At 43.9% G+C, this 226443-nt stretch overlaps 1 protein-coding gene, 1 long non-coding RNA gene and 1 pseudogene across 38 annotated transcripts; 2 read left to right on the top strand and 1 right to left on the bottom strand.

Moving 5' to 3' along the window:
• Positions 1 to 4732: 4732 nt before the first annotated feature.
• Positions 4733 to 178410, bottom strand: Spats2l (spermatogenesis associated, serine-rich 2-like). Of its 34 annotated transcripts, none has more exons than XM_087566166.1 (14): positions 178018 to 178358; positions 152843 to 152892; positions 119293 to 119377; positions 94301 to 94361; positions 71069 to 71177; positions 67930 to 67979; positions 64725 to 64971; positions 50009 to 50215; positions 48580 to 48715; positions 27150 to 27208; positions 13648 to 13757; positions 11141 to 11243; positions 8481 to 8701; positions 4733 to 5632 (listed from the first exon to the last, which is right to left on the bottom strand). In XM_087566166.1, the coding sequence occupies exons 3-14, from the start codon at positions 119328 to 119330 to the stop codon at positions 5240 to 5242; spliced, it is 1734 nt and encodes a 577-aa protein (XP_087422292.1). In that variant the 5' UTR covers positions 119331 to 119377; positions 152843 to 152892; positions 178018 to 178358; the 3' UTR covers positions 4733 to 5239.
• LOC148003738 (uncharacterized) lies at positions 56134 to 66960 on the top strand. Of its 4 annotated transcripts, XR_015629577.1 has the most exons (4): positions 61575 to 61843; positions 63927 to 64009; positions 65547 to 65751; positions 66679 to 66960. It is a non-coding gene; the product is annotated as an uncharacterized LOC148003738 (long non-coding RNA). The 4 variants fall into 4 exon arrangements; XR_015629578.1 differs by lacking the exon at positions 63927 to 64009 and having other exon boundaries at positions 61644 to 61843; XR_015629580.1 differs by lacking the exons at positions 61575 to 61843; positions 63927 to 64009; positions 65547 to 65751 and adding an exon at positions 56134 to 56394.
• On the top strand, positions 144154 to 144552 carry LOC108351936 (60S ribosomal protein L30-like; annotated as a pseudogene).
• Positions 178411 to 226443: the final 48033 nt, after the last annotated feature.

Raw genomic sequence — 226443 nt, 5'->3', positions numbered from 1 at the left:
CTAGTATTTATCCTCTTTCTTTTTCTGTAACAGAGACTGTGTTTTTCTGTAGAGACTGTGTTTCTAAGAAGACTCCTTACAGTTCTGGAAGTTGGGGAGTCTAAGATTAAGGATCCCACGTGTAGCAAAGGCCTTTTCCTGCTGTATCACACGTTGGAAGGAGAGGGGCAGGAGAGTATGAGGAAACAAGACTGACGTGAAAGCCTCTAGGTCTTTTGTATTGGGATTAATCTGCTCATGCATGGAGCCCCTGTAAACTAAATGTTTCCCCTTAGTCTTTGCCTCTCAATATGGTTGCATTTGGGAACTTGTGGTTTTGGGGGGACACACAGCACACAGCACTGATAGATCTAGCACAGTGGCATTGTTGACATTTTGGATCAGATAGCGCTTGGTCACTGAAGGGTAGATGGTGGCACCTGGTCAGCCATCAGAAATGTCCTCAGACTTTTCCCGATGTCTTCTGCAGGGGGCAAGGGCCATTTGCCCTGACTGAGAAGCATTGCTCTTGCGGGGGGGTCTCGACCTGAGCACACACCTGCCTCTCCTCACTAGGGGTATGGACAAGTAAGAGAGCCTTGGAGCTGGTAACTGCAGGCCACAGTGGAACTAAGAGGGAGGAAACCAACAACGAATTAAAGAATGTCAAGAGGAAAAGTTAGAAATAACATAGTGTTTTGAAAAGGGTCTCATGTAGCCCAAGCTGTCTCAAACTGGATAGGTGACTCCAGGTCCTCTTGCCTTTCTTTATCTGCCATGTGCTAGGATGATTGCAGGTATGTGCCACCATGCCATGCTGCTTTTAGGAACACTTTGCTTTCTGCCCAAGCATTTACTTAATAAACTAAGATGCAGCGACTGCACCGTTCCCATCGCTGCTCCCTAACTCTGGTGGCCTCGCGCTGCTGCTCTGCCCTGCTGTCACGATGGCCTGCGCCCTCAAATCATGAGCTGGAATAAATCCTTCTCCTCTTAAATTGCTGGTTTAGTCACAGAGAAGCAACTAACACAGAAAATGGATACCAAGACATGGCGCAGTTGCTGCAAGAGACCTGACTCTGATTTGTAGGCCTTTGGGGCTTGTGTGAGGGGAAAGAGACACGTTTAAGGCTGCAGGCTAGCAGGGCTCTGGTACATCATAAGTCTAATTCAAAGTTGAGCATCAGGTTTAAAATAGGATGCTTTATTTTTGACAAGAAATGTTTTTTTTTTAACAGTTTTTTGTTTTGTTTTGTGTTTATTTTTTATTTCATTTTTTTAGTTCTTTGGTCATTGCCACAGTTGTGGTTCTGAATTGTGTGTGTGTCGAAATTTACTACACACTTTCCCCCACATCAATAAATTTTCTTTAGAATTTTGTTTTGTGGAATCTGTGTGTGGCAGTTTCTTCTGTAAAATCTGAACCTAGTGGTAGCACTGGACTTCTTCTAGGCTTTGGGAGGAGACACTGGAAATGATTCTGAAAGAGCGTGTGGGAAGCGTGCGTGGTGAGAGTGGCTGGGAGCAGTGCTGTGTGTATTTGCAGACTGACTGGATTCAGACCCCACAGCTCGGCCTGCCGGGCTGCAGCAGTGACCCTCAGGAGGTATAAACACGCAGGCGCACTTCTTAGGACTTATAAAGACTTGTTACCAAAGGCAAGAGGATGAAGAAATAAAAAAAACTCTATAATGTCTTGAAGTTATGAAAATTGTGCTTTACTTTTGTGCTATTAAATCTGTGCTTCAAATTCTTAGCTAAATGACCCTGGATTCAACAATCCTTCACACTTGTTTTTCCTCAAACGTTAGAACAGCTAACATGCTCAGTACTTTCAGGAAAAATCAAATATATTTGTCAGTTAGTGAGCGATCATTGCTTCTTTTGTTACCTTATAGGCTGAGAGATGTTGGTGCATCCATCTAGCTCAATTTTGTATCAGTACTTTTGCATCCTGGGGTCACTTGGAATCATGGCCTTCCTATGCATGAAATTTGGGTTTTACTCAGAATGGGGGAGGGGGAAAACCGTTACATTATTTTATGAGCTGTCACTAGAATGTTTATTGAAGAGCAAAAACATTTCTCTTGCTAGACACATGAGGGCACCATAGGCAGCAAAGCAGGCAACATGTAAAAGGTGGTGGGGGTGGGGGTGGGGGATGTAACTCTGTGTCTGTCAATAGCATCGAGGAGTCTGTATTTTCTGTACAGTTGGGGACCAGCCAAGCCTCCTATCCCCCATTGAAAACTGGACCAGGAAAGGAAATAGAGTTTTGGTCTCTGTTTCTCATAATTAAGTCAAGAATGAGGTTCAAATCTAGACTTAAAGTAAAAGTCGAATTCTCAAGCCTGTTAAACAAAAACTTGTAGTTGGTAACTTTCCCCATTAACCTGACCATGTTTAATTAGAACTCCTGTTTCTGAGGAGAATAGAGTCTCTGTCTGTAAACTGAACTTTCAATCGGGACTTGGTGTTACTAGTTTCTTTCTCTAAACTGAGCCTTTACTGAGGGTCAATTTCTTAGTGGTTAAACACACTGAGCACAGGGGACAGTCGCATGGCCACAGAATGGGAGTGTGAAGATTCTCCTGTGAAGTGTAAATTTGGAATGGAATGTGGAACCCAATGGGGTTTGGATTTCAGAGTCTCCCCCCCCCCCCTGAGCTGAGGACTGAACCCAGGGCCTTGGGCTTGCTAGGCAAGCGCTCTACCACTGAGCTAAATCCCCAACCCCAATTTCAGAGTCTTGACTGCAGATCTTATGTGGTGTAATGTAGGTGAGTTCTGAAGTTATGCATACTTTATGAGTATTAAATAGTTCTGACCTTTGTCAAAGAAATGGCTTAAAGAGAACTGTCTATTCCTCTGACTTCTGTATCTTAAGTAGAGACATAAGTAGTGCTCAGAGCCTTGGATTTTTAAAAGGGGTTTACGTACTCTTTATCGAGAATAGTAGAATTGGGCTGGAGGGTGACTCAGTAGGTAATATGTATCAGTATGTATGAATCAGTAGGCAATCAGTATGTTTGGCATAAAGAAGACCTGAGCACCAATCACTCACATAAAAAACTGGCATGCATTGGAAATCCCAGTGCTAGGTGGGCAGCCTCAGTGATCCCTGGGATGCACTCGCAAGCCTAGGAGCCTTGGGTCAGTGAGAGACCCCATCGTAAAGAAGGAAAACAGAACAGAACTAAGGTGGACACCCCCTGAGGATAAACAATGCCAGCACTTGTTCTCTGGTTTCCACTTACACATGTGCCTGAACATGTGTGCACACGCACACATATGTATGCACAGTGAAAGACATTAGACTATGACTCAGATCTTTAGGATCAAAGACCCGACTTTGGCCCAAAGTATCTAATTACTATTGTAAAATTCAAATTTGAAAATGCTCACATGCCAGAGTCTAAGGCAAAAATCTAGTAAAAAAAAAAAATGTGATCAGGTCTGAACACTTTTTATCGTTCTTTTGTTTCTTTCCAGTGGCCTGGGAGTGCTTGCTATGTTCTGAATGTGTCTGAGCTTTCTTAACTCCAGGGTATCTTGAGGGTGGGGGAGAAGATGGGAGTGGCTGGACGGAACTCTGATAAGCAGGCACCTTCTTCACCTGGGGTGGCCATTTTCTTTCCTTGTAAGAATTATCTACCTCTGTCTTTATAGCTGCCACGTTTCAACTGAAATTTTTCAGGGGTTGAACAGAATCTTGCTACACAAAACTAGTGTTCAAAAAAGAAAAAAATCCTTCTGGTTTGTAAGATATAAATTCAAGGTCTCAGACCGGGTAAACAGAGACTGCGGTCGCGAGCATTCATCTTTTCTTATTTGAACAGTTTCTTCTTCCTTCCTGGAATGTGACTTGACATTTTGAATTCCTATTAAATCTCTGGGTACACTCACAGACCTCAGAAAGCTCTGGAGAGAGCAAATATTCTCCGTACTTGGCAAAAGAAGAAACAGATGCCGGTGTGGCTAGCAGGCTCAGCTGTTTGGAGGGCAAGAACCAGTGAACCTGGGTTGTCAGAAAAAAGCTCTACGTGGAGTTGAAAGGGTGCATTTGCACAAGAAAGCAGCCAGCAAAGGAAGCCTGGCAGTCAAAAGATAGGGGAACTGGGGTTCTGTGGTTTTGGGGTACTGTATGCCCACTCTCCTTTCCTGGGGTAATAGAAGCTCTTCTTTGCATAACCAGTGCTCAGTGTCAGGGGTGGACTGTGGTTAGTTTATGCTAACTAACATATTTGTTAACTAGCTTATGCTACTAACTAGTTCACCCCACGGATGATCTCCAGTCAGGTCTGTAACAAGTAATTGCATGTCAGAGCTTTGCTGTGACTTCTGCTAAGAACTGTGTCCCACACAGAAGCCAATGAGAGAGCCCAGGAGCTTAGTCACTGTCATCATTCTGAATATAGTGTCAGAATATGAAGGACAGAACTCAGGATTAAGAGAAAGAAGTGGGATTCATAATCAAACTGGACTCTGGTTAATGAGCCAATATTCTCCATTGTTTAAGCTAGGCTGAGGTAAATTTTGTTATGTTCAAGGTGTCCCACTACCATGTGGCATCCAAATGACTAGGGTGCATAGCATCTATCTGTATGGTAACTGAGGGAATATTATTATTTCCTGAGTTCTTATTTTAAAGGAAACAGCTTTGCACCGAACTTCTGATCTCTAGCCCTTTCCTGAAAAGTGCTACAGAGGACATTCAACGTGGTAGGCATCAACAAAAGGAACAAGCCAGGTGTCAAATGCAGCATATTTTAATTTGTTTCAAATAAAGCAATATATGTTTATATATATATTTATATAATATTTCAGAAAAACACCAGATGTTAAATTCTACAAAAGCACATGTGTCTTCAGCAGATCACGTTTGTCTGATCAAGAATTTCTTGTTTCAACATTAACTCTCTAAAGACAACCAATGGGTCGACATCACAGCTACAACGTAGGTTGCTAACTGAGCCTCTGATCTTCAGCCACATCTCGATTTTCCTAACAATGGGTAAATACTGGCTGGCTAACATGATGCAAAGTCTTGATGAGGAGAAGCGACAACAGATCAAGCAAAGCCATGGGAGTTATGAAGCAAGCTAGAGCAGAGTACTAGGATTAGTAAAAATGATTGCGAGAGAACGACACAAACATACAGGTTTGTATATTCTGATTGACTCTCTTTTGGCAGCGAATTGGGTCAGCACCTTGGGCAGGGAACCAAAACCAGGCAAAACCTGCTCTCTTCCTTCCCAGCTCAGGCCACCAGCGTCACAGCTGGGACTGAGAGAACCGTGGCCTCTGTGGAAACTTCTATTCTAGTGGGACAAAGATTGCACTGTGAAACCCTACCAACATTACCCCGGAAAGGCCTGGTCTCTAAGTTGTCTGCAGCGTGCTGCCTTCGACGGGCCTTTTCAGAATGTGGTGGGGCCTCTGGGGCCTTTGTCCCCAAGGGGGCCTCTTGGTTTTTGGCACCACCTTTGTTTTTGGGACGAAAACCATTATGTGGCTGTCTTCTGTGTTCATGTCGGTTGTTGCTCTTCACCATGGGATCAGCTTCATTACCACTGCCCTGTGACTTGGCTGGACCATTTAGCCTGTTGTGATACTGTGGATTAAATCTTCGTCTTTGGTTGGAAGGTCCATTCTGCTAAAAAGAGAAATGAAGTAAGTGTCTGAAGTCAACAAAGCACAGGTGACACCAGGGGGCATCAGAAAAATCTGCCCACTAAATCATAGATAAGGTTTTCAAATCACAGTAGGGATATACAACATGCCAATAGGTCAAGTTGATGCAATTCCTGATCTAGAACCACAGCTTTGTAAATGGAGCTGAGAGAAAAGTACTCTTCTCTTCAAAGAGAAGAGGAGTAGGGAGGGAGGAGGAGGAAGAGGAAGAGGAGGAAGAGGAAGAGGAGGAGGGGAGGAGGATGAGATAGAAGAGGAGAAGGGGAAAGAAGAAAAGAAAAGGAAGGAAGGAAGGAGGGAGAAGAGGAAGAGGAGGAGGGGAGGAGGATGAGATAGAAGAGGAGAAGGGGAAAGAAGAAAAGAAAAGGAAGGAAGGAAGGAGGGAGAAGAGGAAGAGGAGGAGAAGAAGGAAGAAGAAAGAAGAGGAAGAAGAAGAAGACGAAGTAGAAGAAGAGCAGCAGCAGCAGGAGGAGGAGGAAGAAGAAGAGGAGGAGGAGGAAGGAGAGGAGGAGGAGGAATAGAAGGAGGAAGAAGAAGAGGAGGAGGAGGAAGGAGAGGAGGAAGAGGAGGAGGAGGAAGAGGAAGAGGAGGAGGAGGAAGAAGAGGAGGAAGAGGAGGAGGAGGAAGAGGAAGAGGAGGAGGGGAAAGAGGAGGAGGAGGAGGAGGGGGGGGGAATAGGCCAAAAACTCCAAACCAAATCAAGCCAAACAAGAAACTCTGTATGTTTCAAATGTAATAAAATGAAATGTATTTGATTTCATAGACATGCAGGGCACGTCTACCACATGGATCTCTACCATGAAAAGTTCTAAGTTGAAAATTCTGTACAGTCTATGTTTAAATTCTAATCACACATATATAGAAAGAAGTGACATTCTGCTTGTGACTTTTCTTCTCCAAAACAGGTTTCCTAATTTATTTCAAAACAACCATTCTTATTGTTCAGAAATATTACTTCAGGCAAATGCAGCGATGAAGTGTACCTGGAAGACCCCCGGGAAAGCAGAGTTAACATGCTGTGGTCACAGAAGTAATTTTTCTAAAACATTTTGTAATTTAAAGCCAATCAGCTCAAAGCCTCAAACTGAAAAGCAATTCTTTCAATGAGCCAGCAGCCATCAGCAGCCAGAGACGTAAGGAGACAGGTGGAAAGGCAACAACAGGCCAGAGCTGTCTGTCTGTGTAAGCTAACAAGAGTCCTTGATGTCAGCAGCCAACATTGAGAGGTGACAGAGGGGCAGCACTCAGGAAGTATGTCACCGTCTGTCATAATCACAGTCATCCTGGAAGGTGGTGGCTTTAAGTCGCTTCGCTGTGCAGATGCGGATAGTTTACAGGTCTTGCCTAGGGTCTACATGTAGAAAATGGCAGAACCCTCCCACTTTCTGTGCTCCTTCCTGACAAGATTCGCAAGCACATAATGGATACACGAAGACATGCTTTGAAAATCAGACCTCTTAGTACTAAACATGTAACGTGGTGAGTTATAAAGCTATACGGCTTTTGATTTGTACACCGTGACTCCATGACACAGGTTCAGGATGAGTGGCACCCAATAATCCAGGGCCTAGGTCAAAAGTATCAGTGCAGGACCACATCCCGTTGTCTGAATGCTTCTTTCTCTGCAGCATCCCACACTGAGAGTGAACCTAGGGACGGTAGACACTCTCGCCTATACCTAAGCCTACCCTCGTCTCATGGTTTGAATATCGGGGTGTGAAGATTGCAGCCTAAGAAAATGGCTCAGACAGTCCGTGAGAGCAGCTCCAGGATCTCAAATACTAGAGTGTGTTCCTGACGGGAAAGTGCTAATCCTGGGTGGGTGTCTCATCAACCTCAGTCACCCCTCAATCTGTAGGAAAGATAATGATGTGGGGCTCATACCAGTTACTCTGAAGCACAGAGCCTTTCTTGCTGGCCTTCCAGCCATGTACTACCGCTTACATTACCCAAACACTGGAATCATTGAGCTCAGAGGGTTCTACACAATAGCAACGGATTTGGCTTTCTTTGTTTTTAAAGAAACTGAGTAAGGGAAACTCTTGGGTTAAAATTTATGTTCATCATGGTGCTTGGTAACAAGCATAGAGCCCTGCAGTGAAGGTGCATTTATCCGGTGTGTATTTGACCACAGAAATGCCTGGCTGTGTCAGTAGTGGGGACCCCTAAAAGGTCAAGACAGGGAGACCCAATAGGGGTCCTGCTAGACACCACTAGTCTGAAACACTGAAGAAGAAAGTCAGAGACCATGGAAACTATTGCTGTTTGCTTAGCACCCGTGGCACCGAATCCCATTTCTCGTTCATCTTCAAACCACAAGCTACTATTTCCCTCTCAAAGACAGAACAGAGAAAGAGGAGGAGGAGCTGAAAAGTTCTATTGTTAGAGGCCATGGAAGGCAGGAATTTTGAAAGGTGTGTGCTTTACTGAAACTCCAAGTAATGGAAGTTGCATTGACTTTGATCAATTCCTGAGTCACCAGCTTCCTCTCACTAATAGCGGTCTGGTTCTGCATCTCATTCCTACATCTGTTTGGGACTTGGGGATGCTGGCAAGAAGGGCATGAGAGGACCTTCTCCGTTAGGTGAATGAGTTAACACAGCTGGGCACACAGAGGTAAGGGCTTGTGAGCATGACAGGATGAAGCATGGCGCCTGAGGGAACCTGGCCAGGACCACTAGCTCAGTGGCTAGTAGTTTCATTTTCTTCCTCTGGAAATGGATGGTAATTTTCCTTCCCTGAACCATACACCAGGATCTGCAGAGGCCCCTGCAGGCAGCACTTTGAGCCCTCCCAGAATGGCTTACCTGCTTGTTAGTAGGCATGGTCTGCTGACATGCATCGGCAGTGCTGGGAAGACCGCTCACCATTTTGGGGTTCGCTGCTTTCCCCTCATTGGGCTTGTTGTGACCGGATGACTTCCGGGAAAAATTCCCCTGCTTCCCGGAAGCTACCGCATGAGTGTTCAGCAGAGGCAACAGGGAGCTGCAGGGAGTTCTTGAGGAATAGTTGTTCTTTGGATGTGTGACTGCAACAAGGAATGGTTGGTGTTAAAGGCTGGCCAAGAGGTCTGCTGAGCCATTAGAAAGTGCTGGAAGAAGAAGAAACTGGCGGGAGCTCCATACAAACATTAAGGTTTGCTCTTGAAGATGTAGTCTGAAAGGACACTGAGGTGCTTAGAGATCACCATATTCCTCCCTTAGGAGTCCCTGAACAGTGATCACAGCAGTAGCGTCCATGACGAGAGGCATTTGTAGGAACGGAGATCTATCTGAGGGACTTAGAGATGATTCTTTAGGTTGAGGACCACCATCGATAGGGAGGTAATGACATTGGGACACTCCCTCTCTGCTCCATCCAGAAGTGAATTCTGCCTCCTAGCACCCGCTTCCTTCAGCCCATTTATACGGCCCCATCAGGCTCCCTACCATTTGGGGATGCTGGCACCTAAGGCATCTCTGATCTCTGGGCAGGCCTGCCAGCCCCACACACCTTCTATAGTCCACTAGAGCTCCCTACCAGTCTTTAACTGCAGTTCGGCGCCATCCCCAGTGTCCCGCGCGTGGCAGGCCGATCAGCCCTCTCCGTCACGCACACATTCAGGTCAGGCAGGTCTGTTCAGTGCTTATTGCTGCCAGTCCTGTTGTTTCTGAAAGTGGTGGTTTCAGGCAGGGTGATTTCTATGTGATTATTCTGAATCGAGGCCAGAGGGAATCAATTCCGGGATAAAGCCGTGACTTTTCTCTCACAGCTCACTGGGATTCAAGTGCCAGGCTGGACAGGAAGGCTTCTTTCTGAATTTTAAAATTGTCACCAATTTTTAAAAGCAATTTTCTCTGTTCCCTTTGTTGGATCAGACTTAATCCCAGGGTTTGGCAAGAGGATTAGGAATGGCTAGTAGGGCTCACACAATGTTCGAAGTAGAAAAGACACGGATATATCTGCGGTCCCTTCATTTTGTAGGTTAAGGTGTGACAAATGAGTGTGGGCTGTCCAAACACAGCCAGGGGATTTCAGCGGCACCCAGGCTCACCAGATTCAGTTGTGTGTGGCCATTATTTCCCGTTCCCCTTCTGACTGAGGAGCTGTACAACACACCCTCCATGAAGGGGCTTTGTGGGAATTACTGTCGCAAACACTCGAGGCTGTCTTTACATGGACACTCTTGTAATTTGGAAAGGGGCGATTTCTCTCACTAGATGGCACTTGGAGGCGAGCAAGTGAAGTGCCCCTCCCCCTCCTCCACCTGAGCTGGGCCGCTCAACTCAGGATTAGTTTCACTTATCACTGGATTAAAGTGGAACCTAAGAGGGGCAGGTTCTTTTCCGAATGTCAACCAAACTGCTTGCTGGGAGATGGGACAAAAGCTGAGGATGGAGAAGGGCCACTAGGGAGCTTCTGCCACAAGGGAGGCAGCCTATAAAGAAAAAACTAAGAAGTATAGCGAGAAAATCAGACGGCCGACCCAGCTCCGTGAGTAGGAAGCCCCCAGCACTGTTTTCTGGTGCACAACTGCAAGCTGTTTAAAGGCTACCATCCGAGGGCTGCTCACATCAGTTATACTTAAATCAATTAGCTAAACATACCAACATGGAAAAAATGTCTACCACCTCCTGTGACAAAGGCAAATTGCATTACCATGCACGCATGCAGTATGTTACAGGTAGAAAGGTGACTTGGGAGTAATGGCGTGTGCTAGTCAGTACAATTCGGTAATCAATAGCTCAAGTTTATGTAATATTTTATTTAGAGGGGAGAGGAAGAAATATCAATTAAAAAAATAGGTGCAGTCAGATCTTGGTTTTCTGCTGACTATGAGGTGTTGGGACAGATGTTGGACCTTCTCTGTGACTGTCCTCAAAGCCACATTAGCGCCCGTCACTCATCTCCACCTCACCTTGTGAGTACAGGAAAAAGCAGCAGCCAATCTTGCTTCATATTAGCCACTCTAATTAGGGCTTAATAAGGAACAAGACTGAGCTAATGGCTGACTCGAAGTCTTTCATTATTTTCAGCTTCACTCAGCAGAGAACCCAGGCTAAGCAGGGTGGGGGCTAGGGGTGGGGGGCTCAGGGCATCCAGAGCACTCAGGCAGGCCGGGTCCTGCACAGCAGTAGTCAATCGCTCCCCAAGTGCCAGGAGAAAGCCTACGGAACAGCATCTATAGAACCAGAGCGGCAGTGTGTCTGGAGGAGCGTAGGGGAAGTCTGTGAGAGGTACTCGGCAGCTGACCTGCTCTGCTCCAAGTGATAAATCCTCGGGATTTACTGGTGGGCAGTGGCATTTGAAGAGTCTAAGTTCAAATCTTGACATTTCTAGTGACTTGTGTCATGACCTTAGATCATTAAATCTCCCCAGCCTTCAGTTTAGCCCTGCCAGGGGACCGTATACCTGACATTTCTGCTGTCAACTCCAAACGGCGCCAGCTTACTCACACAGAATTATTTAGCAAGCATGCAAAACTCACTTTCTCCGCAGATCAGGATTTGGGCTTTCAGCTGTTCAATGTCGCAGGAGAAGCGGGCGGCTTTCCCTAGCTCTTCATCATATTTGCGTTCGCTGACAAAGTGCTAGAGGAAAGAGAAGTGGAGCGGGGAGTCAGCCCCAAAGCACAGCAGCACCGGCCACACAGCCTCCCCCCTGCTCTTCCTGTGCCCTCTGAAGGGCGACTTGAGGGGATCACTAGAGCTCATTCACTCTGAGGCGCCACTAAGTGGGCCTTGGTTCTGCCTTCCATGGCCGTGGTCACCTTCTGGGAATCAGGAGGAGTCCTGACCTTCCCCCACGAGGCTTAGAGAGAAGATGAACAAACTCTATGTCCCGGCTTATCTGGGACCTTTTAGCATCCCTCACTTGAGCAGTTTTCTGAGTTACGTTCCAGCAGGGGCGGCTTAGTTTGGCCAAGGGCCTGGTATGGTATTAACTGTCACAAGAAAATGTGCCACCATCCACAGACACCCATCTCTATTTTAATAAGAATAGAAGACCAAAAAGTCTTCTGTGTCTAGAAAACATTATCTTCATGATGGAGTTTCAAGTGCCGCTGTAGGGAGTGGAGAAGATTAGTTTTCAATTCATTTAAATTCAACTTGAAATTAAGATCTACATGGAGATCGCACAGTGAGAAACATAAGAAATAACTGTGAGTCGAACGAAGCCTCCTGGAGAATTAGGGAGTTTACCACATGGCAAGGGAAAGAGGGACATTAAGTTCAGGGATGAATATGACTGATGCCTTGGAAACAGAGGTGGAAGAAATTCTCTCTCAGTGAGTGACATGTGAATTTACATATGGGAGAACATGGGAGCTGGGACAGTTAAAACATTAAAGCTGAAAGCAGAGGCTGACCATAAGAAGCAATCTTCCTTTCACCCAATCACATTATCATGAAGCCAGTGTTTTTATTACCTCTATTTTACAGATGACAGATCTGGGTTCTGAGAGCCTAAGACAATATGTAATTTATCCAAGCCACAGAAGTAGAAAATGTTAGAGCTATATACTGTTTTACTCCAGAGCCTGTGCTACCAACCATGTAATGAAAAGTGGGATTTTGATAAGCAGGAATGAAACTTGGGAGAAAGTTGATTTCAATTGACTGGGATGCTGCAACCCCACCTCCTCACTTGATGTTCTAACAAGCTGGACTCTTCAGAGGAAATGGGTATTGAGTAGGTACTGAGTCCTGTTGTGTATTGTATCTGAGGAGAGGGATGGGTCATCCTGAGTGAGGCCAAGTCTGTTTGGGGAGTTTAACTCTGGCCCTGGGGTAGAGAGGGGACTGCAGGCTGGTGGAAAGACTCCTGAGGAGACCTTGCAATTGGCTGAGTAAGAAGAAACAAAGGCTAGGAGGGAGGTGAGAAGGAAGCATCTCCAGGGCTCTGGATACGCAATCCCTTTCTCCCTGAGCTCCCTTACGTGCCTCACCAGGATGGAGGGGATCAAATGTCACAGGACCTTTCTCCTGGTGTCAATCAGCTTTACACTGTCCTAGCAGACACTGTTCTAAAGCTAGTGGCATCTACGTCTTGAAACATTCTGGGTTTCTAGAAGCCAGGGAGAAGCTGGGTGCATGTGTGTGCGCACACACTGAGTGTTTAAAAACTGGGCAAAAAAGAAGAGAAGAATCAACTTTACTTTCCTACTTTGCTATAAACACTTTGTCTTCCTCGTAACTATTTCTCTTTCTAGCAACTTTACCCAATGCTGTTTAGAAGATTCAGTCTGAGTGTATAAATTGAGGTGTCACATCCCTATATTTTGGCCAGATAATGGGCATTGGCCAAGCAGAGAGTGGCTAGAACCTTTCTCTCAGTGGCTTGAATCTTGTATGGCACAAGAGTTAATGGCTCTTGGAGGGCAGTCAATGCCATCGCGCCCTGACTAGAGAATTTGGGAATTATTTTATTTCCTATATTACTACCGAAACCACACTGGTTCGTGCCTAGTTGTAGACCCAGGTCTTCAGAAACACTCGGCTTTGGTGACTTACACTCAGTATTATTTCAAATTCTGCTTCCAATTAGCCGGGATCAGTTTATATTCCTTGCCATAGAAGAAATCTAATAAACATATATTTGTGGGTAGTAATCTTATCAAAAAAGGGAATTAAAGTAGAAAACTATAAAGGACTCCTTATAACCTCTCTTACAATATACTCACATGAGTGTATGTTTATAAACATAGGCATAAATTATACAGAGTAAAAATCATATCACAGATAACTTATGTCTATATATACACTTTAATAGTTCATCTTGACTGATGTAGCTCCCTCCATTGTAGTATATATCCCTTCAAAACTACTCTATTTAAGGGAAGTAATTAAGTGTTTCTTCAACCCTGATGCATTCTGTATTTCAAGCCGGTGGAAGGGAGTTGGGCGAATGTGTTGAGTGTCAGAGCAGCAGTCTATCAATACAAAGCAAACACCCGGGGTCTGCTCAGTGTTCAGTTGGGTTCACAGAACTGACCTTAATTTCAGCTCTGAGTTCGGCCAGCTGCATCTCTGCCATTTGACTGGCTAGATCAGTCAGTCGCTTCAGCTCCTCTGCCTTCTTCTGACGGGCAGTCAGGATGTCCACTGACAAATGAGAAGGGACAACGTGTTAGGGACAGAGGCGTAAACGCAGTATCACAGTCTGGGTTCCTGGAGTCAGTTCTCCCCCAACAGGCAGGTTGCTTTGCAGGACCATGAGTTTGTTCCGAGGATGGCTGGCTCTCCATGTTTGTTACCAACCATGACCCCCTAAGAAAACTCAGTTCCCCGAGGCGCTGTGCAGCCACACCGCTTTCCCTCCTTCGTTACACTGGCATCTGAGCATCGTTCCTTAATTTGGCATCTTCAGAAAGTCGTATGGAACTATCCCTGAAAAAAATAGCACAAGTCTACACAGCCACAGCCACCCTCCTGTATGTGCTATCCCTTTAAATTCTAACAGCATCAGACTCTCTAAATTTTACCCAATATGGCCTCGGCAGTAAGTCAGTGGTAGAGCACTTATGGAGCACATACAAAGCCCTGTATCCAACTGATATCTTAGAACACAGTCTCCTGGGGGTAACTAGCTGTGATGTTGTAATATGACATAGAGGAGTTACTCTATCTACTTTTTATGGCCTGAAAAATGCTTTTGCATTTGATGCTCTGCAGATATATTTCCGTTTTTGCAAATAGACATTCCAGACCGGAGTACCTTGTGTGTCTTTGTTCTAAGTATCCCAGGTGGAAAAATTTCAAGGGCAACTCAGGCCACTTTGAACTGGCTATGCTAGCATCTGCACCTTAGAGAGGTCAGTGGGGAATTCCCTGCTACCTTACTTCCTCATCTCTGTCAGAAGAACTCAAGTTTCCGATAGACACAGAAGCTCCTATTAACCTATGTGTGTTTCCCAGAGCTTGGAGCACAGAAGCCAGTAAGGAGACGGAGCTCCCCAGACACAGGCTAGCGGCTCTTTAATTCATCATATACGAATTTCCTTTGTTCCTCTTGGCCAAACATGTTGAGCCCTAAGGAAAAATAGCCCATGTAGGATAACACACATGTTGAATTGTTCTCCATCCTGGCGGCAACAAAGATAAACTGCTCTAATGGACCGCATTCCCAGCACGCAGAGCTGAGCAATGTATCTGTGATTTCGATATTTTTGAAATATCATTTCATTGGGGAGGTCAGCTGGCTTCAAAGTTCCTCCCACCTTAGCATCCCAGTGCTGGGATTTCAAGTCTGTGCCACCACACAGAGCCAAGCAATGTGATTTCTGATTCTAAGCAGTCTTAATAGCTACGACATCAAACAAGTCACTTCAAACATCAAAGCAAGTGAGGGGAAACAGAGGGCAGCAAAATAAAGAGATGCACACAAGCAGGCAGGGGTTAAGGTTCCTTGCACAGTGAGGGATTGAACGGGCAGGCAAGGGTTAAGGTCCTTGCACAGTGAGGGAAGCATACAAGCAGCCGCTCTTCAGACAGACAGGTGTTTTCTGTTTATGTCAATATCAATGTGGAGATGCCAATAAAATAGCCTGCAGAGAAGGCCTGATCATCTGCCCAATCACACGAATCATCCTCTGGTTACTCACCTGGCTCCCCTGTTAGCAGATGGCTGGGCAGACTGATATAGACCTACTGGTCCTTCAGAATTCAGAATCTACTGGTAAAACATGTTTGGATACTGTGAGCGAGACATTCTCACCTGGATGCCAAAAGGGTCATACTGAATGATGTCTTGGGACATCTGGTTGCCCCAGAGATCACAGAGTAGCCACCTGCTATTATTTTTGGCCAAAAAAACCATAGTTGGTTCACCTGCACATTACTTTTACAAATTGAGCGTCCACATTTAAAAAGTAAAAATGCCATTTGGAAGAGATTTCTAGGGGGCTCTTAAAACATTGGGATCTGGGCTAGGGACATGGCTCACTTGGTGGACCTTTTGCTCATCATGCATAAGGTCCCTGTTCATTTCTGACTGTGTGAGGAGGGATGGTGGCCTGGGAGGGAGAGGCAGAAGGACCAGAGATTCAAGGTCGTCTCTAGCTACACAGTGAGTTGTGATCAGCCTGGGACATAAAAACAGCATTTCTGGCCACATTTGCTCAGCATCCCAAATGACATGGTGCCCAGTGTGCCACCATCTCTACATGCTCCTCCGATAGCATGTTACCCAACTATATACATCTTCAGTCCCTCATGGGGCTAGAATAAGACTGAACGGTGGGATTCTTTGTGTCCACAATCCCTGTGCATAGCGCACAGCGGGAACATGGGAGCTGAATGAAGGGTTCGTTGATTGGATGGGTCCATTAACTGAAAGGTTATCAAAATAAGGACTGAAGCTCTTGTCCCACTCAAGACTGTCCGTATCTGAGGCTGGGAAGCTGGCTCTGTGGTAAGGTGTATGCTGTGGTAAGAAGGATGAGTCTGAATTCAGATCCCCAGCCCCATGTTAAAGGCTGGGCAAGGCTGGGCTTGTTAGTATCCTCCAAAAAATGGGGGAATGGTAGAGGGGGACATTTGATATTGAGCTCCAGACTCCATGTGCACACCCACAAATGTCACACATGTGTCAAACACATGAACCAGCACCCTACCCAATACTCACAGAAAGGTTTTAGGACCTAGAGCTTTTTATTACTTATGTATTTGTCATTGTAATTCAGCCTATGGATGGGACTGAGGTCTGCAACATGAGAAAATGACTGAGTCAAAATAGGAAATGCTAGGCTTTCTTCTTCCAAAGGAAGCTTTAAAAAGAAAGAAACACACAAATTCTAAAGGCCCAGACTTGAAAAGCATGGAGGGAAGGGGTCAGCGGACTGTCCGTGACACACGGCCGCAGAGCCCACTCTTCACACTGGATTCTCGTGAGACTGGTGACAACTAGGGGTCATTGTTCTTCCTGATTATGCAGAACTTGGGCATTCACTTGATACAGAAGATTTTGTAAAAATAGATACAAATGGGCCCTAAAATGGGAATGCAGGTGCAAAATCACCAATAAAGTTCTGAGTTTAAACCCGTGCAAATCATGGAAATGAAGACTGCATCAGCAAGCTCGTGTGCATTCTTACATACAGTCGCATTAACATTTCAAAGCCCTTCATTATGCAAAAGTCTTAAGAGTTAAGATCTAAAGCCAATATTCTTTAGGGGCACACATTTTTCACCTCCAGTATGTCAATCACAAAACCAGAAAGCATCAACAAAAAACAGATCAGACCTTAGGATCGCTGGTGCTGGAATGGAAGGTAGAGTAGGATGCATGTTTGAAACCATCAGGCTTTCAGAAATCTGTAGAGGGAGGCAGTTCCATGCAGCTTGGGTCCCCTCGCATGCAAAACTTAACATTATCCATGCAACTCTATAAACAGTATCCGGCATGCTGAAATGCATTTTCTCAATAGGATGTAAATCCCTTCGGGATCTTAGAACACACTGGAAGCTTGGTTCCTATCTCTTGACCCGTGGAAATCTTAAGGCTTCTCAAAGAATACCCATCAGGAGAATACCCATCATTCAGACTCTCAGGGTCAGGTGTTGGGGTGCAAGTGTTTCTTTAAGCACAGAGGCTCTTTGAAATCCTGATTCTGTAACAGTTCTCCAGAATCTGCTATTTTACTTCATAATATGCTCATGTTAATACAGAGTCATTTTTTTCTTCCCACACCTCTAGTAAACCTGTCAAGTACATTTCTCTGTGACCTTCGGTTCCCTGGGGAGGCAGACAAAGTCTGAATGCCTAGTGAGATATATGCTTATTTCTTAGAATATAATAATCCTGCACCCCCTGCAGGGTCCCTGTGCAACTAGATAGCAACGTTTGCAAACTGCACGCATGGAGCTAATGTGCTAGTAACGAGGCGAGGTAACTCCTCCAGAGCAGACCTTTAAATTAATGACGTCAGTGTTCACTACCACTAGATGTTGCAGTCGATAGAGTTACACTGATTGTAACTGTAATGGCTGGTCTCCGTTGTCAACTTGAATACATTTAGAATCAACTAAAACCTAGCCTGCTGGGCACACCTGTGAAGAATTGTCTTGATTGGATCATTTGAAGTAGAAAAACCCATCTTAAATCTGGGCCACGCCTTCTGAGAGCAGTCCACACGATAGGACATGGAAGGAGGACGGTCTTGCTTTTTCTCTTGCTTGCCTTTCTTCCGACGGCAAGTTCATCTATTCTGCTGCCAAAGCATTCCTTCACCCATATTATGACCTACATCTTCAGGACTCTGTTATAAACCACAGAAGACTAGCTAGGATATGCAGCCTAGGATCGAACAACCATTGAATTCTTGGCCCAAGTTTGTGGAAATTGCAGGGCCTCTATACACCAGCACAAAGGGAGGCAATGAACCCCTAATCTGGACTGAGACTAAACAAAGGCACTTGAGACTTTAAAAACAGCTCTGACTTTGTCTCCAGCCCTAGTACTACCTGATGTCTCAAAACTTTTTCATCTCTTTGTCCATGGGATGAAAGCCAAAGGGGATTTTAACTTAAACCTTGGGGCCATGGAAATGCTCTATGACATACCTGTCTAAAGGATTGGACCTTGTGCCCACAGGATGGCCCACCTAACAGCTATGACAACTGCAAATGAAACGAAAAAGCAAACAGCTAGCTAGCTAGTTAACTAACTAACTAACTAACTAACTAACTAACTAAGTTAGCTCTTACACTCATAGTACTCCATTCCATTGAGTCCCTCCTTTGAAGACCAGAATCCTGACTGTCTAATGTCTTGTGTGACCCGGTACCAGCCTCTACTATTGGACTACCTTCAAGCACAATTTGAGAATCCCACTACCATCGATCCTGCTACCCTCTTGCCTGATGACCACCCACAGAGGCTCATCCACAACTGTCAAGAAATGGAAGATGAAGCCAGGTCCCTGGGAGCGGCAATAGCTATTCTATCCAAAATGATCTGAGCCCAAGCTAGGTACTTCAGCCCAGAAAGCAGAACTGATTTGTCTGATCCAGGCTTTCAGACGGGGAAAAGGAAACTTCACCACTATATACAGGGACAGTCACTATGCTTTTACTATTGCACCTGTCTGTGGTGAGATCTATAGAGAAAGAAGGCTTCTCACTGCTGGGAGAAAGCAGCAGCAGCAGCAGCAGCAGCAACAACAACAACAACAACTTCTCGGCCCTCTTAGAAGCTATCTGGCTTCCTCTCCATATTGCTGTCCTCCACTGCTGGGCCACTGACCAACAAATGACTGCTCTAAGACCAGTGGAGACCAATGATACTCTGATGACATGCCCTGACCTGGTGCTGCCCAAGACTCCAAACGAAACGGGCAGCTCCAACCCACAGGTTGATGGAGTACACCAGAGGGAACGATTACTCTCCCAGAAACAAGGGGCAGGACCTTGAAAACTGACTTTCACCAAGCTACTCAGGTGGGGTCCTCCAAACTTTCTGAATTGCTCAGACTAAGGAATGTTGTACGTAGACTGGACAGTCTAGTGCGGACGTCTTGGCCAGATTCCAGGTTTGTGCTCAGATAATCCAAAATACAGAATCCTTACCCAGAACAGGGCCCACAAAAGAGACCAACACCCTCGTGAACTCTGGGAAAACTTGCTTCACCAAGATCAGCGTGCCAGGGAGGATACAAACGCTTGTTAGTTTTTATAGATACCTTTTCCAGGTGGGCAGATGTGTCCTCCATCCAGATTAAAACTGTTTGAATAGTAGCTTAAAAAGCCCCTCCATGAATCTGTTCCCTGACTTATCCTCTCCCTAGTTATGGGTCTGATAATCGCTTGGCTTTAATAGCCCAAACCTCTCAATTAATAGCTAACGTTTTAGACATAGAAAACTTCATTCCATAAATAGACTTGAGCATCTAGGGGAAAAAATTAGTATGTTAAAAAAAAGTCTAACAAAACTCTAAAGTCTGGTGAAGGGTGGAAGAACCTTCCTTTGCTTTGCTTTGGGCCCATTGCACCCATATAAGGAGAGATTTACTCTCTACGGGATTATGTTTGGAAGACCTCCCCAACTGCTTCTTTGGTTCAGAAACCAGCAGTTGTCAGAACTCTCTAACCATCCAGTCCTCCATAAAAGCTAGTCATGAAACTATGTGAGAGACCCAGCCAACATCAGAGTCCACTACCAGTTTGCACTTGTTTGAATCCAATGATGTTGTCTGGGTCAAGCAGGTAGCCAAACTGGCCGGCTGAAACTAACTTGGAAAGGCCCCTATATGGTTACTGTCATTACACCTATGGTGGTGAAGGTAGCTGGCATTACAGCATGGATCCACCACACCAAAGTCAAGAAAGAAGCCACAGACACTGCTGCTACCGAATGGACTGTCCCCTGGACTATGGACTCACTGAAATTAAGGTTTCACTGGGCCCTAGTCCCTTCCACTCCTTGACCTTCTTCGTCCTCCTGAGTCTTATGTTTGTATGAATACAGAGTCATGGTTCAACTCCCTCAGACCTCAGGCCTGGACCTGGGAACCAAGAAGACAAATACAAGGAGGTATTAGCTAGCATGACTACAATCCAGCAACCCATATTCACCTTGATCTTTGTTCACTGATGCCCACTCTAAGCATCTGGTTATACTGGAGAAAAGAAAGACATGGGAGTTTATGTTCGGGATAGGAATACAGAGTTCACAATTCTATCCATGCCCTGCAGTTGGGACCCCTAGTTGTCAGATCAAGGGAATTTCCATTGCAAAAACTGGGACTGTAAAATAGAGACTTCTTGAAAACATATGAATGGATTTTAGAAAACAGTTCCCTCCCAAGAAATGAACAACAGGAAAATGTAATCCGATGTCCATAAAATTAAAAAAAAAATCTGAAAATGCCATAAGAAAGATTTTGGCCCTTGGAAAACAGGGAAAACCTGAGAAATCAGACTCAGGAATAGCTCCTGGGAATAAAGTTAATCATTCCCAGACAGAAATCAGCTAGGATTGCTGGTTATACTTAGACACCTGACCCCTATACTACATAAGGATAGAAAGTAACCAGACCATCATCAGCCCATTGGTTGACAAAATTCACTGGGACAGCCCTAATTAAGGTTAGAGGAATTCAACGAGGCTAAAACTTTTCTAATATCCAAAACTTTAACGTAGGCAATTGCCCTTATTCTAATGCCCGCTACTCTGCCTTGAGGGCTAACTCAGCTGGACAACAGCAGTATTACTGGGCCTCTGAGACTACCTGGTGGGTGTGTACTAATGAATTACCTCAATGCTCCTCTTCTGACACTTTCCAAACTAAGCAGGACCTAGGGTTATTGAAAGTTTCTGTTTCTGAATTAAAATTCAGAATATACCTTACTGAAATGGTTCTACAACACTGGGGATCCTTAGACTGACTTCTTATGAGATAAAGGAAACTAGGTATAGCTTTGTGAAAAAACCTATGCTAACTGATCAGGAATAATTAGAGAAAATCTTGCCATGGTTGGGGAAAACCTCGGAAAGAGAAAGACGTAAATCAGATAATTGGTGCTGACCTCTGTTCTCTCGGTTCCCTGGCTAACTACTCTGCTATCAGTAGTCTATTTGACTACTCAGTAATCTGTGGCTACTCAGCACTGAGTGGGCCTTTAATTCTCACCTGATAGGACTAATGGTAGAGCCGTATATGTTAAACCATATGGCCAAGTATGTAGCAATTTAGTACATTTAATAGTCCTTAGGATCAACAGCACCTCCTCAGAGCACTATTTGACTCGTTAACTAAGACCAGTGCCGGTGGGGAATGTAACAGGGCCCCACCCAGACCTTAGTCGGCCCCCAGACTTGGCACAACTGACCCCATGGAGGAGGTACCATTCAGGCCACAAAACTAAGCATGTAGGCAGTAACACCTAGCAAAATGAAGATGAAGACCCAGTCCATCAAAGGCCATAGTTCTGGGAGAGTCTCTTAAACGTACTAACCTTAGTGTTTTGGCTTCTGTAGTTCTGCTTCTGGCTAACTGTTCTTGTTAACTGAAGAGTGTCACCTGAGAACATCATGGGTTCTGTGATTGAAAGCTCATCCTGAGAAAAGCTCGGTGCTGCACTGGGATCACGAACACCCTGTGGAGTTTCTGGCCAACTAATAAAGACTTTTTCTTGGCTTAACCCCATGACTGAGCAACACTGGCCTTCTTACCCTTTCATTAGCTGCCACCTAGCACACAGAAGCTTGTATAATAATGGAGGGAATGTGATTGATGTTGAAGTGACCATAGCCAGCCTAAACACGGCAAACATGGCTCTGGCAGGCCTTGCCCTTCTCCCCCAGCCCCTCTTCCTTGCTAAAAATCCATTACATTACATTTCTAAAGCTAGCCACCAAAATCTATTTCTCCTGAGGCTGACCACCAAGGTCCAGCTACCAGAGTATTGGAGTCCATCAATCAAAAACCCCCAACGGCTTACCTATGTAACATGCCCAATCAAAATCACACACCTCATACTGACACAGGGATTCCCCTTTCGCTTTTATAAACTGTCATTCACTTCTGTCTCCTCTCTATCCAGAGGAAGTCCTCTGTCCACCTCTGGGACAAATACTCCTCCCTCTTCTCCCTTGTTCTCTATCTGTGTTTGTCTCTTATTCTCTGCCCTCTGTCATTCTGGAGCAAGTAAACCTTCTCTGTGCTGAGAACTTGGTCTAGGGGTCCTGAGCTGACACCAATCACTTTATATGTCACATAAAAGAATTGAGAATGTGGAAAGTTCTCGAGGCCACAGATGAGCAAGTCCCAGGTAGTGATTGCAGAAATGGTTCTCTACTTGACTGGGACTTAGTTTGCTGGTTCCTTCTGTCTGTGAAGATGTGCGGTTGACAGTCATGACTCCTGAGAGACTCAGCACAACCCTCGTGGCTCCATTTTCTGCCTGTTTTATGAGGCCCTGGACTGACAGACCTGTTTACTAATAAGAGCTGTCCCTCTGCACACATATGCGATGACATATGATGCTGCTAAGTGTTTGGCTCATATTTTCTCATTTTGTCTTTAACTATTTGAGCCATAATATTCTTGCTCTGATGAGGAACCTGACACAGAAAGTGCCAAGCCAGTTAGGGCTATGTAATAAGACCCCAGCTGAAAACTCACAACGACAGTTCAAGGTTGCACCATCAGTAAGTGGGTAGAGACTAGAGTCTGTCACCTCTAATGCAGACCCTGCCTTGCCCGGGTGATGGACAATTTTGAAGGCAGGACCAGCATCACCATTACTGAAGTTAGATGAAGCCTGCTTGCCAGTCCGGCAGTTTCAGTCATAGGAGGAAGTACTCGGTACGTGTTTACTCATGGAGGGGATTAAAAGAGAGGATTCTCTGGAGATGCTCAGATTCCATGGATGTTGGAACCCACCACTAATGTCTCAAAAAGAAAGGAGGACATGAAACTTCTGTGAACCTTGAAAGATGTGGTAGTGTCTTGTCTGGGGAACCATTTGTGTCTGTGCTGTGTTGGGGGCTGGGCCGGTGCTATGTACACAAATGCTAAATTCTGAACCCCAAGATGGGGTTGCATCCATCCAGAGGAGTGAATTCTCATGCATGCCAGCCTTTGTTGTGTAAACCTTGCTCCCAATTGAAAGTTAATTGGTAAACAGAAGGCTAGAGCCTATGACTGGGCAGCACTTGAGGACTGAGGGGTTTCAGGAGAGACCAGAAGGGAGGGGGAAGAAGATGGGTAGAACAGGAGGTCTGTCTCCATTAGATGGGATGGCCCAGGAGCAGGTGGCTGAGAGGAGTGCACCCCTAGGATACAGATGGGGCAAAAATAGCCCAGGGGAGACTCAGACATCAAGGAACAAGGGGCATATAATTTGGACATAGGTGAGAACAGCTCGATCTGGGCTTACAGCTTGTAAAACACTACCAGGCTTTTGTGCCTTTTATATGGGATAGATAGGATACATAATCCATGTACAATGTTGGTTGCTGGCACTTTTACCGTAAGAAGATGAACAAAGCTACATGTAAGGCACAAGAAATCTGAGTATGTGCATGATTTATTTTTACTGACAAAAATCATTGAGCTTGTAAGATTAATTTCTCAATCGGAGGCACCGAAGGATTCCAATTTGACCCTCAATCACATTAGCTTCACCAAAATGTTGCTGACGTATTTTAAAGCCTTTTCCCCGAGTGCACACCTATGGGTGTGTAGCTGTGAGTGGCGGTCAGTGTCCAGTGCCTTCATCTACTTCTCTCCACCTTCTATTTTTGAGACAGGGTCCCTCACTGGACCTGGAGCTCAGGGACTCAGCTGGGCTGTGTGGCCGGTGAGCTGTGGGGACACCATCACCTCGGCCTCCGTCCGCAGAGTTCCGGTTCCAGCCGTGTATCCCACGCAGGGCATTTTACAGTGAGCTCAATCTCAGCGCTCACACCTCCTCTCTACCTGCTGAGCCATCTACTCAGCCCCTAGAAAACTTTCCTTGATTTAAAGTTAACATTTTAATTACATTTATGTGTTTATCTGTTGTGTGCGTGTATGTATCACGTGTAAGCACATGCATGACACAGCATGTCCATGGAAGTCAGAAGACAACATGCAGTTGGTTCTCTCCTTCTTCTATGTGGGGTCTTGGGGATCAAACTAAGGTCAACAGGCTTGGTGACAAGTGCCTTTCCCTTTTGCCCCCACTCCCCTTTTAATTTTTTTAATTAAAAATGTCAATAGTTATTTTTTGAAAATGAAAACTGAATTATGACCGAAGTACACAGGAGAAAAAGAAGAATTTGGCTTAATCTTTTCATTCCTGTACAAATAAATGCACTGGTAGTCAAATGAAAAAGGATTTAGTTGAAAGGTTGTTGGGTTCAGTCCACCATTTATATATCTTATAAACTAGTCCACCACTAGTTTATACAATAACACCTGGACCAGAATCAAGACCTTAGACTATGCAGGAAAAGCAGTATAAAACATTGCACATGAGAAAAGTCTGGTCCCAGGAACATACTAGACTGAATTCAAAAGTAAGACAGGGTTAGCCATGCACTGTGTCCCATCTGAGGGTTCTTGTCTCTGCTGAAAGTTCCAACCAATAGAACTCACCCTGTGGAAGACTGCCTCTGTGTACAGGCTGCCATCTGACCCAGACTGCTACGGTGTACAGACTGCCACAGTGCAGGTTCCCATGTCACAACGATTATCATGTGCTTGCACTGCCACCATGCACAGACTGCCACTGTGCACACATCAACACTCTACAGAGTTTTGTCTTACACAGAGTACCATGTGCACAGACTGCATCATACACAGATGGCATCATACACAAACAGTATCATACAAGGGCTGCATCGTACATGGACAGCATCGTGCACAGACTGCATTGTGAAGGTTACCATTTGCTCTGCTTATTCAGTCGCTTATCACAGTGGGGGAGGTTTAGACACGAACATAAACAAACAAACAAACCGCCCAGAATATTAACACTTTCTGTTTGCAGTAATCATGATACCACGAATGTGTTATTTATTTACTTAATTTTGCTTTTAATGGAGACAGGTTCTCTTGGACTTCCTTAAACTCACAGGAGTGTGCCCACCTCTGCCTCCCAACTGCTGGGATTAAAGGTGTGTGTTGCCACACCCGGTTGTGTTCACTATTCAGATAAAGAATTTGCTTTACCAGGCAATCTATAATTTCAAGTTAAAATGTGAATTGATTTTCTCTTACAGTCAGTCTGAAGTTGGCAGATGCTGGCACATTGGACAGAGTTTGTAAACATAACTGGAGTATTTTAAGAAAACTTCATTTAGTGCAACTTTATATTTGAATTATTAATCCTGTACAAGTTGCTTAAAAGCTTGGGGGGGTGTATTTTGCCTGTGGAGTTTATTAGTGCATTGTTAAGTTCCTAAAATGTTTGAAAAGAAACAGCTTACACACACACACACACACACACACACACACACACACATACACACGCACACATACACACCCATGACAAATATTTAGGTAGCTTTAAGTATTGACTTTTAAGTGGCACAAATGCCATTGTTTTGCTTCTTATTCTTATTGTGAAGGTGTCTCACTTACTCTAGCTTGGCTTCACTATTTTGATCCTTTTGCTTCCCCTTCCTGACTGCTGAGATTATAGGCATGAATCCCCATGTCTGGTTCAGGACATGTTGGGAATCAAACCCAGGGCTTCAGGCATGCTAGGCAAGCACTCTCAGATTGAGCTACATCCCTACGTCAAACTGGAGCAATTTAAGGAGCTTCAGCTTGATAAACTTGAGTTGTGTGAGCTTAAACGAGAGTGAGTGAAATAGCTATGAATGCCATTGTGAAATTGTAAATTATACAGTCTTTAAAATGACTATCTTTAAATTTAATATCTACTTCCCTTAAATTAATACTAGGACTGAAGAGTAGACGCAGTCAGTGAAGTGCTCACTATACAATCTTTTTTAAATTAAATTAATTTTTTAACTTACTCACTTTATATTCTGCTCGTGGCCCCTCCCAGTTACCCTATCCCACAATCCTTCTGCCATCCCCCATCCATTCTCCTCAGAGAGCAGATGAGGATCCCTGGGTATCCCCACTACCCTAGCATTTGAAGTCTCTGCAAGTCTAGGCCCATCCTCTCCCACTGAGGCCACACAAGCATCCCAGCTAGAAGAACACGTCCCACAGACAGGCGACAGCTTTTGGAATAGCCCACCACTCCCGTTGTTTGGGACTTACATGAAGACGGAGCTGCTCCATATGTGTGGGGGGCCTTAGGTTGAACACATGTATGTTCTTTGGTTGGTGGTTCTGACTCTGAGAGCCCCAGGGAAGACCAACAGAGTCAGCTAACCACTGTATAATCTCGAGGAGCCAAGGCCAGTCTCTAGCCATACCCGAACCAGGCAGGTGCACCGGCACACGCCTGTAATCTCAGCGCTGGGGGGGGGGGGCAGAGGGGAGTGGATTTCTAATGAGCTTATTGGCTATCTCGACAAAGTGATGAACTTCAGGTTCACGAGGCTCTTTTTCAAAGATCACCAAGATCCAGCATGATGAAGACATCTGAGGTTGACGTCTAGCCTTTACACACATGAGCACATGTGGGCACACAGGCACCTGCTTGAAGCCACATGAACAGTTCATACATCCACCCAAAAGCACACTACACACACATATATACAAATTTACTACTAAACTCATTGTCCTTTTAAATATAATTGAGTTCCAGTTCTGTGTGCACATGGAACTCCCTTGCATTTGAAGACCTCAGCAGACACCTCTTCCCCAGTGAGCATTCCCCGCGTGAGGACTGCGCCGTGGCTTTGTTATTGGCCAGACGATGGGACAGAAACACAGAGATGAGTGAGCTGCCTGGGGTGACAGAGTCCACCCACCAATATTTCAGTGTGCATTTTAGCATCTGCCCCAAATTGCTGTTACCCTGAGTCGTGGATTGATTTTGGTTGGGTGGGAGACCCCCTCATCACACAGTCACAGGGCTACTCACTGGCTTCTTCTTTAACTTTATCCATCTCTGCCATCAGTGAAACTTCTTTGTCAATGATGCTGGGGAACAACAGAAACAAAAAGAACAAGAGCTTAAAGTTAAACTTTCAACAAGTGATGGAAATACACACACACACACACACACACACACACACACACACACACAATGATTTTCATTAACCCCCAAATTTTTTGTGCAACAACTCCAGGAGAGAACTCTTTCTCTAACACTGAAGCAACGTGAAAGGGAAGTTCCCAAGGAACTGGTGACATTGCTGATTAATTCACTGCCAACACATCTGAAAGGACAAGGCCTTTCTGACTTTCAGAAGTGCTCAGTGTTGCATTTAAACCAGGATGTTCTTTATACATTCCAAAACTCCAAAACAATGATAAGGATTTGATAAGCTGGTCACATAAGTCATCATAGACCATCCCCAAATGTCTGTGTTTTTGTTTCTGAGATTCTAGCTAGGGAGAGAGAGGTGGGCCCAGTTCTGATGCAGTCAGTCCTAGGACTCTACTTGAGCAAGCCTGCTCAAGGGTGCTGCCCCTGCCAGCTCTGTAATACAAGTGTAAGTTTCCATCCCCTCATCATGGCAAGGTTATGGTGAACTTCTTTCATATAGCTTATTAATGAAAGCAATTATTCAAGTTTATTTCTCCCATCCCAACCCCTAATCTTCCAGTTCTACTCTCCAAAAGCAACAACATAGTGCAGATGCCTTCTATATCTTCAGATGTGTCTATCAAATCAGACGTGAGCTGTATTTTTAACTTTCAGTCAGTAACAAATTGCCATCCATCTAGTCATCCATGTATCTATGTATCTCTCATCTATCTGTATCTATCATCTATCTATCTATCTATCTATCTATCTATCTATCTATCTATCTATCTATCTATCTATCTATCTATCTATCATCTATCTATCCATCTATCTTTTTCTATCTTACTATCATCTAACTCATTTATCATCTACCATATATCTACCTATCTGTCATCTATCTACCTTTCTATCTCTGTCATCTACCATCATCATCATCATCATTTAGGTATGTGCACATGTATTTTCTCTATCATCAATCTATGTCTCTATCTTACTATCTGTCATCTATCTTTCTAATTTATCACCTATCTTACTATTATCTATCTTTCATCATCTATCTGTCTGCATACATACATGCATCTGAAGTTTAGAGGCTTGCTGAAATCCTAACCATATTACTTCATCACCTAAAGCATTAATAAGTAGTTTAATGTTCCAGATATCTACTCAGGTTTCTACATATTCAGGTTTCTACAACTGACCCCTAAATCTTTCCAAGATCTAAAATAGACTTGTTCTTGCAACTGAATGACTCTCTTAAATGTCTTTAATCTACCATTTACCTCTCATCTGCTTTCTCATTTCTTTTGTCATTTATTTGAAGATACCAAATTGGCCTCAAGAGTTATTCAAGGCCTGAATTTTACTAATTACATCTCTATGGTTTTATTAAACCTACTCTTTATGCTTCCTGTTAAATTATTAGATGTAGAAATTTGTTATGATTCAGGATTGACTTTTGCAGACACAGGTACACTTGTAATATTCCTCCAGAAGATATCTCAAATCTGTCGTTCATCATCCAATAAAGACATATTGAATACAAGACATTCTTCATTTTGTTATTAATAACCATAAATGTCTTTCTATATCAACAAGGGTTGTAGGAAATATTTGATTTGTATGAATCTTTCATTTACTTGCTGAGCTCTTTCTTTAAGGAGAAATTTCATAGGCTTGGACTTAGTTCATGCTATGGCACTTGGCCAGCATGATCATAGTTCTGTGTTTAATCCCCATGGTGTCAAAGGGAAGTCGAGATTACCAATCGTTTAGTTATCATCAAGTATAGTTTTTATAGGTAACGAAAATGTTTGATTTTCTTGTCTGTTTTCAAGCCAGTTAGGTCTTTAGCATCTCCAAAGGTGTCAATGAATTTTTATTCTTGTTTATATACTTTTAGTTATGAATTTATGGAGTATGCATTTCAATACATTACAGTTTATCATTAGTTTAGATTTCCACCTGTACTTTCAAAATTTACAGTGTTAAACATTTCCTTCTTGATTATTCTTTGGTCAAGGTAAGAAGTGGCTTGTGAATGGATTTCTAACCACTTAGGACTCTGAACAAGATGGCAAGACCTAAGACTGGGCAAGTGATGAATGTCTGCTAAAGAGTTCAGTCCTTCTCAACCAGGAAATCCCATGGACAGTGCTGTGCTCGGTGACAAGCACATTCTCCAAGGCTGGGCTCTGAGCCCAGTCCCTCCACTACAGACAGCATCAGGAGTCCCCATGATGCACATGGCTAAAGGTCACTGGGTTTGAGCACTTTCGTGAACCAGTCGTCTGAGTGTTCTTTATTTATGGTGCACAGGCATGATGACGGTGTGTCTTAATATGGCACGTGATAGCACCGAAAGGTTAAATAGTGAGAAGGGAGTCTAGACTCCATCCCTGTCCCAGAAGACTCAGCTCCTTTCTCTGCAGTCTTTGTTACTGCCAGTTCCTCACATTTCTTCTTAAGGTCCATCTCTGTATAAATCGGCATACACTGAGCAGCTGTATGAAGTGTCAGGCGGCATCGAGACCCTGATTCCAAGCAGACATAGCTTTTCTTGTCAAGACTACAGATGTTGCCCCGATAGAGACAAGAGTGGTTTTGTTTGTGGTGCCTGTTTTATTTTATAGTTTTACAACTTCCTTAAAGAGGGCACTTCCATTTCAGTTTAGGGAGACAAGAGCTAATGGATAAGCTACTGGGGAGATAAGGTGAAATTGGGGTCAAGAGCTCAAACTACAAATAATTAAACTACTCTGCCTGGGGACATGTTTTGAAACTTTATTCAGTACAGAAAGGGATGAGAGAAGACAGAAGATTTGGCAAGAAGGCTAAGACCCAGGAACACTTCAGGAGTGGAATAGTGAAAAGAAGTCCCAAGAGCCAGGGCGTTTCCTGAGCCATCTTAAGGCATTGCTGCGGACTTGCACACAGCTGCGGGATGCCGGCACCTTCCTAGGCATGGTGTGGATGGGTGCACTCATGGGACTGAAGTGTCTGGGTCCCACCCCTGGACCAATGCAGGGACAAACAGATGGAAAGTCTGAAGGCACAGCAAGTGAGGGAACGTAGAGTCCACTTGTACCCTTAAAATGTGTGCATCCTAATATAGGCTTTAGATTTCCACAGAACACGGAAAGGCAGGCCAGGAAAACTCATGGGCCCAAGGGCTGAGCCACCCCAGCTGGCTTATTGGTTAACAGAATAATGGAGCCCATGAGAGACTGACAGGTGACTTGTGCTGCATGCTCTTGACAAAGAGTGACACAGAGTTGCATAAGGCTTGGGATGCTATATAAAGATATGGTGGAGAGAGAGAGAGAGAGAGAGAGAGAGAGAGAGAGAGAGAGAGAGAGAGAGAGGATATGAGCTGCCAAACATTAATTCATCTGGCCAATATTTTCTAAGAACTTGTCATGTGACAGTTAAGGGTTTTGGAGCTGCGAGTACAGCTATGGAAACAAAGAAAAGGAAGAGGAGGCTGGGGATAAAATGTGGGGGATTTCTTTTATCATTATGAACTCTACATTCTTTTTTTGCAGAGATGTGAGACGTCTACAAGACTGGCCAAGAGGGTAAGACAGAGAGAAAAAAAAATGTGACGGTCGGAAGAAAGAAGATCTAGCAGACTTCTTAGAGACATACACAGCACACATGAGGGAGAACCATCCATGGGACGGGGCTGGCTTCAGATAGTCAGTCATTGAAAAACGTGCAGACTACACAGGAAGCCCAGAAGGCTCTACATAGTTACCAGCCTCACCATCCCAGTTCTTACCCAAAGAACAGATCTCGGAAGTCGGGAGGTCTGTAGGCTACACATGGTGGGCAGGGACCACTCTGAGGAAGAGGCCTTTCCTGAGTTCTTCACCAGTTACATGATCGTACTAAGTTTTTGTTGGTGGAATTTGTTAACATAATATCACGCTCAGAGAGTTTACAAGATGGCCATCTGTGGTATAATACATATCTCCAGGTGGAACACATATTGTACAAAGCCTGATAGTCACACAATGGTTAGTTCAGAACTTCTGGGATAGCAACAGGAGGAATGAAGGTTTACACAGTAAACTCTAAACTTGGGAATGGGAAAAAGCCTGTGAGGTTGGCATCAAAGCATGCTTCTGTTCCTGTGGATATTCTAACAAGGGAATGTCTTCAGGTGCCTCAGAAATTCAGCCTTGCAATTGCTATATGACTGTGTTCAAAACTCACACCCAGGGTTATTGTTCTGACCTGATAGACAGAAGCACACCAAACTCAGGACTCAGCATAAGGAGGGACCACGTGATCGTCCCATGAGAATTTCATTATAGTGGACCTGTGGTACCTGGGTTTTGATTCTGAGGCATTAGGCTTGTGGAAGGGAAATGGATGTGGCAGACAAAATTAGTGCAGGCCAGTCTGCCCCTTGGTAGGCTGTCAGACAGTAAGGAGCCAGCATCACATCATACTGAGCCCCAGACTAAGAGCAGGTCAAAAAGGCATGGCCATGTCTGAAGCCTTTAAAATGCCTTCAAAGCTGGGATGCTTTGAGAGTGATTGGATCAGGGCTATTCGAATGACTCGATCTTCTCAGAAGGACAAAGACAGACACACTGAAGGGCTGCTGGTTGACAAAAGCAGCAGTCTGGAAAGGGGTGGAGGGCATCTTGGCAGAAATCTGGAATGGAGTTATCAGATAGGGAGGGGCGAGTGGGGCATCATACCAGAGTCCTACTGGGGAAGCAGAGGTCACAACTGCTTTTGAGGTTCTCTTCTGTAGGTAGATATCAGCTTGCTGTTGCCTCAAGGTGAGAGCCAGTCCTAACTAGTACTGAAGGCTGATTGACAGGGCCAGGTCCCTCAGCTGGCGGGCCAGTGCCAAATGGGAACTCACTGAAGCTTCCCAATACCACAGGGGGCAAGAACCCTACTCAATCTGTACCACAGAGTCTTGGCACACGCCCTTTGCCTCCAATACAATGTCTCCCTTCCTCCCTAAATTCATCTCTTCATCTAGCAAGCTCTTTCTTCAAATCTTTGCTTAACTGTCAATGTCTCACAAACCTCTAATGACGCTGCTAAAAGCTTCACCTTTACACTCTTGTTCGGTTACAGGATGTTCAACAGTGGTGGAACTGTACAGGAATATAAGATACCCATCTTTCTGCGGCACAGCACATAATGGGCATGCCAGAATGCTCACGTATGAATCATGTCTGTGTGAAAACATATACACGTTTGCACATGGATGGCTCTCATCATTTAAGATATAAGCTGATGACTTAAAGGGCAATGATGTTGACCAAACACTGAGGCTTTGACTCAGAATCAAAAGAGTGAGTTGGTGATTATGTTCTGTTGCAACCTGTGCTTTCCCATTAACCCAAGAGCCTGAAGACTGAGTGGCCCTGTTTTCCAGTACTGATCTCGTACTCGACAGGAACACACACTTCTAACTGGTATAGACTTAAGGTTCATCCAGCATGTTTTCCATCAGCAGAGTTGAACATAAAACCCATGCTAAGCTCACGTGTTTCCAACATACACTTCCTACCCTTCCAAAACACATCTCCTTTATCTAAACTACTTGGCTAATAAAATTTTATCCTGTGGCCATAAAAAAAAGCTTTTATTACCAAAGCAATAAGGTGTAAGGAGGAGATTACCATGGCAAAATCTTTATAGTGTATTATATAGTTAATCACAAAGATAAAGTGTCATTTCATAAAAATGTTTCCACTGTCTTGATTCTTTCTATAGGGGACTAATAATGGCGATAAAAGGAATCAGAGAGGCTCTTCAGTTGGAATATATTTGTGATTTTCTGCTCTGTGGAGGACTTGTCTTTAATTCTAGAGACCAAGGCATGGAGGAACCAAAACAGTTTCTTCTGGAAGCTTGGATGAGCCCACAGGCTGAGTGTTCTTAAAAGGTTAAGATGCTCTGGTGGGCAGGAACCCACAGGGCCATCACGGTCGAGAACCGTGTCTGAAAGACAAATCATGAAGCAGAACTTCAACCAGTATGGGCATCGGGTAGAACCGGATGTTGAAGAGTTAAAAGGAGGCCAGTTCCACTTCTGATACTTTGCCTTAGGAAACCTTTAAAGAGAAACTGCTGGGAGCTATCTGATCTCAGACAATTGTGGTTCAGAAGCATCTGTGGACAGTGCGCTTGAGTGGGAGGGAGCTCCTGTAACTCCTTGCCTACTATGCCAACAAACCAGGAACAACAGAGATGGAGGGAGGGCAAGCAGGCTGTATAAGAAACCTGTATCCTAGTCCCCTTGGTTCAGAAAGGCGAGGTGCTGGGGAGAAGGGATGATAAGAAACGCTAGGGGATGCTTCAGCCCTGCTGGCCTGCACCACACAAGGAGAGCATGCAAATGAGCGATAAGCCCTAAAGCAAGACTTCCTGGCATAAGACTTTTCTTTCCTTTCTTCCTGTCTTTATTTATTAAAGAAGAAAAGCCCCACCCCACTCTGGGCTCTGCTCCTTATTACTGTGGAGTTCTCTGCTCTTCATGAGCCCGAGTGCTGATGGGAGGGGGCGTCTGTGCTGCCCAATAGCTTAGAGGTCTTTGTCCCCTGGATGAGGGGTTTGTACCCACTAGGGAAGAGCAGGAGACCTTCCTCTCAATGTAAGGCCCATGAACTTGGTCTATGAGTTCCATTTCTGACTCAACTCAAATACTCAAGCCCTTCTTGAGATCAGGGCAAAACTAGTCAAGGGATTACCTCAGCTACTTCTCAGCAACTGAGAGCTGTCAACTGAGTCTCTTCCTTGGCTTGATGACCACAAGTGCAGCAAGAACATGTGTGCTCTGTATTCCTATGCCAGGAGGGTCAGCAGCTCTAGCTGCAGATGACACCCCACCCCACCCCGATCTTACAGGCTGCCGATGCCCAAGTTCCTTTCTTGACCTTAAGGATCTCTCCTTTGGTGCCCTCCCCTGTACCCTGTGTTAGTTATGGCGCCACTGTTACTCTTCCTTTACTTCCTATACCGTTCTGTCCCCAGCAGTGCACCCCATTACTGAAAAGCCTCTCCTACCTACCCACTTCCACTGTAGCAGACGGAACCCTGACCGCATTAAGAGTAGGTGGCTGTATTTATTTATATTTTCGCTGCATTGCTGGGATTCCCCAACTGCCATCCTCTCTACTCTATAGATTTTTGCATTTTACAACTACCTAAATTCTGTTCATAAAGGGAAATACAGGATTTTTTCCCCTTGAATACAACAATGGTGACAACAATGGATCTTCTAAAGACTTGATAATGTTTTTCACTAAACACACAAAACCAACACAGGTCTTGAGTAGAAAGACGAGCTTTTGAAAGTTTCCCACTAACCACAACCATCAAAGAGGTAAGATAGCTGACCTTCCGGGCACAAAGCACACTGAGCTACAAGGCAAAGCAATTACCCAGATATGAACAGCTGCACTCAGTCTATCACTTGGGCTGAGGCTCATTTTATTTTGGTTTCTTTTACCAGAAATTTGATATAATGTGTTAATGTCTCTTAGCTTAGCATATTTCATGTTTGATTCATATAATAATTGAAACACAACTGATGACTATTTGACTATACCATTTAGGCTGCATTTTGGGAATGAGACCTGCAGACTGCAGATGAACTTCTAATATCGGACTCCGGAGTTCCTCAAAACAGACATAGTTAATCTCAATAAAACCCCAGTGGGACTCCTTTACATTCCTAGAAGTTTTAAAAGGACAAGAGAAATAAAATGCTCCAAGTCTACAATCTACAGCACCAACTCTTTAGCTGAGGATATACAGATTTAGTCATTATGTATTTTCTTCTCTTTCCTAATTATGTCTCAGGTTGGTCTGTTTCTATCAAAAGCAAGAGTCAAGAAAGTGATTGCATTTCAGTTTCACTGTAAGAAGATAAGACTTTAGCCCTCCCCGTCTTTTAAAGCCACACTATAGAAGGGGAAAGGAATCTGTGGGTGTGGCCATCTTTACTTCATCTCACACCCTCATTAAAGAAAGCAAGGCCAAATCAAACGTTTCCATATAAAACAAGACAAAAATAAATAACCATTCTTTGTCTCATGTACCAGATAGAACCAGCCGCTTTTACACTCTGCTACATTTTTTCCAAAAACATTTGTTTTTTTAGTTTTAGTTTTAGTTTTGTTTTGTTTTGTTTTGTTTGTTTGTTTCTGGAAAACAAATTGGGATGGGGTTGTTATCTGTGCAGATGCCATCATCGGTGCTGAGCCTGAGTCCTAAAAGTGTGGTACCTGAAGGATCAGCAGGGCCATCACATCTAACCAGCGGCAGCCAGGCCTGGCTACCTGGCAGGCTTTAGACTTCCGGCTCTCGGGTGAAGAGGGAGGGGGAGAGGATGCATACCAGGACCCTCTAGTCGAGCGAGCACAGTTGTCTCAGTTAACGCCCTGTTCTAAGTAGCTCACGTCGGGAAGTCAAATAAACACTAAAGACTGAAAAGGAGACTTTCCTACTCTTCCGACTACAGAAGAATGGTGGTTCTTGTGTCTAGTTTATAAGTGGATTTTCTGTTTTGAGAGGCATGTGTTCACTCACACTCTATCGATTGGTGGAGTGAGGCTCCGGGGCCTTCCATCCTCTCAGACACTGTGACCGTGCATGCTTCTGTTCCCTTCTTTATGTGGCAAATTTCTAGTCTTCCTTCAAGATTCAAACATCACCTCCTAGATGAATCCTTTCCTATATAGCCCCCAGGGCTCACCTGCTCACACCCGGTCCCTGTACCCAGGGCTCACCTGCTCATACCAGGTCCCTGCACCCAGGGCTCACCTGCTAACACCCGGTCCCTGCACCTGGGGCTCACCTGCTCATACCAGGTCCCTGTACCCGGGACTCACTTCTCACACCCGGTCCCTGCACCCGGGACTCACTTCTCACACCCGGTTCCTGCACCCAGGACTCACCTGCCCACACCCGGTCCCTGCACCCGGGACTCACCTGCCCACACCCAGTCCCTGCACCCGGGACTCACCTGCTCACACCCGGTTCCTGCACCCAGGACTCACCTGCTCACACCCGGTTCCTGCACCCAGGACTCACCTGCCCAAACCCGGTCCCTGCACCTGGGGCTCACCTGCTCATACCAGGTCCCTGTACCCGGGACTCACTTCTCACACCCGGTCCCTGCACCCAGGGCTCACTTCTCACACCCGGTCCCTGCACCCAGCCCCTGCACCCGATGATCTACTGTACTATTTGCCACACTGTTTTCATTGTGTTGCTCATTTCAGTTTGTGCGCACTAGACAAGCCTTTTCAGGGAAGGACAGCACCCTCATCCTTCAGTATTTGCAGCAGAGGTTTTCCAGCAGTGGTATCCAGGTTAGCTTCCTCAGTGTAATGCACAGAATGCAGATTTTTGGGGTCAATTCTGGGGTAGTGGCTCAGGTGCCCCTCATTCACAAAGAAGCTTGAGAAGCGCTACTGAGGGCACAGTCTGCTACCCATGAGATGAATGGATGAAGAAAGGGAGAGAGAGAGAGAGGCAGAGAGACATGGCAAGTCAGGAAGGTGGGGTGACCTGTGCTGGTGACAGCTGTAGCCATTCCTAATGGGGTCCCTTTACTTCTCTTCTCTCTTCACTCAAGGAAGAGTAAAGCTGTGTCGAGATTCACACATTTCATACCCAGGATCCAGCACATACGAAGTGTTTACAGAGCTAGAGGGTACCAAGGAGCAGCATCTTCCAGACACAACAGGGCTAACACACACACACACACACACACACACACACACACACACACACACACACACACTCACTCACTCAGAGAGAGAGAGAGAACACAAAATCCTGGCACTGAGAAGGGACAGAGTCCTGCCCCTAACCAAGAAGCTATGTGCAACTGGTACCTGCTGGGAAAGGGAGAACCAGTTCTCTCCAGTGGAGTGTCACTGTGCGTATCAACCACACACTCAGGGCAGCCCCATGCCCAGGAGTGACAGGCCAGTACAAAGTGGACTCAACTCCATATTTGTTTTTTGTGCACTTTTTGTTTCTTTTTTGTCTTAGTGTTTGCTTTTTTTTAAAATTTTCTTTCTAATTTTGAGAAAAAGAGTGAGTGGGAGAGCAAGAGACAGGGAAAACAGAGCATAAATTGAGGTGGGTGAGGAGGGGGAGAGGATCTTGGAGAGTTGGGGGAGGGGAACGAACATGACTATAATATATTGCATGAAGAAACTTTTAATTAGAAAGTGCTGAAAGTCCTCCCAGTGTCCCGGGGGAGAGGAAAAGAAGGTTCCTGAATGCTACACTTGGAAGACAGAGACTTAGGCGAGCGTCCACTGTGGAGCGTGCTGGGACTTCTCTAGTTGCTCTGACAACTTCCCGACTTAGATAGGGATACTCATGCAGCCCAAGGAAACCACAGAAGGGCTGTCTTGTTCTCGATTGCTTTTGAACTAGAATACATAAAATAAAATTCAAACCCCATTATGTCTAACTCCACACCACGTGCTTCCTAATTAAGTGGTTAATAAACCTTTGAAAGTGTGACTTTTATTAGACTATGGCCTAGTAAGAATCAAGAGTTTACAGCTACTGGAATTTTAATGCTGCACACATGTAAGGAATTCTATTACACTGACTTCATGTTTGGTTCGCTGTATGATTTGTTGTTGTGAACCTGACTAACTGCCCCAAATAACTTCAGAGTCCTACTTCCTACTAGCCTCATAGGTTAAACAAACAAACAAACAAACAAACATCACAACAAAAAGCCTCTAAGATTCATTCTCAAATTGTAATATAGAATAGCTCTCTTTAAATCTAATGTGTTTGCTATCTATGAAGATGCTTAAAACATTGGTCTTAATTCTCTGAGTGAAAGTGCACTAGATTATAACTTCTTAAAGATATCATACCCTGTGGGGATATGCAGACAGAACACTTGCTTAATTTTGCCTTCTATTTTCATTCTAAGAGGGAAAGACAACCACTTCTGCTCAGAAGCATGTGACTAGCTGGTTGACTGGCAGTCTTCATTTGCTTAAAAGATTCAGACATCTCAGATTTTGAAACAAAATCAGAAGCTCCTTTGAAAAAAGCCTGCAGCTAAGGCCCAGCAGCTGTCAGGGCCAAGCGTGTGGCTGATGTAGTGTATTGTGGTAATCACACGTGTGAGCGGCCCAGGAAGGCTGTTAACGTGAGGCGCTGTTTATGCTGGTTTCTCTAAACCGAAAAGGCCAGTTCAGTACTCTCTGTGTTTATCAGCCTGCTCTTCCTTCAGTGCCTGCAGAGGCCCTGGGGAAACATCTAATGTGGAGAAAACCTTAGGGAGGAAAGAAAACAGAAAAGGATCAGCTTCCGCCTCCAGAGAGTGAGCTGCACCTATGTAGAGGGACATAGATTCACGACTAAGGCAAGGCCTGAGAATGGCCTGGACCTCAGGGACTTTCCACAGTTGCAAAGTCACAGGAACCTTGGGTTTTTCCACATTATGTGGTATTTGCCCTTTTTCACAGCTTCAGAATGGTTCCTGGCCGCCTACTGCTCTTTATTACACTGGTGCAGAGTGAGGGAAAAGAGTCATTTTGGGTAATTTGTCAGCTAGACGGCAACAGAATCCATCCATATGGCTCTCTTGAGGCATAAATATATTTATTAGCCTCTTTTATTATTGTCTCCATGTACTCTTTGCAAGGATGTGCTCATCCCCACATCGCCCTTTTAGGATTCCAAATAATATGGTCCATTGTGGGGGAAGGAACAAGTTCACTTAATTTCCTTTGTATAGCGTCTTGGACAAGGCAGAAACAGGTGGGCACTTAGGAAGAACACAGTTGATGAGAAAGAAAGGCATTTGTGAGAAAGTCTGGTTTGCACAGGTTTTGATTAGAGAGAGGGCTGTATTCACCTCTAGAGAAGGAGACGGAAAAACCTTCTTATTACATTTTAAAAATAAAAAACCCAATTGAAACTTATGACTTTATTAAAACAAAACAAAACCGAAGAAATGAAAGCCACACATCCTGACCTCTTGATCTTGATCTTCATTATGTGTTTAGGCTAAAAGCTGGCAAAAATCTAGCAACTGTTTAACAGACCTCTTATAATTAAATATGGGACTGAAAGCATCACACACCCATTATATAGCAACACCAGGGACAGCCTCCTTAGGTCATTCTCGGACGAGCGAACCCCTTACAAGTACCTTATTGCAAGGAGCATGGAGAAGCATCCTCTCTGTAACTGCATAATTACGCCATTCCAGTAGCCAACATTCCGTGGACACGCTAGTAAAGCTCACTCTTGCTGCCATGTTGGCTTTACAATGAGTCCTACCTATTCCCCATGCTCATATGACTGAACTCAAAAGCCAAGTCCGCCCGTTGCCATCTGTTTTGTGATACAGAGATAACTCTAGGGTCTTTTTTCCCCTAACCAAATATGCGCCATTCCCATCAAAGTGTACGTAGCTCCATGATGCTAATGATTCTCTTAGGTAAGAGAAGGACAATTAGATGACCAAGTATTTGCTCAATCACTGGCGGACCGTAAGCTATGCAAAAAGACTTCCTTCTTCCATTTCGTTTAAACAGAACCAGGGCTTGCACACCTGAGTGTGCCTGGCACTAGAATGGATGGACATATGCCACGTATGCCTGGGAACAGCAGTAATACTGCCTGGATGAAGCCAGAGACGAATACCACAAACAGGCGCTTAACGGAACAATTCCCCCCTGTCCTCATCTTCACGTGCCTCAGACCTCCATCCTAACCCTGGTCCCCACGGTGATATTTGGCTTTATTGTAAAATGAGAGAAAGACTCCGGCAGAGACAGAGTGGCTAACGAAAGTGACTGCCTGTCATTAGCTACAACCTTCGGTTCTTAATTTTTCCATTTTCTTCTAAGGACTGAGTTAAATTCTGTAATGAAAAACAGACAAAAAAAAAAGAAAAGAAAGAAAGAAAGAAAGGAAAAGCAAAGCCTTCAATTTTCTACACTCCAATATAATTGTTTTTCAGATCTCAAGGAGGCAAAAATGTAATTTGACCTTTAAAACGTGTAGCTGGAAGGGTTATGTTTCAGGCAGTATGGAAAAAAATATTTTCCTACCACTGATTGAAAAGGGAAGGCATTGAGGTACGGAAGTGATGGGAAATTCCCTTCCTGTATCCCGACTCTCTTTGGAGGGTGGGGTGCTGCAAGCTAGACTTTCATGGTATTATAGAGTCTGCCTTTCCCTCAAGGGGACACTACAGAACATGCTGCATTCTCTTCCATTAGGGAATCCTCTGAGTTATCCACACTTGGACCAAAGATGCCTCTGTTATAGGAGCATGGGGAGGAAGGAAAACCCCAGGAAAAGGTCATCCCTGGCTGGTTAGAAGCACCCCTGGTCTCGCCTTTTGCTACTAGAAACTGGTAACATGTGACAGTCAATATTGCCAGACCAACGTCTCCTATAGGGAAGACATTCACCAGCTGAGCGGCAGTGACTGCTCTGGCATTAGAGCTGTAGCCCCTTCTACAAGATTTGTAATCCATGATGTTCAGGTGTTAGAAGATGCAAAAGAGAACCACCTGGATTTAAAACTAAACACGTTTTCAGTATCCACTCATCTGTTGAGGGGCAACTAGGTTGGTACCAATTTCTTGCTATAGTGAACAAAGCAGCAATACAGATGGAAATTTTGGTGCAATAACAACAATGAAAATTATATATATAATATATTGCATTTATATATTATATGTATTATATATGTGTGTGTGCATGTGTGTGTATCTGTATGTGTGTATGTGTGTGTATACATATGTGTATGTGTATGTGTGTGTGCATGTGTGTGTGCATGTGTGTGTATACATACATATGTGTATGTGTATGTGTGTGTGAATGTGTGTGTTTATGTGTATGTGTGTGTATGTATATGTGTATGTGTGTGTATGTGTGTATGTGTGTGTGTGCATGTGTGTGTATGTATATGTGTATGTGTGTGTGAATGTGTGTGTTTATGTGTATGTGTGTGTATGTATATGTGTATGTGTGTGTATGTGTGTATGTGTGTGTGTATGTGTGTGTATACATATGTGTATGTGTATGTGTGTGTGAATGTGTGTGCATGTGTGTGTATACATATGTGTATGTGTGAATGTGTGTGTTTATGTGTATGTGTGTATGTATATGTGTATGTGTGTATGTGTGTGTGTGCATGTGTGTGTATACATATGTGTATGTGTGTGTGCATGTGTGTGTATGTGTGTGTGTATATTTACACATATAGATAGTATTTATCCTTAGAGAAAAACAAAATCTCAAAATTTGCAGGAAAATGGATGGACTTGCACAGGAGACAGAAAAGCCCGACTGAGAGATGTCCTGAGGGATCATTTATGCTGCTAGGAGTGAGCTGGCCATGTCACACACCCCAGAACTAAGACCTGTGGAGTAATGGCAAAGCCTTCTCCTCAGGATTCGAGGCTCCGAGGGAAAGCCTTTCTTTCTGATCCATGTGTGAATGTGGATGATGTGGACAGGATTTGTCACCATAGCTTTCTCCACCTGGATGTTTAAGGCATGAAGACTATTTGCCTTCAGGACACTCCTACTACCTAACCTTGCCTCCTTGGCCCATCTGTATACAATGAGCCCTGCCTTTTCGTTGATCTGTATGGAACAGCCATGCCTTCCTGTTCAACTCTCTATAATAAACATACTGAGTTCCAGACATGGTGGGTTTTTCTGGAGAGTCTAGTCCACCCGATCCCAGTTTTCTGTCTGTGTATCTGCCTGTGTCTTTAGTTTTCTTCACTTCCTTGTTGCTTCACTCAGGTTCATTCCTGGAGCCATGTCAAATGCATTAGATTTAGAATATATAACATTCATCAAGAGTACAGAATCTCAGAAAGAAAACCACCATGTTCCCCCTTACATGCAGACTCTAGTGATAAGACAATTGTATATATGTAAGCAAGTGTGTAACATGTGTGTACAGTATAATACGTGGATTCAGTATAATATGTGGATTCAGTATAACATGTGGATTCAGTATAACATGTGGACTCAGTATAACTTGTGGACTCAGTATAACATAAGAAACAGAAACAAAAAGGGGTGCAAATTGCATGAAGAGGAAGGGCTATGGAGAGATAATCGACACCTGAGTCATGAATGAGGAAAGCTGAGTATTTTTCTAGTTCTAACTCAGTCTGGATTTTCTCTTGGTGAACAAATGTATATAAATACAATCAATACTGAGAGTGTAAAATATGGGGTGAAGTTCCACAATTTCTTCAGGCTAGCTAGCCTGACTGTGTAGACGTTCACTGAGGTGTACAGACTTTGAGTCTGCTAATTTTAGGGTGTGATGCATTTTCAGTTCTTTAAAATCAAATTGTAATTAGATTACTACCTCAAACCAACCAACCAACCAACCAGCCAGCCAGCCAGCCAGACATCCATCCATCCATCCAACCAGCCAGCCAACCAACCAACCAATCAACCAAACAACTAACCAACCAACCAACCAACCATCCATCCATCCATCCATCCATCCATCCATCCATCCAACCAACCAACCAACCAACCAACCAACCAACCAACCAACCAATCAAATGATATAGATTTCTTGGATCACAGAAGTAAGTTTGGGGTGCTGCCTTTGTAAGGGATGGCCAAGAAGCCCTAAGGGTGTTTAAACTATATGCACAAGGGTTTGGTATAAAAGCAACTACTAATTCATAGACACTGTTTCTCAGTAGATAGATACTAAGTTATTTATAAAGAAAACAATGAAAAACAAAATGAGCACAGAAAAACCATAATCTCAGCATTGGGTGCAATTCTAGGCATTGCACAAGAACAGTGCAAAGGTGTCAAGAAAGGATGAGTGTGTGCACACGGTGATAGGGAGGGTTTGTCACCAACCCAAAGAGAAGAACTGTTCTGCACGGTAAACCTCCTGAAGCAGAAAAACAGTTCTGCTTGGCTTCAGCCTCGAGTGGCTCAGAGGACGTACACTGTGGTAATTTTGTGCTATCTGGGCATGCAAGGATCAACCCTGGGAATAAGGTGGTTCCGAGACTCGACCCTCTCCAGCTGCTTCCTGTTAGGAGTCCTCCTCAGGCGCACATCCCAGAGAAGATGGTAGCATTTAAAATGTCAAAGAGATAGTATCTGGTTGACATGTGGCCACCCTGCCAACCAGTGTGATAATTGTGCAGAAAGGCTTTGCTTAGCCACCAGCAAGGCCTCAGCAGCAGGTAAGGGGGGTTTCAGGTGTGTGGGTAAAAGATAAACTTATCTTAAAATAGCTAGTTCTTCAACTTGGGATTCTCACACTAGAAGTCCTCTTTTGATTAAGGGACAGAATCTCTAGAGAGCATCTGTTATATTCAAGTATGTCAGCTTGGGTGTGGAACCCATCTTCACAATGAGGATGAGGTCATGAACTGTGATAGACCAGGAAGCATCAATGAATAAAAAGAAGAAAAGGGATATGAGGATACCACGGTAACCTCTTCAGTAGAGTGTCACAGTGAGGATGGATCTCTGACCTGAAGAGAGCCACAGGAGGGACCCTTGCTGTGAGGAAGGAAAAGAGATAGAGGAGGAAGAAATGAGTTAAAAGTGGCAGAGAAAGGGGACGTGTGCAAGTGCTGGGACTCATGTCTCATCTCCAGGTTTAGCCTGGCCTAGACACAGCCCCTGCTGTGGTTTGAACATGAAAGGTCTTCCTAGGATCATAGGTCTGAACACTTGGTTCTCCCCTGGTGGCACCATTTTGGGAGGTTGTGAAACTTTCTGGAGGTGGAGCTTTGTGGGAGGAAGTAGGCCATCGGGGGCGGGTCTTGAGGCTTTACAGCCTAACCTACCTACGTCAGCTCTCTGCTTCCTGACTGCACAGGTAATGCGACCAGCTGCTTTGACGTCTTGCCTTTCCCACTATGATGGAGTGAACCGAAACAAACCATTCATTCCTTAAGGAGCTTCTTGTGCTATTTTGGCCACAGCAATGAGAAAGGTAATGACTATAGCCCTACTTCGGCAACCAAACCAAACCAAAAGATAAGACACAGGGCCAGTGTGACCCCTTGCTACAAAACATGTGCCATGACTGGCCTTTTTTTAGTTAGAATAAAATAGCTCAAAATGATTGCTCCCTCTGTGCCTCAATCTCTACAACCTCGTTAGCACCCCCACCCACCCTGACGAATACACACACTACTTTGCTGGCTTCCAACCAGCTTCCATCTTCCTTAAGAGTGCTCTTAATTAGATGTTAAATTGACAATAGCACCTAACAGGATTTTTATAGCTCTATTTTGGGAGACTTTCTCTCCTAGCATATGGCAAAAAAATATTGAGTATTATTATACTTCCTCAATGTTTTTTCAATTTCATGTTTTATTGCTCATTTTAAGCCTTCATAATAAGCTTGGACACACATACACTGGGTTTGCGATGAGAAGCTAGACTAGTCTGCACACAAAGCAATTAAATCTGGCAGCTATGATCGCAAAGAATGAGTATTTCCCAGCTGTGGTAGGAGGCCAATTGTACAGCAGAGAAGCCAGCTGCTCCACATTAGTTCCTGATGTGACTTTTTATGTTCTTGTTCAGATGAAGTGGGAGAGGACTATGTCATCTTGGTTACTTGCCTAGATCCCTAGTTCTTTCTGAGAAGATGATAATGCCCTACCCATGACCAGTTAGCCGCATGTGACCCTGTCCTGGTGAAACGCCAGGGTTATATTTTAGCTACTTAGTGGTTTTCTTCAGTAACTGTATTGAGCAAGTGTTCCTCACGGCCTGCTTGGGAAGGATAAGTACCCAGCTCACTTGGCCCTGGTGTGTTCTTAGTAAGCCTGGAGGATGTGCACCAGCCACTTTCTCCTAGCTTCTTAACATCACATCTCCCATGAACCTCATCGGGAGTTTTGGTAGACTGTAGTCAAGCAGGACTCATGTCCTTAAGTTGGCACTGTGGCGGAAAGTGGAAAAGTGAATGTTTTCTTAATGTTTTATGTGAGAGGCTCTATTTATTCCTAAAGGACACAATGCCCTTCCCTCCAGAGTACTTGGGAGCTAGGAGAACTGGGTGATCCACAGTAAGGACCGGAGAGGGGACTTAGGAGTGGGACTCACAGACTCATGCCATGAGGGTCACATGAGTTAATTACTGGTTTAGAATGAGCAATGTTTTTGGAAATGCAGAGGACATGGCCCATGTGTTCCAAAGCTACAACCCCCTGTGGTTGAGCCAAGGTTTGCCACTGGTGGCACTAGATGCACAACTCCCTCCTTTGCCTGTGGTATGTGATTTCCCTGTCGACAGGGAAACCCATCTTCTGTGGCCTGGTATTTTTCATAAGTAATGAAATTCCTAAGATCCACCCTTTAGGAAACAAGAGTGAAGCTTTATTTAAGTCTTGCCTGAGCAGAAGGTTTATTTGGAGTAGAGGCAAAGCTTTCTTCTTGGTCGAAATGCATATAAACAGTTCTGTTTAAAAGGGTGATTTGGTTTTATTTTTAAATCAGCACACAATTGTTGTGGGATCATTCTTATTAAGGGTTTGGTCAGAAAAGAAGTGCTGGAGTTTACTTGGTAGCTGCCACATATAGCAAAGGGTTGAACCACATACTTTCTTCCTTGGTTTGGAAGGAGAGTGCCCTTTTTGTCTTGTGGGTGACTTTGGAGCCTGGCAAGTCTCATGGAAAACTCATCTCCCACTCAGGTCCAAGTGCAAGGGGGATGTGGAGCAGAGAAATCCCACGCAACTTCCGTGGGTGCTGGCTTTCCCTGTCTACACTTTCACCGTTGATGAGGAGTAAAAAGCTCAAAGAATCCGTTGTCAATTTCCAGATGGCTTGAGAGCCATGTGCTGTTTACTGATACTCAGAATTATTAAGTAAATAAAAAGCAGGTTTAGCAGCTGGAAGAGGGGTGGTTTGAGGTCACTGCTACACTTGGTCAGCTAGTGCTTGAGTCACTGAATGGAAGGCATCACAAGGAGAAGCGCTATCCAGCATAGGAAGTATTTACTCTATGAATGGGGCACAGAGTTCTTCAATGGAGACCCAACCCCCTGAAAGCCGCGCTGGTAAATACAACTAGGAGCCACCCTTGCCCTGGTGTCTTGATGCATTGTCTGAGTCTGTTTTTAGACACACAGGCAAAGCTGAGTGACAGTATGTCTGGGATGCTTAATAGATTTATAGCTGGCCCTTTCCAGGTAAACTCTGCCGCCCCTGGCTCTAGACATAACAGGACAACTGACTTAAGGAGAGACTAGAAACATAACTAGAAATGACTAAGAATTCTCATCTTCAATAGTACAACATCTTTGCCTTAGTTCTCACACGTGTCCTAGGAGTCGCTATGAACAATTTAGCTACAGTGTGGTCAAGAGGAAAGCCCTGTGGGTGCCATGGCTGGGTGAAGGTCACGGGTCATGTGCTTCTCTCAGAGGACCTGTAGGGACTGAGCCGTGACTGAAGGAGACAGTTTCCTGTCAGGTACCTGGTGTCTTCTGCACCCATGGGATCTTGTATGTAGCAGATGGCTTAAAATTCATGAATTTTAGATTAAGTCAGTGTGAAGCTTAATCCTTAGTTTTTACAACTCCACAGTTTCTGTTAAAAAGCACATCGGTGTCAAAGCAAGGACTTGGAATGGAAAAATATGCAGAAAATAAGGTCACATTCTAATGTCAGGAGAAGTCAAGGCAACATCAGGGACAATTTCCCTGGGCACCATGGTTGGGTTGTTTCTTTTGGTGTGAGCACCTAGATTTTGGGCTGGATAACTGGCTTTTCAAGTCTCAGCTTGTGGGTTTGAGTTGGGAGTCACCCCACTGCTCACTCTGTGGGAAACATTTGACTTTGAACAGACAGTGAGGAGACCAGTTCTCTTGCCATAGTAATCATTTTACAAAGACTTACATGCAACCAGAACCAGCCAAGGAAAATTAGCTTTTGCAATCCCCCCCACCCCCCAGAACTACTGCCTAGCCCTCAGGGGACAAGGCTTATGGAGAAGCCAAGAAGAGAGTATCTGCTGTCACAGAAGTGTCTGTCTAAGAATGAGGTAAGCAATACTGAGGAGATACTGAAAGAGAAAGAGAGGGAGGGAGGGAGGGAGGAAGAAAGTAAGAGGGAGGAAAGAGACTGGATTCTGATAATATGATAATATAATTTGACTTAGAAGATTTTGCCTGAGTGAATCTTCTGGAATATTGATATATTTCATTTATGAACTTCTCCTTTGTCTTTAGTATGGCTTTTCTCATTTAAAGCTGAGTCTTTAGTGATACACAGCATTTTTTCCCATTATAATAACTATATAATAATAAATATTTCACCTTAATTCTGTAGACAAGAAAATGTCCAGGCCTCAGAGAAATGTTTTTCATTAAAACCAACAGGGAGGGGAGGGCAACACCTGAAATGTGTCAGGGCACCATTTCTTTGTTGGAAGAAGGAAAGCAGATGTACTGAGTACACTGTGAAGTTCAGTGAGGTAGGCAGTATGAGGGTACCTCTGTGATTGTGAGCACTAATCACTGTCAAGCTGACAGGTCGGGGCCTTGAATGGCTGAGGAGACAAGCCTCTGGTCATGCCTGTGAGAGATTATGTAGCTTAGATGAACTGAGGTGGGAAGGCCCACTGTGTGTCAGTCAGCACCATCCATGGGCTGGGGACCTGGACCCACTATGAATACAAAGGAGAAGGCACCCTGGGCAGCGGCCCACATCCCCTCATGGACTCAGCTCTCCAAATATGGACTCAAGGTGGCCAGCTGCTTCAAGCTCCTGTGGCCATAGTTCCAAGCCCCTGCTGTGGTGGCCTGTGCTCTCTGTGAGCCAAAAGTGATCCTTTTTTCCTTGGCCACTTCTGTCATAGCCATCATAGCCACCCTGTTTATGTCAAGAACGGAGTTCTATTACTAAAGTCACTGGATGTTTCCTTTTGCTGGGGAAATTTAATGATAACAATGGTAACATTACTTGCTCTCATGTTACTAGCCTTTCATGGGTACCAGTACCATGTAAGGTTTCTCTTCCCTGCCTTGGTTCAGGCTTTATTCTGTATTCTTGATGTGCTATTAGGCCAACTTCAACTTTCAGTGAGTTATGAACACTGTCAGAGTTCTTATTCAAATAAATACCTTTTCTTTTTCGTTCCCAAGATATATGTTCCCGTTTGCAGAACTTTACAAAAGTCAGCGAGAGGGCTGCTCTGTGATGTTGACGTATCAAATAAACAACTTTTTCCATCTGATATTTTTCTTACAGACTGCAGGGAGAGCCCAGATGCTGTGGATTTACAGTTGTGGGCCAGAGCACTCACCAGTTGTGTAGCTCAGCAAAAGCTGCTTTGATCTTCTTCACAGAACTGTCCACCTCTTCCTTGATCATGACTCGGTATCTCGTCAGAGAAACAGTGCAGCGCTGCAGATCCTTCACCGATTTCTCAATATTTGGACCTAAAATCGATGCCAGGAAAAATAAAAGTGAGCATGACCACTCTGTCTTTTATTTATGAGCTTAAATAAAACAAGGCAAGCAACTCCCCCCACACAGACCTGGCCTGGCCTTTGTTTTCCAGGGGAGAAACTTTGTTAAGAGGGAATGGGTTGTTCAGTAACCCCCAGCCCCAGAACAGTGCATCTTCACGGGGCTGGGGGAGGGGGAGGGGACGCTGGCTGGGCCACATACAGCACACCTGTTGTTTTGCTCTTCAGAACGAGCCTCTGCTCATTATGTTCTGCCATAAACTGAAGTCTCTTCCAATATAAAGGCCATTTGTGCCGCTGGCTCCCTCTGTTAACACCACTGCACATGCTTCAAAGCCAGCAGAGATTTTGGAGCAGGAAAATGACATAGAGAGAAGCCAACGGGCTAGAGAGGACGGGCTGTGAGTGCCAGGTATACTGGCTCCCCACCAGAGCCCTGAGCCAGGCCTGTAATTACAGCCTCAGCAGTAAAGCAGCTCTTTGCACAGCCATCTCTTTGGGTAGCCATCTCTCCTTCTCCGTTTCCCGTTTCCCATAACGCTCACCAAAGGCAGAGAGCCTGCATGGCAGACAGACTGTCCTTATCTCAACAAGAACACGTTTCTTAGAAGAAGAAAATCTCCCTCAAGAAAATGGAACGAGTGTGTCAAGCCAGAGCCAAGGAAATCAAATACAACTGAGGCTGAATCAGAAGGGCACTATTTCGTCTTGGAATCAGCAAAGAAGTGATTTTAGCCTTTTTGTTTGTAAGGCTAATTACCATTCAAAGACACCAAGGTTTGAAAAAATGAAAATCCAGTGTGTCAAATGGAAAAACTGTTCAGTGTTTGGGCTGTCTGAAAGTTCTAATACAGATGTGTGTTCACATAGGGAAGACCATCTCTCAAGGAAGGTCTACCAGGCTACAGATTTGTCTTTACCAGAACAGGCCCAGATTTCATATGCCTGGGAGGCACTACTCCGTCCTGCGCTAACACTTGCTTTGTAACTGACTGAGGTAGGCAAGCACTCATCCATCCACATAGGGGCAGAGAAGGGGAGGCGACTCCACCTTTGATACTCCAAGACCTTTGACATGGCAGGATTGCATCTGCCTTCCGTTTTCCATCTAAGTGGATGGTAGGGGAAAAAGGGAGAAATTCAATTGCACGCATGACTCCCTTTGGTAAGCAGCATTTTTCATTCTAGAAAGTTCTGCCATCCTGGCATTTTTATGTGTGTGCAGAATATGTTGAATCATTTGCGCAAAAGAAACCACTTTACCTCTTTTCTTTGCCAGCTCATCTGGCTTTATTTCAAGATGAGCTGCAGGGGCATTGGACTTAACAGGAGATGTTTTTGCCTTAGGCTTGCTTGGGTTACAAGGCTGCCCAGCTGACCACTGTAGGCCATCTGACCTCTCTGATGGTCCATGAATAGCTTTGGGGTTCCCATCTAAGGACATTTTCTGCTGCAGTAGTCTGCTGCCTTCTGTAAGAGAACACCAAATAATGGCTGTGAAGGGATAAAGTTAAAACACTGATGGCGAAATGGTGGAGAATGAATGGCAAGATTATTCCTGGTTTTTATTTATAGGCTGGCAACAATGCCTTTCACCGAGAAACACTGAAGGAACTGTTTTAATAGAATCCCCAGAAGAGTTGAGGTGACTGCAGAGAGGGCCTTGCATTTAGAGTCAGAAGACCTGGGCTTGTGTGGGCTCTGGCAACTGCATGCAGAGAGATATGGACGAGCTATTTAATATCTCTGAGCCCTACTTCCTCACTTGTAACTACCTGGCAACGTTATTAACACGCGTGCAAGAGATGACTATGACTGACCACCTCCCCTTTTTCTCCCATTCCAGCAAAACCTTGGGCATCTTTCAATGTGAGTTCATATTGAAGCCATAAACATGAAGCCCTCCCCCATCTCCATTTATGCTTTGTGGTATTTCATCCCGAATTAATGAAGGCAGAAGGACTGGAGATCGGGCAAGAATGAAGTGACAACAGGTACTATAATCATTTCATCTAGTTTATGGAGGGATTAAATCAGGAAACATCATGGTAATATCTCAACTATATTTAAAATCCAAGCATTAGGTTTTCCCTAGAGCTTTAATAGGTGTGACAATAAATTAGCAGCCCACTGCTTTTGGCATCGTTTAAAGGTGGGTTCCTGTGTGGTTATTGCTGGTGTGAACTAAAAGGTATCTCAGGGCCTACAAAGGAAATCTCTTTAGATTTCACCATGGGACGTCTAGTATGGAAAAAAAAATGGTGGCCTGTGAGCTTCTGAAGACCAGGTTCATGGAGAAAACTGTGTTTAGTGGAAAGAATGCTTTTCGATTTAGAAGACCATAAATTCTGAGCTTCCCTATATCCTGGACAGCCTTGTGGGAACGTTCTTACGTTTCCCTGCCTCATATGCATACAAGCTTCTCCATGAAGCCCAGCCTTGCCCTCCCTTCTCAGCCAGTTATCTACCCTCCCGCTGCTTCTCTCTGCTCCTGGTTGCCTTCATAGATTACATTTAACACAGGCTTCTACGCCTGTCTCTCACCACTGCCTGGCTGCGGCTGTGACCTCCTAGAGGGCAGACGCCCAGTCAGATTCACTTTCTAAGCTCCAGTACTTGTGTCTGGTTCAATAGCTTTCTGCAGAACTGTGATTGAGTTAAAGTACACTTAAAATGATTTCACAGGAAAGAAAAGGAAAGAAACAAGGCACACCTTTCCCGACACTGTCACAAACATTACAGAAACCAAGGGAAAGTGTGAGAGAATGCAATCTGGGTTCTAGATAATTTGATTTTAGACGTTAGCTCATTTATGATAAATATAATTTGACTCTAGTAGAATCCATCATTCATAACCTATTACGTCAAGGGAACTTTCCTGAGCAAAGACCCTTTATTGAAAGGGAAATTACAGTATAGCATGAAGTGAACAGAAAAGGCAGTGAGTACGTAAATACACATCGTAAGTAGCACTTCTTCCCGTAATGACTGATTGAAATGATAATGTGTGATTTCATCATCAGTCACCCTGATGTGGAACTATACTGTATGATGACCGTGGTTGCCAAATTTATGTGTGAAATGACTGTCCTTCGGTACTGTCCACACACCAATTCCTAAGGACTGTCTCCCAAGATTCTAAGCGAGCAGTGGGCCCAGTGTTCTGCACCCCAGGTCGTGGTGCCGGAGTGGAGGTGGGAGACCCACCTGACGATGAGTTTGTAAACCCCTGTGCTGAAACACTGACTAGATCCAAACTGGTTCCAACTCAGTCCCTTCCTAAATCACAGGTGAAATTCAGTTTTGATGAGCGATTATAAGCTCAGGATTAGAAATTCAGCATGGCATAGTAAATTAGTTGCAGCCTTGAAAATATGGGGATGGATAGCTTGATGTAAATAATGACCTTAGGTAGAAGAACGAAAATTATTCAGTTAAGATACAAATGAATTTTAAACAGGAGACAAGCATGTACATAAACATGAGCTCATTAACCTGGGAGCTAAAAATATTTTGTCTGCGTGTCAGAGAATAATATGTGAGCTACTGATTCATTCCACTACTCATCTTGCAAATATTTATTGAGAAATTTGAATAGCAATATTTTTGCCTTCTGAAAAAGTCATTATTGGAGGAATCATTGAACATTGGGAGTATTTACAATTCTCAAAAAACACTTGCATATATTTGTACACTGGCTAGGCAGGTTCATCTCTAAATGTGGTGAAACTCTGGGGTTCTCTCAGAGAATTATACAGAATGATGTTCGTTTTGACCACAAGTCCTGGACTTCTAGTAACACAATTATGGGAGTTCTTTTCCCAGACACGATGATTCTCTTTCAGCATCTGACACTGTCAGGAAGGTGGTCATTCCCCACCTGTGGCTACTGATTCACTAAAATGTGGCTTATTCAAATAGAGATGAGAAGTGCTATCTATATGAAGCATACACTGATGTCTTGTAGGCTTGGCGTACTACTTTTAAAGATCTTTAAATATTGAGACTGGAAGGTATAGCCTAGTGGTGTGGTACTTGTCTGGAATATGCAAGGCCCCTGGGTTGGATCTTCAGCATAGCACAAATAAATACATTTTCATTACATGTTGAAATGATCATAATTTAGATACGCCGATTTAGATCTATTACCCAACTGAAATCGCCTGATACCTTTTAATGTGGTTAGTAAGCTGTAAGAAGCAAAGAGACGGCTGGGTCTCAGGGCTCGGTCACTGCTAGTTTGAGAGGGCATTTATTGCCATCTGGCTTCGTCTGCGTGAAGGTGGTGACAGAGTGGAACATGTCTCGCCGATCATCATGTGCTTGCTATGTACTGCTACATGGCAAACACTGAATGAGTGGACTATGTACCAGTACCTCAGTGCTCTGCATGTCTAGCGCCATTCCAACGACAGGGTGCCTAGTCCGGTAGGCGTCTCTGTGCCTTTAACACCCCCATATTGTGACATCTTGGAAAGAAATGTTATTTCTGGAAAGAGCCAATTTGTTCAGATTTCAGTTAAAAACTGTACATGTTTTTATTTAATTCTCTTCCAGGTATTTATCTTAATGATGCTCCCAGAAACTTTTGTGGTTTGAATTTCGCACTTACCAGAACCCTTTTTAAAAACCAAAAATACTTAGCAGATCTTAATACAGCTAGCACGTGACTCACTGAGACTCATTTGGCTGTCTGATTTAAGTAGGCTCGACAGACACTTCACATGAGGCCCTGATGTGCTAGCTCTGACTTTTATATACAGCACAAGTAAGTCACATCTCCCTGCGCTTGACTCTAAGATGTAAACTGGAAAATGCTAAAATAAGAGTGAAAGAGCTTAGTGGGTCTGAGGCCACCTTCTTCCCCCAAGAGGCCTCAGCATCCCTGCTGGAAATCAACTGATTATTTATGTGCTTTGGTTTCTGGGCTCTGTTGTATCCGCTGATGTATTTGTCTTTCCCTGCTCACTGTATTTAGATAAGAAGTCTTAGAATTAGATAATGTATGTCCTCCGGCTTTGATCTATTTTATTTTAAAGGTTATTTTGTCTGTCACAGGTCTTTGCATTCCAATATAAATCTAAGAATCAGTTTGTATATTTCAATAAAAAAATCTGGCAGAATTTTAGTTGAATTAGTACTCAATCTATAAATCAATTTGAGGAGAGGCTGGTCTCTTATCATTATTGAATCTGTTGATCCTTAAACATGATATACCACATCATTTATTTGAACCTTTAAAATTATCTTGATATTGTTTTAGTTTGGGGGTCATAAATATCAATATCTTAGAAATATTTATTTCTAGGTAATTTTAGACTTCTTTTGCTTTGGTATGTAAAATTTAGATTTTTTTCAATTCCCAAATATTTGTTACCATAATAGAATATGGGGAAAATAAGATAGAATAGGGCCCCCAGATCTTAGCACAACTCATGCCATAATGGAAGAACATTCAGGTTTAGAACCCAGCATATGCATAGGCAGGAAGCCCTGCCAAAATGAGACTGAAGCCCTAATCCATCAAGTTAGTAGTTCTGGGAAACACCCTAAATGCATTAACCTTGCTTTGGCTTCTATAGTTCTGCTTCTGGCTAACTGTTCTTGCTGACTGAGGTGTGCCAACCCAAGATTTGATTTTTGTGCTTAAATGCCCATCCCTAGAAAGGCTTAGGACTGCACTTAGGCCTTGAACACCTGGCTGGCTAATAAAGACTGTATTGGCTTGAACCTCTGTCTGTGTAGTCTTCTCTGGTGGATATCTCATAATAGTATTGAAATCATATCTATAGACTTACTTTATGGCCTATTCATTAGTCTATTTTGTTGAAAATGCCAGATGTTCTTGAAATGCTGAGTATATGGTTCTAGGAATCAAGTTAGTCCATAGTATTGATTAAACTTAAACTCTTACTGATGTTTAATTGTCTCACCGATTAGTAAGAAAATAGCATTAAAAGTCTACAATTATTATGGATTTGTTATCTTTTTTAGTTCTATCAATGCTGTTTCATAGATTTTGAAGCTCTGTAATTAATTTTAGAATTGTGAACTCTTGTTGACATACTGACTTATGTGTTGCTATAAAATGGCTCTGTCAGCGTTTCTTGTATTGCAATCAGTGCTAATGCTGCCATACCGATCGACTGTACTTGGTTCTTTGCACAATGTGGCTTTGCTACAGTCTATTTTTATCTGCTTCTATCTTTGCCTTTCACAAGAATCACATATATCTGGGTTTTCTCATTTATTCCATCACTATCCACTTTTTAATTGAATTTTAGTCCACTTATGTTTAATGTGATTGTTGGTATTATATCATATCCACCACTTTGAGTTTCTCTAAGTATAAAAATTAAACAAAATAGAGATTGTGGTAAGGATTACAAGGTCGGGGTGCCAGTTTGTCACAGCAGTGTCCTTTCAATAGACATTGTGCTCCTTCATGAATATGACCCGCACACAGGGCAGCTTTACTTACCCACTGCTGCCAGTACAGACACATGGGCTTGCATTATAGGATTCTTCACAATGTATGAACAACCTTGTTTGTAATCAAATTTTAAATTTTCAAAACCTTCTTTTCTCTAGCTTTTAGGGTTGTGTGTGTGTGTGCGTGCGTGTGTGTGTGTGTGTGTGTGTGTGTGTGTGTGTGTGTAAATTTGATGCTTTCATAAGAAGACAATAGGAAGTACACAGACAATTTAAATCTAACCTCAAGGAATGTAGTAAAGACAGCAGCCCTACAGTAATTATTTTAACCCATTAAAATGAGTTCAGAATCTATCCCAGAGATGATTCCAATATAGCACATTATCTGATCATGCTTAATGGCTGGAGTAGTTCTATCTGGAAAAGTCAATAAACAAAGCATAACATTGTTGTTATAAAATTAGGTTTAAAGTTCTTAATGTCTGTGTCACTCAAAGCACGGTACACTCTCTTAAAAGCACTTAAATAAATATAACAGCACGACATGATGACCAGTAATATAATTGAGAACTACATACAAATATAATTCTTTGGTATCTGATCTTAGTGTTCTTAAATATTTATAGTAAGTGAATTACAAATTACCTTAAGAAATGATCAGTTTTTAAAAAACAATGAGATTAATGTAACCTCTCTGAACAGAAATGCATTAAGAACTTAATCGGGCGCGCGCGCACGCACGCGCGCACACACACACTCTTTTTAAACCCAATATTTACAGCACCTGGAAAATAATAACAGTTTTCCATAGAAGTTGTGCACTACAGTGTTGTTCCTCAAAGCAGAGAGAGACTGAAGGAATCCACATGGAGAACCATTTAGAAACACTTAAAAGATTCATAAAAATAAAACAGCCATTGGAATGCTATAAAAACATGACTTTATATAATTAATATATGCTAATAAAGATGGTCTTCTGACGAATCAGAGAAGTTTCCTTTTGTAGTGAGACTCATCAATGCTTACAGAAAGAGAGTAAATGACTGTGGAGAGAGCTAATCCCTGAATGGGACAGTTATATCACAGCTCCTGCAAGGCTCAGGAAGCACTGTGGAAGAAGAGGTGCAAAGATTGCAAGAGTCAAAGGCTGGGAATGGCTGCTTAGGGATAATGCCTTCTGGACCTAACAGGACATTGCACTCAGGAACTCACAGCAGGTATGGGTGAGACCCCACTCTGGCCGAGGCACTCTTGGCAATGGATGACCGCTGAGGAGAGGAGAGTCAGTTTTCTTCAGTGGTGTGGCTCAGAATCAGCTGTCTATGATCCAGTGGGGACCTGACACTCACAGCCAGCACTAACTGGTGTCAGTAGGTTGTTAAAAATGACATAAAGTTGGGAGGGATATGTAGGTGGTCTATGGGAGAAACTAAAGGTCTGGAAAAGAGAGTGTGCTCTGAATTCATTGTCTTTGGGGATGGAGAGGCCTCAGGCTCTTATAGAGAACCAGAGTTCAGTTCCCAGCACCCACATTGGGTGGCTTAGAACATACTGTAGTTCCAGCTCCAGGGATCCAACAGCCTCTGCTGACCTGAGGGCACCTGCACTCATGTGCCTATGCCTGGAACAGACTCACATACAGACACATAATTATTAAGTCTCCAAATACATTTTACTCATGTATGAAATTACCGAGAAATGAATACAAAATTAAAGAAAAATAGGTAAGTAAGAAGCAGAATGTTGAATGTTGAATGTGGCTGTACTCTAATAGAACCCTTTGTGTTACATGTCTGTTATATTCATAAGAAAGAGATGAGATAGCCTGAGGAAAAAATGACTTAACATATACTTAATGATATGATGTAATGCTCATACGCTAAGTAAAAGCAGAACACAGAAATTCACATGCTGCCTAATTATTTAAATTATCTGTGCCTTAAAATAATGTTTGAAATGAAATTTAACCATGGTTGATTTGGGGAGGTAAAAGTTACTTAAGGGAATTTTCCAAATTTCCTCAATTAGGACAAAGTAATTTAAAATACAGAAACACAGACTCTACAGGAATCTGTAAAAATCAAAATATAACAACTTAAAATAAGACTATAGCAGGACACAGGGTCCAGAACATGGTGGATCTTGAGATCTGAGAACAAGAAAGACCTTCTATTCATGGAGGTGGAACTTGTGTTTTGTAAGGAGTACAGTTTGCAGAAGGATGTGGAGAGAACGAGGAGCTGTGGGAGCTTCCCGAGTGCATTCTGTAGTAGTGGGAATGGAGAGGTAGAGACTGTGAGACAGATTGATGCGATGAGCACCTGGGTTTGAAAATCAGCAGGTCTCGCTGATAATGGAGAGAGGGAGCTGTCCTGAGTGTTCCCTAGACCTCTGGTTTGCATGGATTCTGAACTCAAAGACAGCCAAGCTTAAAATGGAGATCAAGAGTTGGTCACTGAAGCATTCTGAAATGTCAAGGTGAAAATATGGATTATGAACCCGATGTTCAGAGAAGAGGCTGGGCTAGGAAGACGAGTGAGTCATGTGACACAGCTAGAGCCAGGCTGGGGTCCAATGATCTAAGGAGAGACTATTTCTTTACATGATGAAGGACTTGGGGCCAGCCAAGCCTTGATGAGGTTTAGCAATCCAACCACCAGGTAAAGAATGACCCTCAAAGAAACCGAGACAAAGCAATAAAAACACAGGGAAAATAAAAAGGCGGTGCCGGAGAAGCCAAGGTGAATGAAGACAGTAATAAACAATGCTACACACCGCTGAAAGGAAAAGATAAAATAAGGATCGACGTTGGCTAGGTTCAGCAGTGGGGCAGCCACTGTGGACAGTGGGGGACAGGATATTTGGTGACTTGAGCTGTAAGCCTTCACAAATAGGTTGATGAGGGAGGTGGCATGACCGGCACAGACAGCAGTCTTTATGATATCACAGAGTGACTGTCTAGTGATGAGACTGCTGGAAAGTTCTTCCTGCAGCACCTACAGGAGGACGTCTCTCGAGCGCCAGCTCTCCCACCTCCACAACATCTGCAGGGCAGGGTGAGTGACCCAGAACACACAGGTTATTCGGATGTAATCTCAGTTCTGCCCTTTCAACATTTCCTTAGCAAATGTGCAGAGGCATTGTTATTCCACCCAACTCCCATGAACCCCGAGCGCCTGGGAGGCCATCACAGCGGGCGATGTTCTGACTGGAGACATGAATTAAAAGATAGTAGATAACAATGAACCCAACTGTCAAAGGTGGAAGACAGACATGTTGAATCAAACGCACGCCACTGTCTTAGTTCCTTGCAAGGCAAGTTCAACTCTCTTTGCATTTGACAGGGTAATTTAAAGCTTTGCTTTAAAAAAAAAAGATTAAAACTTTTTTCCTGAAAGCCGTCCTTCTCTCTGTGTTCATGCCAAAGTCACCATTTCAAGGCGTGAGTGGCAGTTCTGGAGGCAGGCTACTGAGAGATGAGTAGCAACACAATGTGTTTTTGATGGACGGAATACGATGCATTTTGCCAATGAGGAAGGGAAGAGACGCCTCTGAGCTTCGCCTGCTCAGGAAAGAGAAGCAGTCAAGGGCATTAGGTGTCCTGTGGCCTGAGACCAATACAGCCAGGGCCTGTCTGTGTCCATTTCTGCTCCATACCACCCCGGGAACGAAAGCAGAGATTTGAGGTCAGTGAGAATATAATTGAAGGCCCCTCCTGAAATTACCTGCACAGTTCAGTGCTGTGCAAGCAGAGGCGAAGGCTGATGCATACGCTACATGGAAATGAACCAAGAACTTAGGCAATGAAATATTAAAGAGGAACCCAAAAGGCAATTATGTGCTTTGAAATAATAACGAAACGTGTGTTCAAATGCGAGTACACCATCTTGGCTCTCTATAAAGTATTATAATCGTTAATTTTTTAAAGATCGCAAAAACCTACGGTTATAATTAGAAGGCTTCTCTAAGTTGTGGACTAAGTTTAAATTAGAAAAAAAGTTGGCTGCTGGGGCCCCCACAACCTGGTATGTGGCGCTGAGGGACTTGGAGCTCAGCTTCAGCATCGGCTCTTCAGATGCTCTAGCTGTATCCTGGCCACACAGCATCCATGCCTTCAGGTAGGTGGCCTTCAAGTTGTTTGGGATTTCTAATCATCCTGGTACCTTAGTTTCATGCTGGCTTATTATCCATCCATTCCCTATCCAACAAAGCACATAAACTCCCTAGGAGCAAAAGCATGGTCATCTGGTTCATCTCCCGTATAAAAACACCCAACGTGCATTAGATGCTCAAACATATGTGCTCATGGACTAAGGTGCTGGCCTCTCTGCTAGGTACGTTGTGCCAAGCACATTACAAGTTTCATTTACTGCTCACCCAAACCCTGGACAGTTGGATGTTTTTGTTTTGCAGGGGAATAAGGTGAAATGCAAAGCACTTAACTTTTCCAGGGTCACATGTCCAGGAACTGAACAAGACCGAGGTTTGAACCCAGACCTTTCCACTGCTAGGCCCTGGGTCTTGTTCATGGTGTATTATGTCATTTGACTTCACGGCCTCAGCTTCATTATGAACGTTCTAGGCTAGCAGCTTTCCTGTTGATCTCTTCTAATCCTCTGGCCCAACTCAGGGCTTAGAGGAGCTGGAGAGATCATGTTGGAGCTCCTGCCAATAGTAACATGAAAAAAAAAATGTGCCTGGAAACACAAAACAGCACTGAGGTGTTTGCAGTTGCAGCAAGCACAAAGAAGGGGGTGTGGGGGGCAAACAGTCACATCATAAAATAACAAGCCCCCATCTTTCTTGTTTGGTTTATTCCGCATTGAGAGCAAGGAGGCAGTTCTGTGACCGCGAGCCCCTCACAGAGTTTGTATTGTATAGGACAGCAGAGACATGGATAAGGGGTAGACTGTACTCTGAGTTAGGGAGGCCAGCAAACAGCAGGGAGCCGTCCATTTGTGACCAACGGGAAAAGAAGCTTTTCCAGAAAGCTTTAAGGATGAGAGACTATAACAAGAGGGAAACTGCTGGTGGCCACCTTCCCGCTCCTCCCCTCCTTTGTGGGCATGTGTCCAGCTGGAGAAAGACAGAGAAGAGAGTGATTTCCTGTTTTGGTCCAAACAGAGATAAGGCTCACAGTCTGAGCCTCCCAAAACAGAGAAGGAGGAAGGTTTGGGGAAACTGGACTCCAAGGTGTTTAGACATTTAGACTGGAGGCCTTAGAGGGTAAAAATGACTATCTTTAGTCCTGCTTTTAGTAAAAAAGGAACCTCTGTCTTCTCTTCACCTGGCTTAGTATTTGAAAACAGGATGGTTTTGATTGGATTGTGTAAAATATCTAATCTGAGCTGTTCTTAAAAGTTCTGAAATATAGAAAAACAGAAAAAGAAAAAGAAAAAAAGCCCTACTTTCAGGCTTAAAGCATACTCTCCGAATTCCAAGCTACATGCTGACACAGTGCTGGCCTAACTGACAGCATTATATTTACAGCAGGAACGACAGAGCTCTGGGTGGTGATTTCTCATGTAGGAAGTCACACTAACACCTCTTAGCTGCCTGCATACATCGTAACTTAAAGCTAACTGTCCCCCGTGCCAGCATAATGATTCTGGTTAAGACTTTTTTAGAAAGTGAGATCCCGAATGCCAAGGTGGGATAAAGGATAAAACAGGCCTTGCACTTGTCTATCGTCTCCTGCCTAGCTCGGCATTCAAGGCAGGCTCTGTCGAGCCAGTTTCATTACTGAGAGTCTAATAAATGCACCGCCACAAGTCACCTGGAGAGTTCTCTCAGGCTTACGCCGGGAACCCACTCAAGCACGGAATATCATTATATGACTTTGTTACTATTACTTTTTTCTAATTTTTCAATTATACATTTAAAAATATTTATAGGAATTAGAGAGCTCCTGGATTTAGCATTAATTCTGCACTGGAATTTAGATGGACCTAAGGGAGTCACGTTTTGCCAACTACAGAAGGTAAAGAGACAGCTACTTCCTTGACTTCTCTACTCAAGGAGCCTTGGTTTCCCCCACAAAAACAGGGTTTAAGGGTCTGTCTCATTCTTCCTCTTCACAAATGGCATGTAGAGCATACAAGCTCTGACCTTAACCTGTGATTCATCTATTAATGGGCCTAGGATTTTTGACGGATTGAACAAGCGTTTCAGAGTCATTTCACAGTTTTGGCACCAACCTTTATTATCTTTGGAAGATAAAGACCTAACCAGTTACAAACATGTTTTAAAATTTATGATCATAGTGTGTGGGATGCTCATGAAGTTAATGGTCGGCCCAGTGGGGCTCCCCTCCTTGTACAAACACACCTAATGACTTCCTGCCACTCATTCTTCATGAGGAACACTTACATAAAACAAAAAGATCTGCAAGGAACCAAGGGCATTGACAAATAAGGCCCTCAGGTCAAACTCGCAGGGACAAAAGGATACGGGAACCACATTTGGTACAACCAAGAATTCTTCACAGAAAGGCTCATGCTAGGCTTACAAGGCCCCTTGCATAGAGAACAGCTTCAGGGGTTGCTTAACTGTGAGTAGGGCTACCCTTGGCTCCCCACGATGAGCTGAAGGGCTTCTGCCTCGCATTTACTCCAATTACTTGACGAACTTACTGAAATCGTGTTGGGACGGAGGCAAAAATTATGAGTAAGTGAATAAATGTATCTGCTATGCTTTTAGTTTATGATTGATATCAAAACAGCGACTTGAGTAATTAGATTTTGAAAGCAATTCGTGTGAAAGCAGTAACAAGGAAAGTTGGGAATCTGCCATCCGATTATTTAATTTCTTTCTCCTGCCCTGACTATAAATCAAAAAACATTTTTTTTAAAAACTAAATTAAAAATTCTTGGAGAATCTGGATGCAAAATGACTAGGCTATTTTTATTGCGGTCAATGCTTGGTTTGGAAAAAGTGTCATCCAGCCAATAAGAAGGATGATCTGACCACAGCAGTATGGTGGAGTTCTTTGGCACTGAGTTTCTGGAAGCAAGCTAGGGCTGGAAGAGCAATTTAAAAACTTACTAGTGTGACAGAGTGTCAGGGACCTGGTGCCTCCTCACCACATTGGTACAAGCCACCGTGAGCTTTTGTTTGTGTGTCAGTCTGTCTGTCTTCTGGCCTGAAATCCTAGGCAGGGCTACTATCTTACTCATTCTTGGCTTGTCACAGGGTAACACTGTCATATTAGCAACAGGGGCAGAGTGAATGAGGGTGCTGGGCAAAGCTCTCCTCACTGCTTCTCAACCTTCCCTGTCCTTTCTATCACCTTGTCCCTAGATCTCTTCACACCCACCAATCTATGGCATCTCAATTGTTCACACGGAGGTGACATCCTTGCTCTCCAAACCTGAAATTCACCAGTATGCCCACAGTCTTTGCCAGGAGAATATCAGAGTGATTCCCACAGCGCCTAGACCACGGGTGTCGTTTTCAGAATCTATGGGGGCATCTGGTGCTCCACTAAGAATCTTCTGGGAGTGGCCAGTACCAGCCCTCCTGGTGTTGGCTTTAGTACCCAGCACCCCATCAGACTACATTTGTAGCAGCTGTGTTCTCAAAGATTTCACAGATACATATATTTTTTACTGACGCTTTCTTCATATATTAAATATAGAGAAACACTGTCCATAATATCCAACCGGATCTTGTCTTTTCTATCTTAAGTACAAGGTGACACACAGTAAGTATGAACATCTGGTCACTTTATAAGCCCTCCTAGTTCACCTAGTCAAAAAGGCCTTTCTTAGATTTTTATTGAAATTACGTTTCTAGGCAGGTTACATCATAAATACATTTTATTTTTAGGATTTGTTATAACCATGGGGTAGTAGGCCCTGATTATTGAGAGCTATGGTTTGAATGGGTTCCTGAAAGGGCTAGAAACTTAATTCCTAATACTGGGTGTTGAGAAGGAGGCCTTTATGTGTTGCTGAATCATGAGGATGCCATGCTCATGGCTGGATTACAGGTGTTAGAGCAGTGGATTAATAGTCTAACCCCTCAACACTCTCATCTCTTCTTTCCAGCATTTGATTTCCAAGCCTCTAGAACCATGAGCCAAAGAAGCTTCTATTGCTTTTAATTTCCTGTCTGTGGCATTCTGTAGTTCAGCATGTAGAAAACAAACCAGAACAGCATTCTTTCTTACAGAAAATTACAGAAGAAGAGACAGGCCAATAGAGAAGAAAGGACATACCTAGACACAGACAGTACATTATGAAGGAGCCTTCTGGGGCTGGTGAGACAGCCCATGGGTAGGAGGGCTTCCTGTGCAAGCATGAGGACCCAAGTGTAAATCCCTAGAACCAATGGGAGAAGCTAAACACGTGTGTGTGTGTGTGTGTGTGTGTGTGTGTGTAGTGGGGGGTGCATGGTGAGCAGAAGCAGGAGGGCATAGCTCGGCTTGTTGGCTGTCAGCTCACCTTGAGGTACAGTGAGAGGCTCTATCTGAGGCACTGAGAGGTTCTACCTCAAAGGGTCAGGTGGAGAGGTATAGGGTAGGACACACCCCTTACAATATCCTCTGGCCTTCATACTAGCATACGTACTTGCACACACATTGTCTATATAATATACACACATAAGTAGACTTCTGAAGTTAATTTATAGCTGCAGCATAAATGATTAACCCATATTCCACCACCCAAAAGGAGATAAAATAATCTAGTCCAAGGAAAGAACTTAGTAACATTTTCATTCATCATCACTTGTCTTTCCCTTTTCCTAGGTGAAGTATCTCTTTGAACTAGCACTGTCCTGTCACCCGAGATCCTAATATGCACTCGACCTAAGGGACTGGGAGTCAGACAGGTATCTGATAGGCAGAGGAGAGGGGAAGGGGCTGTAAGGGAGAAGGGGAGTAACTAGGTAAAAGGATGGTGACCTTCAAAGATGACTGGCTCCTTCCTCACCCTCTAAACCTGAGACAAATGCCTGGCAACTTAAAACAAAGGTCTTGTAGGATTTTCTCCTGCCAGCAGTGTCCCTGCTGAGGGACTGGCTCAATAAGTTCAAGGCTGGATTAGGACATGTTTCCACAACGTGATCAGCCAATCAGCTATCTTGCCTTCTTCAAACTGTCCAAAGCTAAGTCAGGGAGGGAAGACCTTTGAGAGACTTAAATATCCCTAGACATCCAGGAGTAGCTGGGCTTCAGTTTCCCAAGCTCCCTCTGCCTCACTGTGTGCTTCCTCATTGGTTGCTTCTGGCTGATCCAATGAGAAGCTCCCAGCTTTCACCTGTTTTTCCTGCTTTCCCACTCTTTCACTGGCATAGAAAATGAATCAGTAGACAATAACAGAACTATAGGGCTGTTGAGGGGGAATATGGGTGCTCCGAGTTGGGGCAGACTGAAAGCTTTTCTCTGAGCCTTTGTTGTTCCAGTCCTTGGCTTCAGGACTCAGTGGTATCTACGTACTGGGTGCTCAGGCTTTCCCATCCTGTGTAGCAGCAGCCACAGCCACTGCTTCCAGGAGCTCCCTCTGCTGTACCCATCATCCTAAGTAAGCGACACTTAAGAACTAACCTGTGATCCCACGCTGAGCCCTTGGTGGTTCCTCCAGTATTGAGATCTTTTTCTCACGTGGTGTGAGGGCCAGTTTTTCTCTGGCAGAGTCAGGGGATGAGCTGTCCTTTTCACAGCCATTCATGTGACCATTTTGTACCAGTGGTGCCTGGGGCTGCAGGGGCCCCACCTCCGGCCTCTCCCCCTTGTCCTTAGCATCTTTGTTGCCTTGATGCTGCTTGGATTTGCTTCTTTTTCTTTTGTTATTCTACAGGGAGAAACAAATAGGAAAACAGTACTGACATTTAGCAGAGGCTCTGACAAGACAATCATTCTGACACCTGGGTTTCAATAGAACGGGTGAAAGCACATCTTTCTTACATACCCAGAATAATCTAAATATTGTGCTTCTAAAGGAAGTTGTCCCAACTTTTTACCTTGCAGTTGTAGGCAACAAAAAATTTCCTTAATTTGAAAGGAAAAAAAAAACTACAGTAACAATAGCTTAAATAGCAGAGAGGTAATTTAAGCAACTTAAGAAAACTAACAACTCTGAAAGAACTGGCCATACTAAGAACTAGCTTTTGCTTCTTGAAGCAGTTCAGGACTTGGAGGTCAGCTGAACACTCAGGTTCCATTATCTGAGGAGGGAGCCAAAAGGGAGGACTGACAGGAATAAAGGAGGCTATCTACAGCAAAAAGAGGTTTCCTGAAACATTCCATTCATCAGGAAGCTCCTTAAGACTGAATGTAAACAAAGAACAGGAAGTCCCTGAAACTCATCAGATACACTATGTGGTCTCCTTTCTGAGAGTAAACAATACTGTTCTGAGTCTCCCTCAGATCTGCCAAACTGCTAAGACTTGGAGACAAGCCGTGCAGCCTGGAAAAAGCAGAGACCAACTGAGGTGCCTGGAAAGGATACTCTCCAGCTGGTTGAGCTGCCTGTGGGCTGTGCAGTGAGCTGCAGGTTCCCAGCTTTGTGAGCTGTCACCCATGCTGGGAGGGGCTTTGGTGGTGCAGCCGTCTTTGAGTCATTTCTTGTCCTGTAAGTAACCCCTCACCCATATTCCTGTAAGTAATTCCAATAAAACCCATTGGTTCACCAAGTTAGATGAATGGAATGTTTCAGGAAACCTCTGTACTAGAGTCTGTTGTGGGATCCCTATCTGGGGTGAACAGATGTGTGTTATGTCTCCCCAGGAGAAGCCTCTTACACATGAAAAGGAAGCATAAGGCAGAGCCAACATGGACCTCTGCGACAATGCAATCTGGAGATGGCAAAAATTGTTGCCAGCATGTTTAAGGCAGCCCGAGGCTCCAGAATCATTCTGCGATTATTTACGCCCAGGCAATGGCTATTATAAGGCAATATCAAATTTGTCCACTCCACCTAGACCCAGGACTTCTCAGCTGTTTATTACATATACATTGAAATAGCCCCGCATTACATTTATATCAGAGTGTTTTAGAGTCTCACAGAATTTTACTGTATTTCTCCCCAAACGCTTGGTCACTGAGTATAAAAAAGTAACTAGGAAATGGACAACATGTTTCTAATTGATAGGTCCATTTTTCTTGAATGTGTACATGCCCAGCCTCTCTCTCCTCTTCCCTCCCTCCTCTCTTCCTTCCTCTCCTTCCTCCTTCCCTCCAACACTTGTGTATTATAAAGCATGTGTGGAGGTGGGAGGACAGCATGGAGGACTGGGTTCTCTCTCCTTTCACCATATGGATCCCAGGGAACAAACTCAAGTAGTCAGGTTTGGTAGCAAATGCTTTTACCTGATGGGTCACCCCAGGAGCCCTTGACTTTGGATTTTTACCTGTTTGGTGTTCAATGTACTTAACCATCAGTGGTGCAGATACCAGACCCATTAGAAAGTGTGTCCCACCTGTGGGACCTGGGCTCTGTCCTCCAGCACACTCAGAGACCAACTGACACCTATTCCCTTTCTTTTCCAAAACATCACAGTCATGCCCAGGTTCTTCTGGGTGAGGGATCTGACTGCTGACCGCAGGTGAAGAGGGACAGAGGACACTGTCCCCACCGCTGGCTTTGGAGTCGGAGTCCGTGTCCACTGAGTTGGGTCTGGAGACCATCTCCCTACTGAACCCATAAGAGGGTCCTCACTAAGAAACCGCGTCTGCAGCTGCTGTCTCTGCTTCTCTCCCGGCCCCCATCTCAGAAATGTAAAAACCGAAGCACACATCTGAGTATTTTTTCCACGTAAAGATAAATACAGCCTTTCAATCACTTGCAAATAGTCTTTATCTCACTGGGAAGCCTGGGAAGCTATGATTAAAGAGAAGCAGAGACTGTCAAAAATGGCGGCAAACAAAACGGGCAAAATCTCCTTCTTCCTCCTATTCTACGTGAAACCTGAAGGAGGAAAGGACGGTTTCAGCAATGTCTGTAATTTGGGGCTGCATGAAAGCAACGTGGCTGCATTTGGTTGGTTCAAAACCTGTTTCACAGGCCTGTGATCTTCCCTTCGTGGGCAGGGTAGGTTACATCCCATGAGAATCAAAACAGCAGGCCCTGTGGTGTCAGTGTGGAAAAGGGACGCTGTTGTCTGCACACACCAGGCCTGTGCCCAGGAGCCCCACTTCCTGTGATTAGACAGCACAGTATTGTCATGTGAATGGGGCATTGGACAGTCTTTCCATTGCCCTCCAGGAGCAGCTCTAGAGAGTTCCAGGAGGACCCCACTCTCTATGGCTTTACAGCATTTTCTCTTTTATTGAAGACTGAAGTCAGATTTCAGGGGGAAAGGTATCTTAAAGCAGCATTGGCTAGATTCATTTGGGGAAAGAAAAAAATGTGAAAATGTATTTTGGGCTTTTTAAGTATCTTTAAAGCACTCCTTAATTTCTGCCTTTGTGCTATGGGACATGTTCGGGCACATTAGGATCTCCAATGTGTCACCTCTTAATACTTACAAAGAAGCACAACTCTGGTGCTCCTTGAGCACACCTGGTTGATTAACACACACACACACACACACACACACACACACACACACACACACACACTGAACGGAAAATAAGGGCCTTAGGAGCGAACGTAGCTGGCAACAGGAGCAAGGTGTAGATTTGGAAGCTCTCTGGGTGTGCATATTAACAAGTTCGAATGAACCACAAAATTGGCAGCTTTGTTGAAATGATAACAGCCCTGAAGGTTTGACTGAAGATCTCACTAACTCACCGTCACCCTTAATCTTACCTTCTTTTTCCCCGTCATGCTCCATTCTTTAAGAACCTGAATAGCACTGCCTAGATAAAAAGAAAGAATCTTCAGCAAATATCCGCACAATAAGACGAACAGAAAATTCCCCCGTGCTTGGTAGCGATAGGGCGGGGGGATGGCGGTTGGCTGGCAGGGCAAACTTCTTCATTTATTTTGATACGGCCTACCTTAATAAAAATGCCAGTTCTGTTTCTTATTTCCAAGATCTTCATTTAATTCACTGCACAATCTTGGTTTTATAAAAATATTAAGCCCTGCTTTGTGGAGCACACTTTTTTTAACCCTGTTCTCTCAGGGGATATGAGATGTGTCTCGAGAGTTTTCTGATAGCCTCATTGCCACAGGTAGAATTAAAATTGCTCTGTTTGGGATGTGAATAAAGCTTTGATCCAAACCTGGGCTTCTCCGTACTACTAACCACGACGGGCAGACCTTGCTCCTTTTCGACTCATTCATTAGTTCAAGACTTTCGGGGGTCTGAGGAAGAGAGACTCTGTTTCCTCCACCCACCACGGAGAGGGGAGGATGTGTCCTTTACAAGGCTTCCATTTCAAACCAACAAAGTTTGTTAAATGACTAACTGGGTCCCAGGCTCTGCTTGACCCACTCACACACATAACCTTGACCCTAAGCTAAGAAATACTTCATCACTTTCAACTACAATCTGTCTCTATGCGATTTAACAATCTATTTATATTAAAAATCTCTTTATATTAACTTGCTGGTTATAAACTCAACTAGTTACTGATATTGAAGAATTGGTCGATTCCATAGAAGCAGGGATTTCATAAGGGAGAGGGTTGTACATACTCTAACAATTTTAAGCACTCTCGGATCGCTTTACATTAATATAGCATATATTATAATAATAACTGTCTACAAGGTAGTGGCTAACCAGAGATTAACTTCAGACTGGTTGGTCTCCAGGATAAGTTTCAAATTAGTAGCTCCTGTGGTTGATGCCACTAATAGACAAGCAGGACATGACGGTGTTTAACAGGCCCCATCACCCCTGTCTACCCAGAGCTTCCAATTCAGTGCCCTCCTTGTCTTGTTTGAGTCACATGCACTTGAAATGGCACGGCTACACCCAAAAGTAAAATAGAATTTGTACGTTTCAGTAACTGGGCTGGCATTTCTCTCATTTGCCCAAAGGAGTTAATGATCGTCAACACTTTCCTGGGGTTTGTCATTTCTCCTTGGTGTCTTGTAGCTAAGCTGCCACTTTTTACATAAAGGAAAAATTAAAAAATAACAAAAAAAACTGTTAAAAGCCGTTCCAAAGGCAAGTGCTGTGTTGTGGGTACAGCACCCATTTGTCTGTTTCCTATTTTGACACTGAGGACTTTACTTGTGATTTGGACAAGAGCTTACACAGAGTAACTGTAAAGAAATACCCGTATTTACACAGGATTCTGAAAGCATTGTTATTAAATTTTAATGGTGCCAGACGTGCCTGGAGGTCTTTCAGTAAAGCCATTTGAATTAGTGATTTCAGTGTGGCTCACAAAACACTCCCAACAAATATTTTTTTGACTCCTATTGAGTTTTAAGCAACTTTTTCCATTGGTTTGCAACTCAACCGATGAGGAGTCTCAGCTTTGATGAGACCTTGACAGGGACAAGGTGGAAACTCCAGGAGCAAGGCCTTCCATTCAAGTTCCAACTGCTTTGACAACAGTCCATCACTGCTGCCTCTGTGCATTTAGTCCGGGTCACACTTTAACAGAAACCCTTTGTAATGGGAGGGGGGGTGGGACAGGGTGAACAAAGCAGCCTCTAACTTGCTCTGAACCTGTGTTCATGCAAGTGGTGTGGCAAGGGAAACCAGACAGGAGACCGCCTCAGAGTTAGGATGTGCACATTCATGACATTTAAAGAGGGTGTATGTGTGGGGGGGCAAATCGCAGCTACCATTGGTCCTAATGACTAAAGTTTATACTTCAATATAATCTTCATAGAGCATATAGTGAGGCAGGGCAAACAGTGAGAAAGCCTCAGGCAGGAGATTTGCTTACACATCTGTATGAACGGTCATCATCTGTCCATTTAGTTAGGACCCTGAGCATCGATTGCTGATACAGAATGTGAGCATGGAGCTTGGGTTCTGGATCTGGCCCTGAACTGCCTAACTATCCTTGTGAAACTCAAGAGAATTAGTCCACTCCTCACACATCAAGGAGATCACACCATCCCTAACACGGTGTGAAGAAGGTACAGTTGAGATGCCTTCTCTGGACGCTATTTCTCAGGCTGCGTTTAGCTAGTCCATTATTTACAGAATGGGGAAAAAATGCCAGGAAACAGTACATTTAATAACTGTGACAAGAATATCTTCATTCAAGACAAAATATTAAGGAAAAAATTCTCTACAATTTCTAGAAAAGATACCCAAACCTGTAAATAACTGCAGAATCAGCACCTTTTCAGACCTGAGATTCTGCAATACCACTGGCAAGGCACTTCCTAAGAGACCAAAATCAATTAAGAGGCAGATGAACTGGCTGTATGATTAACCGAGTGATATATAGCTGTCAGGAATTCAGTTCACTTAGACTGAGCATGGAATTTCAGAGCCATGAAACTCAGCAGACTTGAAGAGGTGAGGCCTTCCTGGTCAGCCATGAAGGGTACCGTCCTCTACTCACAGGGACGCCATCGAATAAAGGACATGTTTAACAAACTGAGATAATTGGCAAAGATCCGGTAGCTTTATAATTGGTGTCCTCTAGAAGTCTTCAGTCTCTTCTTTCAAAAGAGTGGAAAAGGCCCTTCTTCATTCTGCCCTTATAATGTGTCCGTGCTCTTTGAAGTCTGTTGTACTTTTTGGTTTCTTTATTTGTTTCCTTCCTTGAGGTAAGTTTTCACTGTGTAGTCCTAGCTAGCCTAGAACACAGGGTCTCACTGTGCATCCCTACCTGGTCTGAGACTTACCATGTAAACCAGGCTGTCCTTGAGCTCACAGAGTCTGCCTCTGCCTCCAGAGGTGATTAAAGTTGTATCATGTTTTTATTTTTTATGAGAAGTATTAGAAACTATTTAACGCTCAGTTCATTTAAGGAAAACAAATAGACACTATTGGATTTAATCAGTTCCCCATTTCAGTTTCACCTACCGTCCACAAAGGCTTGCACGGCTTTATCCACATTAAAATCAAACTGTTGGAGCACCAGGACAATTTCATTATTGCTTTTGTTCGGAACAACTGATCTAACTGCGTAGATCTAGAAGAAAAGGAAGAGAAAAGCAGAAAGGTAAACACCACGAGTACTGTTCACCACAGATCCTTGCTAGATAGAACAGGAAAAGCCCAGGAAAGGTAACCCCTCTGTCTTCTCGCCAGCAAACAGGCTTCAGGCCTTTTAGAGAAGTAAGCGCTGGTGCTCACCTGAATGCTGGCTTTATTCGTGTATCCACCTCACAAGGTCTCCTTGTGGGGCTGGAAGAACAACTGTGCAAAGCCAGCTCTGATTTGGCAGCCAACCCTCCCGGAGGCTGAGATACATACAAGATGTGTTCTCTGCGAGGACACAGAATCTTTTTCTGTCTCAGGCTTCCTTTCCACTCGCTCAGGAGTATCTTTAGAAAACATACAGAAATAGTCTCATGCCTCAGCTTCTCTCTGGGCACAGTGGAAGCAGTTATCTGAGGGTCACAGACGTGTGCTGTGAGACTCCATCCCTGTTTATAAGGACAGCAGACTGTGGGGCTCTGCGTTTGTGAGATGGCAGTCCCAGCCATACTACAGAAAATGATCTCCTAAACGCCATTCGGAAAAATAACCACCGTTGAGCAGAGCGAAGGTAAATGCATGGGTGAGCCAAGGATTCTGAGGCCTGTAAGCAAGTGTTCACTCCTCAGTGACGTAGGGGCCCCTCCATCAACCGTAGCATAGATTCTTTCTGGTTGCCTGCTAGAATTAATTGACCTTTATCTCAGAGAACTTGCGATTATTACAGACCGTTCTCCACATTTCAGCATAACCTATCTTACCCCTGTCTTACGAGAAGGATTCCTGTACTAACAAATGCAAGCACACCTCAGAGGCAACGGGAAGCACTCATTAGAGAATGGTGCGATCTATACACGAGCCACTCAGAGTTGTCAGGACCAGTGGGTTTAGAGTTAAACGGAATTTCTTATAATTGGATTCATGGGGTATGGATTATAGAAGCATGGTACATGTAATATGACACTTATTGACCAGACATTTAACTGAGCAGTGCAGACTAATTTTTGATGATGTAAGAAAATAGGGTGCCCGTTCCACACAGATCTGTATATAACAGTATTTTGATTATAATGAGGAAATTGCATAGGCTATGGGCATAGGACTTGTAGCGATGTTGACATTATTGACCAGAAGATTGGTTTCAAATCCTGACATTTAAAAATGCTAAACATTTGAGCTTTGTGGAGATTTTAATAGAATGTGTGCTTGTATATGTCAGTCAATACTCCTTTGGGTTTTTACTATTCTCACATTTTATGCTTCTTAGTTTCTCTAGACTTCATTAGAAAAACTGACTCTTTAAAAAAAAAAATCTAAGTTCTTCAATGCTTTGCTGCCCCTCTTTAAAACTCCAGTTCAGTGACTACTAGTTATTTACTTTAGACAGGGTCTCATTATATGGCCTCAAACTCTCCTGTCTCTGCCTCCCCAGTGGTACACATGTGCTACTAAACTGACCTTGTAAATACTCCTTTTAAATCCTCATTGCGGTGGTCCTCAACCTGTGGGTCTCAACCCCTTTGGGGGCTGCATATCAGATGTCCCACATATCATATATTTACATTATGATTCATAACAGTAGCAAAATTACAGTTATGAAGTAGCAAAGAAATAATTTTATGGTTGGGGTTCACCACAGGGGGACAGCGTTAAAGAGTTGCAGCATTAGGTAGGTTGAGAACCACTGTGTGGTGAGGCACCAAACTTCCTGAAATATAAAGGTCATAGGGGTTATACACGATGCTCAAATGACCATGGAAAGTGACAAGAGTTGGATGGAAGGGGTAAGGGTGGGGAGGGGAAGGGGATGGGAAGGGCGATGGTGGGGGCAAGCACTCTGGGCAGGACAAGCAGGACTCCACCCTGAAGATGGAGGACAACAGAGGACGAGGCTGTTGGAGCACAGTAGAGGTCAGACTTGACAGGGACCAGACAAGGCAGGGTCTATGAGGCTATGTACTTCATGTTGGCCCTGTGAGCATTCCTCAGTTGTTTGCTGAGTCCTCTCCTCACATCTATTCATCATGTTTCAAAGAGAGGTATTCTTTCACGTTGAATATAAAAATGTTTTTAAAAGAAGCTAAGCTGAGGTCAAGAATGGAGCTCAGTTGTTAGAGCACTTGCCTGGCACGTATAAATCGCTATATTTAAACCGAGATGCAAAGAAACAAAAGCCAAAGCCAGCCCAGGAAAGTCGTCAACGGTAATAGTACATAATATTTGCCTTGTACCTAGTAGTGCGTTGGAGTTCCCTGTATTACACTCCTAATACCTTTTAAATAAATATAATTTTAGCAGTTCAAGCCACTGCAGTTTGTTCATATGTAAAACTTCATAATAATGACCATCATTATTGCCACATGCCTTTCTGAATAATAAAATGCTTAGTTATTAATTACCTTAAGAACATTATTGTAACATTAGACCAAAGTTTTCAAGCCACCTACACACAGCTATGAGACTAGCAAAGACCAGACTCATAAAATCAACATAAAAACAATTGCTCCCTTGCTTCTAGACTCTCCTCTGCAAAACATGTTTCATTATGTTAAGGCAAATACAGTGTAAGCCATTGCTCAATACACACTTTCTCCTCAGACGCCTGCAGTACTCTTCCCATCCTTGTAAAATCAGAAACAAAGACCACATAAGCATGGACAGCTACGTGCAGACAGACAGTATTGTGTGGTCACTGGCAAGTGTGTATGTGCGTGCGTGTACGTGTGGGTGAGTGCATGCCCATAAGCGGTGAGTGCACATGCACGCATGTGAAGGCCAAAGGTCAACATTTGGTGTCTTCTGCAAAACACCATATATATATGTATTTTTTTTTTGGTTCTTTTTTTCGGAGCTGGGGACCGAACCCAGGGCCTTGCGCTTCCTAGGCAAGCGCTCTACTACTGAGCTAAATCCCCAACCCCAAGACACCTTATATTTTGAGATGGATTCTCTAACAGAACCGGGAGCTAAAACCTAGGGAGCTTCAGGAATCTGCTTGTCTCTACTTCCTCGGTCCTGGGGTTACAGGTATGCATCACAGTGACTAACTGTTGTGTGGTTGCTGGGGATCAAATTAAGGTCCTCATGCAAGTTTTTTTCCAACAGAACTATCTCCCCAGCCCTTCCTTATTTTATATATCTTAGTTCCGAATGTCTCTCTAGAAAATCATCACTAATTGAGTTCCGATATCAGATCGGTAAGAAGTAGTACCAACTTGTAGAGTTGGTCCTTAACTAGAGGAGGTATTCTGAGCTTTACAGAAATGAGCAGGTAAGGTGGGGGATCTTGTCTGTTCTTGGCCATTCCTTAGTAATGCTGAACCCTGGGCTAACTTCTATTTGCTCTGGTCACTGGTCTCTGGCAATGTCAAGAGAGCGGCACAATTCATAAATCCAGTGCATCATCTCTGCATGGAAATGACTTCGTGGAGGATGGAGAGATCACAGGGCTCCTCTGTGCAAATTAAAATGCAGGACCCAGCCAGCTGCTATTCACAATCCTGCAGACTCTGAGGGTCTAAGGAAGAGTGGCAGCACGGGGCATGGATAGCCAAAGCGGTGTTGCCCTGTTGTGCTCAGCGGCTGCGGCTGCCTGTGGAAATACAGCTTCTGAGAGTTGCTGGAACGGCTCCATCCATGCATGACTAATGGTAGTTTGCATACGGAGAATTCATAAAATTCATGCAGGCAATGGCTGTGCAGCAGAATCTGTTTCTGGCCCTGCTTCTCACACACAGCCACTCGCTACAGCCCGGGGCCCTTCCAAAGCTTTAGAATGAAGCTGGAAGCTGCTGCCCTTGACGGGAATCCTAAGGGGCTCTCCTGCCAAACTGACAGAGAGGTCCATTCGTACCCACCGGGCAGCCATTCAGCCTGCTGGGTGGCAGTCAAGACGACTGGTTAGCGCTTCATTTAGCAACTGCTTCAGCCTTCCAGTATCGTGCTCATCTGCTTTGCTTCTACTGATTTATGTCTGGTTTGGCGAATTCAATTTCCTATTTAGAAAGGGGTGGTTGTGATGTTGCCTTCTGAGTATTTTTCATCTGGTTTCCTTCTTTTCTCGGTGGCTTTCCTCTCTGGCCCTGCGGGGTCTGACATATTCTGCACCAGACCTCACCCTATTGGCTCACGCATTAACCAAGTGGTGGGATGCTCTTCGGTTCATAGCTGAGTTGTCTCTGGTTGAAGGGCTGTTAACGGGTTTCCTTGTTCACACCGCACGTTATTGAGCCTGTCTGTGATGGCTTCTTGGGCTTTCTTCTTGGCTTACCAGTGAGTCTTAAACCACGCTGGAGTTTCAAAAGCGATCCAGAGAGGAATTTTCAATCTCCTTGCACTGCTGTGGGATCAGCCAAGACCTAGCATTATCAACAGACACAGAATAACCAGTCTTTCCACTTCTAGTCTCTCCATTGGAAGTTCACCCTGATGCTGCCGTCCTTCCAAAAATATAGTTTTCCTGTGGTCCTGTGGGAGATGTGTTCCAGGATCCTAAGATAACAAAACCCATAGCAGCCCAAGTTCCTTACAAAAAATGGGTGTGCATGTAACCTATGCAAATTCTCCGGGTACTTTAAATATGTATTTTAAAATACATCCCACCCTCAATGCAAACACTGTGAAAATAGTTATCTTGCATAGTTTAGGAAATAATGACAAGACAAAATTTTGTATATGCTCATTTTCTTTCCAAAATATTCTTGATCTGTGGTGACCTGAACTCATGGGTTCAGAACACATGGAGATGGAGTGATGGCCACAGAATCATGACCATCTTATTCTCTTACTGAAGATTTAGAACCAAGTGTACTCTGGTATTCAAGGCCATAGGGTGCCAGGGCACCATCCTGCTTTTTTCAAGAGTGACTCTGTTCCTCTACCCAGCACAGACAAGCGCCTCATACCCAGTTTTGACTTCTCACCCCGCACTTTCATCAGGGCTCCTCCTTTGACTTAAGATGTATCATGTCCCCATTCTCATGTTTCAGCTGAAAGGCCAAGCATGCACGAAGTCCTTAACCCTTCCTACCTAAAGCATTCCCGACTCAACTTCAAAGCCCTTCCCCAGTAGGTGTCTTTAAATGTTTGAACACCTCCTTCAGATCCTACGGATTTGCGTGCACACTGTTTTGACTTGACTGCAAGCAGTCTGAGGGTGGGATCCTTCTCTGCCGTTTCTGCATGGTTTCCGTGTCTCCTCTGGAACGACTGATACTGTGTGTGCAGTATTTAATGACTGCTTATCTAGTGAGAGTCTGCCTGTAGCCACATCCAGCTGCTGCTTGGAGCCAATCGAATATCCCGCCAGTGTGCTGGCACCACACAGCCACCTGCATCTACTTTTGTATCCACCATCCAGAGTAGCACAGTGGGTCCCCACTGACAGACTGCGCCCCAAGCGTTATACAGGCAGAGAGAACATACGCATGTTCTTTACAGCGCCATCAGAGACTGGAAGAATACTTAAAATTCTTACAATTCTCCTGCTATATGATCAGGAACAGTGGTATTTTTAGAGTCTGGGAGCTATGAAGTATACCACCTGTCTGTCCTTCCAGAGTCAGCTTCGGAGACAGACATCAGCCGAGTCTGCTCTGAGTGATACAAGAGAGAGCCAGCTACAGTTCTGTCCCAAGGAGGTGCCACCAGGGCAGCAGCTGAGCCAGGGACTCTGTAACGAGAGTCAGTGCTGTGTTCTTTGTATGGGCAAGGTACGGTGGCACTACAGAAGAGCGAGTACGCCTGCCCACAGACAGGAGGACACGCTCTAGATGGAGAGATGTCGTGGAAGCAGCGCTGGAGTTAACAGAGCTGTGCTCTAATCTTGGCTCTGGCATGTGACCTTGGTCAACTGCTCAGAAATGTGAAACTTGGTTCATAAGAAGAGGCTATTATCTGCCAGAGCCTGTAAAATGGGAAGAACTGATGCGTGTAAAGTGTCTGCTAGAGAGTCTGACATATATTAGCTGCTCTGTAAGTCTGAAATAGAACAGAGTGGGAGTATTCTCAATAGGCCATGAAGGCATGGCTTGGAAACTGCAAGAACACATAGCTTACATGCTGGTCAAGGCTTATTTTGGAAGGATTGTCCTGTAACTAGCACTTTAGAGACCTTTCTTCTGCAGTCTCAGGGACAGTGGGCCCAACACCTTCCATTAAGTTCTTTCTTCATTCTATTCATAATGTGGCCAACATGTGTTTCCCTCTTAGTCTCATCTAATCACTTGCTAAAAGTCTAGTCCTGACACTGGGTGTCTGGACAGAGCATGAACAGAGCAGGCAGAGGCAGAGCTGGGAAAGAGACGTGCAAACAAACAGGTGAGACGGACAGACAGGTGCACCGTGACTCCCCAACAGTGTTAAAACACCAGTAAGTCCATCGTAAGTTACAAACACTGTAAGGTGACAATGCGTTTGGAGGGGCAGGAATGGTTTAGCTGGTAAGTGCTTGCTGTGCATGCACGAGGAGCAAATTTTGGATCACCAGTACCTCCATGTAAAAAAAGCTGGGTGGCAGCAGTACATGTACGAAAGCCACAAGAAGGTGGGGATGGGAAGATCCCTGGAGATTGCTGGACAGGTAGTGTAGCCAATCAGTGAGCTCCAAGTTCAGTCAGAGACTGTCTCAAAAATAAGAGTGATTGAGGAAGACACCTGGCATTGACCTCTAACCTCCTTCGGCACGTGCACACTTGTGCATACACACTCACATAACACACATGTTCACACACAAATTGAAAAAAAAACCATAAATGCATTTGGTATACTTGGCCTATAGATCGTTATAGCTTAGGCTGGTCTGCTTTGCATGAGTTCAGAACATTTTCCGTAGCCTACATTGGGCACTGCCATTCTGCACAAAGCATGTTCTGAAATAAAAGTGCTGTCTACGGCCGTACCACCCTGAACGCGCCCGATCTCGTCTGAAATAAAAGTGCTGAGTATCTTGACTTATTAGTACTGTGCTGAACGTGCAAACTAGAATGGTTGTAAGGGTCTTGCTTTTGCACCAGGGTGAGGGTGAAAATTGTAAGTCAAACCACAGTAAGCCAGGACTGATCATCTGTAATTGCACCCCATGGTAAGTGAGTCTGCCCAGGAAGCAATCAGAGTCATATTCACAATGAATCACAATGGTCAGGAAGCCGCTGGCTTGAAAGGCCAGAATGCACCAATCAGATTCTTAAGTATTATTCAGAATGGGAGAGAGGCAGTGTGGAAATGGATGGGGCCAGCCTCCCAGAGAGCTGCCCACCCCTGCTGTTTCCTTACCTTCCCAAGTCACGTGACACCCTGCCAGACCCGTGTAATAGCCTCTTTTTGTTTGCACTAGTTTGAGAAGGTTTCATTTTCTTGAGCATGTAGCAAGTACCTAAAGGCTGTATTAGCAAATGGAGCTGGAAATAAAAACAACACGGTCAAATAGCCCGTCTAATTGACAAAGGAGGAAAAAACCTGGGAGATTTTTAAGGAGAAATGCACCCAGAATGTAAAGTGAGAGACTGGGAGATGAGAAGCCACAAGTCTTGACTACACACTGTTGCTAGCTGTCATGCAAGCTCCAGAGTAACTTGTGTGACACTATCTGGAGTTTAAGTTGCTTAGGGCATAGCTTACATCCACAGCATCCTAAACACTGGGGGGTACTCAGGGGATGGAGGCACAGTGTCTGATGAGTGGCTGAATGAATGGAAGAAGTGGGGAGTCCAGTAACAAGGTCTTTGAGACGTTCTGGGTCTTCACTCCACTTTTTCAGTGCACGCCTACAGTTCTGCAGAAAGTACCTTGCAGTATTTAAAACCTTAAATGATTCAAGTCACAGATGTGTCGACTGCCTCCTAGGTCCCAGGCATAGCAGATGGCTGCTTCCAGCCCTGAGGAACTTTACACACTTAAAGATAAGCACTGTCCTATCTACAGTAAGGGCAGCAATCCAACACCCAGCGACCTCCTCTCTGCACCAACAAGAACCAGTTATTTATGGGCTTGCCATTCCTGCAATGCTACAAGGGCTTTATAATAAGCTTTGGTCACATTTCTCAAATGCTGAGCCTCTCAGAGATGCCTGAAAAACATCTCCTCCGTGGATTCTGTGTATGTATTGCTTCACTTGCTGGACCAGTAGTATTATCTACACGCTAATGAAGGCGGCTCTCGGTGAATCTTCTTGGGTGGAAGGAAATACTCTTTGCGGGCTGGTACCTTTGCACTGAGGATAATTCCATAATTTAATTGCTTTTTTCGAATATCTACTTCCTGCCAGCAAAACAATATGTATGAAGTGTTGTCATGTTCTACTCGGCTGACTTTTTGGGAATTAACACCACCGGCACAAATCAAAATTAACTTTTTGAGGCGAGCAGAACAGGATTAGAAAGAAAAATGAAGCTCTGAGGATGGGGAAAACGCCATGCTGGTGGGGTCGGGGGAAATCTGAGTGGGGATCTCTCTGTGTGTCTTCTGAGACTTTCACCGTCAGCTGCTCAGAACCAAGATGCAGTTCTGGAGGCTTGGGACACTTGAGAGAAGGCAGGTTTAACTGTCTTTAAGGTTCTGCCTGATCACAGGATGTGGCCAGCAGGAGTGATTTGCCCACGGTCTGGTTCCCCAGAACCTGTGAGGATGCTGAACTTCATGGAGAACTCAGTCTGCAGATGGAATGAAGGTTGTGCTAACTCTGAAGGACTGAGATCATTTCGGCTTAACTTGGTGGGGCCCAGCACAGTGACAATACTCTACAGCTCTGTGAGGAAGAAGAGGGTGGGTGACAGCAGCACAAAGTGAGACTCAACTAGACACTTCGGGGTTTGAAGGGAGGATGAGGCAGGAAAAGGCAAGAAAAGCCATTCTCTCCATCGACCCTGGAAAGGAGTGACCATGTACTCGAAAGCCTTGTGTTGAGGCCCCCATCAGACTCTGGCCTCCAGACCTCCAAGGCAGTTTCACCTGCACTGCCTTAAGCTCTGAAGCTGAGGGTGATGATGACAGTGCAATCAGGCAGTGCAATGGACCCTGCTCTGAGGAACAAGACTTTTGCCCCTGCATTCTTTCTCGCATCGCACCAACTAGTCTCTTAAAACGTAACAACAAGCTAGGTACCATTCTCAGTGCATGTCTTGGGAGGGGGTCCTAGTTACTCATGTACTGAAGTTCCACTTCACAGGGAAAAGTAGGAGGGGCCCCCAAAACATCGAAGGAAGCAATGCAAAGGAACACACAACAGCCGCTTAGGAAAGTCCCCCCTGAATCCTATGTTTACTCCCATCTCTCTCACTAACCTAGGCTGGTTCCTTCTTCTCGTCGCATCTGTAAAACCCTCACAACTGGGTTTCTGACTTGGTTCTCCCTCTCTCCAATCCATCTTAAAACAATCAGTGCACAATGATTGCCCAAAGGGGTTGAGCACGTTCACTGACAGAGGAAGGAGCCAGCAGTGAGAGGGGATTTGAGGAAAGGAAAGAAAGGAGATAAATCACGACACAAGATTTCCTGAGGTTGTGGAGGGGCCAGAGCCATCTCAGTCTAAGGACTTCCTGGGCAATCGTAAGGGCCTAAGTCTGAGACCCAGCATGCACAGAGAAAGGCAGCCAAGATGGTGCATTCTTGTCCTCTCAGTCCTGGGAAGTGGGTTGCTGGGACTCAGTGGTCAGCAAGGCAGCCTAGCTGAACCAGTGAGTCTCAGGACCAAGTGTGTATGAGAGAGCTACCCTGTCTCAAAACACAATGTGGATGTATTCTGAGGAGAAACACCCAAAATCATGCTTGCACACGTGCACAGTCCCCTCTCACATGTATACATGCTTGTTGCACAGACACTCAGACATCCACACACAATATGTAGATATACACATAACACACACACACACACACACACACACACACACACACACACGCACACACACACACATGGTAGGGGTGAGATAGATATCCAGGTAGAAAACAATTCTTTGGAAAGAAAGGAAGTCCCCCTTTTATTCCTCAGAGTTTTGAGAAGGAAGGAAACAGGAGAAATGGAGAATGGAGATACAATGAAAGTTTGAGTGGGCGAAGAGGAACGTTTATGGAAACCATTCATCTGAGACACTTACAGAATAGAGGACGGTTTAGAGCTGCTTGTACGGGAGCCTAAGAGGAAGTGGTGGTGATGAATAAAGAATGCTGACCAGACCTGAAGGTCCATGAACGCTAGACTGCACAGATCTGTCATCGAGCCAGCTGGCATGGCCTATCCCACAGATTCTTAGCAAACTAGAAGCAGAGGCAGAGGAGAAGAATGACGCAGGTTTATAAAATGTGAAGTGACAGTGGGGGTCCTGAGGCTCAGGTAGGTTGAAGTGGCTGATAAGGCACCTAAGAAGATGGATTAGGACACTAGAGACAAATGCAGGGACCCGATATCCTGTGAGATTAAGGACAGGTAAAACAGGCAAGAAGAGCTGGTGATAAGAAGCACATGGCAGGGGGCAGGGGAGATGCTAAGCCTTCCCACCTCTTCTACTTGGTGCTACCTTCTGGTACACGAGAGGGCAAGCCCATTTCTACAGGCCAGCCCTGCACTTATTTTAAAGAACTGAAGCACCCCTTAGAAATCCATCACTATGGAGCAAGCAGGTGATCTTCTATAGTCTTTCATACGCTGCAGTCTCCCAACTCTTGCCGTGTGGTCAAGCTCTCCTGAGTGTTTCCTCGTGAAGTGTTGGATAAATAGGCACGCTGCTCCAGTAGGGGAGGGAACTCAAAGAAGAGAACCGTGCACCTGTGCCTGCCTTGATGGGGCCCTATTTATTCATTCAAGTTGTCAAAGCCAACACGGATGCTTCAGGATACACACTAATTACTGGTCTCCGTGGGGGCTTACTTGCTATTAGCTCTCCTTACGTTGTTCTCAAGACAAGTGCTGAGCCCCAGGCTTGGAGGGAGACAGTAACACTCAGCCAGGGATTTTACATCGGTCTTTGTTAAATATCAACATGTAATTTCTGACTCAGTGTTCCAGCCAGCTGTTAACTTTTGGAACCTTGTGTTTTTGTGTTACTACAATCAAGGAACATGTTAGCCATTCCTTCCAATTTTGTATTTAAAACAAACAAACAAACGAACAAACCAAAAACAAACAAACAAACCAAAAACAAACAAACAAAAAACCCAGTTGCAGCCTTCTCCTAGAGATTTACTGATTTAAACTTTGTGTAAGCCAGAGCCAAATTATTGATTGGGATTTTTATGAGTCTGAGTCGAGTACCAAAGTCAAGGCATTACCACAGGAAAGCTGTTGGAACTGAGAGTGATCTTTTAATTCATGTCCCATTGTTTGTTTATTCATCGATTCAGTTACAGTGACCAGACTCTCAAGCTGGACCGTAAGGCAGGGACGGACACACTTCCTGACCCTGAGGAAATTTATAGTCTAGAAAGACAGAGGTTTGATGGACTTGGTAAAAGGAGTGAAGATGTTCTGTTGTTTGAGAACCAGAGAAACACTGGGGGCTGAAATTGGTTTAAGGGGAGAATGAGGAAGGATATGGAGAGGGGACAAGGCAGGACACAGGAAGTGTGCTCCAAGAAAGATGGTCCAGGCTCCTTGCGGCACCAGGTGTTAAAAAGGCATGGGATTTCAGAGCAGAGGCATGGGGCTAAAGTGGTCAGGGCCCCACGTCTGATAACTTTGAGCCTGAGTATAAGGCAAAGCTAGTGAAGATTTGCCCAGGGGAGGGCTATGATATTTGTGAACTTAGGGTCATTCAATCTTTTTTTTTTTTTTTTTTTGTATGAATTCTAGGCGATCAAATGGATGCTGGCTAGGATTCTAATACAGTAGCCTGGGCTAGAAAACAGATCAAGCAGTGTAGAGAATGACTCACGGGTTACTTGTGAAGAAGTAACTGGTCTCTGTTTACATACAAGAAACGAGAAGGAGGAAGTAATCATATGATGAATGGTTTGGCACTGAAGTCTCCACCATGGTTCTGATGAGCATCCTGAGTTGAGAACCATGACTTTGAGGTATAATGGAAGTTATGGACTAAGTTTGGCCCCGTGCCTGAAGATGCTCCAAGGAGGCTGGGCCGTCTCTCCTTGGAGCACAAGTCTGTGCTGCCTTGTCTCTCCTACAACTCTACATCTCCTCTTCTACCTCCCCTCAAACTAATCTCAGTCCCCAGTGTTTCTCTGGTGCCCAGACAACAAAAAAAATTTCATTTCCTTCAGTGAGGGAGAGGGAATAGGAGAAAAGGACAGGCACAGGAGAGAGGTCTTAGGGACAATTGGTCACCTCTCAAATCATTTAGAATATTCCATAATTCTTCCATATCTCTCCACTAGGCAAGGTCATCATTATTTCAACAATAAGGATTTTGTAAAGTAAAACTGTTCAATAGGGTATGTGCTCTCTTTCTTCCCATCTCCTCTCTGATAGTCTCAAACAGCCAAGCCTGGCCTCAAAGTCACTATGTAGTGGAGGAGGACTCTGCGTTTCTGATCCTCCCGTCTCTTATCCCCACCTCCAAGGGCTCAGAATACAGTTGCATATCACTATGCCTACATTATGTGGTTCTGAGGATTGGACACCAGGTTTTGTACACATTGGACATGCTGTCTACTAACTGTGCTCAGGTGAGCCCTCTCTTGAAAAGGCATTACAGTTACCTGCTGGTATGTGACATCTGAGAAGAACTTATCTGGAACTTTATCTCTATGGAGATGGGCTTGGGAGGAGTCTGATTGTATAAGTGTGCCGGGGGCCACTCATGCAGAAAGACAGTAGCAGAGAGACCATGAGCAGGGCAGAGTGTTCTCTTCAAATAACAAGGAGACCATTCAATGGGGTCTTGATGGGCTCTGCTGGTCTTCCTCACAGAATGGTGACCTTTGGATAGACTGTTTATAGGGCAACCCAGTGCTGCATGCAGGTACCCCAACTTTGAGGAGGCAGAATGACATCATTTAGGAAGAAACTTGTTTCTTAACTACACGAGTCAGCTTGCTCTAAGAGCCTATCTCCCTTTAAGATTCTAATTCTTAATATGGAAGGTACTCCTGTACTTATGATTTCTGAATAGAGTTTGCCTGAGAGGGCATAGACAACAAAAGCAAGAGGCCATATATAAGATGGTTGCTAATGGCAACAGTCCCTCCAATTTACATCGGGAAATACCATAAAGAAACAAAAATGTATATTCAGTGTAAGCCCGAGTTATCTTGTTTTTAATTGCTATGTTTGACTCTTCTCCGATTTCCCCAGAATCACCGATTAGACTTGCAGATGATTTCAGAGTGGGTGAGGCTCTCAGTCCACCAGGATTGGCTCCACTCAGCTGTTACACCTACACAACTTGAGGGTTAGGGAAACGTTCTGTCTACCTAGTATCTCAGATGAATTCTATAGTCACACTTAGTAACTGCAGAAAACAAAAAGCAGTGTTATATCCACAGGCTATTTTTGTTTATGTACCTTAATCACAGCAGAAAAGCAATATTCTTTTAATTTATTTCCTTTCTAAAGAACAGTCAGTGAATTCTTTCCTCATTTTCTTTGTAGTTTAAAGTCTCCACTTGGGGAAAAAATGGCCATTATTTACATTCACTCTTAATGTAGTTTTTCTGTTTTTTTCTCATCCACAGAACTGCCCAGATAAAAGTACTATAAAAAGGGTACGAGTCACTTATAACCCTTTAATCAATACTAGGGGAAGCAGCTAATTGCCCTTTGGTCAATACCAGCATAGAGAGTTAACTTAATCTCTAAAGTATGTTAGCTTTGGACATTTCTTAACCGTGGTGTGGAGGAAACAGACCATAAAACTCCATGGAAACCACGAATATACTTTCCCTCTTATTTACAAGGGTGGACCAACTAATAAAAGACACACTGTTTTAAATATCAGTTAAAATGATTAACTGACCAGATCTTATTTTCCTACAATATTCTGTTTGGTTTTCCTCTAGAGACGAGTCAAAAAAAAAAAAAAAGTAAAAAGAGAAAAAGAAAAAGAAAAGAAATGTACTTTGTGCATTCAGCCTTCAAGAAGTCAAGTTACATTTGAGCTGTAAGTATTAGCAGAATGACTCCATTAATAATCAATGGGTACATATTCATAGAAGATTTACTCACAGTGAAACGTCATGAGAGAAGGAAGATGCTTAACTGTGGGACAGCATGACAACATGGGTCAGCGTGAAGGACATTACGCTACCCAGCCAGTCACAGGACCAATGCTGCCCCACTCTACTTACATGGAATATTAACAAAACCAAACTAGTAAATGTATAGGACCACCTGGTGGTTTCCAGGGACGTTGAAGGCAGTGACAAAGATAATGTTTATTTACACTTGACAGGTAAATCCCAGAGACCCTGTGCCTGTGGTTAACAATATGTGCATTTATAATTCCACGAGGGAAATGTTGTGTTAAGTGTTTTACAATAAAACCCCCCATAGTTATGTAACTGATCATCAATCATCATTGCAACAGCTTTTACTGAAGATCATCTTCAAAGACTGAGAAGCAGAGTTCTGAAGGGTTCCAAAGATAGAGGCATGAGGAATCTGGGTTACAAATGAATCATAGATGGTTTTATGAAAACCCTGCATTTTACAAGAAATGAGAGTTCGTGCACTCTGTTCTATATAAATAGAGGGGTTACTCTGGAGACTGAGGCAAGCGCTCACTCTGTAGTCCGGTGCTCTGCCTTTGTCTTCTACAATGCCTGAGACCCCAGGTTCATCTACTGGAGTTAGGGCTTTGGTACCCTACAGGGTAGTGACTTAACTCATGTGGTAAAAAAAGACAGCAAACCAAGATGGCTGACATAATGGAGCAAAAAACTGGAATTTTCCATGGAAGGAACTGGATTTCCTTTTACTTTAAATGTGGTTAGAAACAGTTAGGGGAAAAGGTTACTAAATGATTGCTTACTCTAAAAGTTGAAAAGACCTTCATACTAGAGCATGGCTCAGTTTGCAAAGGCAAGGGAGAGTGTGTGTGTGTGTGTGGTGTGTGTGTGTGTGTGTGTGTGTGTGTGTGTGTTTGACAAGCAGGCTGGGCTGGCTGACCTCTGAACTGGAGGGATCTGCCTGCCCATTTCTCCCCAGCAAGCACACACTACTATGCTTGGCTTTTAAAATGCTTTCTGGGGATTGAATTTAGGTCCTTTCCCTTCATCAACTGTTCTACCTCACCAGCCTCTTAAAAGTTAGTATTTTAATTTAATAATTATTTCAGAGCAGAGGTTTTCAAACTTTTTATTCCTTTTTTCCAGGTAAAAGCTCCCGCTTTAATATTATTGTAAAATTTCAAAATATGTATCTCAATTTCCTTTTTATAGTTTTTAAAAATGTAATTGAGTGCTGTTGTAGGAGGCAGAGGTGCTTGACATCAGAGTCGTGTTGGGCTGATCCCATGCATTGCTCTTCCAGCTGCTGTCAGTCCACACTGAGGGGACACATACGCTCTGAGGAACATAAAATCCTTCCATTGGCAGCTTTGGCATATGCCCCTCCCCCACTGGCCTGATGAAACTTTCTTACCATTGCATTACAAGTTGGAGATTTTTCTGTATTTTGTCTCTCTCTCCTTTCAAAGATATATATCATGGCTGTCCCTAACTGTATCTGCTTATTCTCACATTTACCATTTAAAAGCACTGCCCTCCACCTCTAGGCTAAGGAGGCCAGTCTCACCTCCTGCCTTCCTAGGACTTGTCTCTATTCATAGTTACCTACAATTACCATGATAGAATCTTGACTAAATTATTAAACCAAATTTTGATTAGCTGATACCAGGAGTGGGGTAAAATTTGTAGCATTACTGTTATAAAAAATATCAAGTACACAAGCAAGATAAAAAAATTCATACTGTTGATAAGGAGATTGTGACCAAGTTGTGGAGAAATAGCTGATTAACAAAAAGTGGCTTTAGTAATAATATACATGAGTTTACTGTTAAATGATAGATCTACCAGTCTGTCTGCTCATCAAATCTATTTCTACAAATTTTCAGTGTGCAATGTCAGAAGAGATGAAATCATTGATGTTGCCTTGCTAGTCTTTTATCTATAAAATTGGATAATTTAGGGGGCAGAGGTTGAATCCTCAACAACTCAGCTGTTGAGAGGACTGACTGCTCTTCCAGAGAACCTGGGTTTGATTCCCAGAATCCCCGTGGTTGTCTGTAGCTCCAGTTCCACATAGACATACATACAGGCAAAACACAGATACACATAAAATAAATAAATCTTAAAAACTTGCATAATTTAATATGAAGGATCATTGTAGGAAACAAATAGACGATGGGAGAGGTCCCTATAAATTCCGAGGGACTGTTAACAGGGGGTACTTTTCCCTGCTGTCAAATGACTTCATTGTGACATGCTCTTATACTCTTTAGCATTAAGCATCTGTCTCCTACCCGTCCCTCAGCCATAGTACAAAAGGGGTTACAGTGAAAGGCTAGAAGAAGATGGGGTGGGGGTAGGAGAAACAGAAGAAGAAACATTGTATATTCCGGGCATGTAGCTTGGACAAAGCAATGTAATGCTAATCCTGCAGTAGTGAATTTCTTCTTATCCCCTGAAACTGATGCTGACAGTTCCATTTATTCATTCAGTTCCTTTAGATTCCTTGTCAAATCTCCTCTAGTTGCCAAGCAACAATAACAGCAGTTCTGTACATAAGCATTAGGCAATAACTATTGTCAGTGTTTCTCCTTTCTTTGAAAGGGAAATTTAATGACCCTTTCCTATGAGAAAATGATGACAAGAGCGGGTCCCACAGTGAAATCTAAAAGCTGTGCAGCTGGTGTTCTTGCTATTTGAATCTAAGGGTTGGGCTAAACTGAACTCTCCTGAAAAAATTATAAACTGAAGGTTTTCCCCTGAAGCTCACATGCTTGTTTGTTGTAACAAGTATACGTCATTAAAACTCATTTCTAATCCTATGAAATGGTTTCTTTATCAAATAGGTTAACATCTTAAAGACGAAGCATAGTGCATATTGCTATCCTCGGATCTGCTGAAATCTTGTTAGTCAAATTTTTGGCTTTTTTCTGACTACCCTCCACTCCAAATAAAAACCTGAGCTATATTTTCAGTACTTTGTAAAACACAGACCAAGAGTTACAGGAACAATGTAAAACGGGGCGTGCTTATTATGAGGCAATAAATTACCCATCCAACTATTGTGGATGGAAACTTGGACACCAATGTGAACACTTCGTATCTCAGTGACCTGCAGGAATGGTGACAATACCTCCTTGCATGCCGTGTGGACAGCAGACTCTCCCCTCCTTTCATTTTAATGACTCTGTATGGGTACTGTTTACATTCCAATTTACCTCAATAACCTGAACTGCTCTAAAAGCTATTCACGATAAATGGCGATGATATTACAGACTGGGCTGTTCCCCATTTCTATGTCATCCGATTGTCTTGTCTCAATTATATTTTGTGCAGCTCAGCAATAGCTATCAGAGTCTGAAAGTCAAGTCCATTTTTTTTTTATGTTTTCTCATCTGGACTTCTCTTCCCCCCTCCATTCTTGGTTGCACAGGACGTTTCCCGAGAGAAATGTTAATTAGAGGCAGTTTCCCCATTTTTATTTGTAACATAAACAGATGATGCCCCTCCACCCAGATCCTTTTTAGTATTAGGAGCTCCACACTTACTGTTGCATTTGATGACTTCATACTGGGATCGAACCTGGGATCCCACACTTGCCAGGTGAGTCCTCACCCCTGAGCCAGTCTCCAGCCCACCCTACTGAGATGATTTGTAACCATGCCTCGCTTACTTCCTGGGAACCTGAAGTCCAGAAGAGTTAAATGGTTTGTTTCAGGTTCTTCAGCTGGGGCTTGAGAAGCTGACAGTTCTTACCTTCGAGACATGTTATGTTTTCCCACAGCCTCCCTTAGAGGCCATTCCCAGGGGCACTGGGTCCCTTACAGCTCAGGAATCATTCACCACTAGAATGACTTATCCTATCATGCCTGGGCCCTAGGAACATGCTAATTACATACTAACTAATACATGCTAACTCTATAGGCAAGTATTCCCTTTCCTTTCATCAACATGTTTTCTTACTAAATTGGATTTAACTGATAGTAATACATGAAAAAAACGGACAAAATCTATTTTCTTTACTACTTATCATTACCCTTTATTTTAAAATTCTATAAATCAATTTCACTTAAGTGTAAGATACCGAAGTGTACTAAGTAGGAAGTAAGTTAACAGTCACTCTCCACTAATTTATCTATGGAGCTTCTAGTGCTGGACTTTGTTTTAAAGAAAAGTAACTTATGCACTCATATGCACATAGCCACAAGTGGACACACACCTACGTGTACTTAACAATAATAAAAACAAATCTTTAACAAGATAAAAGGGAGAAAATGCCAGTGAACAGTGAACTATTTCCAACCACAAGACTTTTGGTTGCTGTCCATCTTCAATCAAGGGTGCTTTAGGGATCTATTCTGCGAGCAGTTGCCACCTAGGGACCACAGTGCTTGCTCACCATCTTCCAAAGATGTTTCTTTCCTGCAGAAGCACATGTAGTCAACCCAAGCAACCCAAGTAAGCTCCCATTTCTAGAAGCAATTTAAGGCATGCTTTAATAGCAACGAGTATGAGAAAATGAGCTGACATTTCCATTAACCTTCATACCATTTTTCAAGAAGCCTGGAGATTTGATAACATTTCATAAATGGGATTTCATAAGTCTCAAAGAACTTAACTATTCAACTACTTGTGTTCACTCATCTGTTATCCATCCACTTACCCAACTCTAATTCGGGGGCCAATGAGAGGTCAAATCCAAGAATGCAAGACTCACTCTCCAGTCTTAACACAGGGAGACAGACAACTAAGGTCCACTTTACATGCGAGTAAGTTGTGATGAAAGATGTGGAGTCCATTGAGGAAGCACAGGGGGAGGGGCATAACCCAGGCAACGCAGGGAGAGAGAAAAATGTCTGAAAGGGTTCCCGAGTGGAAGTGGAGTGAGGCGCAGGTCCTGGAGAAAGACATATCATACAGGATCCAGCCTTTGCGATGGGTTGGGACAAAGATGTTCAAGGTCACAGGGGCTTGGCTAAAGGGCACATGACTCCACATGGGGGTGGGGAGAGAGGGGTAGATGAAAGTAAGGAAGAAGACAGAGGTCTAATCAGGAAGATGTATGCCCTACTGAGGAAACTGAATTTCTACTTGAGCGACATTTATAAACGAAATCCTTACAGTTATAATCTAACACTGCAAAGTTATTTTGAAATAAAATGTCACAAATATCTATTACAAGTTTTATTTGCCCTGAATATTGAACATTAATAGCTTCTTTTCTGGACTAAAAAAACTGCAAGAAGACAAAAGTTATTTCTTCAAAGTACTCGGCTTCTATTCAGCCCAACCTTTTGGTTCACTAGAGACAAAGAACACATCTCACTGTCAACCTTGCATTACAACGGAAGAGATAGTGTATTTCCTTGTTTACATATTTGTCTTTGAGGATGTGCATATATGTGTATGTGTGCACAGCCTGTGGCCAACCCTGAGTGTTGTCATTTCCCAAGGCCATCCATCTTGTCTTTTGAGGAATGTCTCTCAGTGGTCCTGGAGCAGTGATTTGGTGAGGCTGGCTAGCAAGTTCCCGGGATTTCCTGGTTCCTGCCTTTCCAGTGCTACGCTTACAAGCTTGGTCACCAAACTGACCTTTTAAATGAGTTCAAGGTTCCACCACAGGTCCTCATGCATGCTCAGCAAGCCCTGTATGACCGAGCCATCTCCGGAGCCAGCACCTAACATAAGACTTTTTTTTTTTTAATTTTCCACCGATGTTGACTAGATATTGTATCAACACTACTAGAAATCTGCTTACTAATCTACAAAAGCTTGTAACTTAAGACCGAACAGTTGTTATTATTCTTAATTTTCAAAACTGAAATGTCATTGCTTTGTGTGACAGATTGAGAAACAAACTAATCATAAAAGGCCACAAAAGCTAATAACTAAAGGAAATAAGTATACCAAAATAAATCAAACTAAAACTATATATGATCAGAATTTCTGTTGCTTATTATGGCTTATTTGATGGAGTTGAGAAGTCTATTAACTTTTGACAGGGGAGGGTGGAATTCACTAATTGAGTTAGCACGCTTTGCTTTCACTGTCAACATTTACAACTCAAATTGTACCCTTTCTCAAGATGCTGACAACATTTTGATGAGTTACTCAAGTGGAGTAGCAAAACATCCTCCGTACCTATCCCTCCTCATGTGGACTCCCAACAGCCACGGACAGTCAATACTCTGATATCTGAGTCAACGGGTGACACCTTCATGCCGACCATCCATGTTGTGTGTTCATACAGAACAACCTGTTTTTTCTCTTCTGCGTAAGACAATCTACTCCTGCCTGCTCGGCCTCCCATGGTGGTCTGTCCACTAGCTATGCTCTGCAGGAATTATTTGCTATAAATCTGATTCCATAAAGGGTTTTACATTCTGTAGATTGATTGGAGGATTCTGGATCCATCTATCAGCAGATGGCTGAAAAGAGGCCAATCTGTGACCAGCACTAGGAAGTCCACCCCAGCTTTTCAAACTGGGGATCATATACATTCTCACTTAAATAAAGGGAGACTATGAAGGCACATTATCAAGGAGATGCAGCTTTCTGCTATTGTTTATTCAATGATAAATATACTAAAATAGTTTAATATTAAATAATATGTGGAGTAATGATGGAATATAATGGATAGAAAGTTTAGATCGATTAAGATACCACATAAAACTACAGAGAAACTTTGTTGGTGAAAGTTTTATTTTCCATCTCCTTTGGTAGTGCTTGTGTTTTTCTGTTCCCTGGTGGGAACCCTGAGAAACAGTGAAAAGGGAGGGGACTTCAGAACCAGACATGGCAAAGTATGACTTTGACCAAGTCAAGGGTGACCTCAAGCCACAGTGTCCCCATCAAAGAGGATGTCACTGAATAGACATATAAGCATGCGTCATAGTCTCAGAGGCGGCCAGGTGATCTCCGAAAACATGTCCCACCAATCCATGCTCCTGATTACATCTTCCCTTTGCCCGTGGAAGAGAGACCTCCAAAGCTCTAACATGGTTGAAGCCTCTTGGCATGTGTCCTAGTTAGGGTTTTACTTCTGTGAACAGACACCATGACCAAGGCAACTCTTGTAAGGACAACATTTAATTGGCTTACAGGTTCAGAGGTTCAGTCCATTATCACCAAGGCAGAAGCATGGTGGCATTCAGGCAGGCATGGTGCAGGAGGAGCTGAGAGTTCTACATCTTCATCTGAAGGCTGCTAGCAGAATACTGACTCTCTGGCAGCTAGAATGAGGGTCTCAAAGCCCACACCCACAGTGGCACACCTACTCCAACAGGGCCATACCTTCTAATAGTATCATACCCTGGGCTGAGCATATACGAACTATCAGAGCATGCAAACACCTTCAGCAGTCTAATGAAGCTGGAGGTCCTTCTCAGGACAATGTATTAAAATTCATGACAGACAATATGAATACTTACAAAGGAAATAGCTCGTATTGAAATAAAGGCCACTACCAATAACAAATATCAAAAGAAAACAAACACATGCTACAGTAACCCAGGAACGTCTCTATTAACACTTCAAATAACACACTCTAGCATCAGGGTCTAGAATGACAGTTGTTTTGAAATGATGGTGGACAAGTTACACATCAGGACGTTTGGAACACAGATAATTTGATATGAAAATGCATATGGCTTCCAGTGACATGTTTCGCAGTCTTGCAGGGCTTTCCACACTGCATGCTTGAAGGAACTGTTAATTTCTCCTCAACGTGGCTGATATCTTTATATTATAAGATAAAAACATTTCCATCCAGGTACATGGATTCCTCAATTCCACCTCTTTTCTCTGAAGGTTCATGGTTGAGGTGAAGTGGCGCCCTCTGGCCTTTGTGTCCCATTCCCATTCCCTCTGCCCATCACCCTGAGGCCCTCACTGGCTACCTGTTTCCAAACACACCCAACTCTGCATCATAAGCACTTACTTTTGCTTTAGTTAAATACAGGATTCTCTGCTCTCAGATTCTATCTACTTTCTTTCAGTTCTCACATGACCTCTCAAAGAGCTCTTGGAACATCCTCATGTAAAGTAGTCACCTCTCTACCTCGGTCCCACCGAAGCACACCTCATGTGTCGTTCTCAAGGCTGCTATCAAGGTCTGAAATGGCTGTTCTCACTTATATGTCACTACATTTATTTTGGCTTCTCCTCCCTAAATGAGTAGGTACTCATCTGTATGCTTGGTGTCCTTATCACTGGCATCCAGTAAAGAAGAAAATTACAAGGACTCCCTCTGCTTGGCATTTGTTCTATATTTTTCAGTATGGTAGGGATACAAAGAGATGAGGACCAAATGCCCACACTCAATGTGGCAGGCAGTCCAAGGAGTCTGGGATACCTGTAGAGAAGGAGACATGAGTGGGGGCTAATAGAGGGTCCTGTCCGGGCTCCCTTAGTCTTTGCTGCTATGGGGTAGGTTGGGTTGACTTATCTCACTGGGCTGTGATTCAAGGCCATTAGGACCGAATACTACAATGTATTTATTAATACACAGATGATAAGAGGATGATATTGACAGAAAGTCAAGTAAGCTTTTCAGACTGGTAAGGGCTGTGAGTGGTGGTCAGTTCACAAAAAAATGATAAAGAGTGGGGTGAGGGGGAGTTCCATGTCATGAACTCTCAAGTTGAAAGATACCTAAAAGGCCATCTGGAACAGCCACATGATGGTTGGAGGGGCAGTCATGCACACAAGTTCTTAGATGCTGCCTACGCGCTATGTGAGCTAAGTAAGCCACCTGCCTCACCTGTGCTGCTGTTCAGTTCCTCTCTCTGCATCATGGGAAGGATTGTAACATAAATAAATGTATTGTGCTTGTCACACACTGCACAGATGAATGTTCTGATAAATAGTATATCAATGCAACAGACTTTCTATGTATCTCTGCAAACCATTTTTCCCTTCTTCCACTATAATCAAGTTTTTACCAGCAGGGATTAGGTTACCTAGTTTGCAGTTTCCGAGAGTCAACACACAGCAAGACCTTACCTTCTCTTTGACATTCACATGAGTGTTGAGTTCAGCCATCTTCCTTCTAGGGGTATAAGCCCTATAAAGAAAGGATAAAATACATGGTTAATGCTTCAAAGATGATTTCCTGATGTGTCATTTTTATGTCCTGTTGTGGTTTGAATGAGAATGGCCCCCCATAGGCTCATACACTTGAATGATTGGTTCTCAGTTGGTGAAACTGTTTAAGAAGGATTAGGAGGTGTGGCCTTGTTGAAGTTATATCACTAGGAGTGGGATTTAAGCTTTTGAAAATCGATATCATTCCTAGTGCTCTCTCTCTCTCTCTCTCTCTCTCTCTCTCTCTCTCTCTCTCTTTCTCTCTCTCTCCCCTCCTCCTCCTCCCTCTCCCACCTCTTTCCCTCTCCTTCTCTCCTCCAGCTTGTGGCATCATGCCTGCCTACCTGCTGCCATGATTCTCACTATGATGACCATCAACTCACCCCCTGAAACCATGAGCTCCCAATAAATTCTTCTATTAGTTGTCTTGGTCCTGATGTCTTAGCACAGCAACAAAGAGTGCCCAAGACATTCTCTCTACTGACATGGTAAACCAATCAATTTAGTTGTAATCACATGAACTTAGAGTGGAGAAATAGTTTCCAGTTCAGCACGTGACTCACGTATGTTCTAAAAGCATGCTATAGTAACTCTGTAAGAAAATGCGTATCTTTTTATCTATACTGTATTAACATGGAAAATGACACAGACAGGTGGGAATGAACCCAAACTGTGTTTCTTATTATGAAAAAGAGAAGAACAGGAAGTAGTCAAAACCTGAAATTGTACCAATTTCAAATAGGCAGGTATATGGCATTCCTCACTTCCAAGGTTGCTTACCATCAGCCCCCTTAGGTAATCTCATGTAGGTGTTACATTCTGAGCACAGGTGGGCAGTACTACAGAATGAGCCATTAAAAAATGGCCACAGCTGTCCACATAAGATTCAGCATTCTTTCTTTTTCTTCTATCCAGAATGTTTTCACCTTAGCATGGCCATTTCTTTTCTGACAACTTCATCTTTGCTCAAATTTCTCCTTTTCTGAGAGAGATTTCCTGATAGCTACTGTCGCCCTCTCCCGGGCCTGCTCTCCTTTGGCACACTTAACAAAACACTACTAACAATTTCTGGACACAGGTGTACACTCACCGAATCTTCTGACGACCAGGGGTGCCCCATTTCCGGTCTCAATGGACCCTGATCACTGCTCACCATCCTAACTCCTAACACCAGTCTGCACCTTCGCTGTCTGAGGAGTAGCTCCACTCTGAGGTCTGTGTCCCTAACATTCATCGATGATAGTTTCCTTTGTGAAAATCTTTGACTATTAGTGTTGAAAATGTATCTTAAGCCCTTAATAGTTTTGATCTTTCTGAGATATAGAATAAATGACTTAAATTTAATGACATATTTGTTCAGAAGTAGCACTTTCTTGGTTCTTTCTGACTTTTGACATCAAGTATCCCTACGTCCAGAGAAGACACACGTACAACACTGTTTGTAAAAGTGTTTTTGATTTCTTCCACTTTCTTTTAACCTAGGTCTTAAGTAAAATATAAATTTTGATTGAATACCTTTTGCTAGTTTTTGGAGGAAAGCTTGACAATATCCATTGTAGACCCTATTATCCTTTCCGTTATTCTCAAATAGGAATCTGTTTGGACATATTATCAAATTCTGGAAGCAATCAGGTTTTATTTTTAGAACTTTCCAAAGACTGCTGCCAACTGACATGTGCATTTGGACATGCAAGCCAGAGGCTCTGCACATCCATTCCCAGGAAGGAGCTTCTCTACAGCACACTCTACACACACAGCCACCTCACTGGAAATACCTCTCACCTCTTTTGGTTGGCAAATGCTATCTATGCTCCCAAAGTTGGCATAAGGGAGACAGCAAATGTACTAGCTGGCAAATCAGACTTCTACTTTGTTCTGGCTTACTCCTGCCCTTGAGTGGTTCCAGGAAACAATTATCCTCTGGTTGTCTCTAACAATGAACAGGGAGGCTCTGCAGGGCTTTTCTGATTATAGCCATGAAACCTTCATCAATGCGATGCCTGTAAGACATCTATGGAGACGGCACTTAGCAAATACCAGATGGGTTGTCTTATTCAGATGGACATTCTGGCATGATGTAAATATCACCAATTATCTAGTTTTCATGGGGTGTATGACTGTGTATATGTATATGTGTGTGTATGTGTATAAGAGGTACACATACAGAACTACACAAAAAGTGAATGGTGACACCTGCTTTGGTGTCATTTGATAGGAAAAGTCTGTGAATCAGAGCTACACCAGCTGGATTTTCTGGACACATCTAATTTGACCATCATAGACATGTGAAACCTGGTGGAATAGGTTTTGTTTTGTTTTTTTGCGTTTCAGCTTTAAAGTTTAGATTTGATATGTAGCATTTTCTAAAGCTGAAGAGTTTTAATCCTCAGAGGAATCAGGGAGAGATAGATCCCAGTGAACAGATGTTCCTAAGTTCTGAGAAAGTGGCAGCATTGATGGTAGGATATGCTCACAAGATAAAGCTTGTGCGTGATACCAACACACACTCTCTCTCTCTCTCTCTCTCTCTCTCTCTCTCTCTCTCTCTCTCTCTCTCTCTCTCTCTCTCATAGACAGACACCCCTACTTGGCAATTTCTATGCTCACTGACCTCACAGTACAATTCAACAGAAGCTCTTCCTAAGTACTACTGCCAGTAGGATTGATGACATTGTTTTTCCATGAAAGGAAATACTGGCTACAAATGTGGGTTGGGCCTATGTAGGTTTCTCAGATGTGAAGATAGGAATAATTGTAGGAGCTGATCTCCTCCCCTTGTGAAGGGTTTCCCCTTCAGACTCTTCTTCCTGGGTAGATTCTATTGTCCCTTCCAAACCACATCTTTCAGTTGGCTGGCATACACTTGAAGGTTGGGAAATTGCCCATATCTCCAATCATAGAAACTAATTGAAGGGCTTCAATCTAAATGGATCAAATTTTTACTTTGCCTTTAAAAATTATGAGTTAAGTCATTAGACAGGTGCCAGGGACACCTGGGGCTGGTGAGAGATATCTTCAGCCTCATGGTCATGAGTGGTCACCTCTTTCAGTTGGTGCTGGTCCTGCCTGGGTGTTCAGAAGAACACTTTGCCTCTGCAGTGTTTTGTGTAGCTGTGGAATCAGACTCATTCCTGTCCCGTGTGAGGATGAACTGTGTTGTGGCCCTCAGCTTGTGAGAATCTGTTTCCTGCCATGAACTGCATCTAGCCAGTCAGTCCCACATAATCTCAGTCTTGTTTCCTCAGTTAGTAAAGGAACGTGCCCTCCAAGAGGCATATTTTTACCTCCCTGCCTATGACAAAGGCCACCGTCCAACCATGTGAAACTGCAGCTCCACAAGTGCAGATGGAAACCTCCCATGCTGGCATGGCTCAGGTCCTTTGGTGACTCTAGTGACAAAAGACCTTCCCAATTCCTCCAGTCCACGTTTGGTTATTACACCTGGTAGTGTATTACAGCTCAATATGGTGCACGATTCATTCCTTAACATTAGTTAATCACAAGAGCTTCAAGTCTACAAGGCAGAGAGGACTCTGAATTCTTTGAGGAAAAAACCCATCTGATTTCTAAACTCTTATCAGCACTTGAAGCTATTCTTGGAACAGATGAGTTACTGGGGCCTAATCGTAGGCATGTACCACATAGGACATTTTGGTCAATGGTGAGCTGCACACAGGTTGGCCTATGACACACATCTGATGCATGGAAGAGGCCGCCCAATCTAGACTTGTGGATGTGTACCCCGAGATGCTTGCACAACAATGAAGTTGCCTAATGGTTCTTCCTCACCATTGGCGTTCTGAGACATAACAACCATACTCTAGGCTAGGAAGCCATGCTCCCAGCCAGCACAAAGATGCCCAAAAATCTAAACGCTGTTTCTTATTCACATGGCATTTCAAAAGCCTTGTTAATGTTTTAAGATTTTTTTTCTTAAAATTATAACTTGGGTAGCAGTAACGCCATTTCAAATATGTTTTATCGTATGTTTTAATATACACCCTAGACAAAAATAAAGATCAAGAAAGTTGTAAAAAACTTATTAGGCAAAGACATCAATCACAAGGAAAGAATTCGCCATTTTAATATATCATCTCTACACTCCTTCAGGGTAAAATTAATAAAACATAAATATGGTTAACGCCAGCCACTTCAGGCACGGAGTTCCCTCAAACGGAATTACCTGCTAAGCGGTGATCTGACTTAGCATTAATGCCGTTCTCACACCTGCTAGCTTCCAAACAAAAGTAAACACTTTTATGAGAAATAAACCCGAGTAGTAGGAATTCTGGCAAATATATTTGTCTCGGCATTTCTAATCGGCACATAACGATGAAGTTTCCTGGGTATGTCAATGTGATCAATTACCCGACTCCAAGTTCAAATATTTGTGTTTCTCCTGTAGTCATGGAAACAGAAAACTTCCAAGCGTGGCCTGGCTCTCAGTGACAAGGTTTCACTTTCCTTTCTCTGAAACCCAGGGTGGCTCTCAGCTTCAGTTTCCTGTTCCCGGGCATTACGTCATACTATCGGAATTGGCCGTGGAGAACCAGAGGAAGCCGGGAGAGAAACTTAAGAAAACGGTCTTAATGATTTCTACTGAGGCATTTATGAACCGCTTCCCACGAGTTGTAAAAGACATAACAATCGGACTGGTTTACCTGGGGTTATTACTAGAGTAACAAGCTATCATTGCGGGGGAGTGGACAGTAAGTGTCCTAACTTCATGATGGTACAGGGCAGGGACCCTTCTGATCTCTTGCCTAATGAGCAGAAACTCCCCAACTGAGGTGTTTGGAAAAGAGAAGTTTGTGCAGCCCAGAGGAACTGGGGTTGGGATTAAAAAGCAACTGCTCTCCAGCTCAGTGTCTTATGCAGCTAGTCTGGAATGTGCTGGAAATATAAAATAGTTCCAGGAATTTGCAGACTTAACACAAAAAGAATGTAAGCTGTCTTATTCATATTTTTATATTGCCTGTATGTTGAAATGATTGAATAGATAAAGTTAAAGCAAAGTATAGTACCCAATTCCTTTTATTTATATATTTTCTTTAATGTGTCTACTACAGAATTTAAACTCCTGTCTGTGGGCATACATTATGTTCTACCTCAAAGTGCTGAACCAGAGCAGTGGTTCTTGGGGTGTGGTTCCCCAAGGAACATCCTCATCACTGGGGACTTGTTAGAAATGCAAATAGTCCGCCACATGCCAGTCTGGGTGACTCAGGAGCTGGGGTGAGGGAGAAGGAACATGGCAATCAGGGTTTCAACCAGGCTCAAGGTCAGAGCCCACCCACTAAGACTAGAATCTCCATCCCACAGAAGTCTAGATGAATAAATGTGGTTATTTTCTACGAACTGAAGAGTGGTGCTTTGGCTAACATTATTAATATCAATTAACACACTCACAGAGAGCTTGCACCGCATCAGACACTCTGCTGTGAGGTAGAAATTAGAACTCTTTTCATTCTATACTTGGGAGCAGTGAGCACAAAGAGACTAGTAAGTTAAGATCCTATGAAAAGTCAGAGGACCAAGACTCAAACTGAGGACTGCTGATTTAGCTCACAGCAAAAGTCATGGAGTTCCAGAACTCTGAATTTATACTGCAAACAGTCTTGACGGTCCCATTTTTTTCCAAAACAGCGTCCACTGGTCACCTGGAATAGGGACATCTTAAGAGTCAGCTACAGTTTTTCTCAGTTCAGGGCATGCTGCTACCTTTGAGAGACTGACTTTTTTCATCTTCCTCCTGACATCCATTATCCTGGAGTGACTGCAGTAAGAGTAGATAGGAAACACGACAGGCTTGAACAGGGGAGCCGAGAAAGCTGCACTTGTCTGCAAAGGGTGCCTTTCATCCTGACAGGGCCCCGTGTAGGCCTGGCATGGGAGCCTCACGTCTTCAAGTGTGGAGAAAAGGTGGATGCATTCAATGACCTTTACGGTCCTTTGTAGCTCCTGGGCGCTGAGAGTCAGAAAAGGCAACTGGATTTGATGGGGACTCTCAGGGTGTCGAGAAGCTGAGCGTTCATCTGAAGAAAGGGCATGGGCTTGATATAGTGGGCTACTTCTCCATGTAGAGCACCTTCAAACTAGTTCAGAGACTCACGTCCAGTCTTCTATGCACAGTGGGGGGCTTGCATGACAACTGAGGAGGAAAATACTTATTCTTTTGTAAAATCGTCAGCTTCTCTACATTTACTGCCAGGAAGGGTTCCTGCCTGCCCTGACTGGACTGGACTGGACTGGACTGGACTGGACTGTTCTGGTGCTCTGGACCCTCTTCACCTGTGTGCCCTCATTAATTATTGAGGTCTCAGATTTACATTCCATAGGTTCTTTAGTTTTTTTTTTTCATTCTTATGCTTTTAAGATCTTGTGCAGTGCCCTATTCCTAGGAGGACATTCTCTTTAATTGTTAAGAACGAGGATATACAAACAATGAGACAGCATGGTGACAGAAATATGAATTTTGTAGGACAGTACTTACTTGGACATTTTTGTTTAATTTGGAGACAAAAAAAAACCCTCAAGGTTGCATTTTTATTCAAAGACACTTCAATGTACTCAACCCACTGTTAGCACAGCTTCACTGAATAGCATTTTAAGGGCAAATGTCAGGAAAAAATGTTCACATTTAAAAGCTTTGGCTCAGCCTCTTTTGAAAAGCAGGGTTAGCCTTTCCTTTAGAAATGTCTCTGCCTACTAAATTCTTTGTGGGGGGAAGAAAGAAAATTGAATGTTTTATTTAAACAGGTCATTAACAGTCAATACTTATTTGAAAAGGCCTGCTTTCAGAGGCAGATAAAAGCTTCCAATCACTTAGAATATCACTTGAGTGGATCTAGGGCAGGATGTGCTGATGCGAATTTCAGACCTTTCTGGGAGAATCTCTTCACCAACAGGCAGGTGCTCATGGAGGCAGCAGGGTCGTGTGCCTCTGAGCTCCCCATGTACACAGTGTAGACTGGTGCTCATGCAGGCAGCAGGGTCGTGTGCCTCTGAGCACCCCATGTACACGGCGTAGACAGGATATGGCAGGGCAAGTACAAAGCACCCTACATGACAGGCCCACTTTGAATTTTCCCTTTTGTAATTTAGTACCAACACATGCTTATGAATGAAGATTAACCATTTCTGCACAAAGTGCCGAAGCATCTTCCTCCCTGGCTGAGTGCAAGTGGGAGCTATGGAGGACAGTGGAAATAAATGGGGTGATCTCAGCTGGTGCAGGCTCTGAGCTGGGGTGCACATACATGCAGGTTCTAGTAATATTCGTTTGTGGCATGGTTTTCCCCTTTAATTTAAAGTATTTTGATTTCACGGGTCTTTGATGGCTGGAGAATGTAAATAAATGTCTATTTCCAAAAGCGACCTGGCACCGCCTCCTATAAAGACCCACTTTCGATCGCTAGGCTTTAAAACAAAGGTGTGTTTCCATAGAGACGCGGTGACCTGGCCCCTGTACAAGCAGCCACTTGTTTAAGGATTTCAATTACATGTGGTTCTTTTAAGATGTAATGATGAAAACTCCAGTCTTTAAAATATGTTCGTCCTCGAAGATGCCTCTAAAAAGGCCAGTGTGGGAAGCAGAGAAGGGGTTCAGAAGAACCTCCCCACTCCTCGAAACAAGCCACAGGGACTGTGTCCACGTAGACCACACAAGCTCCCTTTTCCTTCCTTCCCACTGCCCACAGGACAAATACCAAATCCCGGAAGGCTTAAGACAAGAGCTTTACACAACTCTTTACCCCACCCCCCCACCCCAGAGCCCAAAAGTCTTAGCACAAACTCTCCTCAAATGCTAAAAAAGAAACGCAGCATGCTTTTATTCCCTCAGTCATTAGCTATCTAGGGGGGCAGTCCTCTGAAAGGGCAAGGTTTCACCTTAGTCTTTGAACATTCATTTAATACCAGCCATGTACCAGGTCCATGGAGGATGCTGGGAAGGGTTAAAGCTAGCCCCAAGTGAATGCTTACTGTCTATTCAGAACTTCCCTGAGGATTTTCTATGCATTTCCAGGCATTAATTCATTTTATCCTCACAGCAGGCCTTATGCTAGATGAAGTTGTGTTCTTGTCTATAAGTTGTGTTGTTATAGAAAATGAGAGGGAACTACAGAGTCAAGGCACACACATAAGCCCCAGAGTTAAGATTTGAACTTGGATCTCTGGTTCCAAAGCTCTTATTCTCTGAAGAGCTGACAGATTCAGGTATAAAAAGACTTGTGATCACACAAGCACAGAAGAGAACCCAATGTGGGAGTGGGAGGGGACAATGGAGTTGAAACTGATACAGTCAGGGTTCTGCGAGGAACAACTATGGATTTGGTCTGTATTAATGGTGAGGCCCACACAGTCTGGTCACAGGTTTGCTGTTGGAGGTGTCAGGGCTGGGTGCTTTTGAAAGCTTTTTTTTTTTTTGTATCCATCCCAGAATATGGCACAGCTGTCACCAAAGGAAACAGAAGACCCCCACCTAAACTTGGTGAAAAACCTACAGACACACAGCTAATTCAGGAAGGCTGGCTCGGTTGCTGCTGAATAAACTCTCAGTTTCAAAACCTCCTGTCCAACCAAAGCACAATCGTCCTTTTTCACAAATGTTCTTAATAAATATCGAACGACCTTCTCAAAGAAGCAGGGAAACTCACATTGTTGGAATGTCTCAGGTAACGGCTGAATCAGAGCTTGCCTCTGACAACCAAGCAGCCCCTCTTGGTCCTGTCCCCCTCCCCCCATCCACCCGTCAGGTCTTCCTAAGCTGTCCCAACCAACCAGCCTTGACTCACTCTCAAGGTCTCTTGGTGTTCCGCTTCGGGCTGTCAGGCATAGACTGTTCCAGCTACTTGCTTCCTCCTCAGCAGCCCAACAGTCAATTCCAATCTCCCAAGGGCCACCTTTATCAACTTTTGTTGACTGTGACCAGTAAGTCACCGCAGTACTGACGAGGTGGAGCCAGGAACTGGAGTAGTGGTAGGATCTTGGGTGTGTCTGAATAATCAGCACTGGACTAGTGGCCTCAGACACGCAGACCTGAGAGGGCCTCCTCTACTGAAAGGGATGGCTTCCTTTGTGTAAAGCTGTCCAGTGTCTGGGTCTTCATGCCCAAGCTTTTGAAAGCCCAGCTCTTTCTTCTTCTTACCCTGGGGAAGTCATAAAACTGAGCCTGCAACCTTACACTGTCTGCGTAGTGGCTGAGAGCCAGTGCAGGCTGGGGTGGCGGTCACCATTCCAAAGGTCAGTTCTAGGTGTGACTGTCTGCTAAAGGCTTCTCATCTTCCTTGTGACGCCAGGAATGGCCCCTTAATCAGTGAGCCAACAGTTCTGGCACTGTACCCAGAAATAACACTTCTAAGCCTGTGTCTGGTTCTAGACACAAGTGGAAATATCTGTTAGCTAACTTAGCATTCAATGATAGCATGTGAAAGGGTCAGACTCCTACCCAAGGGGGAAACGGTTGGACTCCTACCAGAAGGGGAAAGGGTCGGACTCCTACCAGAAGGGGAAAGCTACCCAGTCTTTGACAGGGAAAGGCCAGTGTAAGGACCATGGGTTGGGGAACCATTGGAAGCTTCTTGTCAGGCCCATTTTTTTTCTTTTTCTTCTCTTTTTTCTTTTTTTCGGAGCTGGGGACCGAACCCAGGGCCTTGCGCTTGCTAGGTAAGCGCTCTACCACTGAGCTAAATCCCCAATCCCGGTCAGGCCCATTTTTATGGAGTCTATTCTATTCATGTTACCTGGTTTGCTGGTTTGGTTTTCTTTAGCAAACTAAAATGATCTAAACTATGATCTAAATTATGATCTAGAAAATGATCTAAACTAAATGATCTAAACTGGACTCTGTAGTCTTTTTGATCAGGCCTCACTTGACCCTATCATTATAGCCTACCAAGTTAACAACAAACAAGTAGTGGGCCCAGAAAGCCACCCTACCAGAGAGGCTACTGCCATCCTAGAGAGGAGCCACCTACCAGAGGGGCTATGTCACCCTAGGGAGGAGCCAAGCTTCTTTTCTGCTATAAAGATCCTTATGATACAAACAAGTAACAATAAATACTTCACCAAGACTGAATCCCAGCTCTGCCTCTGCCTGACTTGGGAGGTGAGCAGGTTATGATCATAATAGCAGATAGCTCACCGGGAGGTAAAGCAACTGAAATAAATTCACATCTGTAAAGTGATTGCAAGAGTGCCTGGTGCACAGCAAGTTCAATAAAAATACTACAAAGGAATATAATTAGAGTCTGTGGCTTGTGTGTTCCCTTTCCTGGGGCCCTCGTTTAACAGCTGAGGACCTGTGGTCATGCCCTGAGCCAGCAAAGGCACTGGCATTGCCCTCGACGCCCAAGCTTCTGGTCACAGATTTCCCTTGTGTGGCACCACTCTTTCCCTTTCCACTGAGGCTGCCTCCTGATCCAAGACCAGGGCAACCCCAGAGAGGAGGCCGGGATAGTACAAGGCAAGGCGTTAGTGCAGCATGTAGTAACTATGTATGATGTCTACCTCCCCAGCGTCTCAGAGCTTCAGCCCCATCAAGCCCCCTACGGCCATCCCTCTTCCCACAGACAAACCTGCTATGCATACTTGCTCCATGTCTACCGAGGGCAACACTGTTTTCCAGACCCAGCCCTTAACTGTGGCTCCGTCTTTAGAGAACAATAAACAGCGTGCAGAAGGAGCAAAGTCTAGGTAAACACTGTGGGCTAAGTAGGGAACAATCTAGACATCACCACATCTTCCAACTGATTTCAAGTCCTTGTGGAAAGGTAGACACAAGAATGGATGAGGTCTGAGTATGGCCGCAGCTAATAAAACTCATTCTGATCACTTTTGATATGCTCAAAATCCAAGAAGCTGTATTTAAAAATCTTAGGAAAACTCTTTTCAATTTCTTTTCTTTTTTTTATTAGATATATTTCTTTACTTACATTTCAAATGTTATTCCCTTTCCCGGTTTCCTGACCATAAGCCCCTTCCTCCAATCCCTTTCCCCTCCCCCATACAGGTATTCCCCCCATCCATCCCCCTTACTGCCGTCCCATATTCCCCTGCACTGGGGGTCCAACCTTGGCAGGAGCAAGGGCTTCCCCTTTCACTGGTGCCCCAAGAAGGCTATTCTCTGCTACATATGCAGTTGGAGCCCAGGGTCAGCCCATGTATAGTCTTTCAGTAGTGGTTTAGTCCCTGGAAGCTCTGGTTGGTTGGCATTATTGTTCCTGTGGGGTTGCAAGCTCCTTCAACTCTTTCAATCCTTCCTCTAATTCCCCCCAAGGGGGTCCTGTTCTCAGTTCAGTGGTTTGCTGCTAGCATTGACCTCTGTATTGGACATGCTCTGGATGTGTCTCTCAGGAGAGATCTATATCTGGTCTCATTCAGCATGCGTTTTTTAGCTTCATCAATCTTATCTAGTTTTGGTGGCTGAATATATATATGGGCCACATGTGGGGCAGGCTCTGAATGGCTGTTCCTTCAGTTGCTGCTCTAAACTTTGCTTCCATATCCCCTCCTATGGATATTTCCCCCCCTTTTAAGAAGGAGTGGGAACATCCACATTTTGATCATCCTTCTTCTTGAGCTTCCTGTGGTCTGTGGATTGCATCTTGGGTAGTTCCAGCTTTTGGGCTAATATCCACTAATCAATGAGTGCATACCATGTGTGTTTTTCTGTGATTGGGTTACCTCCCTCAGGGTGATATTTTCTAGTTCATTCCATTTGCCTATGAATTTCATAAAGTCATTGTTTTTGATAGCTGAGTAATATTCCATTGTGTAGATGTACCACATTTTCTGTATCCATTCCTCTGTTGAAGGGCATCTGGGTTCTTTCCAGCTTCTGGCTATTATAAATAAGGCTGCGATGAACATAGTGGAGCACGTGTCTCTTTTATATGTTGGGGCATCTTTTGGGTATATGCCCAAGAGAGGTATAGCTGGGTCCTCAGGTAGTTCAGTGTCCAATTTTCTGAGGAACCTCCAGACTGATTTCCAGAATGGTTGTACCAGTCTGCAATCCCACCAACGATGGAGGAGTGTTCCTCTTTCTCCACATCCTCGCCAGCATCTGCTGTCACCTGAGTTTTTTATCTTAGCCATTTTGACTGGTGTGAGGTGGAATCTCAGTAGTAAAAATGAATCTGTCACCTGAGATATGTTATGATGAGAAAATTGACTTGAACCTTAGATTCAGCATTGTCACATGTAGTACTAGCCCGGTGGTGTCCCCACCATACTGTCAAACTGACCCACCTCCTAGTCATTCAGGTGTCGAGGAGCTCAGAGCACGAGGACCACTGCCTCCCATGCCTCCCTTCCTGAACTCCACGGTGCCTCCAGGAGGCTCCCTCAGATTAAAATAGTTTCATTCTTTAGAATGTTAGGGACAAAAGTCACTTCCACCTACTCAGTGCAAACACATCTCCCCACTGGCATCGCCATGCCATTACACACACGTGTAACATCACCACACATATGCATTTCTGCTGCTGTTGATGCCTCTGTGCCTTTCTGGGATCTTGGGAAGTTTTTCTCTCCGCCTGCCTTCTTTACTTCCACCATGTAGAAGACAAATGCTTAGAAGCAGGCAGTCACGATCTTTGTTCCGAGCTTGGGCCTCCCCTGTGGCTCAGCTCACCCTGGGAATGTTCGTGATGGGCTATGAGCCTTAGCAATAGGTGGCTCGCTCCCCACCCCCAATCCTATTTCTAAAGATTGAATGCATCAAAACTGGTTTTGGTACAGCACATCAAATATTGAACAGGCCTCTCAACTCAATACCAGACCATATATTACTTTCCATCTGAAGTCTTCAGTTAGTTACCCAATCTACCTTAAAGCAATTCTGCGGTGTAGGCTCTGGTCACGTGTTTGATGAAATAGATCCATCTTTCAGTCTCCACCCCATTTGTACCCACTCCTGGCAGATTTGCAGGGGCAAGCAGTCAGGGGTGGCTTTTCACTAATGCTAAGAATTTCATCAACAGTTGTCAAACATGTCCATCCACCATGTACCTCCTGCAAGTCTGATCCTGACGTTGCTGGCTGGGTGTGTGCTTCTATACAATTTCCAACTACTTTTCAGATAAGGATGTGTGCTGTGTGGTGTGCAGATGTCACAACCATGATACACTGGATAACCAGCCAACTATTAAACAAATCATCTGAAAAGATGATTCCTAGGGGTCAGAGGCGGGGGGGGGAGAGGTGGTTTCAATTTAACTGGCTCTATCCAGAAGGGCTTCAGGGAGAAGGTATCCTTTTGTACTTCCTCGAGGCAGCGTTTTGGGTAAGAGTGTCAAAGCGAAAGCTCTCTGGCCGAAACAAATGTGTCATGGGTTGAGACAGAAAGAAAACCTTCGGGGTTTGGGATTTAGCTCAATGGTAGAGCGCTTGCCTAGCAAGCGCAAGGCCCTGGGTTCGGTCCCCAGCTCCGGAAAAAAAAATAGAAAGAAAACCTACCTACTAGTGTCCAGATGTCCACTGATAAATGTTTATTGGTGATCTCCTGTGCGATCAGATGCAGCTTACTTAAATGTAATGCAGTACAGTTTTAAGGTTGGTTCTCGGCAAGAGATAAGATCGTTAGGCAGCAAGCACTTACATGACAGAAGGCGGCAGTGTACAAGGTGTGAGGTGGCATGGTTTCTACGTGCTTGTGCCTAAGTGGAGCCCTGGTTTCGTTTTCTCCTGTAGCTGACAGAGATTGCTTCTCATTCCCACTTGCTTCTCCCTTATTGTTTATCATTTTTGGTTACAAAGCTCTGAACCCACTATCTCCTGAATTTTGGAATTGAAAACTAGACTTTTTTAGATTACTGATATCAATATGATGCCCTTGACCTTTTACTCTCCCGGTTTACCAGTGTTGCATGCTTTAATCTAATATCATGGGTCTGCAAAACGACATCTTTATAGCCGTGTTCCACATGTGGGAAAGCAACATGTGAAGTATTTAAGACTTTGCTCGGTTTTATTTGTACCTGGATTTACAGACTGGGAGCTGTCCTACAGTGAATGTGTAATTTCCCCGCACTCGGGCTTGACAAAGAGGTAACCAGACACTGAGAGAACCTCCCTGCTTTGCTAACGCTTCTCTTACGAGCACAGAGGCACTAGACATGGGAAATGCCTGAAACTCAATTTGTGATTGACGACCAGCCAATCTTGGTTTCAATGTCATCTCAAGCTTTCAATGACACATACCTACTTAGAATGAGGCCATTTTAAACTGTGCATTAAAAACAGTAGGGACCAAGGAAAGAAGATAAAGGTACTCAGTGCTCTCACTATTACTGGGCATCTGGAAGATCCTGAAGCCATGCTGCACAATGGGAAAACATAAATTTGGCTCTGACAGACCCCTTCAAACCTCTTGACGATCAATCATTTGCTCTACTGAACCTCTCATGTCTGCCAGGCCTTCACAGTACTGACCGATATTGGCCACTTTCATTTGTTCATCCATTCATTTGTCCATTCACTAAACCTCAACCAAGCCCATGCTCTGCACCTAACCTTGGTCTTCGTGCTAGGGATACAACAATGAAGGAATCAAACCTCCCCTCCTCCGGCACCACACTGGGTGATCATTTCTATTACCCCAAACCCTTGCAGCACTCTACAAGATACTATTGTTAACTCTGTTTTATGGATGGGAACTAAGGCTTGCATGTGAAAGCCAGGTCCCAGAAGCCATCTTCAGAAATGCTAGCATTAAATCTGAGAGTCACTCCCATGCTGGTGACCATTCCATTGATACGCAGAGGTAACTGTCCAACATTAATCTAGGAGGTTCATTACAATTAAGATAGCTTAGTATCTGCAAGCATCATAATCATAAATGGAAAGTCCTGGTTAAGAAACAAAAGTCAAAGAGGTAAGAAAAATGTTCCCACACTCTGAGGCTTTCTGTGAACTTTGACCTCGGATGTTCTTCCCCCTTTCTTCCTGTTGTAGCTGGTATCTTTGAAAGAAAGAAAGAAGAGCTGCCCTGTGCTGACACATAATGTGCTAGGCAGAGGTTGGTTAGCCATTCAAGGGAGATATTGGAAAGGGACTTGCTCACTTACACTTCATAAAGATGAGGAACTCTTGAGTGTCTGGTGACTCTAGGATCTCAGGAAAGGCAGCAGCAATCCCTCTGAAACAGCTTCTCCGTCTTTACCTTCCCATGAGGCACTGAAATATTCTCATCCTCAACTCTACTATGCTTTGTGTGAGCTCCAAATGAGAACTGAAACCAAGTCCCAGCCAGCTGATACACAGGAGGCTACTCGCAGCTGTCAATCACTTCTTCTATGCTGTTTGTACCTGGAAATATGAGGCAGCTGTGGAAAGAAGCTGCCATAGGCGGAGCCAAAAATGTCTCAAAAACTATGGCTTCATAGAAAACAATTTGCAACTCGGCCCTCTGAAGCAAATATAAAGAAAACTGTCACCGGAGGATACAAGGCTTTCTGTCAGACATCTTTGCAGACATTGGTTTGCTTTGTGGTCCAACAGAACTCTAAACATCTCTAAGACTCAACTTACCCACAAGTTGGTGTAGCTTCAGTCCTAACTCAGTGCTCATCCTTCACTATTGTCCCAGAGAGAAGGCTGCTGCCCACCCTTAGGGAATCCTGGAGTCAGCAAGGACAAACAGTCCCTTTCTGCTTGACCTGTACATGAATCCCCTCTTTACATCCTCATTAAGTGGCCACAAGGCCTTATTCAGCCAATGCAACCACAGTGGATTCCCAAGGCATCCTGAGGAAGCTTCTTCTGTGCAGGGCAAGGCACTCTTAGTGACAGCTGAGTTAACACTGCCTTTTGGCAACTTCGGAGACAATGCCACAGGCCTGCCTGCAGACATCCTGAGGTCCCGAGCACTCTTCCCAAACTCAAATTCATCTTAAGTATGCTTCTTATATTCTAGTACAGAATCATTCACACAATAAGGGATGCCGGATAGAAAATATAAATCCTTGAATTATTTTTAGTACATTTCTCATCAGATCTATAGGTATTTCTTTTTAAGGGCTCACCTATTTCTTGTTCATTCATCCAATGGCTTTTATTCTTTTTAAAATGCTGCTTGAATATTCTAAAAGGCACAACTGTGGTACCTACAGCCTGGGAGTAACCAACTGAGTGCCTGAGCAGTAGGGGGGACTCATGTCGGACACTATAAATTTAGCCAACTGCCTGCAGCTGGCAAAGCCATGGAGCCTAGATGAGAACTTACGACTGCAGTGTCCTAAGCCAGTGTTAATATGGAAACACTTACAGAAAACCACAATTGGTCAAAATGAAGAGATGGATGCCAGGCCCCAGTTAATACATTCAGAGCACAACTCCTACATGGATGGCTCAGGGAACATGGCAGAACTAGAGGACCAGGATATCTGATGCAAGGCAGTGTCTCCTTAACAAAAAGTTTTAAAGAGGACCCCAAATGGAGGTGGGGTGTGTGGAAGAATATGATCAGGATATGCTGTAGGAGATTCTCAAAGAATTAGTTAAAATATATATAAATATATGATTTAATAATATATTAATTAAAATATATTATTTTTAAAAAATAAAGTGTAGCTTACGATTGAATTCACTGGCAAGCAGATCACTCTACTCATGACCCCACGGTCTAAATCTCCAAGACCGGCTTGTGTCACGCACTCTTTCCTTTGGCAGCTGATATTTTTGGTAATGTAAGCGCATGAGTTTATATTTGGCCCAAATTCATTTGGCATATTTTTCAAGTCTCTTAGGGTTCTTTTGGGGATCAAATCTATAACTTTCCACTTTAGCTGTCCACTTCACTCTGGTCATTCACAAGCTGAAAGGATGTAATTTAAGTCACTTACACCATTAAGTAGACAGCCTGCGCTTGAATCAAGCTTGCCGCTTAGAAGCTGTGTAACCTTGGATGTGCGTGAGCCGTTCTGATTTACTTCATTAGAAAGTGAGGATAAAGGAGCGTCAATTGCACAGGACTGGTGTGAGGACAAAAGGAGAGGACACACAGGAAGCTAGTGACACAGGTTCGTGACAGTGTTTCTGCCACTGTTTCTACTACATCCACTATTTGCACCACTGGTAAAAAGGAGTCCAGGTCTACCAAGGTTGTCGTCTGTGGCCACACCGACTCTTGGCCTGGTCACAGAGTTCTAGCTGAGAATCGAGTTGCTGTTGCTATTCATCTCATATACTGGCACCATGGAATCCTGAGGTGTTAAGAAAATGACCTTGAGGAAAATCTGTGTACACCTAACTGCCACGTTTTCTTCATCTCTCATTTTAGTCCAGTTATTTTACTGAGAACTCCTTAGTCCTCTTTAAGGTCCTCTGTGTGTCTAATGACCATCACATTGTTTTCCAAGTGCTCTCTATCGTCACAATAATTCCTAAGATCTGGATGAAATTTTGTATTCTCTCTCTTTGACTCGGTCCACACTTTGGACTTCTTTCTGAAATCCTCCCAGAAGACCAGCTGGGGTAGGCCTGTGACAGGCGTGCAAGGCCTACATCAGCACTTTAACAGGAGACCCCACCCATGATGAGGGGTTGGGGACTCACATGCTAGCTGCTGAAAGGGGCCTCAGTTCCCTTACATCCTTTATTCTCCTCAGTAGACCCATTAGCCGGCAAAAATGACGTGAACTCTAAGGGGCAGAGTAGCTTCAGTCTTTTGTCTTTCTCACCCAAAATCTTTGTCCCTTTCTGATTCTTTTCTCTACGACAGTAAGACAAAATCCGGTAATAAGAACATGCGACTGTTTTAGTGAGGGTTTCTATTCCTGCACAAACATCGTGACCAAGAAGCAAGTTGGGGAGGAAAGGGTTTATTCAGCTTACACTTCCACACTGCTGTTCATCACAAAGGAAGTCAGGACTGGAACTCAAGCAGGTCAGGAAGCAGGAGCTGATGCAGAGGCCATGGAGGGATGTTACTTACTGGCTTGCTTCCTCTAGCTTGCTCAGCTTGCTCTCTTATAAAACCCAAGACCACCAGCCCAGGGACTGCACCACCCACAATGGGCTGGGTTCTTCCCCCTTGACCACTAGTTGAGAAAATGCCTCACAGCTGTGACTCATGGAGGCATTTCCTCAATTGAGGCTCCTTTCTCTGTGATAACTCCAGCTTGTGTCAAGTTGACACACAAAACTAGTCAGTACAATGACAGAAACCGAATTCCAGTTCCGACCAAAACAGTAACGATGTCACCTGCATTCCATTTCCTGTATCTGACTTATTTTGTCAACTTCATTTCCTGCTAGATTAGTTAGTCCCCCGCCAGGTTTTTAAATTTGTATTGTTGTTTTAGAATGTCTTACATAGCTTGGCATACCGGCTCCCTCACAGTATTCTGAGGGAATCTGCTGTCTGTGGTACCTACTTGCCTTACCTTGTACAGTTCTTTAAAGACTCACTTGGGTTTTGAGTTAATATGATGGTGCCATTTGCATCCATCTCTCGTCCTCTTTTTTAAGTGATCGTAGTTTGAATTCTGCTCATTCAAAGAATCCCAGGGTGCTAGACTTTTAGTGTGCACACGTGTGTGAGAGTATGAGTCATCTCTGATGACTGGGGACAGACTTCATGCTTACAGTATCGAAGGCTCATTGCTGTTTCCTGATTGGTTTTATACCCATTTGACTTAAGGGTTTACGGTGCATTTTCTGTTGTAGTGGTCAAGGAGCAACAAACTGGTAACAGATACAGTGTTGCTGTTTGAAGCTTAAAATTCCACAGCCAACAGCATGAGAACAAGGGCGATTGTGGGCTGCCAAACTCTGGATTTGTCAGGGCAAGGTTTAAGGAAGTTCTGGGCAGTACAGAAGGGTCTAATCTGAATATTAGGGGCCGAATTTCTATTTTTCTTTTAGCCTCTTGAGCTCTAAGTACCCATCTCCTGTCTCTCTGAAACACTTGGCTGTATCCATCAGCTACTTCATGGTTATCACAAAAGCTAGAAGTTAAACTGACTGCCAGGCATCCAATACATATTTATTGAATAAATGGATAAAACTTCCTCTACCAGCCAATCTCTTCTTGGTTAAAATTAGATCCAAATAGCAGCTCCCTCCATTTCTTCTCCTTTCCTAGAGATGAAAATGTCAGAGAGGCAAATTGGTATCTGGACCGTGTTTTCATTTAAACAGGAATAAGTCCTGGAGTAGGTGTCCAAGTAGCTTAAGTCTTTCATTACTCTGACTTATTACCCATGTGCCATTTTTGTATGCTGTATCAAAAGGTAAATCCTCCTATGCTTGATACTTCCCAAGAGTCTAAAGTTCGTTTATTCACTCAAAACCCCTTATGAAGTGTTTACTAAGCATGAAAGGCAGCCCCGCGTGGTCATCTCTCTTCTGTTCTACTTCAACAAGTCTGTGTCCCTTGCTTCTGGGTCCTCACCTTTCTGAGGCAGGTGTGAATGGCTGGTCCTTGTGAATGACCCACTGCTCTTGTCCAGTGCCTTCTCATTGGTCTATTACAAACTCTACTGATGCGGTAAGAAGAAAAAAGTGATGGAACCAGTTCCCACGGGTACACTCGCTGTCTTGCTCCCTCGCTAGTTCTGGCTGCACAGGCCATTGGAACTAGTGCGAATTTATCTCAGGTTAGTATCTCTCCCGGCGGCTCTCTGCTAGCTGCGAACTCTCTGGTTTCAGCGACCCAGTAAAATCTGGGGTCTAGAAGTCCAGCATGGGTTGGCCTATCGCAGCCTGCTACAGACTCTGCTCAAACTCCCAGCAACTGCCCCCTGGTAGTTAAAGTATAAACTCCCAACTGCCCAGTGAAATCAAGACTCAACAAACTGTAACCCAACAATCAGATTTATATGTTAAATTCTCAATCCACAATACAGCCACACAATACACTTACAACCATTTGATAAGGATATACACTGCCCAGCTAGATAAGATAAATTTGCCTACAGAAATTCATCCCAGCTACCTTGGCAATTCAGGACCACCCAGATCTGGGTCATCCTTCCTCATTTGATTCTTTTTCTTGACTCTCCCCCCACCCCTTTTCTCCTGCCTTATAAAAGCTTTGTCCCTGCCTTATTTTTTTTTTACCGTCCAATTATGGCCTTGGTCTAACTTGTCTGCCTTCACCTGCATAATGACATCAACCTATACTTCACCCTCTCTGTCTAAATAAAAAATTTCTCTCAAATATAAGCTGAGCACAACTATTATCATTTTGTAATTGAAGAATATAAAATATACCTAACACCCAGTCCAACATTTTATCAGTTAAACAGAACATTGAGTTATCTATTCCAGCTTAAGGAAGGCTTAAAATCCATGTTACATCCTGGTTAGCTTGTATACGATCTGATAACTATCTGATTAAATATGTATTCTTTAAGTTAAACAGCCTGGGTAGGCTATGAGACTATAATCAGTCTTCAACCCCGTCAGAAATCTGATGACCAATATATCTGTAAATATAGGAAGCTTAACATGGCTTCTAGAACTGAGACAGGTTATAAAGACAATTTTCTACTTGCACAGTCCCCTGTCAGCAACACATGAGAGCAAGTCGTCAGCCTTCTGGCCTAGGATCATCTGATGGACTTTTGAAACACAGAATTTCGAAGGGCTGATCACTCTGGCTCGGCAGAAATTATCACTCAACTATTCTGTAATGTTCTGTTTTTTGGACAGAATTAGTCTGTAGATGAACTGAGGCAATTCTTGCCTAGTGGCTGTCTCGCCACGATACATCACCTCACCTGGAAGTGGAGATATTCAATTTCTTCTTTGAATCCACCAAAGGGGAGCTGTTAGGAGCAGATGTGTCTCAACAAAAGATAAATACCATTAACTGACCTTGTACTTCAATGGAGATTACTTAAATGCAGGTTTCTTGATGTTTTCATAATGGCAATAGTTTTGCTATGTATTTCAAATATCAAACCAAGTATAGCAAATCTAAAAATCAGAGCTAATAGAAAAAGGAGCTCATTATTCCTTATTTTATTTTATTTTTTAGTATAGAATAGAGTTTACTTAGGGCATGGGGAGTGGAGTGGAGAGGGTAGTAGGGACAGAGAAAGGCAGGGAGAGAGGTCAGAGCAGAGGAGTAGAGAGGCAGAGGCTGTGTGGAGAGGGAGGGGAAGGGGGAGGGAACCGGGAGAGAGGAGGAAGGGGCAAGAAGACAGAGCTGGAGCCAGAAGGCAAGAGCAAGCGGGCACATTATTTATTCCTAACTCACATCCTCATCACCCCCATCAATTAAAAATGATTTATTGGATAACTGAGCTAAGTAACATTTTGAAAGAATATAGCCAAATTTGTAATAAATTCTGTCTATCATTGCTGCTTCTATCACCTTGTAGGATGGGAGCTCCAACTCTATATTTCTATAGCAGCATAAAAAGGGGAATTAGCAGCCAGGCTTCCTATCCCCTGCTATCCTTGCACCTAAGTGCGACAAAACCTAGGATTTCAGGGCGACCTCCATTCCTTAGAGCTCACTGCAAACCTGAGCTACAGGAGAACTGTCTCAAAATGAAGTAAACTAATATAAAATAAGGAAAAAGGAAAGAAAGGAATTTCTTTGAGGACCAGGGCATACATATGAACATTACTTTCTTAATTTCCTTAACCTACTTTTAGTAATTTACCAGACGCAAGCACTCCTCCCCAGGACACTACCATCTGCTTTCAACATGAGATAAAGATAAAGCCAAGCTCTCGTTTGGTACAGCTCTTCATCAAGGGTTTTCCACTAAGTACCTGAGTCATCAAATCACTTTTTATTGGCTGTGATTTGATTGCAGAAAAACAATAAATCCATTTGTCTTCACCGTTTCCTTGGATGCGCTGTTAACAGAATATGCTCTGTCCGCTCGGGGTCACTGTCTTCGACCCGGAAGTGTGCTTTGCTGAGTCAGCAGGGGTCAGACAGCATTGTGACTACTGCTCAACCAGCAGCTTATCACGAAGTAATGGGGGAGGGGCCCAACGCACCTCACATCAGCACAATAGCTGTGCCCACACAGTTTCGTCCAAAGATAAAAGATATTCTGCATGAGGCAATAGAACATTTAACCAAATATAAACTAAGTTTCATTTGTAGAGAGTTTATTTGGAATACTACTCTTTTATCTCCCAATATTATTATTTCAAAAATACTGAGATTTTGCAGGAAGGTAGCTTATTGTGGCAGTGTGTGCCGAGTGCATTTCCAGCTACCCAGGAGGCTGGAGCAAACGGAACACCTGAGTCCAGGAGTTCAAGGCCAGCCTGCATAGCATAGTGACAGCATGTTTCAAAAAATGAAAGAATAATTTTAGTTTATTTTTGAATCTTTAATTTGTCACAATAGACATAAAATACAGGGGAAATTTTAAGACAAATTAATCCCACCTTTTAAGAATCTTGGCCAATCACCTCTTTAATTAATTATATGTAAAGTATTAATGAAACCGTAAGTGTTTAATTTACTAGTGAGAAGCACCTAGAACATGATAAGGTTCTGGTTCCTAGGGTAATATCTTTAGGGCTACCGGAGAGAACAAGCTCTAAAATGTAAAATTCAAATCCAGTCTTTTCGGCTGACAGACTCCTCTACAGACACCACTGTGAGCTACTGGGGCAGTTTATAGCTGACCTCGCATGCTTACTACTGTCAAGCGAACAGTAGGCGCTCTCCCTTCTATCTCCACAGCGACTCTTCCACAGTTAATCACTTACGTTACCAATGCAATCTTAGTGTAGCTAAGCCCTCATTAGCTCGCTTTGATAAAAATTAATAATAAAGATAAACTTTCAGACAAAAAGTGGACGAAGCAGAAGGCATTACTTTGCTCAGGGCCTCCTGTTAGAAGTGTAGAGAGTATCTTGTAGGAAGGAGAGTCGTGTTGTGGGCTGAGGACGGAATAATGAACACATGAATAGGTGAGTCTGCTGACCATCAGTGGGTTTGAGTGGGTGGACGGAAAGACTTCAATTCATGTTGGAGGAATGAAATCTGCAACAATGCTCCCAATTTACAGTTTGTAGGAGACAACCTCTGACTTAGGAGTGTGGGGCAGGTAATGAGCTACATTAGCATTTCATATTTTATTTATGATATCAGCATTTCAGTATTTCCTGAAAAGAAGTTTTGGCCCTTCTCAAACTTTTCATTTTACAAATGAGAAAACTTGGACCCCAAGTGTCTCAGTTAAGGAAACTATTAAAAAAATCACATGGTGAGATGGTGGGCAAGTAAGAGAGCCAGGATCTGAGTCTGAATCTTCTGTTCCTGATTTAATCATTCAGGGAGAGTTTACTAAGCATGTCCCCCAGGTAAGCCTGTGCTAAGCACTAGATGAAGAAAAATGAGCGCGGTACAGACCTCAGGGAATGGCGCTGTGGATTACCAGGCAGGGTGCAGAACCCTGGGGTAAGCCACTGTGGAGGAAGCACAATGCTTTTCAGAGCACTCTGGGCGGAAGTGCAGAGAGAATGGAGCCTAAGAGGCCAAGGAGAGCCTCCAAGTGGTGGTTACATCTGAGCTGGGCCTTGACTTTGCCAGTGAATGGGATATGGTGACAGAGGAAAAGGGACAAGTTAGTCAATAAGGTTTCTCTTCGTTCTGGCTCCCATATGAAAACTCTATCAGCCCTTATCACTGTATAGTCTAGACAGTTCTGAGCTCACAGAGTCCAGTGCACGGAGGATGGTTTAACACCCGTCTTTAAACTAAAAGGTCCTGCACAGGCTGTTGGCCAGCAGCAACTCTACACTTGTACAGCAGTTCCAGCCTGGCCTGCAGCAGTACCATCTTCTGAGAGCTCTTATTTCTTGGCTGCAGATAGGTGAAGTCCTATCTCCCACTGTTTCACATTGCTTTGAATGTTAGAAGGTGGCATGGAAACTCACATGGCATTAGCATTAGGGCAGTAGAAAGCCTGTAGCACTGGCTTCTTTTCCTGATGGTACATTGTATAGATGTGACTCAGTGGACACAGCACTGTGACCTTCAGGTCCTTTGCCTCAGGTGCTGCTCCAAAGACATCACTGGCCACAGGTAAGTCAATGGATATAAGGCTGAGAAATGCTTCCAATTCACAAAGTTTATTCTTCCTAGATAGCTAGGTCTTGGCTTAGTAACTACTGCTCTGGAAAGGCAGCCCCCCACCCCCACCCCAGCTCGGGGAACTCCGCTCCCTTACCCGGGTTCTTAGAGACTAATTCTTCCCACCTCTGCTGCATCCCTCCTCAACCTCTCTGCACACCCCGACACATTGCCAGACACTCCTCCAATGGGAAAGGACAATTGCTTTGAGAATGGGTCTACAAAAGTACACGGGAGATATCAAAAGGAACTTTCCAGAAAAAAATGTATTCTGGGAACTGAATCACAACATCAACAGAAGATGAATCTGAGGAGAGGTCTGCAAAGTCCCTTTCAAGTGTCAAGGCCACAACCAGCAACCCAGAGGTGGGCTAAGTGCGCTCAGGTTCAGACTGTGCCCACAAAACAACTGATTCCCTCCGCCAGCACTTCTGAGAGCGACTCTACCTAGTGTCCACAACACACTGGTGACATGCATCAGTCTGGATGCCCAGAGCTGCACAGAGAACTGGGTATGTGCATTCCCTAGGGAAGCTGCAACAAGTCAGGATGAACTTGGTGCAAAAACACCTCTCAGTTCTAACAGCCAGAAGCACATGGTTCCTCCCCGAAGGGACCTTAGCTTTCCTGCACTCTGACAGACACCACCTGGCTACTGCCCTTTGCCTGTGCCTCCATCTCTCCTTCCCCTTCCAAACCCAGCATCACACCGCATCTCTGACTGCCTCTCTCCAACCTTATCACAGTTGCTGATTTTTCTACTCCCCAACAGTTTTTATCACTCCTGTTCGGAACACACAATCTGTCTGAATGGAACGGCACACCAAAGTGAGTGGAGGTTGATTACTTGCTCGTTGAAGCTCCGGTTTCCTGTGTTCCAGCCATGTACTTGCAGCGGGACTAACCGGGGCCTTCAGCTCTGACCACAGGACCTGGGGAAGAAAAGGTCTGTATTAACCACTCCACTCCTGTGAGCAGCCATCATTAGATTATTTCTACGGTGTTCAAAATGCTAGCATTTGGGCGTCAAGCAAATGACCAGGTCAGAATCACACTTGTACATGTGATCTAATAACTCTTAGGTTCTGAAATTAACCCGATCCGAAGGTAGAGCTATATATTAACTTTTCGTTTCTAGCTAAAATCATAGATATCCTTGATCCAATTACATCCTGCTTTTATTGCTTTTCCTAATAACGGAAGTAAGGGGCAAAATCAGATTTTTGCTTCCAGCAGCTTAAACAGATAAAAATCAGCCTGACTGTCAAAATCCAGGTTGGTCTTGTCTGGATGAGATGAGAAACAGAAAGATAACTGAAGGTGATGAATGTGGACATTAACAAGGGAAAGCTCTTGGCTAATCAAGTAAACAAACGCAGTTCCCAGATGGAGTTTCTACAGCACTGGAGGAAGCAGAGCGTCTTTTTATGGTTATTTTCCTACAGCAGACATTCCTTAAAGAGATGCACATTTTACAATATGGTGTGAGCAGCAGTAGCATAGTTTTTTGTTTGTTTTGTTTTTCCACAAGTTTTTCATTCACCAGCACTGAAAGCTTAATTGTGATCATGATAGGCTACTTTACCGTCCCTTTCATGAGGGTGGAGCCTAGACTCAGAGGAGGATGTAAGCCAAGAAGCAGCAAGGTCAGTGTGGCCTGGAATCACAGACTGTACGGTAGCCATAGGTACCTGTGGGAATTCCCCCGCCCCTCCCCACTCCTCCCCACTCCCATGTGTGTGCACATGCGCATGCCTGTGTGCCAATGTGGATGTCAACCTCAGGGATCATTTCTCAGGAGCCATCCTTTTTTTGTTTCTTGGTTCAAGACAGGGTTGAAGTGGAAATGTATGGGTTCTTTGGAAAGTCAGGTGTGTCAGATAACATTTTGTTGGAGCAGACATGCAAAGGAATGTTTACCTGAAGCAGAATGGGTGAAAGGATGCGGCTCGAGACCCCATATGAACAACAATGCCAACCAACCAGAGCTTCCAGGGACTAAGCCACTACCCAAAGACTATACATGGACTGACCCTGGACTCTGACCTCATAGGTAGCAATGAATATCCTAGTAAGAGCACCAGTGGAAGGGGAAGCCCCTGGTCCTGCTAAGACTGAACCCCCAGTGAACGTGATTGTTGGGGGGAGGGTGGTAATGGGGGGAGGATGGGGAGGGGAAGCCCATATAGAAGGGGAGGGGGAGGGGCTAGGGGGATGTTGGCCTGGAAACTGGGAAGGGGAATAACAATCAAAATGTAAATAAGAAATACTCAAGTTAATAAAGATTTAAAAAAAAGAGAAGGAAATAAATATAAGCCAACAGTTGGTGGACAACACTGGATGGTACCGGTATGCCTTGCCATTCCTTAAAGGTCATGACCTCATAGAAAGAAATGCACCAAAAGACTTCTGGTGGTGTTTGGCTTTTGCTAAGACAGATTCATATTGTGTTTGGGTGAGCAAGGACCCACGGGAGGACAAGTGCTATTTGGAGTGAGTGTAAGTAGACAGTGAGTGACAGGGGCTTGCATGGCTAGCTTTGCAACACTCCGTTAGTCTAGCGTCTTCATCTTCACTAATCTTCACTTCATTGAGAGAGGCACAGCAGAGGAGTTCAGGTGTCCCACCTGGTCCTGGTTGCTCCTGTTGACTCGTGCCAGTTCAGCTGAGGCCTGGCTGTTTCTGCTGGGTCATGGCGCTGCTGCTGGCATGCTGGCTGTCTTGACTGCTGGTATATCCTGACAACACAGATTGGACTTGCTCCAAAGAACTATTTCTAAGCAGGCCCACTTCCCTTATACCTTTATAACCTTTCTTTTCCTTTACTTCTGATGGGTGGTGGACTAGAAGTGGAGTTAAAGCATTTAAGAGCCATCATTAAAAGTAGGTTTTGAAAATCTAGGCCCACACAGGGTCTCTTGCTAGGACCTGGGGCTCACTAGTGAGGTTGGGCTGGCTGGCCAGTAAGCCTCAGGAGTCCTGTCTCCATCCTCATCACTGTGATTATAAGCACGTGCTGCCTTCACTGGCTTTCCACATGCAGGTGCTGGGGCTTGAACTCGATTTTCACTCTTGGACTGGAGCACTCTGCAGGTAGACTAATCTAGCTCCCCAGCGCTCGCGCTCTCTCTCTCTCTCTCTCTCTCTCTCTCTCTCTCTCTCTCTCTCTCTCTTACTCTTAAGTGGGAAAGAGATTATCTTGTCACAAGTGTGGAGACCCGAGACACACAAATTTGCAATACCAAGCTCCTACTACATAGGAAGATTTTTCTCCTACTCTAGATCCTAAGGCATTTTCTGTTCTGTTTTTAAGTCCCTTCACTGAACTCGGGGTCAAAACATGCTTCACAGCCCAGCCCAGCAAAGCTGGAGGCAGAGTAAACTGTTGTCTCAACATCTATTCTTGCCTTCAATGCAGAGACCCAGGCTTCCAATGTCAGCTTTCCTCCTCACCCCCACTCTCTCTATCGCTCTTTCTTTTTCTCGGTGGAATAGAATCTTGTTGTGCTTATCAACAACTAGAAGGCATCACCCAGGTCAAAGCCATAGTTCCCAGTCTCCATGCAAGCCCACGGGGCAGGCAGCATGTGATGGCCAAGGGAATATAATAGCAGAGGTGATCTGGAGGGCTGTAGGGCATCCCACTCTTTTTAGGTCCTCCCCTGGAGTGATGTGAGGCGAGGTCTTGAAATGGAAGCCAGAAAGTGAGGGCAGCAGCTGAAAAAAATGTAAGTCTGAGACCCCTGGTCACAGGGCTTTCCCCATTGGAGCGCCTGGGCCATTACACTATAGAGAGACCGACTCACTTGTTTTCAGACCAAGGTTTCTGTTTCTCTGATCTTCTGTTACAGCAACTAAATCTATTTCCCAAGCAATATTTACCTCAAAAATTTCCCACACCACCTTCTCTGGATGTCCAGCATCCATGATTCTTTGGCTAAGGCTGGATGCCCTCAATGTCAGTATACACACATCCCGGCACGCTGAAGAGATTATATGGAGAGGCAGGGAACTGATTTTTGAATCACCATTAGAGTCTTTGGAAAAGCTGAATCATTGAGATAATATACAGAGACCCAGGGAAAACATCAAGTAGTCCCTGTGTTTAATTTCTACCATGAAAGCAGGGTGCGAAAATCAGAGACAATAAAGAGAAATGCGTATCCCAAACAGTCGTGTGATGACAGAGGGCTGCTTGCTGGGTCCTGAACAGAAGCTTCCCGTTCCAGATAAAGTGTGGTGGTAAACCACCTCTTCCACAGTGGAAAGGAAACAGTGTAAAACTGAGTGAGTTGGGTAAGAGTTCTCTGATCCCTTATTCTATCACTTCAACTGTTGGGTCTTTCTCTGGAGATATTTTTAACTGGATGGATTTTCATTTTCCACAATAGTAGAGCTCTTCCCTGCGAGGGCAGGTAACCTCCAGAAAGCTTTTTCATGCAGGGGCCTGGGCTTCTTGTTTTAAAATGTGATTCCAACATCTTCTTTCCTCACCCCATCACCCTCCTTTTCTTATCCCAGTTCCTCTTTCCCCCACTGCATCTGCTTTGGATTCTCAGGAACTAGAAACAAGGTTTCATGTGACCATGTCAATTCTACACTGTGCCAGAGTCTGAAGAGTGAAATATTGGGGACAGGATGTACACATTTGTTTCTAGATGTGTGTACACGGGCAGGGGTGGGGGGTGGAGCTAGGGAGGGGCTTCAGAATGTGTGTTCAGATATGACGAACAGCTATGCCATGTTAAAGACAGACACATATAGGTAAAGGTATGCATGGGCATACATACATGTGTTCATGTGCGTGCGCGCGCGCACACACACACACACACACACACACACACACACACACACATATCAAATAGCAGGAGTCTCAGGCTTCAGAATGGATACATCTTCACTGAACACAAGTCTGTTGGTTCTAACACTGGGTCTTTGTACATCTCATTAATTCTTTTGAGAAGAGAAATAGTGTCATTGGTTTGGAGCAGATATATTTGAAACTCCAGAAAACAGTATTAGAATGCAATAAAAGTTAAGCAGTGCAGGATTACTTACTAGGAAAGAACGCACATCACCGGGACACTGCTGGGCTCCTGCTACCCATTTCTCCCGCTTAATTCACATGTGTGTTTGAAAAGATAAAGCAGCCACGCTCCACTAAATCTCCTCTTGCTTTGTCAGCAAAGCCTGCCTCACTTGTTCATGGCCTTAAAGTAGTTTGGGGGTAGAGGCTCGAACCTGGTTAGGGACAAAAGAAGTAGAAAAGGGGGTGTGACTGCCCTCTTTGTCCATGACTCATCTGCCCAATGCAAGGGTAAGGGATTTGCAAATCTTCCTGGCTCCGTGTTGCGCATGACCGTTCTCTAAACCAAGCAACTGCCACTGTCTTAGACAGTTTTGACAAAGCAGAACTTCCTTGTAAGAGAATATCTCACCTGGGCTTGCCAACTGTTCACATCTGGTTGACCTTAACAACAGGGTCGGGGGGGGGGGGGGAAAGGCTACAGTATGTAGGCTGCAAAAGATTAGGGAGAAGACTCCATCCATATGTTTCTACTGGGAAGCCCTCCCCAATGGGTTTTGTAGGTGTGGCCTTTTAGGAGAGGTGCACCTACAATCCTGCAAGTAACCCCTCATTTATGCTTTGTAAGGAAGTTCATTCAATAAACTCATTGGTTCCCCTGCAAGAGCTTAAGTAGATTCATGCTTTGGTTTCTTGGGACTTAGGAGGGGGAATAGAGGCTGCTTAGGTCTCCCTCTGGGAAGGAACTTTAGGAATAGGGTTGCTCTGAAGCTTCTAGAAAAGCATCTTCCAAGTGCAAAAACCAGGAGTTTAGTCTCCTCTTGCCTGCTTTCTCCAATTCAACACTGTGTGGAACACCATGGTATATTGCTAAATAATTTCTGATTGTGGGTGGGGGTGGGACTCCCTGAAACGCCAATAAAACTGCTCTGACATTGAGGCGCTGCAGGTTTTGATCATTCACTCCACTAACTATATTGCTTGCACATGGAATACACACACACACACACACACACACACACGAGAGAGAGAGAGAGAGAGAGAGAGAGAGAGAGAGAGAGAGAATGATTCAGTACATTCCAGTACATTCAGTAGCAGTGAGTTAGTCATCCCAGGACACCAAAATCCACGAATTCTCAATCCTTATATAAAATGATATGGCATTTGCATATAAGATATTGAGTTTTTTATATACATTAAATCATCTAGACTAACTATACTACCTAACAAACATAAATGCAATGTAGAAAATTATTACACTGTATTATTTAGAGAATAAGATCAAAAGAAAAAGAAATGTATATGATTTCAGCAGGCTCTTTATTTCCGGGTACGTTTGATCCACAGTTGGTTAAACCCACAGAATGGAGGACCCATTATGTACATTTATAAATGTCAAACATGTATTTCAGTATGAACATGTCTTATACTTTATAGGATTATTCAAATAGAAATTGGAACATGTCAGTACATTGCAGTGACAGCCCACTGGTTTCCTTACTCTCTCCCAGAGGCCACTGGTCCAGACTGTAAATTTGCTGTAGAAGCTAAGAGAGTAACTTCCGAAGGACTAGGGGAGTCCAGAGGGGCACTGAAGGGGCACCAGGCCATGCCATGCCATGAGCCCATCCCTGTGCACTGTCAAGCAGCTCCCACCTCAGTGGGAGCTGAGTTAATAACAGCTGACTGGGTGGGGCTTACAAAGACTGAAGGAAAGGGGGAGGGCCCAGTCGAGACTCATTTCGAAACACCTTGTTCAGGAGACTTATGAACAGAGATGGGATAGAGCCTGGCTCCCATCACACTGCCACGGTCACTAACATGCTGGAGAAGAGCAGGCACCAGAGTCAGTGACTGGGAGAGAGCAGAGCTGGCTCCATCCTGTAGGGTGAAACTGAAACCGAGAAGTCTTGGTTCAGTTTGCTATAGGACAGTGGGGATTCACTGATATTTAAAGTTAAAAGCAAAATCATGTCAATATTTTATAAAGATCAGATGGAGATCAATATGCACTGTGGAGAGAAAGGTTTGCCTTTGATTAGAGTGGCTCAGAAGTCTACTGGATAAAGCAGCAAGTGAAACACCGTGGACACGGAATCCCCTAACGGAACGCAAGGGTCGGCTAGCCTGCCATGAAGGGAGAGGCTGTTTCAGACGCCAGACCGTGCTACCCTTGGCCAAAATCACAACCCAAGTGGTTTCTGGAAGTTTCTATTCTGGTTTTCTATGATAAGTAATCTCAATATGAGCTGGCATTCCATTGCTTCTCCTTAAAAGCTTGGAGTTTGCTCTGCTGTCCAAAGACCAAGTCTCTAACACAGGACATGGGACACATCTTCAAGGTTTGCTGGAAGAAGCAATTTCAATGCTGTTCTGCCTGGAGGGCGCATTCCCTTTGGGTGTGTGCTGTGAGTCTGTGCTGGGTTTCTGAGTGGAAGCAAATATTCTAGTCACCTACCAGACAAAGACCAGGAGGAAATTTGTGAGCCAGTTCAGTCAGGGCTTTCCTGAATGTGACCTTTCGTACTTTCAGTTTTGAGGTTTATCTGTGGGGTAAGTTGACTGGGTGGAAATGAGCTGGCCTGAGAGGGTCAGATGGTAACAGTGCTGCAGCTAAGGAAACCCAGGCCTTTCCATGGACAGGCTGATCGTGCACACAGTTACATGATGGGCCTGGGCCGGTACACTTCAGCTTTCAAACGCTGTGTGCTAGATTCTTCTACGACTTCTTCTGCAAATGGTCTGCATGTGACCAAAGCCTACTTTCCAAGTAGAGTTCTTCAGAAAATACACCCACGGTCGGGTCTGCTGGCCAGCACTGCCGCTTCACTGTGAGGCAGACAGGATTGAATCCAGACCATACCATTCGTTCGCTTAGTTGGTTCACGGGGCTCTCAGGACACTAGTGTCGCAGGAGTGCTTGGCAAATGACAGCCACACTGCTCCACATGAGGGCAGGGTTGTTTCTGTGTCAGCAGTTAAGCAACTGTGTTTGGGTGCCTTCAGCTACGAACGGATTAACCTTGTCATCTCTCAGGAGAACATCTTCGATACGCGAGGAAACGTACACCATGCTCTAAAATAAACGGAGACTTCAAACCCCAGCGCCGTTTCACACAGCGCGTTCCGACGGTCTACTTACATGTAAACTGATCTAAACCTAGTTGCTGTATTCAGTACATATGAAATGAGAATAGCTTTTTCTTTGTTCTCGCCACATAAAACACAACTGTGCTTTAACGCCTAGCCAGGAAGAACTGAAGCATGGAGAGAGGAATTCGGTCCTGGGTTATCTTTGCAAATCTTGTTTCAGCTAAGAAAGTGGGCATTGGACAAGAATAACAAAAATCACATGGCATGTATAATTGCTTTCTTTTCACTACTCCCCCTCCCCAAAGGGAGAAATCATTGATCTTTGTAACTCCTGCTTGTCTCCAAGGACAGTGACAGGCGGAGCTGAGGGCCTGAACCTCCAAACTCCTGCCAATAATGTTCAAGTGGCAGGGCAGCTTTTAATGATGGTGGGTATGGCTTTGCTTCTCAGTAGTTCTCTTAGCCAGCCAGGAATGTGACAGACTACAGCAGAACCCACACCTTGGTTCTATTGCTACTGTTAAGAAGCACTATTTGGGCTGCAAGGGTCTCTCCAGAGAGGCGGATCAGACGGATAAGTACAGGGCTGAGAAAAGCCCACACCAGAATTAGACAAAACTCATGAAATTGGACATCTGTGAAGATAGACATGTTGCAATAGTTTTTATCCTAACAAAACTCTTCTGCATCCTAGACAACGATAATTCCACGATTATTAAGGCTTCGTAAGTCCTTTATCAAGCCGTCTTCAGATTTTTATTTCCTAAGTCAGTTGATAACAAATTTATCATTCATTTATAATAATTCCATTTTCTTTGCCTTGTACTCACTCCGAGCATGACATCATACATAGCCTTGGAGAATGGAAACTTCCTATTCTTTGGGAGGGAAAATAGGTAATGTTAGTGACTGCTTGTTTTTTCCCTCTTTATAAGCTAAAAATGTGTAATTCTTAACACTTTTTTTTGGAAACCATTTTTACTTCTAGATTTATGGAAAATGTGAGGATTTTCTATCTCAGGATATGGCACTAGCTAGTTCATCTGCTCTGACGTTCCCATTGTTCTCTCACTGTTTGCAGGTCGGTGTGTAATGACATCACTACTCCTCCATCAGACCTATGCAACGTGCGTGCACAGTGGGCTTTGCTGTGTGTTCTCACGTTCAGAACTATGCTACAGAGACTTCTATCAGAAAGGCTACCACATGCAGACATTTAGTGAGCTTTGCTTTCTGGTATGGAATTCCAATAAAACATAGATAAAAATGCTCACTTACCAAGAATATACTGGGTGAGTCATTCAAAATCACAGGCATAAATACAGTCAGTGTGGGCTTAAGTCAGTCTGTAAATAGGAATATAAAACAGGAACACTTGCGTGTGTGTGTGTGTGTGTGTGTGTGTGTGTCTGTGTCTGTGTGTGTGTGATATGCATGTGTGCAGTGAATGTGTGTCCACATGTATGTGGGTAGCATTCCCATGCACACACATGCAGAGACCATAAAGGGACTTGCCAGCTCATCCCCGAGTCAGTGTCCCAACCCCTGAAGCTTACTGGTTTGGCTAGGCTGGGTAGCCAGGGAGCTCCCGCCACCCACCAGTGCCAGTCTTCCTACCACCACCCTCCCATCCTGGATTCACAGGCACTGACAACTAGGTTCAGCTTTTAAGTGGGTGCCTGGGACGCAAATCCAGCTCCCTGTGCTTGCACAGCAAGTACCCCTAACCACTGAGCCATCTCCCCACCCCTAAGGTGAAAAGTCTTAATAGACAAGTTTTAGTGTGTTGTATACGCACAGACAATAAGATCAGTCTAAAGAACTAGAAATAAAGAAAGAACTCTGCCCACGATTAGTCTAATTTTCAACCTTCCATATACAAGGGTCTTGTAAAATAGCCAAACACTAGAGTTGGGGACGGCTTGAGATTCTCTGAGTTATATTCTCTGCCAGTCATGTGCAAGTGCATTTGCTTCTCTGTTTAAAGAGGCAATGGCTGCACGATGCAGTGCAGAACGGGTGCAGCACACAGCTCAGAATCTAAAGCCGGAGCTCCAGGCTTGTTTTTAGCAACTCGAATATTTCAAGTTCTCTGAGCACTGGTTTCATCCTTTGTGAAGTAACTCCAAAGACCAAATGCCCATGTAGAAATCTTTCCAAACAATGAACATGTAAACTGCCGAACCTATGCAACGATATGTGGTCAGGCATATGTCTGTGTGTGTAAGTGTGGTCATTAGCATGACCCAATGTGTGTGAACACCTCAATGAAAACACCTCAATGAAAGGGGATTTTTTTTCTCTTTTTCTCTTTCACAAGCACCTGGTTTTTATAGAAAGTTAATTTTAAGTCCAAAAGAATCACAACATGTTAGGACAAGAGACCCTGGTAATCTATACCTGGTCCTATTTCTGGGTCACCCTTTAACTATGTCTACTTTCCACAGCTCTCCTAACCTTAGAATCCATGACTTTCCAAGAAAGGCCGACTTTCCCCACAAGAGTTTTCACAGAACTCAAGGGCTGACAGTGGAGGGCCTTCACAGGGAGATGAAAGGGTTACCAGCCCGGGAGAGGGAGGAGGGGCTGCCTTTTATTATGTAGACTGGAAACTTGTTTGTCAAGTTCTTGTAAATCTGAGATTGTAGGAATATCCAACCAGACTTTACAACCATTCTTTAAAAAGTCACTCACAGCTGACATTTCCAAAATGTCATGTTTAGCTACGAAACACAAGCCCGGCTAGACGTCAAAGGTGCGCCTTTGTTCCTGGAAGTTGGTTTGTTCAGTTACAAGCAAAGAAACAAAAACAAAAACAAAAACATAAAAGGGGCTGGGGATTTAGCTCAGTGGTAGAGCGCTTACCTAGGAAGCGCAAGGCCCTGGGTTCGGTCCCCAGCTCCGGAAAAAAACAAAAACAAAAACAAAAACAAAAACAAGCAAAGAATGAACACACTCATGGCTGTTTTCTTTTGAATTGGAAATATTTTCCTGTGTATACCCAGACAGTACTTTAAAATGCAGGCAGGAACAAAAGCTTTGTGCATTTCCCACAAACTGTCATCCAATGGGAGGGCAGCACAATAACAAGAACTCTTGGCAGTAATCGGTCTCAGTTCTGGTGGTGGCCTGTGAGTTACAAGAGTGAAGTCGTAAGGAGGTTGGACGAAGTCTCTCCCAGTTCTTTACCAGGTATTGTAATTATCCATCAAGGAATGTAGGCAAAGGCCAAAGTCACCCCACTGTACAAAGCGAGCACCCCCAACATACTTTCCCACTGATGATAGAGCTTGCACAGAAACTCTTGGCTTTAGCCAACACATCTGTTCCTTCATGGGATGGAAAGCAAGGTCTGAGCTAATGAGTCACACTGTCAAAATTATGGACATAGGCAAATAATTGCACATGATTAGTTAAGCTTAGGTCAGCTCCAAAATGCCTTTCTGAAGCAACTGCTTTCAAAACAAACTCCCTAGGTAAATGTTTAATTTCATTTAAGCCTCACTGACACCAAGAAAGTGTACTTACTTGGACATGCTAGGGGAATATGGATGGACTCAGTATCTTTATCATAGGCCTTGTGAAATGTGCCCCTCACAAAAGCAACCCCTCAATAATAGTCACTATTTCTACTTCACAACTATTATTCAGTACAATAGTCCTTGTTCAATACAGGTAGTTGTGTGTTTAGTCCTCAAGGGCAATGGGCGCTGGTCTGAAGGACAAACACCTGTCCCCCACCCCATCCCGTCCTGTTTACGCCAGGGAAGAAGCTAAACTGAGAAAGACTTCTTTAAGAGGTGATATGGTTATATTTTAAAGTCTAAAAGTTAAGGGGTCATCACAGCTACTGTGGGTGGAAGATAGAAAAGGGCTTACATGGACTAAAACTATCTGGGACCCACCTCCATTTGTTCTTGCTTTCTGAAATAATGGTAGTGACTTCATTTAAAATGTTAGGCTTTTCCCCCCTTTTTCATAACAAGCAACATTGAGAGAGAGAGAGAGAGAGAGAGAGAGAGAGAGAGAGAGAGAGAGAGAGAGAGAGAGAGAGAGAGATGGGTCGGTTCTGGCCCTTGATTAGCAGACAGCAGTGGCATTGCCTTTAAAATCATCTACTGGAGCATAGACAGGGGGCCTCCTCCTGAGCTGTGCAATCAAGACCCCACATTTCAATGAAGTGATTGTGCTCCTTTGAGCAAGGTTTAAATGGGGCCAAGTTTCCTTTTCCACAACCGTCCTCTGATGTGGTTTCTAGACTAGACTTTTCCATCCTCGTTCCTTTGCTCCCCTAGGTTGAAAAGTCTGGAATGGAGATGTTTGGAAAGCATCATCTGTCCTTTGATGAGGAAGGGAGCTGACATGGGCCAGCTATAATTGTACAGTAGTGCTGAGCTAGAGGGAAGGGAATCCTTAAAACAAGAAGGCTCCAAGTTCTAAAGAACCATACACAGCACGGAGATCCTCCTTCCAGCAGCTGCAATTACATGTGGCTTTGAGAACACCCAGGAAAGCTCCTTCGATGGCTGTGTTTGTGTATCTGTGTGTGTCTACCCCTCCTCCACTTTCCCATCCCCCCCTCCAGTACACAGGGGTTTGTGCTGTGAATTCACTTGGAATGTAGCTCTTATCGCTACCTAGAAGAATTCATTACCCTTTAACCTTCTCTGCTGCTCTGGTCCACCAGACTGCAGAAGGAGCTGGACTGTCTAGGGAGTCGAGCTCTGAATTCAGGTGTGCCAGCACCAAGTTATCCTGCAGCTGGCTGCTCCTATCATCGACACAGATGAAGAAATTAAGAATGCTTTCCCCTCTGACTGAGTGACGAGAAAGGGAATTGGGGAAAAGGTGCTGAGGGTCTCTACCACTACGTCCAACTATTTAAACCAAAGACTCTTTAAAAAGCAGGAGATGCTTATCATGAGACAGATGCCTGTGCACAAGCCCAGAGAGATGGATCAATACTGTGCGGGTGACTAGTTAAGTCAGGCGTCGTAGGTAATGATTAGAACAGAGAGAAAAATCTTGCTTACTCCTCCCTGTCTTTGTCCCATAGCCGTTGCTGGGTATACCCAAATGCTTTATGTTTGGTTTCTAGAGAAAATTTGCAAAACTCATTCCACATTTTTTTTATAGTTCTTAAACCATCAGTTTGTCCGGACAAGAAAACAAACTCAAAACACAAATGAAGCAAGTACTTTTCTTGGTTCTAAATCGGGAGACATTGTCCCAGAGTAGATATGTACGAGTGGTGGGCCCATGAACCCATTTTTAGTCTCTGGTTTTTGTTCAAGCATGTACAGACAAAATCGAGATGTACATTGAAATGAAGAATTACTTAGGGTAGACAGCACAGGGGCTGGAGGGATGACGCAGAGCTTGGGGACACTGGCTGCTCTCGCGGTGGAGGCAGGGTCAGTCCCCAGTACCCACACTGGCACTTTCAACTGTCTGTAATTCCAGTCCCAGGGTATCTGACACCCTCCTCTGACCTCTGTGGGTACCAGGCATGTACATGATGGATGTATATACTTACAGGCAAAAATATTCATATTCATAAAGTAAAGATGAATAAATATTTTTTAAAAGGATGCATAATATGGCCAGGATTCATTAGAAGGCAAGTCATCAGCTGAACACAGAATTTGGTCGATATGCTGGAGCTGAAATGGCAAATGGAGCTTTGACACTCTTAAGAACTGTGCCAAGAGGCAGGCCATTTATAACCAAGCCTGTAAGAAAGCCAGAATCTAATGTCTCCCGAATAAGGAGGTACACAGAACGATTTACACTGAAGTCTATGTTACTGACAAACTCATCATGTTAGTTCAAGGTGGAATTGAGGTTGCCTCAAAATAAAGACCCAATCAATAAGCCCTCACTCCTGGGGGAAAGGCAAATATAACAATTTTATGGCCCCATCCTTCATAGCCTAAAGCTATGTAAATCAACCATCAACTCTGAATGTCGAATTAGTTGAATCCCTTTGGTAACAATTACACAAGTCAGAACACCAGGACTAATGTAGTGGTAGCAAAATATATCAGGTGTTGGAGAAAAGTTACTGACAAGCTAGTGTATTTATATTTTTGTGAAAAAACATTAGTTCTTGGCAAAATAAAACATGCGAATTCACTTAATTTCAATTCTTAGGATTCTGAGGGGTTTTCCTTTTTACTTTGGATGTTTTTACTGCAAACATGTGGTTGCAGCCACAACATCCCCCATACGTTAAGTCTCAGCAAACATTTGTTCCCAGTGTGAACGCACTTGGAGGACAGTTTTCCCTTGCTGCTCAGTGAATCCGAGAATACAAACACTCCCAGGGAGGCCTGCAGCTCCCACCTGCGAATGCTGGGAGCCACAGGAAAAATAGCCTGATTTCTGCCCTTGGACTGCATTGTGGTTCGCTTCATTTTCAAAACGTGTTCATAAATATGATCGTGGACCATGCTGTGAGGTTAATTTTTGGTGATAACACAAAACCTGAGATGATTCATTTTGTCGTTTTCTTTTCTGAAGGCTCTCGGCAGCGCCTGGGCTTATGGTGTGATCTTCACGGATGGCAACTCCTTGTACATCTGAGTTGAGACCTCCTTTCCTGTAGTGCTTAAGGCTACGATCCTTAACATCTCATGAAGGAGCAAACAAACAAACACAGAACCGCACTCAGCCTAGGTTATTCCTGCAGTGGGAAGACGGTGTGGGGAGCTCTGCTTCCTTCCAGAGCCCACTAGATAAGAAAGATTAGAAAAATATACCCGAAAATAGCTGAGACCTGAGGCAACATTCTTGGGAAACACAGACACAGGATCTGCAGACAAGAATACAAAGAGGGCACCATGTGGTCTCCCCTCCCCAAACCCTAGGAAGGTATCAGATCTACCCTACTCAGGGCAGCTAGCCAACCCTTTTCCATCTCTGGTGAGACGAGAATGGTTTCTTTTCCAGAAAAACTGAACCCACCAGGCTTGAAGCTCAGCCAGGTGAAGGCTCTGAGAAGGGAGGGCTTTAGTTAAAGACTGGAACTAGGTCTGGACATGAACAAAGAGCCCCGCCCCAACCCTTCTCTTCCTCTCAATCTAAGATGGAGGGTACTCTTGGATACCTCCTACACAGGAGGTGAAGACATCGCTCCTGAGAAACCCAGGGACCACAGTGGAAAATCTCATAAACACTGACATTTTGAGCAGGCATAGTTGGCTTCTGACAACTTGAATTTGCAAAACAAATGAACTATCTTTCCATGGCTGGATAAGACTGTTGACTAGGGAAGCTTTCTAGACATGCAATGTTGTTTGGTGGCTGGCACCACCTGCACATGACCTGAAAATGGAACTCTGCCTGTGTCACTGCCTCTCGATGTGGCCTTTAGGTCACTTTTCCTTGCCAGGCCTCATTTGCAGACTGAAGGGTCATGGTCACTGGGTCCTGTTACTCTGAGATACTGAGACACTCTTCCCAGAAGGCCTGGGATAAGAACATCAGTGTCGTCATCAGGGTGCCAAGAGCCTGAGGCTTTGTTCATTTCTTGAAGTCCTTCTGTAGCAAGTGGGTAACATTCTTGGATGGGATACAGAACCAAGTCTGCACCCAAAGTATGGGACAAGATCCTGAGATTGCTAAAAAGGCTATGTGCTGTATGCTAACCCACTTCTCCCATAAAGGAAAAGCATTTTCAGCATTAATGCTTACCCACCCACAACTTCTTCAAAGATACAGCGTAGTGTTTTTTTAACTCTTCCCTAAAATGAACAAAGGGGAAAGATGAAAAACCCAACACTCTCCCCCTTCCTCCCAAGGTTTAGCTCTGATGGGCATGTATTGAAAACTTGGGACAGATTAAAGCACTCAGCTGGATGCATCAAGTGCCTTTCCCCATTAGTGTCCTGTGTGCCCAGTTCCAAGAGACACAGTGATGTGGTGCACACGAAGTCACAGTGTTCAGCTGAGGCCGTGCACGTGGTGCAATCACGCTCTACCTTTCTACTTCACCACCATGCTCCACCCAGCCTCAGCTGTCTCCAGCCCAGTTAGATGAGCCCCAGTCACTGAAGAAACTTTTTCCCCAGGTCACTCCCTAAGGACATTCCCTGTGGTTTAAAGGATCAACATGACCAGACTTTCTGCTGAAAGGCTAGGAGGCATTCTGAAGATTTCCACAAGAAGTTGCCTTGCCCAGAGCTGACCAACGGCATTCTGAATATTTTCAGAATTGCAGCCATAATCATCCCTCCATGTCCCAACATGCCTCTGAGACCAAACGCTTCAAAATCACCTTTACACATTCTCTCATACCAAAGGAAAGACAACAGCATTTTTGTCATTGCTCCTGTAACTCATCCATCTAGACTCAGAACGCTAGTATTATGTTGCATAACAGGGAGCCTGGTGACATTCCTACTTTAAAGCATTGCATTTTCAGGGTTTATCACACGTCGTTTTAAATTTCATTTAGCTCTAATGTATTATACAACTTTATGTTCAGAATCAACGTTCTCTGCTACATCAGCAAGCTATATTGGAAAATAGGGTTGCTGTGAGTTTGAAACTGTTTTGTTTGCTAACTTTTGAATTGATCCTTTTAGAGAGACACATGGAGAAAGGTAATGAGAAAGGAAATTCTTTACTACATGTTGTTAAGACATTGCTTTGGAAAACTAAAAGAAATATATTTTGATATCTAATTTGGATTAATGGTATGGCTTTCAGCTTTCCACTTAATTTACTGTAAACAAATCTGATGGCCAGATCATTGTTTATGAAGCTTTACAAACCAAGCAATTAGTTTAACTGTATTTCTAGTAACTGCAATGATTTGAGAAACTGGAAAACTTGGTGAGAGGGTATTTGTGGCTTGAGAACGGTATCCATCCATCCTACTTCACTAGTCTCTAAAGTGAGTTTGTTGTTTGTGAGACGCAGTGAGAACATTAAAGACCGGGGCCCTGGGGTAAGTTACATGACTCAGGGTAAACCCATTGATACCTCATTCCACGTGCTCAGCTATGGGTTGAATGCAGCCCTCAATGGTCCATGAGGGCATCAAGCAAATATAAGACTCTACTAAGTTGTGAGGAAAATGAGCTTTCTCCTTCTTGACCATGTCTCTTGAATGGAGCACATAATGGGAGTTACACTGTCTTCACCATCTCATAATAATGTAGAGCTCAGAAAGGGACAAGAAAGAACTTGAGTCAAGAAGGATATAGCCCAACCAGCTCTCACTGATGATGTTTCCTGAAAAATTTCACCTGATGATTTTTTGTACTGGTCATTGCTGACTGCCAGGGAGGGGAGAGCAAGCAGGCTTTCCACAAGATGCCTTTACGCCACAGACTAAAGTTTGCTCTACCAGGAAAACAGAAAGAACGGGCCATGGACAGGCAGTTAGTGGCTTCCTCTGTGCTCGTCTGGGTTGAATGTGCTGTGCTCACTGCAGAGAACAGGCAGATCTGTTGAGGTTTGGTCTTTCTGATATGTATTGTAATGCTAAATACTAGTCCCCAAGGTCTGACTGTCCCCAGGGACAAGAGAATCTGCAGTAGACTCCTGTAATGCTGTGTAACCTTGTCTCCCAAGTTATCCCTGATTGAATAAAGATGCCTACAGCCTGGCTGGGGCTCTTGGTTTCTGGGCTTGGGGTTGGAGGCAAGAAACCACGAGGAAAGAGAGAGAGGGAAGATGGAGAGAGGACAAGATATCATGGGATAGGGATCATAAAACCATGGCCACGAGGGCTGGCCAATTGAAGTTAAGAGCTGCCCAGATTTTGGAATGTGGCAAATTTCAACTCAGGGTTATTGATGGGGGAGTGGATTCTGATAGCTGAGAGGGTTGATATAAAGGCTTATCATAAATATAAAGGTTGTGTGTCTTTTATCTGGGACATGAGTGATCGAAAGTGGGGTAGAAACCCCCAATTGAGATTAAATATTTACAAGAAGATATTTCACATATACAAAGAAGGAATGACATATTTCAGAGTCTACAAATTAGACTAATTAAAATTAAATGTACAAGTAGTTGATTTGTAAAAATCATGAGGTAAGAACCTAATTTATTTCACAGCATCTTCAGTTAAAATTATTATTCAATTTAAAAATATCCTATCTACAATTAAAAACACAAGATCTGTACGGACATACATCAGCCCAATCTTATATATTCAAGTTAGACACTGAATGAAATGTTCCAAAATATGCTACAAATCCTAATCTCTTCTTAAATTATAGGAATAAATCAAGCTATATATTTATGAGCCCACTGTCTCTAGGCAAGAATCACTCTGTTTCAAATTATGGCTTAGATTTCTATTGGCTAGGTTAGGCATGATAACACATGCAGATTTCTCTGAATTGATATTTAGTGCCCAGGGGAGAGCTTTTCAAATTGGAGAATAAGGGGAGTGTCTTCCTCAGGAGTCACAAAGGTACATTATACAGTGGAGGGGAAGGGGATTGTCAAAATGAGATGTTCTCGGAAATGACCTAGTGTGACACAAGAGAAGAAAAATAAACAAGGAAACAAAGGTTTGTTGGGCCAGTAGGGGTCCTGGAGGAAGAGGAGTCACAGAACAGAGTGCTAGCCTGTGTTCTTCTCCCTCCTAGGGACAGAGGCAACATTAAATGACTGCTGAAGACCATGCCGCTCAGTTTCAGAACAAAAGCAAGCCGGAAATGGCCGTATTCAAAACCCTGGACCTGAAAAGGCAGGGTCATCTCCTGTGTTTCACCGTGCGTCACAGCATGGGGTTTATTTGTGGGTCGAGACTCTCCCACCAATGTCCATTCAGAGGTGACAGGATGGGCCAGTGTGTCTGCCTAAGTTCTGTTATGACCTGCCTCTACGTTCACCAAGAAGTCATCTTGAGTTTATATATTTAAACTTTTAAAACTGGTTCCTAAACTAACACACAAGATAACAGGTGTTAGTATTGCATTTGCTACATATGTATTTTTGAATGTTGCCCATATTCTGAAGTTGTATTTTTAAGCATGGGATAAATGAGTTGCCTTACTGTGAAAATGATGCAGGATGGTTAGTTAATGAAAATAAATTCAATGCCTTGCCTTGCTTACTAAACCCAGTCCAGGGGCTAGGACAGACAGAGGCCTTCTTGCTACAAAGGGAAGAGTCCAGGAGGTTGCCAGGGGCCAACAGCTGGCGGGACTTTTACTTTCTGGTGGGAGTAAATTTTTGGTTGAGGTTTGTTTCAACTGCTTCCCGCCTAAAGGCTAACATTCCTGTGAAACACTGAGCAGTTCTCAGCTATGCATCCCTTTCCAGGAAGTTCGCTGAAAAAAAAAAAAAAAAGTGAACTAGCCAGGGTGAGCATCTGGTGCTGGGAAGCTATGGCTTCTGAAGTCTCTCTATAAAGCAGAAGATTGGGGATGCGATTTCAGAGCTGGCTGGTCTGAGTGTCTGCAAACAATGCCTATTATTAATACACACTTCTTCTTAATATACACTTTCGTCCCATGACAGCTTATGAATATCTGCAATTCAGGGAGTTGGTCTCCCCTGAGTGGTAGCTTCGTGGGGGTAGAATTGGGACCAGATGGGGTAGGATGGGAATAGGAACGGAGTCCAGAAGTGCCCTAATGAAATGAGGGTCTTCATTTCATTCAGGCAAGAACTGCAAGAAAACTGTACTCTCTGTCAAAGTGACTTTCCTTAAAATCACGGACCACACGTCAGCCAAAATGTTTTCAAGCTGAGTAGGTGGTACATGCCTCGGACTCTCCATATTCGGGGGCAAAAGCAGGCAATCCTGTGAGTTTAAGGTTCCTCTTGGTCTACATAGTGAGTCTCAGGGTCACAAAGTGAGACACTATCACAAACAAATAAAATTTATGAATAAATATAGCTCAGAAGCATCCTGTGACTTTTACCAGCTCGGTTAGAGCTAGGTGATTTCACATAGTTTGATTAATTTATTTTTCTACTTAGTCAAACAAAACTTTTTCTCAGTAAGAAAATAATATAACACTTGGAATGGGTGCATACACATTAATCCCAGCCCTATGTCTTGAACCAACCCCCCTGCCCCCCCAAAAAAGGGAAAAGAAGAAGAGGAAGAGGAGAAAGAGGAGGAGGAGGAAGAGGAAAAGAAAACAACATATGTATCTATTTTTAAAAAATCAAGATACAGATAAAAGAACATTTTAAATGCCAGTAACCTTACCACCCAGTGAATCACCTTAAAAGGTCTTATTCCTAAAAATACCTTCAAATATTAAAATGTGTTCACACTGTGCATCTTTGATTTTGTAACTTTTTTTCCTCAACAGAACACTAACATTTCATTATTTACCTGCTATTTGTCTATAGTACCTGAACAGCATTTCTACAAACGACAATAACATGATACATGTACACATAATCATTTACTCTATTACCATTGTTTAAACAATTTCTTTTTTGGCATTTTGTAAACAGCACTGTGGTCAATCTTTGTGACCAATATCTTTGCATATATCCTTAATTATTTCATTAACTTGAATGCTTGGAAACAAAATGTTTGTGACAAAACAATAAATCTAGTTTAAAGGAATAAAAAAGTAAGTAAGTAAGTAAGTAAATAAATAAATAAATAAATAAATAAAAACGAAACCACAACAAAAATTTTTCTGCCAAACTGCCTTTTAGAAACCGAGTCATCCATTTTAACTTACATGAGGTGCATGGAAAACCATACAGGCCAACTGAGATTTGTCAACAGTCTCAGATGTGCTGAGAGGTACACTGCTACTGAATATTAGCTGCAGTTTCTTAGGTGAGATGATGGTATCGCAGCACACACGCTCTACGCACACTCTGGCTACAACTAACATCTGGCGAAGTCACCTCTTGTCCTGGTGTGAGTCACTCATGGTCAGCCATGTTCCAAAAACTTTAAGGCAAAAATCCCAGCAGTTGACAACCCACAGTCATCTGGATCTCATGCCACCCCGAGCTCCAGTGGGCTGAGAATGTCAACGGTCCCAGGTGTCTTTGCTGCAAATGCAGCCCTGCCATTAATCCTGGATCTCTAGTCCTGGATCTCTGTGGTCAGCTGGGATACTGCAGCCTCCGTGATCCAATAACCCTCACACAGGACCCTATTACCAGGTCACAGTGTCCCCGTGTTCTCCTCTCAGCACAGAGACAATGCCACTTTACATCCTTAAGAATGGCGAGCACAGAACAATACCTCATTCTGAAAGAAAACAACTTACACGGAGCATAATCGTTAAAATTGCTGCTCTGGAGGCAGAGATGGCTCAGAGGTTTACAGCACCGGTTGCTCTTCCATAGGACCTGGGTCTGACCCCATAATGTCCCACAACCATTTATAACTCCAGTCCTAGAAGATCGGATGCCCTGTTTTGATGTCTCTGGGGTCACTGCATGCATGTAGTGTACAGACGTACAAACAGACAAAACACCCATACATATAAAAGAATAAGACAAAATCATTTAAAAATAAGATTATTTTGCTATTAGCTGTTGCTAATACTCTCATAATTTATAAATTAAAATTTATTAAAGGTCTATACACACAGGAAGGAACTACAAACACTTGGTTTGGCATTATTCTACAGTCTGGGCATCTACAGAAGTACATTATCCATAAAGGGAGACTTCTAGTGCAGTCCGCTGAGCTCTTTCTTTGGGATGAGAAGTCACCCTCCATCCTCTGTGCTAAGTGCTTTTCTTCTACACTAGTCAGCACACACTCGTATTCTCCATCCATCCATCCATCCATCCATCCATCCACCCACCTGTCTGTCTCTGTCTGTCTCTGTCTTTCTCTGTCTCTGTGTCTCTGTTTCTGTCTCTCTCTGTCTCTGTCTCTCTGTCTCTGTCTGTCTGTCTCTGTGTGTGTGTGCTTATACACATGCACATGTGTGCAGAGGCCAATTACTTTCTCCAGTCACTTCTTTATCTTATTTTTTGATATTAAATATCCCACTGAATGTGGTATGAATTCATCTCACCAGGCTAAGTAGCAAGCCCCAGGGATTCTTCTGTCTTTGCCTCTCCAGAGTGAGGGTTAGGCGCATGTGTCTCTATATCCAGTTTCTGTGTGTGTGCCGGGTGCTGGGGATTGAACTCAGGCCATCATACTTGTGGAAATTCACTCTCCCAGGTGAACCATCTCCTCAGGATCATTTGATAAGATGTTTTAATTAGAAAGTTCCCAGCTCCATTCCTGACAGGGTCCTGATTACACACCATCGACTATAAAATCTACAGCCAAGTTGTGCTCCCAGTTAAGAGACCAGAATGAACTTGCAGCTTGACATTTTAATGAAGTGATAGAAATGACATCTGAAACTTAAGCAAGAAATCAACAAATACCTGTAGCACTGACTAGAGAGGATGGAATGTTTGGTCAGAACACACATTCGCTCTGAATTTTCTGTTTATTCATTTCTATTTTACCTAATTCCAAAATCGACCCCCAGCGGCCTTTTCTGCAAGCATGTTTTCTAAATTGGACATTTCGCATCACTGAGGATGCCAACTCCTTTCCTAACATAAGGACATTCTTCTATCATAACTGCTTGCTATATTTGGAGACTGAATAGCAAGGACATTGTTCTTAACCAGAAAAGAAGGGGAGGGAAATAACTCATTAGGAGCACAAACACTGCATGGAAAAACGCCAAACAGGAGGTGATTTTAGGTATGCGATACCAGTTCTATTTAAAAAACAACAACAACAACAACAACAACAACAACAAAAAAGACCCAAAAAGCAGAGCTTGGATCCTGGGATGCATAAAAGGACAAAAAACAAACAAACAAACAAACAAACAAACAAACAAACAACCCCACGCAGTCAGGCCTCTGGACTATTCACTCCCTCCAAAGGGAAGGCAAAAGCTCAGGTGTCCTGCAGTCTGCTTCATGAAGACAGGATAGCAAGTGAAGGGGTGCAGGGAGGGGGCCCCACAGGGAAGGAAGAAGGATGCTTGCTGTCCTGTAAGTCAGGGCAAGGAAGTGGCCAGTCTCCCATGGGGCTTTGCTTCCTCCATGCACTTTTTCCTCTTTTTTTTTGGAGCTGGGGACTGAACCCAGGGCCTTACGCTTGCTAGGCAAGCGCTCTACCACTGAGCTAAATCCCCAACCGCACTTTTTCCTCTCAAGCCAGATTGGCCACACTTTTCTGTGGTTCTGGGGGTCTGGTCTCTAGTTCCACATTTTGAGAGATGCTGCTACTGATGGTGGTAGTGGTGGTGATTGTGATGATGGTGGTGGTGGTGGTGGTGATTGTGATGATGATGATGGTGGTGGTGGTGGTGGTGATTGTGATGATGATGATGATGATTGGCCTGTGGAGTCTGTGAATCCCCATCTTTGGAATTCATATCTGATTCTCTTCTATTGACTGACTTCTCTTTCAGTGCTTCATAGCTGCAGTAGGGACGTGGTCCCAAATCCCGTATGCACTCAGAAGAACAGCTAATAGCAAGTTCATGGTCTATGCTAAATGGATACTTAGAAGAAATTTTCTTTTGCATGATTTAAGAACAAGAAAGAAGGGTCAAGTGCTCCACTAATGGAGGCAGGATTAAAGGAAAGCAATGGCCTTGAACTTACTTGTCACACTACAGATGTTACGGTTCATTTTGCTCTGTCTAAAAGCCATTGTTTTGCGGGAAAGGATCAGTCTCATGAAACCTCACGTATTTTGTACTTTTAAGGCAACCTTAAGGTAAATATGTCCTCATTTTTATTTTGTCAGACTTAGCAGTATATTGAGGTAGTAAGGGTCTAATGTAGTAACAAGATTCGTCTAACACATTGATATCTAGCCTACACTTAAACTTTATGTTTTAATACTTTACAACTTACTGAGCCATTTCAGAGTATTTTTTGTACTTCTTACAATTTAGTAGGCATTATTGTCCTCTCTTCAGAGAATCATTTAGGATTAGGAAGTTTAGTGTAACGGTCAAGAATGTGGGTATATGCTTGTAATCTCAACACTTAGGAGGCACAGGCTAAAGATCAGGAGTTCAAGGTTATTCTCAGCAAGTTAGAGGCCAATCTGGGCTACCAGGCTTTTTTCTGGCAAAACAAAACAACACAACACAACACAACACAACACAAAACAAAACAAAACAAAACAAAACAAAACAAAGACACTGAAGCTGGGTTGTCTGGTTTTGAGCTCAGGCTGTGCACATAACCCTACTCTGCTCGGTACCTACCAATGTCTGTAAATCAGGACACTGCTCATGGTGTCTCCCACAGGGCTGCATCATGAGCACTCGCTGTGCTCACAGGGTAAGGCAGCTGTAGTGGAGTCAAATCAGCCACTGACGCAAACAAACACCCAAGAAATGTCAGCGGGACTCACCCCCTGGACTAAGTAGCATTCAGTCGCAGGAGGAATCCTTATCCAACATGGCGCTGCTCCTACGGGTCACAGTTTCACCAGTGGACAGATTATCTATTTTTTCACAAAAGCAAAACCCACGATGAAAGGAAACCTATAGTTGGAAATAATGACTCAAGCAGAAGAGCCGGGGCAAGAGTTCAAGTGTGGCTTCTTGAGAGAACCCCATTTATTTTTGTTCCCAGAAAAATACCGTGTGCAATTTAAGTACTTGTAGGCATTTTCGGGCACACTAAAAGGCCACGCTAAATGTGTATCCTGTGGTGGCTGTCCAAGTAGGCTTCCCATGGCTGTCTCCTCACTCGCACAATGCAGTCAGTGCTTCTCAGGAGGAGTCTCTATAGAGGAAGGGCTGGGCACTCCCTGGGAGCACTCTGAGCGGGTACAGAGTGCAGATGCAGTTGGCACCTCTGAGTGCTGTAGGAAAGAGGGCCTCGGCCAGGGAAAGGGTGGGCTGGTGAGCCAGCGGCAGCACCCCAGGGAACAGGCTTTCTTTTTTCTGGTGTCTTGGAGCAGTGGGCATATAAGATAAAATGAGAAGGGTGTGACACTGGGGGACAGGGAGCAACAGCGAGACCCAGGTGACACTGGGGGACAGGGAGCAACAGAGAGACCCAGGTGACACTGGGAACAGGGAGCAGCAGACTCAGGTGACACTGGGTGACAGGGAGCAACAGAGAGACCCAGGTGACACTGGGAACAGGGAGGAACAGAGAGACCCAGGTGACACTGGGGGACAGGGAGGAACAGAGAGACCCAGGTGACACTGGGGGACAGGGAGGAACAGAGAGACCCAGGTGACACTGGGGGACAGGGAGCAGCAGAGAGATCCAGGTGACACTGCTGGACAGGGAGCAGCAGACCCAGGTGACACCGGGGACAGGAAGCAACAGAGACTCAGGAAGACACAATGGGTAGAAAATCTGCAGGAAACTGAACAATCACAAAATGAGAACCAACTTAAAGATTTTACCAAAACAGGCGAGCTAGGGCAGAATAGCAGAGAGGAGAGGAAAGAGGAGGGAAGAGGACAGAAGGGGAGAGAAGAGGAAATGAGGGGAGAGGATGGAGGAGGAAGAGGAAAGGGGGGGGGAGAGAGAGAGAGAGAGAGAGAGAGAGAGAGAGAGAGAGAGAGAGAGAGAGCACAAGAGTACCACAGAAGAGAACTATAAAAGATCACCCTTGGCTCCCTGGCCATCTTGGCGTCTGATCTTGGTTGGGGGTTGTCCCGCACCTAAGGCAAGAGGATGGTGGCTGCAAAGAAGATGAAAAAATCTCTGGAGTCGATCAACTCTAGGCTCCAACTTGTTATGAAAAGTAGAAAGTCCGTGCTGGGGTATAAACAGACTCTGAAGATGATCAGACAAGGCAAAGCGAAATTGGTTATCCTCGCCAACAACTGCCCAGCTTTGAGGAAATCTGAGATAGAATACTCTGCCATGTTGGCTAAAACTGGTGTCCGTCACTACAGTGGCAATAACATTGAATTGGGCACAGCGTGTGGAAAATACTACAGAGTATGCACACTGGCTATCATTGACCCAGGTGATTCCGATATTATTAGAAGCATGCCCGAACAGACTGGTGAGAAGTAAACAAGAAAGTTTTCCTTTAATAAAACGTTGCCAGAGCTCCTTAAAAAAAAATCACCCTTGTGATGTCTTTATCACGTGGGTGATGGGTCAGGCAGCCATAGCAGGAGTCATGGATGCCATCTGTGAATTGGTAATGTATCATCAAGGTTCTTTCTAAGAAATGATACTCCCGCTAAAGCATCATGGGAAAGAGTAAGTGTGGTCTGAAAGGTTCAAAAGGTGAGTGGAATGTGAAAGGCCAGATAGAGCGTTTTGGCCCCCTCTGCCACAGGGTGACATGTGAAAAGGGAGATATTACTTTAAGCAAGGGCAGAGCAAAGTGCTGTGTACAGACTGTCATTAATAATCAGGTTTGCAAGCCACAAATGAGAAAGAACAATGTGCCTGCCCCTCGTGGATATCTTGCAAGAATCATCTGGACAGGGCGAAGCTCTCTGTGCTACCTCTCCCTTCGTCCTGCCTTATGTGCAGGTCCTGGAGACTGAGCTGGGGCCTTCTGCATTCCAGGGCCACACCCACAGCCTATTACTTAAGTCCTCAAGGACAGACTTTGTTACTACACACAAGTTCTGTGTATGTGGAAGGGGGGACATATGTGCATGTGCCTGTGTGTGGAAGCAACAGGCTAACCTTGGGTATCACTCCCCAGGCACCAGGCACCCTCCTTTTTTTTTTCTTTACTTGAGACGGGGTCTCTAATTGGCCTGGAGCTCGGCAAATAGGCTAGGCTGTCCAATGAGACAGGGTTTGCCTGTCTGCTGGGATGGCACTCATGTACCACACACATCTGGCCGTTTGACTTGGGTTTTCAGGATTAAATTCAACTCTTCACGATTTAAGGCAAGTATTTTACTGCCTATCTTTCCAGTCCCCAAACAAGCCCTCAAAATCCCTAAATACTACTCATAGAAACTTATTTGTGGGACTGGAGAGATGGTTTGGTGGCTAAGAGCACTGGTAACCAACTGTACCTCCAGTCCCAGGGGATCTGACACTGTTTTGGCCTCTGTAGGCACTGCACACATGTGGTGCATAGACACACACAGGCAAAATGTATGTATATATATATATATATATGCATAATAAAAATTTTAAAAGATCTTATTTATGACTACTATACCTAAAAGCAAACTGTGTTTTAGGTACTCGATCTATTCTAAGGTATCTACTTCTGTAGAATGACTAATTAAATATAATTTATGTTAGCTAAGCCAGGTGATATCTTGCACAGATCATTAACCGTATCTCATTAAGAAGTTTCTATATCTTCGAATCCTCAAACATTCTAAGGGGCTATGATATAGATGACTAATCATGTTAAAGGGAAAGTATTAAAGGATGTCCCTGAGGGCTCTTTAAAAACAGCGCTTAGAGGCATAAACAGGAGGCATACTACAAGGTTATGAAGAATGGCAGAAAAAAAACCAACGGTGACCTATTTCCATAACAAAGCACAGAAAAGAATTACTTCCATTAAGCTAAAATGAACTGTTGTTTCATTAAGCAAGTGTCTTTATTTACTCTTTGCTCTATCTATGATAATAGCACGTATAGCTGAGAGTCACGGTTCATTTTTTAATTTAGGAAAAGGAGGAAATCGTCTACCCTGAGGAATAGTTTTCTGGCTGACACAGTTCGGCACACTTGAGGGGGAAGTGTTCTTCATACTCGAGTCTTTATTAAACCTTCTGTCCTGAGATACGGAGCTAACGCTCTGGCCCAAGGTCAGCAGGGCATGTGCCCTGGCGGTCTCCTTCTGTGGGCTTTGATGAGAAATGTATGCCGATCTACTTCATTTGGGCACTGGTTTTGTGTGACTAGTGGTGCACATCCTGAAGATCTCTGGCTCTGGGAGAGAAGAAATGAAGCAAAGGAAGTTCCCCTTGACTATCATACCACATGTTACTCAGCCTGGACCTCCTACGGGTCCTTTATAGCCCACTAGTTATGGCTACCATGTTACCCCTTTGGTTACTTGTTTCTTGCGTTGGATGATCTCAACCTCCCCAAGTTGGCTCCTAATTTCAGAGATAATCTGGCTCAGAGTCACCTATCCCTATAAACGGATCCCCAACGCACAGATCATAGATGGGCTAACCTGAACATATTCATTCACACTGATGAACAGAGTCTTGTGTTCCAGACAGTGGGCACAGCGCTGGGAGAGCACGGGATAAGACAGAAACAATGTCAGTCACTAGCCTGTCTTGGGATAGCTAGATCTGCCATGTCCTATCTTTGAACAGAGCACAGGGAAGGAAGGAGACCGCTAGCTGGTAATCAGAGCTAGCCCTTACAGGACAGGGCTATCTGTCTCCTTGTCTTGTGACTGCTATGAGTAAGCCACAAATGCCCAGAGTGCTCTTCGAGTTTTTATTTTCAGAAAATTTTGTAAGCCTCTAACTATTTTTATGCCCCAAAATGTTAATTTGTAGATACTTCTTTGAAAGAAAAAGAACATTCCTTAGAGATTTTTTTCCCCCCTCAGCAACAAGGAATTCAAGTAGGCCTTTTATTGGCACTCTATCAACTTCTATAGCCAAGAATGCTCAGGGTTAGAACAAAACCACCAAGGTGCCTTTGCTACTGACTACGGCCCAGAGTTCAAAGGTTAACCTCTAAGAATGCTCAACCCCTCCCCTTTCATTTCCCTCATAAGTAACCTCCAAATACCAAGGATTAGAGACCCAGGGTGCAGAATCTTTCCATCACAGACCTGGAAAACAGCAAGTTATTGCTAGTGCTGGTCTCTCAGAGCATTAGTCAGAACTCCTGCACACCTCTGGCAGCCAGATTCCCACAGGAGTTCAGCCTTTCAAGGCTGGGTTCTTAAAACTGCCAAGTAAACCATTCTCATAACCAGTGTGAGGCTCCATGTTGCTGGTGTGCGGAGGGAGCTGGCTATGAAGTACGGACTAGGGATGGCTACAGCTCTACCCTCTGGAAAAATGGAAAATGGGAACTGAGGAAGTAACTGCCATCACCTGCTCCTTTGGTGGTATGCTTTCTCGGGAAAAACATTTCTGTTTAGAGAAAGGTGAACAATATAGAATTTGGCTATTTTATATGTATGTATACTTGACCAACAACAAATTTTGGTGCTCTTAAATGTTTATACCGAATGCTCCCACACCCCAAATCAATTTAAGATACTGTTTAGGAAAGTATCTGAAAACATTTGTTTTGGAAAGTGTACATATTTTTCTGACGTGCACATTTTCAGTATCCCACTCTTGACATAGCAGAAGTGTTCGCTTGAGCCCCAGCATTGCAGGTGCTATGGACTGGCTACTCGGGCGGCGTGAGGAGTGGCTGCACACCACAGACCTCTGCTCAGGAGCGGTGAGGAATTAGTAATCGTTCTCAAAAGAAAACAGTCATGGAGCGATGGCCCCCGTGACGTAGACTCTACCTGCCTATCTTATGTCTTTGCCTTTGGTTTTAGGGTAAGCCAGGCTCTTGGTGAAGAAAGTGCCACCATAAGAAATGGTAAATTTGGGCCGATGCCTCCTTCTTCACAAGAGGTCCATGGGAATGTTGTTGTGGAAGTAAAGGCAAACTTTAGAGATGACAATCTAAATCCTGGAAGCTCCAAGACTCATCCCAGGACCATTCTGGACTCACAGGTGAGAGTGATTCGAAGCCCAGTGTCCACATCAGAAAGAGAACGAGAAGCCCAGATCAGTTATGGGTTGCTGTAACTTATTTAAAAGCAGCATTCCCAACGTATCTGTGTTTACTATTTTCTATGTATTTCTAGAATTCCCTAAGGAAAGCCGAGCCATTAGCGACCATGTAGCATCAGTACCACTTCAAGGACGAAGATCACGGGCATCCTGAAGTGTTGTGAGATGGCTAAGATGAGATGGGTGAGAACTCCAAGCACTGCATTCACACCGTGTGACAATGTCCCTCAGCTGAGGCTGGCAGGTTAAATGGAGGCCAATCAATCCAAGTTAAATCAATTACATTCCCTTGAGAAGCTTCAAACTAGGGAACCCGGCACCACAGCTTCTGAGAGCCATTACTGCTAATCACATCAACAGCGTTGCCTTATTAGAGAAGACACCCTCCACCCTTGTTGCTTTGTTTCTGAGGCAGGGTCTCTAATTGTCCTGGAACTCACCAAATCCAGTAGGGGCTGAATGAGCCCCAGAGTTCACCTGGGTCTGCTAGGGTGACAAGCATGTAGTATCCCCGAATGGTTTTATTTGGGGTTTTCTTTAGAGTTTTAGGACCGATGTATGCATACTTGGGTAACAGCTTAGTTCTTTTTTCTATTTTTATACTTCGCATACATGTAGTTCTATTTCTATGTGACAACATTCCTTTGTATATTCTTTCAGTATCATGTCCATTGGTAGTTCATTTGTACATGTTGCTAATTCTTCCACTGCGATACAGTATTTCAACATATGACCACACTGTTAACACATGCACTTGAATATATACTTCACTAGAACACACACACACACACACACACACACACACACACACACACACACACACAGAGGGAGAGAGGGAGAGAGAGAGAGAGAGACAGACAGACAGACACAGACACACGCACACACAGAGAGACAGACAGACAGACACAGACACATGCACACACACAGAGTGAGAGACAGACAGACAGACACACACACACGCACACACAGAGAGACAGACAGACAGACACAGACACATGCACACACAGAGAGACAGACAGACACAGACACATGCACACACACAGAGTGAGAGACAGACAGAGAGACACAGACACACGCACACGCACACACACATGCACACACACACAGAGACAGACAGACAGACAGATGCGCACACGCGCGCGCGCACACACACACACACACACACACACACACACACACACACCACACTGAGCACCTAGGGGTTGGGGCCAGGGCGGTGACGAAGAGGGAGGTAGTTTAAAAAATCCTAAGTGAAATTCTAAAGGAAATTAATTCCAATGTGTCTCTTGCCAATCAATTTTAATATTAACTAGTTCTCACGCAGCTTTGAAGAAAGGTCATTTAATTTCTAGATTTATCTTTCTGCAGAGTTAAATCCCTGCACATTGACCAACTATAAGCTATGACACTAGCTACATCTTAGCTTACTCTTTTAATTCTGCGATTCTCCGTAGATTAATTGAGGTTGCTTCCCCCTAAATCAGTCCCCAGCACACATTTTTACATAAGAGCATTTTTCTTTTTGATAGAGCCAATATTGCATATACTGAAAGAAGAAAAGGTTCTTTCAAAATTTAAAGCAATTCTGCATCAAAAGAGTTTCAACTTAACACAAATCAAGGCTGTAAAATAAAAAAAAATATTGTTAATTTTGTAGCCAAATTAAGGAATGCAATCACAAGTAATAAAAGATCAATCTTAAAAGGATTTTAAGTCCAACTTCCAAGTCTTGAGTGTTTTGATTATCACCAGCGTATGAGTGTAGAAAACCATTTCTACACTCAATAGTGTGTTGGTGTCAATAGTGTGGCACCGACAGAATGTGCTTACCGTTGTCATTCCTCCTGGAATGACAAACAGCAACTACATCCTTCCTGTACCCAAAACTTCCCACATGCTAGTCACACGCCTATGTTAGTCTGTCAAGGCAATTTGACGAAGGAGATACTGCTATTCCTCCCGTCATATAAGAAGAAACTGAGGCACAGTAAGGGAAAGTAAGTTCCCACATCTGTGAGTTGAGGCTGCCTCAGGCAGGTGCGATGTCTCAGAGTTCAGTTCCCAGCACCCACCCACATGGCAGCTCATAAATGTCTGTACCTCCAGGGAACCCAACACCTTCTTTTGGCTTCCCCAGGCAACGTACACCTTGGTACACACACACAGATGCAGGCAAAGTGTTCATACACATAGAGATAAGCATGTTTAAAAGCTGTACCTTTGTGAATCTCAGACTGCTTGCTATGCATTATCACCTTCATGGCGGCTGACATTGTTATTGTTATTTTGATAACAATAGATCTTCAAGATCAGAGAATAGTATGTGAACCTTGGGAGGGAAATCTACATACATATATTCTGATTTATGAGGAAATTGTGACGATGATCGTAACTAAGCAACCCTCCAATTCTGGGAGAACTAATTAAGAAATGAATTAAGGGATTCAATGGGTACCCAAATTAGTCATTAGGGCTCAGAGATCTGGAGCTCTGGTCTAAATCCAGTTCTGGCACTTGTCTCTAAAATAAACATGACCAGATAAGTACCCCAGCTCACAATTAAAATGGATTTAGATGGCTCATGTGTCCGCATGGGAAAGACCTCTTCCTAATTGAATTCGGACATCTCTTCAGTTATTGTGGGTTTCATTTACCATTTTCGCAGTCTTTTTGTAACTGCTGGCAACGGGATTATGCTAAGGGAGAAATCTCTTCCATCAGCCATGCCTGCTGTAGCAGCATAAAAAGACAGAAAGCAGCGCTATGGAGCGGTAATTAGAAAATTCCTTAAGTGTGCTCATGTGGCATGTGTTTGAGACAACTACCAACTGGCAAGACCTGGTACAGAAGGGATGTCTGATGTCACCGATCTGGGGTAAACAGTCAGGAGAAGTAGTGTTCCAACACGCGATTAGAGCAATCTCTTCAGGCCAAAGCACTCTGGCTTCCCACCTCTAATATGATTAGTGGCAGACAGCTGGAGGCAACTCATCCTACTGACAAAAATATGATCAGAATTGTTTTCAATTGGTACATCTTTCCACCAAGCTGCTGCCTTCCAGCAGAATAATCAGAGCTTCTGATTATCTGGTGTTCGTTCCAAGGAAACAGGAATTGACTATGTCCTTGCTTGTCTGGTGAGGAGAAGGCTGCCAGAATCTACATTATAGCTCTTCAGTTGCGTAAGCAAAAGACAACAGAGGGGAGAGAGGTTGTGTTCATGTACCTCTGCTCACACGCAATGTACATATGTATGGACACAGAAATAGTTTGTCCTGTTTTTATTATAATAATTCTCCTTCTGCAAATATAAAGTACTTCCATGGTGACTCACACACAAGGAAATCAAACGTCCCAACCCATGCATGAATTATGACCAACTCCCCACCCTGCCAGAGTCAATGACTCTTTTCAGAGTTACAGTCATCTTACTGAAGTTCCTAGTTTATGGAAAAAGAATCAAGTTTAAACACTGATGGGAAACCTAGGAGGCACCTAGGTCTGCTTCACTGGACTGTGTCAATTTGGAAGTTGTGTTTTTTTTTCTCTTAAATTTCAAGGCCAAAAATCTTTCCACATGGAATAAATACAGACTGTTGAGGAATCTCCACAAATGTATGGAACCCAAAGCAACCTGCTTTTTGTCTCCAAAGACTTCTGACAGAATCATTCACACGTGAATAGCTACTGAGACAGTTAACTCTTTAGTTGTTTTTGTTTGTTCGTTTGTTTGAGGTGGAAGGTCCCATACTGTGGCCCTGGCTGGTCACAAACTCACAGGAGATCCATCCATCTGCTTCCTCCTCCTCTGAAGGACTGAGAGGAAGGACAAGTACCACCATACCTGGGTGACAATTAGCATTTTATTGGAGGTGGGTTTCCTTTACATTGATGACCTTGAGCTAGCCAACACCTTTGAAGATGACTGTAATTATCACATCTCAGATGCGATCAGGAATATTCAGGATGGTTATAGACTATCCAGATACCACAGAGAAGAGAACTGAGGCTCAGAAGAATGAGAAATAAGACCATGCAATTATTAAGCAGCTGGAGGCTGGAGGCAAGGCCAGGCTGGCTGACTCAGTCTGTCTGCTTCCATTCCATGCTGTCCGAGGACTGCAACTGAGAGACAGACTTCCAGACTCATTGGGGGTTGTCTTCAACAGCACGGGCCAGGGCTGTCACTGCCACCCTGGGAAGCCAGGCAGTCTGGCTCTAGAGCCTGTGCTCTTAACTCTTAATTCCCTTCTAGTTCACAAGGATGCCTAGAATAGACCTTGGTTTCTTTTTCTTTTTGTGGTACTCCAAAGTATCTTACATGAGGATATTCTAACAATAACCATGGAAACACTGATGTAGTTTGGAAGGGGAATGTGGGTGGGACAGAAGTGGCTTGGATACCTCGGCCACATGGCCCCAACCGAATAGTCTCGGTCCTCACATTTTAGTGACAACTGTAGCCTGAAACTTTAAGAGGCAGCTGAGACCTCCTACCCATCAAAGCTGACTGAGTTCTACAGGGGTCAGCCACAAGTGAAGGGTTAAGTCATCCACAAAGACAGGAAGACATCATAGGGAAAGAGGGGACCATCTCTACTTACCTGGGAATCCACAGAGTTGTTCCCGAAAGCAGCCTGGCTTCTGGAGTCTCCTAGGAAGAAATTAATTTGGAGGGTCAGACTGGTTGGTCTCCACTAGCAGCATCCTCACCCATTCCCCAACATACTTGCCCCACATCCCAGAATCTTGAGTCTGGCGGATAATGAACTGGTCCTCACACATGACTTAATCCAACCTTGGGTAGGCAGGGTAATTCGAGTCTGTTTACTCAGCAGTAAACTGGGGATAATTATAGCTTTCTCACCAAGTGTTTCGCTGCACGATAAGCAAAGCGTGCAATGCATTCAACACACCGAGCACGGAATGGTGATATTTAACAATAGCTGGCATTTGTTACAAACTTAGAAAGTGCCTGGCACTGCTCTAGAGTTGGCCCCCCATGTTAGTTCTCCAAGGGAGGCACTGGCACCATTGGCATTTCCCAGAGACCAACAGACAAGGCACGGAAGGGTCAAATGGTCTGACTACTGAAACTATACTAGAATATATCGTTGGACTGGGAGTCTAACGGTGATAAAACCTGGTCACATAGTATTCGCCTAATTAAAAATAAATGTTTGCTATTGTTTCTATTGTGTAATATGATCTTCTTTCTACCAGACTTAGCCTATAATGTATGATAACTGAAGTCACCACTCAGCCAGTTACTACTCAACCAGCCACTCATTCACACACCACTCCATTTCTACATTTATTAGTAAACCCAGTGTCATCAGTAATCCTCAGAACACTCTGTGGGGGTTCAAATGCTTAAGGGGTCACAGATCCCACAGTTATAAGTTCAAATTTCATGAGACCTTTATAAACTTTATAAACCGCCATTTCCCTTTGGGCCACAGCTGTCTTCCCTCTATCCAGAGGAGTCCTTTGCCCCAATCCCTGGAGAACAAGAAGAAGGGACAAGAAGGAGGGTGCTTGAAAGAATAAAATGTGGATGGGGCTGGAGGGGGTAAAGGGGAGACGAACACTAAGGAGGGATTGTATGAAAGCCTAATTCAGTAGAAGATACTTAAAATGTATACATGCATGAAAGAAATCTAAAGTGCAATCATTGAATAACAGGAGAGACAGAGCTCAAATTAGACATTCCCTGCCACCAAATGAAACCTTGAATGCTGGGAATGGGTTATATGTGGTTGAGTTGTGGTCACAGAGGCCCCATGGAACCCCCAAACAACCTAGGCTACTGGCAAGGGTGTTGGTTGCTCCCCACAAGTGGGTGGTAAGGTCTTACTGCTGAAGATAACACCTTCATCACTCATTAAACATAGAAAAGACGAACTGGTGCTTACACAGAGCCTTCACCCCCTACTGACTCTCTTCCATGGTACTAGAAGGTATTCTTTCAGAGGAGAAAGGTGAACATCAACTGAGCCACAGTCCCTGCAGTCTATAATGATGACTTACCTGTAAAATACGCTGGCACAATCTTGACACAAAAGCTGTGTGAGTCACCCACCCCTATCTGACTGGAATGTAAGGCCAACTCCATGGGATGGAACCCATGCCTGACACTCACTGCTCAGGTGTCCAAGAACCTGAGAGTGGATAGGCCACAGCCCTAGGGGAAAACCGAACACTACTGCTCTGCTCAAGGAATGTAGCAATGACTCCTAATATTGTTCTGCTATACTCATAGGCCAGTGCCTTCTTAGCCATCATCAGAAAAGCTTCTTCCCGATGTAGAGGGGAAAAAGGACAGAGACCCACACCTGGACAATGTGCTGAGAATCACAGACCTTGAAACACTGCACATCCTAAATGGGATATCATCACCAAATTCCTCCATTCAAGTCTCAGAGACTCTGTGGAAGAGGAGACAGAAGGATTATGAGAGCCAGTGGGGATGGGGCACACCAAGGAAGCAAGACCTTCCAGATACAAGATGACTGATGAGCCTAAAAAAGACTGTGGCAGCATGGACAGGTCTAAACCAGATGGGGTCGCTGAAGTGAACAGAGTTAGCCCAGGACGCACCAAGGCCAAGTTCTTAGCCCAAAGGAAGAGTTATTTGCTCCAGAGGGACAAAGGGCAGGGAATAAAAGACAAAGACAGGAGATAGAAGATGAGGGAGAAAAGGAAAGAACAAGAGAGAAGGGTTAGGGGTATTTTCCCTGATGTGGGACAAAGGACTCCCTGTGGGTACAGGGGAGACGGATGTGGCCCAGAGAAAAATGGCGGTTTATAGAGGTACAAGAAGAAACCTTGTGTTGGGTTGGGGTGCTTAGTTTTAATTGGACATGTAATTAGGGTTGCCAAAGGGAGCTGGGATTCAATATTTTGATACCTGGACCTTGGTGTCAGCCTCAGGAAAAGGAAGTGGCCAAATAAGGGCACAAATCTTGGTGGCTAGCCTTAGCACTGTAATCTAATGGTTTTTAGCAAGCAGGGAAAAGGGTAAGGGACAAAACCTGTTGCGTCTGTGTTGGCCATGCTCAGGCCTGCTAGAGCCCTTCAGTCCCAGTGCTTCAAGAAGAAATGGACACACACCCCATCCCTAACCCAGAAGCTATCTCCAATTGATAATCATTTGCAAATGAAAAATTAATTTTCTCAGTAGGTATGAAAAGCACATTTAAGGGTAAGCCCCATGCTCAGAAGCCAACACAAAACAAACTCAAAGGAATCTTTGAAAGCTTCTTGTCCTACAGTGCTGTCTTGGCAATGCTTTCCCCTTATATATTTGCTTATATATTATAGGTTTGCAATTTTGTTTTAAGAGGTGTGTGCGTGTGTGTGTGTACGTTAATGTCTCAGCATTAGCTATATGTTCATTGTGCTTTTTCTTTAGATCTTTTTCCCAATTGTTTGTTTTGTCCATTTTAATTTTATCTATTATTATTATTATTACTATTATCAATGTCTAGCTGCATTTTGATTAGAAAGAAAGGCTGTGGGTTTGGGTGGGTTGGAAGTGGGGAAGATCTGGAAAGAGTTGGAGAAGGTGAGCCATAGTCAGAATTGCATAAAAATATTTTTAATAAATTAAAAAAATGAAATGATATGGCATGCCTGGCTATGATACCACTTCTCCAGGTATTTCTCCTCACCACTAACATCTCTGGGTTTCGTATTTACATGAGAAGATTGACCTGGACATCCCAAGACACTAATCTGCAACTACTTCTTTTAATCTTTTCTCCCAATAATCTGGCTTCCAAGGGAGAATAAAACGCTTCAGTGGCACGAACAGTGTCAGGACAGTGCCGAGGTCATTCACATAAAACACAAGCCACATTTCATAATCAGCCTGTGTGCAGGATCAATTCTTATCACAGGAAATATTGGCAACCAGAAGACAAGGGAAGAATGCAGCCTGAGGACAGGCATGGTGCCTACCCTGCTCTATCCTGAACCCTGGGAGTGACCCCAGAGAATCAAGACCAATCAGAAGAAACCCAGGGTCACGGGTGTCCAGCAGTTGGTGGATAAGGTAATTAGGCTGATGGGGTAGATCAGAATACCTGTTAAAACTAAAGCAGAAAACAGCCACTTAATGAGATGCCTGGACCATAAGTCAGGTGAGGATGCCATGGAATAGAGCTCCTGAGGCTTCCTGACTTCAAGTATACCAGGAGCCATTTGGATAGCTGTGTGTGTGTGTGTGTGTGTGTGTGTGTGTGTGTGTGTGTGTGTGTGTGTGTGTGTGTGAGAGAGAGAGAGAGAGAGAGAGAGAGAGAGAGAGAGAGAAAGAGGGGTGGGGGATATCTTTGGGAAACATTTACTTCAACATAGGACGCTACTGACTTTATTTACAGATCAGTTCGTCACACTTAGATCCATTTGCTTTCACAAGAACCCCTTGGAGGGGAATAATTCAGTGAGCGTAATACCTCCATTAAATAGGAATTGATTTCAAAATATGCTTTTCAAAGTTTTGACAAAAGCAATTTTCTGATTTTCTTTATGTACCACCAAAGGCAAACACTGTTGTGTTGACAGTGTAATAAATGAGTTGTCAAATATTAAACATTTATAGATTTAATTTTTAATAAAGGCTTTTAAACACACCCCAAAATATCCATCAATGTTTGACATGGAGAGCTGCCTTTTGGTAAATCCAATCCCCCACTACAACTGAACTTGGCACAGGATATTTATGGTTCTCTGACACAACAAGGTGGGATTCCTTATGGGGCGGTAAACAGCTACAGCATGGACGTTTGGAAGGCAGAGAGTGGCCACACGTGTCAAGTATTATTTTACTAGGGATGGATACGCTGCCTTTATAGTTTCTATTCCCGTGCCTGGGAATCATAGAGGCTTTCACTCCTACCAGACTCTGAAAGGAGCTTTATCTGATGCAAGAGCAATATGGCTGATTCCATGTGTCAGCCCCAAAGACAACGTTGTGCTATAAGACTCATTTAGACATACAAATTATAGCTTTCTTAAGCCTGGAAGGAAAAAAGAGATGGAATTTGGTAGTGGTTATCCCTAGGGTGCAGGATTATAGGCAATTGTTTTCTTCTCTCTAATTTGCTTTCTAAACTTTCCATAATGAATGTGTATTATTTTAACGATTTAAAAAAAAAACCTTTTTCCTATCTCATATATTATTAACAACAATCTCATGCAGTAAAAAAGTGAGAAGGCTTAATCAAAAGCACTGGGGTTCAAATCCCAGCTTGTCCCATTCTGACCCTGATGCCCTTTGAAAAGTTACTCAGTAGCTCATCTTGCACACACCGGTGCCATGAGGACAGCATACATGCGTGGATGACAGACTTCCCAGATAACAAACGCTCAAGCTGTATGTTGGTATCTGTGGACTTGTGCCTTGGGCCAACTGTTCATAGAAAGGCTCTGAGTCAGACATTCCCCAGCAGTTAAAAAAATCCATAAATGACAGCAAGGCTTCAACTCCTCACCACCCCACATTTCATCCCGCTACAACCACTAGATTCCTACAGGCCAAGACCTCTGCTTTGGAGAAGCCTCCGTTTGCACTGGGTGGCAGCTCTTGTCAAAGGACAGAACAGCCAACAGCTGCATCGCCCCTCCAAGGCTCAGACAAAATGGTGGAAGAGAAATCGAGAAGAATGTTACGTGCTCAAAGACAGGACGACTGCTGTGAAATGTGGCAGTAAATGCTATTTGGTGGTTTCTACCCCACCTTAGATCATTTAGTCCATAAATAAAAAGACACAATGCCTTTATATTTATAATAAGCCTTAAAGCACTAGAGCTGGGCAGATATCAGCCCTCTTAGCTATTTTGTCTATTTCCCTGTTAATAACCCTGAGATATCACTTGCCGTGTTCCTCCTAGGCCACTCCTACTCCAACAGGCTGGTCCCCTAGCCATGCGCTCATGACCCACCTACCCCATGGTGGCCTCCTTCTTCCTCTTCTTGCCTCAGGGTCTCTCATCCTCTCTCCCAAGACCCCGACACCCAGGACCTCTAGACCCCCTTACACTCTTCTGTCCAGCTACGGGCTGTAGTCATCTTTATTAACCCATCAGGGGTGACTTGGGGGGCAAAGTTTACACAACCAAAGCTGGTATATGTGAGGGTGTGGAGCAGCCAGATCTCGGGGTGCAGAATTTAGCCTTTGAATGTAAGTAGCACCAGAGCAGCCCACTGCAGTGAAACCCCAACTTCTGGATGTGATATGACTCTTACACCAAGAAGCCACAGTAGCAGTGGCTGCCTGCATGAGGCCTCACAAGCCCGACACACCAACCTCCATTATGGGTTAAAGGGAATTTATGAGATCCTGTACTTTCTTAAGGAAACTTAGGCAGTTAATGGCTGCTGGAATGCGGGGTCCTATCTCTTGGTTGTACCACAATTAGTAAGTTGCCCTTGCTCAAGTGAAAAAAAAAACCCACAAGCAGCCCTAAATTAAACTCAGTGGGGCACACACAATTAGACGTGAAAGTAGGAAGGGGATTTTTCTACTAGAAGTGGTTTGTGGGGAGGGGAAGAAGAAAAATAACAGTGAGGGGAATATATCAAAGTACATCATATGCACGGATGAAATTGGGAAGGAATTCACGTTTAAAAATTAAAGCCAGAAGGAAGAAGTCCTCAGGTTGGGACAGAAGTTGGAGAAGGGTAGAGAAAGAAATCATAGCTACTGTAATCAATTTCAAGGCTTCACTTGTATTTTCTTACAATCAATGTGGGTAAAATGAATTATGAGATTGCTTAAATGAGAAGTAAGGAACAAAATTATAATTTTCTGGCATTCTTTTTAAAATATACGTTGATATTGTCATCCTATCTACCCAAAGACGGGTTGGTCAGCTAGGCTTATGATATAATATACCATATGTATATATGTATATTTATATCCAACAAAATATTGTGGTTGGGGGTATGCTGCCTTTGGATGTGTGCTGCTCTTGATTGCAGCAAGAAATATTGATTTAACTGCCTTTAATATCCAGGTATTGGTTGACATGTAGAAATGTAGAAATGAAAGATATCAAAATCACAAGTTTGATACACAAGTCAAATCCCATTTTGGCTCTCTCTCACAGTCGGTCCAAAGTCTTCTGCTGCCCTGGAATTGTGGACTGTAGATACTTCCCGAGTCATAGCAAAAATAAATAAATAAGAGAAAAAAAAGAAAAGAAGAAAAAGGGTTTTCATCCTAATGGGATCAGCTACATTAACGAGCACTGTTACAGAGCTTTGCGTAGTATAATTTACTATAGATAGTAGTATAATATAATTTATTATAGATAGTATACAGCAAGTGAAAAAGTTAGAAATGTCACCTTTCCCTTTTCTCAACTCTAAGTCACATCTTACAGTCTATGGAAGTGTCCTTGCTTCTTTTCCAACATCCGCTTTCTCCCTGGCCTTTAACCAGGCCCAGTACAGTGCGAACACTCAGGAAAGGTCTGCTGGAAAAATGGAGGAGATGAAGCTTTGGCACCAAAGCAAAGAAGGGAATTTCATGATAGTTTCCTGTGTGGAAGGAAAAGCAAAACCCAGACACAGCTCCAAAATGAGAACAGCAAGCAGGTTTAGGAGCCGCCAAGTGTGCCCAGCAAGTCCTGGGCCCTGTGGGCCTTGGGTCAGCTCCCCCGGGTCAAAGAGATTTGTTTAAAATATCTAGTACTTGGCTCCCACCCCTGAGGGACCTGACAGATGCATTTCAACCATTAATTATCTGTAGACTTCTTCATCAACATCCTACCACATAGCCCAATCAACAGTGGCCAGCGAACAAATCCCATCCTAGCCATTCCAGTGTGCAAGGAAATAAAGGCTGAGGGAGAAGGGAAGTGGGGTTTCTGATCCTGACATAAGGAGCATGAGGGGAAGATGGAGAGAGGGGGGGGAAGAGAGAGAGAGAGAGAGAGAGAGAGAGAGAGAGAGAGAGAGAGAGAGAGAGAGAGAGAGAGGAGAAGAAGAAGAAGAAGAAGAAGAAGAAGAAGAAGAAGAAGAAGAAGAAGAAGAAGAAGAAGAAGAAGAAGAAGAAGAAGAAGAAGAGGAAGAAGGAGGAGGAGGAGGAGGAGAAAGAAGGGAAGGAGGGAGGGAGAAAGAGACAGAGAGAGAGACAGAGACAGAGATACACAGAAACACACACACATACACAGAGAGACAGACACAGAGACAGAGAAGCAGAGACACAGAGAGAGACAGAGACAGAGAGACACACACAGAGAGACAGAGACAGACAAAGACATCCCATAGGTCTGCTTTTCCTGGTGTCCTAACTTCTCCATCTCTTTCCTGCCCTCCAGCAGCACAGTTATTTGAACAGCCCCAGCCTCCTGCAATTTTCTACAATGTCATCTTATCAGAATATTTCCCCCCCTTTTCCATTTTTCTTTGAGCCTTTATATTGAAAACTAAAATGCATATCAAATATGTTAGCTATGCTTCTATTTCAGGACAGCATAGTAAATCCAAACATCTATGTTTTAAATTTGAGGTGGAGTCTTGTGATACAGGTCTGGCTGTCCTAGAACTTCCCTGGATGGCCTCTAACTCATGAGTGATCTTACTGACTCTGGGATTATAGCTGTATGTCACTACACCAAGCTTAAGAGTCTACTTTTACAAAGGACTCCAGTATGTTCCAAAGACTGCTCTTTAAGACTCCATTTTAAATTTAAGTCTCCATCCTCGGATGGCTGTGCTTTAGGAATGAGTGTCCAACTTTTGAGAGATTCTAAGCTAGGCAGTTGGGGTTTTCAGAGCAGAGAAAAGGCCTGTGCCAGCCAGTATCACCTGATAAGGTAGCAAAGAGTCAGAAATGCCTGTGGGGTTGGACCTAGGGGAGGTACCTGATGAGTATATCTTTAAAATATAGCCACTGTTCTCCTGAAGATAGTTAAAACTGGCTCCTCTTTGAGGATGGTCTATGACCATTAACTAGTAACTAAGAAAACAAAGCACGGGAGAACTTCAGAGTCAGCCAAATGGGTCCTTCAGTATATTTGATCCTTCAAATGATCTGTGACTTTGCAGTCCCCACTGGCGAGTCAAGGACCTGGAGACATGGAAGGATAGCTCTTCGTCTGGTAGACTAAGTGATGGGTCCAATCTGTAGAAAAGAACTAAAGCTTGACTGGTTGGGCACTTCCCACCGATAAACGCCTCCGTATGGATGGAGACATTATCAACAGTCCCAGTGGTTAAAGGCGTTCTGTACAGATCCAAAACCTTCTGCCCAATGGGACTCTGAAGCGAACGCTTCTCCTTTTCAAGCATGAGAGTGGCTGGAGGAAGCAGAACAATGACAAGACAGAAGTGTGGGAGCTCAAGAGATGGAAGACCTCAAGAATTCAAAAGCCGAAGCTGGCTGTCCCGACGAGACAGCGGCTGGCTACAGCAAAGCATCTCTTACAGATGCAAGATTACAGCCAGCGTTTCTCTCTTCCTCACTGTTACTGGGAATTGGAATCTGCGGAATGACCAAGCACGATCACTCTGCCTCAGTTGCCCCTCTGTTAGGAAACGATGTAAGGTACTGACTGGCAATACCTGTGCCTTCTCCGTCATATTAATTACATGCTTTTCCTACAAGATTGGCTGCCACACTGCACTCTGTGAGTCAGATCTGAGAGCTGCCAAGATAAATGTTCCCGAAGCTGACTTTTTAAAATACGACTTGGCAGCTCGCGAACAGTTCTTTGGCGGTGGCGCACCCCAATATTCTTCTAGTTCCCCTGTACCTTTACTGATACTCAGAGTTATTCTCAACCCTCTTTCAGGTTGTACCGTCATATGGCTTAGGCTAATCAATACCAAACCAGCAAGAAGAGAAACGTGCAATTTCTTTTGACAGTATCAATTTATTCTGAGTGTCCTTAGTGCTTAATTCCTGAGCTGATTTATGTGAAGCACTCTGATTCCCGGGCAGATAAGTGATCCTGACCTCGTCCGTACAACGAAAACAAAGAAGTGTTTTGTTGTGTTGACTAAATAGATGTCTTCTACACGTGTGCCGCTTTCACCAAGTGATCATACCAAAGCCGCTTCCCTTGACTTAGCGCCTTATTTTAATGAGGCTCCATTCCAAGACCTATAAGAGCATCTGCCCACAAAGAGGAACTATACTGAGCAAGCCAATAGTTCCAGCCAAGTGTCCTATCTTTTACGTGGCACCCAGTGACATTTTGAAGAAAGCACAATAGTGACTATTCATGCTGCTGGCCTCCATGAGACAGGCATGAGTGCCTGGCAGACTGGAAAAGACTTGAGCTTCCTGACCAGACAGCTGACTGCATCCCTACCTCCACTACCTATCTGTGACCTGGGCAAGCAACATGCCTGCCCTCAGACCTCCTTCCTCTGAAAATTAGGGCTGATGGAGCTCCCTCAAAGAGACTGTGCAAGGGTGACAGGGGAACTCTACTGTCGAGAACACACAGCATATAATGTGGCCCGCTGGTAAATGTTAAAAAAATTCTTAAATCTCTTCTGTTTCCATAAAAATGCCATCAGTAGTCGATTAATCTTTGAATCTGTTATCTATGCACCAAAAATGAAGTATGGGATATTAACTGTGGTGTTCTTTTGGGTGGCAAAGAATTAGAAACGAGCAAACTATAGGGAAATGATACTCTTCGGGTGTATTCGTACAGTGAAATGTATGCAGTCATTTAAGTGTTTTCAAATACTTTGTGATGAGGAAATTTTGACCCAAGAATTTAAATGAATAAAGCAAGAAAAAGGACTCATCTAATAACTATAGCTCACGTGTATGCAGCACAGGCTATAGACCAAATGCCACACTCTTATTAATTCTAATAATAAATATGCACTATGACCAGCCCATTACATAGAAGTGGAAAAGAGATTTACAGAGTTCTGGAATTGCAGTCGCTATATAACAATAATTAGTAATATTAGTATTAGGACTAGAGTCTCAAAGTGGTAGAACTGAAACACTCCAGAGTGGGGGTATTGTTAGGGACTCAACCCAGGAACCCTTGAGTTACACCCTTAGGATTTAAAGCATTTTTAACTACTATTCTACACTGGTTCTTCAGCACTAACCTCTGTGCCTTTCATGAGGCTGTTGAGAAGGAACACACACACACACACACACACACACACACACACACACACACCCCACATCATGTACTCTTACAACCACCCCAAAATGTGTATCAGGAAAGCAAACACACCACGCTTCACCAGTGACCGACTCCAGGTGGTAAAATGTTAGCTGTGTTTTAACCTGTTTGCACGCATTTCTGTCTCTCCTAAAGTGAACAAATATGTATGTTCCCATATTTTTCACAAGAGAAAATGTGTGAGAATGCTTCCAAAACATTAATATGAATACCACTCTTTTAACGAGGCAAGATTCACGCCCTGACCATACATATGTATTTGAGTTCCTTGTGACTACTAGCCTTGTCCTCTTTTCTACATCTAGTCCAAGGGAAAGAGGAAAACATATAAAAGCATTTTGTGCAGTAATGAAAGCGCTGTGTGTTACTGGAGAGGTATTTGACATTAGTCTAAGAAGCCCAAGTTTTTTTTTTTCAAAGGGAAGAAACAAACAAACAAAGAAAGACTTTGCAAGTAAAACAGACTATTCTGCTTGGAGAAAACACATCCACAGTTGACACTATGCCGTCAACACAGTCTCTGTCACAGTCATGCCACCGATACTGTCATGGAGCATGTCTGTAGGTGCTAGCTTACTGTCTGGACCTGTCTCAGCCCCGTACTGTCTCTCCTAGGAGGTGTGAACATGACAACATGCTGGAGAGACACGTAAGGAATAATTTCCTGTCACTTCAGCGATTTGTTTTAAGAGCATGCTTCTGTGGAAATGAGATGAGTAACGTGCTAAGAAGCAATTTTCAGTCACTTTGTTTTCAAAAGAGAAAAAAGTAATGTAACCCAAAACTAATTCAGCCTTGTTTCGCTCACAAAAGGGATTCTTTAATGGGTAATAAACAGTCCAAGGTGAGTACCACTAAGGTGTTGAGCTAAGACACACCCTTGCCACACCCTCTTGACAAAAAAGGAAATGTGAGATCATCACACTAGGTATCTTATTTTTTTAAAAGTAACAAAATTCTCACGATGAAGTCTCTTGGAGCAATAGACAGACTGCAGGGGTTTAGAGCTGGGGTGGGGAAGGGGTAGAGGTGACTTAGTGACAGAGTCCTTGCCCAGTATATGGGAAAACCCTGGTTCCATTGCCCAAACCAAACCACAAACTCAAAGTCAATGAAAGTATCACTAGCAAACAAGTAAAAAACTAGATATCAAAACTGTCTTGATAATGAGGAAAAATAACTAGAAAACAACAACAAGCCTAGGGATAGGCGTACAACGATCGGAATGAATCCTCTGATTCAGAGTTGATGGCTCGGGCAGGGAAGGGTCCCAGCATTGTAGCAGGTCTTAAGAAAAAGACCCGGAACAGTGATTTGTCTTCACACATGAACTAGAGCTGTACTGGCCTTGGCTTACAAAGGAGGCCATCATGGAATCTGGCTAATGAAGATCGCCCACAGTGAAGGGAGCTAAGTAGTTCTGTGTTCTTTGCCCCTCAGAATCTTGGGCCCAGGATGCTAGAGTGGCCTTTGCCTTGCCACGGAATAGGCTGGTGCCTTCGGAGAACTCCAATGGCAGGAGGAAGGTTTCTACGTACTGTGAAGAAAAGCTCTTAAGAGATACTTTTGTCCACTTGTTCTCACAGTGGACAGCAGTGTGTCCACACTCCTACATGGTCCAACATTAAACAAGCTTCAGACCTAGGAGCACTGCCAGCTGCTGTCACTGGTGTTACCTGGCATCATTAGTGTGTGAAGTCCCCATTCCTAGATGGGTTCCAATAGGCGACTGTGGAAGTTCCTGCATTTGGTGGGACACTGGGACATGGTATTGAAAATCTCTTCCTGATTTCTTCTTAGAAACTTTTATGTGTGTGCTACAAGTACATTTTATATAAGCATTACCTAAATATGCCCTGCCTTAATCAATGGAGGAAGGGCATGCTTGAAATGCAACCCAAAATATGAAACGCTGTCAAAAGCTTGAAAATTATGAATTAGTATAGCTGTGGAAAACTGAGTTGGTGTTACTCACCACAACTGAAACAGTTCTTGCTCATGGATCATAGAACGAAAACCGAGTTGATTTTATTCAATGCTGCAGGCTAACATTAAACAATATTTTTACCCTATCCAGGCATGATGATACATGACTTTAATCCCATCGGGGAGGTAGAGGCAGGCTCTATGAGTTCGAGGCCACCCTGGTTGACATAGCAAGTTTCAAGCCTGCCATACACACACAGGGAGGCCCTATCTATACAAGGTTCTGGCGTTGGCATTGAGGCAATCAAACACAACAGGAGTCTGAAGGCCAGGAACATGCACTGAATCCAGTCCACCACTCAGATCTCATCAGCAAGACAGTGGTCCGGGCAACACCTCCCAGTTTCCCTTTTAAGGAATACAGAGCTGCCCCCACACACAGGCATAGCTGGCTTTCACGGTGGGCCATCACATCTGGACCCTCACTCTTCTGTCCGGAACGTCAGTCAGAAGGGTCCTGTGGTCAGGTACTAGCATTCGGTGCACTGTGCAAAAGTCAGCCTGCACTGAAGCAGCACTGCCTCTAATCAGAATCGCTCTCCTTTGATGTTCTAAAGCTTTTCTCTCCCTGTAAGCAACAAAGCTCCCAACAAAAGAACGTCCCCAGCACCCACAGCTAAGCAAAGAACAGGTTCCAACCAAATGAGTATAAAGAACTCTCCCTGCTCTCTAATTCTTTCATGAAGCTACCTTTTCAGGGTATTTTAGTGACTTCCTTTGTTTGTAATTTATCAGCAAAGAAAAACCTCCAGTTTATTTTGATGGCAGTGGACCTGACTATTCCAGGATTCAAAAGCCTGCTTTGCTTACTGTCAGAGGATCCTGGCAGAGGATGCAAACAGGCCTCCCCTCCCCATAGCTTCATGTTGCACCCACAATTCCAGATGAGAATTTTTCACAAATGCAAACCATTATACAGGCTTGGGCTTAAGTAAGAGGTGATGTTAGCTTCCTTATGATCCTTTCTTCACCAACATTCGTGAATTTGGGCTCCTTGGTCTGGATTTGTATTCTCTTTTATCAGCCTCTGGGAGGGGCTATAAAACTGTTCTCGCTAAGGAGCATGTGTAGCAAGCATAAGTCACCACTTGCATAGCGTGCAGGTTTGAGGCTCTGGGACTTTGTATTGTCTTATTTAGTCATAATGAAATCATGGCATAATGGTAGATATTGCTAATTTTGCTTAGCGGAATCAAAGTTCAGGAAGGCTAAATGTCTTGATCTAGCCCATATAGCCAGGCATCAAACCAAGACTTCCAAAGGTCCAACTTTGGCTTTAGGAAATACATTGGCTTTAGGAAAAAGGATAGATTTGTAATGTAGGTTTTCCATGTGCTAATGAAAGGAGACCATTGATATCTGAGGTGCCCTTTAGGAGTGTGGATTCTGAAATCACATAATGAAGGCAGCCGCTTTCCCTCTCCACCCTGCCTTCCGTCTGGAGGCACACACGCAGGTGGATCGTTTGTGAAAATGCATGATATAGTTGCCTCCTAGTTCCACGTACAGTACAAATGGGACCTAAACCGGCAGAGGGGTCACCTACGAAGTTATCTCTTGTCAGGCATCTGGAACTAGGGAAGTGTCAATGGTACAATGGTGTCAACATAGTTTTATCTCCCAAAGCTTCATGTACTGGGAACCTGGTCCAGAGTGTGGCAATGTTGGGGTTCTGGGGCCTTAGAAGGCGTTATAGAGCCTTTGGTCTTCCGGCTTCCTGTTTTAAGATACAGTCCCTTCCTCATACCCACATGCACTTCAGCCATCCTTTCTTGGCCAAAGTCAGAGCTGTGTTGTTTGAACTTTCAACCTCCTGAGCTGTGAGCTGAATAGGCCTTATGTGCCTCCTTAGGTGTTAACCACAACCAGGAAAAAAAAATGAACTAAGGCATCCGGCATGCAAGGAAGAGATTCCATTCTACGAATAATCTACTAAATGGTGGATAGCAATATCAAAATGATCAATGGGAAAGTCACAGACTCTGCTCTAGGGTCCTCGGCTCACAAACAGCACTGCTATCCCAAAGAGATACACCAGGATCTTCAGTCAGAATGGCTGCACAGGTGAGAGGAGGTAGAGGCCGACACAGACAGAAGACTTGACTGCTCAAGAACAAGGCTAAGCTATGCTTTCCAGAGCGAAACGCACGGTCACTGCATGGTGCGTCACCAAGGTAGAGTGGCACTCCTCTGCAAAAGTCCCAGAGGCTCTAAACATGGAACAAATGGCCGCACCCACATGATCGCTACCCCACTCGGCCCATGGGAGAAGATGTGTGACTTTCAAGGTTTTATTTCTGGTGTAGGAACATTTCCTCTTGACAACATCTTATACAAATGCTCACCAGGTAAAGCAAATCAAAACAGTTGCTCACAGAGAAATCCAGGACAGGAGGAAGGTCTTTTTAGAATTGTAGGGTTCCACGAGACACCATGCAGTCCCCCTCATGGCCTCTCCATGGCTGTCCCAGGAATCTAGTCCTCTGAAAATGTTCTCTTAAAAACTTGGTTTATCCCACCATGTTCTCCTACAGGGTTCTTTCCTCTTTCAACCTGACATGGAGCGCCATCATTTTCCCACCATGAATACATGAAGCTCTGCACGTCTCTTAAGACACAGCATACCATCTGCTGGGTCTTCCTGATAGCCCACAAACCCTTCTCCCAAAGCCTTTGGGGTTAATGGATGCACTGACAGTTTTCTTCAGTATCTGGCACAGGTTCCGTGAAGCACTTCCCAGCTTTTGGCATAGTATTGTTTGAAGCACGGTGACTGCATGCTATGCACACTATTGACTCTAAACCCTCTGATTCATGAACTGGCTCAGGATCTTAAGAGGTAAAGAACTGGAAGACTGAGTCTTAACCCATCAGGAAGGACTGAGATCTCACGGCTCGGCATCTCTCCTGGTTCCTCACAAGGAGGGGGCTTCCAGGAGAGAGCCTTCACTTTCTCTTCTGTCTACCTCAAGCCCTCCCTTCCTACACCACCGGACTCCTAATCCCATAACTGAGGAGGCCTGGGAAAACAGTGCATCTGCACTTTCTCCGCTGTGCATGCTGTATGTAAGACTCTGGGCTATGGTGTTCAGAATCCGTCTCTCTGATTCTGAATCTTATCTAAAGCACTTTATACCTCTGGATTTAAGAAACTGAGCAACCAATGCTTCCCTGTACTATGGAGCTGACTTAATCTTTCCAAAGGCTCATGGGTTGAGCTTGTTCCAGTTCCCAGGAAGGCAGAAATATTCTGTAGTGATATTGTCTAATAAAATTACAGTACAACCCACACAGGTGATCTCAAATTTTCTAGTAGCTAGGCTAAAACAATGAGAAGTTAGTTTATATAATCCATTTTATTAACTGACTATATACAAAATATTTATATCTCAATATCTAATCAAAGTTAAACTAACGAGGGGCTTATTCAGTGCACAAGCATAAGAGACTGAAATCAACCTCTGGCACTCATGTGAAAAAGCCAGGCATAGAAGTGTGCATAGAAATGTAATCCCAGAGCCGGGGAGGCAGAGACAGAAGGATTGGCCGTCGGACACAGCTCAGTCAGTAAGCTGTAGGCTTAGTGAGAGATCCTGTCTCAAACAATAAGGTGGAGTATGGTTGAGGAAGACATCCAAGGTCAACTTCTAGACTCCACATTTACACGCATACACACGCATATACACACTTATTATGACATACTTTAAAACCACCTCTTTGTCCCATAAAGTCTTCTTTTGCATTCCCAGAGCATCAGACTGTGAACCAACCATGTTTCAGGTGCTCCCTAGGCACAGGCAGTGGGAGTAGGGTAGGTATTATGGTACTGAACCCACAGTTCTGTATTCTCTCCTCTGTCCCAATGCCTCCCACCATTTCTTTCTATAATAACACGTTTCCTTTACTAAGGATGCTGGGATGGACGCAGACAGCAGGGCCCAGGATCATTAGAAGTGATGGATACACACTTGAAAGGAAGGGCCTGAGTCATAAAGGAGCTTTTGTGCTCTGCCAGGGAGCTTATGCTCTCTCCTCAGCTACAGTCACCATGCTGAAGGGTTTTAAGTGAAGAGCCATGATTAGATTGGCCTTTTAGAAAAGCAGTACTGTGAGGAACTGATTGGAAGTAAGCCAGACAGAAGCAGAGAGACCAGAATAAAACTCAAGAGAAAGACTGACAACCTGACCCAACACAGCAATGGGAGTCACTGTAGAGAAAGGAGAGGGCAGACTCTGGGGAGTTTTAAAGGATGGTCACCTGGCTTCTACCAGGGCAGTGGTCAAGAAAAAGCAGATAGGGAAGAGAGGCTTCTAGGGTGACTCCTCCTTGCTGAAGTGGCTTCACTAAGCCAGAGAACACAGAGTCCTACACTGGCTTGCAGTCAGATCTAATTGTGGACTCAGTTAGTTGATAGTACTTGAGACAATAGTAGAAAAGGCTCTGGGCTAGACACACAGATTTAAGAATCACTGGCAGGCAGAAGCAAAACACAGGAGCTGCTGCAGGATAAATTCGAAGAGTAAGCAGAGGAGGAACTCCAAAGAATGCTGAGGCCGGAAAAGAGAGGAGGGGCTCTAGCATAATTCCACATCAAGGCAGTTTTCTTCTTCCTTTTTCTGCATATCATTCATAAATCAGATCGGAGGTACAAAGAATTCACTAGTTTGTTAATGCTGCTGCTGCTGCTGCTGCTGTTGTTGTTTCTGGAACACCGAGGCTGTGGGTTTTTCTCCACTGCAGGTCTTTTCACACACCTGTGGCAGTCCCCTGACCATCAATGAGGACCTGTCACTCACCTGCAGAAGCACAGTCACAGGGAGTTCACTGTGGCTAACAGTCATTGAGTGGTCAGTGTCTGTAAAGCTGATAGATGCTTTCAGTGTCATTAATGCACCACTCTCAGGGTGCTGTGTGCAAAGGCAGGTGTCAGGGGTGGGGGGTGGGGTGGGGGTGGGGGTCAGACACCAAGCAGAGTATCCAACACTTAGCAACTTTTCAGTCAGGTTCTGTAACTTCCCTGAGCTCTAGTGTTCCCATCTCTAAAGGGCATATAAACTCCAGCTCGCAAGTTCATTGCCAAGTTGAAATTTGTAAGTGATAAAACTGTGGTAACTATGTTCAGTTGGTTCTGGATCTCTGGGAACCAGGCGCCACTAACAATGAGTTAGTACCTTGCCACAGTACCTTGTTCACTGCAGAGGATTAAGCAATCGACCTTTTAAATGGAGATGTATATTTTTGTATCCTTTCTTCAGCACGGAACGTATTTGGTTCCTGTGCTCAGACTGCCTGGGTTTAACGCATCCGTTATAAACTGCTATCAACTTTTCTGGACTTGTGTTTTGCTTTTCAGTAAAACAGGGCTTCTATGAACCCCCAGCACTATCTGGGGACAAAGGGACATAGTACGTGTAAGTAAGTAAGACACCACCTTATAGAGTAAGGTGCTTGGACACATGTTGAACGACCGGTGTTTTCCCACCTCATAAAATGGAACAATGTCTGACATACAACTTCCCTTGAAGCCTCAAGCCTGAGGTTGGTAAACACTGCTCCTACCTTCAGAGTCCGTGAGGGTAGTTGTACAGGATCAACCCCGGCCTCTACATTAACCGTGTGCTGACGCATTCCCAGCACTCCAGTAGAGGCTCTGGGAAGTGTCCAGCCTTGGCTGCTTGGGCCCACAATCTGAGAGACCTCATTACTTACTCATCCCTGGGCAACTGTCAGCTTTTGTGACATTCATCATATAGGAGGTCCTCCTGAGCATTCTGAGTGGGTCGTGCACAAACCAGAGGTATACTGAGTTACACAGTGTATGGGGCTTGTTCTGTGCTTTATTTCATGGTCAGTTCAGAACCTGGCATCACACAGGATTGCAGGAGGCATCTATATACACTTTAGCTTCTGTTAGCGAACACGTCACACCACCAGTACCCAGAACTCTAGGTGGGTTTCATCGTAGGACCCGGCGGAATGAAACAGAGGGCTGGTGTCAGAAGAGAGTTTTTAAAATATAGGGAATTGAGTTTCCATTCCACACAGACCCTTTCTCTCCCCCATTATATTCCCAACAATAGCCACTGGAATTCTATCCAATTCCTTTGGAAATCAGCCCAAACAACCTTCCATCCACAAGCTTCCCCTCGGAACTCCCTTAGGCTTCTAACTCTGATGCCTGTTATGTGACATGCTAGAGCAAACCCTTCAAAGAAAGGACACCTTCTGCAAAGTGAGTCTTAAAAATAAACTTAAAGACCTGGACTTTGCCTAGAATACACGCTAATGCAGTGGTTCTCAACCTAGGTCTAGATCTCCTTCAGGGAGGGTCAAATGACCCATCCACAAGGGTCACCTAAGACCACTGGAAAACACAGATAATTACATTAGGATTCCCAACAGTAGCAGAATTACAGTTATGAGGAGCAAAATTATAGTTATGAGGTAGCAACAAAAATAATGCTTTGGTTGGGGGGGCCAGGGGTGTCACCACAACATGAAGGTTGAGAATCATTGCTCTGGTGGAGGTGGCAAGCTCTTTGCCTCACTTTTCACTCTCAGACGGATTCCAGAGGATTCTCCTCTAGTTTAAAGGGATGCTTTTAACTGAAAGGGCTGGCCTTATATAGTCTGGAGTTTTAAGGTCAATTAACAGGATCTTTATGTAACTGATGGCTTTAGCCTGATTATTTTACATATAAAACACTGGCATTAAGCCTGATGCTTTTCATTTTTGCTCACTCCCGGGACCCATCATCCCACCTTAAAATAACTGCGGCCTCCTCAACTCCAAGTCACAACTGCCAGACTCCATCATCTTCTCAACCCTGGAAATGCCAAGTCCTCAGAACCTCACAGCTGATGAATGGAGGGACTGATGAGAACCACCCAAGAAAGCCGAGGAAAACAACTTGGCAGATGCCACCTTCCAATGCCTGACCCTTTCATCCAATGTCAACATTAAGTTCTGGTAATGAACATTTATTGAGGTCGTGACTAAAAGTCAGGCTGTAGTTAGGCCCTTGGCTTACTTGTGAGCAAGGCAGAGATGGTACTGAAGCCGGAGATTTAAGGACAACCCTCTTCTAGCTTATACATCTACAGGGGCATCTGGTAAACACAAACGGCTATAACTGTTTCAGGTACAGGGTATATTGACCTTCAAGAAGCTTGCAGTCTACCAGTGAATGCAAGAAGTAGCAGTGTAGGAGAACTCTAAGCAAGGGCCTAAACTTAGGAAGGATGCAGACAGAAGGGTAGAAGAAGAACCAACAACGGCAACATGACCAGGATCTGACTTTGAGGACTGGTTGGTCACTGGGAAACAGGCACAAACAGAGAGGAAGAAAGGAAAATGAGCAGGGCAGAAGGGCAGAAGGGCAGAAGGGCAGAGGGCAGAAGGGCAGAGGGCAGAAGGGCAGAGGGCAGAAGGGCAGAGGGCAGAAGGGCAGAGGGCAGAAGGGCAGAGGGCAGAAGGGCAGAAAGGCAGAAGGGCAGAGGGCAGAAGGGCAGAGGGCAGAAGGGCAGAAAGGCAGAAGGGAAGAGGGCAGAAGGGCAGAAGGGCAGAGGGAAGAGGGCAAAGGGCAGAGGGCAGAAGGAGACAAGCAAAGGAACAGAGGTTCATGTTTGAAAGAAGTAGGAAATAAAACAATTAGGGCAAGAGTATAAAATACATGAAAAACAGACTGGGAAGTTGGGCCTTATGCCAACCAAGAGTAGGAAGACAAGGTATTTGAACTTGTAAACTCAGTGCCTTAGAAAAATATCCCCTAACTTGCTAAACATCAGTGCTCATTCTAGTTTACTTTACACATACTCAGGACATATATATTAGCTTACTGATGGACAAAACCTTTTGACACAGGGACTAGTTTATAAACAAGTGTTTAATTTGCACAGTGTATTGTGTGCTTACATCTAAAGCCACTAGAAACATAGAAGAGGCACCTGGACTTTCAACATTATGAGAAAATTTTGTCGCCTACACTGCTTATACTAGAGAATTGTACAGCAATACCAACAAATAAATATCCTAAGTTAGTTACAATTCTGTGTTGGGTGCCATTCAAAGCTATCCTGTCCCACATGGGGCCTACTGGCCGCAGGTTAGAAGGTCGTCTTCCTCCTGACATAAGGCTCCCTAGAAGCTGTCACTCAAGGCTACAACTCAGCATCCCAAGGGAGTGTCACACTGCTTATCATCACCCTGGGGAGAGAATGAAAATTCAGAGTATGGTTTCCGCTGAACACACATCGCATTTTCACCACACAAAGCTGAAAAACTTAAGTCAGAGCGTCCTCATTTAGGGAGCATCTTGCATCGAAAAGAGTGGTGGCTTTGAGTCAATTAAGCCCAAGCTCACCACAGACAGATTTCCTGTAGAATATCTTGGAGAAGCATTCTCAAGAGATGCATGTTTGTGAAAGGTTGTGGCGGTGGAAAAGCATGGGTTGGGGGACTCAATGGCAAAGAGAGGAAGATGGGGAGGGCTGTAAAAATCGCTAGCAGACAGCAAAGGCTGAGGGCATGGGCTCCAAGGAGGAATGGGGGACAAAAAGGAAATGTAGTTGTCTTTGTCAGAGTTTCTATCCCTGCACAAACATCAGGACCAAGAAGCAAGTTGGGGAGGAAAGGGTTTATTCAGCTTACACTTCCACATTGCTGTTCATCACCAAAGAGAGTCAGGACTGGAACTCAAGCAGGTCAGGAAGCAGGAGCTGATGCAGAGGCCATGGAGGGATGTTTCTTGCTGGCTTGCTTCCCTGGGGCTTACTCAGCTTGCTCTCTTGTAGAACCCAAGTCCACTAGGGACAGCACCACCCACAATGGGCTGGGTCCTTCCCCTCTTGATCACTAGTTGAGAAAATGCCTTACAGCTGGGTCTCATGGAGCCATTTCCTTAACTGAGGCTCCTTTTGCTGTGATAACCCCAGCTTGTGTCAAGTTGACACACGAAGCCAGCCGGTACAGCAGGGCAGTCTACTGGGAGAAATTGTCACAGGAAAAGGTTAACAAGATCTAATACAGTTTCCTATTTGGAAAAATGGAAGGGATTCCTTGATCAGGTGATCCAGAGAAACCATAAAGTATTAAGAAACAGAAGGGCCGTTCACCGCCAAAGGCACACATTTAGTAGAAGCTGTGAAGAAATGTGTTATCGTGCCTGTAACCTGTAGCCTTTGGCCCGAGACTAGACAATCACCACGAAAAGTCTGTTATGCAACAGATAAACAGGAATGGGAGTTATCAGTACTACAGCTCACCATCTGCTGTGATCGAAGGGTAGATAATGTTCAAGAAATTTTGTAAGAAGTAGACGCTATCAAATAGGCATTGTGGAAGTGCTACATACTGTAGACACACACCTTCACAGACCATTTTTCTCTGCCAAGGTACTTGGGGGGTCCTAACCATTAAAATACACAGAATGGATAAATCTTGGTAGGAAATCAACATATGGCCTATTTATATAACGAGCTTCACAACTCTAAATTAGCCATTTTGATGTGTTACGGAAATAACACCTTCCTAACAGTTGTCTGCAAAAGAGGAAAGGGAAGAAAAGGTTTTTTTCTCCTATAATGTTTACTGTTTCCTTTACTTGTTTGTATAATGAAAATTCCATTTTAAGTATGCGATTCCATTTGACAGTGGAGTGGTGGGAGAAGTAACTGATTAGGTGAATTACGCCCAACCATTCAGAGATCAATGAACACAACCACTTGGTATTTGCCCTCCCCTCCTGTGTCTTGCGTATAGACGCTCCTGTTCCGTGTATACACATAGATTAGATTATCACAATTACGACACAGTGAAAGTACCAGAGGTGGTACCAGGGAAGGGAGACCACAGAGCAGTGACAAAGCAGTACCCATCAGATACATACAGAATGTACTCTCTCCTCCCGTGGGGAGACCAGTGGCAGCAGCTGAAGATTGACCATAAGCAGCTTCTACCTCTTCCATTTGATCTAAACTGGAATGGATACTTCTTATCCTGACTTATTCCCTAAGTCAGTTAACTACAGTTCTGTCAGGGTCCTCAAGGGAAGACCGCCTTTGCCTGCCCCCAAACTCAACCATCAATGAACACCCACTGTTAACAATGGTGCTAGCCTCTGACTGTAGACTATGAAACTGATTTTTTTTTTTTAGGACCAAAAGCGAGGCGTTTCTAAGGCTTACCTCCCACTTCCATGAGAGGTGACCTACCTGGCTGGCTTCTCTGACTGCCACGCTGTGCCTTAAGTATCTGTTCCTTTGATCACCTCTTTCCACAATGGCCACTCCAAATTAGTATGAGCAGAGAAACTAGCAATTGAAGACTTGGGGGGGGGGCTCCCCACAACAAAATGGACACAAAGGAAGTCCTAGCCGCTTTGCTTGAGTAAATTAGCACATTACCTAAATGGATTTCTAGGCAATCATTTAATATTTCAGAAATTAAAGAACAAAAATTGCCAATTAATACACCCCCTTTCCAGATGTTCAGTGCCCCCCATCTCCTAAATATTCTCTGCATTCAAGTTAATTGTATTTTTATGCAAATTCTCTTTTTGGAGCTAGTGGTGTGTGTGTGTGTGTGTGTGTGTGTGTGTGTGTGTGTGTGTGTTTAAAACCATACGAAATCTGACATGTTTTCTGTTCTGTTGCTCCACAGAAAAAGGTTTTTAACCCAGCTTGAGTTTATTTCAAAACTCTAATTAGAGACTAAAGTAGTATTTGCCTTGTCCAAATAGAAAATCATTCCCAAAGTTGATTTTTTTTCTAGTTAAAAAAAAAAAAAAACCAACAAACACCAGATACAGATTTTTTTTTTAAAGCATTACAGTTCCTTGATAAGACTGCCTCCCACTTCACAGAACACTGCTTTCTGGTTAAGTAACACAATTTTATAAGGCTCATAAAATATTTTATCCAGAAGGCAACTTTAAAAGAGTTTTTTCAAAATAATTGGTTTTACTACTTGAATAGTCCTTTTCTATTTCTGACTTCCTGTCCTCTCTTTTCTCTGCCATATTGCACATCTGCTTACTCTCTGGAAAACAGAGTCTGGGTAGCAATGAATGCTCCTCTAAAACAAAACTGAATGACAGTATAAAGACCACACGACCTTACTCTTTCTCTGCAGATTCTAAAATTTCCGTGCCCTCCAGAAAATCTTCGGGGCTGCAAAGGGGTCAGATACTTTAGTATTTTAAATAAGCAAGTAAAATACTGCATGTTTTATGAAAGGAAAGGACGTCGCTGTGGTTGAAGTTCAAGGGTTTTCGCTAGTCTCACACTATGGAGATTGCACTGCACTCAAAACAAAATGCTGTCCAGAAAGAATCTTTAATGAGCGTGTCGGGTCTCCACAACCTTGGCACCTGCTTTAAAACCAGGACCGCTGAGAGCCTAAATCTCATCAAGTTCACAAACGCCAACCCCACTGCGCACTGGAAGGCTCCACTTGCAAGGAGGGGAAGGAAAGAATGGGAGGTTTGCGTCGCATCCCGGTCCAGGTGAAGGCTGAATCCTTCACCCGAGTGTCCGCAGTAAACGCGGAACTCCCAGCAGAGCGCCAGAAGCTCTGCGATCTCCCCAGACACGCAAAACTCAAGTTGTCTCCGCGCCCCGGAAACGACCCTCGCTCTGGGCTGCAGTCCGCGGCGCCCGCGGGGGGCTTTTCCACCCAGACCCGGCGATGACACCGCTCGGTTCCGCGGCCCGGGCGCCCGCTCCCGCCTGCCCTGCGCGCCCTCGCCGCGCGCACGCGAATGCTGGGACCCAATCCCGCGGGCACCGAGGGGTGCGGGGTGCTCGGGACCAGCGGCCCCGCTCCGGCCAGGCAGCTAGGCGCCACGGAGCTGGAGCGCAGGGGGGCGCCCGCACGGAGCAGGGCGGGCCCGGTCCGCGTTCGGCTTCGCCGCTGTCCCCACCACCCGCTGGGGGAAAGGCAACGACGGCGACCTCCGCGTCCGGTCGGCCGAGCGCGGGCCACACCCAGCGTCCCCGGAGGCGGCCTCCGGGGGCTCGGGTGGTCGATCGCCCTCACCCTGGCCGCGCAGGCCCGGGTGAGCCGCCCGTCCCGGGGATCCCGGCTTACCTCGGTGCGAGTGCGGCCGCTCTGTCCCGGGCCGGGGCGCAGCGCTGGCGGCCCCTGCGGCGCGGAGGGCGAGCGGAGGGAGAGCGGCGGCAGGGCCGCTGGGCCAGCGGGCGGGCTGGATTCCTTCACTGCCTCAACTCCGCGCCGCCAGCCCCACGCAGGGACACTCCCGCCCGCACAGCCGCCCCCGCCCCGCGGCCGCCCGCCCCTCCGTGTCACTCACCAGGAGCACACACCCCGCCGGCGCCCCTCGCTCGGGCTTGCACACACGCCGCCGATCACGCCTCCCTGGGTTTTGTATCCGTTCACACGCACGTTCTGACACGGATCCCGTCCCTCCACACGCCCTCCCTAGCTCCTTTCCCACCCTACTTTCTAGATGAATCCCCCATACAGCTTCCGCACTTCGCTGGCTTGCCCCGCACCAACCTCCTCCCCTTCCCCTCCAAACCTCCACCTACCCTAAACTGCCCACTACCCTCCAAACACGGGGCACTACCAGCGCAAAGAGCAAGAGAATCGTTCTTCCCTACCGAGGAAAACGAACTTTGCTGCCCCAGTACCGTCTGCAAAGGCAAGATGCTTCTCACGACAGAAGGTAGTAATGCTTTCTGGGAGTGAGCCAAGCTCAAATGTAAACAAAGATAGCTTATTCGGAAATGCCGCGGAAAATCAGGCCCGGGGATGAGCACTGGCGGCTCAGCCCGACCTTTGAAATCAGACTGAGCTGAAGTGTTCTGGCCCCTCGCCCTCGCTCCAGGTCTCACGCGGGGTTCTAATCGTGCGTGATCACCCACCGAGCTGCCCCGAGCCTCCCGTGGCATCCGCCAGTGGTGTTTCTGCCTGGGAGTGCAGTAGTCGGGAGAGGAAAGGCAAGCATTATTCATGATGGACGCACTTTAGATCGCACACCTCTTCCAGAGGCAGCAGAGGGAAATGCAGGCTGCTCTCAGGTTTATTTTTGAAGGGTAACTTCCTAGCCGCCTTTTCTCTGGGCAGTTACTGTTCCTCAGGGGCTTCGCGGCTCTCAGAGCCCTCCACAAATATCAAACCAGTCGGTTTCGCTTCTCAAGCTCAGAACAGCAGGATTGTATTCCACTTAGGAGAGTCGTGATTTGAAACGAATTACACTTTCAGGTAACATCGGATCTACAATACATCATAGCCCAGTTGACAAAGGTCACTTTTGTTAAAAGAAGAGCTGAAAGGAAATAACTCATTTTGGTACCTGGCTGGGGGGGGGGGGGTGTCCTACCTCATAGGCTGGATTGGTGAATGAGTAGACTTTAGTATCTGATCCATTCCTTTAGATAACCTCAGCAGGAGGTATGGGCTCTGTCTGCCTTTTTGCAGATTAGGAGAGGAGCAAGTTAAATAGCTTGCCTAAGTTTATAACTAGTAACTAGAGGAAGAATTTCAAGCCAGTCAGGCCCTATCTTTGCAGCCAGCTCCTGTACAAGTCAAGGACAAATGGCATCCTATTGCTTATTGAATTTAGAAGAATTAATTAGTAAGTTGGAATGATTCAACTCAGAGTGTAGTGCGCATTTCAGGGCTTCCTGCGAAGTAAGTCATTTTAAGTTTTGAGAGAAGGTTCCCCCATGACTAGAATTCGAAAACAAGTAATAAATTATCACTTCCCTCAGGATGGGCTTTGGAAATAACACTGAACACGGGCTTCATTCCTTTCTTCTACCACTTCATAACCTTCCCGGGGACTCCAAATCCAACTTGCTTACTGAAGTCTGACAGAAAAATGCTTTCAAGACCAGAGGGATGAAAGGGTTTTCAGAAGCCAGACCTGGCCTTTTCATATTTGAGGGTGGCTTTCCAGTAAGTCATACCTATAATAATAACCGCTTTGTGGGCCAAGAGCAGAGAAGTCAAAACGTGGGACTGATGTAAAAACAGAGCAACAGTTAGCTACAGCATGACAAATCCGACTCCAACTCATCTCCAGGGGGGTGGAGGCCCAGCCCAGGAAAGAGCAAGATCGAGATAACCAAAGGGAAACAATAGTATCTTTCAGGGGTTAGACACCACCCAGCAAAAGAAGTCAGAATGCTGAACGTTTCATAGGTAGTTTCAAATCAAACTTAGCCCTTTGGTTGCTCAAACTAATTAGTCTGAAATCAGTAAAAGTTGAGGTTTAAGGCGGTTGCTGAGTGAAAGCTTCTTACACATCAAAGGACTAATAAGACTTGCTGAGTCAGGCGTAAACGATTTTTAAAATCATATGAACTAGATCGCACTAATGTCACCTGGAGAGCTAAAAACCCAAAGAAATGGAATGTGAGGGGGGAAAAAAAGACAAATTTGTATTTTTAAGTAGATGTCCGAAGGTCGTTTGAAAAAAGTACATTGTTTGAAATAATAACCAGGAGGTTATGTCAGTGACTCTCTTCAGAATTATTCTGTAAAATTATAATCCACGAGTCTCATTGTACTGTTTTATTGACTAAACTTAAAAGACAAAGACCTTTCCGAAGCAAAGAAATAGCACAGCAAATGTCTAAATGTTTAAGGGCAAAGGGTGTCGGTTTATATGGCCTAATGTTTATATTTTTAAAATGGTATTTTAAATCTGCAGCTACCGCTTCCTTCCGTGTTGTCTCCTTCACCTTCTACCCAGTGTGCTCCACTGTAAGCATGGGGGTCAGTAAAGCTGACTGAACAGTATTGATTTCCATAAAATGTCACATTCTCAGCTTTTCAATCCCCATTGTTCTGGGTCCCCGAGTCTGTGGGTGTGGGTCATTCAGAGCAAGGTACACCTTCAGGCCAGTCAGCTTAAGGCATTCATCAATTGCACAGTACCCCTTCGAAGGTCAGTATCTGAGTGAGTGGCATAGACAGGGAATGAAGTAGCTGCTGGGCTCCAGGGCACCAGGCAGCATTTGCCCAGATGGGGCTTGGCTACCATAGAGACATCCTGGACTTTGACTGGGTACAGTCACTGGGTAGGATCCAGGTTATCTTCCTCGGGGAGGTGATGGACAAACCATACCTGTTTGCAGATATTCCAGCTCTTCAGTTGATGGGATTTCACCCCTTTGTTTGGCTGGATCACGGCCCCGAGCTTGCTCGAGGCAATGACGTGGATGGTGGTGATTGGAGGCGTAACTGGGAGAGTGCACAGATCTCCATGTCATCTCCTTCCATTACCTGGAACGGAGGTGCATAGAGGTAGCAGCTCCACCAGCCAGGAGCCAGTGAGGACACTGAGCAGTGCCATGTCTATGGCCTTTAGTGGACACATATACAAGTAAGGCACAGAACTTGTTCTGAGCCACTGAGTCCTTTGCTTCTTCGTTACAATCTGTGCCACTTTGGTTACAAGTAGGGAGTTAGTGTAACCATCCCGCAATAATGAAGATACTCTAAAGGGAAGCAGTGTTCTCCCCACCAGGGATCAGACTATGGAAACAATAGTCCCCAAGGAATTAGAATTTCCCTTGGAGTCTTGTGCTGAGGAAGGAAAAGTGCTGGGAAACAGAAGGGGTACTTGTCTCACAGGAAAAGACTTCGTGGAATTCTGACAACTCGTCCATCCACTTTGCTGGAGAGAAGGGAATGGAGACAAGGATGGGTCAGTGCTGGGCAAGGCCACAGGTGACCAGGACTACTTAGTTACAAATGCCTCCAACCCAACTCTCAAGTGAGACTTCAGTCCTGTGCTGGGATTTGGGGAGGGTCTGACTAATTCATATACTCTCTCCATCTCTCTTTCCCTCCCTCCCTCCCCATCCTCTCATAGCCCAGAGTGGCCTAGAGCTATGTTATCGAGAATGACCTTGAATTCATGATCCTGCCTCTGCCTCCTAAGTGCTGGTGTTACAGGCCTCTACCATTGGGCCAGGCCACTGTTACTTGTCTCTTTATTGGCAAATGGAGGATGGACTGCCGAGCCTGCCTTGTTAGGGCTGTCAGAACCCAAGCTCTGGCCCTGTCTTCATTAGGCTTTCTATCGCTGTTGTGAAACATCAAAACAAGCTAGGAAGGAAAGGGTTTATTCAGCTTACATGGCCACATCATTGTTCTTCACTGACGAAAAGTCATGACAGGAACTCAAGCAGGGCAGGAACCTGGAGGCAGGAGCTGATGCAGAGGCCACGGAGGGGTGCTGCTTACTTACTTGCTCCTCATGGCTTGCTCATCCTGCTTTCTTATAGAACTCAGGACCACCTGCCCAGGGATGGCACCACTCACAGTGGTCTGTGCCCTCCCTCATAGATAACTAATTAAGAAAATGCCCTACAGGTTTGCTTATCTTATGGAGGCATTTTCTCAGTTGAGGTTCTCTCATCTTACTTGACCTTACTTTGTGTGAAGTTGACATAAAACTATCCAGTACAGACCCTAGCAACACTGGAAACAGTAAAAATTCATACTTGAAGACAGTACTGTGGCCAAATGGCCAATCACTCCTCTCCCCCTGGGCACACTCTAGCACACGTTTCTCACCTTTCAGGTCATGAGGTGAAGCCATGGCTACATTCTATTCATTGGCAGGAATGTGGAATGCCTCACTATACCTCCAGTTTGCACTCAGGAAGAATCTCCCACATCAGTGCTTCTCAACCTTCCCAATGCTGCAGTCCTTTCATACAGCTCCTCATATTGGGGTGACTCCCAAGCAGAAAGTTATTCGTTACTTTGTAACTGCAGTTTTACTACTGCTATGAATTATAATGTAAATATCCGAGTTTTTCAATTATACTGGGCGACCCCTGTGAAAGTGGTGTTCAACCCCCAAAGGGGTTGTGACCCATAGGTTGAGAACTTTTGCCCTACATGGTTTTTCTCCCCTATATGGAAACTAAGGACCCTGAGACTACAGGAAGGAGCCAATGAACCTTCTCTGTGGAAAGGTAAATAGCAAACACCGTTCTCCTCATGGTCAGTATCATAAATACTCATCTCTTCTGCCTGGCACACTATAAACATAGCTATGGGCAGTGTAAATAACTGGGCATGGTTGTATCTAGAAACGTGTTTCAAGAAAAGCAAGCAAGCAAGCAGGCAAAGGCTGGGTGTGCTCTGGGGTGATGTCTGAAGACTGGAATAACTGGTCTCTTAGTGATGCTAATATGTCTGCATGCCACTTACCCAAGTAAATGGTTATGTGAATGAAAAGTCCTCCTCATGAGTGACACATATGTATCTCACTCCATATTTCAGAAGAAATTCCAGAGAGATTAATAATGAAAACATTTTAAAGCTGTAAAAGTCCTAAAAATAGTAAATGACTCCCTCACATGGTTGGTCATCTTTACGATATTGGTGAGAAATCTATAATATTAGTTAGAAATATGATTTTAAAAAATGAGACGCTGTAACAAAAAATAAACAAGCATGATAAAAATTATTATTTCTATGCATGAAGTAAAGGGCTAACACAGATTGTAAAAAACTTGTATGGAAAGGAGGAGCAGTGAAATATTTCAAACGATGGGAGGATATGCAGAGGCAGCCCTCGAGAAGAGGAATATGATCTACTGCTAATGCAAACATATACAAACTCACCAATGGTCAGAATGTAAGTCAGCAATGACAACATGGGCTTTACTTATCATGGCAAAAATATGTCTTTCTCCTAAGTGCAAGTGTACATAAAAAGTAAGAACTCTGTGTATCCAGCTGGCTGGGCTATGATCTGATAGAAATGCTCAGAAAGCAATTTACAGCACTCACAAACACTAAAGCTTCACAAGCCTCCGACTGCCCTTTGCTTCTATCGTATGGAAATACCGTGTACAGAAACGCATTCACACAGATGTCCATTGAGGTGTTATTGTAAGAGACAGAGAACGTGGAGCGCACCTCAACATCTACACACAGAAAGATTGGGAAATACGTTGGGTGTGTCTACAGTTGGAATACCAAGCACTTTAAAATAAGGGAGAGAGGCCGAAGAGACAGCTACGTGGTTGAAAGTGCTTGCTGCTTGCAGAGGAGAAGCGCTCAGCTTATGCTGCCTATAATTCCAGTTCTAGGAGATCTGACAGCTCTGGCCTCCATGAGCACTGGTATACATGTGTACATACACACATACATACATACATACACACATAAATAAATAAATAAAAATCTATTTCTAAAGCAGAGAGATGTACATGTTGACAAGGAAGAATGTGGTACAGTTTTGAGCAATAAGTCAAGTCATGGCATTCGGTCCAATGTGAGCTCTAGGAAGAAGGAAAGTAGAAATTGAAGGGCATTTCCACTGTCACACCTTCAAAGCGAAGCTGAAATGTAAGAGACTTCTGCTTTAGTCTTTGCGCGCTCCTGGCTTTCCCCTTATTCATTATTTGTGTATCAGCATATTATTTTAGATGTAGAAGGTCGAAACCAAGCAACACTGAGAGAGGACATTGGCCAAGTGGGGTTTGAGGGAGAAACAGGCACCAGTGAAGGTCCACTCAGGTGGCTTCGAGGCTCACTCAGGTGGCTCTGGAGCCCTGACTCATGCTCTTGACATTCAGCTGCAGCTCATCTGACTGTCCCCTGGAACCAGGGCTCTGCTTGGAAGTGTTCCAGAAGAGAATGAGACTTGGGTGAAAAGAAAAGGCTTGAGCTTGCGAGCCTGGAAACAAATAATGACAAAACCAAGAGAAAACCTCAGTGTGACTCGGCTAAACCTGTCAAACTGTCTTCACTGCTTCTCATTCTCTTAGGCTAAACCCTGCTTCTCGGAAGCTGCTCCCTGAGGAACATACATGCATCACAAGGTTGGGCTTGATTTTAAAAGAGACATCAGTATGCATTTTAAGAAGACAATTCTAGGCTCAATTTACCTTTGTCCTGTTAGTAGGAAGACAAATGGTAAGAGTTGTATAAGTTACACATGAATAGGCTGCCATCCACTCAAGACAGACACATTCATTCTCTAATGTGTGGTTAACCTCCATCCACCAAGAGCAGGGAGATAGAAAGAGCGTTTATATCTTCTCACCTTTTAAGCAATGGTATCTTGGCTGTTACTTAACACAATGTCATCTATTTAAGTCAGCTGTAATCTAAAATTCTCCTCACTATTGTATAGTATTTATCTTATTAATAGTCCTGCTGAATGTTGCTCTTGGATGCCAGGGAAGTGCAGGTGTCCTTGTAGGTGCAAGTGGCTGTGCAGACTCAGAGTCTATATTTGAAGAGGAGAACTCTTCTGATTCCTCACCATCTCCGTACAAGAATGAGTCAGAGGCAGTTGTACACATGTATCTGATTGGTTCTTTTCTGCATGCTTGTACCCAAATTCTCTCTATTGGTCCTTGCCCTTCCTAGAGTAGATTCTGGAATGTAAAATGTGTTTATAACATTGTGTGTATAATGTGTTTACAGTGCGTTCACTTCCTGTGTACCGAGGACCATGTGTAGGCAGGCTAAACAGTACATGTGTGCTAGCTCTTTGTGCTGGTGGCTGTGTGTCCCAGACCCATGGGCTACCGGTTGGTTCCTGTCAAGGGCTGAGAAGTAAGGCTCTCTTCTTGGTCTTTCTCCTTGGTTGGAGATGGGCAACTTCTCCTTATCTTCCTTCTCATTGTCTTCCCGATATCTCTATCTGTCTGTGTGTTCACACTTCTCTTTGCATAGGATTTCTCTTTGCATATTGGACTAGAGACCACTCTGGTGACTTCCTTTTGAAGACTTCATCTACAAATAGGGTCATAGTCAGGGTTAGGACTGCAGCAGATCTTCCTTTGGAGGACCCACAACAGTCCGATCCACCACAGAGGACTCCAATGAGTAGTTGAAATGATATCAGGGCCACAGCCTGGTTACCTAGGAGTCTTGATCAGATCCCTCTACCTGCGTATCTTTACCATTCATCACAGTCCTGTGGATTCCTGTACCTTGCTGTTTGAAGTAACTGCTCACAGGACTCCATACTTTCTCCAAGCATTTGTTCTTGAAGCCTGCACCATGCCCAACCCAGACCAGATGAATGAATGAATGAATGAATGAATGAATGATTAACATTGCTACATGCCCATCTGTAGGTAGCACAGTGTAGGCTGCCATTTGTCTTCCTGATTATAGGACCCAGTCTAAAGGAGTCTAGGCTTGGGCTTATAAAAGAAAGTGTCAGACAAAACTGAAAATTTCAAGAATTCTTTTAAAAATACGTTGTGGTCTACCGTAGTCATAGCTTTTAGATAGGAAGCTGGAGGAAGAAGGAGGTCCAACATGAGGGGGAAGGATCCTGTGTTCATTTCTTCCACAGACGAAGCAAGTTCAGCCAAAGGATGCTGTGCCCTAGTTCCCAAATAAGGAACTTTAGATTTAAAGTCTAATTGAAAAGTTACTGGGAGAGAAAGTGCAAGTGCTTCTGTTGAGATTATTCTTCAGTTAATAAATAGGATTCCTGGGTAAAGCTTACAGTGTTTTTAAAACCCAGGGAAGATAAGTCAGAAGGGCGACTTCTCAGAGTCTTCAAGTGAAACCACACAGGCGCTGATGGGCTTTGCGGTCTTTGCCAGAGACAGAACAAGAATAGTTTATGCTCCGGCATGCGAGGGCTCAGTTGACCATGAAGGAAGATTTCCCAGCAGAATACTAAATATTGGGATGGCTTGGATTTTAATACAAGCCATGGGTTTACATCTTTCTGTCATTTAAATGGAATCTAAAATATAGCGAACCAAGCTTTTGCTCTCTACTCACAAGAATGTGGAAGAGTTATGTGATTTGCTGAAGATTAGTGTCCTTACTGATAAACTAGCTTAATGTCGCTGCCTACCTGAGATTCCTGGGGAAGATTGAGTGTGGGGCATGTGGCACAGTGTAAAGGCTAGAGAAATACCATCAAAATTGAATGTGATCACATTCTGGTTGTATAGCTAAGTTTTCATCTGGTACTGCTAATAGTGGGAGCAAGGGCTGCCTAACTCTGTTGCTTCCCTTTGGGATCCTTTCCTCCTACTGGATTGCCTCAGTTAGCCTTAATAGGATAGGAGGTGCCTGTCTTACTACAGCTTGAAATGCCATGGCTGATTGATATCTTTCATACTTTTTTAAACTTCGATTTCTTCCATGTGTGAAACGATGGAACAATTTTACGTACTGAAACGATTCAGCGATGAGAAGAAATTAATTTATTTTCCATTGTTATTAATCAGAGATATAGGTCACCCAGCTCTAAGTCAATGAGGTAACAGTATGATCTGAATTGCCGTAACTCCTGCCGGGGGCAAAGCAGCTCAGCGTTGCGGTTGGCTTGTGCAGTTTCGTCACTGAGCAGTTTGCACTAACTAGTCTTTTTTGAAACACCTATAATAATTAATTGGCTCTTTCCCTCCTGCTAGTGATATTTCAGAAGTTAATACTCTACGATGAGGCATTTCTCGCCGTATTGATGAACTCACCAGACTGCAGCGTCATTTTATGTAGGCAGATTTTGCCCCAACAAAAGAGACCTCTGTCTTATTTTTGCCTGTTCTAAAGGTGGGCCGATGGACTGCATTAACTGTTCTAAACAGTATTGTGAGCCATTTTGGAAAAGACTTTCTAGGGACCAGCATGCATTTTCAAAACACATATTCCATTGTCAAATTTTACAACTGGATGCTTGGCTATAGAAGTCAAAATGCTAAGTCACTGGAGAGAGCAGAGTATGCCTGGGTAGAGGTAAAATGGACTGAAAAACTGAACTCTGGGGTAAGAAATGGCCCCTGTGCGTGAGCCTTCAGATAGGCAATTAGAAAGAAGAGCAGGAAATGGTGTGCTGGTGAGCCACCGTTCAGGGAATCCGAAGGCCCTGATTAGTAATGCTTGCCAATTTCCATGTTGTCAATAATTCTCGAGTAGCCAATTTTAAACTACCAAAAGCTTGACAGATGATATTTTGCATTTTTTTATTTTTATTTTTTTTGTCATTGTCTCTCTCAAGACAGCACCTGCCTGTTCCAGTAGCATCCCTGAAACAAACGAGCTTATCAATAGTCTCGGGATACGCTCAGGAGGCGCCCTTAAAGACAATGGGTGTCTGACAGGCCAGGTGAGGGAGAAAGTCAGAAATATCATTTGCAGGGTGAAATTGAAACAGAAGACTTGTGACTGGAAATGACATGGCTCCAAGGAGGCCATGAAGGTGAGATGTTTTAGAAGGCGGCACTGTCTCTGCCAGACAGGTATAGAAGTCACGGACACGGAGATGGATCTGCAGCTGTTGATTGATTAGAGTGTGGATGAGAAGGGAAGGGGTGGAGGCAGCCATGGCAGGTAAGCAGGATGAAGACGTCTGCCCCAGAGCAGTCGTTCTTCTGCCATAGTGCCTGTGCCTGCCTTCCTCTTACACTCGCTTCTCCTGCGTGCGCCCCAAGACAATCACACACATCTTTAGCAATGCTGGAAGGTCTTCCTTTTCAGGATGTCATAAACAAGTAGTTCTAGTCTGGTGCCAATGGATCGAGAGGCCCATAAGGAGTAAGCAGACAATTTAAACACACAGGGACAGCATAGCTGCAGTTCTAGAAGGTGACACTTTGGAGAGACCCTGATGGGTAGTCGGCAGAAAGACAGATGAACAGAAATCCATGAGCAAACATAAGGGCAGAGACGTAAGGTGTTGTACTGAGACAGGAAGGAGAGAGGGCAGGACAAGAATCATATGTTTCTAAAGTGAGCGGTGATGTCTGACAGAGGTGCTCACTGCCCACCCTCAATCTACTCTTCCTCTTGCCAAGAGCCCTGCTTTCATTTTGGCAGTGTAGCAAGGTTTGCCATTTGGCAAATTTCTAACCAATGAAATAACAGAGGAACTTAGAGGAAAAGGTGTCTAGAAAGTTCTCTTGAGAAAAGGATAAAAAGGCACTTTTCCATATTTGTCCCTCTCTGCCCTCACTCTCCAGCCTTTTTCTTGGACAACAACATTGATAGCTAGGGCTTGAGCAGAGAGTTTAGACCATGAAGCAAAATCGTTAGGGATGATGTTCTAGAAAACAGAAACCCATTGGACCCTGCCTTAGTCAGTGTTCCAGTGCTGCGAGAAGACACCATGACCAAGGCAACTCTTATAAAGGAAAGCATTTAACTGGAGCTGGCTTACAGTCTCAGAGGTTTAGTCCATTGGTGGCACACAGGCAGACATGATGCTGAGAAGTAGCTGAGAGTTCTACATCTGAACCCATAGGCAGCAGGAAGAGAGGGACGCTAGGACTGGCTTGGGGTTTAGACACGGGAATGACACACTTCCTCCAACAAAGCCATACCTCCTAGTTCTTTCACACAGTGCTACTCCCTGATAAATAAGCATTCAAATCTATAGGGGCCATCCTCATCCAAAGCACCATAGTCCTTGGCCACTGAGAAGCTGTCATAGCATTTCTATACTGTCTATACACACACACACACACACACACACACACACACACACACACACACACACACTTACATAAGAGAAACTTCAAGTTACTGATACTTTCTAATTTGGTGACTGTCTGCTAGTTGAAATTGCTACATAGACACATTATCAGCTGGACAAGTCAGGCACTGATAACCAGAAATCAGAGATCAGTGATTGCTTCAAGAATTCTCAGTCAAGATCGGAAAGAACGACACAGTATAGTTAAAAGGGCTAGAGCTTAAGATGAAGGTTGCACTAGCAATCTTGCTTGAAGCCAAGCAACCAGGACTCTCCATTAAGAATTCTCCTTTGCCAGTGAGCCCCAGGCAGGGTGACAGATGACTTGCAGATAGTCAGCCAGTGCCTTCAGCTCTGAATAGAAAATGACCTGATCAGGGACGGGGCCAGGTAGGTAGGTCACTGTGCTGAAATGAGCTGCAGCAGTGGACATGGAGAAGTTAAGAGTTTGAAAACAGCTCATTACACTTCCCACCTGGGAAACAATTCATGGTTGGTTGCCTGCCTACCAGTCTGCCTGGTGAGCAGACCCTAGGCTTCCACTGACATACAAGGCTAAGCTCTCCCATCCAATCAGGACTTCGATTTGCAGGATGCCTCAGACACAAGAAGAGAGAAGGATAGAAGAGGAGACCACAGATGCGGATCATCCTTTCCCATGGTGTGCAGGGGACCGGATCGAGGATGGAGCGAGAGCCTTAGGGGCAAAAGTGAAGGTGACAAAGAATTAAAAGGCAACAGCCATGAATTCTGGTCATAATGTGAACACTGATCGTGTGCATCTGCAAGAAAGACAAAAGAGCCATGAGAGACAAGGCCTAGACACAGACATAACCTCAGTGGTCATGTGTGCTGCGGCATCCTTCCTGCTTCCTTTCCAACAACCAGCATGCAGGGGAAGAGGAACACTGATGTCTGGCTTCTGTGCCATGATGTGCAACGTGCTGGTTTTAGTTAGGGTTTTACTGCTATGAACAGACACCATGACCAAGGCAACTCTTATGAGGACAGCATTTAATTGGAGCTGGCTTACAGCTTCAGAGGTTCAGTCCACTGTCATCAAGGCAGGAACATGGCAGCATCCAGGCAGGCGTGGTGCAGGAGGAGCTGAGAGTTCTACATCTTGTTCTGAAGCCAAACAGAAGCCTGGCTTCCAGGGAGCTAGGATGAGGATATTAAAGCACATGCCCACACTACACACTTCCTCCAAGACCAGGCCTACTCCACCAAGGCCACACCTTCTCATAGTGCTACTCCCTGAGCCAGGCATATTCAACCATCAGAGGGCTCTACCCAAGGAGACAGCAAATGTTTATAGCAGCTTATTTTGCAATAAATAGAAAGGGAAGACAGCACAAATCCCCCACAGAAGATGCATGAAGGAAGCAACAGCAGCAGCACACCAGTACCACAGGACACCACTCAGGAGTGAAAAGGAATGGACTAGCCATGGACAAAGCAGTGCATGGAGACCTGAGGGTAACTACAAGGAATAGAAGAGGTCAAGTCCCAAACAAGGTAGAAACATATGTAGATAAAGCCATGTAATCGGCAGCTACGCTGTGACAGAAATTAGCTCAGTGACTGTCTAGCAGTGTGGAGAAGGAGAGGCATGCTGAGGGAACGTGAAGAGGCAATGTCTGGTGACTGTGACTACGTTCTCTGTCCTGACATAGTGAAAGCTGAACAGAAACACATAGATACCACAACTTAACAAACTGCGCGTCTTCAAATGTGTGCCCTGTTGTGTGCCAGTTACATCGCAGCAGAATACTAAATGAATGTGAAACAATCAGGTTTTTAAATAACCATTTTGTTCCTTGATAATGTTTGCTGCATGCTTTCAAGAACCAGAGGTATATTTTTTTTAAGTCCTGATAAGGTACTCCAACACTCCCTGGGCTCTGGGAGTTGCTGGAGCATTTGGGGTATGTGGGTTTGGAGGTGTGTGAAGAGGACATAAGGCTGGATGGAGAGAGGATACAGAAATCTAAAGGTAGTGACTGCAGGGCAGCTCAAGACCTCATAGTTAGAAGGATGTATAGAGTTAATGACAGAACGCGTGTGGAAAAGTGGCTGAGAAGTAGATTGTGGAGCAGAGCATGTGGGGTGGGAGAGGTCACGGTATTTGAAGTGGGAGACAGAAGCAGATTCATGGGGAGACTGGAAAAAGATGGAGAGATTGGATTAGAATTCAGTCATGGCAGGGAGTTTTCAGGAGAAGGATTATGCAAAGACCCCAGGAGCCACAGAGGGTGAGGGGTGACAGCACTCTTAGGTGCGGTATATGTCTGCACTCCCAGTACCTGGGAGGCTCAGACAGGAGGACTGGGCATTCAAAGCTAGTCTGGGCTACACAGAAAGACTGAGTCTCAAAAAGAGTAAAACTACGAAGAGGGCAGAGGAGTAGAGAGAGCAAGGACAGAGGAGATGGGAGAGGGGAGAAGAGGAGATAATGAACAAATAGAACTGTGGGAGCCAAACTGTATGGAACTGGCAATGAGGCCTCAGTATAACTCCGATTACATGGCTTTATCTACATAGGCTTCGACCTTGTTTGGGACTTGACCTCTTCTACTCCTTGCAGTTACCCTCAGTCTCCATGCACTGCTTTGTCCATGGCTAGTCCGTTCCTTTTCACTCCTGAGTGGTGTCCTGTGGTACCGGTGTGCTGCTGCCGCTGCTGCTTCCTTTCTTCATCTTCTGTGGGGGATTTGTGTCGTTTTCCCTTTCTACTTATTATGAATTAAGCTTCAGAATAGTCTTTATGTAGCCTTAATGCCTGTTGAGTAAATAAGTAATAATGGAACTAATGGATTATAAGGCCATTGTGTGTTTGCCTTCATAGGAAATGACCAAGCTTTCCCCAAAGCTTGCTGTCTATGGTTCTGAGCTTTCTCTTGTCCACCCCTTCACCAACACTTAATATAGGCTTTTTTTTGCCTCTCTAATAGATACAGTATCATATCTTGTTAATGTTCTAGGCTCTTTAAAGTATTTCTTGCTTTCATTTTTGGTGTGGGGGTGTAAGAGAGAAAGAGGGAGAGTATATGCACGTATGTGTATATGTGTGTATAGGTACACATGCCTGTGTGTGCATGGAGGCCAGCGGTTAATCCCTCAGATCTGGAGTTACAGATGTTTGTAGAATGCCCAGTTCACGGTGGGTGCTGGGATCCGAACTTTGGTCTTCATGATTATGCTGCACGTCTCTTACTTGTCGGGCCACCTCTCCAACCCCTTTTGAGGTTCTAATTTCATTTTTCGATGGCTGATGCCGAGCACAGTTTTCTGAGCTCAGCTGTCACCTACAACCTTCTGCCTGATTTAAAGTGTGTTTGTTTTCTAGTTTTGAATGTTGACAGCTCTTTACACACGTTGGATACAGAACATAAAAACCCAATTTTCCTTTATCATATACGTGATTTGGAAATGTTTTCCCCAGTCTGTGGCTTGTCTGCTCACCCCTTTGTGTCTCTTGACAAGTGAAAGTTGTTAGTTTTGGTGACGGCCCATTTATTGTTCTGTAGAATTATGCTCCAGGGGTCATATACAAGCGTTCTGCCCAACAGCAGGTCACAGCTCTCTCTGCTTATGCTCTCTTCAAGATAGCTGACAATTTTGGAATTTACATTTTGTCTTTGAGCCACTTTTTAGTTTGTGCTTATTTCATGTGGGAGGTCTGAGTTGAAGTTTATTGTTTTACATATGGATATATAATTTGCTGAAACATGCCATTTGTACCAATCATGAGAAAAACTGCTTCCATGAATCGGCAGAGGTCTTCAGAATTTTGTATTCAGGATTAATATAGCAATAATGCAATCTAATTGCTTGCCTATTTTAAAGAAAATAACCTTTATTATTGTATTTTTCAAGTTTCTCATTAGCTTTCTTGTCTTTATGGTAGGGGATAAATGAATGTTGTTTTGTTTTCTGAGCCATTGGGTTACTGTGTTATCAAATTTGAATTCTCTCAGTTTTCGAGGCTCTACATACCTCCTGGGCCTCACCAGGTGGGAAAGGAGTAACAAGAAGCAGGGTGGGGGTGACTGAGGGGTAAATGTGCTTAGATACCTCATTAAATCATGCCTCTGCATTGGTATATGAAGGAACCTCCAAAGGCATCATGTGAAGTGTCTTCTGTGTGGAGTTTTTCACTCCATGTAGTTCAGAATATGTCAGTGCATGTCTATCTGTGTGCAAGTGGGAAGAAAATGCCGGACTGCACAGATTGTTTCAATTTAGAGACAGTACTGCCAGAGGAAAACCATCATGCTTCTTTTGAAGGGCCCATCACAGTTTAATAGAAAATGTCACAAATATCTTGGAGTGGCTCATAAAGTTATCAAGTCATCGTGAGGCTGGACATGGCAAATGGACCAGTGCAGAGAGATCTTATCGTCTTTGTGGTCACTTATTTGTTTTGTGATGTGGTCTCACTATGTTGCCTGGGCTGGCCTCAGCCTCCTCAGTAACCTTCCTGCCTTGGCTTCCTGGCACTGGAACTGTAGATGTGTGCTACCGACATTACCACCCGGCAGACTTCTGCTTTCAGCTGTCTCCTCTCTTCCTTAAGTCTCAGTTTCTCTACAAATGATGATTGGCACTGTCTGTGTTTTCTAAACCAGGGTAACAGTAAAGATCAAAGTTTAACCGAAGACCTCTCCAGTTCTGAATGTCAGAACTGGATAAACCAGTGCTTGGAGAGGTGTGTCCTTCAAGAACCCTTTAGCTGTAAAGAGATATGAACATCCGCACACTTCCAAGGATCCGTTCACTGCTGTGCAATTCTCCATGGCCTTCAGCATCTTTTCGAACTTACTTAGTTTAGTAAAAGATCCCCTAACATTTACCTGCATGGGTAGAGCAGTGTTACGTTTTCCCACTCGATGTTTCTGGCCCCCGAGGCTGAAGATAAAGCAGTGGACATCGAGCAAGTCCTCATTGCATCTTTAACACTCTGGGGCCAAACTTCGGCTGAGCACAAGACCATCCCACGTGGGAGGCGATAGCTTGACTTTTCTTTCATCTTTCTTACTCAACTGGAAGACATGACGGGGCGATTCCAGGTTGCAAAGGGTTTGCTGTGCTGTGGCATGCTTGGGTCCACTCAGCTTTTGGGAACCTCAGTAATGTTCAAAAAAAAGAAAAGGAAGGAAAGGGGCTGGGGATTTAGCTCAGTGGTAGAGCGCTTGCCTAGGAAGCGCAAGGCCCTGGGTTCGGTCCCCAGCTCCGAAAAAAAGAACCAAGAAAAAGAAGAAAAGGAAGGAATGACAGAAATGAAGAAAAGAAAGAGAATGTTAAACAGTTGATAAAGCTAATTTTCTCAACTTTCTGTCTAACCCTGTGGCAGCGTTCTACTCTGTTGGCGATTTAGCTCTTTCCTATTCCAAGTCCTCTCAATTACCCAACTCTCTCTCTCTCCCTCTCTCTCTCTCTCTCTTTCTCTCTCTCTCTCTCTCTCTCTCTCTCTCTCTCTCTCTCACACACACACACACACACACACACACACACACACACACACACACACACACACACACATAAGCATTCAGAGTTTGCTTCAGGTAGTTTTAATTCCAAGATAAACGTTTGTGCCTTCAGGTCCATCTCAAGCATTAACAACACATACACCCTTATCTGCCTGGTCCACTCCTCCCTCACTGCATGAAGAGATCCAGTTGTTGAAAAGCAGTGTGATGTCAGCAGTTGGCCATTAGCCACTCAGAGTCTTCTCACGTTCCAAGCTGGCTAGGTTAGCCATGAATAACGGGGTATGTGCTGAGACAGGGTGGTTTCTGGAATCCATAGGCTTACAATGAGCAGGATGAGGGAGAAGAAGCCATGAGCCTCAGCACTGACAAAGATCTGACCATGCATCTACAGGGTAGAAGGGCCCTATAGAATGCAGTCACACGGTAAAAATAATAAAAGACATTTTTTTGACAAACATATATCATGGGACTTTAAATGCCAAGTGATGTAGACAGGGTCCACACAGTGGCTCTTACAATTATAACAACTGAAACTTACCTTTGGCTTCATGTTGTATTCAGTCAAGAAGGATCCCTAGTGAGAAATGAGGAGAATGTTAGCCTGGTGGCTGTCCTTGCTCCCTTCTTATAGGATCGCCTCAGGATGGCTGTGTTTCCTACCTTAGGTCATTTTTTTTTTAACGTTCTGTTGACCAGAGTGCTTCTTGATGTTTCCCCTTGTAGGCTCTGATAACTTCTCCCTGTGTTCCGGGGTTGCCAGCTCTTGTCTGAATCCTGTTTGGCACTGCTGTCTGCTTAAGTCACCTTTGTCTACAGGCTTTCTTTTCAGGTGGAGCCGTAGCCATTATCTCCTCCAAATCAAGCATTGCTTTTTACGTCTGACAGAAAACAAAGATGCTGTTCACCCACAGTCATGAAGCTGTTTTTCTAGGTCCCCATTTTAAAAACACGATTTCAGTCCATACATTCAGGTCTGCCTTTGGCAAATGAATTACCATGCACTGCATGAGCAGGCGGTCAAAAGGTCCCCTTGGTTTGGATGGCTGTGTGTTATTCGGATGGCCTTTCTTCAAAAGACTCTGCACATTCAAATTGCTATTATTCTTCTAATGACTGAATTTGTTCTTTGATAATTTTATACATGTAGATACCACATTCTGATGGTTCCATCGCCCACCCTCTCTTAACTGCCCCCATTCCTGCCTACCTGCTCTCTTCCCTTCAGAATTCTTTCTCACGTTATGGTCTGTTCTGTTTTAGGGTGTACTAAATTAACTAGGGCTGTCTGTATGTGACCTGGGCTCAGCCGTGGCTGTATAACTAAAGACAATAACATGTCTCCTAGGCAATAATCCATCAACAGCCAACAGTCAGGAGTGACGGCTGAGGTCCCAGGAGCTCCTCCCTGATTCATAACTGATGGTTGACATGGTCAGTCTCATGTAGGCTAAGAGTCCAAATCATGGCTACTATGAATTCATGGTTACAATGGTTACACCATGCCCATAGGATGGCATTTTGCAGCCTTTCTCTATGTATATTCTAGCTCTTAGCTTTACTTGCCTTCACCTCTGCTTTATGTTCCCTGAGCCTTAGATGAAGCACTATGATGCCTTACTTAGGGGTGGGCCCTTGACTGTCGCTTATTCTCTGCCTCATTATTGAGGTGGTTCATGTAGGCATTTCAATGTCACTGTGCTCCTTTATGTTTTCTTTAGACAAAACTCATATTTTAAAATTTCAGTCTGTCTTTTGCATACACTTTTTCCCCCTAATTGCTCTAAGAAGCATCTTACTTCCTTTATCTTTCTAATGGCCCACTGGGGTTATTATTGACCAGTTCTCTGTGCAGAAATGTTGAGATCAACTTTTATCTCCCACTTTCCTTTATACTGAGCTTGCTATAATCACCGAAGCCACATGAAGTCTAACCTGTATTTCTAAAAGCTAAAGAAAATGTGTTTAAAGTTACTTGCTCGTTATATTTTCCAGTGTTTTTATTCTTTTCCAGGATCATAATTTCTATCTAGTTTTCATTCCTTTCTAGTCTAAAGAATATTCTTTGTGTTTCTTGCAGTGTAAGACTTCTGATAAAGAATCACTTTTACTTTGTTTACTTCCAATCTGAAAACACCATTATTTCATCTTCAAACCTGAAGGATATTTTGTCTGGATATACAGGTGCATTTCTTCTGCACCTTAAATGAATATTTCTTTCTATTGTCTCCTGGCTTCTGTTGTTGCAGATGAGAAGTTAACAATGAACCAGAGGAGTTGTGTTTTCTTCCGGATGCTTTTTAAGACTTTTGGGAGGGGGCCTTTCTTTTTCCTTCAGTCTGAGTAGCTTCAGCACACCTGTCTTTCTCCCATTTCTGCCCAGATTTTGATGGGCTTCTTCAATCCATAACCATGTGACTTTTACCACATATTTTTTAAGTTTGAAATAAAAATATTCCTTTATTTCCCCCACCCCCCCTTTTCAACAGTCTCATGGAACCCAGAATCTACTCTCAAACTTGTTATACGGAAGACGACCTTCAACTCCTACTCCTGCCTCCATCTCCCCAGTGCTAGGACGTCAAGCATGTGCCACTGTGCTGGGTTTATATGATGCTTGGGGTGGAACCCAGACCCTCATGCATCTACACACTGAGCTACAACCTCATGTCTTCCCATTCTCTCTCTCTAATACTTTTCTGGAACTACAAGTATAAATGTCAGATATTGTGATAATGTTGTCTCACCTGTCCCCTAATATCTCTCTCTCTCTCTCTCTCTCTCTCTCTCTCTCTCTCTCTCTCTCTCTCTCTCTCTCCCCCACCTCTCTCAAGTATGTTATTTTGATTTCATAATTTTTATTGGTCTGTCTTCACATTCTTTTGTTTTCTCTGTCATTTTCATTATGAGCTATCCTGTGATTTTTTTTTAAACTTTAAGCACTGACTTCTCAATTCTAGAAACTCTGTTGGAGTCTTCCAAACTTCCCTTCTATCAATTGCTCATCTTTTCATTCATTTCAAGCATAATTTCCATTGACCAGAGTTTAATGGCTGCTTTAAATTCAGGCCTGTTAATTCTGAAATTGAAATTTTTTTTTCAGATTGGTCTATACCAATTGCTGGTCTTTTCATAATTGGTAACCATGTTCTGGCTTTATGCTTTGGATACATTGAGTTGTATCATAGACGCAAGTGTATTCTATTGTCAAGACTGGATGTAATTTTCCCTGCAGAGTGTTGACTTTCCTTACCTACCCGGACCTATTTCCATTTGGCCAGTCGCTTAACTTGCTTAGACCCAAGCTTTAACCTGTTTCCATTCAAACTCAGATTCTAGTTCAGGTCTCCAGCTTCACTTGCACTTTAGACCGCCTTGTTTTCTGGGAACTCAACTTCGTATCTTGTGTGCCAATTTGGATTTCCCATGCTGTGTCTTCTAGTCCTTTGGGGGAGGCTAACTGTGGGTTTTCTGTTGTCTGTGCAGCAGCAGCTGGGCATGGTGCCAACTTCAGCTACAGGCTAACACCATTTCAAGGTGAGAAGCTCGCCCTATGCCACCGTGTCTTCTCAGATCGGCTTTCTTTTCCTCTCTGTATATGCTTGCCTTCGCATTGTTGAGTTATTATGTTTCTCCTGGAGTTGATAGTTCTCCTCTGTGGTCTGACAGGAGCTTTTTCATTCACCCCTGGGAGCAGAGCTGAGGGAGCTACAGATTTTTAGAGTTTGTTCTTCCATAGGACCTGGATTCCTGATACAATACAACAAAATCCACCTACCTAAAAATGTTTGCTTCTCCTGTGTCCATCATTTGAATTTTTTTCTCTCACTCTGCTTAAATTTCCTACCATCATTTAGTTGGGCTATTCTGTTGCCTGGGGTGTATGACCCAGGTCATGGCTTTATGGGCATTCTATTTAGCTTTAAGATAAATTATTCAGTACCTTTTATTTTTGAATTATCTTGAGGAATGTCACTTCAATTTGTTTCCCAAGATCTTAGATCTCCTTTACATCTTTTGGTCTGTCTTTCTGCATTATATTCTCATACTTATAATCAGTTAGACTTACCGCCTCTTTTCATATTGGATAGATTGCAATTTCTAATATCTTTGAATTGTTCTAGCTTGACCTCAAAGATTGCATTTCTCCCAACAAAATGTCTTCCTCCAGCTTAATCATCCTGTATTTCATCTTCCTCTAGCTTCCTTGGGGCTCCAGCTTTGCAAGTTGAAACATATTTTAATATCACCTTTTATTTTCATAAAAGAAACACGCATGCATAAAATAATCAAACAGTCTTCCAGTTGTAATAAATAGTCATTGTTCCCTGCCCACCTGTTTTTCCAGCTCCATTCCAAATCCCTTTTTGGACAGAATCTCTTTGTTTGAGTTACTTTTTTTGGTTTTGTCTTCCATATCACTAAATGATGGACAAACACTCTTATGGGCTATTTTCTATCGATCATTATACTCCACATGTTCTCGTGGCACATGTTGGGTACTCCCAGAGCAGAACTTGAGTCAAGAAAATCGGTGACATTGTTTATTTAGGAGATGACCCTTAGCTATATGGGTAGGGCAATGGGGACATGGGACAGGGGAGGAAGAGCACTTGATAAAGCTTGTGGTTTCAGGCATTGCCATGGTGAACTGCCAGGGCTTGATTCTATAGCTGCGTGAGTGTAAGTTGTATACAGTCCATGAGCTTGAACAACCCATTAGGCAGTTTCTGGTGCTTTCACCAGAGATCACTGAGTAAGCGTGTACCTCGGTGGTCTTGTGTGACCCTGCTCCCCCATGGTATTCTGGGCCTGCAATTGCATTCAGCTGATGGGGGAGATGGTGGGAGAGGGAGGTGGCAGAGGAGAATGGTTCGGAGGTGGGGGTCCTCACTGACCTAGTTTTCTTCCTATGGGATTATCTCAAGCTAGCTGCATCCCTTGACCCTGCTTTGCATTCTGAAGATCACAGCTCCTCCCACGGAGACCTTACCCATGATCCTCTCTTATGGTTTCTGATACTACCCTGCAATATCACCACCTCAGTCCTGGTGCTGCCCTTCAGAGCACACTATGTGATCCCGTCTTTGTAAATGGCACCCTTGTAAATAGAACTTCTTTAAGGTGTCCCAATTTAATGTTGTTCCTTATTGAAACCTGAAGGGAGAACATGACTTGAAACAGCAGCCAAGTGGTTCTGAGGTAAATTGGTCATGTAGCTATCATTATACAGGGACAGGATTCTCTTCTGTGGGAGACAAAGCCCTACAAGGCAAAGAAGAAGAATGCTTTCCATCCTCGGACTACATCAGGAACAAAGAAGAGCTGAGTGGAAAACAATTCATCTCCCTTTCTGGAATAAATCAGCTGGACATTTCACTCTTCCTTAGAAGAATTACAATGTGAACACATATCTTCCTTCTACAGCTTTCAATTGAGGTAGGTTTTCCTCCTCTGTAGGCTATGGCAGGGATGCTAGGAGGAGTCTCCACTACTCTATGGGTCTGAGCTTAGTAAAAGTGCTCATTTGATGCATTCATACACTCGGAGCTCTGGGTTGTGTCAGATGTCATGGCCCGAGGACAGGCTGAAGTGCAACTATAAATGGCGGTCAGCAGAAATCAATCAAGAAACTGCTGTTTCTCATAGTGTGTGGCTCATGTAAAATAAACGTATTCTCGTCACACAAAGGAATCCCTGGGATCTATTGTCTTACTGTGGCTGGCATCTTTGTAGCCTGTGAACTCGGGAAAGGCTACATTGTTAATGTTCAGCAGGTGTATGTTCTTCACCTGCGTTGCTCGCAGGTTGTACCGGAGTCTCTGAGTCTTGGGTCTACAGGTGGTACCTCACTGTGGCTGGGTTCCGACCTTGCCTCTGTGAGGGAGGCTACTGTCCAGTTGCTTTCTCTCAGCCTCTGCTGCTCCTGCTCCCACTCATGATATTTGACGATGCCAGAGGACTCTGCCACCAAAGTCAATGAGAGTTTCATACAGAGGAAAATGGGGTCATCTCCCCTTTGTTCCCTGAAACCCCGTCCTCAATAGGCAGGCTTGATTAACTGAACACCAACTCTCCCAAATCTCTAGAGGAGATCTCTGATTTTCTCTTTAAATGCATCTCGTGATCCCATATCTAGGCAAGCTATGACAATATTCCAGGATCTGGGAAAAGTAAAAACTTCCCAGGTCACAACTTCGGTTGTAGAAGTCTGCATAAGCAGTGAGTTGTTCAGCCAATAACCACACCAAGCAGCCATGTGAACACTGAGGTCGAGACTGCTGGTTTGCCGGTCATTTCCCTGTGGCCCTAGCCGTCTACGTTTTTTTACCAGACACTATAGTAAATAAAACCAGAAACCCACAACCATTACTCAAAGAGTACTGTAGAAATTTGTGGCAGAAATATTTCCTGAAATGTTGTTAAAATGTTCACCCTCCTAGAGTGCCTGGAGACCTAGAGCCAGGCTCTTTGGAGGTCTGCTTGAATATCTGCAGCCAAATAAATTCTGTGTGTGATCCTTTATACTGGTACAAGTTTTAGAAACCTAAGTTTATAATCTACACAACCTCTTCAATTTGGTTAGACCATCAGGAGCTGAATGTAAGCAAGCTGTATCAAAAGCAAAGCATTGTGGACAGCTGCATTAAACAGGGCTCACAACCATTCACTAAGAGGCACTCTTAGCTTGACCCACCTTCAACAGCAGTACCACCTGTAAGATGGGTCAGGATGAATCGAGGACTTACAGGGCTATTGTGGAGACCATGTGAGAATCTGATGTGATGCTTCTTTGCAATCAAATGTTAATACTAACTATTTGTTGGGAATTAGTTCTAATGCTTTGTATTAGGGTTGAAAAAGCCCTGCTTCCAGACACTGCTGAGGATTTCTGTCCCCAGATGGCTTTGATTGGTAACAAAGAATTGTCATACAGCCAATGACTAGGCAAGGAGACAGACATGGGACTTTTAGATTGCCCAGGCAAGGGGACCGAGGGGGAGAAGCACAGACAGAATTGCCATAATGGGGTAGCAAGGAGAATAATTTTAAAGGCCTGCCAACATGAAAGATTCCAAGAAAGTGGCCTTAGAGGCTATTCCCCCCACTGGGTCTGGGATAGCAGAGATGAAATTTAGATTTTAAAAGATGTTAACTTGACACAGTTTCCTGTAACCAAATCCCATGGGGGAAAAGCTGAACTCCCAGAAGTGTGGACAGTTCTGAGACCACCACTTCTGTCCACATCCCTGGCCCAAGAAGAAACTGTATAGTGCCTCTGGATACAGGAATATAGGAGCAGTCAGTGGCAGAAACCCACTGGTTTCTGCACCCAGAACTGAACTGAACTGGCCACACTGCTCCCTGCCCCCAAATCCCTTGTGGGAGAGAGCTGGACCTTCAGAAGTGCGGACACTCCTGAGAACTCAGAGGAGGCAACTACTTTCTGCCCACATTCCTGACCTAAGAGGAAATCGCCTAGTGCCATCTGTGTCCCCTGGGTACAGGGACCTAAAAGCAGTCAGGGGAAGGACCCTTCGGGTTTCTGCCAGCACCAAGATCTGAAAGCCAGTCACCAGGAGTGGCTACACACCTGAGAGCAGAGCTCTCTGTTCACAGATCCAGCTGAAAGAAAGCAGGTCTACAGGAGTGCTGACACACAGGCCTACAGGAAGATCAAGCCACTGTCAGAGACAGCAAGACAAGTTAGCTAACACCAGAGACAACCTGATGGCAAGAGGCAAGTGCAGGAACCTAAGCAAAAGAAACCAAAACTACATGGCATTGTCAGAGCCCAGTTCTCCCACCAAAGCAAATACTGGATATCCAAACACACCAGAAAAGTAAGATTTAGATTTACAATCACATTTTATGATGATGATGGACATAAATAACTCCCTTAAAGAAATACAGGACAACACAACTAAACAAGTAGAAGGCTTTAAAGAGGAAACACAAAATCCCTTAAAGAATTACAGGAAAACACAACCAAACAGGTGAAGGAATTGAACAAAACCACCCAGGATTTAAAAATGGAAATAGAAACAATGAAGAAAACACAAAGGGGGACAACCCTGGAGATAGAAAACCTAGGGAAGAGTTGAGGAGTCATAGATGCAAGCATCAGCAACAGAATACAAGAGATTGAAGAGAGAATCTCAGGGGCAGAAGATAACATAGAAAACATCTACACAACTGTCAAAGCTCCTGGCCCAAAAATCCAGGTAATACAGGACACAATAAGAAGATCAAACCTAAGGATAATAGGCATAGAAGAAAATGAAGACACCCAACTTAAAGGGCCAGTAAAAATATTCAACAAAATTATAGAAGAAAACTTCCCTAACCTAAAGAAAGAGATGCCGATAAACATACAGGAAGCATGGAGAACTCCAGATAGATTGGACCAGAAGAAATTCCTCCCATCACATAATAGTCAAAACATCAAATGCCCAAAACAAAGAACGAATATTAAAAGCAGTAAGGGAAAAAGGTCAAGTAACATAAAGGCAGAGCTATAAGAAATACACCAGACTTCCCACCAGAGACTATGAAAACCAAAAGATCCTGGGCAGATGTCATACAGTCCCTAAGAGAACACAAATGCCAGCCCAGGCTACTATATCCAGCAAAACTCTCAGTTAACATAGATGGAAACCTAAGATATTCCATGATAAAACCAAATTTACACAGTAACTTTCTACAAATCTAGCCCTACAAAAGAAAATCGATAGAAAACTCCAACACAAGGAGGGAAACTACACCCTAGCAAAAGCCAGAAAGTAATCTGCTTGCAATGAAACCAAAAGAAGAGAGACACACAAACAAAATTCCACTTCTAACAGGAAGCAACAATCACTATTCCTTAATATCTCTCAACATCAGTGGACTCAATTCCTGAATAAAAAGACATAGACTAACAGACTGGATACATAAAGAGGACCCATAATTTGCTGCATACAGGAAACACACTTCAGAGACAAAGACAGACACTACCTCAGAGTAAAAGGCTGGAAAACAACTTTCCAAGCAAATGGTCTGAAGAAACAAGCTGGAGTAGCAATTCTAATAGCAAATAAAATCGACTTTCAACCAAAAATCATCAAAAAAGATAGGGAAGGACACTTCTTATTCATCAAAGGAAAAATCCACCAAGATGAACTCTCAATTCTAAATATCTATGTTCCAAATTCAAGGGCACCTACATTCATAAAAGAAAACTTACTAAAGCTCAAATCACACATTGCACCTCACATAATAATAATAGGAAATTTCAACACCCCACTGTCATCAATGGACAGATCAGGGAAACAGAAATTAAACAGAGACATAGAGAAACTAATGAAGTCATGAACCAAATGAATTTAACAGATATTTATAGAATATTCCATTCTAAAACAAAAGGATATACCTTCTTCTCAGCACCTCATGGTACTTTCTCCAAAATTGACCATATAATCGGTCACAAAACAGGCCTCAACAGATACAGGAAGATAGAAATAATCACCACAGACTAAGGCTGGTCTTTAATGACAACAAAATGATAGAAATTTTATGTTTATGTATACATGGAAGTTGAACAAAGCTCTACTCAATGATAACTTGGTCAAGGAAGAAATAAAGAAAGAAATTAAAGACTTAATTTAATGAAATGAAGGCACAAAATACCAAAACTTATAGACACAATGAAAGCAGTACTAAGAGGAAAACTCATAGCTCTGAGTGCCTGCAGAAAGAAACAGGAAAGAGCATATATCAGCAGCTTGACAGCACACCTAAAAGCTCTAGGACAAAAAGAAGCAAATACACCCAGGAGGAGTAGAAGGCAGGAAATAATCAAACTCAAGGCTGAAATCAACCAAGTAGAAACAAAAAGGACTATACAAAGAATCAACAAAACCAAGAACTGGTTCTTTGAGAAAATCAACAAGATAGATAAACCCTTAGCCAGACTAATGAGAGGACACAGAGAATGTGTACAAATTAACAAAATCAGAAATGAAAAGGGAGACATAACGACAGAATCTGAGGAAGTTAAAAAAAATCATATCTTACTACAAAAGCTTCTATTCAACCAAACTGAAAAATCTAGAGGAAATGGACCATTTTCTAGACAAATATCAGGTACCAAAGTTAAATCAGGAACAGATAAACCATCTAAACAACCCATAACTCCTAAAGAAATAGAAGCAGTTTTTAAAAGTCTCCCAACAAAAAGAGCCCAGGACCAGATGGGTTTAATGCAGATTTCTATCAGATCCTCATAGAAGACCTCATACCAATACTGTCCAAACTATTCTACAAAATAGAAACAGACAGGGCACTACCAATTCCTTCTATGAAGCCACAATTATGCTTATACCTAAACAACACAAAGACCCAACAAAGAAAGAGAACTTCAGACCAATTTCCCTTATGAATATTAACACAAAAATACTCAATAAAATTCTTGCAAACCGAATCTAAGAACAGATCAAAATGATCATTCATCATGATCAAGTAGGCTTCATCCCAGGGATGGTTCAATATATGGAAATCCATCAACATAATCCACTATATAAACAAACTCTAAGGAAAAAACACATGATCATTTCATTAGGTGCTGAGAAAGCATTTGACAACATTCAACACCCCTTCATGATAAAAGTCCTGGAAAGATCAGGGATTCAAGGTCCATACCTAAACATAGTAAAAGCAATATACAGCAGTAGCTAGCATTACAGTAAATGGACAGAAACTTGAAGCAGTCCCAGGGACTAGAGAAGTCTGCCCACTCTCTACCTACCTCTTCAATATAGTACTCAATGTCCTAGCCAGAGCAATCAGACAACAAAAGGAGGTCAAAGGGATATAAATTGGAAGGGAAGAAGTCAAAATATCACTATTTTCAGATGATATGATAGTATATTTAAGTGATCCCAAAAGTTCCACCAGAGAACTACTAAGCCCAATAAACAACTTCAGTAAAGTGGCTAGATATAAAATTAACTCAAACAAATCAGTTGCCTTCCTCTACTCAAAGGATAAACAGGCTGAGAAAGAAATTAGTGAAATGACACCCTTCACACTAGTCCCAAATAATTTAAAATACCTCTGTGTGACTCTAACCAAGCAAGTGAAAGATTTGTATGAAAAGAACTTCAAATCTCTGAAGAAAGAAAGTAAAGAAGATCTCAGAAGATGGAAAGACCTCCCATGCTCATGGATTGGCAGGATTAATATAATAAAAATGACCATTTTGCCAAAAGCAGTCTACAGATTCAATGCAATCCCCATCAAAATTCAAACTCAATTCTTAATAGAGTTAGAAAAAGCAATTTGCAAATTCATTTGGAATAACAAAAAACCCAGGATAGCAAAAACTATACTCAACAAGAAAAGAACTTCTGGGGGAATCACCATCTCTGACCTCAAGCAGTATTATAGAGAAATAGTAATAAAAACTGTATGGTATTGGTACAGAGACAGGCAGGTAGATCAGTGGAATAGAATTGAAGACTCACAAATGAACCCACACACCTATGGTCACTTGATCTTTGACCAAGGAGCTAAAACCATCCAACAGAAAAAAGAGCATTTTCAACAAATGGTGTTGATTCAACTGGAGGTCAGCATGTAGAAGAATGCAGATCGATCCATTCTTATCACCCTGTACAAAGCTTAAGTCCAAGTGGATCAAGGACCTCCACATCAAACCAGACACACTCAAATTAATAGAAGAAAAAGTCAGGAAGAGCCTTGAACACATGGGCATTCGGGAAAATTTCCTGAACAGAACACCAATGACTTATGTTCTAAGATCAAGAATTGGCAATGGTACCTCATAAAACTGCAAAGATTCTATAAGGCAAAGGACACTGTCATTAGGGCAAAATGGCAACCAACAGATTGGGAAAAGATCTTTACCAATCCTACATCTGATACAGGGCTAATATCCAAAATATACAAAGAACTCAAGAAGTTAGACTTCAGACAGCCAAATAACCCTATTAAAATGGGGTACAGAGCTAAACAAAGAATTCTCAGCTGAGGAATATGGAATGGCTGAGAAGCACCTAAAGAAATGTTCAACATCCTTAGTCATCAGGGAAATGGAAATCAAAACAACCCTGAGATTCCACCTCACACCATTCAGAATGGCTATGATCAAAAACTCAGATGACAACAGATGCTGGCGAGTATGTGAGGAAAAAGTAACACTCCTCCATTGTTGGTGGGATTGCAAACTAGTACTACCACTCTGGAAATTAGCCGGAGGTTCCTCAGAAAATTGGACATTGTACTACCCGAGGACCCAGCTATACCTCTCCTTGGCATATACCCAAAAGATGCTCCAACATACAACAAACACACATGCTCCACTATGTTCATAGCAGCTTATTTATAATAGCCAGAAGCTGGAAAGAACCCAGATGCCTTTCAACAGAGGAATGGATACAGAAAATATGGCATTCAGAGAGGGGTTGGGGACTTAGCTCAGTGGTAGAGCGCTTGCCTAGCAAGCACAAGGCCCTGGGTTCAGTCCCCAGCTCCGAAAAAAAGAAAAAAGAAAAAAAAAAGAAAATTTGGCACATCTACACAATGGAGTACTACCCAGCTATCAAAAGCAATGACTTCATAAAATTCATAGACAAATGGATGGAACTAGAAAATATCATCCTGAGTGAAGTAACCCATTCACAGAAAAACACACATGGTATGCACTCACTGATAAGTGGATATTAGCCCAAAAGCTAGAATTACCCAAAATACAATCCACAGACCACATGAAGCTCAAGAAGAAGAAGGATGACCAAAGTGCAGATGCTTTACTCCTTCTTAAAAGGGGGAACAAAACTATTCACAGGAGGGGATGTGGAGGCAAAGTTTGGAACAGAGACTGAAGGAATGGCCATTCAGAGGCTGCCCCATATGTGGCCTATATATTTATAGCCACCAAAACTAGATAAGATTGATGAAGCTAAGAAGTGCATGCTGACAGGAGCCTGATATAGATGTCTCTTGAGAGACACAACCAGAGAATGTCAAATACAGAGGTGAATGCTAGCAGCAAACCACTGAACTAAGAACGGGACCCCCATTAGTGGAATTAGAGAAAGAACTGAAAGAGCTGAAGGGCCTTTCAACCCCATAAAAGCAACAATGCCAAACGACCAGATCTCACAGGGACTAAACCACTACCCAAAGAGTACACATGGACAGACCCGTGGCTCCAGCTGCATATGTAGCAGAGGATGGTCTTGTTGGCCACCAATGGAAGGAGAAGTCCTTGGTCCTGCCAAGGTTGGATCCCAGTGTAGAGGAATGTGGGGTGGGGGGCAGGAAGAGGGGGTGGATGGGGAGGGGAACACCCTTATAGAAGAAGGAATGGGCTATGGGATAGGTGGCTCATGTCCGGGAAACTGGGAAAGGGAATATCATTTGAAATGTAAATTAAAAATACCCAATAAATGAAGGAAAAAAAAGATGTTAACTCAGGAATACCAGAGTCTGTGGTAGCCGCAGGGAGGTTTAGAAGTGCCCAACCATTGTGTATGTGTGCGCACGCGTGCGTACATGTAGTGTGTTTGTGTGACTTTTTTTTTGTGAATCCAGATCTGTTGGGCGGGTGCAGTGCATGCGTGACCTGCCAGGATCCAAAGTGGATTAACTATTCACCACTACAATTATTAAGGTGGCTCTTTTAAGTGTTAGAGTCCCATTCATTAATATTTCACTGTGGTAAACTAAAAGAACATGTACAACTTCTCAAAGTGCTTTTATCCGTACTTTTTTTCTTATTTATGCATGACTGAAAAATGTCTTTTATTCTGTAACTTTCTACACATTGCTCTGGGACAGGCAAATCGCTTTCTTTATTTTTTCCTTCTTTCTATCCTTCTTCCCTTTTTTTACATTGATTTAAAAAATATCTTTTATCTTAGTGATGACTCATTGTCAAGAAGGATAAAAGATCTTTTGCCTTCTCAGTGCTTTTTACTTTAACATGGTTGGACAATTTCCGTACATTCTAGAGGAATAAATGGGTCTTTTAAAAGTGCTATTATTTTTTTTAAATTGCTATTTTTCCTACAGATTCATTAACAATTCAAAACTTAAATTAGAAGTAACCTAAAAATGTCTTACTTTATACCAGCGAAGTCTATTAAATCCAAGTGCAGTCCATTTTTACAACAGTCAGTGAAAAACACATCATGCCTCATGCAAATCTTAGATTTCCTAGAAAATCAGCTGAACAAAGAAAGACTAAGTAAAAGGTGATTTTAGTATTATACTAGCATGACAGGATAGAGGCAAAGGAAGGGTTAATGCTGAAAGCCTTTTTAGCTCTTAAGGTGAGCTCTGGTGGTTTCATCTGAATTACACAGTAGAGTTGGTGTCTTCAGGGTGTTCCAATAAACACTAATTATCAACCTGATCTTAAAATAAGCATTGGTGGAGCTCACCATGAATCCAGTCACCATCACCACACTTCCATTAAGTCCCCAATTTCCTTACAACTCACTTTTGTTCTATAATTAGGCTCTGTTTATAATGAAGCAGGAGTGTGTGAAAGCATACGGCACAGGAGTAATCATATATACATATAACAGGAGTAATCATATATACATATAACAGGAGTAATCATATATACATATAACAGGAGTAATTATATATACATATAACAAGTGCTAATTCCTTCTTTGTCCCTACCCCTGGTAGAAAACTCAAGGGGACTTATTAAATTTTCAGTCATATTTTTCTGAGCTTTCTATGACTGTTTTAAAAATAAGAAGTAAATATTCTTGGGAAATGAAATTATAACTCCAGAGGAAAATTAGAGCTATAGGAAGATAAAAATCTTTTATGTGATGTTAAGTTCTCAAAATATTAAATGGTTGTACACGGTAATAGCAAGTGTGTTAATTGCGTGTAGTTATGTGTCTGCTGTCTATGCTTATATGTTAAGTTGCTATTTCCAGGCATTACAAATTCAGGCAGAGGAAAGCTAGAAGCCTCATATGACAGACGATCATGTCAAATGGAATTTGTATTTAAAATAAAAGCAAATACACTTCTTTAGCTATTTTTAGGTCATTGACAGAAATTCAAAACCCAAAGTATGTTTCAAAGTGGCTAATTCCACAGTCCTAGAGTTCTGGATATGTTGCTTCTTACAATTAAAAGTATAGATCCCAGTAGAAATGATGTCAGGAGTCTATTGTGTGTACTTAAAAGTTAAAACTCGAAACTGTCCATACACACAGCATCTGTTACATGTGAATAACATCGGACTCTGTGCATTATAGACATGTTTCTAACATGAAGAGTTACAGAATATTTATCTTTTCTAAAGTCAGAAATGCCCGGCCAACTTTTATCTTCTTTCAACTTGAAATTAGGGGTCTCAAAGATTTCAGACTCAACAGGAAATGAAATTCCTTGGCATGCCCGCAGAATGGGTACCAGATGGGAAGCACGGTTACCCAGTACTTGAGGCAAGGCAACCCAGAAGATTATATCCTAGTAAAGGACAAAATGAAAGCCACTGAACCTTTAGGAGCATGCTGTAGGTTGCTAGGCAGTCAGAAGTCAGCCCTGTCCAGCCTCTCTTCAAGGAGACCATGCAAGACTTCAGATCAGTCCAGTTTGGTCTCTTCGTTGTACAAATGAGACTCTGAGAGACTAAGTGGCTTGCCAAAACCACCAAGGGAGTAAAAGAATGAGGTCTCCTCTGTTCTGGAAGACTCCTCCTCCCAACCCCTTTACTTGTCCAGGCTGTCTTGAGACCTCCTCCTAGAAGCCCTGCATCACAAAAACTGTGTTAGGGCTGGAGTCAAGGTTTCACTGTGACTTCGAAGGCATGCAGCCATGTCCTAAGGATCCTTGAGGTTTGGAGTGACACAGGACACATGGGAAGGCTGGAGGAGTCATTAGAGTGGAGGGATATTTATCTCCTAAGGTGAACATGGGGCACTGGAGGAAATACCTAAAAAGGTGGAACCGCATCATGGAATCCTCGAATGCCAGGTACTGAGTGGAATTTTTGCCATTCTAGGCTTGCCCTCAGTACCTGGCATAATGCAGATATTAAGATACCATATTTTTTTGCATGTGAGTGATTTCATTTTGGGCCTGGCTGTGGGCCACATTCTTATCAGACACACACTTCAGTCTGTGTTAGAGTTTTAGTAAGGATTTGACCTAAGGCTGAAGTTTATTGGCAGTTGAGAGAGTAGAATCAATCACAAAGACGAAAAAGAGACTATAGCCAGTTAGAACATTTTTATGTGTATACCAAGAGACTTTAAATAGCCTTATTAGTGTATAATTAGGCTTTTTATTTCTATTTTTGTCACATAGATGTGGCTTTTTGTTTATAAATGTAAGCTCCCAGCATGGCCTCCAACTGTATACTATTGTTGAAAAGAGAACGAGAACTGTGCTTTTTTTTTTCACACTCATCTTTTTTATTGGTGTGCATTCATTATACATAGTAATGGGCTAGAAAGACATTTTCATAATGAATGCCAAGCGCTCTGACTATATCTCCTTCTCATACCCTCCTCTTGATAATCCTCTTTCCTCCCATAGTTTTGTTTCTATTTTCATGTTAAATATGTGTGTTTATGTATATATGATTGCATGTATCTGTATAAAACAGAATACACAAATGAGAGGAAATGTGATACTTTTCTGAGTATGGTTTACTTCACATAATATCCATTTTCCTGAGGAAAAAAATCAGGATTTCCCTCTTTTTTTCCTTGTGGTTATTTACATACAGCCTCATGTAGCCCACAGTAGCTTCAAACTCACTAGATAGCTGACAAAGACCTTGAAGTCCTGATCCACCTGCCTGTCCATCCCAAGTGTTGGGATTACAGGTATAGGACAACCATCTCTAGGTAAAGTCATTCATGTATGTGTGTGCACATATGTAAGTGTGATACTAGGTACAGAGTTTAACTCATGCATACTGGGTAAGAGCTCTGGGCCATGCAGAGCCTGAAAGGCTATATTTTCACTCTCCTTTATGACTGAACCACATTCCATTTTGTATATAAACTAGATCCTTTATTCATTCACCTATTGATGACATAATTAGCTTTTTAATGGGGGGGTTACTCATGAGTGAGTCTCACATATGTAAAGTTAAGTGAAGAAAGACGTATGCATGCATGAATTACACACACACACACACACACACACACACACACACACATACACACACAGGTAAGGAAAGCCCTCTCAAAGCAGGCACCACAACAGAACTCAGTCTAGGGATTTTGAAAAATAAGATAGAGAAAGGTAGACACGGATCGATATAGATGGAAGAAGCTACCATGTGACAATATGGGTTCGTACCTCTGAGAGAAATGGGGTAGGAAGAAGGCCTAAGTGAGAAGAGTCTCTAAGAAAATCTTATCTGAGCTCACTGGTAAAGCTTATTTATTGGGAGCCCTTCATTGGGCAGTATGACCATGTGACTTTCATTGGGCAGTATGACCACGTGACTTTCATTGGGCAGTATGATCACGTGACTTTCATTGGGCAGTACGACCACGTGACTTTCATTGGGCAGTATGACCACGTGACTTTCATTGGGCAGTATGATCACGTGACTTTCATTGGGCAGTATGACCCTGTGACTTTCATTGGGCAGTATGACCACGTGACTTTCATTGGGCAGTATGACCATGTGACTCCGTCTATATAACATTAAGATCAGGTAAGCAGAGACAGTGACTGCTGTTAGGGAGAAGAAGTAACTGGAAGAGCGTATGGAGCTCTAGTTATTCTGTCCTTCAATCTGGGTGCTGGTTGCCCAGAAGGTGGGTTTACTTTGTGGAAATTCACTGAGTTAAGCACACTGATCATAATATATTTTTATGTATTAAGCATTAACAAGAAAAGACGTAAAAAGACTGTTCACTAAGCTCAAAAGGATAATAACACAGGAAACGGTCACACAGCAGAAGATACGAACAAGTTTCCTGAAAAATTAAATAATTTACTTTAAATATAATAAAGTTAAAACAGCTGGCTTAGCTTCTTGTCAGGGCTTGAAATTAGACCAGAATGACAGACTCTGCCTATTCTTAGAGGCAGGGCTGTACTGGAGTGGAATTGGGACATGGACCAGGTGAGGTATGACATTCTGTAGAACAGAACTGTAGCAGCAAGCAGAGAGGCAGGTGGGGCAGGGGAAAGAAGGAACATTCTGCACTCAGCTCCTAGCATTCAAGCATCTGGCACAAATCTCAGAGAAGAGAACAAAGCCAGCCTGTAGACTCGGAGGACCAGCCAGGTGATTCAGACAGTAGGGTTAAATTTTAGGTCCAAGTGTGTGGCTTTGGTCCAAGCCTTGGTCCCAGGTGCGTGGACAAACCCACTGACCCTTTGGTTCCACTGGGCCTCTGTTCACCACTGATAATGCTGTATCTCTGGCTAAAAGGACAGACATAGCCATTGTTTATTGGATCAGGAAAAATATGACTTCTGTGTATAAGAAATTGTGCTTGAGCAAAGTTAAAGTGGTGTGAAAATATTCATAGGTTATATGTGACAGCAAAAAAATATGGTTTGGAAAAAAGTCAGGAGACTACAAAATACTTCTGTGTTCTTTACGTTAGGGGCTTGAGATCGCCCATGCCACCTTCCTTAGAAGGTCTGAGTCCGTGGTGTATATTTCAGACACAGGCCCAGCGCCTTCTTCATCTTTGGGCCCTCAGTGTCTGGCACGTAATAAATTTTCTGCAAATCTTCAGTGGGAGAATCTGTAAATTATAAGAAATAGGGTGTACGAGAAAGTTCCTGTGTTGTCAGTCTGGTCTTGGTGGGTAGAATATAGAAGAGCATTGCAGCTCATCTGGAGACAACCTAAGCACCTTGGTGAAGAGAAGAGAGATCTGTGGGAGACAAGAGATTAGAACTCTCCTCCCTCAGAAAGGTGGGTAAGAAACAAGGGAACTCTATATAGAGAATGTGGGAGTAGAGGGAAGAGGGAAGACAGGGAGACACTGGGAGTCAAGAGAGAGGGGGGAGGGGAAGGGGAAGGTGGAGTGGGAGAGGGAGGGGGGAGGGAAAGTGGAGGGATGATAGAGGGAGAGGGAAAGAAGCGGGAGGAAAGGGGAAGGGGAGGGTGAGGGAAGGGGGAGGGAGAATGAGAGAGAATATGAATCTGTGAGTTGGAACAGGCTGGACACAGAGAGGGATGATCTAATGCATGAATCATAATGCACTGCTGTCTGATATAGAATGCACTTAGTTGTTGCTCTTTTGCTTTATGACACTTTCATGTAGCCCAGGTTAGCCTTAGACTCCCTATGCTATACATCCAAGAATGACCTTGAATTCTTTTTTTCCATTTTATTGGATATTTTATTTATTTACATTTCAAATGTTATCCCCTTTTCCCCCTCTCCCACACCCTCCCCCTGCTTCTGAAGATGTTCTCACTCCCACCCACCCACTCCCACCTCAACACCCTGGCATTCCCCTACACTGGGGAAACAAGCTTTCGCAGGACCAAAAACTTCTCTTCCTATTGATGTTAAACAATGCTGTCCTCTGCTACATATGCAGCTGGAGCCTTGGATCCCTCCATGTTTACTCTTTGGTTGGTATTTTAGTCCCTCAGAGCTCTGGGGGGGGGGGGTCTGGTTGGTTGATATTGTTCTTCCTATAGGGTTGCAAACCTCTTCAGCTCTTTCTCTAATTTCTCCATTCAGTTCTTTCTCTAACTCTTGAATTCTTGATCCTCTGCCTCACCTTCAAGTGCTAGGATCACAGACATGGCCACCATACTCAGCTTGTGCACTCTTACAGGAATCAGGTAGATCTTGGCCTTTATTGATATTTTTCAAAATCTCACCAGATTGAGTGAAGTCTATCCCCATTATGGAGAGAAATCTGCTTTGCTTAAACCCTACTGATATAAAGCTGTCCTTAGAATCATCTTGAGTTAATGTTTGACCACATATGTGGACACCAGGGCCCAGTGGAGTGAACACACAAAGCTAACCGTCTGGGGATCCAGGAGCCCTGGACTTGCTCAAGCTTGTGAAGTTAATCATTCACAGAGTTGGTCTTAACATTCATGGCCTCTAACATTTAGGCCCCAGAGGGGCCTGCTGAGGCACCAGAATGATGGTCTTCACCAGGTCTGGTTTGGGAAGGAAGAATGGAAAGGGATTATTGGCCAGTAACCAGAAATGCTAGCTCTCAAATCAGTAAATCCTGAAAGCAAGAATCAGACCCCAGATAATTAGGAGCCAGGAAAAACCTGACTGCTCCTCCAATAATGTTATGTATAATTATATAAAATCACAAAGCCGTAAACAAACTCAAAACAAGGGGAAAGAAACTAAACCATCTGCCTAAATGTTAAAAGATGCCTGTGGAGACACTTGAGTTTCAGGCTGGAGAGTTATTTTACTGCATCTAATAGAGATGTGGAGTAGGCAGGCAGCATAGGGCTTGGGGGACTGGAGAGGAACTAGGCTCATCCAGGAGGCTGGTCCACTCCGGACAAGCTGATCTATGCAGGAGCGCAGGCTTGGGCTCTCTGCCTTCCGAGAAGTCAGGAGTGATCAAGTAGCATGCGTTCCTTCCCTTCCACCTCCGCCCCCCATCCCTCCAAATCTTGGCAGAGGCTTGCGTCTCACACAGCTCAGCCAAAGCAACTCACCATCGTGATGAGTGTGTGAGCCACGGCAGACATTTCACATTCAAAACCCATAAATCTAGGACTGGATGATTCTGGAGGCTTCCTGCTGTAACGATTGGCAGTAAATTTACACGCTCTGCCCAGCCTCTCCTATTTACTCATGATAACGAAGAGCACAATCTGTATGAATAGTCGAGGACCTCAGATAATCCCCCCACCTAGTTTTTAAGTTAAATAGTTTCAACTCCCTGCTTCACTAAACAGCAGTTCTTTCAGCCCCTGCTTCACACGTTTCCATTGGGAGCAAAATGGCCTGTGCAAACATGAGCCCTGTCTTCTACATATGAAAAGTCTCGTGGAAAACGTGCACACAGGCTGATACATCTTTATGCACATCCTAAGTGTGGGGACTTCCCATTCAAAGCCATGTCTAGGGAAGATCCAGTCGTAGTGATTTTACAGACTCCGTGTTCTAATGCATCTGCAAGGTTAGTCTGATTTTCACGAACCGATGAAAGAGGGGGTAAAACAGAATGGGTAGAGAGATGCAAGGTAAGTGCTATTATTAAGCACCTACTGAGCGCCGGGGGGGGGGTCTATTGGACATAGGTTGAACACTCAAGACACATTGAACATTGGGCTTCTCAATCAGTATTTTGTAGCCCAATATTGATGCTAAGGATGGGCATTGAGTTTCTAATGAAAGCAGGCTCTGCTAGGGAGATTCTTAAAGAACAGCAAAGGTGCAGCTCCTTAAGACAGAACAATGAATCGTGTTTCACTTCTCGGCCCGAACCAGAGATGTGTGTCTTTGTCCTGCCTTTCGTTCATGCTCAGCAGATGCTGGCTCCCCCCAAAGATAAAGCTTTCTTTGTGTGCTGTGCCCTCAGCTTCCCTGGGTAGGAGATGGCAGCTTCTGCATGCAGATGCTGAGAAGTCTTTCTAAATGTGTTTACACAGTCCTTGTCTCTTGAGTACATGTTTATTTTTAGTGGTGAATTATCAGAGCGTGTGGAGCTGAACCTCACCTACATTTTGCGTATGTTTTAAGTCGCCAAATTTCCAAGCCAGGAACCATAACAACCATGATGATGGTTTCCAGACCTCTCATTCAAATGGTGCCAGGTAATTGAAATTGATTAATGAGCCACTCGTTTTAACTGTGGTCGGATTGGGAGGAAAATGCTTGTTTTCAGGTTGTTTGTAGTTGGAAGTCTGTTAGCGCCAAAGAGAATGAACTAAAATGCTGCTCCAAAGTATTAGGGGGATAAACTTTCGATCAGTGATCTCGATTCGTGGCTGCAGAGTCAGAGAGAAAAAAAGGGTCAGGTCCCCAGATGTGATGGTAAACTGCTTAAATTGCTAATAGGGAGGTGAGGGTGGCCTAGAGTACTTAGGATTCCATAGATGCTGCTCTGAGAGAAGAGCTGGATGCCTGGCGGGAGTGGTGGAGACGGCTTCAAATCCTCCTGGAAGAGACCTGAGAGCACAAGGAACTGAAAGCCAAGAGTGCTGTTTTTATGGGACACAGCAAACGAAGAGCAGGGAGTCTGCGCCAGGCCCTCTGCCTGCCTCCATTGCCGACAGAGATTTAACAGAGCAGTTCCACTAACAGAGGCTGAGAAGATGTAAAGCTAACAAGATTTTCCCCTTTTCTCTTTTCAAATCAAGACTCACGATTCCAAGCAACACAATCTCAACCTAACTTGTACTCTCAACCAAACTTCTTATGCTGCTTCTCAAAGTTTCAGTTCCACCAAACAAGCAAACCAGGCTTTCCTGTGTTTATTTCGTGAAAGTCTCAGAAATATTTCCAAGACTCTAAAGGTTCCGAGATGTGTTTTGTACTACTTTTCTGCATCCCACTGTATTCCCATTTTGCATGGTGGGTAAGTTTCAATAAGTACTGGATATTCACAAAGATCATCTTCTATTGATTCCCATACATCAGTGCTGGAAATTGGCACTGATTACTCTACTTGGGGAGCTTCTACACCTCCGGACCAATCACTATGCTTCAGGGGACATGATTGGATGACCTGACTTTTATGTTCCTCCTACTGTCAAAGGAGCAGGGCTGTGTGGCTTCACAGGTCTACCTTACTGTTTGTAGAAGGATTGGATCGCCAAGAAAGAAGGATGGTGACAAGAAGGATGTCCACTGTAGCATGGTCCACGGCACGACGATGGTTCTGATGTAGGAGATTATCAATTGCTCCTTCTCTCCACTCCCACTTAATTCTATCATTCAAGACATCCTCGATGATCTAGGGAGGACACGGGTTTGGGGTGTTTTCACAGTTGATAAACCTGAGGCTGTGGTGCTGAGGATGTACATCAGCTAGTAGCGTGTTTACTGGTCATCGACAAAAAGCCCTGGGTTTGTTCCTGAGCAAGCACCACATAAATCAGGCATGGTACTGTGCACCTGTAAGTCCAGTACTCAGGATGGGAAGACAAGAGGATCAGAAGCTCCAGGACAGTCTCCGATATGTAATGTGTTCAAGACTGGGACTACACACACACACACACACACACACACACACACACACACACACACACACATACACACACACCACACACACTACACACATACACACACACTACACACATACACACACACCACACACACACACACACACACACACACACACACACACACACACAAACACACATACACACACGCCTTGCTTCTCTAGTTTCCTGACTAACATAATCAGGTAAAATATTTAAGCTCTTAAGGCCCGGTTCCTCTGGGCTGTACTAGCCTCTGTGAAAGTTTGTAAGAATGCTAGCCTTACAGGCTGCTTCAGAAGCCACTGAACTAGTATTCAGGAAACCCGGGGAAGGCACTGTGAGTGGTGTTGAAGGTGAAGTTTGCAAGAGGTAGAGTAGGAAAGGTCAGGGACAAGATGACAGAATTTACCACAGATGTGCCCACTGCACCACATTTACACTGCAGTGACTCTAAAACTTGGAAATCATCACTGAGGAAGTTATGACCGTTGGTCACCAAGTATAGTGTCTTCCAAATTTACAGCCCCTCCACATTTTTATCACCACACCGTAGCTTCATGACAGAACTGCATGGAGGACTACCAAATGAAACCCACTCACCTAAACTAGATGAAAAGAAAAAAGCCCAGCCACTAGAAGGGCTTTGAGGAGCCATATCATTGAATGGTATTTTTGTCCAGCTCGAACTCAGTCTTAAACCTCACTAGAAAGTGAAAATTTCAGAACGACAATAATATTCGACCTTGCTCTCACATATACTAGTATGTGGAGAGTCTCTCTAGAGACAACTGCTCCCCTGCTCCCCGTAGTTTATGCTGAATTAAGTCCTACTTGATTTGAGGAAGTTTTACATTTCCCCCCAATGCAAATCTATTTTAAGGTCAGCTAAGCTCAACTAAAAATAAAAGCCCAAGGCAGGCCTGCTGTTAATGCTTTATATATCCCTTTTATAAGAGAATCAGTTTGGCTTATTGCTGTATATTGATATTCAGTAGGCCTGCTGTCACACATTGATTATTTCCATGTGGGCCAAGTGGGAATTATGGACTATGGCTGTCAGTGTATAATCCTTTGTTTTACCATGAGGTATACCATATCCAAAACTTATGAAAATTAGACTTGTTAGAGTTTAAAAATATTTACATGGTCATTTTCTTCTGTATCTCTCTCTCTCTCTCTCTCTCTCTCTCTCTCTCTCTCTCTCTCTCTCTCCTGTGTGTGTGTACCACGGGGGTATGTATGTGTGTTCACATGCATGTGGTCACCTGTATGTGTAGCTGCATGTCAGACCCAAGGCTGACACCGTGTCTTCCTCAGTGGTTCTCTACGCTCATATCGAGGCTGGGTCTCTACCTGAACCAAGAAGTCACCATGTTGGTGAGTCTGACTGGGCAGTTTATTTCTTGCCTCCTGTGCTAGGAGTATAAGTTACCTCTATATCCTTTCAGCTCTCATGTGGTTTCTGTTGACATGGGTTCTAGGGATCTGAACTCCAGTCTCTATGCTTGGGCAGTCAGTGCTTTACATGCTGAGCCTTCCCTACAGCTCTATACTATGATTTTTACAAAGACTTGAATGTAAAATAATAGGAAAAAAAATTCCGTGCTGGACCTCGGTGGGTTTACGTGGTTCTAGGATTGGACCATGGCTGCTTCTAGCCGAGACTTTCTCTTTTCTCCCTTCTCACAGATTTGGAGGAATAGGAACAGCTGAGACGGATGGCAGATGAGAAGTGCTACGGACGGCTTAAGAATATTGAAACATATCCCATTCGGTAATTGCCCTGACTGATAACTCTATGGCTGAGGCGCATAAAACAAGAGTTAACCATTTCACTGCCAGACCTATTAAATCATCATTGAATATGACCCTGTGCTGGTGGCACCATTTCTACCTGATTAGAAACTAGAGGTGTATTTAACTTTTGCCTTTCAAGGGTCGACATAATTGATTTTCCTGGCACATCTTTAAACCTTCTTTGTTCAGTTTCTTATCTCCGGGATCAGCTGTGGTCTCATCTACTTCTCACCTGGGCTTTGCCAAGGAGGCCAGAGGCTTCTCTGTTCTCCTGCATTCTTCTTTCCCATTCTTTACCTGCTAAATATATACTGGCAGGACATGGATGCCATCACTCTTCCTCTTGCTTACAAAACAAAACAACCTTCCCAACACCTAAGATCTTATTTAATATCCATGGTCCATGCAAACTCTTATCAATATTTAAGAAGTCTATCACGCAAAAAAAAATGAAGAACCATTGCATTGATATTGCATCAGAGTTTATAGAAAGATGAAACTTAATGAAGCAAGGTCCGTGTGGTTTATCAGAGCTGGATGGAGGAAGTGCTCCTTTAATCCACTGAGAGAGGTGTCTCAGGACTGATCAGGGCTTCTACAGATATAGCCATGCCTATTTGTACCTCAGAAGTGAAGCTCAAAGATGCTAACTGGTTAAAAACTAAACCTCATTACAGTTACTAAAAGATTACTCAAGCATTTTTCACTCAGAATGAAGGATCAAGATAAAAGAGCACAATAAAATTGACAATGAGACCCATTTCCACAAATCTTAGCGAACTTCCACAGCCCGTCGAGATTCTCGATGATAACAGAAGGCGTATAGTCTGCTTGAAAGCATTGGGAAGTCTAAGAAAAATTTAACTGTAGAAATGCCGTGTGTGTGTGTGTGTGTGTGTGTGTGTGTGTGTGTGTGTGTGAGAGAGAGAGAGAGAGAGAGAGAGAGAGAGAGAGAGAGAGAGAGAGAGAGGTTGATTTCTAATTATGGTAGCATGAGATGTTATGCAATATAAAGAATCTGTAAGTTAAATTTTGCCTTCTCAATCTGTAAAAAATAATTAACTATATTCAAAAAGATTATACAGACGAATGTAAATTGCTAGGTAATAGAATAAACAACGGTGAATTTGCTACCCAATCCAAGAGTTGGAAAATTAATTATCCACAGTTTCCATCAGCCTAAGTGTCGCTCTCCCATGCAGGCTTATCTATACTCCGCCTCCTACTGAGAGTGTGCATACAAAGGAAGAAGCCATGAAGAAGTTAGGGGCTGACACACCACACTTCCTGTTAGTAAAGAAGTCTCCATCACCATCTGAAGGGGAGGCTATAAAGCACCTGGCATGGACTGCAGTGGCTAATCCTCACCACAGGGAAATCCCACAGTGAACTGAATGAGTGTAGTGATGTAGCTGGTGGGCACCACAGGCAGTTGAGAAGTGCTTGGGAACTCTGTGGACCACGGATAGCATAACTGTCGTACAGACTGCTGATGTTCTGAAAGGTGATAAAAGGCTGGAAGACATTTCGAAGCACTTGAAAGGCCATGTGTGAAAAGCAGACAGTTCCCTTGGAAGGGGTTCTGAAAGCAGAAGACGTGGCTACACCCAGGACTTAATCAGGGACCAAACACAGAGAATGCTAAACAGCCAACCAAGATTTGTCTGCTATGCCAAGGTCAGAGGTCCTATATGATAAAATATAGGGCCTTACTTTTGAAATGCAGACATCCAGCTGGATCACTCCTAAAATTCCAAATGTCCATCACTTTCTTGAACTGTCTGTGTTTTTGTACAAGCATTCTGTAATTTCCTATTATGAATTAGGATGCTTTCCTTACTAAGGATGGTTAGAATCCTGCTTCCCACTCATGAGATGTATACTTCCTCAAGAACCAGCCTGCCTTCCTCCTTATCACTTGGCCTACATTCAGGGTGAAGTCACAGCATTGGCTAGCTGGGGATCCTTAGAGAACTCCCAGGGGTCATAGAGCTGTGTGTACTGCCAAGCCTAGCCAGCAGATACCAGTGTGAGCATGAAATCTGTTTCCATGGGATAAAGGGAGGAGAGAGCTTGACCCCAGCAACGGGGATATAATTAAGTAGGGGAGAATTTACAGATTTTAGATAACTCGAGACAAGATTTAACACAGTGATAGAAGTCTTAGAAGAGAGCATGAACTTGCCATTAGAATAGAACTCAGAAATGCAGGGAAAGTTATTGTCCCCATGAAATTGAAGTACCCAGATTACTATGGCAGACACAAAGGAAGAAATTCAAAGGTTTAGTTAAGCAGGCTCGAAGGCCACTGGAAGTCTCCATTCCATGGCCATGCCAGAGGGTCTGCGACTATTGAGGCCATAGTAATTGGTGGTGAGAAGACCACATCATTCTAACCTGTCACTGGAGTCTACTCTGTTGCTGACAACAACAGGAATGATAGACCTGATACAACAGAGGCCAGGAGGACGTGATTATTGTAAGGAGTGGCAGCTAAGACAGCCTGCCTTAGAGACACTTACAGAGACGATTAATAGAATCTGGCATTCCTAGATATGAAACTGATGGGTACCTGTCAAGGGTTACCTGTCGGCATGCACTGACAGAAATAATCAGAGATAATGGCCAGGGAACTAGGAGTAGTTGTCTTAAAACTTTGTCTTTCTTTTTGTGTCAATTTTTCAAATCTGTAACCCAAAAATGAAGAATAGGCTGAGTTTCCAGGAGGAAGAACACACATGAACCCCACACAGATGTCTCTTGAGTTGGGTTACAGGGCAAGAGGCTTAGTTAGTCCAGCAGTGGCTGTTTTCATACTGGAGAGGCAGAGAACCTACTCATAGCTCAGTCTGTCCTTTGCTCAAGACTGCACATGTCCCTAGAAAGCCACTGGTGGTGAGTCTGCATTGAAAGGTGAGTGAAGCTGGAATGGGCATGCACAGTTGACAGGAACAACAGTTAGCATCCCTTTGAGGACAGAATGAAGCCTGAAAGACTCTGCTGGCTTCCTGTTCTCTCAGGGTTTTTTTTTTCTGGGCTCTCAGCCTACTAGATGGGGATGCCATCACTATCAATGGGTCTTACCATAGTTAACTGTCCCAAATGCCAATTCTCTGAAAGATACAACCAGAAGTGCTTCACCATCTCCTAAGTGATTTGGTCAAACTGACAATGAAGACTATCACACGCATGAAAAGTGTAATGTCCAAATGTTCTGAGGGCTCCTGTACAGTGGTGGTCATTGTGGCTAGTGAGATAGAACAGCTTGGGCTTGGTGACAAGTGAAATAATGACCAAATAAACCTATGGGGCCACAGTTCAGTGGTGTAGTACTTGCCTAGTAATGTGAAGCTGTAACATAAGTTCCCAGCACTAGAAAACACAAGAGAACAAAACCACAAAGACAATTTTTATTTATGCTCTTGGCACATGGATTCATTGGTCGTCTGTGGTCATTTCCTTGGTCCCAGAAAGCACACTTAAACTCCCACAGCAACTAGGACCTGATCACTGTGGAGTCTTTGGCTGACAGATAAGGTCAATGGAGGCTCCAGTTGTTAAGAACAGGTCTGAACAATACTCATCTCAGGGGGATGGCTCTTGGTGTCCCAGGGGCTGAGTACATTGCAGTTATGAGCTAAGGCAAATGTACCCCTGACGCCAGAGGACAAACAGTTGAGGCTTTGTGTACTTTGTGGTCCTTGTTAAAACTAGTCTTTACTTGTGACAATAGAACACAATTCCATAACACAGCATACTACCATAACACAATACAACATCACAACTCAACACACAGTATAACACAATAATGACACAATAAAGCACAACAGCCCACAACATAACACAACATAACAAAACACTACACAATAGACAACACAACATAGCAAATAACACAACATACAGCATAAGAACTCCACAACATAACAAAACACAATACAACACAGAATATGACATAATACACCGTAACACACAGTACATCAAATTATCACAAAACACCACACAGCACAACACATGACAACACAACACAACAACACACAACACAACAGAAGAAAACATACCACACCACACCACAACAAACAGCATGCAACACAACACCATACAAAAGAACAATACCACACAACACAACAATAAAACACAACAGAACCATACACAACACAACCCTATAATATACAACACACAATAAAGAGCACAACAAAACACAGGAGAACAACACAGAACACAGCAAAACAACACCATATAACACAACACAACAAAGTAAAACACAACCAAACACAACACAATAAAATACAACACATAATGCAACAAACATCAGAGTAACCACCAAACCACGACAAAACACAACAGAATACATAATAACACAGAAAAACACAAGTCAACACAACACAGGAAAATAAAATAAATGCAAAACAACAGAACACAACACACAATAAAAAAGGACAGCACAACATATAAACAAAACAACATAATAGAACACAGTAACAAAACACACAACAAAAGACAACACAACACAGCCAAACACAAGAGAAGAACACCACAGAACAAAACAAACCACAACATAATGCAACATCACCACAAAATACAAATCAAACTGCATTTTGTGTTACAAACCTGTTCCTGGGGAAATTGTAACACATATCTACTCAAACAGGGAGAGATCCCAAGACAGACTAAAATAACAATACCACCAATGTCCAGCTTGGTGAACCAATCATTTTATTGGAATTACTTAAAGGAATATGGGTGAGGGGTTACTTACAGGAGCTGAAATGCATAAAAGACAGCTAGATCACCAAAGCCCCTCTCAGCATGGGTGACATTTTAGAACACTGGGAACCTAGAGCACACTGTACAGCCTGCAGACAGCTCATCTCTTTTCTGCTTCTTCAGGCAGCTGGTCTGGTCTCCAACTCTTCTTTGAAGCTTGGCTCTGTTCTTCTGACAGGGACTCTCAGGATTTATTGTTTACTCTATCAGGGAGGGGCCTAGTGAATTTGGTCAATTTCAGGGATTTCCTGAAACTAAAAGCTATTTACCTTCCTGCTTAAGGGTCTTTCCTGTATGACACAATGTTTCCATCTTGAAGGAAACTGTTACACAATACTCCACCCCCTCCTTTGGCTGTTTCATTCTTTGCAAGTCTCTCTCTCTCATATCCTCCCAAAGATTCCTGAACCTTGGAAGGGTGGTTACAGATGTCTGCCTATGGCTAAGAAAGAAATAGGACACCATGCCATGGTAACAGATACTTGTTCAGGAGCCTAGCCAGTGGTTATGAGCAGAGGTCAACAGCAAGGATGAGCTAAGATCAAGGATACACAAATGTCCAGAGGGCAGTCAGACAAGTACATCACTCCCATCTAGTAAAACAAAAGTTGCTTCCCCTGTTGGGACCTATGACCTCCCTCCCAGTCACAGGTTTCATTCTAGCCTATAGTACCAGACATGAATTTCCTTTTGTGGAGTGGGCCTTAAATTCAATTGGAAGACTATTGGTCCTCATAATAGAGGAGACACTATTGCATAAACAGGCAAACCCCGCCTAGAATGTCAGTATTTTAGCCCACAGGGTCCTTAGCCCAGCATGAATGTTGGTGAAAGTTCTCCACCAGCAGTTTGTGCTGCCCCTTCTGGCACCGTTACAGCCAGCCAGCAGGATGGGAGTTTTCAGCTCAGTCCCAGCTTCATCTCCATGCCCTGCAGTCAAAGCATACGGTGTCTGCAGCAACAGGGCCTTGTTCCAACATACAACTAACAGCACTAGACATAACAATATGGTTTGTGGGGCCTTAGGGACCTCCTCACCAACAACTCATAGGGAGGTAGCCCAACCCTGGCACTGAGATTTTCTTTCAACTTATGGATTCTGGGAGTGTCTTTTTCCACCCATGTAGAGTATGATTTGGATTTAAATTTTGTTGTTGTTATTGTTTTTTTGTTTTTCAAGACAGGATTTCTCTGTGTAGCACTGGCTGTCCTGAAACTCACTTTGTAGAGCAGGCTGGCTTCTAACTCATAGATCCACCTACCTCTGACTCCTGAGTGCTGGAATTAAAGGTGTACACCACCATTGACCATACGGATTTAAATTTTAAGCTGTTGTTTTAATAATCTATTTTTCCTTTCAATGAACTCAGCCCCACTTTCTTGTGATATGGGTGAAAGTGCCATTGTGGCTGTTTGTCTTGAGCCTGGTTCTGTATCTCAATGTTTCCAAGTGTTCACTTCTGTCACTGTTGAGTCTTTGTGGCTAATCATCCACAGTACTTAGTTGGGTGAGCCCCTAAATCCTGGCTTCCACTTTTGCTTGCTCATGTGAAAAAGACTTGTGAGATGTCTGTGGCTGTCTGTGTTCGTGTGGGTGGGGGCATACTTGCATGCCTCCCGGTCAGGCATAGGCCCTACAAAGTCTACCTATCGATGTCTCATGAGACAAGTTGATTTATGCACCTGTCCTGTCACAGTGTCCCTATGTCAAGGCTGAGTATAAGCCTCACATGGTATTCTTACTGTGAAGAGATACCATGACCGAGGTAACTCTTAAAATGAAAAACGTTTAATTGGCTTATAGTTTCAGAGGCTCAGCCTATTATCGTCATGTGGGAATCATGGCAGTGTCCAGGTAAACATGGCACTGGAAGGGCTGAGAGTTCTAAATCCTGATCCAAAGGTATCCAGGAGGAGACTGTCTTCTGCACTGGTTGGAGTCTGAGCATAGGAGGCCTCACAGCCTGACTGCACAGTGACACACTTGCTCCAACAAGGCCACGCCTCTGTGCCCCTCCCACTTCCCAAGGGTCAAACATATTCAGACCACCATAGACAGCATGCAAAATATCAGAATATTTCGTGGGAATGACAGCAGCCATACCTACTTTTCAGCCTATGTTGGATCCTCTGTGACTAGATTTTATAGCTACCCTGGTGGGCAGCTTCCAAAGTACCTCAGGGGAAATGGCCTGTGCCTTGGTGCTGGTATCTGCTTCCTGTTTCCAGCGGGACTTAATGAAGTGCAGGCCCACTGGAAAACAACCCTGGATTCTGATCCCTGTTGGACTCTGTTATGCATCTCTTCCCATATTTGTGCCCCCATAGTGGCCCAGCACCAGCCAGACCGCTTTTTCTCACTGGAACATTCATA

This window comes from Rattus norvegicus, chromosome 9 (genome assembly GCF_021556685.1).
Source record: "Rattus norvegicus strain SHRSP/BbbUtx chromosome 9, alternate assembly SHRSP_T2T, whole genome shotgun sequence".
NCBI lineage: Eukaryota > Metazoa > Chordata > Mammalia > Rodentia > Muridae > Rattus > Rattus norvegicus.
This window is presented reverse-complemented; position numbering and strand designations above follow the sequence as displayed.

Bases quoted from the DNA above. Each gene is read 5' to 3' on its own strand.
- Spats2l (XM_087566160.1), bottom strand. From the start codon at position 178,371: ATGAATAATGCTTGCCTTTCCTCTCCCGACTACTGCACTCCCAGGCAG. The intron at 94,362-152,842 runs GTAAGTAGAGAT...CTTTCTTTATAG, and splicing joins ACAACTCTGTGGATTCCCAG to GGCTTATACCCCTAGAAGGA. The intron at 67,980-71,068 runs GTAGGTGAAACT...CTTTTTATCTAG, and splicing joins CGTGCAAGCCTTTGTGGACG to GCAGTGCTATTCAGGTTCTT.